General features: G+C 43.2%; 7 protein-coding genes, 1 long non-coding RNA gene and 2 pseudogenes across 34 annotated transcripts; 4 read left to right on the top strand and 6 right to left on the bottom strand.

Annotated features, from left to right (window-relative positions):
- Window positions 1-4,097: 4,097 nt before the first annotated feature.
- On the top strand, window positions 4,098-14,595 carry ankrd13a (ankyrin repeat domain 13A). Of its 4 annotated transcripts, none has more exons than XM_021621017.3 (16): window positions 4,098-4,583; window positions 5,643-5,769; window positions 6,059-6,194; window positions 6,730-6,854; window positions 6,965-7,010; window positions 7,102-7,245; window positions 7,386-7,575; window positions 7,696-7,762; window positions 7,986-8,067; window positions 8,360-8,421; window positions 8,845-8,975; window positions 9,414-9,571; window positions 9,917-10,066; window positions 10,299-10,468; window positions 10,747-10,811; window positions 10,927-14,595. In XM_021621017.3, exons 1-16 carry the CDS (start codon window positions 4,549-4,551, stop codon window positions 11,129-11,131), a joined length of 1,893 nt encoding a protein of 630 aa, XP_021476692.3. In that variant the 5' UTR covers window positions 4,098-4,548; the 3' UTR covers window positions 11,132-14,595. The 4 variants fall into 4 exon arrangements, with proteins under 4 accessions (XP_021476692.3, XP_021476693.3, XP_090046406.1 ...); XM_021621016.3 differs by having other exon boundaries at window positions 4,260-4,583; window positions 10,747-10,820; XM_021621018.3 differs by lacking the exon at window positions 5,643-5,769 and having other exon boundaries at window positions 4,145-4,583; window positions 10,747-10,820.
- Window positions 14,596-33,880: 19,285 nt separating this feature from the next.
- On the bottom strand, window positions 33,881-50,178 carry slc6a4b (solute carrier family 6 member 4b). The gene is made up of 13 exons (XM_021621020.3): window positions 49,860-50,178; window positions 46,907-47,041; window positions 46,345-46,564; window positions 45,832-45,970; window positions 45,349-45,483; window positions 40,248-40,351; window positions 39,024-39,151; window positions 38,715-38,827; window positions 38,449-38,580; window positions 38,116-38,215; window positions 37,797-37,897; window positions 36,279-36,446; window positions 33,881-36,069 (listed from the first exon to the last, which is right to left on the bottom strand). Exons 1-13 carry the CDS (start codon window positions 50,080-50,082, stop codon window positions 35,986-35,988), a joined length of 1,782 nt encoding a protein of 593 aa, XP_021476695.1. The 5' UTR covers window positions 50,083-50,178; the 3' UTR covers window positions 33,881-35,985.
- Window positions 50,179-64,637: 14,459 nt separating this feature from the next.
- LOC110535772 (small G protein signaling modulator 1) lies at window positions 64,638-147,443 on the top strand. The gene is made up of 25 exons (XM_021621022.3): window positions 64,638-64,752; window positions 64,866-64,909; window positions 99,526-99,601; window positions 106,813-106,975; window positions 107,212-107,364; window positions 107,481-107,548; window positions 107,698-107,843; window positions 109,679-109,816; window positions 110,174-110,298; window positions 112,124-112,191; window positions 112,453-112,616; window positions 118,333-118,462; window positions 122,944-123,070; window positions 123,268-123,332; window positions 123,536-123,681; window positions 124,788-124,916; window positions 125,000-125,191; window positions 125,475-125,546; window positions 132,987-134,660; window positions 134,784-134,908; window positions 135,072-135,154; window positions 136,619-136,728; window positions 138,397-138,493; window positions 139,057-139,224; window positions 141,770-147,443. Exons 1-25 carry the CDS (start codon window positions 64,716-64,718, stop codon window positions 141,856-141,858), a joined length of 4,389 nt encoding a protein of 1,462 aa, XP_021476697.3. The 5' UTR covers window positions 64,638-64,715; the 3' UTR covers window positions 141,859-147,443.
- Window positions 90,461-93,897, bottom strand: LOC149979606 (uncharacterized). Its single transcript, XR_016484305.1, has 2 exons — window positions 92,296-93,897; window positions 90,461-91,769 (listed from the first exon to the last, which is right to left on the bottom strand). It is a non-coding gene; the product is annotated as an uncharacterized LOC149979606 (long non-coding RNA).
- Window positions 94,042-94,836, top strand: LOC149979607 (toll-like receptor 13; annotated as a pseudogene).
- On the bottom strand, window positions 145,774-159,699 carry LOC118936390 (kinesin-like protein KIF27; annotated as a pseudogene). Its single transcript, XR_016484281.1, has 9 exons — window positions 159,292-159,699; window positions 158,521-158,733; window positions 155,100-155,980; window positions 154,791-154,934; window positions 154,544-154,692; window positions 150,434-150,629; window positions 150,146-150,339; window positions 149,384-149,561; window positions 145,774-149,268 (listed from the first exon to the last, which is right to left on the bottom strand). The product of XR_016484281.1 is annotated as a kinesin-like protein KIF27 (transcript).
- On the bottom strand, window positions 150,502-152,660 carry LOC110535032 (uncharacterized). 4 transcript variants are annotated; one of them, XM_090190282.1, is made up of 6 exons: window positions 152,370-152,660; window positions 152,138-152,283; window positions 151,935-152,056; window positions 151,159-151,221; window positions 150,814-150,964; window positions 150,502-150,629 (listed from the first exon to the last, which is right to left on the bottom strand). In XM_090190282.1, exons 2-5 carry the CDS (start codon window positions 152,259-152,261, stop codon window positions 150,899-150,901), a joined length of 375 nt encoding a protein of 124 aa, XP_090046408.1. In that variant the 5' UTR covers window positions 152,262-152,283; window positions 152,370-152,660; the 3' UTR covers window positions 150,502-150,629; window positions 150,814-150,898. The 4 variants fall into 4 exon arrangements, with proteins under 4 accessions (XP_090046408.1, XP_090046407.1, XP_090046409.1 ...); XM_090190281.1 differs by having other exon boundaries at window positions 150,814-150,967; XM_090190283.1 differs by lacking the exon at window positions 150,502-150,629 and having other exon boundaries at window positions 150,851-150,967; window positions 151,103-151,221.
- A 15,461-nt stretch (window positions 159,700-175,160) lies between the features above and the next one.
- LOC110535773 (heterogeneous nuclear ribonucleoprotein K) lies at window positions 175,161-192,202 on the bottom strand. 18 transcript variants are annotated; one of them, XM_036935572.2, is made up of 17 exons: window positions 192,106-192,202; window positions 190,435-190,503; window positions 190,169-190,322; window positions 186,608-186,705; window positions 186,336-186,392; window positions 185,316-185,359; window positions 183,949-184,021; window positions 183,654-183,767; window positions 183,286-183,414; window positions 182,849-183,177; window positions 182,629-182,682; window positions 181,318-181,363; window positions 180,276-180,291; window positions 177,305-177,337; window positions 177,099-177,166; window positions 176,718-176,887; window positions 175,161-176,098 (listed from the first exon to the last, which is right to left on the bottom strand). In XM_036935572.2, the coding sequence occupies exons 3-17, from the start codon at window positions 190,227-190,229 to the stop codon at window positions 176,068-176,070; spliced, it is 1,323 nt and encodes a 440-aa protein (XP_036791467.1). In that variant the 5' UTR covers window positions 190,230-190,322; window positions 190,435-190,503; window positions 192,106-192,202; the 3' UTR covers window positions 175,161-176,067. The 18 variants fall into 18 exon arrangements, with proteins under 18 accessions (XP_036791467.1, XP_021476700.1, XP_021476698.1 ...); XM_021621025.3 differs by having other exon boundaries at window positions 181,318-181,360; window positions 192,095-192,201; XM_021621023.3 differs by having other exon boundaries at window positions 192,095-192,201.
- A 20,874-nt stretch (window positions 192,203-213,076) lies between these two features.
- On the bottom strand, window positions 213,077-248,595 carry LOC110535775 (solute carrier family 28 member 3). 3 transcript variants are annotated; one of them, XM_036935574.2, is made up of 17 exons: window positions 248,414-248,562; window positions 247,247-247,305; window positions 247,051-247,142; window positions 237,853-238,042; window positions 237,564-237,708; window positions 237,198-237,311; window positions 236,849-236,926; window positions 236,652-236,732; window positions 236,331-236,411; window positions 236,074-236,199; window positions 233,801-233,931; window positions 233,533-233,701; window positions 233,200-233,397; window positions 232,658-232,739; window positions 232,248-232,346; window positions 232,037-232,151; window positions 213,077-213,429 (listed from the first exon to the last, which is right to left on the bottom strand). In XM_036935574.2, the coding sequence occupies exons 1-17, from the start codon at window positions 248,480-248,482 to the stop codon at window positions 213,315-213,317; spliced, it is 1,944 nt and encodes a 647-aa protein (XP_036791469.1). In that variant the 5' UTR covers window positions 248,483-248,562; the 3' UTR covers window positions 213,077-213,314. The 3 variants fall into 3 exon arrangements, with proteins under 3 accessions (XP_036791469.1, XP_090046423.1, XP_036791470.1); XM_090190297.1 differs by having other exon boundaries at window positions 237,198-237,441; window positions 248,414-248,496; XM_036935575.2 differs by lacking the exon at window positions 247,247-247,305 and having other exon boundaries at window positions 248,414-248,595.
- An 8,861-nt stretch (window positions 248,596-257,456) lies between these two features.
- LOC110535777 (solute carrier family 28 member 3) lies at window positions 257,457-268,524 on the top strand. The gene is made up of 7 exons (XM_036935576.2): window positions 257,457-257,649; window positions 257,749-257,917; window positions 258,053-258,250; window positions 258,711-258,792; window positions 259,106-259,204; window positions 259,301-259,415; window positions 267,578-268,524. The coding sequence occupies exons 1-7, from the start codon at window positions 257,552-257,554 to the stop codon at window positions 267,621-267,623; spliced, it is 807 nt and encodes a 268-aa protein (XP_036791471.1). The 5' UTR covers window positions 257,457-257,551; the 3' UTR covers window positions 267,624-268,524.
- Window positions 268,525-288,358: the final 19,834 nt, after the last annotated feature.

A 288,358-nucleotide genomic window follows, 5' to 3' on the forward strand; every position in this document is an offset into this window, starting at 1 on the left:
CAGGGAGCATGCCATTGGCATTCTGACTTCAGGAATGTCCATCTGAGCTGTTGCCAGAGAATTGAATGTTAATTTCTCTACCATAAGCCAACATTGTTTTAGAGAATATGGCAGTACATCCAACTGGCCTTACAACCAAAGACCACTTGTAACCACAACAGCCAAGGAAATACACATCCAGTTTCTTCACCTCCTGGATAGTCTGAGACCAGCCACCCAGACAGTGATGAAAGTATTTGTCTGTAGTAAGCTGTGCTCTGGACACCATATGTGAACTGATTGCCCCCCATCTATTTTCAGAGCTCGTGCTGCTAGGCGACCTAAACTGGAACATGCTTAACACCCCAGCCATCCTACAATCTAAGCTTGATGCCCTCAATCTCACACAAATGATCAATGAACCTACCAGGTACCTCCCCAAAGCCTTAAACACGGGCACCCTCATAGATATCATCCTAAACAACTTGCCCTCTAAATACAGTGCCTTGCAAAAGTATTCGGCCCCCTTGAACTTTGCAACCTTTTGCCACATTTCAGGCTTCAAACATAAAGATATAAAACTGTATTTTTTTGTGAAGAATCAACAACAAGTGGGACACAATCATGAAGTGGAACGACATTTATTGGATATTTCAAACTTTTTTAACAAATCAAAAACTGAAAAATTGGGCCTGCAAAATTATTCAGCCCCTTTACTTTCAGTGCAGCAAACTCTCTCCAGAAGTTCAGTGAGGATCTCTGAATGATCCAATGTTGACCTAAATGACTAATGATGATAAATACAATCCACCTGTGTGTAATCAAGTCTCCGTATAAATGCACCTGCACTGTGATAGTCTCAGAGGTCCGTTAAAGCCTGTTTGAAGCCTGAAATGTGGCAAAAGGTCGCAAAGTTCAAGGGGGCCGAATACTTTCGCAAGGCACTGTACACCTCTGCTGTCTTCAACCAAGATCTCAGCGATCACTGCCTCATTGCCTGCATCCGTAATGGGTCAGCGGTCAAACGACCTCCACTCATCACTGTCACGCTCCCTGAAACGCTCCCTGAAACACTTCAGCGAGTAGGCCTTTCTAATCGACCTGGCCGGGGTATCCTGGAAGGATATTGATCTCATCCCGTCAGTAGAGGATGCCTGGATATTTTTTTTAAATGCCTTCCTAACCATCTTAAATAAGCATGCCCCATTCAAGAAATTTAGAACCAGGAACAGATGTAGCCCTTGGTTCTCCCCAGACCTGACTGCCCTTAACCAACACAAAAACATCCTATGGCGTTCTGCATTAGCATCGAACAGCCCCCGTGATATGCAGCTGTTCAGGGAAGCTAGAAACCATTATACACAGGCAGTTAGAAAAGCCAAGCCTTTTTCAAGCAGAAATTTGCTTCCTGCAACACTAACTCAAAAAAGTTCTGGGATACTGTAAAGTCCATGGAGAATAAGAACACCTCCTCCCAGCTGCCCACTGCACTGAAGATAGGAAACACTGCCACCACTGATAAATCCACCATAATTGAGAATGTCAATAAGCATTTTTCTACAGCTGGCCATGCTTTCCACTTGGCTACTCCTACCCCGGTCAACAGCACTGCACCCCCCACAGCAACTCGCCCAAGCCTTCCCCATTTCTCCTTCTCCCATATCCAGTCAGCTGGTGTTCTGAAAGAGCTGCAAAATCTGGACCCCTACAAATCAGCCGGGCTAGACAATCTGGACCCTTTCTTTCTAAAATTATCTGCCGAAATTGTTGCCACCCCTATTACTAGCCTGTTCAACCTCTCTTTCGTGTCGTCTGAGATTCCCAAAGATTGGAAAGCAGCTGCGGTCATCCCCCTCTTCAAAGGGGGGGACACTCTTGACCCAAACTGCTACAGACCTATATCTATCCTGCCCTGCCTTTCTAAGGTCTTCGAAAGCCAAGTCAACAAACAGATTACCAACCATTTCGAATCTCACCATACCTTCTCTGCTATGCAATCTGGTTTCAGAACTGGTCATGGGTGCACCTCAGCCACGCTCAAGGTCCTAAACATATCTTAACCGCCATCGATAAGAAACATTACTGTGCAGCCGTATTCATTGATCTGGCCAAGGCTTTCGACTGTCAATCACCACATCCTCATTGGCAGACTCGACAGCCTTGGTTTCTCAAATGATTGCCTCGCCTGGTTCACCAACTACTTCTCTGATAGAGTTCAGTGTGTCAAATCGGAGGGTCTGCTGTCCGGACCTCTGGCAGTCTCTATGGGGGTGCCACAGGGTTCAATTCTTGGACCGACTCTCTTCTCTGTATACATCAATGATGTCGCTCTTGCTGCTGGTGAGTCTCTGATCCACCTCTATGCAGACGACACCATTCTGTATACTTCTGGCCCTTCTTTGGACACTGTGTTAACAACCCTCCAGGCAAGCTTCAATGCCATACAACTCTCCTTCCGTGGCCTCCAATTGCTCTTAAATACAAGTTAAACTAAATGCATGCTCTTCAACCGATCGCTGCCTGCACCTGCCCGCCTGTCCAACATCACTACTCTGGACGGCTCTGACTTAGAATACGTGGACAACTACAAATACTTAGGTGTCTGGTTAGACTGTAAACTCTACTTCCAGACCCATATCAAACATCTCCAATCCAAAGTTAAATCTAGAATTGGCTTCCTATTTCGCAACAAAGCATCCTTCACTCATGCTGCCAAACATACCCTTGTAAAACTGACCATCCTACCAATCCTCGACTTTGGCGATGTCATTTACAAAATAGCCTCCAATACCCTACTCAACAAATTGGATGCAGTCTATCACAGTGCAATCCGTTTTGTCACCAAAGCCCCATATACTACCCACCATTGCGACCTGTACGCTCTCGTTGGCTGGCCCTCGCTTCATACTCGTCGCCAAACCCACTGGCTCCATGTCATCTACAAGACCCTGCTAGGTAAAGTAGCCCTTATCTCAGCTCGCTGGTCACCATAGCATCTCCCACCTGTAGCACACGCTCCAGCAGGTATATCTCTCTAGTCACCCCCAAAACCAATTATTTATTTGGCCGCCTCTCCTTCCAGTTCTCTGCTGCCAATGACTGGAACGAACTACAAAAATCTCTGAAACTGGAAACAATTATCTCCCTCACTAGCTTTAAGCACCAACTGTCAGAGCAGCTCACAGATTACTGCACCTGTACATAGCCCACCTATAATTTAGCCCAAACAACTACCTCTTTCCCTACTGTATTTTATTTATTTATTTTGCTCCTTTGCACCCCATTATTTGTATTTCTACTTTGCACATTCTTCCACTGCAAATCTACAATTCCAGTGTTTTACTTGCTATATTGTATTTACTTTGCCACCATTGCCTTTTTTTGCCTTCACCTCCCTTATTTCACCTCATTTGCTCACATCGTATATAGACTTGTTTATGCTGTATTATTGACTGTATGTTTGTTTTACTCCATGTGTAACTCTCTGTTGTTGTATGCGTCGAACTGCTTTGCTTTATCTTGGCCAGGTCGCAATTGTAAATGAGAACTTGTTCTCAACTTGCCTACCTGGTTAAATAAAGGTGAAATAAATAAAATAAAAAGTAAAGACCTTTTCTGTGGTGAAAAACTCATTCTGATTGGCTGGGCCTGGCTCCCGAGTGGGTGAGCCTTTGCCTTCACAGACCAACCGATGGCTGCGCCCATGCTAAATCATGTAGATCCATAGATTAGGGCCTAATTTATTTATTTAAATTGACTGATTTCCTTATATTAACCGTAACAGTAGAATAGTTGAAATTGTTGCGTTTATATGTGTGTTCAGTATAAAAAAAGCAAAGAAATAAAACACATTTGACGTCCATTTGACAAAAGCTGGATCCCTTCTAGCCATGACCTTCGTAAGTGCTTGTTGTTGCGGTTAAGGGATGTGACGTGGATGGTAAATAGGATCACATTAATTGTTGTAATTGATTTGCAGTTTAATTGCGCAAATATGCACTACTTGAAGTAGCTTTCTATATTTACAATACTAAAATTATATGTACGAAAAAGTATTTGTATTTGGCACAAATTAGTAAAGCCCCGCTTTCCCCGGCCATAGTGTAACATGGTCACGTGCTTGCTTGAAAAAATATATATTTTCGCGAGGATTATTATTATTATTATTATTTTTAGCAAATATTGAACTTAACGTGTATTTTTAATAAATATATACATGTAATAATATGTATTCATAAATATAGTCCTATATTAGTCTTTATCCTCAAATAGTTTATCTCAAACACCCCTACCACAAGTCTCAACGTGACACTTCCTTGTTTTTCGAAAAGTTTTATTTGGCAGTAGTTGGCTATCTATGGCTAGCACAATTTGACATGGATCCTGTTGGAATATGAGATGAGGTGCATTGATTAACATTTCTTCAACTTTAAGGTTTAGCTTAGGTTGTCCATGGCTGTAAATATAGGCTAGATACATTGAGAAGTGTAAACTAACAGGGGAAGATGTTATCCGCGGCCAACGAAGATTTCAGGGTGAAGTTTCCACTACATTCCTTAGTCTGGGAAAATGATTACAGGAAATTGGAAAACGACTCAACAAAGGTAGCTATGTCAAAATATGGACAATGAGCTAGCTATAGGTACTTTTCTGTTTCGCTGCCTTTAGCTAACTAACTACAGATGTATTTGCTTCAAAGTGTCTGAAGCTAGCTAGCACGTTACTAACTTGGCTACCTTGATAGCTAACGTTAGCTACTTGGCCTGACATGGATAACCATATACTTTGATTGGCGTAATTCCTAGGCTATGTATGCTCTGCCAGTTTAAGGGTTCATGGAATGCCATGTTGCATTATTGATCATATTAACTACAGTACACATTTCATTCAGCATAGCTAGCCGTCCTGTTTACATTACTACTGGCTACTTTGTTCGACATCTGGCACAGGCTGGCCACTGATTCTTGAAACGCATTAAGAGCTTAGAAACGGTATTTTCCCTCTATAATAACCTAGCTGAGAATTGATGTTGATAATTATCAGCAAATCATAACCCAAAGATATGGTTGCTTTTCTCCATTCTAAATGTTTTTGTGGTCAGTTGAGTATTTGTTATTAACAGGAAATGAGGGAGTTCTTTTAACCTGAGCCGCGGTGAACCGGTTTATGGCCCGTGAAGTGCAAAAGTGGTGAGGGAGGAGCGCCCTTCACAAATTAACAGTAATCTGAGCTGCTCGGATTTAGCCTCTTTTAGAATAGGAGAGTGAAATACACTCTCGTCTCTAACATGTAGGCTCAGCATTCCGGAACAGTCCCATTCCAAGTCATAATGTTGAACAAACTCCATTTCAACTTACTTCACCTGTTGTCTTCTGATTTTGCCACTATGTCTGAGGTAATCTGATACAAAATATCCACAGGAAAGCGTTATCAATCAGACCTTCAGTATGCTGGTCTGTGTATTGATTTGTTTTTATTTTCATTACTGACACAATTCGCACAAACAGTTGCACAATATGGCTGAGCCAAACCGAACCACAGGGTGCATGTTGTCCCGCACAATCAGCTGGCAAATTTTACTAACACTTCCAGATTGAGGAAATGTGCTTCGGATGATATGTTTGGTTACATTTGGCTATTGTTTATATTGTGCAATGCGTCAGGAGATTGAAAATACAAGCGGCAGAACCTACCGGTGCTGCAAAAAGTTGGGTAAACAACACTTTCCTGTGTATACCCTATCTCCACCTCCTAACTTCAAAAGGACCAACAGCATGTACAACCGGTAAAGTAAGTGTAAATATAATTGTATTCAACATTCTGGCTTGTAGGGAACTGTTTGTAAGCAGATTTCTTTCAGACTGAATATCCATGAGGAAATCTAATTCAATCACTTTTCACCCGGTGCAAACTCCTCCCACCTGGGTAACCCGGGCCAGATGATCGAATCTCCTCAGTGTAGCTATAACTCCCAGTGTGTATGATGTCAATCTCATGGAGATCTCGAGAGATTCTCTTTAGGTAGCTAGGCTATTTGTTTTTGAAGCCATTGCAATGCTTGTTTGTTTGTTTCTCTCAGAACGACGTAGAGGCTGTGGATCCCAGGGGAAGGACACCGCTCCACCTGGCTGTGTCGCTGGGCCACCTGGAGTCGGTGAGAGTGCTTCTGAGAAATGGTGCTGAAGTTACCAAAGAGAATGCCAAGAATTGGACAGGTTAGGCCGGCTTTCCTCCATGACATACTGCAATCCAGACCTCTGTGCTTTGCCTTGATTAGCCCTATAAATAGTATGCCAAATTCATGATATTTATAATAAACATTTACGTTTGGATATTGTCTTTTTTATTTGTAATGAATAAAATAAATGTATATCCAAATGTAAATGTTTATTAATACCATTACTTTGGCAAACTATTTATATGGCTATGGCTTCATCTGACACGCCTTGGTATAGGTCTATTTGTTGGTTGTTAAATTGTGTGATCAAAGTCACTTCCACAAATTGACCTTGGGGGTTTCCGTCACAATTTCACACATTATGTACGCTTGAATCAGTAGGTGTCTATTCCAGTCGTAGTGGGACACTCTATTTCTTTCTACTGCTTCACACAATACCTCTTGTTACTACACACACAGCTTGCTGGCTGATGCTGGCCATAACAAATGTTTACAAAAGTAAGAATTGTTATCACAGAAGTATGTTATATGTTAAAAATATCTTCTTGTCGTAAGCATGTGTTTGTGTGTAGTGCTGCAGGAGGCAGTCAGCACCGGCGACCCAGAGATGGTTCAGCTAGTGCTCCAGCGGCGAGACTACCTCAAAGCCTCTACAGCTCTGGGAGGAGTGCCTGAGCTTCTGAGCAAGATCCGTGAGGTGTTTTCTCTCTCTCTGTTTGCTCCCCTCTCTGAAATGTTTTTCACTCATCACACTCGTCACAAAAAACTAAGAACTGCAAACTCAAGCCTCTTTTCAATCTCCCCCAGTCCCAAGATTTCTACATGGAAATGAAATGGGAGTTCACAAGTTGGAGTAAGTTCTACTTGAAAATCCCCCTTTACAATTGGCCGTGTGTGGATGTTTGCAACGTTGTAGTTTACATTGCTTTCCCATCCTTTCCCAGTCCCTCTCGTTTCCCGGGTTTGTCCCAGTGACGTGTGTCGGATCTGGAAGAGTGGGGCCAGCCTGCGTGTGGACGCCACTCTGCTAGGCTTCGAGAACATGACCTGGATCAGAGGTCGTCGGAGCTACATTTTCAGGGGAGATGGTGAGTCCCTTTTTCCCTGAGTGAGGCTTACACACAACTGTGTCCTCCTAACCTGTGTTTTAGCAGGCCGTCTCATCTTTTATCTCGCCTTTTGCTCTGTTGGCTTCTGTTTCATAGTGTGTGTTTGTGCTCATTGGCAGATGTCTGCACAGAGTTGATGGAGGTGAACCATGACGAACAGGTGGTGGACACGGAACGCTTTGACATCTCCAGGGAGATAGAAGACGTAACGCTGGACTCCATGCAACCTGCAGAACAGGAAGTGGCCAAGCGGCTGACCACGCCCATTGTCAATACCTTTCTGGACACCAGGGACATTGCTTTTGAGAGGCGAGACCCAAACCGTACTTTATCGTGTTTCTCTATTGTGTAGTATAACGTGTCTGTTGAAGGATGTGCACATTAGTATAGGGATTTATAGTAACATGACATTTAAATTGTTTTTCACAGAAATAAATCTGGGATTTGGGGTTGGAGGAGTGACAAAACGGAAGTTGTCAATGGTTTCGAGGCGAAGGTTTGTGCATTTATTAAAGCATTCTTGTGTTGTTGATGTTTAATTATTTTGTCGCTTGTCTAGGTTTGCTGACCTTACGCAAGTCCCTTTCTATAATTTGACCAGATCTACAGTAGATTGCCAGCTTCTTTTAAAAAAATAGTTAGTTATTTTTCTTTTAGTACCAGTAAACGGAAGAATAGTATGCGGTATACTGCACGAGTTGTTTTTCTTTTCATTGCAGGTTTTCACTGTGAACAATGTAAACGTGGTGATCCGGACGAGGACAGAGCATCTCACCGATGAGGAGAAGGCTAGAATAAAAAGTATACACTCTATGATCCCTCAAGGAGGTGGTAGAGGGACATACCAGTTAGTCTGTATCTGAAATGGTTCCCCGTTCCCTGCGTAGTGCACTACTTCTGGCCTAAGAGACATGGTCCTTATCTCAATGTTTAATAAGCAGAGTTTCAGTTGCAGTGTAATGCTAGGAGACTCGTGCACAGCTATAATAACCCAGAGAGACCTGTCTCGGTTTAGAAGGGGACTTGTTGGAGACCAGCGCTCTGTCAGACACAATAACACTTTGTGTGGATTGTCTCTTTTTTTGGCTTCTAGGTGAGAGGAATGTTCTGGAGTCTCTTCTGGGCACAGTGGAGCAGCAGATAAGTGCTCAAGGGGTAAGAGATCAGCAGACCTGAATTTGAGATTATTGCGGGATTATCCCATCAAATTTCAGTATTACCTACATAGACAGACTCTTACTTGCCTATTTGGTTTATAATGGCTTCAATAAGAATGCTTCGTCTTGGTTCATATTGACTTCAATAAGAACGGTGAACTTGGTTTATAACGGCTTCAATAAGAATGCTTCGTCTTGGTTCATATTGACTTCAATAAGAACGGTGAACTTGGTTTATAACGGCTTCAATAAGAATGCTTTGTCTTGGTTCATATTGACTTCAATAAGAACGGTGAACTTGGTTTATAACGGCTTCAATAAGAATGCTTCGTCTTGGTTCATATTGACTTCAATAAGAACGGTGAACTTGGTTTATAACGGCTTCAATAAGAATGCTCTACTCTGGTCATATTGTGGATAGGACCTCACTCTGGAGTACGCGACAGCCAACAACCCCACCGCCATCACACCAGAGGAGTACTTTGACCCTGCGTTTGACCTTGAAGACCGAGACATTGGCCGGCCCATTGAACTTACCATCCGAACCCAGAAGTAAGAAAATTATGCTGCAAAACCCAGGAGAGAGCGAGACTTTCTGATCAGTATTCATGTCATCAGAAGTCTTGATTGTTTTTCTAACAGGTTCCCTCTCAGTTCATATGAAGGTGTTGGTGTTTAGGTTTTAGCGTAGGGGTGATTGTATTGAGATGGGACTACTTTGCAGTGAGCATAATCTACAAATAGCCATATCTACAAATCACTACTCATGATGGGATCAAGATTAGCGATTCTGCGCTTCCTCAAGCTGATCCCTCAAACACGATGAGAGTGTTTTCTGGTTCGTATTCATTAGGCACCAAACAGAAGAAAATGGGGCTGAAACAGGAGGGACTGCCGTAACTTGTCCAATAAGAAATTCTTATTTTCATTTTCCGTTGCGAAATGTTTTTCTACAGTGTACAATAATGAATTCAACCCTGATGTGTTCAGGTTCAAGGGTACATTGTGGATGAGCGAGGAACACCCCCTCTCCCTGGTGGAGCAGGTCACCCCCATCATCGATCTCATGGCCCGGACCAGTACCCACTTCGCCCGGCTGCGGGATTTTGTCACCCTCAAGTTCCCTCCGGGGTTCCCTGTAAAAATAGGTACAATCACACCTCTGGAACAGCGTGACGAAATGAGAATGGCACAAGCATTTTGTGTAAACAATCAGCTCATTCAAACACAACTGTATCAAGCGTCTCAGAGGAGGTCTGCTGAGCAAGGTTCAGTCCACCCTGTCCATATAACCTTATTCCTTGTGAACTAAAAGGCAAAACGGACCCCAAATCAGCCCTCCTACTCTGAGACACTTCATACATACAGGGCCTGATTGAGGAAAACCTTGTATGTGTATGTGCAGTTATCACAATGAAAAGCCCACCATTGAGGCGTTTGCTTATAGATAATGGGATCTGTGGAGTGACCCGTCTTTGTTTCCTCTCACACAGAGATTCCCCTATTCCATGTGCTCAACGCCCGCATTTCATTTGGCAGTGTCAACAAATGCAGTACGGGTGAACCCTTGGAGACACCCCCCTCCGCTGCCACACCCGAGGAGGAGGAGGTGAGGGAGGAGGGAGGCTGCGGCGAAGCTGCAGGTAGGCAAAGCATGCCCATGCCGCTGACCAGGGTGACTCCGGCAATCGTCCCCATGGGGTCTGAACAAAACAAATCGCACATTTAGTCATTTCTCAAATGTATTTCTTCAGTTGCATCTAACAGATGAACAACCAATATTAATGTTTCTATCCATATTGCTTTTGGTCGTAATGTCAATATTAACAGCCACCACTAGTAACATCCTTCTGTATGACTGTTCCCTCCACCCAGTTCCCCCTCTATTCCAGGTGTGCCCGTCGGTGTTTGAGGTGCCCTCACATTACCGCCACCGAGGAGGGGGTGGCAGCCGCCACACGCCGGTGTCAAATCATGACGAGGAGCTACTGCAGTATGCTATCCACCAGAGTCTGCTGGAGTCCGGTGGGGGAGCCCCGGGACAGGTCCTAGATCACTCACACACCCCTCCTACTCATCTGTTTGACTCTCTATCTGGTCCTCTTGCGCTCACGGCCATCCGCCTTCGTGTTCAACCAGTGCTCGGTCTGTTCAGGAAGCTGCAATGTTGTAAAACTTCCAGATAGAATGGATTGCGTGGAAACGATAGTATTGTCTGACATAAGGAGTAGGGAACTCTGTCCGTTACATTTATGCAAGTTTTATCTGCGACGTGCCAGGAGTTTCACCTCGCTAACTCCACCTTTTTTGTTTTGTCCTCTAGGAAGTGACCTGGGAGGATGCCAATGGTGACCTCACAGACCCCATACTCAGTAGCCAGAGTGACGGGTACACCAAGTATTCATGCATATCATTATCTACACTTTTCACTTTTGTCTAAAGTGATTTCCAGTTAGCACATACAGTATATTCAGACTATATCCATATCCCTCTGTTGTTCCAGAAGCATCCCAGAGGGGGTGCTGGTGGACTTGGGAGACACCACGTCGAGTCAGGCGAGCTCGGGCACCTCGGCCTCCAGCCCCGACACTGACCTCCGCATGGCCATGGAGCTGTCGGCCCGGGCCCAGGCCGAGGAGGAGAGGAGGAGGAAGGAGGAAGAGGAGGAGCTGGAGAGGATATTGCAGCTCTCGCTCACAGAGAAGTAAAAAAAGGAAAATAGGAGGGAAAGAATAATAATTAAGGCCACGCCTTGCCATAACTGCATTAACTTTTCGTTGATCAAGAAGCGGCCACCACCACACCCCCAATCCAGCCCCACCCCACCCTCCTTCACTACAATCTGCCATGACACCGGAAAAACATCCATGTAACATATGTCAAATAAAACCATCTGTATTTAATACTTTAATACCTATTTTTGGTTTAAAAAAAAAAAACCGAACAGATGTATTGCTAGATTTGTATTTCTATATAACACTTAGGCTCTGTCTTAAAAGTGTAGAAGCTGTCAAATCCTTGATTCCTCCTGTCCTTTTAAAACAGAGCCAAAGCCACTCCGCTCTCCCGAAGAGGTATCCAGGTATTCTTTGATATTATTTTGGGAAGGATTTCCATTGGAGTGTAAGGGTTCCAACAAGTGATTGTGTTTGTTGGGTGTTGTGAAGATCAGGTTAAACTTGGGACCGACCGGTAGCTGCTTTAGTTGTGACTCTGGAAGGTTGTTGTTTTTAGAGCCCTGGGTCAATTTCATTAGGCACCAAATGGACGGGAGCAGAATGAAACCGGGAGGGGCTACCTGCACATTTTCAGTTTCCTGTTGCAAAAAGTTTTTAAAACATGTTTTATTTTTTTATTAAGATGACCCTGGAAATGGCATTCCAGTCACACAGCCATTCGAAAGATTGAATATCTCAGGGTTCCATTGTCCTACAGTCCCTCTGAAACTAGTGAAAGTGCAGTATGTTAGTTTATTGTAGACACATCGAACATGGTTTTCTGGTCATCGATATGGATTTTTTTTCTACTTTGAACAGAATGTCATCAAACAATATGACTTGCTGGTGCTTCCAACCCTTTTTCCTTCTCGTGCTGCAAGAATTCATGTTTTGTATTCGTGTTGTCATTGTCACAATGTTAAAATGAAAGTGAGCTACATGATCATTCAAACAGGTTTTGACTTGCCCCAGAAACCAGGTTTTATTCAATTGGGCTAAGGGCTTGTTATGCAAGAGGGTTTGATCTTGTTGGCCATGGTCACTGGGCACCATCAAGCATCAGAACCTCAACAAAGCAATAGCAGAAGCCACTGTGCCTACCTGTGGATGTCAAAGGAGCATACACACGGTTCAGTGGTGCTCGCAAACAAACAAGGTCGAAAACATTGATTATCGTAGGCATTGTCTAACACTTTCCTTTCTTAAATGTCAAAGAATCTGTCCATTAGACTTCAAACTCAACAGGGTTCTAAGGACTCCTGTTAGGGCTGTCTTTAAAAAAAAATGTATCTTGAAACTACAGAGACCTGTGAAATGAGTGACGCGTCAGATCTGCTCCATGTAGCATAATTTTGTACTGAAGGAGGCGATCCCCTCTAACGTTCCCAATCCCAAATGGAGCTTACCTACAGTGCCTTTGGAAAGTATTCACACCCCTTGACTTTTTCCACATTTTTGGTTACAGCCTTATTCTAAAATGGATTCAATTGTTTTTTCCCCCTCATCAGTCTACACACAATAACACAATGACAAAGCAAAAACAGTTATTTATAAATAAATTATTCAGACCCTTTACGCAGTACTTTGTTGAAGCACCTTTGGCAGCGATTACAGCCTTGTGTCTTTTTGGGTATGACGCTACAAGCTTGGCACACCTGTATTTGGGAAGTTTCTCCCATTCTTCTCTGCAGATCCTCTCAAGATTTGTCAGGTTGAATGGGGAGCATTGTTGCACAGCTATTTTCAGGTCTCTCCAGAGATGTTCGATCGGGCTCTGGCTGGGCCACTCAAGGACATTGAGACTTGCCCCAAAACCACTCCTGTGTTGTCTTGGCTATGCTTAGGGCCGTTGTCCTGTTGGAAGGTGAACCTTTGCCCCAGTCTGAAGTCCTGAGCACTCTGGAGCAGGTTTTCGTCAAGGATTTCTCTGTGCTTTGTTTCGTTCATCTTTGCCTCGATCCTGACGAGTCTCCCAGTCCCTGCAGCTGAAAAACATCCCCATCGCATGATGCTGTTACCACCATGCTTCACCGTAGGTATGGTGCCATGTTTCCTCCAGACGTGATGCTTGGCATTCAGGCCAAAGAGTTCAATCTTGGTTTCATCAGACCAGAGAATCTTGTTGCTCATGGTCTTTAGGTGCCATTTAGCAAACTCCAAGCAGACTGTCATGTGCCTTTTATTGAGGAGTGACTGATTGGTGGAGTGCTGCAGAGATGGTTATCCCATCTCCACAGAGGAACTCTAGAGCTCTGTCAGAGTGACCATCGGGTTCTTGGTCGCCTCCCTGACCAAGGCCCTTCTCCCCCGATTGCTCACCTTGGCTGGGCGGCCTGCTCTAGGGAGAGTCTTGGTGGTTCCAAAAATTTGCCATTTAAGAATGATGGAGGCCACTGTGTTCTTGGTGACCTTCAATGCTGCAGACATTTTTTGGTTCCCTTCCCAGATCTGTGCCTCGACACAATACTGTCTCGGAGCGCAAAGGACAAATTCTTCGACCTCATTGTTTGGTTTTTGCTCTGACATGCACTGTCAACTGTGGGACCTTATAGACGTGTGTGCCTTTCCAAATAATGTCCAATCAATTGAATTTACCACGGGTGGACTCCAATCAAGTTGTAGAAACATCTCAAGGATGATCAATGGAAACAGGATGCACCTGAGCTCAATTTCGAGTCTCATACCAAAGGGTCTGAATACTTATGTAAATAAGGTATTTCTAAAAACCTGTTCACTTTGTCATTATAGAGTATTGTGTGTAGATTGCTGAGGATTTTTTTTTGTATTTATCCATTTTATAATAAGGCTGTAACGTAATAAAATTTGGAAAAAGTCAAGGGGTCTGAATACTTTCCAAAGGCACTGTATGCTCTTGTGTAGACCTGAGAAGATTTGATAGGTGTACTCGATATGGTAATAAATTGAACTTGCCCTCTGATGGGCTAGGGAAATAATTTAAAAAAATCGTATTGCCAGTTATATCTCCACAAGTGCATAGTAGGGTCTTGATTCCATTTGGGCTTGGGCCACAGACATGATTTGGTTGGGAGGATCAGTGTTCTACTGCTACTCAGGCCAGACCTACAGGCCAGACCTACTAAAGACAGCAGAGAATATTTGAAATGTCTCATCTTTAAAGCTGTGATCGAGGGGCTTAATGTAGTTAATTACACTGATAACCAACAGCACTTTGGACATGTTACTGATGTGTCTTTTCGTCTGTTTTCTGGGGACTAGAGCTAAAAACGGCTAATGATCAAGTTGCCAAACAGCAGAACATTCTCTCTAAAGTACCTGAGTTCACTTTGATTAGATTTCTGGGGAACAGTCTTCGTACTGCTTAATTTGCTAGCAGGTAAGCTTGTTTTTTTCTAACTGAATTCAAGAAAGCATTTGTTAACTGTGATGTTGGTTTCAAATTGTTTTCTTTCTTAAATAAATGCACTTTATTTCAATTTTGGTGAACTATGGCTTATTCTTTTACAAGTAGCCTGCTTCTTGCTAAGAATAACAGCAGATGGCGCAAAACCATTATTTTTTCTGATCATAAAAACATAATCCTTAATTCGTTTTTCAGACACAAATCTGCCCTGATCATTGACCGTTGAATGACCCCTTAATTGCTGTAAATTTCAGATTTTACCGTTTTACAGGACTGGATTAATTGGTCACAGCAATGCCCTTTGCATTGTTTCATCAATAATCATTGGTATATATGGTTAGATTATCACATAGGTCTATGAATGGATGGTATGTTTTGTTAGGCTAAATATAGTCACCGCCTTCATTCAAATCCTGACATCTGCTCTGTGCGTACCACACTGACCAATTAGAGCATCTGAACTGTTTACCGTAATCCAATTGGACGCTATAAGAATATTATGGTGGATATACACGGGCACCATATTGTGTAAGAGGAATCAACTCTGAAAATGGAATCGAAAATTCTATTAGCCCTCTCCATGAACTGAGAGCGATTATTCATAATCAAACAGCTGTCATCTTTCCAAATCTCACATTTAAAAAAACAAGATTAGACATAAAATGAGCAACAGGGAAATGGTTTTGGTGTCTTCAACTATTTCTATTCATTGTTGATTTTATTACAATTTGTCATTTTAGTCGAGGGATCTGGTTTGAGGTAGATTTTCATTGTAGATGCTTGTAGTAATGCTGACCTTTTCTAAACTTGACAGCATGTGAGTGAGTACCAATTGTGAATCTCTTTGAAAGTGACAGCTACATCATGGTGTCATGTATGTATGTGTGTGTGTGTGTGTGTGTGTGTGTGTGTGTGTGTTTTAAGCACCATGCAACCAGTCTCACTTCAATGTCTCCTGTAATACTTAAAAAGGGAAAAACAGGCAACAACATAATATATAGGCATTTGAACACTAAGAAGGTGATTACACACGGATGTAGCTTGCAAATGGTGAAAAGGTACTGTGGAAAATTGCATTGTTTACCTTTTTGGCAGCTATGGGAAGTCTCTTTTTTTTTCAGTTATCCATTTAAGTTTATTTTCTAGCCAACTATTACCTGATAAAGGTATGCGCGCTAACTTGTCTAACTAACAATGACGATCAATGAGAAGCGGTCCCATTTTTGTAAGATACCTTAATGCTCTGTCACAGCTTGGTGTTTGGGGTTCTTTTTCACATGTGTTAATTCTTTAACTCTCAAGGCAACAGATGGCCCATCTCTAATATGCTTCTCTACTGTTCCAAATTATATATTTTTTCTCCCTATTGGGAAATTTGTTGTGCAGTCAAGGTTCAAAACTTTTTTTTAAATCAAATACATTTAAAACCGTGACAACCATCGATATACACACATGAAACAATGAGATGGATAAAAAGGAGTAATCATTGTGCAAAAGTGCAGCAATAGAGAGACATTTCATGTGCACATTCAGAAAGTTAATGGCCTGTTACAATAACTATTTTATCGCATCTGTTGCTATTGAGTTTGGGAAGTCTATGATGACCTGAGGGGAGGAGTGCAAAATGGTCAAGGAGGGAGTGACCAAGACAGTCTGATACTGTTAGTTCTCTTCACCAGTTGCTTTCTGAACGTCACTGAGCTGTGCCTGTTGCCTCCCGTTGATCTTGCTGGCCACTTTAACCACCCTGTACAACCTGTTTCTGTTGCAAACATTAAGATTGCCAAACCACGCCACCTTTGAGAACATCAATACGTATTCAATATAACTCCTGAAAAACTGTATTATCATGGTCTTGCTGACATTAAGAGTTAATCTTTCAATTTAAATAAAAAAGCCACTGGTGAACTTTTTTTTTTTTTTACAGATGGCATCGGTGTTCTTCTCAAACATCAACTTGTTGTCCAGCACTGTTCCCAGGTCCTTGTAGGTACTGACCAGCTCAATGTCGTGTCCCATGACCACAGTGGGTGTGAGGTTCAGTGGCAGCCTTCTAAAGTCAATGGCCATATCTTTAGTTTGGGAGACATTCAGTTGTAGGAAGTGTAGCCGATGTGAAATGGCTAGCTAGTTAGCAGTGGTGCGCGCTAGTGGCGTTTCAATCGGTGACGTCACCTGCTCTGAGACCTTGAAGTAGTGGTTCCCCTTGCTCTGCAAGGGCCGTGGCTTTTGTGGAGTGATGGGTAAAGATGCTTCGAGGGTGACTGTTGACGTGTGCAGAGCGTCCCTGGTTCGCGCCCAGGTCGGGGCGAGGGGACGGATGTAAGTCTATACTGTTACAGAAGCAGTTCTCACACTATGACACAAAGTCATCTACCACAGGCTCATGCTCAGACTCTCCGTCCTGTAGTAGACTGACGAGGACAGAGTCATCTACCACAGGCTCATGCTCAGACTCTCCATCCTGTAGTAGACTGCTGATGACAGAGTCATCAGCAAACTTGATGATGTGCCTGTTTTCATATTCTCTACGATAGTCGTTAGTGTATAGTATGTATAGGAGAGGAGAGAAGACACAACCTTACCAACTGGTGGAGGAGCAGAGCTGCTTTGACATGATGCCATTTACTCACACTTGTTGGGACTGGTCGGTAAGGAAGTCCACTATCCAGCCCACAAGGCTCACATCCAGCTTGATGTGGGAAGAGCTTCTCTGCTAGTATGTGAGGCTGGATAGTATTGAAGGGAGATGAGAAGTCCATGAACAGAAGCCTCAAGTGGGGGTTTTCGGCCCTCCAGGTGCTTGTTGAGTAGGGTTGGAGTGGGGTCCTCCATCCCTCGCTTGGCCCTGTAAGCAAACTGCAGGGGGTCCAGGGAATACTCAACCTGACGCAGTACATCCTTCTTGATTAACTTCTCAAAATGATTTAATCTCCAAGGATGTCAGTGCCACTAAAGTCATTTAGCACCTTGGGGAATTAGCTTTTTGCCACAGGAACAACAGTAGCATGCTTCCAGAGTTTAGGCACCTTCTGCAGCTCGAGTGAAAATGTGATGAAAAATTCCACTGAATTGTTTGGCACCTGGCTTTGGTACCTGTCCACCAATGTTGTCTGGTCCTACGCTCTTTTTAACTTTGGTCTGTCTGAATAGGCTCATGACACTGGATGCTAAATTCCATTTTGGGATTAGCAATTGTCCTCATACGCATCTCAGTGATTCCTCCACTAAAGTTCTGATTGTCAAATCTGAGATAAAACCATTTAGCTCATCAGCCAGTCCTTTGTTTGAGTTAAAACCATCAACGTGTATCATCTTGTTTCCCTTGTCCACAGTTCTCATTCCGTCCCAGGCAGCTCTCAGATTGAGGATGAACTCAGTAGCAATAATCTTCTCATATTTCAGTCTAGATTCCCTCTTAGCAATCACATAGCCCTCATAGAAAGCTATATTTATTTTACACAATAAGTCCTTCAAGGGATAAATAGTCAAACTTTTGCTAGGATTGCTGTATTTTCACAGAAGGAGACGTAACTGCACACCACATCTATATTGGCCCTATAGAGACTCAAGAGTCTGGGATTAAAACGGTTTAACCCAGAATATGCAAAATGCAATTATAAAGATGACCTAATGTAGAGGAATAAAGTTCAGACAACTTTTAGATTTCTAAATGTATAGCCCTGGGAAGGTTAGTATTTGACTCAAACCCAATCCCCATCTGGTGGTTTGAATAGAGAGCCAACAATGGGGGCATGTGTTGATCCCTCCCTCGGGCTCTCGGCACATGCCCAAATTGCTTGGGACATGATCAGAACTCCTACTCTGAGAAGCTTTATGAATATGGGCCTGGGTCCCGTTTTCCACCACTTTAACATAAAAGAAGGGACCAGATCCAACAGAGCACTCTGTTTCCATGACTTTGGACTAAGGGGATGAGTTCACTCAACCACCTTAACCCGTTTTTTAATGAATGTAAGAACGAATGTAAATCTGATGCTCATTGATGAGTGGTGCACATGTGAAAATAGGCTTTGTTGAGTGGCATGCCCCCAGAAATGACTGTTTGTCTGTTGCCCTCTCATTCACATTTACACTGATGCTTCAGTCCATGTCTCAAATCTGAATTCTAGTTATGTTTTTTATATTTTTTTAAGTAACTCGCTTTGGACTCAATAATGCCTAACTCTTTATTATAACTTTAATGAATAAACATGAATAGACTATTTCTAAACTATGAATAAGTAACTTTAATAATCTGAAATTCTTAAACAAGTATAAGCAGTTAATAAGCATTTAAAATATGAATAATCCATTCTAAATGGTTTTAGATGAGTTATATTATACTGAACAAAAATATTAACGCAGCATGTAAAGTGTTGGTCCCATGTTTCATTACCTGAAATAAAATATCCCAGAAAGGTTCCATATTAGCACAAAAAGCTTATTTCTCTCACATTTTGTGCACAAATTTGTTTAAATCCCTGTTAGTGAGCATTTCTCATTTGCCAAGATAATCCATCCACCAGATAGGTGCGGCATATCATGAAGCTGATTAAACTGCATGATCATTACACAGGTGCACCTTCTGCTCTAAAATGTGCAGTGCTGTCACTCAACACAATGTCACAGATGTCTAAAGGATTAATGTAGCATGCAATAGACATGCTGACTGCAGGAATGTCCACCAGAGCTGCTGCCAGAGGATGGAATGTTAATTTTTCTACCATCAGCCGTCTTCAACGTTGTTTAAAATAATTTGGCAGTATGTCCAACAGGCCTCACAACCGCAGGCCACTTATAACCATGCCAGCCCAGGACCTCCACATCTGGCTTCTTCACCTGCGGGATCGTATGAGACCAGCCACCTGGACAGCTGATGAAATTGTGGGTTTGAACAACCAAAGAATTTCTGCACAAACTGTTAGAAACCGTCTCAGGGAAGATCATCTGCGTGCTCGTTGTGCTCACCAGGGTCTTGACCTGACTGCAGTTCTGCGTTGTAACCGACTTCAGTGGGAAAATGCTCACCTTCAATGGCCACTGGGACGTGGAAATGTGCTCTTCACAGATGAATCCCAGTTTCAACTGTACTGGGCAGATGGCAAACAGCGTGTATGGTGTTGTGTGGGTGTGAAACAACTGACGCCGGAGACAAGAAGCAGGTACGGAGAGTTGACATTTAATTAGGAGCAGACAAAGAGCAAAACAGAAATGGCGTCAGCCCACGGATACACAATGACAAATTATAATCAATGCAGCAGTGGGGAACAGATCTGGGGAACTGACAAATATTGGGGAGGTAATAAACAGGTGATTGAGTGGGGGAAGACAGGTGTGCGTAATGATGGTCAGGAGTGTGCAATGCTGGGGATCCTGGCGCCCTCGAGGGCCAGGGGGGAAGAGCGGGAGCAGGCGTGACAGTGCCCCCAGCATTGCACACTCCTGACCATCATTACGCACACCTGCCTTCCCCCCGCCATTTGCATCAGCGATTATTGGACTCACCTGTACTCAATGCCCCCCCCCCTCTCTCTAGGGGCGCCACCCGGCGTCCCACCTGGACAAGCCTGGTGCTGGACAAGCCGGCTGGGCGTGAGAGCCTGGCGAGCCGGCTGAGGCATAGGAGTCTGACGATCCGGCTGAGGCATGAAGGCCTGTCGATCCCGCTGAGCCGGGGGAACCCGATGATCCAGCGAAGTCGTAGCAGCCTGACGAGCCGGCTGTGCGTAAAAACCTGACGATCCGGCTGAGGCTTGGCGTGGGATGGGCGCCTTCCGAGCCAACCGGGGCACAAAACCTCTCAAGCCAGCTAGGGCATGTCAGCCCGACAGGCTGGCTTAGGCACCCCCGGTTCAATCAGTGTTGTGCCCCGGACCCGAAGTCACCACCATCCGGAACGTCAGCACTCCCAGATGCTTCGTATGATGTCTGCTGCATTCTGTAATGACCGACACCAGAAATGAGAAACAGGTACTGGGAGTTGACATTTAATTAGAGACAGAAAAAGAGCAAGACAGAAACAGCGTCAGCCCACGGATACACAATGACAAACGGCAATCAATGCAGCAGCGGGGAACAGAGATGGGGAACTGACAAATATAGGGGAGGTAATAAACAGGTGATTGAGTCCAGGGGAGTCCAATAATCGTTGCTGTGCGTGACGGGGAAGGCAGGTGTGCGTAATGATGATGGTAGGAGTGCGCAATGCTGGGGAGCCTAGCGCCCTCAAGCACCAGTGTGGAAGAGCGGGAGCAGGCGTGACAGTGCAAGCGGTTTGCTGATCTCAACATTGTGAACAGAGTGCCACATGGTGGGGTTATGGTATGGGCAGGCATAAGCTACGGACAACGAGCAATTGCATTTCATCGATGGCAATTGGAATGCACTAAGATACCGTGACGAGATCCTGAGGTCCATTGTCGTGCCATTCATCCGCCATTATCACCTCATGTTTCAGCACGATGATGCACTGCCCGATGTCGCAAGGATCTGTACACAATTCCTGGAAGTTGAAATTGTCCCAGTTCTTCCATGGCCTGCATATTTACCAGACATGTCACCCATTTAGCATGTTTGGGATGCTCTGGATCAAAGTGTACGACAGCGTGTTCCAGTTCCCGCCAATATCCAGCAACTTCTCTCAGCCATTGAAGAGGAGTGGTACAACTTTCCACAGGCCACATTCAACAGCCTGCTGAAGGGGATGTGTCGCGCTGCATGAGGCAAATGGTGGTCACACCAGATACTGACTGGTTTTCTGATCCACGCCCCTACCTTTTTTTTAAGGTATCTGTCACTATCAGATGCATATCTGTATTCCTAGCCATGTGAAATGAATAGATTAGGGCCTAATGAATGTGTTTCAATTGATTGATTTCCTTATATGAACTGTAACTCAGTCAAATCTTTAAAATTGTTGCATGTTGAGTTTACAGTGCCTTGCGAAAGTATTCGGCCCCCTTGAACTTTGCGACCTTTTGCCACATTTCAGGCTTCAAATATAAAGATATAAAACTGTATTTTTTTGTGAAGAATCAACAACAAGTGGGACACAATCATGAAGTGGAACAACATTTATTGGATATTTCAAACTTTTTTAACAAATCAAAAACTGAAAAATTGGGCGTGCAAAATTATTCAGCCCCTTTACTTTCAGTGCAGCAAACTCTCTCCAGAAGTTCAGTGAGGATCTCTGAATGATCCAATGTTGACCTAAATGACTAATGATGATAAATACAATCCACCTGTGTGTAATCAAGTCTCCGTATAAATGCACCTGCACTGTGATAGTCTCAGAGGTCCGTTAAAAGCGCAGAGAGCATCATGAAGAACAAGAAACACACCAGGCAGGTCCGAGATACTGTTGTGAAGAAGTTTAAAGCCGGATTTGGATACAAAAATATTTCCCAAGCTTTAAACATCCCAAGGAGCACTGTGCAAGCGATAATATTGAAATGGAAGGAGTATCAGACCACTGCAAAATTACCAAGACCTGGCCGTCCCTCTAAACTTTCAGCTCATACAAGGAGAAGACTGATCAGACATGCAGCCAAGAGGCCCATGATCACTCTGGATGAACTGCAGAGATCTACAGCTGAGGTGGGAGACTCTGTCCATAGGACAACAATCAGTCGTATATTGCACAAATCTGGCCTTTATGGAAGAGTGGCAAGAAGAAAGCCATTTCTTAAAGATATCCATAAAAAGTGTTGTTTAAAGTTTGCCACAAGCCACCTGGGAGACACACCAAACATGTGGAAGAAGGTGCTCTGGTCAGATGAAACCAAAATTGAACTTTTTGGCAACAATGCAAAACGTTATGTTTGGCGTAAAAGCAACACAGCTCATCACCCTGAACACACCATCTCCACTGTCAAACATGGTGGTGGCAGCATGGTTTGGGCCTGCTTTTCTTCAGCAGGGACAGGGAAGATGGTTAAAATTGATGGGAAGATGGATGGAGCCAAATACAGGACCATTCTGGAAGAAAGCCTGATGGAGTCTGCAAAATACCTGAGACTGGGACAGAGATTTGTCTTCCAACAAGACAATGATCCAAAACATAAAGCAAGATCTACAATGGAATGGTTCAAAAATAAACATATCCAGGTGTTAGAATGGCCAAGTCAAAGTCCAGACCTGAATCCAATCGAGAATCTGTGGAAAGAACTGAAAACTGCTGTTCACAAATGCTCTCCATCCAACCTCACTGAGCTCGAGCTGTTTTGCAAGGAGGAATGGGAAAAAAATGTCAGTCTCTCGATGTGCAAAACTGATAGAGACATACCCCAAGCGACTTACAGCTGTAATCGCAGCAAAAGGTGGCGCTACAAAGTATTAACTTAAGGGGGCTGAATAATTTTGCACGCCCAATTTTTCAGTTTTTGATTTGTTAAAAAAGTTTGAAATATCCAATAAATGTTGTTCCACTTCATGATTGTGTCCCACTTGCTGTTGATTCTTCACAAAAAAATACAGTTTTATATCTTTATGTTTGAAGCCTGAAATGTGGCAAAAGGTCGCAAAGTTCAAGGGGGCCGAATACTTTCGCAAGGCACTGTATATTTTTGTTTAGTGTATATAATGTGTTACCCAATCTTTTGGGTCATTTGCACACAGCATGTCTGGAGAAATTTGAGTCTTTAAGTAAAGGAAGCTAATGTCCATGTCACTCAACACCCACACACAGTATTTCATTCACTTAATGAATTTTTCCAAAATAAAAACCTAAATAAATAATTACTTATGCTTGTTTCCCTTTTAACAGCAGATCTTACAGTGCCTTCAGAAAGTATCCATACCCCTTGACTTATTACACATTTGTTGTGTTACATCCTGAATTCAAAATGGATTCAATATTTTTTTTTTCTCACCCATCTACACACCAATACCCCATAATGACAAACTGAAAATATGTTTTTTGAAATGTTAGCTAATTTGTTGAAAATGAAATACAGAAATATCTAATTTACTTAAGTATTCACACCACTTTGCTACGACACTACAAATTGAGCTCAGGAGCATCCCATTTCCTTTGATCATCCTAGAGATGTCACTACAACTTGATTGGAGTCCACCTGTGGCCAATTCTATTGTTTGGACATTTGTATTTGTGTTTATTATGGATCCCCATTAGCTGCTGCCTCTTCCTGGGGTCCAGCAAAATTAAGTCAGTTATACATTTTCAAACATAACAATACATTCATAACAGATTTCACAACACATTAAGTGTCATGTTTCTCTTGGTTGAGGATCCAAGATCTCAGATCAGCTTGGCAAATGGCTGACAGATAGCCAGACCCCCTGGAACCTTGAATATAGACTGCTGAAACCCTGTGGAAGCCATAGGAATTGCATCCAGGGAGCTAATGTTCAATATGACCTTTCTCTTGCATTTCTAAGAGGATGGTCTATCAAAAAAAAGAATTCCGGTTGGTTTGTCTTTGGATTTACTCCTACCATATCTACTGTGTTATATTCTCCTACCTTATTTTAACATTTCTACAAACTTCAAAGTGTTTTCTTTCCAATGTTACCAATTATATGCATATCCTGGCTTCAGGGCCTGAGCTAGCAGTTTACTTTGGGCACGTCATTCAGGCAGGAAGTGGAGAAAAAAGGGGCCTAGCCCTAAGGCACAGTCAACTTAGTGTATGTAAACTTCTGACCCACTGGAATTGTGTTACAGTGAATTATAAGTGAAATAATCTGTCTGTAAACAATTGTTGGAAATATTACTCATGCACAAAGTAGATGTCCTAACCGACTTGCCAAAACTATAGTTTGTTAACAAGAAATTTGTGGAGTGGTCGAAAAACGAGTTTTAATGACTCCAACCTAAGTGTATGTAAACTTCCGACTTCAACTGTAAGTGTGTATGTGTCAACTGTCAATCTCCCTCGGCCTGGGGCTCCATGCAAGATCTCACCTCGTGGAGTTGCAATGATCATGAGAACGGTGAGGAATCAGCCCAGAACTACACGGGAGGATCTTGTCAATGATCTCAAGGCAGCTGGGACCATAGTCACCAAGAAAACAATTGGTAACACATTACGCCATGAAGGACTGAAATCCTGCAGCACTCGCGTGGTCCCCTGCTCAAGAAAGCACATACAGTGCCTTGCGAAAGTATTCGGCCCCCTTGAACTTTGCGACCTTTTGCCACATTTCAGGCTTCAAACATAAAGATATAAAACTGTATTTGTTTGTGAAGAATCAACAACAAGTGGGACACAATCATGAAGTGGAACGACATTTATTGGATATTTCAAACTTTTTTAACAAATCAAAAACTGAAAAATTGGGCGTGCAAAATTATTCAGCCCCTTTACTTTCAGTGCAGCAAACTCTCTCCAGAAGTTCAGTGAGGATCTCTGAATGATCCAATGTTGACCTAAATGACTAATGATGATAAATACAATCCACCTGTGTGTAATCAAGTCTCCGTATAAATGCACCTGCACTGTGATAGTCTCAGAGGTCCGTTAAAAGCGCAGAGAGCATCATGAAGAACAAGGAACACACCAGGCAGGTCCGAGATACTGTTGTGAAGAAGTTTAAAGCCGGATTTGGATACAAAAAGATTTCCCAAGCTTTAAACATCCCAAGGAGATCTACCAAGACCTGACCGTCCCTCTAAACTTTCAGCTCATACAAGGAGAAGACTGATCAGAGATGCAGCCAAGAGGCCCATGATCACTCTGGATGAACTGCAGAGATCTACAGCTGAGGTGGGAGACTCTGTCCATAGGACAACAATCAGTCGTATATTGCACAAATCTGGCCTTTAGGGAAGAGTGGCAAGAAGAAAGCCATTTCTTAAAGATATCCATAAAAGTGTCGTTTAAAGTTTGCCACAAGCCACCTGGGAGACACACCAAACATGTGGAAGAAGGTGCTCTGGTCAGATGAAACCAAAATTGAACTTTTTGGCAACAATGCAAAACGTTATGTTTGGCGTAAAAACCACACAGCTGAACACACCATCCCCACTGTCAAACATGGTGGTGGCAGCATCATGGTTTGGGCCTGCTTTTCTTCAGCAGGGACAGGGAAGATGGTTAAAATTGATGGGAAGATGGATGGAGCCAAATACAGGACCATTCTGGAAGAAAACCTGATGGAGTCTGCAAAAGACCTGAGACTGGGACGGAGATTTGTCTTCCAACAAGACAATGATCCAAAACATAAAGCAAAATCTACAATGGAATGGTTCAAAAATAAACATATCCAGGTGTTAGAATGGCCAAGTCAAAGTCCAGACCTGAATCCAATCGAGAATCTGTGGAAAGAACTGAAAAGTGCTGTTCACAAATGCTCTCCATCCAATCTCACTGAGCTCGAGCTGTTTTGCAAGGAGGAATGGGAAAAAATTTCAGTCTCTCGATGTGCAAAACTGATAGAGACATACCCCAAGCGACTTACAGCTGTAATCGCAGCAAAAGGTGGCGCTACAAAGTATTAACTTAAGGGGGCTGAATAATTTTGCACGCCCAATTTTTCAGTTTTTGATTTGTTAAAAAAGTTTGAAATATCCAATAAATGTCATTCCACTTCATGATTGTGTCCCACTTGTTGTTGATTCTTCACAAAAAAATACAGTTTTATATCTTTATGTTTGAAGCCTGAAATGTGGCAAAAGGTCGCAAAGTTCAAGGGGGCCGAATACTTTCGCAAGGCACTGTATATATATGCCCGTCTGAAGTTTGCCAGTGAACATCTGAATGATTCAGAGGACAACTGGGTGAAAGTGTTGTGGTCAGATGAGACCAAAATGGAGCTCTTTGGCATCAACTCAACTCGTCGTCTTTGGAGGAGGAGGAATGCTGCCTATGACCCCAAGAACATCATCCCCACCGTCAAACATGGAGGTGGAAACACTGCTTTGGGGATATTTTTCTGCTAAGGGGACAGGACAACTTCACCGCATGAAAGGGACGATGGACAGGGCCATGTACCATCAAATCTTGGGTGAGAACCTCCTTTCCTCAGCCAGGGCATTGAAAATGGGTCGTGGATGGGTATTCCAGCATGACAATGACCCAAAACACACGGCAAAGGCAACAAAGGAGTGGCTCAAGAAGAAGCACATTAAGGTCCTGGAGTGGCCTAGCCAGTCTCCAGACCTTAATCCCATAGAAAATCTGTGGAGGGAGCTGAAGGTTCGAGTTGCCAAACGTCAGCCTCGAAACCTTAATGACTTGAAGAAGATCTGGAAAGAGGAGTGGGACAAAATCCCTCCTGAGATGTGTGCAAACCTGGTGGCCAACTACAAGAAACGTCTGACCTCTGATTGCCAACAAGGGTTTTGCCACCAAGTACTAAGTCATGTTTTACAGAGGGATCAAATACTTATTTCCCTCATTAAAATGCAAATCAATTTATAACATTTTTGACATGCGTTTTTCTGGATTTTTTGTTGTTATTCTGTCTCTCACTGTTCAAATAAACCTACCATTAAAATTATAGACTGATAATTTCTTTGTCAGTGAGCAACAGTACAAAATCAGCAGGGGATCAAATACTTTTTTTCCCTCACTGTATCTGGGGAAGGGTATAAACATTGTTGTGTTGAAAGTTTCTGAGAACACAGCGGTCTCCATCATTGGGAAATTGAAAGAATACGGAACAACCCAGACTCTGCCTGGAGCTGTCCGTCCGACTAAACTGAGCAACTGGGCAAGAAGGACCTTTGCCTGCCCTCAACCTGCCCTGGCCTGTCCCCTCATAAATAGTATGAGAACTGTACAATCCGCCTCCTGTGTCTGCATCTGGGTAATCTCCTGAGTTGTCATAGTCCGGGAGGTGACCAAGAACCCAATTGCTCTCTACAGTAATTCAACAATCTTGGCTTTATGGGAGAGTGGCCAGACAAAAGCCACTCTTGAGAAAAAAGCACATGACATCACGCCTGGAGTTTGCAAAAAGGCATGTGAAAGACGGAGATCAAAAGGCAAAAGATCCTGTGGTCTGATGAGTCAAAAATGTAAGTCTGGCCTGAATGCAAAGTGCTATATCTGGAAAAAAACAGGCACAGCTCATCACCCGTCTAACACCATCCCTACTGTGAAGCATGGTGCTGGCAGCATCATGCTATGGGGATGTTTTGTCAAAGACCCCAGCCACCCCAGTCATAGACTGTTCTCTCTGCTACCGCATGGCAAGCGGTACCGGAGTGCCAAGTCTAGGACAAAAAGGCTTCTCAACAGTTTTTACCCCCAAGCCATAAGACTTCTGAACAGGTAACCAATGGTTACCCGGACTGTTTGCATTGTGTGCCCCCCCCCCCAACCACACTTTTACTCTGCTGCTACTCTCTGTTTATCTTATATGCATAGTCACTTTAACTATACATTCATGTACATACTACCTCAATTGCCCGACCATCCAGTGCTCCGGGCTATCTGCATTGTGCATTGGCTAACCGGGCTATCTGCATTGTGTCCCACCTCCCGCCAACCCCTCTTTTACACTACTGCTACTCTCTGTTCATCATATATGCATAGTCACTTTAACCATACCTACATGTACATACTACCTCAATAAGTCTGACTAACCGGTGTCTGTATATAGCCCTGCTACTCTTATTTTCAAATGTATTTTTACTGTTGTTTTATTTCTTTACTTACCTAAACACACACACACACATACTTTTTTTCCCGCAGTATTGGTTAGAGCCTGTAAGTAAGCATTTCACTGTAAGGCACACGTGACAAATCAACTTTGATTTGATTTGATTTTCCAGAGGCAGGGACTGGGAAATTGGTAAGGTTAGAGGGAACAATGAATGAAGCCAAATACAGGCAAATCCTTGATGAGAACCTGCATCAGAATACAAAACGACAGACTTGGGGTGTAGATTTACATTCCAACAGGACAATGACCCCAAGCATACCTCAAAAGCAATGCTGGAATGGCTTCAGAATAACAATGTGAAAGTCCTTGAGTAGCCCAGGCAAAACTCAGACTTGAATCTTATTGGAAATCTGTGGAAAGACTTCTTGATTGCTGTTCAATGCCGCTCCCCATCTAATTTAACAGAGTTTAACAGGAAGTCTGCACGGAAGAATGGAAGAAAATCCCTAATCCAGATGTGCATATCTGATACAGACATACCCAAGATGACACAACTGTAATCGCCGCCAAAGTTGCTTCTACAAAGCATTGACTCCGGGATGTGAATACTTATGTCAATGAGATTTCTGTATTTATTTTCCACTAAATTGGCAAACATGTCTTAAAACATGTTTTCACTTTGTGATCATGGGGTATTGTGTGTAGATGGGTGCAGGGGGGGCCTGAATTCAGGCTGTAACGATAAAATGTGGAATAAGTCGAGGGGTATGAATGCCTTCTGAAGGTGCAACTAATCATCCAAATATCTCAGGGTAACTAAGCAAACATCTTCAAATAAATACAACAATGCCATGAAATAAAAGATGAATAACATGAACAATTATTTAACAGCAGCAGGAATATTACGTCACATAAAAAAAATACATCAAATCATGTCTACGTAACATTGCAAAAATCAGAAACTTTCTGTCGCAAAAAGGATGCAGAAAAATGAACCCATGCTTTTGTTACTTCTAGGTTAGACTACTGCAATGCTCTACTTTCCGGCTACCCGGATAAAGCACTAAGTAAACTTCAGTTAGTGCTAAATAAGGCTGCTAGAATCCTGACTTGAACCCCCCAAAAAATATCATATTACTCCAGTGCTAGCCTCCCTACACTGGCTTCATGTCAAGGCAAGGGCTGATTTCAAGGTTTTACTGCTAACCTACAAAGCATTACATGGGCTTGCTCCCCCTACCTATCTCTCTGATTTGGTCCTGCCGTACATACCTACACGTACGCTACGGTCACAAGACGCAGGCCTCCTAATTGTCCCTAGAATTTCTAAGCAAACAGCTGGAGGCAGGGCTTTCTCCTATAGAGCTCCATTTTTATGGAATGGTCTGCCTACCCATGTGAGAGATGCAGACTAGGTCTCAACCTTTAAGTCTTTACTGAAGACTCGTCTCTTCAGTGGGTCATATGATTGAGTGTAGTCTGGCCCAGGAGTGTGAAGGTGAACGGAAAGGCTCTGGAGCAACGAACCGCCCTTGCTGTCTCTGCCTGGCCGGTTCCCCTCTTTCCACTGGGATTCTCTGCCTCTAACCCTATTACAGGGGCTGAGTCACTGGTTTACTGGTGCCCTTTCATGCCGTCCCTAGGAGGGGTGCGTCACTTGAGTGGGTTGAGTCACTGATGTGGTCTTCCTGTCTGGGTTGGCGCCCCCCCTCCCCCCCTTGGGTTGTGCCGTGGAGGAGATCTTTGTGGGCTATACTCGGCCTTGTCTCAGGATGGTACGTTGGTGGTTGAAGATATCACTCTAGTGGTGTGGGGGCTGTGCTTTGGCAAAGTGGGTGGGGTTATATCCTTCCTGTTTGGCCCTGTCCGGGGGTATCATCGGATGGGGCCACAGTGACTCCTGACCCCTCCTGTCTCAGCCTCCAGTATTTATGCTGCAGTAGTTTATGTGTCGGGGGGCTAGGGTCAGTTTGTTATATCTGGAGTACTTCTCCTGTCCTATCCGGTGTCCTGTGTGAATTTAAGTATGCTCTCTCTAATTCTCTCTTTCTTTCTCTCTCTCGGAGGACCTGAGCCCTAGGACCATGCCTCAGAACTACCTGGCATGATGACTCCTTGCTGTCCCCAGTCCACCTGGACGTGCTGCTGCTCCAGTTTCAACTGTTCTGCCTGTGATTATTATTATTTGACCATGCTGGTCATTTATGAACATTTGAACATCTTGGCCATGTTCTGTTATAATCTCCACCCGGCACAGCCAGAAGAGGACTGGCCACCCCACATAGCCTGGTTCCTCTCTAGGTTTCTTTCTAGGTTTTGGCCTTTCTAGGGAGTTTTTCCTAGCCACCGTGCTTCTACACCTGCATTGCTTGCTGTTTGGGGTTTTAGGCTGGGTTTCTGTACAGCACTTTGAGATATCAGCTGATGTACGAAGGGCTATATAAATTGATTTGATTTGACATCAAATAATATGGTCTAACCGAGACACAATCCAGTGGTATGAACTTTATTAGTCTAAGCAAAACAAAAAAATTAAAATGAATAAAAGGTTTTTACAAATGATGGACCCTGTCCCTTATGTCTTATATTTCTGTTTATCACATCACATGCTGACTAGACCGGGCATGCGTGTGCGTCCTCGTGCGCATGTCGATTTTATCCATCCACACCAGACGCGATCAGGACACACAGGTTGAAATATGACCAAGTTCTATTTTAGCGCCTGAATACGCTTGTTGACTCACGTGAGCAGTTTGGATAAATTGATTGAATAACATGTACGTGTCAATGGCTTTCGCAACGCTCACTCACGCAACGCGGGCGGTGTGGTCAGCATGTCAGACAGATACAGTAAGCCATGCGTATGGATTTTCGATTGTTGACTCCCTTGGTTGTTGACTCCCCTGGATCCAGTCGGACAGGAGGTACCTTAGCATGACGTCGCTGTACTGCTTCACCAGTGATGCAATGGTTTATAAACACAAACTGCCATGACAATCGTCACCACCAGGGAATTTGTGTGACCGGACCTTCTCAAACAGTGCTTGAGTACCCCTGGGCAACAGTAACCCACATACAAACCTTACCCAAATGTTGATTCTGTAGGATCACATATGCCCTGAACAATTGGCCCAGCTTCTTCCAGGTTAGGGTTTGGCCAGGGTAGGCCGTAATTTATCTCCCTCACCAACTTCAAACATCTGCTATCTGAGCAGCTAACTGATCGCTGCAGCTGTACATAGTCTATCGGTAAATAGCCCACCCAATTTTACCTACCTCATCCCCATACTGTTTTTATTTATTTACTTTTCTGCTCTTGTGCACACCAATATCTCTACCTGTACATGACCATCTGATCATTTATCACTCTAGTGTTAATCTGCAAAATTGTAATTATTCGCCTACCTCCTCATGCCTTTTGCACACAATGTATATAGACTCTCTTTTTTTCTACTGTGTTATTGACTTGTTAATTGTTTACTCCATGTGTAACTCTGTGTTGTCTGTTCACACTGCTATGCTTTATCTTGGCCAGGTCGCAGTTGCAAATGAGAACTTGTTCTCAACTAGTCTACCTGGTTAAATAAAGGTGAAATAAACATTTTTTTAAAGAATTGTAAATAAGAATTTGTTCTAAACTGACTTGCCTAGTTAAATAAAGGTTAAATTAAAAATAAAAATATCATGCTGCCAGTTTAAGAAACACCTTCATTCATACATACTCTGAATAAATAAATATACAATTGTGGGGGATTGCCAAAATGGAGGCACGGTGGCTTCAAAACACAGTATGTTAGTTGCGTAGCCCATCTATCACTCAGTATCATCTAGTCTAGTGATTCTACTCAGTTTCTTATTTAATTAGGCCTAGAGTGTGACTTGCAGTTAAGATATGTTTTGCTTCATTGTGATTTTACATTAGATACTGAATAGGAAATTGTGTACAGTAGAGTTATCATATCGGATAGAATAGCAGTAAAGAAAATGCAAGTTATTTGTACTATACTGTATAACTTTGCAAGACTAGCCTATTCTGTGTTTCTCTTTGAGTGTGCTGGTTTCTTTTCTCTTATATTATGAATTCTATAGCCTACTAAACATCTGTTAAAGAAAGAAAACAACTCAGTTATCATAGATCATGTAAGTGTGGGCTTCCATCATTACATTCCCGACATTGATTAATGTCAACGAACCAATGGGGTGAGGTCATAAAGGTCAAGATGCAGACCTTGGGGTTGCAGACTCTAACCTAATAACGCAAATGACTGATGTATTTGGATTTGACCACTTCATCTGTTGCAACAAGCAAAGCAGATGTACCATTACAAACACTCTTTTCTGCTCTTAATGATGAGCCCCAGAAGTGTAATGTGTTCTGGAGAGTGTCTCTACCACATAGGGCAGGAAATGAAATTGGAGGCTTCCTGGCCCCATAAGTCATCCACTGCAACAAGGAACCTGTCGGAAACAGTAAAGAAGCACTCCGGAACTAGACTTCTCCACCAGTGCAGCCATGCTGCGTGATTTTGTGGCAGGGGTAAGATATTGTTCAGAGACAAACGAGTGGCTGAGTTGATGTTATATTTTGCAAGGACCTGGGAGATTGTGGCAATTATACATTATGCTCTCTCTCTCTCTCACTCTCTCTCCCTCTCTCTCTCTCTCTCTCTGTGTGTTGTTCACTGTTGCTTTCGAGGTTTGACCGATGATGAGAAGGCATGCACTCAGGCTCTGGACTAGATGATCCATTTGCAAGCAATCACTCTGTTTTTGTTTTTAATGTTGTTATTTTTCTATATTTGGAACATGAACTTAGATCCGAGGTTAACATTGTATCTCTTTTCTTCCCTAAAAACCAGATGGTCCATCTACTCTGTACTTGCGCTTCATATTGATTGACAGCCTTGAAATGAAACTTGATAGATTACATATCAGGTAGCCTAGAGGTTGGAGAGGCTGGTTGCTAGTTCAGATCTCAAGAGTGATTTCCCTGATCTTAAAATGACAAGAGACAAAGTATGCTCCTTGTGTGTCTGATTTTAGTCTGACATTGTGTCAAGCTGTGTAGATCCTCTCGTTACAGTGTGGCCCTTACATTTCTCTGGTGTTTCTTCATCGCACAGTGAAGTTTGCCGAGCTGTTCATTTCTGATGGTAAAAGAGCAGCCATTGAGCCAGCGCTCCTTTCATGTGTCTCCTCTGCAGGTCTGTTTGAGAGACAACTCTACCGCAATGGCCCACACAAAGGAGCTTTGATGTGTGTCACTCAGCTTCCCTCTGTAGAAATACCCAAATGAGCAATTGTCTAATCCCATTGATATTCTCTTCTTCTCATACCAGAGGTCCTTGACGTGATCAAGCCTTGCTTAGCAGGGTTGTGTGGGGGGACTATGGGTTGTGTGTGTGTGTGTGTGTGTGGGGGGGGGGGGGGTTCTGTTTAATAAAACATTTCATTAAAACCATTTGAAGCGATTCTATTACCTTGCATTTTGATCGTTTCTGGATATTGCAAATCAGGCTGTTAATTAGAATCTCTCATTGAGGTCTACAGCGACAGCTACCACAATGACATGAGAGGGGCAGCTATCAGTAATGGACATCCCTGCTTCGGGGCACACGTTTGGCTCTGCGCGTTTCTTTACATTTACTGTTTCAGTCAAGTTGAACAGCAGCAAGCAATCAAATCAGTGGCAAATATGGTTAGTTGAAATGTGGCACGTTAAGATGGTTTTGTTGTTCTAAAAATGAATAGTTAGCTCAAGAAGGACAAAGACATAAGGGTGTAATACACACGTTTATATATTCAGTATCTTTTTAAACTTCTCATTACATGTATACGAGAAAGTTGCCGTCACATCCTACAAATACAGGGACCTGCTTCCTTTTTTTTGTTACTTAGAAAGGTAAGACTGAAATCACAAAACATTCCAAATATTATATAGCATATTTAAAACGACTCGTCAAATTATTCTCTGGAGATAAGTGAAACAAAAGTTGAGCGTAAATGGAAACGTGTTACAATCCCTGATAGGCTTTGATTTGGGATTGAGTAACAGTTCAAAGAGTCTTATCACATCGAGAAAATAAAACCTTGTTTTTTGTTTGTCTGGAGAGGCATAATATCAATACAGAGTTTATAATGCTTTGACGTAGCTACAATATTTAGGCAGATTTAAGGCAGAATACACCCCCGGAGGTTGTTTATCCCAACAACAAACACTTAGGAGAAAATAAGTTAACAATTTATTTTGTAGTCCCATTGTAACTGGAATATACCAAGAAACTGCTAAAAACGGGAACCAACCAATAATGTATATAAACCCTGGATTGCTGACGCTATGTATTGGCCATTGAGAGGCTTTGAAGCCACCGGTCGGCCATATTGGTACTCCCCAGTAGGAGCAGTCCTCCATAGGAATGAATGGAATTCTACAGTATTTAAATTAAATGTTTAACTGACAAAATTACATGTATTTATGTACTTTTTGTTGTAGTGGGGACAGTAACTAAAAATGATACTTTCAGGGAAATGTATGAATTTAAAAAAACTTTATGTTTAGCTCACATAATATAATTTAAAAGAATGCATTAAGGTGGGTAATAGAATAAATGTTGCAAAAACGAATGTAGACATTGGGAAATGCATTTCTATAGCTTTTAGAATATTATTTTCTCAATGGTGGTGGAGTGCCAAGATGGAGGCACAGTGGCTTCAACACAGCGCCCACAATTAGACATCTAGTGTATATCTAAATAATTGGTACCAACTGGTTCAAAAACAATTGGTAAACACCCAGGATACCAATTACGTAACAATAATTATGTAATTACCATTTTACCTTCATTTCCAAGAAAATTACAAGTAAATAGCGGACTATGAAATAAAGAATAACCTAAAAGGTAAGACTTTTAGCAGCGTATTTGGTCTCATCCGCTACCTGCATTCTTTGAGGTAATCCTTTTAACTTGCATGTTGGTGAGGAACTATTGTCGGTTAAAATCTGTTCAAAAAAAAAACCTTTAAGACATCAACCATTCGTCAGCCACACAGTGTAAATTGTTACTTATCACACAGAACAAATGACATTATCTGCTATACTTTGTATGAAACCCAGTTATTAATAAAGGGGTTTCTGGTTATTGATCTTATCTTCAACACACAAGATACTTTTCTTAAAAAATCTCCACTGCATGTAATGTTTTGGGATTGTAATGAGACAATTTCCAAAGCTGATTGTCACTGTGGTTGCTTAAAAGGGTACATCATAAAAATAAAATTAAAACATGCAAGGGTAATTTAATGTGACTGGGTCATGTTTTTAACTGTTAATAATGTAGCAGGAAGAAGTAAGGGTGGCAGGTAACCTAGTGGTGAGAGCATTGGGCCACTAACCGAAAGGTTGCTGGATTAAATCCCCGAGCTGAGAAGGTAAACATCTGTTTTTCTGCCCCTGAACAAGGCAGTTAACCCACTGTTCCCTGGTAGGCCGTCATTGTAAATAAGAATTTGTTCTTAACTGACTTGCCAGGTTAAATAAATAAACAAGTAATTGGTGAGAAGTGCCTTACAGCCTTATCTTAATAGCTGCAGAAGTCTGTCTTGTGATCAGACCTACATTTTTCTGTCCAAAATAAACTGTATACTGACAGTATTTGAAGGACGCGTTCACACTGAATATTAATTCATATGAAATGCTTTCTCTTTACATTAAAGTCCCCTCTTGCAGACAATTTGTGTTTATTGTACTTACTGAGCAAAAAAAAATAAAAAATGATTTGTTGAACACTCCATGAGATTGATCTGTATCTGCTGAGTTGGTTCTCATTCAGGAGCCTATTGGTAGAACGTTATGTGCCTGGCTGGGTTCTTGGCAACGTAGGTGCTTCTATGGAACAGGACTCATGTTGAGGGAGTCTGTGTGGATCTCTGGCATGATGGTCCTCTCAGGTCTCAGACAAACGGCTAGGCGCTGGGAACAACAACAGGTAGAGACCAGGGATGGAGTAACAAGAGATTGCAACACGTGTGTGTGATTAATTAAACCATTTGCCATACACTCATCACATATTGAAATATATTAACTATGCGCTTCTTTTTTTAGGACAATAAGTGACACTGACCACACACTACACATCCATTTCTTGTCAATAGTCAACACAGTACATGAGTCCATCAGACCTGTTTCAGTGATCCGGGGGTCCACACCAGCTTGTAGACCATATAGATAGGGATCCACATGAAGGAGGAGGCCCCGATGACGTAGCCCACCGTGATGCTCCAGTCTGGGTACTTGTAGTCAAAGAGTTGGAGGGGGGGTGGCTTAAGCAGGGAGCTCACTATTATATACTGTGAAAGGAGAGAGACAAGTCTCAAAGGTCATGCTCCTATTTTTCTCAATTAGAATTCGCATATGTGACAATGGCATTTAGACGCCTGTGTGCCTCAACAACAACAACAAAAGCAGAAAAGCCATTTCAATACATAAAAAGGTATATCTTTATTTTCACGAGATTATCACAGACCGACGAGGGAGATGAGAGCAGAAACAATTTAGCCCGTACAATAAAAGGGGGGATAATAAAGAAGTTAGCTTGGGGGAAAATGTCAGCTCTTTCAGCAGCGGGAGGCTAAGAGAGATTAAAGGAGACGTATGCAAAGTGGAGGCAGGGATATTACGTTATGCAGGTGAATAAAGTTGACATTTAGGATTGTGGAATATGAACAGGAGGAAAAAAAGGATGAGACATTGAGGCTGGAGGGAGCTGGGTGTCCTTTACTTGCAGACTGAAGAATGGAAGGTGGAGGAGGGTTCTATGCTGGGGGGAAAAAAATGGTTGGAAAACTCTTCACTTAAAGTCTACACGTATAATGCAGTATGGTGTTATTATAATACATTGTAATACTTGTCATGAACCTTCACGACCCTCTTACAATGTCTTATAATCATATCACAATGAGCCTGATTAAATAACAGCCATTTTGAGTCAGTTGAAATGTTGAAACGTAGAGACAAGTGGCATTTTACAAACTGTATATTAAGCCACTATAAAGGATGATACATGCTTATTACCAGGTACAACGCGTTATACCTGCAGGCTTTAAGCAAAATATTACCATACAATCTCTAGCAAAGTCCTAATGAAATGTTAGCACATCTGATCCTACACTGACCATCCACCCATGTCATTTAACCTGCCGTTACCAGAAAGGGCCAATAAGGGGGATTTGAAGTTTGCGATATACGAGAGTTTTACAAAAAACTGTGGCAACTTTCATTACACACACCTGCTCCCCATCGTTATGCACACCTGGACTTCATCATTACCTTGGTTACGTACCCTTTGTTTAGCCCTCAAGTAGCCCCAGTCTTCAGGCAGTATTGGTTCTGTTTGCGTTCTGTACGGTTCTCCTGTTTTGTTTATCTGCTTATTCTCATTACTAAACTCACTTTCCGCACCTGCTTCCTGACTCCTAGCGCATACGTTACAGAAACTCCGTGACAGGGTGCTGTAGGCCAATCAGATTGAGTCACCTGATTTGCGTCAGATTTGTGAACTAGTGGATGACGAACACTGTTAAATCAGTTTTAATTGCCCAGAATGAGGGTATGATAACAAAGCTTCCTGTTGGGGGATTCGACAATATATTCCGTCATTTCAAATCTTATTGGTTGGTTTCCCCTCCGGCTCTGCTTACCGCTAGAAATGCAGGACTGATGGCCACCCAGCACACCTTCCAGAATAATCCAGGAGAATAGCCTAACATGGATTTAATGTCATTGCTGAATCTCGTGATACCTGGAAGCAATACAAATTGAAAAGAGAGCATTCAACAACACTATGATAAGAACTATTATCAAAACAGTTTCTTGTCATGTGAAACCTGTCAATATAATTTAGGAGTCAGTAGGATGCATACTACAAGAAAAAATAAATGATGATTTCTGTCTCATGCAAGACTACTGGGAGTATAGGAAGCGTGAGATGTAACATCACCATTAAATCACCATTCTTACCATAGAACCAGGAAACGGCAATGGCCTCAAGAAAACCAACTGCAATGATGGAGGAACCCACCCCAAACTCCTCCAGCAGTTTCACCACATAGGCGCCGCCCTGAGAGAAACACATGCCTGTCACTTATGTGGTAAAAGGTTCCCTCTGGACAAGTTGATCAAACTAATATAGATTGTAGATTGTAGATTGTAATTATTTGATTAATCCTGTGCTATCTTATTATGACTACTGTTGCATCAGGAGCTTCCAGATCCCTCATGTGCCCTTTTTTTGTTTACTGTTGAAAAGTTTGTGTCTTCAAAGTGCTACATTCTTATTTACATGTTACCTACATTGGTAAGGGTGCTGAGGGAGCCCAAAAAGCACACAACAACCAAGCCCAGTACAAACAGCTCCCGTCTGTTCGCCAGGTAACCAGGGTATTCATCCATCACAGCAGTAATGATAGCCTCCAGTCCTCCAAACTGAGACAGAGACGAGAGAGGGCCATGTCAATGAGTGTGATTACATCACTTAGTTCAGGGATAATCTGATACATCCAAGTTATAGGCAAGTCTCCCTCTTTCGATGAGACACTTCAACCCAAGTTCTGTCATACCGTGCTGTCGAGCCCAAGCGTGATCATCATCACGAAGAAGATGATGGCGAAGAATGTTGACCCTGTCATGTTGGCTATGGCCTCTGGATAGGTGATGAATAGTAGGCTTGGACCTGGGGATGAGGTGTTCGGGGGTAAATCCCATTTTGATAACAATCTAAAGGCTACAATTTCCTACTGTTGCACTAGATATAGAAATACATTCCTGTTGAACATGTTCAGACAGTTACTTAATAAAACAGACAAATACACTTAAAACAGGTATTCGGGAAAAAAATACATTTATCTAGAAGAGTTTTGGCCACTGACCCTTGTCTCTGGCTACATCCTCCACATTCACATTTCTCTTCTCTGCCATGTACCCCAGCACAGTGAAGATCACAAAACCAGACATGAAGCTGGTCAGGCAGTTCACCAGGCTGGTCACTATGGCGTCACTACGGCATCACAACATAGAGACAAACACGGTGCCTGTCTGATCATCTCAAGTATAGTAATTCATTCGTATATATCTTTCTCTGGTTTGGTTGGGAACAGTGGTTACATCTGGATTTTGTAAATGGAGCAACTGTCCCCAACATGGATCACCTTTGTAAGACATTTTCGTTCACTTGCTAGCAAGCAAACACAAACAGTGAGTGGACCATTGAGATATACACTCATCTAAATGCCAATTCTATTTATATGTCGTGGGCATTCACTTTGTTTAATTAGGATAACCCTGTCAGCAAGAGTAAGTCCATTCAGACTCTGTGTGATTCATCAAGTTCTCTGAGAAGCAGCAGTGCCACTGTTTCCTCACGTGTGTCACTGATACTGTACTAATGACATTAACCACGCACGTGACAGCCGTCTCACAGGGAGCACACAATTCAATTTCTTCAGGAGAGCCCCCGTGATCCTTTCATCTCCCACCACGCTGGATTCACCACTCCCTTCTCATAATTGTAATCACATTGTCTTAAAGAGTTGCTGTGGGACATCCGTTTGAGCTCATCTATTCAACACATCCTAAATAAATCCCCTTGATTGGCCGGCGTTTCCTCCTCCTCGACGACACAGGGCTGATGCGAGTAAAAGTGAGGGCCATAGTTATGGGTTGCCAGAGGCGCATGTTTTTGTCACTGGATATCAATGCCTGACGGCCTTTTTTGAGAGCGATTGGAAGCGCTACCGTAGAGATCCAGCCATGCTCTACACCACTGGTGTAGGGGACATTCAGGAGGAGCAGCCTCCTCTTCCATCATGGACACACGTACCTCCTCTGAGTCATTCTAGTTTGAACTTTTTACTTGTTTGGAAGTGATCGATATGGTTGACAGGTTTTTTTTATTTTTCATTACCCTTCTTTAACCTGTCTCGTCCCCTTCCAGTACAATGATCGAAGGGGATTTAACAGGTGACATCAATAAGGGATTATAGCTTTCACCCGGATTCACCTGGTCAGTCTATGTCATGGAAAGTGTATGTCATGTTTTGTACACTCAGTGTATATTTATTATTATTTAAGGGAGTTTTAGTATCAGCTCTTACCGATAACAGTTGTTTGTGAACGGGTTGTAGCTGGAGAGGGCAAGGAGCACCCCAAAGCCTGGCCCCAAGGAGAAGAAGATCTGAGCCGCAGCGTCTACCCACACCTACAAAAACACATGGATATGAATTACACACAAAACAACCGAACCTGAGGGATTTACCTGCAATCTCAGAATATCAGATTCAGTGCTTTGACTTGTACAGCATCCCTGTATATCTCAACAGTGTAAAGACCTGTGTCAAGCTACTGAAGCCTAACTGTTCCTGTCTGTCACCCAGCCAGTGTGTCTGTCTATCTTTCACAATCCTCTGCTATTGCGGAGCTTTAGATGTAATGCTAATTCATTTATTATGTTCAAATATCTCTGTTGGACTGCTGATTCCCTCCAAGCATCCAAATCCTATCATATCATATCTGTGCACAGTGTTTCTTGTTTGATACAAATGCATATAATAAGTGACGGGTAACACTTGAAATTAAAGTCTGCACATGTAATAATGTATTACTAGTTAGTGTGCTTGCTGAAGGCAAGACCACTCTAGAATTCTTACATACTCATAACTTTTTTCCCACTCACTCTAGCACATAAACCACATAAGTTATTAACACTAAACCAACTTTAGAATGTGCAGACAGACCATCTTCAGGTTGCTTGAGAAAATATTTTTGATACTATTTATAGTTTTTGTACTACAACCATATTTGCATAAAACTCAATGTAAGTCATGGCCGTAAACTTGAATTAAAAAAACTTTAAAAACCTGACATCCCTTTATTTCAGTTTTTAAGCTATCAACACCAAACCAACGTTGAGATGTTCCGACTGACCCTACTTAGATTGTTTGCATTCAGATTTTTTATTTTTTTTATACTTTTTTTATCTATAACAATTTCATGTACATACTACCTAAATTGGCCCGACCAACCAGTGCTCCCGCACATTGGCAAACCGGGCTATCTGCATATTGTGTCCCACCACCCGAACAGCCCCTCTTTTTACGCTTCTGCTACTCTCTGTTCATCATATATGCATAGTCACTTTAACAATACCTACATGTTCATACTACCTCATTAAGCCTGACTAACAGGTGTCTGTTACTCTTGTTACTCTTATTTTCAAATGTCTTTTTACTGTTGTTTTATTTCTTTACTTACCTACACACACATACCTTCTCTTTTTTTTCCGCACCATTGGTTAGAGCCTGTAAGTAAGCATTTCACTGTAAGGTCTATTGGGCGCGCGTGACAAATAAACTTTGATTTGATTTGAAGTGGGCAATGTTTACATTAGCCTCAATGGCTACCATGAGAGGTAGATTTTCACAGTGCCGCTGCTTTCTAACAATTCAATCTAGAAGCTCCAAACCAACTTTAGCATGACGGAAACACTTCATAGATTCAAGCATTCTTTCATTCTTCCATAATTTAATCAGTTTACATTTCCTTAAATGTGCATATTAGAGCAAACACCGCCACTCTGTAACCGTATAAACAAGTGGTTTCCAAAAATGTTTGGTTACTGTACCACCAAACTGAATTCTGGGGAACATTTGTCTGTGGTACTTCTCTTGAACCGTTTAAGCTATCAATTCCAAACCAATGCTGAAATATGCAGACTGACTCAACATATTTTGCTTTCATACAGGTTTGTGATACTATTTATACTTTTGAACTATAACCATTTAAAATGTGCATAAATTAACATGAGTTTAAACGACAACCATTGGAATACAGAGGTACCTAGACATTCAAAATGGTCCTGCTCCTTGGCCTAAAAAGCTACAGCACCAACTTTAACATTCAGGCTCTCCTGATTTCAAATTCTCTTAAACATGTATGCATTATAATCATTTGAGTTAGCACAAATTAGCATACCACCTAATGGTTTCAATGACAACCATGAGAGCACTGAGGTAGACATTATACACGCTACTGTTCTTAAATCATTTCAGCTGCAAACATTAAAACAACTTTAACATGTTCAAACGTTATAAATTATAACAATTTAAATTAGCCAACATTTGCATGAAATAACCCACCAGCAGTAATAGTAACTCTTGAACCGTTCAAGCTAGAGACACCAAACCAACTTTTACAGGTTCAGACTACCCTGTCTTATCAACCTTAAGTATTTCAAGACAAGCTAGCAAGCACACACATTTTATTTGGGAAATTTACTTTTCTAGCTATTTCCATGTGCCTTTATAATGTCTACACACATTTGGCTCTTTTGTCAGGATATTAAGACATCATAAAGGGGTCATTCATGCTGATGTCAAATTTTGCAACGCATTGCACATCATAATGCATTATCCGTGCAGCGTAAGCACAAATTATAGGGTGTTCATTGAATAGCCAAAATGGTCATATTTTCCAATGGATTACTGTGACCTGTCGTGTCCAATGACATTTCTGCTAAATGATAGCCTCATACAAATCCTATTTCACAGCTGTACTGAGAGAGATCTGAAGAGAAGCACGCACTTGTAAAGAGAGAAGGAGGACGAAAGAGAGAGAGAGAGAGAGTGCATGTGTGCGTGCGTGAGAGAGAATGGGTGTGGGGGGGGGGGCTTTGTTAATGGAAAAAATCTAAACCAACTACGCATCTCATTATCACGTGGCTTATTTATGCATCTCATCTCATCCATATTCCCTTGAACCAAAGCGCTCACTCATACTGAGCCAACAACACAGCACTGGACCGTCAGAGAGTAGAACGCAAGAAAGCAAAGTTAAAGGACACTATGGTAGAGGAACTTTCCACGGGCTGGCAGAAAGTGTATGTTTACAGTTTTCAGGGATTCAGTATTTTCAACCTAACTTCCGTTTCCCCTGAAAAACAGATGTGGGGACTCTGCTCAGGCATCTTTTAACACCTTCTATGTTATGGTAGAGGTAGACTCAGGCTGTTCCCCAATATACTGGTTGCAATGACATCAGGCTGACATCTTTTGTGATGTCATGGTCAGGTTGTTTGAACAGCTTTATAGCCACCAGAAAAAATACCTCCCCATAACCAGAACACCAGTGTACAGATGCATTATTCAACCTCGGACAACATTTTCTCAGGAAGACCAATTCCCCATTCAACCACTGGTGAAATCCCTTCACAACGATCTGTGTTTCTAATACACATTTAAATGAAACACATAATACCCCTTGCTAATCAGTAAACTCTTAGGTATGTCGTGGTGGACTGTCATTGCAATTGCTTCACAGTAACCTGGTAAAATGATGTTTATAGTGTGGCTAGCCACTAAAAGGCTCTGAATTCACTGTCAGCATGCAGTCTGACAGTGAGAGCTATATCCACTTTTGGAGATAACTCGTGCTCTCAAATCATATCCTGATGTCGGCAAAATATGTATTCATAACATTGCTAACTTAGCTAGTTAATATACATTCTGAGAAAACAAGCAAGAGACACGCCTGGTGCCCAAATTGATGACATTAGTCAGGCAGCGAGAGTCGAGTGGAGACAAACGGATTCAGTTCAGTCAGTCGAGCCCTTCCTGTTGAGCCCTTCCCAGCTAGCTAGTTTATGCTTGTGGCTAGAAACTTCAGAGAGAATTTGAAACTTCTCTGCCAAAGTTGGGACTTGGAAGTGTTCAGAATCATTCCATTTTTATCGGAGTAATAGTATTTTTTTTGCACAAAAATGTAACATTAGATGTTAATGCCGTAGTTGTACATTTTCGGTGAAAATCACTACAATAAATGTGATTTAGCTGTCACACTGGCCTGATACAGGCTACACTATCTAGCACAGGGCTGGGAAATTCCAGTCCTCCAGGGCCTGATTGGTGTCACACTTCTTCTCCATCTCTAGCAAACACAGCTGATTAATCAAATTGCATTCTAAACTGAAGATCATGATTAGGTGATTATTGGAGTCAGGTGTGTTAGCTTGGCTGGGGCAAAACTGTGACATCAACCAGGCCCTCAATAACTGGAATTGCCCACCCCTGATCTAACAGCTACCCTCTCCTTACTGCAGCAAGCGGGAGCGACTGACACTATGCCCCGTGTTGTTGTGTTGTCGGCTTGCAGCGCAAACTCTCCCCATTGAGCAGTGTAGACTGTATCACTGTGACATCCAAATGGTTACTTCCAATAATACAAGTTATTTCTCTTGTAGGCTGCTGTTACACTCTGAATAAAATGATGTTGGATGGAACAAATTGGAGATGGTGACCAATACTACAAGTTATTTCTCAAAATAAACAAAACTTTATTTTACAAGTTTTAACTAGCGCCATACTGCCGTTGTTGCCAGCTAGCCAACATAAACTAGCTGGGAAAGGCTCATCAGGATGACTGACTGAACCGAATCCATTCGTCTCCACACTCAACTCTCAGCGGCGTGTACTGTAATACAGTAACCTCCCAGAAAACAAGTTATATTAAGTGGCTAGCTAGCGTATGCAATGTTTGGTGGTCAATGAGTCATAGTTAGCTAACCAGCTGAGCAAGCAAACAATGTAACAAAAGTATAATTTCACATTCTAAAAATACTCCATCAACAGGCTCTGCATTTCAGGAATCACAGTAGCAAGTACTTCTGGTGCACTGTTAAATTATTTAGCCATTTAAACATTCATTTTTTTAAAGAAAACTCCATTTCTCTCACTGGCTTTCATGCCATTTAATTGTGAGCTTGTCTGAGGTGTCGGACTTTACAACAGTCGTTATCCATTGAAGCACTGCGATTGGTTGTGCAAAATTATGGGGCGGGGCTTAGCGAAAGGTCAAATTGAAATAACAGATGCCACATCCTCTTCATCACCAGGGACATTACATTATTTTGTATAGGATTGACTGTGTTGGATCACTGCTGTGCACTGCCTTTCTTTCACCAATTTTGACACAGGAGAGTGCAAAATGCTGTGCTGTGCTTTGACACACGCAAGAAAAATGACTGCATCTGTACATACAAATAACAACATTATAAACAAATTGTCATTTGAAGCGGTACCAAAAAGATCAGACAACACTGCGAAATTCCTCACCCTATTTTAGTGTTTCCCGCTCCAAACAGACGATCATATGGAATTGATGTGATAATGGACAAGTGTTCTGTGTTTCTTCTCTATAACTCACACTGGTCTCGAAGAGTTTCTCCCATTTTGGCTTTAGGTAGAAGACCACTCCCTTCCATGCACCTGGTAGGGTGGCACCACGGATCAAAAGGATGAAGAGCACCACATAGGGCAAGGTGGCCGTCACCCACACTACCTGGCACGGGAAGGGCAAAGCAGCAGAGAGAGAGAGAGAGAGAGAGAGAGAGAGAGAGAGAGAGAGAGAGAGAGAGAGAGATGGGGACAAATGAGAAGGTAAGATAAATGGAGATTATAGACAAGTAAATCACACTGGACGTTGCATTGTAATGACCCTAGTACTTGATAAGCCGATTGTGAACATCACCAACTGAAATATTTCTCTGTGGCTAGTGCGTTAGCCTTGGGGTCGGATGACCCGGAACGGTACTAACCACAGCCGTTTTGCCACAATGTACAACAATGATCCGGAAATGATCCCCACACACTGATGCGGTTTCCTGGAAGAGTGGCTGAGACATGCTACCTTCCCTGATGTCTTCACTCCCTTCCAGAGACTGAAGTAAACGATAGTGAAGATGAGAAAGAGGCAGAGCATCAGCTGCCAGCGAACACCCCCCACGTTACGCAGCCCATCGGACTTGTGGATCTCCAGAACATTCCTCCTGTATAGGAAAATACATTAGTACTGTGTTTGGATTTTACTTACCTTTACCTGTAGGCTTACCTACATTGCTAAAACTAATGGTGCCTTGTGGCTCGATATAGATTGATTTTTAGGGCTATACACGAAGCGAGCCATTGAACTCTTTTTGTTTTGATAGAGCACCATTTCTTGTTGTCCATCAGCTTTACATAATCACAGCATGTTTCAGCACTTGTGAGCAAGTGTTTAATTGAAACGTTTAAATGAGAATACAATGAAAATCTATTTTGAAACATTTGAATGCGATGAAACGATGATGTCAAACAATTGACGTGGCTATTCAAGGTCACGGTAACGTATTCCCTGTGCTGTCCGCCACTTACATGGACTTACGTGTAAAATTCCTCAGCAGGTGACCTGGAGTAGTTGTTCCAGGTCACGTTGTCTTTCAGGAAGTAGTTGGTGCAGTTTTCAGTGTTCCAGGCGTTGTCACAGTTAGTCCAGGGCAGGACGCTGGCGAAGGACGAGTAGAAGTAGAAAAGTGCCCAGGCGATGATGGTGTTGTAGTAGAAGGAGACGTACAGCGCGATGACACAGATCGCATACCCAATGCCTGAAACCATGGACAGATGGATCAGTGAGATCAGAGATTAGAGACACGTGCCTCTATGCAACATGATGCCATTTTGAAATGACCAATTACTATGTAGTTATAGGCCTATAGTGTACGTTTCATGTACTGAGGACTGTACAGTACTTTACATCTCAATTGACCCACTTTCCAAATGATTCCATAGTTGCCTTGTTCTTATCAATAAACTGTTGAATTGTCAACAGCAAGTGCCACGTGAACGTGAGAAGAAGATGTGTAGTATGCAAGTAATGTAAAGATGTGCACTGATGTGGGGTCAGTGAGATGTGAGATGGGTTGTTTTGTAAATGATGCTTGTCCTACCTTTGAAGATGGGGCATATGTGTTTCCATATGGATATGGCGCCAGTTCTGTGGAACTGTCCCAGGGCCAGTTCCATGTAAAATAGTGGCACCCCTCCAAAGATGGCCATGACAATGTAGGGGATGAGGAAAGCCCCTGTCCAGAGATGTAAAGAGGGAAAATCACAGGTCGGACTCATGACTATATGGAGATCACATTGTGTTGATGAAGATGCAGGCCTAACCTCGTCCCCAGGCTTTTGCCACTGTACAAGTGTCAGACGTGCAAGACGTGAGATGTATTAGGAAGGTCAGTCACGTGACAAATTGTTACTTTTACTACTTAGTAGTTTAATATGTACGGAAATCTGGTAACACGTTACCTATAGAATCCATTTCATGCATTATGATGAAGTTGTAATGCATTGTAAGACATGCAGTAATAATGCATGTAAAACTTTTAAGTCATGTGTGACCCATTTGTAATGTATTGTAACCATTTCATAATGATCTGGACTAAATAACAGCCAGTTTAAGACAGTTGAAATGCTATGCATAGAGAGACAGAACATATTATTTATAAGCCTTGCTATAACACATTAAAAGGCCCATACAGTATTATCAACTCATAATAAACTGGCGGGGGGGGGGTGAACATTTTTATTTGGCCTTACTGCTATTAACCCATACACGGAACAACATCCCTTTAAGGGGGTTTTAAACAGGTTATAAAACATCATACCTGGATGCTTTAAGTTAAGTGTTTATCTTTAACGAAGCAATCAGCAGTTGAAACGATAACAAAGTGTAGTCCCAGCCTCTGTTTTGGCAAAAAGCTGAGGGATAGGGGTGGAGACATCTAACCACTCTAAAATGTATAAACACAGCTATGGATGCAAGGACTGACCATTCATGATATCAACATTATAGTTTTAACCACGTTTTGAGGATAAATAGTGTTTATTTACATTTACATTGGAGTAACACATGCTTATATTTTGGGTTATGATGGGGTACAACTGGGGCATTTATAAGTTATTCTTCAAGAATTAATGGGTACATAACATGAATATATAAGTACAAAAATGAATGTAGCAACTGCAGATTGTCCCTTTAAATAAACATTGACTACTTTTTGCACAAATGTATGTGTATTTATGTATTCAATGTTTTGGCGACAGTTTTTTTAATTGACATTAATTACATTCATATCATCCAAAGATTTGAAAAGTCTTTGCTTCTTAATCAGATCATCTGTCAAATGATTGGTACACTCTTAGAAAAAAAGATGCTATCTAGAACCTAAAGGGGTTCTTCGGCTGCCCCTATAGGAGAACCCTTTCAAGAACCATATTTGGTTCTAGGTAGAACCCTTTCCACAGAGGTTTCTACATGGAGGGTAAAAAAAGGTCCTACCTGAAACCAAAAAGGGTTCTCCTGTGGCGATAGACAAAGAACCCTTATGGAACCCTTTTTTTTTAGATTGTAGGGATTTCTGTATATCCCTACACATTTTATAACTTATAACAAATATTTTTTCAGAACAGAAGTTACATGCAAATGGATACATGGTCTTGCCTACTTTTAGACAGTGGTGGAAAAAGTACCCAACTGTCGTATTTGAGTAAAAGTAAAGATACCTTAATAGAAAATGACTCAAGCAAAAGTGAAAGCCATCCGGTAAAATACTACTTGTGTAAAGTCTGAAAGTATTTGGTTTTAAATATACTTAAGTATCAAAAGTACATGTAATTGCTCAAATATACTTAAGTATCGAAAGTAAAAGTAAATGTATAAATAATTTTAAATTCCTTATATTAAGCAAACCAGAAGGCACCATTTTCTTTTTTTTTTTTTCAAATGTACTGATAGCCAGGGGCACACTGCAACATTCAGACATCATTTACAAAGGAGGCGTGTGTGTTTAGTGAGTCCGCCAGATCAGAGGCAGTAGGGATGACCAGGGATGTTATTTTGATAAGTGTGTGAATTGGACCATTTTCCTGTCCTGCTAAGCACTCAAAATGTAATGACTACTTTTGGGTGTCGTGGAAAATGTATGGAGGAAAAGTATATTATTTTCTTTAGGAACGTAGTGAAGTAAAAGTAAACGTAGTCAAAAATATCAATAGTAAAGTAGAGTACAGATACTCAAAAAACGACTTAAGTAGTACTTTAAAATATTTTTAGTTACGTACTCTACACAACTGCTTTTAGATAAGCAGTTGTGCCACTGTAAGGTGCATAAAATGACCGTAACAAGTGAAATATTCCCTCTAGTCAAACCGCAAACGGTAGCCTTCTACACGTGAGGTGCAAACACAACGGTAATTACAGATGTAATACAAAACAACAACAAAAACAGTTTTCATGCAACCAAATACAATATTGAGAAACGTTTTAATTCGTTTATAGCCTATAATCTCGATAGGCTAGACATCTTCCACTTTCCATTTCCCATAATACTGATCAGATTAGAGGCAGGCCTATGTTTTGTAGCCTCATTCAGTACCGCGTCTGACATCGTTTGGGACATTTTAAACTAGTCCATTATAGAACGCTGTCTTTTCGAACTCATCTTGGCGGATGAACTTTCCTAATAGTCTAGGTAATAAACAGGAAAACCTATGCTATACATAGTACACTACTTTATTTAATTTTATGCTTAACTAAAATGTTTTACTTCAGTGTGTTTCAGTGAGTTAATTGTAGTGGGTTGCAGGCTCTCGAGCATGTGAAGCTAATTTCAGCACCATGGACAGCAGAAGGTATAGCCTTCCCAATTGCGCGCATGAGAGCCACTATCTTTATCGAATCCTTAATCCAAACATATGCTATATAAAGAATAATACAAAAAAAATGTTATATATCTAATATTAAGAAAGATAAGAAAGATAAGACCACATAAATGTAAGTAAGGTCATAAATTAGCCAACTAATATAGAAAGCAAATAATTAAGAAATTGGACTCTTACCGCCTCCATTTTGGTAACAAATGTATGGAAATCTCCAAACGTTTCCTAAGTCTACCGCGAAGCCAATGACTGATAAAAGAAAATCCATCTTTTTGCTCCATTTGTCTCTTGAGTTCGTCTGTGTGATCACAGGTACCGGCGCTGGGTTGTTGTTGTAACCGGTGTTTGAGGGGCCCTGTGCGCTCAGGCTTCCCGTTGGGGTCGCTGTGTCTTGGCGGGTCATGGTTGGCGGACTATCAAACGCCAGTCTGCCGTCTGAGCAGGTAAGTTTGAAAAAAACTGACAAGCTTCAGAGGCACAGAAGATTCTCATATTATGGGCGATGACAGGTCAGAGTGGGAGGTGTAGGAGGGACTGCACATTGCCTACTTGATAGAGTTGTCAATCACTAGGCTCCTGGAGTAGAATTACCTCTGCACACATTAATATCAACAAAATGAGCTCCACTCCAACCTCAACGAGTTTTTGGTTCCCTAAATTTGGCTACAATTGTAGAAACCCTGGCCTCTATTCACGCACATTTTTAGAAACTATGATTTAACAACACCAGCCTACAGCCTTTTCAAGAGATCTACTATTTGGTCTACTATTTGATAAGCGGCTTGGTTGAATTTATGTATTGTTTAGATTCCCTAAAGCCCAATATCATTATTAGGCTACTGTATGTGTCTTGATGTATCTTGTCAGAATCCATTTTTGAATTAATTTGAGAATTCATTTGAGTATTTAGTATTTAAAGAAGGCTGTGGATCTACATGGTAACTTGCGATGGAGGGGAGGAGGAATCAAGCTACTCAAATTCACTCTATGCAAATGTTATAATCCACCACATCTTTAAAGAGGTCCTGACTTTATGCAAAGTCCCATGTCAAAAGATTGGTAAAAGACGGCTAAAGAAAGGTGTGTGTGTGTTGGGGTGTGTGTGTGTGCGCGCGCGAGCGAGCGTGTGTTGGTGTGAATGAAATACACGTGAACCTTGACCATTTTGAACTCTTTAAGTACACAAAGTCCAGGGTAATGCTTTTGGTGAGGAGACAACAGCACAGACCAGAAGCTCTGTGGCTGAACTGAACTCGTTAGGGAAACCTAATTAAATGACCTTGTAATTGAATCCACCACTTTTAGCACTGTCCGATTTCAAAAGTCCTACAGAGTCATAACCAAATACACAGACTGTCATAATCTTGCAGGTCAATGAGTGGAGAGTGCACCAAATTAAGTTAGTTTGGAAAATGGATATGACAATGTGATTGGACGAGCAACATTCAACACCATCATGAACTTGTCACTTACAGCCAAATGGTAGTTCCTGCTGCCTGGCCTGTCTAAAGTGTCCTCCTCGAACATGCAGAGTCATACAGTAGGCTACTGATTCTATACTCTTGTTTTATACAAATCCTTGAATTGAAAATGTTAGTAAATTGTTTTAGAGGGGAATACACAATAATAATCCCAAGGCTACATGATATTTGCAGTAGGCTTACTGTGAGTGTCAAAAGAGTTGGTCCCCTTTGCTACTATAACAGCCTCCACTCTTCTGGGAAGTCTTTTCACTAGATGTTGGAACATTGCTGCGGAGACTTGCTTCCATTCAACAAAAGAGCATGATTAAGGTTGGGTACTGATGTTGGGCGATTAGGCCTGGCTCGCAGTCGGCGTTCCAATTCATCCCGAAGGTGTTCGATGGGGTTGAGGTAAGGGCTCTGTGCAGGCCAGTCAAGTTCTTCCACACCGACTTCGACAAAACCATTTATGTATGGACCTCACTTTGTGCACGGCGGCATGGTCATGCTCAAACAGAAAAGGGTGTTCGCCAAACTGTTGCCTCAAAGTTGGAAGCACAGAATCATCTAGAATGTCTTTGTATGCTGTAGCATTAACGCTTCGAACACACCGACGTCCATCGGACTGCCAGATGGGGAAGCGTGATTCGTCACTCCAGAGGACAAGTTTCCACTGCTCCAGAGTCCAATGGAGGCAAGCTTTACAGCACCCGACGCTTCAGCCCTCGGCAGTCCTGTTCTGTGAGCTTGTGAGGACTACCACTTCGCGGTTGAGCCATTGTTGCTCCTAGACGTTTCCACTTCACAATAACAGCACTTACAGTTGACCGGGGCAGCTCTAGCAGGGCAAAATTTGACAAAAATTTGAATCCTATTTTTTTAATCCTATGATGGTGCCATGTTGAAAGCCACGGAGCTCTTCAGTAAGGCCATTCTACTGCCAACGTTTGTCTATGGAGATTGCATGTGTGCTCAATTTTATACACCTGTCAGCAACAGATGTGGCTGAAATAGCCAAATCCACTCATTTGAAAGGGTGTCCACATACATTTGTATATATAGTGAATCTCAGGGTGAGGACCTTTTTAGCAGCTCCTGTAGCTCAAACCTTATATTGCAAACATCAACCCACTGCTAAAGTTGTGACAGGAGACTGAGGATAGGGTGAACATCCAGTCAGGGAGAAACGCCATGTCTGCTCAGGCAAAGACTAGGGAGCCCTGAAGGCCAAACCACCACAGCCACAAATCCTTCACTATATGGCACTGGCAATCTTCTACATACAAGCCTGTCAATCTGCGTTGGCACAAAAGGGCAAAAGAACATCGGACTGACAGGGCCTTCCTGCACATGCCCTGGTGTCCATTAGAGACTGTCGACTCTGATCACACACGGACGTGTGCAAGATGGCGGCCTTGCACTCATATCTCAGGGGAGCTGTCACTGACATCAGTCCGAGCGATATGGATATGCACCGTTGTTGTTTTTTTTCTCGTCATTTTTTTGCACTTGTTGTTACTGGTCTTGTTCTTCTTTTGTGTCCCCGTCCTCATTTTCTCTTCCTATGCACCAGAAGCGCTGATTTATTTTTGGAACATTCTCCTGTGAATACATCCGTTCTGACTCAGAAGAATACCCTGTGTCTTGTTATCACTCTGAGTGGAAATTTCCGGCCATCTACTGGTGCTGTAGTCCACCAGGGCTTACAGTGGATTACAGGCAGGTGATGGTGTCATTTGGCAAAGTCATTCCTATGAGTTTTAAGGCAATTAGGCACCAAACACAAGAAAATGGACATTGCAAAACATTTTATTTTGTGTGTGTGTGCCTGAATTGTGTGCCTGAATGAATATAACAACCCTGTTGTGCTTTTTGTATTGCGCTGGCGTGAGCGCTGTGATGATGTGAATATCGATGGGCCTGCCATCCATGAGTAAGTGGATAGGAACTGGGTACACAGTGTAGTCAGGCAGAAGTCCTGGCATGGAATTAAGCTCACTACATTATCTAAAATAACAGTAATGAGTGAGTCATCCCAGGAAGGGAATCCCCGTGTTAAAAGTACAATGCAGAGTTTGTGCTGTCGGTCGACAATGATCATTCACAATAACAACATGATAATAACTCTCATTATCATAACATTCCTCAGAAATCAGTGGAAGAAGAGCACTGTCCAAATCCTTTTAAAATTTCACATAGGGATGGGGGGGGGGGGGGGGGGGGTATTAAATGGCACCGAGGCTGAGAAGAGCTATTAACAATAAAAATAATATTACTAGGCCTACAAAGAGGTATTAAATGGCACCGCCAGCATATCTACTTTGACAGAAGGCCTTCAATGACTATTCGATTTGTGAAATGAGAATGTAGGAGTATTGCTATTCCACACTCAGTTTCCTAGTTATCTAATTAAGACATCCATAGGAGATGGCAAAGAGTGTCAGGCTCTCCAGAGACGAGGGTTACAAAATCTCAGACAGTATCACTTTTCCTCTGGTTTATTTCAGCTGACCACTTTATGACCCTCTAGTATGTGAACATGTCTACATGTCATGATGTCAAGCATGTGTCTGCTCGTTGGTGTTTTGACAGGCATCAAGAAAGTAAAAACCCCAAGCTTCAGTGGGAGCGAGGGGGGAATCAAACATCCTCAGAGGGCGGAAGGGCAATGAGGGAGAATGATGGTCAAGGCCCACAGCATAGGAATAAGAGGCCTGTGTCTGGCCCTGCTAAGCAATGTCCACGTCCTCCTCTGTCATGCTGCATTACCTGTCTGCCCTTTCACCACCTGATCTAGCTGACAGGTTGGCCCCCCCTGGGCCCCCCATCTGCAGCCAGGGGCCAGAGGGAACCCAAGCTGCTCACACTCCAATGGGCTGCACCAACAAGGGTTTGGTCAAGTCCACACCCAGCACATCTACTGTACTACCGGTCCTCATCCTTAGACAATCCCAAACATAGAGGTTCACTTACCATGATGTCAGTAAATGATATATGAGGTCACCAAATGGAAGAAACTGCTGTAAAGTAGTGGTGGCACCTAAAATGATGCATAAGGAAACAATTGAGAATACTTTAGAATGACTTTTACATTAATTACAGTACATGCACCCAGGATTTGCCTCCATTTTGGTCTAGAAAAAAAGCTCCCTTTGGCACCTGAAGAAATCATTTCTAATGACACTATCACCATCTAATGGACAATGTGAACCATGCAAGTTGTTTCTTAAAAATGTAATTAAAACGTCTCAGGATTTCACTACTCAAAATGTTCCAAATTACATAAACTAGCGAATTGTTTTAGAAAACAACATACTTCCCATAGTGCAAAGACAATGCTGTAAGCCTACAAAAGCAGCTGATCTTAAGTAAATGCAGAATACTTCATGTTTTTATGATTTCTGATAGCATTTCAGTGGGGGTATTAAATGGCCCGAGGCTGAGAAGAGGAATTATAATAAAAAGTAATATTATAGGCTAGGAAGAGGCATTAAACGGCACTTCCAGCGTAGCTACTTTGACAAGAGCCCTTCAATGACTATTTGATTTGTGATATGAGAATGTAGGAGTATTGCTATTCCACACTCTCAGTTTCCTAGTTATCTAATAAAGACATCCATAGGAGATGGCAAAGAGTGTCAGGCTCTCCAGAGACGAGGGTTACAAAATCTCAGACAGTATCACTTTTCCTCTGGTTTATTTCAGCTGACCACTTTATGACCCTCTAGTATGTGAACATGTCTACATGTCATGATGTCAAGCATGTGTCTGCTCGTTGGTGTTTTGACAGGCATCAGAGAGTAAGGAAGGGCAATGAGAGAAAATGGTGGTTCGGGCCCACAATGTAGGAGTAGGAGGCTGGTGTCTGACCCTGCTAAGCAATGTCCACTTCCTCCTCTGTCATCCTGCATTACCTGTCTGCCCTTTCACCACTTGATCTAGCTGACAGGTTGGCCCCCCAGGGCCACCCATCTGCAGCCAGGGGCCAGAGGGAACCCAAGCTGCTCACACTCCAATGGGCTGCACCAACAAGGGTTTGGTCAAGTCCACACCCAGCACATCTACTGTACTACCGGTCCTCATCCTTAGACAAGCCCAAACATAGAGTTTCACTTACCATGATGTCAGTAAATTATATATGAGGCCACCAAACGGAAGAAAATGTTGTAAAATGTTGGTGGCACCTAAAATGATGCAGAAGGAAATAATTGTGATTACTTTAGACTGACTTTTGCATTAATTGTTAAGTGTTAGTTTTACAGTACATTTACATAGTCATTTAACAGACGCTTCATCCAGACTGATTTACAGTACATTTCCATAGTCATTTAACAGACGCTTCATCCAGACTGATTTATAGTACATTTCCATAGTCATTTAACAGACGCTTCATCCAGACTGATTTACAGTACATTTCCATAGTCATTTAACAGACGCTTCATCCAGACTGATTTACAGTACATTCCCATAGTCATTTAACAGACGCTTCATCCAGACTGATTTACAGTACATTTCCATAGTCATTTAACAGACGCTTCATCCAGACTGATTTACAGTACATTTCCATAGTCATTTAACAGACGCTTCATCCAGACTGATTTACAGTACATTTCCATAGTCATTTAACAGACGCTTCATCCAGACTGATTTACAGTACATTCCCATAGTCATTTAACAGACGCTTCATCCAGACTGATTTACAGTACATTTCCATAGTCATTTAACAGACGCTTCATCCAGACTGATTTACAGTACATTTCCATAGTCATTTAACAGACGCTTCATCCAGACTGATTTACAGTTAGAACGTTCATCTTATGATGACTAGGTGAGACAACCACATATCACAGTTGTAGTTGGTATGTTTTTTACTCAATAAAGAAGTTACCAGCAAGTTAGTTCTAGTAGGAAAAGACAAGGGAAATGATCAATTGTTTTGACTGAGATGTCTTCTTTAACATATTCTTTGAAGAGCGTTTGCCCGAAAATTGATTAACGGTTTTAAAAAAGTAAGGCATAGAGACACATACCAGCTCTACTGGTAATACTGCTACTACCAGAAGTACTGCACCTGTCGACGACACAAGTTGTTCTGCTTCCACGAGCACATCCAATGCTAGCATCAGTAATTCTACATTTGTTGTTAGCCCAGCTAGCATGGACGCTGACAGTTGTGAATCTGAGCTACTGCCCCCTTACCCAGGAAAGCACCAAACAACAGACAGGGACGTTGGACCACCGAAGAGGAGCAAATATGATGAGAACTACATTGATTTGGAGTTCACTTACAGTGCCTTGCGAAAGTATTCGGCCCCCTTGAACTTTGCGACCTTTTGCCACATTTCAGGCTTCAAACATAAAGATATAAAACTGTATTTTTTTGTGAAGAATCAACAACAAGTGGGACACAATCATGAAGTGGAACGACATTTATTGGATATTTCAAACTTTTTTTAACAAATCAAAAACTGAAAAATTGGGCGTGCAAAATTATTCAGCCCCTTTACTTTCAGTGCAGCAAACTCTCTCCAGAAGTTCAGTGAGGATCTCTGAATGATCCAATGTTGACCTAAATGACTAATGATGATAAATACAATCCACCTGTGTGTAATCAAGTCTCTGTATAAATGCACCTGCACTGTGATAGTCTCAGAGGTCCGTTAAAAGCGCAGAGAGCATCATGAAGAACAAGGAACACACCAGGCAGGTCCGAGATACTGTTGTGAAGAAGTTTAAAGCCGGATTTGGATACAAAAAGATTTCCCAAGCTTTAAACATCCCAAGGAGCACTGTGCAAGCGATAATATTGAAATGGAAGGAGTATCAGACCACTGCAAATCTACCAAGACCTGGCCGTCCCTCTAAACTTTCAGTTCATACAAGGAGAAGACTGATCAGAGATGCAGCCAAGAGGCCCATAATCACTCTGGATGAACTGCAGAGATCTACAGCTGAGGTGGGAGACTCTGTCCATAGGACAACAATCAGTCGTATATTGCACAAATCTGGCCTTTATGGAAGAGTGGCAAGAAGAAAGACATTTCTTAAAGATATCCATAAAAAGTGTTGTTTAAAGTTTGCCACAAGCCACCTGGGAGACACACCAAACTTGTGGAAGAAGGTGCTCTGGTCAGATGAAACCAAAATGGAACTTTTTGGCAACAATGCAAAACGTTATGTTTGGCGTAAAAGCAACACAGCTGAACACACCATCCCCACTGTCAAACATGGTGGTGGTAGCATCATGGTTTGGGCCTGCTTTTCTTCAGCAGGGACAGGGAAGATGGTTAAAATTGATGGGAAGATGGATGGAGCCAAATACAGGACCATTCTGGAAGAAAACCTGATGGAGTCTGCAAAAGACCTGAGACTGGGACGGAGATTTGTCTTCCAACAAGACAATGATCCAAAACATAAAGCAAAATCTACAATGGAATGGTTCAAAAATAAACATATCCAGGTGTTAGAATGGCCAAGTCAAAGTCCAGACCTGAATCCAATCGAGAATCTGTGGAAAGAACTGAAAACTGCTGTTCACAAATGCTCTCCATCCAACCTCACTGAGCTCGAGCTGTTTTGCAAGGAGGAATGGGAAAAAAATTCAGTCTCGATGTGCAAAACTGATAGAGACATACCCCAAGCGACTTACAGCTGCAATCGCAGCTACAAAGTATTAACTTAAGGGGGCTGAATAATTTTGCACGCCCAATTTTTCAGTTTTTGATTTGTTAAAAAAGTTTGAAATATCCAATAAATGTCGTTCCACTTCATGATTGTGTCCCACTTGTTGTTGATTCTTCACAAAAAAATACAGTTTTATATCTTTATGTTTGAAGCCTGAAATGTGACAAAAGGTCGCAAAGTTCAACGGGCCGAATACTTTCGCAAGGCACTGTATATTGGGAGTAGTGCCTTTCTTCAGGCACAGTGTGTTATATGTGCAAAGGTACTCACAACTTGATGATTCCTTCACTCTTGCGCAGACATTTAGAAACAAAACATGCCAATTTGAAAAATAAGACAGAAGTTTTTTGAGTGGACAAATGGACTTTGGTGGTCAAGATGTGTTGGTATCTGTACTGATTGTGCAAAAGCCATGACAGGAAGACATAGTGGAGTGGTAAGTAGTTGCGGGTACAAGAAGTTGCTCCCGACGCTACTTGGGTACACTACTTCAGCATCCACCGAGGGGCTCTTGCTGCCAAGGAGAAGCCTTTCAGCTTTAAAGACGTTTTGGACACTACAGTGAAAATGGTTGTTAAAGCAAGGCCCCTGAACTCTTGTGTATTTCCTGCATTATGCAATTATTACCAGTTGATGTTATTCTTTAACAACACAGACTCCAAAACAAATCAGGAGGAGGAAAATAGGTTTATTCAAATAGGATCAAATCTAACGTACCTGGTAGTGACATGGGTCGACCTGTGACAACCTCAAACGGATTCAACCCTGTGTTTTTGTTATGTGTTGCCCGTATACTACATAATACCGTAGTCAGTGCATCTGGCCATGCCATCCCTCCTTTTGACGCAGCTTTCAAAACTCGATTTGTGCATTCTACCTGTCCACTCGATTGAGCAGTTGCCGGTCTATGTTCAGAAGACAAGCTACCTGCTGACACACTTTCCCTGTGAAATGAGTGCCTTGGTCGGAATCTAATTGTTCCCGGGAAGGGAATGATTTCTCGAATCAGAATTTTAGCTGTGTGTTGTGCAATTCCTTTCTTAGTAGGGTAGGCTTCAACCAATCGTGAGAAACGATCAACAACCACCAGCACATCTTTGTGTCCTTTACATTTGGGCAGCGTGATGTAATCACGCTCTAGACGTCTGAAGGGTCCTGGTGGGGCAGGCACTCGCCGTGTCTGTACTTCCACTGGTTCCTTGGTGTTGTTTTCCATGCAAATGTTGCAATTCGCCACAACAGCCCCACTTATGTGTTCACCTTATTTGTTGGATATGTAACAATTATTTACCTACATACACAGTGAGATATTTCTGTCCTGCTAATGCTGAGTTGTATGGTGTCCACTCTAGCTCACTGCAGCCAGTCTGGGTGTTGAGGACATGGGTTCTACTAGAGATAGCTTGAAGCTGACAATTGATTGAAGTTGATGATAACCTAAAAGATGGCTTTCCAGTGACAGGATGTAGGGTGGTTGTAACTGGGGTAGAGAGGAGTAGAACAACGCCTCAGTGTCTCATCTTCCTGGCATCTGGGAAACTAAGTAAAACACCATCCTGTGTAGATAACCAGGGTGGCTTATGGGAAGGTTAGAAATTACTGACTAAGCAATCATGTTATCAGCTATATATGAACTGTGCATTGTCTGTATGATTCAGACTCTCAGCCTAACAGTCAGTCAAGACTGGTGGGCTGATGGTCTAATTATTGCAATAATTAAACCACATTAAATAAAGATTATTGTTTGAAGAAATGACCCAAGTCTCTGTCAGTACCGAATTTCCACGACAGTTTTCCTCCACAGCATCCATCAAACTCTGCTGCTGAGCCGGAGAGAGCTTCTTAAATGTCTGCATCAGCATTGTGTCATTGGGGCTGTTGTCAGGATTCCATTTTCCCAACCATCATGCATGGATTGCATCAGCTGATGAGTAATTGCCCCATTTTTGGAGGACTGGAGTGTATCTTCATCTTCCATGTCAGGTAACCCACTGTGTCTAACCACCTCTGCTCTAAACCTTTCTTCAAATTCAACAAACGCTTCTTTCGGTTTTTGAACACATTTGGTTATCTCTCCCCAATTGGTGGTTTCTTTGGTCAGACCCTTAAGGAAAACATGTATGGCTCTCCGTCCATCGGCCACCATCCACAGCTCTTTAAACCTTTTCTTCAAGTATACCATGTTCACGGTTGTTCCAAACAAAGTAACTGTAACCCATCATAAGGATGTAGATTGTAGAGATTCTTGTAACGCTTCAAATGGTCCCACGTTTTCATACCCACTTCTCGGGGATGTTTCAAGGTTTTCAACCATTCATCCAACTGTTTTGGAGATGCTGATTTATGTGTGATTACTGTCACAGGTGGGTTTGTCTTTGCCACCTTTAACAGCCAGTGTTTTGGTTGGCCCAAGACATCGTTCATCACCGCTGTCAGTATCTGTTGACTCAAAGCCAGGCAGTGCTGACCAGATGCTTGAAACCCGATCATCCTTGCGCAACTCAGCCTGAGGGTGGATTGAAGGAACAAAGGGTCCTCCACATGTTGGAGCCAAGTCTGGTTTTACAACCCTTGCATGTAATTGTATGATTTTTTTGGTGTGCAAATGAACTCAAGCTTACGGACAATGTCAAATGTGATAAAGCGAAACACCTGAGTGAGTAGGGTGTGAATCTCTTCTTTCAAGGTCTTGATTTGTCCACCAAGAGCTTTCAAACTTTATTTATCTCTCTGCAATGTCCTGTCATGATTCTCCTCAAAGATTTTCTCCTCCCTTTTTCTTACTTCGGATAATACAGTTAAAGACCATCGTGTCTTCGTCAAGGAATTAGACGTTCTCTGTATTTTTCAGGCAGATTCCATGTCAGACACACAGTCAGACAGATTCCATGTTCCATCTTTGTCAACAATGACGGAATATTTATTTATTATCTCTTGCCTACACTTCTCTACTTTGAAATGGTTCTTCATATCACCAGAGAGTGAATTTTAAATATTTGTCATGCTCACATCTGGAGGAGCTGTTCCGCCCCTTTCCAGATTGATATTCTCACGTAACAATGGCATTATATTAACTTCAAACGTTGTATAGTATATGTCTCTATGTTTAGATATTTATCTAACCTCAAAATATATCCTCTTTTTTGAGGACTCAAACCTCTTCTAGAACACAAATTGTTTCTGTAGGGCCTGGCTACCCATAAAACCTGTGTTCACTTCAAAAAGCTTGTTGAAGGCTTACATTAACCACACGTCTAAAAAATTGCTACTCAACTAGCAACTCACTTCTACGCAACAAGAAGGTTTCACAACAAGAAAGGACTCTAACCTTTTAATAGGGGACTTGAACCCCTATAATAGAGAACAAACAAAACAGAGGACTCCAACCTTATACATCACTGGATTTAACAAAAGGACTCAAACCTTATATAGAGGACTCAAACCCCTATACATCACAGATACCTATCACTCATTGCATGCACTTATTTGAACCTGATTAGGTTTATTTAAAATGATGTTGGTCTAGACTCACCCAGCAATTATGCCATCAATGAGGAGATTAAGAATTGACTCCCAAAAGTGGGTTGTGGGGCAGCCTTCTCTCTTTCCTCTGGATCAACACACAGTTGATAGGTTTTTCTTGTTGTTGTTCAGACCAATCAATCCGGGTCATGGCACGAAATGTTACCAGTTGATGTTATTCTTTAATAACACAGACCCCAAAACAAATCAGGAGGAGGAAAATAGGTTTATTCAAATAGGACAAATAATTTACTGACCATCATTTTCACTTGTCTGACCGCTTGCATGATGACGAGTTTCTCACACCACTGGTCTATCTGGGTGATGTTTTTTCTCACCTGAATGATCTGAATCAAGGATTACAGGGACTCTCCGCAGCTACAGTATATTCAATGTGCGGGACAAAATTAAGGCTATGATTAAGAAGTTGGAGCTCTACTCTATCTGCATTAACAAGGACAACACACAGGTCTTTCCATCATTGTATGATTTTTTTGTGTGCAAATTAACTCAAGCTTACGGACAATGTCAAATGTGATAAAGTGAAGCACCTGAGTGAGTTGGCTGTGCAATTAACTTTCCGGAAACAGATGACAGAAACAACTGGATTCATTATCCCTTTCATGCCCTGCCACCAGTCTACTTAGTACCTACGTGAGAGTGGATTCTCGGCCCTCACTAGCATGAAAACTAAATACAGGCACAGACTGTGTGTGGAAAATGATTTAAGACTGAGACTCTCTCCAAAACAAACCAACATTGCAGAGTTATGTGCATCCTTCCAAGCACACCCGTCTCATTAACCTGTGGTGAGTTATTCACAATTTTCAATGAACAAATAAGGTTTTATATGTAAGATGGTTAAATAAAGAGCAAAATTATTGATTATTATTATATTATTATTTGTGCCCTGGTCCTATAAGAGCTCTTTGTCACTTCCCACGAGCCGGGTTGTGACAAAAACTCCCTCATTCTTATGTTTAATAAATTTATTGTATAGTGTGTGTGTGGCAGGTTTACAATGATGGCAAAGAACAATATTTGAGAGTGCGCTGACCCTGGTGCTAGAGGGGGTATGCAGTTGGAGTTTGAATGTTTGAAGGGGTACGGGACTATAAAAAGTTTAGGAACCACTGTTATAGAGCATGAACCTGCAAGAGCAAGTCACTGCTTTAATGTTTGCAGAGAACGACAGGTGGTTTTCCAGGGTCACGCCAAGGCTCTTTGCACTCTGGGAAGGGGACATTATGGAGTTGAGGAATAGCAGCTCCTTCTTGTCGACGTTGAGCTTGAGGTGGTGGGCCGACATCCAAGCTGAGATGTCTGCCAGGCATGCAGAGATCCGTGTTGCCACCTGGGTGTCAGAAGGGGGGAGGAGAAAAAAGGTTGAAGGTCATCCGCATAGCAATCTTAGGAGAGACCATGTGAGGATATAATGGAGTGAAGTGACTTGGTGTAGAGAAAAAGGAGAGCAGTCTCGGTTGAATGACTCATCTTGAAGCCAGACTGGTTAGGGTCACAGAGATCGCTCTGAGAGAGAACAAGAGAGTTGGTCAGAGACAGCACGCTCAAGTGTTTTATAAAGAAAAGAAAGAAGGGGTACTGGTGTGTAGTCTTTGACGTCAGAGTCAAGTGATGGTTTCTTGAGGAGCAGCTGGCCATCTTGAAGTCAGAGGGGACGCAGCCAGTGGTCAGGGTTGAGTTGATGAGGGAAGTGTGAAATGCGAGTAGGTCTCTAGATATTGTCTGGAGAATGGAGGAGGGGATGGGGTAGAGGGGGCAGGTTGTCGGGCGGCCGGACATCGCTAGTCACAGGATTTCATCTGGAGAGAGACGAGAGAAAAAGGTGATAGGCGTATGGTAGTTCTGTGTGAGTGGGACCAGTGGACTCGATAGGCTGAGTAAATGAGGTGAGGATGTCGTCAACCTTTTTTTTAAAGTGGTTAACAAAGTTGTGCGCAGAGAAGGATGAAGGAGGGGGAGGAGGATTAAGATGGCGATAGATGACAACAATGTTAAGCTTGAGTGAACAAGTGACAGTGACAGCATGGAATTCTAATTAGGACAGGTTGGTAGCTCACCACTCCAACCACTAGGCTACCCTGCCGCCCCAGATGCTCTTTGACAATGAGAGAACACGTAGTCAGATGAAGAGAGAGCAGCTGGAGTAACAGTGTTCTCTGGGGTAATCCATGTCTCCATCAGGGGTGCTAGATAAGGTAGGCTACTTAGCCCAACTAGCCAAGTACTCTACTAGCCAAGTGCTCTACCGCCATCTACCACCCTCAGAATTACAGTTCAACATTTCACCACAAGATGGAGTAATAATAAAAGGAGAGGCTACTGACCGTGTGTCTAAAACAAATAGAAGTGGAAACTCCTTTTTATACAAACACATCAAGCGACATCATTTTGGTTCACCAATGAACCAATACTATCCCTGTGACATATTTCATTCATTCTAATCAATTTTAAAGGATGTTGTGTGCCCACTCTGCAACCTGAAGGCATATGGGATATATGTGGACTTGGATATCCTCACTAGACAGACTAGACTTGAGGTTTGTTGGCTCTCCCAGATTCTATTCACACCACTATATTTGTCCACAGCTTTTTGAACGATTCCTGACCATCACAAAGTTATTCAAGCTTAGAATACACCAAATGGTTCTTATGATTCGTATTGCTTTTTATAGTGCCCCAGGAAAATGGTGGATTATTTTCCAGTGAGCCCAGATCAATGTCTATAAAAAGCAATATAGATTTATCCAACAGTATATGATGCCATTTACCCCCAGAGATGGAAGCTGTAAGACCAGGACACCAGATCTACTGATGAGCTCAATTCGCTCTGCTAATATGTTTCAGGGGGTTGCTTAGCAAAATATCTTATTGGTGAGGGAAAGCTTCCGTGTGTTTGTAACCAAATTTGCTGCAGGACAGGGCCCAGTTATTAGAATGCTTAATTATTATGGAAATTAATGGTTCATGATACGCTCCTGACTTTACAGAAGAAGGCCATGTGAAGAATATGGTACCTGTTTGGACAAATTCAGGCTATTCAGTATTTAATAGGTTACATTATGCCTAAATGGCACTGTCTCTTTGATGAGTTAGACAATCCAAAAATAAAATGTAAAAAATCTCGGCAAACGTATAAAATAGTCACTTTATTCTTCACAGGTATCAGTTTTATTTTGTGCTTCTGGGAAGAGTCTGTGGACCCGAGGAGGAAGAATCGAATTTAGTGATTGCTGTAGCTTTAAGAGGTGTGAGTAAAGCCTCAAGCAGTGCTCTCCGGTTCGATATAGTCACATAGAGCTGATGGTCTCTGTGTGAAGGAGCTACGCAAAGGGGACCCGATTCCATGCCAACAACAACAACAGCAGCAGCAGCAATGGCAGGTAAGAGAAAACACGACCGTTTAAAACATAACCAAATGATGTGTATATCATGTGCTGAAGATGTAGACGTATGGTAAAATAAATGACATGACACCTTTTCTGATATGTTTTAGAAGCAGAGATGCGTCAGAGGCTACTGTGCACCGTCAAGAAGGAGGTGGGTGTTACCTGACAGCCTGCAACAATGATCGAATCAGAAAAACGAACTATTTGGTTATGAGTTAACTTTCTACATTGCTAAAATAGGCCCGCTCTGACTAGATTGGCTATGTTTGTTTGTGTTTATTTTTCAGTAACTTCAGTTACTTTTACAGTAACTATTCACATTTTCGTTTTGTGAGTACAGATTAGCCTACATACATTAATAGCTGGTAAAATAGCACTACATCCACTCATGTGTATTTGCTATCCATCATTGCAAATAAGATGAACATTGGGACAAGGTGTAATATCTATTTCAAAGTCGACCATGTTCTTAGAAATAATGAAGTGTTTAATTAGGGGTTTAGGGTAGGCTATATAGTATAAATAATATTTTTATAGGGTGCAGTCATGGAACTCTAGCCTATAGGGTCCAGTCATGGAACTCTAGCCTATAGGGTCCAGTCATGGAACTCTAGGCTATAGGGTCCAGTCATGGAACTCTAGCCTATAGGGTCCAGTCATGGAACTCTAGGCTATAGGGTCCAGTCATGGAACTCTAGCCTATAGGGTCCAGTCATGGAACTCTAGGCTATAGGGTCCAGTCATGGAACTCTAGCCTATAGGGTCCAGTCATGGAACTCTAGGCTATAGGGTCCAGTCATGGAACTCTAGCCTATAGGGTCCAGTCATGGAACTCTAGGATATAGGGGCCATTTATTATTTGAGCCTTCATCAACAGATTGGCCCAAACTCATATGAGTTTTTGTGAAACATAAGGGAAATTGGCTGTTGTTAAACCCATTTATTGTTAATGTTTAACATCAAGTAGAATGCGTTATAATGCAGTCATTCAAGACTCTTAAGCCACGTTCTAATGTCGTAGTGACATCTAATTATGTTACTAACTAAATAAGCTATAGGTATGTTCAATCAATCCATTGAAGAGTTGTTGCATAGAAATCCATGTCATCTTAAAGGTATAGTGCATTTATTTTGCGTGGAAGCTATAGTTTATTTTTTGACATCCCAAACACGGCTCTTTACCCATGGTTTTGAATGCAATGCTAACTGACACAATCTGTGTTTACTAGTATTACTACCTTCTTCAAAAATATCTAGACAAGATATTCTGGAAATTAAAAAATGGAGGAAACAGCAACACCCTAGAGAAGTCTAAAATAAGCTAAAACTGCAACAACAACAAAAATGATTATCACTTCAATAATAAGTGTTTCTCCTACAGTATTTCTATTCTCATCACCGGCATCTTCTTCATCAAATCATTTCAATCTTTCCCAGATGTCTTTAGGTCAGATTGTTAAGCACCACTAACTTGGTGTAGTAGGCCGATAGTGGATCAGAGAAACACGTTTACTTTCCTCTCCTGTCTTCAGGGGTTCTTTGAGATGTGATTAGTCGGTTTTGTCTATTTATCAGAGGACTTACTCTATCTTTATTGGTGTCATAAAAGGGCGAGACCCGTGTGTCACGCAAACAAAGACATCAAATCAAGTCTGTGTCTGAATGAAGGAGAGATTTCAACTCCCGTCGCTTACTCCTGATCTTCATAAAGGCCTGTCACCAGCCTTATCAGTAGAGCACATACCCACCTGGTGATTAAAAACCTGCCTGTCTTGAGAGGCCCTACTGAGATTCGCTTCCCCCAAGATCCCACGTTCGTTTCAGCTCCTCAGTGCTCAGCGCTTAAACTGCAGTGGAGCAGAGTGATACAGTGATACAATATGATTATTATTAATATGAAAAAGCACAGACGCCTCTGACCTTGACCTTTGACCTTGAGCACCCGAGGAGGTTGCTGAAAGCAAATGGAACTTGAATCACTAAAAGTGAGCTGTTTTTTTGTTTTCCATTTCAATTCAAATAGTAGCTATAGAAGACAGGCAGTGGCCAGCTGTTGAGCTTTTAGCATCATGAACGTTCAGCTACTAGGCTACATGCATCAGAAGAAAAAATGGAATAGAAAGTAGTCTATGTAGACTTTGTTCTACAAGTCAAGTGTAGTGCGATGTCTGTAATCTGCCTTTGAGTCACAGCCTTAACTAGCTAGCTACATTGGTAACACTATATATTAAGGTCCCTTAATGAATTATTTATAAACAGTAATGTAAAGAGTTTACTTACCATTTATGAATCATTATTCCTACATTTACATCCATTTTTCATTTTCCATTGGTTTTGTCTTGTCTTCCTTCACACCTGATTTCATCAATTACATGTTAATCCCATTCAATTACATGTTGTGTATTTAACCCTCTGTTTCCCCTCATGTCCTTGTCGGGGATTGTTTGGTTTGTATGTGATGTGCTATTTAGTGTTGGGTTTTGTACCCACTTTGTTATTTTGTACATTTGTACATTTTGTACATTGTTGTTTTGGAGTTTTGTCAGCATTTATTAAACAACTCCGTTTGTACCAAGTTCGTTCTCCTGCGCCTGACTTCCCTGCCACCAACACGCACCCCTTACACCTAGCTTTGGGGTGAGTTGCTGCCGGATGCTTTAGCATTAGCTAGCCTAGCAAGCTGACAAAAAAGGCAGCTTAGTTAAAATTGTCTTTATATAACTTCTAAGAATATTTTCGACTTTAAAATGTATTTTACACCTTGTCCCAATGTTCATCTTATTTGCAATGATGGATAGCAAATACACATGAGTGGATGTAGTGCTATTTTACCAGCTATTAAAGTCTGTAGGCTAATCTGTACTCACAAAAATGAAAATGTGAATAATGCTGAAAAAGGCAGTTCAATTAAAATAGTGTTTATAAATGCGTAAATGACATTTTACAAATGTAGGAACAATTATCAACAAATGGGAAGTAACCTCTTTATCGATGGTTTATTAAGTGACCTTAATAAAAAGTGTTACCACTACATCGGCTAACCTTTTTACAAGTAGCAAGCTGCCAAACTAATTATATCACCCACAAATGAGATCTATGTGCAGCACCAGTCTGGATCCGATCGTGAACGTACGCCTGGACATGATTTGTTGCACTCTACGCTCTGTTTGTATTAGTTTGTTCTTTCTCTCCTGTGTTAGCTTGGATACAGCTTGTCTAATGACGTGGCAGTGAATGCTTGAATGTTCTCCCTCTCCAACTGGCTACGTGCCACTTTGTACAATGTATACCTGGGTCTAGGCCAGAACATTATGCTTGTGGGGTTCAGTGAAGGAAGCATGTGAATAGCCTATACCGGACGTATCTGGGGCTCTCGCTCTCTTTCCCTCGCTCTCCCTCCCCCTCCCCCTCTCCTACACACACACACCTGTGTTTACATAAGGTGAGAGGAGGAGTAGGGCACAGTGGGCAACAGCTCACCTTTCATTTGCTTTTCTGTATCAGACACCTTTTTTTGCCTGGCTTCTTACTTAGGATAAGGTTTCAGCAAGGTCGGAACCAACATATCGCATAATTATGATGCCCAGTCTCAGGGAAACCTCTCGCTGTGTCTCCAGGCTAATAGATATTTTTCATGGTCTCAAATCACACATGAATGGAAGACATTGTAGACAATCATATTATTACCTGGGTGCACAGAGACGCATCACAAATAACAGGAAAGGAAAGCCTCTGTTGTCATTGATGAGGTGGTAATGACTGTGTTATCAAGCTTTGTGAATAAATGGTGGTTATTGCTATTCTTGGCAACTGAATTACATACTACAAATGATAATTATGAAGGAGTAACATTTTGAAACGTACCCAACAATGCATCCATTTGTGATTATGAAATGCTGTGTTCAAACTGTCCATATTTAGCAAAAGGAGACTGACAATAGCAAGGGAAATCGTTGAGGCCTTACAAGGTTCTTTGTTTGCTTCCAGTAGTAGGGAACTGACTTCAAGACATTTTGCAATAGGGTGTTTTGAATATTGAACTACCTTTTTTAACCAAGGCATTTCAATGTGAATTCATCTTGCCTCAAGTCTGTCACTTCTCAGTATTTGATTTTGGTGTATGAGTCATTCACTCTAATAATGCACAGTAGGAACTGTGAACAGATGATTTTAGCCAACGGCTTGGCTTATATAATTGCGCTAGTTGTTTTTCACTGTAACAGCCCATGGGGATGGGGAAAGGTGTATGGGCCTTAGTCTGTCTTCCCTCTTTTTCTGATTGTGGCTGTGTAGCAGGAGTTAATGGGAAGACTGTGTAAATCGACTCTATCCAAGCACCCTTATGCAGTAGTGGAGGGTTGCCAGGTTTGATGAGATTTTATCCTCACTGTGACAGCAGAGATGAAGAGTAATACTTGAAAGAGAATGACACCAGCACTTGCTGTTGCAGAACACGACAGTAAAGATTCATATTGTGCATGGAAGTGATCTTGTTCTTTGGGCAATTAACAAGTTACCTATTAGCTGTCAAAAGTATTACTGCTCATAGGGGGCACCAAATATATTTAGCCTAAACAAGAGAAATGGAAGAGAAGTGTACTCTAGCGTCAAAAGTGCAAATAAGGTTAAAAGTTTTTGGGAACTAGATTAATATACACAGTTTCAAGGGGACAACATATTTATTGTTATAGAATTATGAAATTAAACACAGTCAGTATTACATGCTGATCAGACAGGACACGTTGCGTGCACGCGTGTCCACGTGATTCAATTATTGCACCCACACTGCTCGCGTGCGCCAAAGAGCGTCTGCGTTGCCAAGGGCTAAAATAGAAGTCCTTTGTATTTCTGACGCAGATCGCGCTGCAAGTCCTGCCTCTCCCTTCTCCTCATTGGTTTATAGAAGCAGATACCCACATGCCATCTCCTCACTGGTTATACCCACGTGGGTGATTGAAAGACAAAGTGTTTTGCCGGTTGTCGTGGTAATACTATGGTGTAGATGCCAATCACCATATAAGTTCAAATATGAAAAAGCCTGGAAGGAGGAGAGATGACTAGAAACGATTCGGTTGGCCGTTTTATGTGTGGATTAATTGTCAGAGTAGAGGACCTTGTGCATTTCAGGTAAAATAACAACTCAATGTTTATATCCAAGGACAAATTAGCTAGCAACAGCAAGCTAGCTAAATAGGACAAATTAGCTAGCAAGTGCAAGCTAACTAGCTAAATTGCCATACATGTTTAATGCTTTTCGACCTGTCCCCAAATTAATGTCATTGGTTCAGTTTGTTTTAATATTTTAACCTGCGTGTTGTGATCGCGTTTGGTGTAGGGGGACAAAATACATTTATGCACGATAGAGCACGATGGCGCACGCACACAGCCAGTTTGGGTTCTGTGTTAGAGGTCGAACAATTACGATTTTTCAGTGCCGATACCGATTATTGGAGGACCAAATAAAGCTGATGCCAATTTTATACATATATTTATAGATTTTTTAATAATGACAATACTGAATTAACACTTATTTTTAATTAATATAAAACATCAATAAAATCAATGTAGCCTCAAATAAATAATGAAACATGTTCTATTTGGTTTAAATAATGCAAAAACAAAGTGTTGGAGAAGAAAGTAAAAGTGCAATATGTGCCATGTAAAAAAGCTAACGTTTAAGCTCCTTGCTCAGAACATGAGAACATATGAAAGCTGGTGGTTCCTTTTAACATGAGTCTTCAATTTTCCCAGGTAAGAAGTTTTAGGTTGTAGTTATTATAGAAATTATAGGACTATTTCTCTCTATACCATTTGTATTTCATATACCTTTGACTATTGGATGTTCTTATTGGCATTATAGTATTGCCAGTGTAACAGTATAGCTTCCGTCCCTCTCCTCGCCCCTAACTGGCTCGAACCAGGAACACATCGACAACAGCCACCCTCGAAGCATCGTTACCCATCGCTCCACAAAAGCCGCGGCCCTTGCAGTGCAAGGGGAACAACTACTTCAAGGTCTCAGACCGAGTGACGTCACCGATTGAAACGCTGTTAGCACACACCCCGCTAACTAGCTCGCCATTTCACATCAGTTACACCAGCCTAATCTCGGAAGTTGATAGGCTTGAAGTCATAAACAGCTGCTGGCAAACGCACGAAAGTGCAGTTTGAATGAATGCTTACGAGCCTGCTGCAGCCTACCACCGCTCAGTCAGACTGCTCTATCAAATATCAAATCATAGACTTAATTATAACATAATAACGCACAGAAATACGAGCCTTAGGTGATTAATATGGTCAAATCCGGAAACTATCATTTAGAAAACAAAACGTTTATTCTTTCAGTGAAATACGGAACCCTTCTGTATTTTATCTAACGGGTGGCATCCCTAAGTCTAAATATTGCTGTTACATTGCACAACCTTCAATGTTATGTCATAATTATGTGCAATTCTGGGAAATTAATTACGGTCTTTGTTATGAATAAATGGTCTTCACACAGTTCGCAGCGAGCCAGGCGGCCCAAACTGCTGCATATACCCTGACTCTGTTTGCACGGAACACAAGAGAAGTGACACAATTTCCCTAGTTAAAAGAAATTCATGTTAGCAGGCAATCTTAACTAAATATGCAGGTTTAAAAACATATAGTTGTGTATTGATTTTAAGAAAGGCATTGATGTTTATGGTTTGGTACACATTGGTGCAACGACAGTGTTTTTTTCGCGAATGCGCTTGTTAAATCATCACCCGTTTGGCGAAGTAGGCTGTGATTCGATGAGAAATTAACAGGCACCGCATCAATTGTATGCAACGCAGAACAAGCTAGATAAACTAGTAATATCATCAACCATGTGTAGTTAACTAGTGATTATGTTAAGATTGATTGTTTTTTACCTGCTAGCTAGCAACTTACCTTGGCTTCTTGCTGCACTTACGTAACAGGTAGTCAGCCTGCCACGCAGTCTCCTTGTGGAGTGCAATGTAATTGGCCACAATCGGTGTCCAAAAATGCCGATCACTGATTGTTATGAAAACTTGAAATCGGCCCTAATTAATCGGCCATTCCGATTAATTGGTCGACCTTTAGTCAGTATACCTCCATCTAACTGGTTCCTATGCTGATGAAGGGAAATGCGAACCAATGATCATGCATAATACCAGTTATCTGTTTTTCTCATTGATAAATGGGCTTGTTGACGTTCTCTGTCACTGTTGCCTCAGTCCCCACCAGCTACAGTATCTCTCAGATAGCTGGTGGGGACTGAGGCAACAGAATGACACGTGCCGTCGCCATAGAAACCTGCAGGTCGTCTGCTAATACCAGTTAGATTCTGTGATGACTGAATAGGATCATATCATCAATGAACAAGACATTATAGCTACATGCATACAGCATTATTAAAGCTTAATGAATGTATTTCATAGCATGTTGGTATCCATAAATAATAGATGATTAATAGAGGAAGCAGATTCTGCTTGATAACGTGATGTTATAAAGAAATATGTTTTACACTGAACGAAAATATAAACGTAACGTGTACAGTGTAGGTGTTGTTCACATGTTTCATGAGCTGAAGTAAAAGATCCCAGAAATGTTCCATATGCATAAAAAGCTTATTTCTTTCAAATGCCAAGATAATCCATCCACCTGGCAGGTGTAGCATATCAAAATGCAGATTAAACTGCATGATCATTACACAGGTGCACCTTGTACTGGGGACAATAAAAGGCCACTCTAAAATGTGCTGTTTTGTCACACAACACAATGCCACAGATGTCTCAAGTTTTGAGGGAGCGTGCAATTGGCGTGCTGAATGCAGAAATGTCCACCCGAGCTTTTGCCAAATAACTGAATATTAATTTATCTACCATAAACCGCTTCCAACCCCATTAGAGAATGTGGCATTACGTCCTACCTGCCTCCCAACCGCAGACCATGTGTATTGCGTCATGTTTGTGAGTGGATGTCAATGTTGTGAACAGAGTAACCCCATGGTGGCGGTGTGCTTATGGAATGGGTAGGCATAATCTACGGACAACGAACACAATTGTATTTTATCGATGGCAATTTTAATAAACAGAGATACCTTGACGAGATCCTGAGGCCCATTGAGAGGCCCAACAGATGCATGTCGTTATTCCCAGTCATATGAAATCCATAGATTAGGGCCTAATGAATATATTTCAATTGACTGATTTTCTTATGCAAACTGTAACTCTGTAAAATCTTTGAAATTGTTGCATGTTGCGTTTATATTTTTTCTCAGTATACTGTACATTACAACGTAGGTCTAGATTTGACATTTAATGTCCAGTTAGAGCTGACATTTGAGAGTGGAAGGAAGAGTTTGAGGCTGTGCAGGCTGTGAACCTTTTGTAGTAAGACGCAAGTTAGAGAAACAAGAGTAAGCCTTCATTTAAATACATCACAACATGTATTCCCATTGGTGAGAAGAGAGCAAGGTAATTATTGCCCAGGTATGCCCATAGGTTGTTTAGCATGCGTGATAAAGTTGCATTATTCAGCTGCTGTTCATTGGCCATAGAGTAATATGTGACTGACATTCTACACGTGGCTAAGGACTTGAGCATGTCAACATCAGATATTACTATATACCGGTATTGATGCACGGACTGGTTTGGGTTTTTGCTTTACCTTCTATAATGGTATTTTAATGTTTGGTTTGTTAAATGTGATATGCCGTGTGTAACGTCCATTTTTATAGTTTACTCCGCCACTTGAGTCATCTCTCTCTCTCTCTCTCTCTCTCTCTCTCTCTCTCTCCATGTTGCTTTCCACACAGATCTAGCCCCGCCCCCTGTCACTCAAGGAGAGCATTTGTTGACCATGAGACATTTGAGTTCAGTCTGCATGGTTAATGCAGCACATGCAACAATGTTGATGACAACGATGCTGTTTCAACTTTGCGTCTTAATATAAATCCACAAGCATTCTATAATTACACTATTAGTTTCAGCTAGTTTGTATTTTCTTAGAAAGTTGTGGCTAAGCCGTGTTAGCCGCTAATGCTGATCGCTAGCTAGCTAGGCAAACATAGCTATACAATCTAATAACAGTGATGGTGTAGGCCTAAATCAGCATGTTGTTTGTGCAACAGTTCTAAATCAAAGAGGAATAGGCAAAGCATGAATATGTGTCCTACATGAAGGTGCTAAGAGAATGCATTTAATGTAGCCAAAGATAGGGCTCCCTAGGAAACACTGACCAAGACTTTGGTTCCAATTACCCTGTCACAATAACTCCTCCCTGGCATTTTAATTAATTGTCATGACAAACAACACATTATTCAAAGTGCCCAATATTATCATCTAACTAGTTAAATAAAGGTTACATTTTAAAAAAAATGAATTCGAATATTCACTAATTTCCCATGATTCTAACAGTTCACCTCATTGTTTTGATCTAAGTTGTAATTGCAACATGTAGTTAAAAATAAATCCTGGATTTTTTTGCCCTTATCATACAGCCTTATGTGTCCGTGTGGAAATGATCTCAAATGAGTGCAGAAGTTCATGCAAATGCTGAAAGTTATTTTTGGTTGAAGTTTAATTGAACAGTATAATACAATCAGAATGGAGAGGGACCCATTGAAATCACATAGAAGGTATGTGTTGCCACCCTAGGGTCACACACTACTCATAGAAAATGTGTAACTTTTATTATTTAAAAACATAAAATACCGTCAAAACAATTTCAAATGTGTGTGCACATGGAGAGGAAACAATGTGAATATGTTATTATTTTGACCTTTATTTAACTAAGCAAGTCAGTTAAGAACAAATTCTTATTTACAATGACGGCCTAAGAACAGTGGGTTCTGCCTTGTTCAGGGGCAGAAGTACAGATTTTTACCTTGTCAGCTCGGGGATTTGATCTAGCAACCTTTTGGTTACTAGCCCAACGCTCTAACCACTAGGCTATCTGCCGCCCCATAACCGACCGTCATGCGATCGCCATTTTTGGACACAAATGCAAGCCATTTAGACCGCCTTACCGATTGAACCAACATGATCTAGATCTCAATCGAGGACAGGCGATCTGAATGAACAACAAATACCAAATTAAAGAATAAACATTTTGTTACAATTGTTTGGGGAGGGGCCTCATCTCCGAGGGATGATCCTCGGAGTCAGATGTTGTGATGCTGGTAGCCCTGTGCGGGGCAGCTGGCATCGAAACACCCCCAGAAAGAATGTGAGTTACTCACCAGGGAGAAGGGACAAACCATGCAACATTTTAACCAGGGAGATGGGACACGTCCCAAGCAACGACTGGATCTAGAAATTGGAAACAAATGTATTAATTATATGGAAAAGATATCCATGCAAAGAATGAGTGCCAGAATTGAACATCTGCTGATGTGTTTAGATGAAATGCAGGTCTGCTTGTACATAGAACCTAACCAAATGCTATGTAGATGCAAGTAGAACCTAACCATGTATGTGGTAATGTGATTTGAATAGATAAATTAATTATGATGACGCATGGCCTGCTGAGCACCAGAATCTTAGTTTCAAATGCTGCATCTACTTCTACGTAGAAACCGACTGAATGCTACGTCTGCTCGTACCTAGAATCGAACCACACATGCTGTAATGCGAGGAGGTAGGGACACATGTCAATGCAGGCCTGTAGAGTGCCTAACATTGTTCAATTTGAGAATGTGTAATAATGAATAACCACCTTTTCATTTACTATCACAATAATCACAAATGTTTGTAATTGGATACTCAACAACTGTGGCTACGGAATAAGAATTATATGAACGAAGCAGTAATGAATGACCAACAACTCTATATACATGACTAATTATTATTCACATGAAATGACAAACTATCCAATAACTATAATTTGAGGTATCGTGGAGCCATTATGAAGTTGATTGATTGAGCCTAACAAATGAAAGGTAGGCAGAGGACAACCAATCAACCTACAGTAAAGTGTTGGAGAGTGAGGGTACATAGTCTACACCAGGTATCATTTTTCTTGAGTGTATGGTCAGGGGTCCGGAACAGAATTACAAATAATTTATAGACTGCCGAAACATATAAACTCAGCAGAAAAATAAACGTCCCTTTTTCAGGACCCTGTCTTTCAAAGATAATTCGTAAAAAATGCAATAAAGTGGTGACTGTGGGACCAGCCGTTGTTAGCTGGGTAGGATGTGATTAGGGTTCTTAGAGCGTATGTAATAAAAACACATAGGAGAGTGATGAGCCCTACGTGCAGCCAATTTATCCAGCTATACTAATTGTGATGTAAAAATAACTTTAAGACGCTGAAGAAGTTAATAATAATGCAACGTTGAAGAGAATAGCTATGAATTAGCGGGATCATGATGTTAGCTCACCCTTTTGAAAATGAAAGTACTAGAGTTCGTAATGCTTCCAAATACGATTTCACAAAATCGTCAACTAAATAGAGTCTTCGAAATCCAAATTAGTTGAATGAGTACTCAAGTAATCTTGAAGCTTGGAGCACTGGCCCCAGATATGGAAGGAAGTACGCCTTGTGCTGCAACTACTTTGGCGATTAACTACGAGACTGTGCTTCAAAGACGAGAGACATGATGTTCAGCAGTAACCTGTTTAGTGACGAGAGCTTGTGATAGAAGTTGGCCGCCAGGCCCAATTTGCGTACATAAATTATCAGTGGCATGACCGTGTGACAAACAATAAGCTATGATCACGCTAGTTACTTTGACATTGTATGGTGTAGACTGATAGCCGACCTGTCTATGCATGGTGTTTGGAAGATTCCCAAAGGTTGGAAAGCAGCATCGGTCATCCCCCTCTTCAAAGGGGGGGGACACTCTTGACCCAAACTGCTACATACCTATATCTATCTTACCCTGCCTTTCTAAGGTCTTCGAAAGCCAAGTTAACAAACAGATTACCGACCATTTCGAATCCCACCGTACCTTCTCCGCTATGCAATCTGGTTTCAGAGCTGGTCATGGGTGCACCTCAGCCACGCTCAAGGTCCTAAATGATATCATAACCGCCATCGATAAGAAATAATACTGTGCAGCCGTTTTCATCGACCTGGCTAAGGCTTTCGACTCTGTCAATCACCACATCTTTATTGGCAGACTCAACAGCCTTGGTTTCTCAAATAATTGCCTCGCCTGGTTCACCAACTACTTCTCCGATAGAGTTCAGTGTGTCAAATCGGAGGGCCGGTTGTCTGGGCCTCTGGCAGTCTCTATGGGGGTGCCACAGGGTTCAATTCTTGGGCCGACTCTCTTCTCTGTATACATCAATGATGCCGCTCTTGCTGCTGGTGAGTCTGATCCACCACTACGCAGACGACACCATTCTGTATACCTTTGGCCCGTCTTTGGATACTGTGTTAACTACCCTCCAGACGAGCTTCAATGCCATACAACTCTCCTTCCGTGGCCTCCAACTGCTCTTAAATACAAGTAAAACTAAATGCACGCTCTTCAACCGATTGCTGCCCGCACCTGCTTGCCCGGCCAGCATCACTACTCTGGACGGTTCTGACGTAGAATATGTGGACAACTACAAATACCTAGGTGTCTGGTTAGACTGTAAACTCTCCTTCCAGACTCACATCAAACATCTCCAAACAAAAATGTAATCTAGAGTTGGGTTCCTATTTCACAACAAAGCATCCTTCACTCATGCTGCCAAACATACCCTCGTAAAACTGACCATCCTACCGATCCTCGACTTCGGCGATGTCATTTACAAAATAGCCTCCAACACTCTACTCAACAAATTGGATGCAGTCTATCACAGTGCCATCTGTTTTGTCACCAAAGCCCCACATACTACCCACCACTGCGACCTGTATGCTTTTGTTGGCAGGCCCTCGCTTCACACTCGTCGCCAAACACACTGGCTCCAGGTCATCTACAAGACCCTGCTAGGTAAAGCCCCGCCTTATCTCAGTTCGCTGGTCACCATAGCAGCACCAACCCGTAGCACGCGCCCCAGCAGGTATATCTCACTGGTCACCCCCAAAGCCAATTCCTCCTTTGGCCGCATCTCCTTCCAGTTCTCTGCTGTAAATGACAGGAACGAACTACAAAAATTACTGAAACTGGAGACACTTATCTCCCTCAGTAGCTCTAAGCATCAGCTGTCAGCGCAGCTCACAGATCACTGCACCTGTACATAGCCCATCTGTCAATAGCCCAAACAACTACCTCATTCCCTACTGTATTTATTTATCTTGCTCCTTTGCACCCCAGTATTTCTACTTTGCACATTCATCTACTGCACATCTACCATTCCAGTGTTTAATTGCTATATTGTATTTACTTCGCCACCATGGCCTATTTATTGCCTTACCTCCCTTATCTCACCTCATTTGCACAAATTGTATATAGACTTGTTTTTCTACTGTATTATTGACTGTATGTTTGTTTACTCCATGTGTAACTCTGTGTTGTTGTATGTGTCGAACTTTGCTTTATCTTGGCCAGGTCACAGTTGTAAATGAGAACTTGTTCTCAACTTGCCTACCTGGTCAAATAAAGGTGAAATAAATTAAATTAAAAATACAACCGTGAAGGGAGATCTGTGATTGCTACCAGTAGTTGTGGTATGACTGCCATGGCGGGCGAAATCAGAGGCTGAAGCTTGCAGGGAGATGCATTCCCCCAATTCAGTACAGGAAAGATGAAGCCCGGTCCTTTGAAAGCTGAAGCACCACATGTAATGATAAACAATTTTATTAGACAACAAGCATGAAATCTAGCATGTAACAAACTGCAGCTCACAGCCACAATCGTTAATTCATAAATTCCAGTCAATGACAGCCCTGCCACTTGGTTTGCTACTGGGAGGGCTGAAACTAGGTTCAAGGAACGACATAACAAATTGAAGTTAAGTTGTTTGCTGATACCGATGAACGATTACTGCTTTTTGAGGTCGGTTCGGTTCTGGTTTGATTATAAAGAAATTGTGAAGTTTTTTTATTTTGGCTTTGATCATTTTTTTAAACATTTAAATGAGCTATGTATTATGTGGGTCGAATGCTGTAAAACCACAGAATAAAACAATTATTTAAAGTTCCATGATGGTATTAACTACACATTACTGCCTATCACTTCTAAACCATTATTATTCACATTACTTTAATCAAATATTTCATTTGTTTTATTTGATGACTATTATTTAATTCCAAGTCATCATCTCTGTAGAACTGCTCCTGTCTGACAAAATAACGATTTTAGTAGTTCTTCAAAGTAATTAAGGCACACTTTTATGACTGCTGAACACCAACTATCAATCACTTAGAGCATGTATTTTCAGTTAGAGATTCCTTGTGAAGCAACTACTCTCTCCAACTTGATCGCGCATCTTCTGTCTCTTTTCTCCCAGATCGGACAAGTAGGCACGCAATGGATTATGGTCATTGTAGTTAATGACCACGTGTTCTGCCCTAAACAATGTCAAATATTGGCCTGTTGGAAACTCTACTACTTTGCACAGTTCATGCTTGATCTCTTGAGAAACTGTGCATTGAGCTCACAGAAATAAACCGGTAAATTATAGTTGTTTAAAAATGACCGAAATATCAGTTAATTGGTAAATTGCTCAGATAAACACTTTGTTGGCAACAATGAATAGTGATGAGAAAATAAGCAGTAGGAAGCATACTGAGCTCATGAAGCATTAATTCAATATTCCCCACTGAAATGTTTTAGGTTAAAATAACAGCGATATTGCAAAACACCACTGTGAAAGTTGGCTACAATTAGACCTATGCATTTAGGCCAACATTACAATGTAAAATCTGGACGATAATGCCTACAGTCCTTTAGGAAAGGCTAGATGTTGCCACAGATAGCTAGCTATACAATACCGATCCATGATTGCAGGCCATAGTGTCAGCGCTATAGGCTACAGTCAAAGACTGCATAACGATTTTTGGACAGGGTGCAGGATTTTGTTTTGCCTGATTTAGATAGGTTTCTGCCAATAGTTTCCGACATTTTGGTAGGCTATTTGTTAGTCAACTTGTCTATAATTAGAAGCATGCAGCTTCTCTTTTGTCATTATATGTTGCCCTATTAGACTAAATATACCATTGCTCAACAGAATAATGTAATTATAGATTATATGATAGAATGAATGCTTCAATCTAGTTGACAACGGTAATGTTTCTGTCATCTTTTGCAAAGCAGAGATGAGAAAATAGAATAAAACAACAACAAACACAAATATTTTCTGTGCAAAATGTCCAAATGACATCAGTTTGACCAGTTGTAAGGAAAAAGAAAGCTGTGAAAATGACCGTGTTTCTGATAAGATTTCAGTTTGGCTTCGATGCACATTTTATCTGGTTGAAGTACTGTCAGCTTTTATGATGCTTTTATGATGAAGACAGCACCCCTACAGATCTTGTTCCCAAATAAAAAAAAATGCCTGCATTTGGTGTATCATTTTGCTGCAAGAAATGCTTAATTCTGCAGGAGTTATTATTAAGGCTATAGCCCTATTCGAATTAGGATTATTAGAGAACGTTGCTTATGTATGTATTACTCCAGAATGCCTGTTATTCCAGAGGACGATACAGACGGAATAAAACATTTTCCAAACGACCCCCCCTGTAATTCTATTTAAAAAAATAAAAAAGATTGACAGTTATGACGGCAGCCTGGAGGTTTTTTTTCTAGGTGTGAAGATATTTCTAGAAGTCCAGGTTATAACAGGATACACTGATAACTCAAGCTTGGTTTCTAAATCATACCAAACCATCGTTGGTATAGTGTCGCCATAATATTTTCTGAATTGACGAAGTGTGATCATAATCATTAGGATATTTTAGTGATCCACAGTAGAAGACGTCCTAAATGCCCCCCTGCCTTCAGATGTGAGCTTAAACAGCTAACTTGCACTTGATGCGTTTTTAGGCTATGGATGAGAAAGTGAGTTTGTTGTGTGCTGCTTTGTGATCTATAAACATCAAGGGTTGGATTATATTTTTTTATGATGCATTTGGTGATGTTCAATTAATTCACACAAAACATAAACACCTTCATTGTGAAGGTTGATACATGTAGGCCCTTCCATATACAGTTGCTGTCGGAGGTTTACTTACACCTAAGCCAAATACATTTAAACTCAGTTTTTCACAATTCCTGACATTTAATCCTCGTAAGAATTCCCTGTCTTAGGTCAGTTAGGATCACCACTTTTTTTTAAGAATGTGAAATGTCAGAATAATAGTAGAGAGAATTATTTATTTCAGATTTTATTTCTTTCATCACATTCCCAGTGGGTCAGAAGTTTATATACACTCAATTAGTATTTGGTAGCATTGCCTTTAAATTGTTTAACTTGGGTCAAACATTTTGGGTAGCCTTCCACAAGCCTCCCACAATAAGTTGTGTGAATTTTGGCCCATTCCTCATGACAGAGCTAGTGTAACTGTGTCAGGTTTGTAGGCCTCCTTGCTCACACACGCTTTTTCAGTTCTGCCCACACATTTTCTATAGGATTGAGGTCAGGGCTTTGTGATGGCCACTCCAATACCTTGACTTTGTTGTCCTTGAGACATTTTGCCACAACTTTGGAAGTATGGTTGGGTCATTGTCCATTTGGAAGACCTATTTGCGACCAAGCTTTAACTTTAACATCAGTATTAACTGATGTCTTGAGATGTTGCTACAATATATCCACATACGTTTCCTCCCTCATGACGCCATCTTTTTTGTGAAGTGCACCAGTCCCTCCTGCAGCAAAGCACCCCCACAACATAATGCTGCCACCCCCGTGCTTCACAGTTGGGATGGTGTTCTTCTGCTCAAGCCTCCCCATTTTCCCTCCAAACATAACGATGGTCAGTTCTATTTTTGTTTCATCAGACCAGAGGACATTTCTCCAAAAAGTACGATCTTTGTCCCCATGTGCAGTTGCAAACCGTAGTCTGGCTTTTTTATGACGGTTTTGGAGCAGTGGCTTCTTCCTTGCTGAGCGCCCTTTCAGATTATGTCGATATAGGACTCGTTTTACTGTGGATATAGATACTTTTGTACCTGTTTCCTCCAGCTTCTTCACAAGGTCCTTTGCTGTTGTTCCGGGATTGATTTGCACTTTTCGCACCAAAGTACGTTCATCTCTAGGAGACAGAACGCATCTCCTTTCTGAGCGTTATAGTGGCTGCGTGGTTCCATGGTGTTTATAATTGCGTGCTATTGTTTGTACAGATGAACATGGTACCTTCAGGCATTTGCTCCCAAGTATGAACCAGACTTGTGGAGGTCTACAAAATAATTTCTGAGGACTTGGCTGATTTTCTCATGATGTCAAGCAAAGAGGCACTGAGTTTGAAGGTAGTCCTTGAAATACATCCACAGGTACACCTCCAATTGACTCAAATGATGTCAATTAGCCTATCAGAAGCTTCTAAAGCCATGACATAATTTTCTGGAATTTTCCAAGCTGTTTAAAGGCACAATCAACTTGGTGTATGTAAACTGGAATTGTGATACAGTGAATTATAAGTGAAATAATCTGTCTGTAAACAATTGTTGGAAAAATGTATTGTCATGCACAAAGTAGATGTCCTAAACGACTTGCAAAAACTATAGTTTGTTAACAAGAAATTTGTGGAGTGGCTGAAAAACGAGTTTTAATGACTCCAATTTAAGTGTATGTAAACTTCCGACTTCAACTGTATATGCTATGCACTTCAATTTATCGAATCAGTTATTGTATTCTTGCTCAAACCGCCAGCAACAGCTGTAAAACTCAGACATTTCTCTCAAAACAGGGATGACGATTCGCACGGGACTAGTTTTATCAGAGGATTTTGGAGTTTGCCAAAATACAGTAGATTATTCTGGTTTGTCAATGTCCAGATTCCACTTTCCATTTAACCCATCTAAACAGTAGGCTACAGTTCCCTTGACATGCCAAGGCCTATTTGAAATCCCGTTTTGTGACTGTCGAATTTGTATTACACCTCACAATCATCACACATAACATAGCTGCAGTAGCGGATTTAGGTATAGGCGACATGGGCAGCCGTCCAGGGCGGCATCTTGCCGTGGGTGGCATTGGGCGCCCACACCCAAAAAAATCAGGAATGGTGGCATTTGCGCGATCGGTTTTCTATCGGTCATTTGCACATCACGTCGATGATATCATGTCACCGTGTGGGACTGTGGGTCACGTAACCTTGTCGGTGTGGGCGCCCTGATTCTAGTTTGTGAGCTAGGCAGGCTACTGCCTGGGAAGGTCTCCCACTCAGAAGTACGAGATGGAGAGGGGGGCGGGGTTAGGTTGACCTCGGGTCTCCCTACTGGAAGTCCGAGGTAGGGGGAGCGCGGGAATCTATCAGATAGCGCACCTCTAACTTTGTACAGTACTAATGCAATAAATAAAATCAGTCAGGAAGAGAGGAAACGATGTGAACATGGGATGACGTCAAAGCAGCACACCATTCAGACCGCCTTACTGATTGAACAACATACAATCAGGTCATTCCACTTAAGTAGGCAAAACAACCATAAACAGTGCATTCGGAAAGTATTAAGATCCCTTGATTTTCCCCACATTTTCTTACGTTAATGTCCTCATTAATCGAAACACAATAATACCCCATAATGACAAAGCGAAAACAGGTTTGTATTTTTTTGTGCAAATTGACCACATGTTGTTTTGAAATTCCTTATGTACATAAGTATTCAGACCCTTTGCTATGAGACTCGAAATTGAGCTCAGGTGCATCCTGTTTCCATTGATCATCCTTGATGTTTCTACAACTTGGAGTCCACCTGTGGTATATTCAATTAATTGGACTCGGCGTTGCCTTAGGGCATGAGGGTATACCACACCAGCTGTTTGAGCAGCTGCCCCTGGGCCCTGATGACACACAGCTCCACCACCTCATCCTCTCCTATGAAGAAAAGGTCACGTGGGCAAACCAAAGGGGACAAACAAGGGGTCAGAAGTGGTGCTGTTATTGATGTAGGTAAGCCATTGAGAACACATGGTCATTTGCAAAAATCAATATTCAATATTCAGGCCTTCATCTCAGTGGGAATGTGGGTTGTGGGGGAATTTTAAAACAGCTAGCATGTACTGTTAGTAAAACAACAAGGAGATGCACTTCAAAGCTTTCTGCAAAAATCAAGTATTTTCACCAACTTAACCTTAAATTTAAAAACAGTGAATGAGTAAATTCCTTGTATTGTCTCATGTTCAGTATTGACAAGAGGCCTGATGTTTGAGCTGCTCTGATTAACTGTGTCACTCTGCGGCCTCCTGAGCCTCTCTCTCTCACAGCAGGGTGGGCCCCTAATGAGCAAGGTGTGTGTGTGTGTGTGTGTGTGTGTGTGTGTGTGTGTGTGTGTGTGTGTGTGTGTGTGTGTGTGTGTGTGTGTGTGTGATCAGACTTTGGGATTGCTATTGTTATCGTGATGGCAGCATGAGTCATGTTTGTGGCTGATTTTTAACATTGCGGCCGACGCTGACAAGGTTGTGAACTCAGATGGCCAAAGGCAGGGCTTTTGGTTTGAAATTGGTATATAGCATTTCTATTTTAATGCTTTCAGGGGGCCAAAATTGAATATGCGCTGTATTTACACATTAGTATCATCAGTTGTATCCAAGCCTTAGTTAGCATACTTTAATTACCATGGTTCAAGTCAAATATCATATGAGTCACCAGTTTTTTTCCCTTCTCAGTAAACTATGTAAATGGACTTTGGGTCCTAGAAAAAAATCCTACATAAATCTAATGTATTTTTATTAGCATTTTTATAATGAGGAAGGATGAGTATTTCTGAGTGCATCTTGTCGTGGTAATTTCCTGTATTACTAAACATTGAGAGAGCAAACCACACACAAGTCAGAGTTATATTATAAAGTCCATCTTTAATTATATATGAGCTTCACCATAGCCCCGTGACTCTCAGATCAACTCAGTGTCTATAAATGAATTCTCTGAGAGTGCTTACAAAATAATTCTTAGCATCATTTATAGCCAAGACACACCCCTCTCAACGAATAACAGATCTTAGGAACATTACAAAGGAAGACTTTTAATTGAGAGAGGAGTATCCAATAGCCAGACAGCATTAGCTATAAATTACTGTTCTAATTCTAATCTCGTTCTTGCCACCACTTAGGACCAAAGCATTACCTCATCCAATGGCATATATCAATTGTCAATTCTAGATACCCCCATCTCAAATACAATCCCTCCTGGACAAGCTCACGGAGACAGTGAGCCTCTTAGGTCATATACTAGGTCAAGATAAGGGCAACCTCAGAGGGGACATACAATAGTTTCAGACACATTCCCATAAGAAGACAAGCCTCCATTCTGTCCTCCTCCCCTTCTGATATTCTTCATAGCATCACATGGTTTAACAGATACATTGACATATGAAGACAAGCCTGACCTCTCCCCTCTCTGGGCCCCAAGTGACTGAGCCCTAGCTGAGAAGGGATAACTGCAACTGCCAACAGTATAGTCCAAAAGAAGACATTCGAATGACAAAAATAAGATAAAACATCTTATTTATCTATGTTACCTAACTAATTCTGATTCAGCCACGACATTCCCCTCTCAAGGGACATTATCCCTTCTGGAGAATCAGAACAGTAATTACATACTCAATATTTAAAATAAAATAAAAAATAAAATCCCTTCAATGTCAAATATCTTAGCTTATATGTAAGCTTTTTCCCTTCTGAAACTAAGTTTGCAACCTTTATTCTACAAGACAAACTTGCACAGGTTTAATCACACAGAATAATCAATTGTTGAGAAAAATACAAATAAAAACATAACATAGAAATACTCCCTAAGTTACATGAGAACCAGTGTCTAAACACAGACGTCATCACAACATATAGGACAGGCATCCCTCTAAGTCCTTATGCTCAGAGATGTAGTCAGGAATAGAGAATAGGTCAGGGAAATCATTCATATTCCAAATCATAATTAAAAAATCTAATATTTATCCAACCAAAATGTAGAATGACATTGCTCAGTGATTCAAATTGGTCTAATCACTCTTAGTAAAAAACTCACTTCAACACACATCAATATTAGCAGAATTTACATTCATATTAACATTCAGTGTAATTATCCCATAATTCGACTATTAACTTTTTTAATCCCGATTATAATACAGATCAGTATCTCAATGCATTCTTAATCTAAATTACTATAATTTTACGTGGTGTAGACCTCTACAATCAACCTGATACCTCAAAAGTCTAAAACAATTTTATCGGCACAGTTGACCAACCCCCTCTCTCAGGCACTGATTCTTCTGGCGTCCTTTTCCTTCTTCTTCAGATAGCTTTACAGTTCAAAGTGGATGGCCCATGATAATGTCCCAATTTCAATGTTTCATCTTTACCACTCATTATTATGTCTTGTCCATTCGTCAACCATGATACCAGCAACATAAGAAAAGTTTAGAACAGATTTCTCTCCATCCTCACTCCACGTGGACTCCTCTCACACTCCTGAGAGAAACATGAAAGAAAAGCAGTTGATAGCTTAGATTGGATACTGTACACCGATTCCTGGCTTGGTTCCTTTCTCCCGGTAGAAGTGGTCCAGACAGGGCCTTATTCAACGCCTCAATAGCCTATATTATATGTAGCCTTAGAAATACAGTGTATTCAGGAAATATTCAGACCCCTTGACTTTTTCCACATTTTGTTATGTTACAGCCTCATTCTAAAATGTATTAAATTACACACAATACCCCATAAAGACAAAGTGAAAACAGGTTTTTAGAAATGTTTTCAAATGTAAATAAAAAACAGACCCTTTGTTATGAGACTCGAAATTGAGCCTCCCGAGTAGCGCAGCGGTCTAAGGCACTGCAGTGCTTGAAGCGTCCCTACAGATCCGCGTTCGACTCCGGGCTGTGTCACAGCCGGCCGCGACCGGGAGACCCATGAGGCGACTCACAACTGGCCCAGCATCGTCTGGGTTAGGAGAGGGTTTGGCCTGGTGGGATGTCCTTATCCCATCGTGCTCTAGCGACTCATGTGGCAGTCCGGGTGCATGCACGCTGACACTGGCTTCTGGGTTATGCGCCCAGTGTGTCACGAAGCAGTGCGGCTTGGCAGTGTCGTGTTTCATAAGGACGCATGGCTCTCGACCTTCGCCACTACCGAGTCCATACCGGAGTTGCAGCGATGGGACAAGACTGTAACTACCAATTGGATATATCATGAAATTGGGGAGAAAAAAGGGAAAAAATATAATTGAGATGGTTTGTGATGAGTTGGACCGCAGAGTGAAGGAAAGGCAGTGAACAAGTGCTTAGCATGTATGGGAACTCCTTCAAGACTGTTGGAAATGCTTTCCAGGTTGTCATTGTAAATAAGAATTTGTTTTTAACTGACTTGCCTAGTTAAATAAAGGTTTTATCAAATAAAAAATCCAGGGGAAGCTGGTTGAGAGAATGCCAGTGTGTGAGTGTGCAAAGCTGTCGTCGAGGCAAAGGGTGGCTACTTTGACGAATCTCAAATATAAAATATATTGATTTGTTTAAGACTTTTTTGATTACTACATGATTCCATATGTGTTCTGTCATAGTGTTGATGTCTTCACTATTATTATACAATGTAGAAAATAGTAAAAATAAAGAAAAACCCATGAATGAGTAGGTGTGTCCAAACTTTTGACTGGTACTGTGTATATATAAAAATATATATATAATTTATATATTTACAAAAATAATATGGGGGATTGGAAATGATGCAGACAATTGCATTGATGGAAGCCAGTCTATCTACAATATTAAATCTGATCTACCCCTTGTTCACCCATGGCTGCGTGGCCACATATGCCTCCAACTCAATCATCAAGTTTGCAGACGAAACAACAGTAGTAGGCCTGATTACCAACAATGACGAGACAGCATACAGGAAGGATGTGAAGGCCCTGGTGGAGTGGTGCCAAGAAAATAACCTCTCCCTCAATGTCAACAAAAACGAAGGAGCTGATCATGGACTTCAGGACTTCTTGAGAACATCCTGTCGAGGATGGTGCGGTCGGCCCAACGCATCACACTGCCTGCCCTCCAAGACACCTACAGCACACTGCCTGTCCTCCAAGATACCTACAGCACCCGATGTCACAAGAAGCATAAAAAGATAATCAAGGACATCAACCCCCTGAGCCATGGCCTTGATTGGAGTCCACCTGTGGTACATTCAATTGATTTGGACATGATTTGAAAATGCACACAGCTGTCTCTATAAGGTCCCACAGTAGACCAGTGCATTTCAGAGCAAACACCAAGCCATGAGGTCGAAGGAAATGTCCGTAGAGCTCAGAGACAGGATTGTGTCGAGGCAGAGATCTGGGGAAGGGTACCAAAACATTTCTGCAGCATTGAAGGTCCCCAAGAACACAGTGTCCTTCATCATTCTTAAATGGAAGAAGTTTGGAACCACCAAAGCTCTTACTGGAGCTGACCGCCCGGCTAAACTGAGCAATCGGGGGAGAAGGGCCTTGGTCAGGGAGGTGACCAAGAACCCGATGGTGGTTGGGAGATGGGAGAACCTTCCAGAAGGACAACCATCTCTGCAGCACTCTACCTTTATGGTAGAGTTGCCAGACGGAAGCCACTCCTCAGTAAAAGGCACATGATAGCCCGCTTGTAGTTTGCCAAAGGTGCCTAAAGGACTCTCAGACATTGAGAAACAAGATTCTCTGGTCTGATGAAAGAAAGAATGAACTCTTTGGCCTGAATGTTAAGTGTCACATCTGGAGGAAACCAGGCACCACTCATCATCTGGCCAATACCATCCCTACGCTGAAGCATGGTGGTGGCAACATCATGCTGTGAGGATGTTTTTCAGTGGCAGGGAGCTTGTCCAACTTGACAGATCTTGAGAGGATCTGCAGAGAATAATAGGAGAAACTCTCCAAAGACAGGGCTACCAAGCTTAGTGTCATACCCAAGAAAACTCGAGTCTATAATCGCTGCCAAAGGTGATTGAAGAAGGTATTGAGTAAAGGGTCTGAATACTTATGTAAATGTTATATTTCCGTTTTTAATTTGTAATAAATTTACAAATGCCTAAAAACTGGTTTTTGCTTTGTCATTATGGGGTATTGTGTGTAGATTGTTGAGAGTTTAATAAAAAAAACTATTTTAGAATAAGTCTGTAACGTAACAAAATGTGGAAAAAGTGAAGGGGTCTGAATTTTGTTGATGTTGATGATTCAACCCTTTGCGCGTCTGCAACCACAGCTAGTGAAATCTCTGCAACCCTAAACAATGAGTTGTAGTCAGTTTTAGAATGGGTGGCCAGTAATAAACTGGTCCTTAAGATCTCTAAAACTAAGAACATCGTATTTGGTACAAATCATTCATTACCTTAGTTCTAGACCTCAGCTGAATCTGATAATGAATGGTGTGGCTGTTGAGCAAGTTAAGGAGACTAAATTACTTGGTGTTACCTTAGATTGTAACTGTCACTGTAAAAAAATATTGATTCAATGGTTGCAAAGATGGTGAGAGGTCTGTCTGTCATAAAGAGATGCTCTGCTTTTTTGACACCACACTCCACAAAGCAAGTCCTGCAGGTTCAAGTTTGATCTTATCTTGATTATTGTCCAGTCATATGGTCAAGTGCTGCGAAGAAGGATCTTGTTAAGCTGCAGCTGGCCGTGAACAGAGTGGTGCGTTTTGCTCTTCATTGTAATCAGAGGGCTAATATCAATACTATGCATGCCAGTCTGTCTTTGCTAAGAGTTGAGGAGAGACTGAGTGCATCACTTCTTCTTTTTACAAGAAACATTAATGTGTTGGAAATTCCTAATGGTTTGCGTAGTAAATGTACACACAGCGCTAACACACCCGCTTGGGGTATTTTCACAGTCCCCAAGTCCAGAACAAGCATTTTGTGACACTCACAATAACATCTGCTAAATGTGTATGCGACCAATAGATTTGGATTTGAACACATTCAAGGAAAACATACAGTATTATCCAGAGCCATGACTGCAGGGAACTCCCTTCCATCTCATATATGCGCAAGTGAACAGCAAACCTGGTTTCACAAAACAAATAAGGCAACACCTCACGGTAAAACGCATCTCTCCCATGTAAACCTACTTTTTGTGTGTATGTACCATTGGAAAATAATTTTGGTTCCAACCAACCAATCATTTCATTCTGAACTGAACCATCATTTTTAAAAATTCTGTTTCATTTTTTAACTTTGAATTCTAGAGTTTTTTTTAACCTTAATCTCATTAAATGACTTCACCAATTAGTGCGGATAGAGCAGGCAAACTAGTTGTTTACGTACATGATGGACAGACAAGTGTAGCCTATGGCGCAAGATGCGACTGAAATGTTGCAGGTGGGGAGAGAGCGAGAGAGGGTTGAGGAGGAGGCTTGAAGAGCTGGGCATCTTTTTATGGCATGCATTATCTGAGTTAGGTCCACATAATTATACCTAGAGGATTGGCTTCTATGAAGGCACTTTGAATGTCCTTTTTGAGCTAGCTAGCTAACAAGCTTGTGTGCAGAGCTGCACCAGAATTGAAAAAAAAAAAGTTTTACATTTTAGTAGTTAATAAATCTAACGTGAAACATGATAAGTAGGATAATATAGTATAGTGACCACCTTCAGTGTTATGTAGCAAAATTTGAAATTGTGTTTTTGACATTGGATAAAAGCAGACACAGAGCTACAAAATGTTATATCATACACTGCATTTTATGAACAATGGGAAAGTAATTCTGCTTTGAAAGTTGATGAACTTGTAATCCCACTTTTGAGAAAGTGGCCATTGAATGTTTTGGTACACCTACTGGAGAGAGCTTTGTCTACACCTATTCAGCATTGTTCACACCCTCTTAAGCCAGACCCACCCATCTCTTTAAGGATTCACATGTGAGGTCATGTGCTAAACAGTGAGTAGTGTAGTAAAGATTCAGACTAAAAGTGGTAAAAGTTGTAGTCTACAATAAGAAAAATTTCCAGGTAAACAGAAAGTGTCCAGATAACAAATATTAGATGATTCTTACCCAGACACACTTGTCTAAATTGGTGAAAGAAATGCTCTAACCCCCAGCCACATCTAGCTTAGTGGATGGGTCACTACAGAAGGTGTAAACGGTACAGTAAATAGTTACTTGCATAGTAGCAATATCAAAAATAGATGGTGTCAACATAAAGAAAATATAAGAAAAAGTGTCAATGCCAGTAGAGAAAGAACAAAATAATATACAGTATGTACAAGAACAATAGCGATATCGTTGATACTGGTGATAGATGCACACAATCGGGTAAAGTGCCTGAGCAGCAGGATAACAAAATAAATAGTAGCCTTAATGTATGGCGTGTGTGTTAGGAGAGTGAATAGAGGCACTGCAGATCGTGCTGATGACTGGGAACTCGCCCCCCAGTGATGAACTGGTCCGTTCAAACCACGCATGAACAAGGGAATCTAATATTCGGAGAGCCTGTTTCTGTCCTGCCCTTGACTTTGGTGCAGGGCATGTGATGTCCATAGTCTCTTCATCGCAAAACTCCCTGATCTTCTCAGAAATGTACGTTTGTCTAGCTGTTTCCAGTCCAAGTGGTGCTTGTACAGGCAGACCATCTATGGGAGGAATGATGTCGGCGTTGCGCAGGAGCTGAAATCTGGTCCCGACTGAGTCCGAACGCTCCTTGGCAACAACAACACCAGGCTCCAGAGCATCAAAGTTGTAAAACAGGAAAAAAGAAAACAAATTGAGAAGAAATTACAACCTTGCAAAACATCAATTCACCTCTCAAGTTTAGATAAGAAGAATAACCTTATACAATGCAATGAAAATGATATTCTCCTGAAGTGTTGGTACTGCTTGATCTGTGGCAGCGGCCTGAAGTACGGAGTCAGGTGTTGTTGCCAGCCATAGCTTTCCACTAGTACCGTACAATCCTCTAGTCCAAACAGCTATGGGATGTTGACCTCTGTCGCAGTGCTGTCCTTCACAACACCAGCAATCTCGAGACCACAAACTTGTTATTTTTTTTCACCAATGCAGTTATCACAATTCAGGTCCACATGTGTTTCCCCAATTCCGTAGTTGGTGAAGAAATGGTGCAAATACAGAAATAATGTGAGATCAATAAAATTAGTGCCAATCATGTTGGATGTAAATTAAACAATCAAAACGTGTTGTTTATGCTGATGCTGAAAGACAAATTCTAGATACAAATATTTTAGCATAGCATTTTAGCATAGTAGCAGGTTGCCTAGTTGTTAGAGCTTTGGGCCAGTAACCAAAATGTTGCTGGATCGAATCCCCGAGCTGACAATGTAAAAATCTGTCGTTAGCTGGTTAGTTAGCTAACATTAGGCTATAACTAGCAATGCAAATGGCTTTCTGAGATAATATTACTTCACAGATCATACATGTAATGTTAAAGTGCCAGCCACCTAATGTTAGCTAGCTAGCTAACAGTAAGCTTTAACTTGCATTGAAAACAACATTCTGACAAAATTAGAAATGTATAATATCGGAAAATGTAGATAGACTCTTACCCGTGTACATGAATGAACGCTTCACAGCAGACTGCAATCCCTTTCATTAAATAAGACGTCCTGTGTAGTTTCCGTTTTGTTTGTACAGCTTGCTTGGCCCGTTTTGTCAAGTCACTCTGGTTCACACTGACCATGTGCAATGCCACAAAAATCGTCCTCCTGAAAGTAGTCCATCACAACTTTTTCCCACTGACCTTTGTCAATAGCGCCTGATAAATTCATAGCAGCAATATTATTGAGAGCAGTAGCAACACATTTGCAGTTTTCCATGGCTAACTTTATATCTTTTGCAAAAATGTTTAAAAAAAAACTGTTTTTGCTTTGTCAGTATGGAGTATTGTGTGTAGATGAATAAGGGGGAAAGCAATTTGATCTCTTTTAGAATAAAGCTGTAAATGTAACAAAATGTGGAAAAAGTCAAGGTGTCTGAATACTTTCCAAATGCACTGTCTGCAAATAGGTCCCGTGTTTGTGTTTTACACCTCCAGCAGAATAGTTACATTTGTGTGCATGATATTCAGTTTCCCTGGCATATAGTACGTTCTATGGATGGTCTTAAACTGCAGTCATTTATGTCTGGGATGATATAAACATGACTGGGAATTCAAACGTATCTGTATCCATTCATTATCATCAGTATTGTCTCCTAGGTCTTCCTCACATTTTTGTTTTACTTGTTGTGTGTCATCAGGAAAAGCCTCTATCAACCCTTGATACAGTTTGGAAATCAACTTTAGAGGTTTGTCAGACTGCCTTAAAATAGTTTGAAGCTTCTTGCTTGTCCAGTGTTTGCTGCACAGAGAAAATAGTGTTGTATCTGCAAAAATTCCCTTCAGCTCCATCACCAGACTGGTCTTCCCTGGCTGCCTGACCCTGATGAGACCCCTGTCACCATCTGATCCTGCTCAGATGAGGCATGACAAAGAATTACATTGGTGTACATTTATACGTTATATTATCCATGAATATAATCAATGGTTCAACAATCTAAATAACCATTTATCCCAGACTGTAGCCTACCCATCAACTCAAGATGGAACTTTGTATCCATTCACTGATTATAATATACTGCAAAATGTACCTGAGCTCTGTAGAGTGGTCTTCCCTGGCTGTCTGACCCTGCTAAGACATGATGAGCTTAGTGTTGTGTACTGACTGTGCACTATGAAAGTGACACCTGTAGAGCTGTTTATACCGTGTCTGTGTGAAAAGTAGGGAATTAGCTGTGAGGAAACTGACAGATTGATAACGTTACATTGCTATACTGACTAATAAAATGCAGAAAAACGTCAGAATATCGATCTTCAACCATTTGGCTGCTGGTTTCATCGTTTGATTCAGGTCTAGTGTAATTGAGTCAAAAATAATAGCTAAAGTCAGTGAGCTAGCTAGCTAGCTAACTTTAGCTAACATGTCAGTTACATTAGTAGCTCAGAACTGTGAGTAAATATGTATTTTTCTGTCAAACAGCAGTTACCTTGCTAGCTACATCAGTCAACTAAAGAGTAGCCTGTTTCAGCTCTGCTTGCTTTTACAACTCTGAGAAAAAGTGCAACACAGACAGCAGCTGCCTCTGTTCATGTCTCCTATGCTGGTCCTATACGCCAGCCTTTCCAAAGCATTGACTTCATACAGCTGGCTGATACCGGAAAACAGCCTACCTGACCTCACTGAGGTGTCCGCATGGTCCTAAAGCATACCGGTGCCACGTTTTGTATCACAGCGCAATTAGAAAACTATATCAGAATGTGGGGAGGTCATGTCACCCCTGTCCCTAGGTGAAAATAGACAACCAATGGCAAGTTGTTGATGCCTATGATAATGCTTGTATCATCCCAGTTAACCAAAGAGGTACCAAACTGTTGGACCTTGACACCCACTACTGTTCAATAGACATAGGCTTCTACTACTTAATCTCCACCACTTATCTGCGTTTCCTCATCCTGATGGGGTCCTTTACCTACCATCTCCTGAGATGGAAGGTGGTCTATGCCTACCACCTCTTCCTGGCTTGTCTCCACGATACAAAGAGGAGGAAGACACATGCGCCTCATTGAGGTCAGTACGATGCCATTGTCTCCTACAATGCCCACGATGAGCCTTGGGTCCTGGGGGAGCTTCTGCCAAAGCTGGAGAGAGAGCAGGGCTGGAGGTTGTCTGCACCACCGGTTCTTCGAGCCAGGCAAACCCATCATAGACAACATCACAGACGCCATCTCCGGGAGCCGCAAGACCATCGGCGTGATCAGTCGTCGCTACCTGGAGAGTGAATGGTACTCCCGGGAGATGCAGATGGCCAGCTTCAGTCTGTTTGATGAGCAGAAGCATGTGTTGATCCTGGTGTTTCTGGATTAGCTCCCGGACCAGCAGCTATTGCCCTACCATCGCATGATGAGGCTGGTGAAAAGACTCACCTACTTGAGCTGGCCCAGAGCTGGGGAGCAAACTGGGATCTTCTGGGAGAAACTCCGGGTGGCTTTGGAGACCAGGGACTGCCCTGCTGAGGAGAAACCCATCCTCTCCGGGGTAGAGAGGGCATGATAGTGACATTCTAAATGTAAAGCCAATTGACCTGAAGCTGGACAAAAAAATATGTATAATAAGTTAAATACAAGTCTAAGTGTATAAACTGCAATATTATTTCCAACAGAGGGATTAACTAATGTGTATATGTACTATAATGTACTATTATCAGAAACTGAGTTGGGCAAATGTTATGCAATTTCGTGATGAGATGTACAGATAATTAATTTGACCCATATTGCCAGAGCAAAATAATCCTGCAGCAACAGGATTTGAACGTTTGGTCCATAATGTTGCTTTATCGGTGGTTAAACTATTAGCTTGCCAATGTAACTGTTATGAAAGTTGTATTGTCAATTTGTTTTTTTATTTAAACGCCACTTTAAACGTGTACATGACACTGTATCGTTTTGACAATATCGCAATATTATTTTTGCAATCGTTGGCTGTACCTGCAACAAAACTCCATTATTTCTCCTTCATAGCTTGTTCTCCATCTTCTTTGTTTTCATCTCTTATTTCCATGACTGATCAAAACTCATTTTCACATGGCTCCCTTGTCCCTCTGCAGCAGACATGGTAAACAATATGTTTGGACCATGGAACCGCAATAAAATCTCAATGTTGCTATCGCAATACATATACAAGTGTGAGAATCGCACGTGTTAATGCGTTAGTGTGGGTTTTCAGTGAATTTATGTAAATCACTAAGCTCATCTGCATTTCCTGCAGTGCAGGAAAATTCTCAGCAATGAAAGAGTGATTATATTCAGGTCCTACATCTGTAGAATATGATGTTTTCACTTCCCTAATTTTCTCTTCACCTCCCTACCCTAATCTTTCTGTTTTGTCTCATTTATTTAATTATGCAAACTCTAGAGATCGGCAGCCTAGTGGTTGGAGCGTTGGGCCTGTAACCAAAACGTTGCTGGATCGAATCCCCGAGCTGACACGGTAAAAATCTGTCATTCTGCCCCTGAGCAAGTCAGTTAACCCACTGTTCCCCTGGCGCCGAAGACGTGGATGTCAATTAAGGCAACCTCCCCGCACCTCTCTGATCAAATTAAAGTTTATTTGTCACGTGCGCCGAATACAACAGGTGTAGACCTTACAGTGAAATGCTTACTTACAGGCTCTAACCAACAGTGAAAAAAAAGTGAACAATAGGTAAGTAAAGAAATAAAAACAACAGTATATAAGACATGGAAAAATAACAGTAGCGAGGCTATGTACAGTAGCGAGGCTATAACAGTAGCAAGGCTATATACAGGCACCGGTTAGTCAGGCTGATTGAGGTAGTATGTACATGTAGATATGGTTAAAGTGACTATGCATATATGATAAACAGAGAGTAGCAGCAGCGTAAAAGAGGGGTTGGGGGGCACACAATGCAAATAGTCCAGGTAGCCATTTGATTACCTGTTCAGGGGTCTTATGGCTTGTGGGTAAAAACGGTTGAGAATCCTTTTTGTCCTAGACTTGGCACTTCGGTACCGCTTGCCATGCAGTAGTAGAGAGAACAATCTATGACTGGGGTCTTTGACAATTTTTAGGGCATTCCTCTGACACCGCCTGGTGTAGAGGTCCTGGATGACAGGCAGCTTATCCCCAGTGATGTACTGGGCCATAGGCACTACCCTCTGTAATGCCTTGCGGTCGGAGTCCGAGGAATTGCCGTACCAGGCAGTGATGCAACCAGTCAGGATGCTCTCGATGTTGCAGCTGTAGAACCTTTTGAGGATCTCAGGACCCTCTTCACGACTGTCTTGGTGTCAAATGCGGAAGACACATTTCAGTTGATTGCATTCAGTTGTACAACTGACTTGGTATCCCCTTTCCCTTACTTGTTATCTATACAGTGGGGCAAAATAGTATTTAGTCAGCCACCAATTGTGCAAGTTCTCCCACTTAAAAAGATGAGAGAGGCCTATAATTTTCATCATACACTTCAACTATGACAGACAAAATGAGAAAAAAAAATCCAGAAAATCACATTGTAGGATTTTTAATGAATTTATTTGCAAATTTGGTCACCTACAAACAAGCAAGATTTCTGGCTCTCACAGACCTGTAACATCTTCTTTAAGAGGCTCCTCTGTCCTCCTCTCGTTACCTGTATTAATGGCACCTGTTTGAAGTTGTTGTCAGTATAAAAGACACCTGTCCACAACCTCAAACAGTCACACTCCAAAATCCACTATGGCCAAGACCAAAGAGCTGTCAAAGGACACCAGAAACAAAATTGTAGACCTGCACCAGGCTGGGAAGTCTGAATCTGCAATAGGTAAGCAGCTTGGTTTGAAGAAATCAACTGTGGGAGCAATTATTAGGAAATGGAAGACATACAAGACCACTGATAATCTCCGTCGAGCTGGGGCTCCACGCAAGATCTCACCCCGTGGGGTCAAAATGATCACAAGAACGGTGAGCAAAAATCCCAGAACCACACGAGGGGACCTAGTGAATGACCTGCAGAGAGCTGGGAACAAAGTAACAAAGCCTACCATCAGTAACACACTACGCCGCCAGGGACTCAAATCCTGCAGTGCCAGAAATGTCCCCCTGCTTAAGCCAGTACATGTCCAGGCCCGTCTGAAGTTTGCTAGAGAGCATTTGCATGATCCAGAAGAAGATTGGGAGAATGTCATATGGTCAGATGAAACCAAAATATAACTTTTTGGTAAAAACTCAACTCGTCGTGTTTGGAGGACAAAGAATGCTGAGTTGCATCCAAAGGACACCATACTTACTGTGAAGCATGGGGGTGGAAACATCATGCTTTGGGTCTGTTTTTCTGCAAAGGGACCAGGACGACTGATCCGTGTAAAGGAAAGAATGAACGGGGCCATGTATCGTAAGATTTTGAGTGAAAACCTTCCATCAGCAAGGGCATTGAAGATGAAACGTGGCTGGGTCTTTCAGCATGACAATGATACCAAACACACCGCCTAGGCAACGAAGGAGTGGCTTCGTAAGAAGCATTTCAAGGTCCTGGAGTGGCCTAGCCAGTCTCCAGATCTCAACCCCATAGAAGATCTTTGGAGGGAGTTGAAAGTCCGTGTTGCCCAGCAACAGCCCCAAAACATCACGGCTCTAGAGGAAATCTGCATGGAGGAATGGGCCAAAAAAACAGCAACAGTGTGTGAAAACCTTGTGAAGACTTACAGAAAACGTTTGACCTCTGTCATTGCCAACAAAGGGTATATAACAAAGTATTGAGATCAACTTTTGTTATTGACCAAATACGTATTTTCCACCATAATTTGCAAATAAATTCATAAAAAATCCGACAATGTGATTTTCTGGATTTTTTTTCTCATTTTGTCTGTCATAGTTGAAGTGTACCTATGATGAAAATTACAGGCCTCTCTCATCTTTTTAAGTGGGAGAACTTGCACAATTGGTGGCTGACTAAATATTTTTTTGCCCAACTGTATGTCACAGTGCATTTGCACTGAGCAGGGCTAGAACTCTCAACCTTCTGCACCACATCACACACCATTCACAGCCAACCGTCTTAGCCAACACATCAAGGAAGTGTGGTGCCACCAATGTACTCCAGCCATCATGTTATGGGCAAGATTTACATCCACAAACTGAAATGGCTGTGTGTTTGTTTGTGACCCGACTTCACGCCAAAAGACTCCCCACTGATCTAAGCCTAAGAATTAGGAAGTTACTGTACAGGTCTCAGGCAAGGCTACTCTGTTACATTTATGACAGACAATAATATTTCCACATCTGTTTAACCATACTAGATTTATAATCAGAGATACACAATCAAGTCATTTCTGCTTCTGCTTCAATGGAACATTGTGAACTTTTAATCCGCCCTCCGTAGTGATATTCAAAGCTCCTCTGTCTGCACAGCTGTGCGTGTGTGTCTGTGTCTTTGTGTTCTCTAGGCAGGCACCACCTCTCTTTGTGCAGGGTAATATCTCCTCAGAGGAAAGACTCATTACAACAGGAAATTAGTGCTATCTGAGCTTCTCTCTATGCAGGCTGATTTCCCAGATGTAGAGCAGTGGCAGTGCTAGGAGATGTCCCCGTATTCACCAGGGTCAGAGTTATCAGTCATCTGGGGTGCAGGTCTGATGTTGTCCCTGCGAGGACAGCCTGTGTCCAGGTCCGCAAGGGGGAAACCATGGTTTCGATAAAACCAAACCCTTCAAATGAGTCGTACTCTGACCCCCCCCCCCCCCCCCCCTCTTGCTTTTTTTCCCCGAAGCTGTGTCTGCACGAGTGAGGTTTCTGCTATATCTGACGTCACTGACTCAATTGCAGGTGTCGTATGGTGCCAGCCTCGACGATACATGAAAAGCCGGCGACACTGTGCTCTCACGCTCTCTCTTTCTCCATTCACATCTCTAGAGATTTGATTATAAAGCCAGGCTGTGAGGTGGGCCCTAGAGGTGTGGGTATAGTAGCCCACTCACCTAACCATCCAACCTCAACCCTCTTCAGCCCTATCCATCTGAGATCAGCTTGATGCAAGCTGGGTGACTCATTCATCTAACTTGGCGTGTACTCTTGGCACGCACTCATCTCATTCTCTCTCACTCTCTCCTTTCCTCCTTCCCTCCACCCACCTATCTCTTACCAATGTTGAAAAAATGCAGTAGAAATTGACTGGTAAATCCTTTCCTTGTTTCCGTAGACTAGTGGTTTTATCGAGAATGTCTGAGTGTCTCCCTCTGTCATTCACAGGTGAAGCAGATCATGGAGGAGGCTGTCACCAGGAAGTTTGTGCATGAAGACAGCAGCCACATTGTCTCGTTTTGTGGTGAGTTTCGACTATTGGGACATATTTGTTCATTAATCACCTAAATATATAATCTTTGGTCATTGTGCCAATCAGAAGGAACAGGTCTCCTGTCGGACATGAGTCAGTCAGCTTCCATTGGCCAGGTGTTTTTTCAGACGTACACTGAGTGGACAAAACATTAAGAACACCTGCACTTTCCATGACATAGACTGACCAGGTGAAACCAGGTGAAGGTATGATCCCTTATCTATGTCACTTGTTAAATCCACTTCAATCATTGTAGATGAAGGGGAGGAGACAGATTAAAGAAGGATTTTTAAGCCTTGAGACAATTGGAGGCATGGATTGTGTATGTTTAGCATTCAGAGGGGGAATGGAAAAGACAAAATATTTAAGTGCCTTTGAATGGGGTATGGTAGTACGTGCAAGGCGCATCGGTTTGTGTCAAGAACTGCAACGCTGCTGGGTTTTTCACACTCATCAGTTTCCCGTGTGTATCAAGAATGGTAAACCACCCAAAGGACATCCAGCCAACTTGACACAACTGTAGGAAGCATTGGAGTCAACACGGGCCAGTATCCCTGTGAAACGCTTTCAACACCTTGTAGAGTCCATGCCCTGACGAATTGAGACTGTTCTGAGGGCAAAAGGGTGGGGGGTGCAACTGATTTTTTTGTTCCTAATGTTATATACACTCTTATTATATTTGGTATAAGAATAATATTGGTTTCCCATTTTCTGGTACCTAAAAATATGTCTATAAAACCTGACATCCCAAAGAAAATCTGTCAGAATCGCGTCATTGCAACTACTGCTGGGAAGCCTCTTATGTAACACAGGCAGGGAACAAGGTCGTAGAGCCCTGTGAAGAGTTTAGGGGATTTAACACTTTAGTAAAAAAAGGCTTGTTGTAAGCATAAGGATAGGTGATAATGACAATCTGTTGCACTGCATTGGGGTGTGAAAGAATCATCTCACAGTCACTGACGTGGGGGAGGGTGGGTGACATGTTAGTCATCAAGCCTCACTGACATCCTACCGAGGTTCGCAGGCTATTTTATCAACTGATAAAAGTGGCAAAGGAAAATACCAAATCTGCATATCACGTCAACCTGTGGGTGGAACGTTTGAGCGGCTGCTAGCTGACAACTGTGAGATCCATCTCTAAGGAAAGGCTCTCCCTTCCCACAGCAACAGTAGAGTAGCTTGCCTTTTAACAGACCTGGAAGTAAGAGCTTTCCCTCGAGCTCATACACCGTGGTGGGTGTTAGCTCCCCCTTGCACCCCCCCCCCCCCATGGGCTCTCTGTGTTGTTGTGGCTCTTTTACTCCCACATATTCTACTCTGCTCACGTTGTACACCAAGCTGTCACAATAGAGATGTGTCTGTGCAGAGATCACAGGATGGACCGGCAGGGCGAGGGGTGGAGGAGAGGACTTGCTTGGGCAGGTCACCAGGGAGTAATTAGCCTCTATCATCATGGTCACATTTTACAAGTCGCTAAGGCAGGAGCGCCTGGGAAAATGTCAAGAGTTAGCCGTTTGACACGTCTCTTCATCCTTTTCTCCTCACCAAAAGAGCTATTATTCGTTTCACTGCTGTGACCGAGATGGTCAACAGTCATCCAATTGTTAATTTAGCTTAGTATTAAAGGTGTGGTCGTGACGTAGCCTGAGTCCGATCTGTTTCTGCTCTTTTGCCAACTCCATAAGGCACCCAGGATTTTGGCACATTGAAGAATTCATCTAAACCAATATGGTGGTTGGCCATATTTAGAATGTGTTCATGTCATTGTGCTGAAATCGCCTGTGAGTGTAGCACTAGATGAGCCGGTCCGGGTCAGTAGCAACACACACGGAGTCCCCTAATGTGCTCTGTTGCCACAGACACATGCTGATTAGGGGTCATTACTTCAGTAGCTGTGATTACCTTTTTAATAAGAGTGCCTGTGTAGAGAGAGGACCGGGTCCAGCCACTCATTTCCTGTGACTGCTTCAACCACAGGGTATGTTTGACGCGGTGAATATTGCTTTGGCTGCATCGTCCCCGGGTTATGTTGAGCCAGAGTATCACAAAGCCAAGTAGGTTTCACCCTCTGGAATATTGTTTTCAATATTTGAAATTGTTTTGTAATAGCTGGAAAGACAAGGGGCATCCTATTGAGACCTCTTGAGTTTTATTACAAATGGCGCTTCTCTCTCCCCTGTAATAATAAGGAAAAGACAACAGAGATAATGAGAAAGGAAGAGAGAGAGAGTAGATACTGTATCAGTGAGTGTATGCAGAAAACTGCTCCAACATTACAATTACAAAGCTGCTGAACAACTGGAAAATATGATAACTCTGATTACATGGTTTCATTTATTATTTGCAGATCTGTGTAAACTTTACAGTTGTTGCTATTTTTATACATGATACGTTATTCAGTGCAATAATGGACATGGTATGGTAATGATTTTCATATGGGCTATGTTATGAGGATACTGTAGAGCCGGTGGGCTAAGTTGGTAAAAAAAAAAAATGCATCGCAGACTGACATTTTTTCAGGAAGTCATGGTCAGGTTTTATTATCTCAATATCAAATAGTTTTTGGTACCTTACTGTGATTGCTTTCAATTAAAATGGTTTTAAAAAAAGAAACCAACATTGCTTCTTAGCAAAGAGCAATTTCTCAAGCAAGAATTTAGCTAGAACTGTCTGGGAGTGGTCTGAGTGGAGAAGGGAAAATGGAAAACTGGCAGTTATTGGCAGAGGTGTTTGGAACTCTCTTACTTATTGGCCTATTTTTTGTCCCCGACCCCCAAAAAATCTTGGTTGACAGAGTCATCTGTTCTTTTGACCAATCGATTGGTTAAAATGTTGGTTAAAATGTTAAAAGTGAATTATTCCATATATAGATGTTTGAATAAAATCAACTATATGTAGGCTGCTTTGTCTGATGCTTTAAGCACTGCCATTAAAAATTAAGACACACAAAATACCCTAAAGAGGGAGCCAAAGATAAATATAGCCTAACCAGAAGAAAAACAACCTGTCTCTCCTCCTCCTTCCGTTGCTACTGGCCTTAGCAGATTCTGCCATTACGCTCCTGAAGTTGCTGGTAATAGGCTACACCAGCGGTCGGCAACCTTTTGCATTTGGAGTGCCATGTTATCGTACATTTCTACACATCTGCGTGCCACTTATGATTTTCAAATGCACATTTCCTTGGAACAGTTTAATTTAATTTATAATAATGTCGAAATATCTCAATCAATGTCATGTGGTTAATCAAAATTATATCTAAAGGAAAATGATACAAATGTAAAAGTATTGCCATTGCCAATATGTAATATGTCAAAATAAAAAATAAAAAGACTATGTAAAGCCAACAAATAAAAACATTGCAGGTAGAAAATATCCTGATAAAAATAAATATCCTATAAATCACATTGGCTACACATGGCCTGTCTGCAAGGAACTTGAAACATTGTATCAACTATTAACTTGGATCTGGCCTGAAGCTCACACTGGCAAACTTGGAACATTTTATAAAAATCTCTGGGCCCTGGAGACAGTGATCTCTGGACAGACACAGCTTTAGGCTAATTGCACAAGGGATTTTTTAATTTTTAATTTAACTAGGCAAGTCAGTTAAGAGCAAATTCTTATTTACAATGATGGCGTACTCCAGCAGTGCTGGGCCAATTGTGCACTGCCCTATGGGACTCCCAATCACAGCCAGATGTGATATAGCCTGGATTCAAACCAGGTACTATAGTGGCACCTCTTGCACTGGCATGCAGTGCCTTAGACCGCTGCGCCACTCGGGAGCCCCATAAGAAGTAATAATAAGGGATAAGAAGTAATCAGGTGGGCCCTTTTTTATGACATGTCCACTGGATCAAAGCCTGACATTTTTTCCCCTTTCATGCTGAGTGGTTATCGAAAGAGAGAGCTGGAAAGATTTTTCAAATAGGCTATGTTGTGGAGCTAGTGTCATTCTCTATAGATGTGAAAACAGACTTTGTTTACTTGCTTTTTGAGGTGAAGAAAAAATTACTTTGAGAAGCTCCACGGTGATGGTGAGTTAAGTCAATCAGAAATAGTATCAGATCCCCAAATGGGCACATTTATAGGCCTACATTTGCGCGGAGGCCAGGTAGCCTAGGCCTAGTTCTATGCGTAATCCGGTGCATGTCAGTACTCAAGATGGACAGGAGCGCTCCAAACAACAGACAATGAAATAAACCCAAACTTTTTCCTCACAAGTGTAGCCTAGGTTGTGCGCTCTGCAAACAACGTGCCCACTTCTGCAATGACAACGGTAAGACTAATAATAATATCATTGAATTCATTAACAGAAATGTCTGTAACCCAAGCAAACGTTGTAGATGAGAACTTAAAATGATGGTGCACTAGTACTAGTGATACTAATTCTCCGCAATGGACAGGTGTCTCGTGTACCATCGTTTTGCTTTTAGATATTTGCCACTGCTCGACAAAAAAATCTTGATCGACCAAACAAGTGGACTAAATGGGGTCAACCCTATGGTCTACTCACTAATCTACCGCATGACGATGTCACCATGGACTAAAAGGGCATTATCATAGTTTTCACAATATTATTCCAACCTCAGTGTGGAAATGATATATAAAACATAGGGAAATCACGTTTTTGACTGCACTTGTCCTTTAACATGTATTTTTGTAGTCCTAAAAAAGACGCCTTTATCCTGTTGTAATCTAGTCAGAGAGAGGGAGAGAGCCCTCCACTGCTCTCTCAGTCCCAGTGCTGAAGCTCTCCATCAGCAGGGGTTTCCATGACGACCATGGCCTTCCCCATGTGAGCAGAACAACAGGATTAGTCCTGAGAGAGAGCTCAAATGTCAACACCGCTCAAGGCATGCCACATAGGCCTTATAGGAAGATGTGTGTCTCTGTACTGTATGGATGTGTGTGTCTGTGCACTTGTATTTACTGCAAAGCTCACGTTTATGGATAACCTGACAAAAATGATTGGCTTCTTTGAGCCACTCATAAGAGCCTCAAGCCGCAAAGCTTTGTCTGAAGTGTCTATCATGCGGCTGAGTCATAATTACACAGAAGTTAACCACTAGGCACAAACTGGTTGAATCAACACTGTTTCAACTTAATTTGTCATCCTATTGTGAAGTGGAATCTACATGGAAAATTTGGATTTAAAAAAACGAACTTGTAACCAAAATTCTACATAGACAAACCTTGTTGAAAATATGCTGAATGTGTACCATTAAAACAACATCAGATCTTCAACGGTTAAATCCACTATCAGAAAAAATAAATAATTGGGCAGCACTTCCTACTGGAGCATTGACCTATCTACAGCAAACTTTTGGTCTCCCATCCAGAGTTTTAACCACACCCAGTTTAGCTATGCCATCTGTCACTGACTATTACCAATGTGCTATCGTGAGAATGATTGTTGAGAGATCTCCACTGAAAAACAAAATAGATTCACTGTTGCTATCGAAGTCATTCCAAAGGGTAGGTTTAACAGAGCAAATGAAATGTGACAATAGTTTATCACCCATAACATCAATGACGCAATTTAGGCCTGTATAGCATTTGTCAAGTCATCAACAGTTATTGTTTTGAATTCAACAAAAAAATAGACAATACAATTTGGCCAAGGCAATGTTCCCTAGCGCAGTAGCCCGAGACTGCCGCGCAGCTCCCCTGGACTTCCGGTGCAGAAATATCAACCCACAGATATTGAACTTTCTAGAGCAGTGGTCACCAACCGGTCGATCATGTTCCAAGGCGTTCCTAGTTGAGTGCCAAACATTTCTGTTAAAAACCCAACGATAAAGCCCTGTGTTCCTATTATTATTATTTGTATTCGTCTCGGGCGATCATGTTCCAAGGCGTTCCTAGTTGAGTGCCAAACATTTCTGTTAAAAACCCAACGATAAAGCCCTGTGTTCCTATTATTATTATTTGTATTCGTCTCGGGCTGTTGGGCAGGTAGGCGAACTGTTGCGATTTTGAACCATTTCATGTGTCTGAAGGTACAAGCTCTGCCTTCCCGGCGGGCCCAGAGCGCAAATCAAGTGCACTATAGGGCTACCGCTGGCCAATCGGATGGCTCAGATGCCCGTGTACGCAGTAAGGTGGCAGGCATAAGAGAAAGCTACAGCAAAGTTGATACTGTGAGATTTCAAAACGTTTAAAACCATGACTAGAGAGATGCTGTCAACGAATACAACAAAGAGATGCTGTTTAAGATCTTACTCAGCACTGTCAACACTTTGTATTCAAAGACATTTTTTTGTCTTAAAGGGGCAGTTTTGTATTTTGAGACATGCTTGAATAAGCTAAGTAGCGAATAGTCAGAGGGTAGCATCATTTGTCTGATTCTCTGTAATAATGTTATGGGAATAATAATGCATTTTATTTTGTCCGAAGGACAAGTGGATAAACAGGTTCATGTTTTCTCAAAAGTCTCATGGATTGTAGGCCTACGTTGAACAACACACATTGGCTGCTACTGTAGGCTGAATGATAGAACAGCTATTTCCATGTTAAAATGTTATGGGATGCGATTTTCATTGTTTTTGGTGGTTGACCTCTCGGGTAGGCCTACAATATGATCAAATAGCTACAATAGCCTACGTGGCCACTGTTAAAACTGTAACTTAAAGTGGCTACAGCCTCAGTGTTCACAGTAAACGCACGCTGGAAGATGCACAGAATTTTCAAAACAATCAAGTTTGCGCTCAGCAGACCTGAAATTTGCTCAGAGCTAAAAATATATATATATATATATATATATATATATATATATATATATATATATATATGAGTGGGAATATTGGCCCTAGGGTTTCAACCTCTGATTTCAAATGTAATGATATTTAGTGATATTGAACTGTCGAAACAACCATAAATCAACATTTGAAGGAGATTTATCTTCTGCTTGGATAACTCCGTCTGTGCCACTGACTTAGTCTGGCTTTATGTCCAGTTTGTCTACAACCAAACACAATTCAATATCACTTATTACAATAAATATCCTATTAACTTGTCGACAAGTTAACAAATAATACAAGTAAAGGAAAATGCAGAACGTAACCTTGTCATCATGATGAATACTTTCAGTGAACTCTCCTGTGGTGTTTCCCATCAATCTTTAGAAGTTACTATTATTTGTGTGTGTGTGTGTGTGTGTGTGTGTGTGTGTGTGTGTGTGTGTGTGTGTGTGTACACAGCTGCGGTGGAGGCTTGCGTTCTACATGGGCTTAAGCGGCGAGCGGCGGGATTCCTGCGTAGCAATAAAATAGCAGCGCTCTTCATGAAGGTGGGGAAGAGCTTCACCCCGGCAGAGGAGCTGTGCAGGAAGGCTCAGGAGCTGGAACAGATCATCGAGAGCAAGTGAGAGCACACACACACACACACACCATATCCACACACACACACCACCGGATCCCTGTACAGACAGACTGTAGCACTCAAAATCAAAGAGCTGTTACTGTATAGTACTTCTAACAAGTCCTTGTCACGATTTCTGTCATACGGCATCTACTCACACATATTTATAGTTTACTGATGCAACAAAGATGTAACATACTGTAATACAAAGGAAACTGCTGGGTTCCTCCTTCCCTCAGGCGGAACCAAAGCATGCCCAACCAGGACAGCGTACGGAGACTGCCCAGGCTGTCGAGCCTCAGCCCGCAGGTGGTCAGAAACCTGTGGATCCGCACGGCCCTCTTCGAGAAGGTGCTGGACAAGATCGTGCTCTACCTCGTGGAGAACAGCAGGTGAGTCATATTGGGGGAGGGGGGCGGGGGGTGGAAATGGCATGGTCACCTGCAAGGAGGAGGAAATTAAAATGCAGAAATTCATGGCTCACCTCCATCACATCTTTATGTTCCAGTAAATTCTACGAAAAAGAGGCCATTCTGATGGATCCGGTGGACGGACCCATTCTGGCCTCTTTGTTAGGTAACATTGTTAAGCTTTTACTCACATGCATCTCATCTCAGACATTATATCAGTGTAGGGAAGGGGATTCTACTCACACAGGGCACCAATTGATGTAAGGGATTCTCCTCACGTGCATCTTTTCATGCCATTGTTCTGTACTCTGGCAGTGGGGCCCTGTGCCTTGGAGTACACGAAGATGAAAACGGCGGACCACTTCTGGACAGACCCCTCAGCAGACGAGCTGGTCCAGAGACACCGCATCCACAGTGGTCACTGCAGACAGGACTCCCCCACCAAGAGGCCTGCCCTTTGTGTAAGGTTCCTGGGAAGAGTAGGGGTCTGAATCTCCTCCAACAAGTCTACCAAACTCCCCCAAATAGGATTGGCCATGAGCACATTATCCCATATCGCTTTATTGATTATTTCACAACTTTGTTTGGCTGACACTGCACACAATTAGCTCAGTTATCAGTGACCAATCCTGTCATTGAAGCCAACCTCAGCTTCTCTCTTTCAGTGGAAGAAAGACCTGCTGTTGTCAATGCATTAAGGAGCACAGTGCGTCCCGTGAGAGAGGACAAGAGTGTATTTTCATATTGTCAATGACCCCTGCAACTAGAAACCTCTCGCCATCTATCCCACTCCCATGTTACGTTGACAATGGAGAGTTGCTTATTGCAGCATTGTATCCTTTTTTACCCCAGAGGCAAATGTAATGGGCGTTGTCAACACAAACAAAGTGGCGAGATGGTTTCCCATTTAGTTTTTCTTCAAGCAAGCAAATGCAAGTGTAGCAACCTGACTCAAATACAGGGCTTAAAGGGTTCTTACAGAGCTGAATAAGTTGAATCATCGCTAATTCATTCCCAGTGGATCATTTTTGTGGACATTAGTATCAAACAAACTAAATGCGCTAAATGAACAATATTTTTTACATTTAACTAGGCAAGTCAGTTAAGAACAAATTCTCATTTACAATGACAGCCTAGAAACAGTGGGTTAAGCTGCCTTGTTCAGGGGCAGAATGATAGATTTGACATTGTCAACTCGGGGATTCGATCTAGCAACCTTTCGGTTACTGGCCCAACGCTCTAATCACTAGGCTACCTGCCACCCAATATGGCACAATACATACATTTTGTACCATTGATGTGTAGGGTGTCCAATCAAAAATGCATATTTTAACCAATGGATAAAATGATATATTAATTGTGTAGATAATTCTCCAAGAAAATTAATGGTCCAAACCTCATGTCTCTATCATACCCCATTCAAAAGGTATCTGAGTTTTTACCTGTGTAGGGATGATCAAAATTAGGGTGACTAAGTTAGAGGCCAGAGGAAAAAAGTTTTAAAACATCTGTAAAATAGCAGCCCGTCAGCAAGGCTGGATGCTGTGTGAGAATTAAGGCTACCTGTGAGGCTCACCATTGAACTCATCATCTTTCTTCTCAAATCCAGAGGACATAAAACAATATAGAGTTAAGATATTAAATGCAGCATTTTCATGTTCATATTAAAGGGATACTTTGGGATTTTGGCAATGAGGCAGATGAACTCGTGGACATCATATTTATGTCTGTATGCAGTTTGAAGGAAGTTGCTAACTAGTGTTAGTGCAATGCGCTAATGCTAGTTAGCGTAGGCTCGCAAAACTACCTCCAACTTCCTTAGTACTGGCCATAAAAATGGTATTCAATGAGTTCATCTGACTCTGGGGAAGTAGATAAATGGCCTCCTTGCCTTAATTCTAAAGTATCGAATTAATGTGAAGTTCCTGTTCCTTTTCACAAAAACAAGCGTATCTCTGTGAAATGTCAGCGGAGCACTGAGCGTACCAAAAGCTTTTTATTTCCAAAGCCTTTTGCTCTTAATTCATGCTAATTTAGCTATTTGTGACCCACGGAAACAACTTGGAAGATGACGACAAAATGAAAAATCCCAAAAAGTTTCACTGCAACCCTCTGCACCATCGGTGCTTATTAGCGGATGTATTAGATTACGAATATATAAGGAAGTGAAATGTCGTCACCAAATCACGTTTTCACCTACAAACTAATTTGCCAATATAGGGAAGCTGGATGGTTGGATGGATGAATGGATGGAGTGGAATGGGGGTAAAAACATACACATGGTCTGCGTTTCCAGATCCAGAAGAGACATTCAAGTAGCAGCATTGATGAGCGACCTTCCCCCTCGCCCTCAGCCCGGGACTATGTGGAGTCACTGCACCAAAACAACAGAGCCACCCTTCTGTTTGGAAAGAACAACGTGCTGGTGCAGCCGGTAAACATTTCATCCTTCTCCCATCTCTAGGAGTGTTCTACGTACTGTACAAATAAGAAATTAGCATCTCTAGATATGCTCAGAGCCATATAAAATATGCAGAGAGATTGGCCATATTGTCGTTGCTTGTCAGTGCCCGGACTCCTCCATATTTATGATAGCTTTCAGAAACTCTCAAATATTCAGTGAAAGCGAATACACCCGTTGTTAACACCACAAAACAGTAGACCCATTCGGTGACACATTTCTAATGTCAATCTGTAACAAAAAGTGTTAAACTGTGAAAGTGTCAAACATTTCTTCATAGTTCACTATAGAAAACAGATCGTCAAACTAATATCCTTCTTGGTGTTACAGAGGGATGACATGGAGGCTATCCCAGGATACCTTTCTCTCCACCAGACCGCCGACATCATGACGCTGAAGTGGACGCCCAATCAGCTGATGAACGGCTCTGTGGGAGACCTGGACTATGAGCACAGGTGTGGAGAGCAATTCACTAACGATCATGTCTCTTATTTATGTACGTCAAGATGGCACAACAGAGCGATGACATGCACCACCTGTGTGTTGCAATTGGTGCAGCAGCTCAGTGTCACTAAATCATGCAGCGTGTCTGTCTGAGTGAGACTAAGGAGGGCTCTCTGTCCTGGGGTCAACTCTGGAGAGGGGGATATAATGAGGGTTGCTTTCAGGGGCAGCAGGGGAACGGTTTTGATGGGGAAATGTTCATGCATATTTCAAATCAACCAGTCTTATTATTTTAGTGACTGTGGTTCTTAGGCCGTAATGTTTGTGGCTGTATTAACCTTTTCACACGTGAGTTCCAAAATCTCTTAATGGTCACACCCAAGGCGCAAGTTTTTTTTTTTTATGTGGGTGATGTCAGAATGCACTCACTGTTCCAAAATGTGATTGTTATGCCACATGACAGTTAACCCACGCTGCCCTCAAACCAAGGCCCGCTGCCTGCCAATTATCTATAGGCGATGTTTCAACTTGTCAATTATATTTGAACAAGTTTTATTTTCTAACAACAATTTGAATTGAGGTGTGTTCCGCCTCCTCATTAATTCACATAGACGTAGCCCATTTCGCTGTTGTGGACAATTTACGTTTGAGGCATTACTGAGCTAGACAAACTCTTTTGACGAGAGCCCAAGCACAAACTTTTTCCTCCCTGGCACATTTTCCATCTGGCGCCCGCATTGCCTTCACTACTAATAATATGTGTGTGGATATGTGTGTGTTCCTATCAAAGTTAAGTGCCTTATTACGGTATCTTTAGAGTTTATGTATATCGTGTTGTCGTTTCTACTGTAGCACACTGTATGTATGGAGCATAATGTATTTACTGTTTTATTCACGTTTTCAAGTACTGGTGACAAATCATGCATTCCGATTATTGCATAGATTGTAATGGACACATATGATGTCTGTAAAATACTTTTTGGAAGGTTGTACTGATTATGATGAGCTTATGCTAAGCTAATTTCCAGCTATGTGTAGCTCCATATTTGTTGACATGCAATGCATTCTGGTTGTTACGTAAACGTCTGTCAGACCAAAGATGTTATAACAAAACCAAGTGAAAGGATGGTTCACTCGTCTTTCAAGTAAAGTGAATGACGGAAGTGAATGATGGTAGACCACACCCTCCCTTCAACATGCATACTGTAAACAGACCCAACTCATCTTGTAACCTCTAAAACAAAAAAAAAACGAACATGGCGGTGTGCACAAACGACGCATCGTCGGATAACTTTTGATTTTTAATCAATTATTTAGATCACTGGTGAGGTCACCCGTGATGTGATGAATTGTAAATAGTTATTGCTATTAGCTAATTCATATAATGTAGCCTACATTTTCCAGTTTGGATGAGAATTGTCTGGTACTGTTGCTACTGCTATGAATGTCTGAACATTGCATCCAAAAATAAACTGCTCACATTGAGGACATAACATTGTAAAGACTGTGCTTGTGCAAAATGTTTCTGTGAAAAAAACAGCGTGGCCAGCTCAAACGCTGACTGTTGCGTCAATCGTCACTAGACATTCTAATGAAGTGTTCTAATCACAACGGATTGAGCGTACGCTGCAGGGACCACTGTAGAATGATCACACCTGTATGTTCGTACGTGTCAAAGCGTTAAAGAAACATGTAAAACACGCATCTGGTTCTTAGTTCTACAGATACCAAGAGTAATACAATACACATATCCCATTGGCCAACTTTGTTGTTCAGCTCATTGTTGCTAGGTGAGTGATGTCTCAATAACCCCAGCTTTGATTCCATCTCTTTCAGTGTGTACTGGGATTACGCTATGACCATCCGTCTGGAGGAAATTGTTTATTTGCACTGTCATCAGCAGGGTAGGTTCACCAGCAGAGGCTAGTGGAGGTAAACATTCAGAGGACAGGCTCAATGTAATGTCTGGAATGTAATTGGCGTGTCTTTTATGGAGCTAGTCTGCTAGCTACTGATATCAATAGCTAGTTCTGGTTTGTTTATAAAGTTGTTCATATCCTTACAATGGATAATCCATTTGCACATTTTCTTCACAATGATTTTCCCATAAAAACTGCAATAATAGGTTTAAAAGGTCCATAAAAGGTATACTATTGTCTCTGCAGTGGACAGCGGGGGCACGGTTGTGCTGGTGAGCCAGGACGGCATCCAGAGACCCCCGCTGCGCTTCCCTAGAGGGGGGCATCTGCTCCAGTTCCTCTCCTGCCTGGAGAATGGCCTCTTGCCCCATGGCCAGCTGGATCCTCCGCTCTGGTCCCAGAGAGGAAAGGTCAGCCCTGGATGTCTACTCACAAGGGACTATCTGAGGGGTGACACATGGGGGGATGCTCTGTTTAGTCATCCAACAGTTCAATACAACCATGTGAATGGGGGGTCCAAGACAGAGCTAAATATTATTTAATTGAATTATTTGATTTTTGGGGGGGGCAAATATTGGGTTATTTTGGAACATGCACATCAATGATATGTATATGTACTGTATATACACTTGACTGATAGGTGGGCGCACTATTGAAGCCACCGTGACTCCATCTTTGCACTCTTCCACTATTATAAAATATATTTTTAAAGCTATAGAAATGCATTTCTTAATGTCTACATTAGTTTTTACAACGTTTACTCTATTACAGACACCCTAATGTATTCTTTTAAATTATATTATGTGAACTAAACATACAAATGTAAATATATTTTTCAAAAATCCTTAATGTTAAATACATGTAATTTTGTCAGTTAAACATTGAATTGAAATGCTGTAGAATTCCATTCATTCCTATGGAGGACTGCTCCTACTGGGGAGTACCAATATGGCTGAATGCTCCTACTGGGGAGTACCAATATGGCTGAATGCTCCTACTGGGGAGTACCAATATGGCTGAATGCTCCTACTGTGGAGTACCAATATGGCTGAATGCTCCTACTGGGGAGTACCAATATGGCTAAATGCGCCTACTGGGGAGTACCAATATGGCTGAATGCTCCTACTGGGGAGTACCAATATGGCTGAATGCTCCTACTGGGGAGTTCCAATATGGCTGAATGCTCCTACTGGGGAGTACCAATATGGCTGAATGCTCCTACTGAGGAGTACCAATATGGCTGACCGGTGGCTTCAAAGCCTCTCAATGGCCAATACATAGCGTCAGCAATCCAGGGTTAAAACACCCCTAGATGTAACATTTTTGCTGCCTTAAAATTAAATGTAAAAAGGGATACAATTTGATGTTTTTCCATCAGATCTACACAAGCTGATCCACATGTTCAAAGTGAAAGAAAAAGTATAGAAAATTATAGAAGTACAGAAAAAGGTTTTCCTCTAGCTTTTTCCCTGTGCTTATTTATTTTGATCCTGACCAACTCCTGATGTCCCTACCAGTGAGAAGCGTACCTACAGTGGGGAGAACAAGTATTTGATACACTGCCGATTGTGCAGGTTTTCCTACTTACAAAGCATGTAGAGGTCTGTAATTTTTATCATAGGTACAACTGTGAGTTGACGGAATCTAAAACAAAAATCCAGAAAATCGCATTGTATGATTTCGAAGTAATTAATTAGCATTTTATTGCATGACATAAGTATTTGATCACCTACCAACCAGCTGGGACCACAGTCTCAAAGAAAACCATTAGTAACACACTACGCCGTCATGGATTAAAATCCTGCAGCGCACACCAGGTCCCAGAGCATGTCTAGGCCTGTCTGAAGTTTGCCAATGACCATCTGAATGATCCAGAGGAGGAATGGGAGAAGGTCATGTGGTCTGATGAGACAAAAATAGAGCTTTTTGGTCTAAACTCCACTCGCCGTGTTTGGAGGAAGAAGGATGAGTACAACCCCAAGAACACCATCCCAACCGCGAAGCATGGAGGTGGAAACATTATTCTTTGGGGATGCTTTTCGGCAAAGGGGACAAGACGACTGCACCGTATTGAGGGGAGGATGGATGGGGTCATGTATCGCGAGATCTTGGCCAACAACCTCCTTCCCTCAGTAAGAGCATTGAAGATGGGTCGCTGCTGGGTCTTCCAGCATGACAACGACCCGAAACACACAGCCAGGGCAACTAAGGAGTGCCTCCATAAGAAGCATCTCAAGGTCCTGGAGTGGCCTAGCCAGTCTCCAGACCGGAACCCAATAGAAAATCTTTGGAGGGAGCTGAAAGTCCGTATTGCCCAGCGACAGCCCTGAAACCTGAAGGATCTGGAGAAGGTCTGTATGGAGGAGTGGGCCAAAATCCCTGCTGCAGTGTGTGCAAACCTGGTCAAGAACTACAGGAAACGTATTATCTCTGTAATTGCAAACAAAGGTTTCTGTACCAAATATTAAGTTCTGCTTTTCTGATGTATCAAATACTTATGTCATGCAATAAAATGCAAATGAATTACTTGTTCTCCCCACTGTATAACAAGATGCTACCACCACAACACTTACAAATATACACTGTGATGTGTTTTATTGGATTTGTCCTTAACCTGCAGCTTTTATTTTAAGCCAAAAGGTTCATTTATTTGCCATGATGTCTTCCAGTATTACTTAAGGGCCCTTTTGCAAACACAATGGATGACTTGAAATATATATTTTTAACACAGGCTTCCTTCTTTTCACTTTGTAAAAAAATCCAGTAATATGAAGTGAATGCAATGTTGTTGATCCCTTTTATATTTTCAAGTATTGTGGGGGCAGCATCATGTTTTGGGTATGCTTGTCACCAGCAGGGGCTGGGGAGTTTGTCAGGATCAAAATAATGTGAAAGGAGCAAAGCCTAGGTTTAAAGCTAGATTAAAACTTGCCCCAGTCTCCTGAATACACAACCCTGGGATATAATTACATTTTTCAGCAGGACAATTCCCCCCTCAAATTATGCCAAAGAAAGAATGGCTTTCCAAGAGGTGTTGAGTGTTCCTGAGGGGTCCAGTCTCAGTCCTGACATTTTATCTTCTTGAAAATCGAAGACAAATTTTGAATATTGCTGTCCATTAATGATTCCCAACCGAATTTACCGATATTGAGGAATTTTTACAAAAATAGTGCATCTGGAAAGTATTCAGACCCGTTGACTTCCACATGTTACGTTACAGCCTTATTCTAAAATTGATTAAATCGTTTTTTCCCCCCTCAATCCCCTTACCCCATAATGACAAAGCAGCCTTCAGACACTTTACTCAGTGCTTTGTTGAAACAACTTTGGCAGCGATTACAGCCTTGAGTCTTCTTGGGTATGACGCTACAAGCTTGGCACACCTGTATTTGCGTAGTTTCTACCATTCTTCTCTGCAGATCCTCTCCAACTCTGTCAGGTTGGATGGGGAGCGTCACTGCACAGCTATTTTCAGATCTCTCCAGAGATGTTAGATCGGGTTCAAGTCTGGGCTCTGGCTGGGCCACTCAAGGACATTCAGAGACTTGTCCTGAAACCACTACTGCTTTTTCTAGGCTGTGTGCTTAGGATCATTGTCCTTTTGGAAGGTGAACCTTCGCCCCAGTCCAAGGTCCTGAGCACTCTGGAGCAGGTTTTCATCAAGGATCTCTCTGTACTTTGCTGCGTTCAACTTTCCCTCGATCCTGACTAGTCTCCCAGTCCCTGCTGCTGAAAAACATTGCCTCAGCATGATGCTGCCACCACCATGCTTTACTGTAGGGATGGTGCCAGGTTTCCTCCAGATGTGACACTTGGCATTCAGGCCAAAGAGTTCAATCTTGGTTTCATCAGACGAGAGAGACCATCTTGTTTCTAATAGTCAGAGTCCTTTAGGTGCCTTTTGGCAAACTCCAAGTGGGCTGTCATGTGCCTTTTACTGAGGAGTGGCTTCCATCTGGCCACTCTACCATTAAGGACTGATTTGGTGGGGTTCTGCAGAGATGGTTGCCCCTCTGGAAGGTTCTCCCATCTCCACAGAGGAACTCTCTGGAGCTCTGTCAGAGTGACCATTAGCTTCTTGGTCACCTCCCTGACCAAGGCCCTTCTCCCCGATTGCTCAGTTTGGCCGGGCAGCCATCTCTAGGAAGAGTCTTGGTGGTTCCAAATGTTTCCATTTAAGAATGCTGCAGACAATCCTGTCTCAGAGCTCTACGGACAATTCCTTCGACCTCATGGATTGGTTTTTGCTCTGACTTGCACTGTCAACTGTGGGACCTTATATAGACAGGTGTGTGTCTTTTGAAATCATGTCCAATCAATGGAATCAAGTTGTAGAAACATCTCAAGGATGATCAATGGAAACTGGATGCACCTGAGCTCAATTTTGAGTCTCATAGGAAAAGGTCTGAATACTTTTATTTTTAATACATTTGCAAACATTTCTAGATGTATTGTGTGTAGATTGAGGAGTAAAAAAATATATTTCATCCATTTTAGAATAAGGCTGTAACGTAACAAAGTGTGGAAAAAGGGGTCTAAATACTTTCCCAATGACCAAAGGTATGTGGACACCTGCTTGTTGAACGTCTCATTCCAAAATCATGGACATTAATATGGAGTTGGTCCCCTTTTTTGCTGCCATAGCAGCCTCCACTCTTCTGGGAAGGCTTTCCACTAGATGTTGGAACATTGCTGCAGGGACTTGCTTCCATTCAGCCACAAGCATTAGTGAGGCCGGGCACTGATGTTGGTTGATTAGGCCTGGCTCGCAGTCGGCGTTCCAATTCATCTCAAAGGTGTTTGATTGGGCTGAGGTTAGGGCTCTGTGCAGGCCAGTCAAGCTTTTCCACACCGATCTTGACAAACCATTTCTGTACAGACCTCGCTTTGTGCACGGGGGCATTGTCATGCTGAAACAGGAAAGGGCCTTCCCCAAACTGTTGGCACACAGTTGGAAGCACAGAATCGTATAGAATGTCATTGTATCCCGTAGTGTTAAGATTTCCCTTCACTGGAACTAAGGGACAGCCCAAACCATGAAAAACAGCCCCAGACCATTATTCCTCCTCCACCAAACTTTACAGATGGCACTATGCATTGGAGCAGGTTCTCCTGGCATCCGCCGAATCGATTGCCAGACGATGAAGTGTGATTCATCACTCCAGAGAACTCGTTTCCACTGCTCCAGAGTCCAATGGCGGCGAGCTTCATACCACTCCAGCCGTCACTTGGCATTGTGCATGGTGATCTTAGGTTTGTTTGCTGCTGATCGGCCATGGAAACCCATTTCATTAAGTTCCTGAACAGTTGTGCTGCTGCCGTTCTGTGAGCTTGTGTGGCCTTCCACTTTGCGTCTGAGCCTTTATCGCCCCTAGATGTTTCCACTTCACAATAACAGCACTTACAGTTGACCGGGGCAGCTCTAGCAGGGCAGAAATTTCAGGAACTGACTTTTTGGAAATGACATTGCCACGTTGAAAGTCATTGAGCTCCTTAAAATAAAAAAGTAATTGAGCTCTTCAGTAAGGGCATTCTACTGCCAATGTTTGTTTATGTAGATTCCATGGCAGTGTGCTAACGGGTGTGGCTGAAATGGCCTCTTCACTCACATACTTTTGTATATATAGAATATGTTTCCTTAAGAGTTGTACAGAGTATAATATTATTCAAATTGAATTGCATCTGTAAAAAAAAAAGAAATTGCTGCCTAAGCTGCTTCCACCAAGTATTACATCTTGAATTTTAAATTTAGAAAGTGTTCTATACTTTTTCTTTTACTTAGAAAATGTGGAGCAGGTTGTGTAAATCTGTAGGGGGAAAAATCTAATTGAATGCCTTTTTTGACAATTGGGAAAGGAGTTTGTAGACTTTCACTAGGCACTGTCTGAGTTAGACTGTAAAGACTACATCATGTCTACTGAGCAAAATAAATGATAAAAACTAACTACACATGGCTGCTTTAAGACAGACCTTATTAAATATGGCTTATATAGGCAGTCCTCCTGTTTGGTGAAAGTGTGGATGTTTAAGAAATCTAGGTACAGATTTAGCTACAGTTTACCACCTTCTAACAATGTTTTTGTTGGCATTTATTGTATGTACTATTCACCTAATTTCTGATTACAGGGGAAGGTGTTCCCTAAACTGAGAAACAAGTGTTCACAGGGCTCCTCGGACTTAGTGTCCGATAAGGAGGAGGATGAGGCCACAGACTATGTCTTCCGCATCCTGTTCCCCAACAGCCAATCAGAGTTTGGTAAGTGACTTTGACCCCTCCTCCAGAGCACTGGTAATATCCTGGTTTTCATTTGCTCCATGACACCTATTATCCGACTGTTAACTTCAGGTGGCCCCGGAGTGAGGTTTTTTTGTTTATTTTTGTTATCCAACTGTCCTCATTGTCCGTTCCAGTGACTATAACACACCCTCCCCGTGTTTCCCCGGGGGCTCCTCTCCTGTCCCGCTCCTTCTCCCTCCATCTGAGAGGACAGCCCCTGACCAAAGGGATCTTGGTGGTCCCTAAGCGCTCCTGCAGCTATCCCAGAGACCACTCCTCAACCACCACAGGGAACAGCTGTAATGTTGCCACACCTCAGCTCCTCCATCTGTCTGTCTGTCCACTTCCTTTGCTTCAATCACCGCCTCGCACTCTGTCTCCTCCCTGAAAACCTTACAAATGAGTCCCCTAATCATGCACTCTCTGTCCCCTTTCCTTAACCTCAGTCCCTCTTGGACAACAGGTTGCTGACCACGGGTCTTCCAATCAAAAAATCTAAACGTTATGTCAAGGTGCATAGTGGTTTAGAGTAGTAGCAAAATAGCAAATGTTGAAATTGACATGTTAAAGGCTGAATCCTAAGTTCAGGTGCACACACAACTCAGAAATGCATGCCTTGACGTCTATGAAACATTTGCGTGAAGAACTTTAGTATGTGTGGGCTAACAGAATAAAGAAAGCCCAATAAGAATGTCGCCATTACGATGCCAACAGACAGTTGTACACCCTCCACAGATTGACATGTTTTGATTCCCCAAATGTCCTTGGTGATGTGCTTGATTTGTTCTCCAATACCACCTAACCTCTATGGCAGCTATTAACCTATCCTCTAATCTAATGAAGGATCATGTCCAGTATCATACCCAATCTGTCTAATTCAGCTGTGCTCGTGTCTTGAGAATCATCTCCAGAGGTGTCCAAATCATGATGGTGCAATGTGACTGTGTCTGAGAGTTTGAGTCTGTGCAGTTACAGTATAGGTCAGAGTTTGACCAGGGTCAAATACAGGTATCTGCCAAAATAAAGGAAACACCAACATAAAGTGTCTTATTAGGGCATTGGGCCACCATGTGCTGCCACAACAGCATCAATGCGCTTGGCATAGATTCTACAAGTGTTTGGAACTCTATTGGAGGGATGCGACCCTGTTCTTCCATAAGAAATTCCATGATTTGGTGTTTTGTCGATGGAAAACGCTGTCTCAGGCAGCGCTTCAGAATCTCCCAGAAGTGTTCAATTGGATTGCAATCTGGTGACTGAGACACACTCACACACCCTTTAAACCTCACACGCCCTTTAAACCTCACACACCCTTTAAACCTCACACGCCCTTTAAACCTCACACGCCCTTTAAACCTCACACGCCCTTTAAACCTCACACGCCCTTTAAACCTCACACGCCCTTTAAACCTCACACGCCCTTTAAACCTCACACGCCCTTTAAACCTCACACGCCCTTTAAACCTCACACGCCCTTTAAACCTCACACGCCCTTTAAACCTCACACGCCCTTTAAACCTCACACGCCCTTTAAACCTCACACACCCTTTAAACCTCACACACCCTTTAAACCTCACACACCCTTTATGCTCCTTTGAGACCCCTCTTTTGAAGTCACTAACCACGTTTCCATCCACAGTTTTTATGCAAGTTAAGATATACCTTTTTAAAAACAAAATCCCAACAGCTATGATGGAAACAGGATGTTTTGGTGCAAATTTATAAATGCAACAGATTTTTTTTGTTTGACATGGTGGGATCTTTTTGTGTCTGTAAAATGTACAGTTGGAAGTTTACATACACCGGAAGTTTACATACACCTTAGCCAAATACATTTAAACTCAGTTTCACAATTCCTGACATTTAATCCTAGTAAAAATTAGGTCAGTTAGGATCACCACTTTATTTTAAGAATGTGAAATGTCAGAATAATAGTAGAGAGAATGATTTAGTTCAGCTTTTATTTATTTCATAACATTCAGAGTGGGTCAGAAGTTTACATACACTCAATTAGTATTTGGTAGCATTGCCTTAAACAATTTAAAATTGGGTCAATCGTTTCGGGTAGCCTTCCACAAACTTCCCACAATAAGTTGGGGGAATTTTGGCCCATTCCTCCTGACAGAGCTGGTGTAACTGAGTCAGGTTTGTAGGCCTCTTTGCTCGCACACGCCTTTTCAGTTCTGCACACAAATGTTCTATGGATTGAGGTCAGGGCTTTGTGATGGCCACTCCAATAACTTGACTTTGTTGTCCTTAAGCCATCGTTTTGGAAGTATGCTTGGGGTCATTGTCCATTTGGAAGACCCATTTGCGACCAAGCTTGAACTTCCTGACTGATGCCTTGAGGTGTTGCTTTAATATATCCACATAATTGTCCTTTTTCATGATGCCATCTATTTTGTGAAGTGCAGTCCAGTCTCTCCTGCAGGAAAGCACCCCCACAACATGATGCTGCCTCCCCCTTGCTTCACGGTTGGGATGGTGTTCTTCAGCTTGCAAGCCTCCCCCTTTTCCTCCAAACATAACGATGGTCATTATGGCCAAACTGTTCTATTTTTGTTTCATCAGACCAGAGGACATTTCTCCAAAAAGTACGATCTTTGTCCGCATGTGCAGTTGCAAACCGTAGTTTGGCTTTTTTTAATGGCGGTTTCGGAGCAGTGGCTTCTTCCTTGCTGAGCGGCCTTTCAGGTTATGTTGATATAGGACTCGTTTTACTGTGGATATAGATACTTTTGTACCTGTTTCCTCCAGCATCTTCACAAGATCCTTTGCTGTTGTTCTGGGATTGATTTGCACTTTTTGTACCAAAGTACGTTCATCTCTAGGAGACAGAACTCGTCTCCTTTCTGAGCGGTATGACGGCTGCGTGGTCCCATGGTGTTTATACTTGCGTACTATTGTTTGTACAGATGAACGTGGTACCTTCAGGAATTTGGAAATTGCTCCCAAGGATGAACCAGACTTGTGGAGGTCTACAAAAAAAATGTCTGAGGTCTTGGCTGATTTCTTTTCATTTTCCCATGATGTCAAGCAAAGAGGCACTGAGTTTGAAGTTAGGCCTTGAAATACATCCACAGGTACACCTCCTTGACTGAAATGATGTCATTTAGCCTATCAGAAGCTCCTAAAGCCATCATCATTTTCTGGAATTTTCCAAGCTGTTTAAAGGCACAGTCAACTTAGTGTATGTAAACTTCTGACCCACTGGAATTGTGATACAGCGAATTATAAGTGAAATAATCTGTCTGTAAACAATTGTTGGAAAAATACTTATGTCATGCACAAAGTAGATGTCCTAACCGACTTGGCAAAATTATAGTTTGTTAACAATACATTTGGGGAGTGGTGGAAAAAAGAATTTTAATGAGTCCAACCTAAGTGTATGTAAACTTCCGACTTCAACTGTATTATGCGAGAAATTGCGATGGAAAGGCCTTTATGCACAAATATTGATATAATAACCATCATATCAAAGTGAACTTGGAGTCACGCGATGATATCTAGTGTGGTCGTCCCACTACGACTCAATAAACCATGCAGTTTATTTGGCTACAGATTAAATAAATGATGATGAACTTCACGGGTGGGTGAAAGAGCAAGGTGATGAGTTTGATGCTCCTTTCTAGTAAATATCGAGAGTCTTATTCTGGTGACATGATGATTTATGCTTGTCTGCCGTTTTGACCACTAAAAATATGAATAATCTCATCATGTAGACCAGCCAACTCACGCAGCCTACCTGCACTGTATCTGTGAGCTGTTGGCTAGAGCGTACGTGTCAAGACCAGAGTGGTCACATTTGCTATTTTAACGCAACAGTTTGTGACAAAACTATCGTTAGACTTGAAAATGCAGTGGAAACACATTGAACTTTTGATTTTTATTCAGTTGGTGAAAACTTAGTGCACACAAAATGTACCTTTTTTTGCTTATGTCATCACGCACTGATTTTTATCCGCAACAAGTCAGTTTGGTGGAAACACAACACTGGTGGGAAAACATGCACATTTACTTCATGCTGATTGTTTTGAATATTCGCCATGAAATGGATATTCGCCAAGTGGATGGAAACCTAGCTACTGAGATCTCTTCTAGCCATGGTAGCCAAAATAATGGGCAACTGGGCATTTTTATATATGACCCTAGGCATGATGGAATGTTTTAATTGCTTAATTAACTCAGGAACCACACCTGTGTGGAAGCACCTGCGTTCATTACATTTCCTTTATTTTGGCAGTTTCCTGTACACATAAGTCATATACTCACAAATACTTGAGCTTTGCTTGATATAGTTTGCCCAGTACAATGGCAACTCCAAGCTAAATCAGGTACACCTCAAATACTTTCAAGTATTTGATTTATGTACTTGACGTGGGGCTGATTTCGCGGGGATGATTTCAAACCTCATACTGTGCGCTAACCATGATGCTTGTGTGCGTTGTTCTGTGATGCAGTGGCTCCAGAGCTAATGGACCAGGGGGCCAACATCTGGCAGCCCATCCCCAGGAAGTCCTCCTACTCATCCTGTACCCAGGGCAGCTTCTCAGATGGAGGACCCGCCAACGGTTGCAACCATGAAAGGTCAGAGACGGGCACACACTGGTGGTTACCCAGACATCATCCCTGGCATTTACCGATTCCACTGACCTAAACTAGTGTTTGAACCCGGGTCTGTGGAGCTCGTATCCTTCTCAGGTCAGTAGGATCGGTAAAGGCTGAAGATCGAAGAGAAGGCATTATGGAGGACACTTTGATTTATATGCCGTTTCCCTCTACAGAGCCCCTTTGAAGCTGCTGTGTGACCAAATGAAGTATCAGATCATCTCCCGGGCGTTCTACGGCTGTACGTGATTGTGAACACAACTCTTCTATCTTTTCTACCCCTAGATGATTTGCAATGCGTTGCAATGTATTCTAATTTCAAACTGTTCATCAATTAGCCTAGCGTCCAACTAATAATTAGGTGGCCGATGTTTGAACGCCTTATTAAATACTTTATCTCAGAAATGAGGAGCATTTGAAAGCTGTTATGTTTTTATATTCCAGGGCTAGCTTATTGTCGTCAACTGTCCACTGTACGTACACACCTCTCGGCCCTGGTCAACCACACTATCGTGGCACCTGATGTGCCCTGCGATGCCTTCACGGGCCTCACCGCTGAGGTGTGGCAGAGGTTCCTTCAGGACTGCACTGTAAGTATCACCATCACATGATTAGCATTGTTGCTAACATCATCAGAGATACACACTGTACAGTACCAACCAGCCCAAACCCCCTGGCGACAAGATGCACGTGCACATACACACACACTCATCTATATTCACCCATTAATCATCAAATCACTCACCACATTCTTACTCACACAACCAAACGTATGCAAGGGTGGCTTGCCATTAAGATCAACAGCAGACATTTGCATGGGTGGGATTCAGTTGACTAATCAACCAATGAGAGGGATTCAGTTGACTAATCAACCAATGGGTGGGATTCAGTTGACTAATCAACCAATGAGAGGGATTCAGTTGACTAATCAACCAATGGGAGGGATTCAGGTGGCTAATAATCTATCTGGTTCATCCATGTGTGTCCAATCCTGTGTTTGTACAGTCCTACTGTCTGTATTCAATCTGGGCATTTAGCTAAAAGGGCTAGATTATGGGCTCCCGCACAGCGGTCTAAGGCACTGCGTCTCAGTGCTTGAGGCGTCACTACAGACACCCTGGTTCAATTCCAGGCTGTATCACAACCGGCCGTGATTGGGAGTCCCATAGGGCGGCACACAATTGGCCCAGCGTCGTCCGGGTTTGGCCAGGGTAGGCCGTCATTGTAAGTAAGAATTTGATCTTAACCGATTTGCCTAGTTAAATATTTTTTTTAATTATGTATTATACATTATTCAACAGTGAATTAGGACCCCCACTGACATCCAGTGTACACAACCATTCTGCAGAATAATTGATCTACTCTAGATAAGCCACTGGCCTGCTTTTTTTGTTTTGTACACAATGTGTTCTTGTGAATTGTTTTAGGTCAGTGTACTGTATATGTAAACGTTAGTCTATTCATGTGTGGGTACGTCGTTGTGTGTACTGTACAGTATATTCCGACCTGGGCTCACCTGGCACAATAGAACCAATGGAATAGTTCTAAAAGTGAAACCCGCACTCTAGACAGGCTCGATCAAACTCACAAAACTAGTAACTTAAAGAAAACGACAACTACTGGTATTTGAACCCAAGTCTGTACAGAGGAATTTCTATATCTCATTGACTGAGGTCTGTCCCTCTCTGCTCTCCAGGCCTATAACGAGCAGGAGCTGCTGCGCCTGGTGTACTTCGGCGGTGTTGATCCTTCGCTGCGTAAGGAGGTGTGGCCCTTCCTCCTTGGCCACTACCATTTTGGCATGTCTGAGTCTGACAGGAAAGAGGTTGGTGTCACACTTGCCATTTAGATGTCACCACCAAAACCCCTTGACCGCCAACCCCTGACCCTTGCCCTGTGACACTGCAGGTGGATGAGCAGGTGCGGGCGTGCTACGAGCAGACCATGAGCGAGTGGCTGGGCTGCGAGGCCATCGTGCGGCAGCGGGAGAAGGAGCAGCATGCAGCGGCGCTGGCTAAGTGCTTGTCTGTCTCGGCCAGCGTGGATAATCCCAACCCTGTCCAGAGGATGCTGCACCATGACTCCAGCATCAGCAATGAGGTGACGCGCGCGCACCTGTCCACACGCACACATAGCCTTGTGGCACACATTGGTGGTCCAATATGTTGTTTTGACCAAGATGTTAGATCTCCAACGCCTCAAAGTACAAAGCATATAGTGAAGTGTTCACTTGGGTCACCAATAATATACGGCCTTTATGACAGTTACGTATCATTGCATGCAGGCCTACAGAATCACTTGTCCACATTAGAATGTTGTGTTGTGCCAGGTTTTTATTGACCTGTTTTCTCCCCTATTGGTTCTCTGGTACTAACCATGCCAGTCCTCCCGGAGCTGCAGCTCAGACAGACAGAGCCTGGCTCGCCTGCAGAGTGACTCCAGCAGCAGCACCCAGGTACCCCTCATGCACTCTGAGAGTCCTATTAAATACTGTAGATGAAATGTTACATTGATTTTGTATGTCATTCTATCCCCCTCTATGCTCACATAATTGAAAGTAGCAATTATTCCTAATAATTAACCATACGAATAATAACACACACAGGGCTGAATACACACTTGCCTGTATACAGGTGATTCTACAAAAGTTTAGCAAATTACAGTCCCATTCCCGCAAAAACAATTTAAAAAACGCTTAAGTCTCCAAACTTAAGACATTTATTTACATCATGATATGTTCTAATTCAATCCAAGGCAATAAAACATATTGTACAAAGTAATATAGTACACAATTTAGGAAAAAGTAATTGTTTATATTTAGCGGTGGCTGTCCCGAACCCTGACTCCTGAACTTCATAGAAAATAAAGCAATTAATGATTTGAGTTGTATCGTTACATTGAAATACACTGATCTAATAAGTAGTTTGGTTTCTTTTTAAACAGCTTTCTCAGAAAGGCTGTCCCAACTTTTGATGTCACTACTGAAACACACATGTTAGAAGACCTTAGAATAAATGTGCCTTAAGTCACACCCCTGCAGATGTCACCAGGTGACGAGACTGTACCCCACATGGTGAGTAGTCTGTCCTGCAAACCTTTAGGAGAAAATCAGTGAGCAAGTTGGTAAATCTTCATGTATTTTTTTACAGTGTCACTAATGTATCAAGAAGTATAAGAAGTACGCCTTTGTGACTAAAATATATGTTTGCTGGGATGTACATCCGTCCAAATGGAAGATAGCTAACTATGGGGATTATTTTAAATACAAAATAAGTCAAAATTGTACAAACTGAAATGGTCACAACAATTACTACCATTAGAGATATATTTGTATCTGCGGCAGTATGGCGTTTGTGACAGCATGGGCAGCGCCATTGAGGATAAGTCCCTTCTAAAGTTGCATGTGACGTGCTCTACCAACTGAGCTACAGAAGACCACCATGTGGGTAGGGGACAAGTGTACACTTCAGGAAAAAGTATTGTATTGAAATGTATAGCCAGCAGGGGGGCTCCCAAATCTATTTGGCCAAAACATAGATGTCTATAATGTGCTCTACTGTACTATACTGTATCCTACTGTACTCAAATTTACTCTATTTGAGTTTCTTATGATTGAAGAAAGGGCCTATGGACTCTTGATTTAGTGGTCTTGGTCTTGAGACATAACAAAAATAAAGTCTTATCTCACTGGGTCTGGATCTTGGGACCAATGTCCTGGTATAAATATTGGTATTGGCCTGGATATTACCTTAGTCTTTGGTTTACAAACCATAGGCAACCCAATTTGAAGAAGGCAATGCTCTCTGATGATTGGCTGATCACTCTCAACCCATAGCAATCCCCACCCATTGGACCCAAGTCATAATTGAAACATCTAACAACATCATTAATTGGATGTATAAGTAATTCAATCAATTAACACGTTTCAGATTCATACAGTCAACAGAGAACAATAGAGATTATATTTCTATAAATTCAATTTAAAAAATCTAGTTAAATGGTATGCAAATAGCATTTATAAAATGTACAGTATCAGTCAAGTTTGGACACACCTAATCATTCAAAGGTTTTTCTTTATTTTTACTATTTTCTACATTGTAGAATAATAGTGAAGACATCAAAACTATGAAATAGTGTCACAGTCCCCGGTTCGATTCCAGGCTGTATCACATCCAGCCGTGATTGGGAGTGTCACGGATCCCTCCGGAACTTTCATTACGCACACCTGTCCCCTATTCCCACTGATTAGTACTTGTATAAGTGTGCCCTTTGATTTCCATCCGTTGGTGCGTGTGAGTACCTGTGCTGTGTGGTTTGGACTTTTGTGCCCTTGTGGATTGCGCAGATGATTACGGGTCTCGTCCCGTGTGTTAATCATTGTGCACATGTTATTTATTTGAGGTACTCCTCCCTCTTTTGTTTTGGGTTTCTACCTTGTTTTGTTACGTGTTTGTTTGGTCTTCGTCCCTGTGCCTTTACACGGGACGCTGTAATTTGGGCTTAATAAAAAACCCTATTATGCGTTCCTGCGCCTGTCTCCAGAATCTCTTCATACCAACGTGACAGGGTGTCTCATAGGGCGGTGCACAATTGGCCTAGCATCGTCTGGGTTTGGCCGAGGTAGGCTGTCATTGTAAATAAGAATTTGTTCTTAACTGGCTTGCCTAGTTACATAAATATTGGCATAAACACTCTTGGCATTCTCTCAACCAGCTTCATGAGGAATGCATTTCCAACAGTCTTGAAGGAGTTCCCACATATGCTGATCACTTGTTGGCTGCTTTTCCTTTACTCTGCGAACCAACTCATGCCAAACCATCTCACTTGGGTTGAGGTTGGGTGATTGTGGAGGCCAGGTCATCTGATGCAGCCCTCCATCACTCTCCTCTGTCAAATAGCCCTTACACAGCCTGGAGGTGTGTGTTTTGGGTCAAAGGATAGTCCCACTAAACGCAAATGGGATGGCATATTGCTGCAGAATGCTGTGGTAGCCATGCTGGTTAAGTGTGCCTTGAATTCTAAATAAATCACTAACAGTGTCACCAGCAAAGCACCGCACACAATCACACCTCCTCCTACATTCTTCAAGGTGGGAACCACACATGCGGAGATCAACCGTTCACCTACTCACAGAGACACGGAGGTTGGAACAAAAAATGTAAAATTTGGACCAAAGGACAGATTTCCACCAGTCTAATGTCCATTGCTCGTGTTTCTTGGCCCAAGCAAATCTCATCTTTTTGGTGTCCTCTAGTAGTGATGCACTTTGAAGCAATTTGACCATGATGGCCTGATTCACCCAGTCTCCACTAAATAGTTGATGTTGAGATGTCTGTTACTTGAACTCTGAAGCATTTATTTGGGCTGCAATCTGAGTTGCAGTTAACTCTAACTTATCTCTGCAGCAGAGGTAACTCTGGGTCTTCCTTTCCTGTGGCGTTCCTCGTGAGAGCCAGTTTCATCATAACGCTTGATAGTTTTTGTGACTGCACTTGAAGAAACTTTAAAGGTTCTTGACATTTTCCAGACGTTCATGTCTTCAAGTAATGATGGACTGTTGTTTCTCTTTGCTTATTTGAGCTGTTCTCGCCTTAATAGCTATTTGGTATTTCACCAAATAGGGATATCTTCTGTATACAACCCCTTGTCACAGCACAACTGATTGGCTCAAACACATTAAGAAGGAAAGAAATTCTACAAATGAACTTTTAACAAGGCACACCTTTTAATTGAAATACATTCCAGGTGACTACCTCATGAAGCTGGTTGAGAGAATGCCAAGAGTGTGCAAAGCTGTCAAGGCAAAGGGTGACTACTTTGAAGAATCACAAATATAAAATACATTTTGATTCATTTTACACTATTTTGGTTACTACATGATTCCATATGTTATTTCATAGTTTTGATGTCTTCACTATTATTCTACAATGTAGAAAATAGCAAAAAATAAAGAAAAACCCTTGAATGAGTAGGTGTGTCCAAACTTTTGACTGCCACTGTATCTGTAATAGAAGGTTAATAAAATTACTACTGTGCATGGTTCTCCCTTCATTGCAACTTTCTCACTATGTTTTGGTAGTGACAAATTTAGTGGGGTGATAAGGAATTCAAGTAAATATGGTATATACTGTATGTTGGAATAGTACCACTTCTGTAGCATGACTCATACACTAGACCTGCTTAGTCCCACAATACTGAAAAGTGTAGAACACAATCACTATTTATGGAAACATGTTGTATTATGGCTTCAAGATAAGCATCTTAGAGCGCCTCCAAAAGCTAGACATTGTTCCGACACACAATTTGTTGCTTTTTTAATACATTTAATCTTTCAATTTTTGTCGTTTTATACAACTATAATATTCCTAATGTTGCAAACCTATGTAAAAAAGAAAATTACTGGGATGGGTAAAAATCCTGGGATTCCAGTGTTGGTAGAAACAAATGTCAAATCTGTATCAAGTAAAGAAAAGCCAACTGTCCTAGGTGAAGCATTTGCAGTGGTTCGTAGATGTCAGCACCTGTATGATGAGACTTTGGGGAAAGTTAAAGGAGCGTGGACACGTTTTTAAAGAAAAAAGGGGAGTAAGGAGAAGCTATGGATGCAGAGTTTTCTCTGTATGATATGACAAGGGCGTTGGAGGGATGCGGACAGACTGCTCCTTGAGAAGATAGGGTGTGTTATGTGATGTTTAACGTGCACCGGGCAGTGCGCTGGAAGCAGTGTTAGGGTTGTATAAGAAGGTGCTGAGGACTGGGGTGATACCTGCTGGGTGGAAACGTGTGGCGGTCCAGAATTGTCAATGTGGTTTGAAGTAGACGATGGTTCTTCTCAGGGACGTGTGGTTAGTCCTGTGTTGTTCACCCTGATGATAGATTTATATATTTAAAAAGGTGGGACAGGGACTGAGTGTGGCCTTGTATGCTGATGATGGGGCTGGATGGGAGAGAGGTAGGAATGTGGAATATGTGATGAGGAAGAACCTGTGGAAGATCGGTCTCTAACATGGTGGTTTAGGACGTCTGTGGCCAAGACCTGCTTAATGGTGTTTGTATAGGAGGAAGGTTAAAGATGTTAGGCTGCAAATATACGTTCAGGATATAGATCGGGTGTCTGAGTCGAAGTATTTAGAGTATGTGGTTTGATGAGAGGCTTACGTGGAAGAGACATGTTGAGTATATTGAAAATAGGGGATGAAGGTGTAGAACCTCATGAGGGCAGTGGCAGGATGTGATTGGGGGTCGGATAGACAAACACTGTTGTATATGTATCAGGCATTGATCAGGTCATCTTGGGATTATGGGTGCTTTGTATATTGATCGGCAGCCAAAACGGTACTACAGCGCCTGGATAGGATACAGTCAAGGGCCCTGAGAGTGTTTGTTGGTGCCTTCAGGACGACACCACTTCTTGAGGCATTGCAGGTGGATAGTGGGGAACTGGCACTGAGGATAAAGCGGGACAAACTTGCATTAGCGTACTCTGAAAGGTTAAAAAGGAGTTCAGAAAGATTTCCTGTCATGGCAAATGGGGAATGTTGGGACCGAGGAGTGGGTAAGCAGAAGGGTGGACAACTGGGCAGAAAGTGGTAGAATATGGACCAAGGGAGAGTGAGAAAGGGCCGGCAATTGCATTGGGGAACGTTCCTCCGTGGTTGTTTCCGAAACCAAGTGTAGCTGTGGATATGATTGAGGGAAGGAGACGGGGTGTGGAGATGTATACATATATACACACTACCGTTCAAAAGTTTGGGGTCACTTAGAAATGTCCTTGTTTTTGAAAGAAAAGCCCTTTTTTTTTGTCCATTTAAAATAACATCAAATTGATCAGAATACAGTGACATTGTTAATGTTGTAAATGACTATTGTAGCTGGAAACGGCTGATTTTTAATGGAATAGCTACGTAGATGTACAGAGGCCCATCACTCCTGTGTTCCAATGGCATGTTGTGTTAGCTAATCCAAGTTTATCATTTTAAAAGGCTAATTGATAATTAGAAAACCCTTTTGCAATTATGTTAGCAAGGCTGAAAGCTGTTATGCTGATTAAAGAAGCAATAAAACTGGCCTTCTCGACTAGTTGAGTATCTGGAGCATCAGCATTTGTGGGTTCAATTACAGGCTTAAAATGTTCAGAAACAAAGAACTTTCTTCTGTATCTCGTCAGTTTATTCTTGTTCTGAGAAATGAAGGCTGTTCCATGTGAGAAATTGACAAGAAACTGAAGATCAGACTTGTGGAGGTCTATGATTTTTTTTTCTGAGGTCTTGGCTGATTTCTTTTGATTTTCCCATGATGCCAAGCAAAGAAGCACTGAGTTTGAAGGTAGGCATTGAAATACATCCACAGGTACACCTCCAAATGACTGAAATAATGTCAATTAGCCTATCAGAAGCTTCTAAAGCCATGACATAATTTTCTGCAATTTTCCAAGCTGTTTAAAGGCACAGTCAACTTAGTGTATGTAAACTTCTGACCCACTGAAATTGTGATACAGTGAAATAATCTGTCTAAGCAATTGTTGGAAAAACTACTTGTGTCATGCACAAAGTAGTTGTCCTAACCGACTTGCCAAAAGTATAGTTTGTGTGAAATGTGAAATGTGTGGAAATTTGTGTAGTGGTTGAAAAACTAGTTTTAATGACTCCAACCTAAGTGCATGTACACTTCCGACTTCAACTGTATGTATGTATGTATGTTTTAGAAAATCATTTTATTTGTTTTTAAGGAGATATATATATATATATATATATATATATATATATATATATATTACACACACACAGATGGTTCAAAGGATCCAGTCAGTGGTAGGGAGGGGGCAAGAGTGTATATCCCAGATTTCAATGTTAGAGTATGTAAGTGGTTAACTGATTGTGTCAGTGTAGGTGGCCGAGTTGATGGCCATGATTCTAGGTTTGAGATGGGTGGAGGAGGTGAAACCATTCAGTGGTGATCTGCTCTGATTCAGCTGCAGTGTTGAGTAGTGTGAAGACGGGCAGGTCGGATAGGGGAGACTTGTGTATGGAAATGATGGAGCTGTTAATGGGATTGGAGAGGATGGGAGTGGTGGTAAAGCTTTTGTTGGGTTCCTCCCCAAGTGGGTGTGGAGGGTAATGAGAAGGCTGATGTGGTGGCTAAGAGTGCGGTGAGGAGAGAGGGTAGATATTCAGGTCCCGTTGGGCCGTAGGGAAGTTAAGTACTTGATCCAGGAAAAAGGGCTCGATCTTTGGCAAAGCAAGTGGGAAGCTAATAGTGAGAGGAGGCCATTTTATTGCATGCACCAGTCAGCTAAGGAAGAGGTGGGGAGTATGGGATGTAGTGCTGAAGAGACTACAGTTTGGGCACACGGGTTTGAATGCCATTTTGTGAATGATTGGGTGACATGAAACAGGTCTGTGTGATGAGTGTTTAATGGAGGAAACAGTGGACCATGTGTTGATATTTTGTGAACTGTATGACGTAGATAGGGAGAGGTTGTGTGAAAGGGTTAGAGAGGCTGGACGGGGTTGGGGTTTAGGTGATGTAGTAGGGGAGGAAAGGGGAGGGAAATGTTGTCTAGGGCTCTATTTCACTTTCTTAGAGAAAATTGAATGAGGTAGGCCGTGACTGGCCTCACACTCGAGTACAGTAGGTGGCGGTGTATGCACCTTAAAAGTGGGTTGGTGGATCGCATCCAAATCTCAAAGAAGAAGAAGAAAAGTTTGGGAAACGCTGCTCTGGTCTATTAGTTATATTTATATTGTTATATTATGTGTAAAGGGATCTTTTTGGAACCAGTATTCCTCAACCCCACATTATCTCGCCTGCTCAAAACCACACACTCTCGCTTGCTAGTTCTTCAGTTCACATCCTCCCTTCCCTTAGCCTGCTTCCCTCTGGCTTGTTCTTTTAGGTGTTTGAGTCTGTGGAGGAGGTGGATCAGATCGAGACCGAGCCCAAGAGCAAAGAGGCCAAGCAGGTGCCCAAGATCCCCAATGGAGGAGCCCTGCCCAATGGGACCAGCTCCCCAGACTCGGGGCACCCCTCCTCTCGCAACTTCTCAGTCACCTCGGGCCTGTCAGACCGCTCTCTGAGCACAGAGGACAGCACTGCGCCTGACACCACCCCTAAAAACATCACCAGCACTCCTCCACAGTTGGCCCCAGCCCCACAGAGCCCAGTCAAAGCCCATGAGGAAGAGTTGGAGGCACATAGCCCAAAAGCCCAACCCCCGTCCCTGCAGGAGGAGAAGGACCTCCAGGCCAAGGACCCACCAGAGAAGGAGGAAAAAGAGAGTGCGACCGAAGTGACCCAGGAGATTGAGGGCAATGAGACAGAAGTGCCAGATATAGAAATAGACAAAAATACAGTGACAGTAGAGCCAGTAGAAACAGAAATGCGAGAAGTAGAACTTGACAAGAAGACAGAGGTGCTAGAGATTGAAATGGACAAAAAAACAGAGACAAGGGAGGACAAGGCAGCAGACTTAGGTGCGTTAGAGAGCCAGAAAATAGAGGAAGAAAATACTTCTGTGACTGGACCTGCCGAGACAGAAGAGGTAAGGATCAATGAAAAGGGGGACATTGAGTTACCGAAAGCAGAAGTGGATGCTGTAGAAGAAACGGTGAAGTCCAAAACAGATGAGTTCAAAACAACGGAGGCTAAAGAGCCTGAGACAGAAGTGGTGAAAATGTTGGATGGAGAGCCAACCATGCGAGCAGACACAGAGGAGTTGCAGTCACTGGAAGCAGAGACATTGAAAACTCAAGAGTCAAGAGAAACAGAGGACGAAGGATCAGAACCGGAGTATGTAGATCCAGAAGAGAATGAAACATCCCAAACAAACCATAGAGAGCCAAAAGAGGAGAAGGCATTGACATCAACTATGACTGCAGAAGCAATGGAGGACAAGACATCAGAATTCAAGGTTAAGCGAACTTCAGAGACTGGAGAAACAAAGAGTGCTAAAACATCGGAAGTAAAGGAAGCTGAAGGAAAGACTATGGAAAAGACAGAAACTGAGAAAGAAGTAGAAGCCAATGAGACTTTAAAATGTGTAGAGGTAACCGAAACAAAGGGGGTTAAGACGATGTCATACGAAGAAGTTGCAGAGGAAAATGTGGCGGACATTACAAAATCTAAGGAAGTGGGAAAAAGAGAGGAGGAGACCAAGCGGTCAGCGATGGAGAAGAATACAAGCCCCGTAGCAGACACCAGGGTGGCAAGGGCAATGGAAGCATTTGGTAGCACCACCCAGAGTGAGGAGACTCTGGCCACCACGGAATCTGAGGAGTCTCCTTCAGCCATTGAGATGGCAAACGTCTCCATTGCCCCACTGTGGGACCGGATTGGTCCGTGCGACAGTTCCGGGGTCGGGGCTGCTCTCTCTGAGGGCTCAGTCCCCCATCTGGAGCTCCAACTGGAGGAGGAGGAGCAGTGCAAAACCAGCCCAGAGGGCACAGAGTCCAACTTGTCCGAGGAGCCTGAGATGGAGAGCATCTTCCCACAATTTGACTCCCTGACAGTGGGCAGAGAGCTGACAAACGAGGACATCTCTCCAGTGTCATCCATCGGAACCACCTATTCTGTAGGCACCTGCCATTTTATTTTCATAATAATCAAGATTTATTTTGCTTTTTGTTTTTACAGTTACGAGTAAGTTATGCTTAAACATTTTGTGTGTGTGGGGGGGGTTGCGCCTTTGTTGTAGCAAGAGCTTTTGGACATGTACACGATGAACCTGCACCGCATTGAGAAGGATGTCCAGAGGTGTGACAGAAACTACTGGTACTTTACCCCTGCCAACCTGGAGAAACTGCGCAACATCATGTGCAGGTAAAATAAAACCATGTCTTTCATGATTCTCTAGTGCTCTTTTGCAGAAAGGTTTGGAAATAATCTATAAGTCATTATGTTATGTGTGGAGCTCAATGTCAAATGGGAAAATAGGAAGAATGAATGAGTTACACCCGCACGTGATGCCGACTTCTCTTCTCAGCTATATCTGGCAGCACCTGGAGATTGGCTATGTGCAGGGCATGTGTGACCTGCTGGCTCCCCTCCTTGTCATTCTGGATGATGGTGAGTTAACGCCGTGTGTTCCTCCCTGTGTGTGTTCCTCCCTCACTCTCCTCCTTGGTATTTGCGAAATGAATTTTGCGATGGAAGAAAAATGTGTCAACCTTCATGATTATTTTGCCTTCCGAAATTTGATTTGATCAGTCCTTTTTTTTTTTTACTCGCACACATACAAAACTGATAGAGACATACCCCAAGCGACTTACAGCTGTAATCGCAGCAAAAGGTGGCGCTACAAAGTATTAACTTAAGGGGGCTGAATAATTTTGCACGCCCAATTTTTCAGTTTTTGATTTGTTAAAGTTTGAAATATCCAATAAATGTTGTTCCACTTCATGATTGTGTCCCACTTGTTGTTGATTCTTCACAAAAAAATAGTTTTATATCTTTATGTTTGAAGCCTGAAATGTGGAAAAAGGTTGCAAAGTTCAATACTTTCGCACGGCACATTATATATATATATATATATATATATATATATATATATATATATATATATATATATATATATATATATATATATATATATATATATATATATATATATATATATATATATATATATAAATATAAATTTTAAAAAAAATATTTATTTAATTTTACCCCAATTTCGTGGTATCCAATTGTTGTAGTAGCTACTATCTTGTCTCATTGCTACAACTCCCGGCTGAATGTCATGCGTCCTCCGATACACAACCCAACCAGCCGTACTGCTTCTTAACACAGCGCGCATCCAACCCGGAAGCCAGCCGCACCAATGTGTCGGAGGCTACACCGTACACCTGGCAACCTTGGCTAGCGCGCACTGTGCCCGGCCCGCCACAGGAGTCACTGGTGCGCGATGAGACAAGGAAGGAGATCCCTACCGACCAATCCCTCCCTAACCCGGACGACGCTAGGCCAATTGTGCGCCGCCCCACGGACCTCCCGGTCGCGGCCGGTTACGACAGAGCCTGGGCGCGAACCCAGGGACTCTGATGGCACAGCTGGCGCTGCAGTACAGCGCCCTTAACCACTGCGCCACCCGGGAGGCCCAACGCACAGTTATATTAACGGTATTTCACTTCATGTAGCCTACTTTTGGCCAGTTAATAGTCTAACCACCGATCGAGGAACATAACTGACTAAACATTCAAATCCTGTTTCGACAGGATTATTTTTCTGTGGCAATAGGTCAAATTAAGATTCTACATAAGCTTAGTCAAACGACAATCAGTCAATGAGACTCATCATAGAGTATCTCTATATCATACGGCAGTATTGGAATGTGAAGAAAGAGTACAATGAATATAATCTTATGAAACAGAGGAATGGGATACTGTTGTGCTTCAGGGAGGACAACAGGAATGGTGATGGAAGTGGACCGCTCAACATTTCTGTCTTTCCTCAATCTCTCTCCCGGTCTTTCCTCATCTCTCCCTGTGTCTTTTTTCTCGCTCTCTCTCTCTCTCTCTCTCTCTCACTCAGAGGCCATGGCCTTCAGCTGTTTCACTGAGCTCATGAAGCGGATGAATCAGAACTTCCCCCATGGCGGTGGCATGGACACTCAATTTGCCAACATGCGCTCTCTCATCCAGGTGAGGCCACGGAGACACTTTGTAACTTCTATATATACACTAATGTATGTATTCAGACCCTTGACTTTTTCCACATTTTGTTACATTACAGCCTTATTCTAAAATCAAGGGGAAAAAAACAATTGAATTCATCAATCTACACACAATAGTCCATAGTGACAAAGCAAAAACAGGTTTTTAGAAATGTTTGCACGTTTTTTGTAAATTAATACAAAAATAAACTGAAATATCACATTTACATAAGTATTCAGACCCTTTACTCAGTACTTTGTTGAAGTACCTTTGGCAGCGATTACAGCAGAGTTTTTTGGGGGGTATAACACTACAAGCTTGGCACACCTATATTTGTGTTTATTTATATATATTTATATATATGGGAGTTTCTCCCATTCTTCTCTGCAGATCCTCTCAAGTTCTGTCAGGTTGGATGGGGAGCATCTCGGCAGAGCTATTGTCAGATGTCTCCAGAGATGTTTTATTGGGTTCAAGTCTGGGCTCTGGCTGGGCCACATAAGGACATTCAGAGACTTTTCCCGAAGCCACTCCTGCGCTGTCTTGGCTATGTGCTTAGGGTCATTGTCCTGTTGGAAGGTGAACCTTCGCCCCAGTCTGAGGTCCTGAGCGCTCTGGAGCAGGTTTTCATCAAGGATCTCTCTGTACTTGGCTCTGTTCATCTTTCCCTCGATCCTGACTAGTCTCCCAGTCCCTGCCACTGAAAAACATCCCCGCAGCAGGATGCTGCCACCACCATGCTTCACGGTAGGGATGGTGCCAGGTTTCCTCCAGACATGATGCTTGGCATTCAGGCCAAAGAGTTTAATCTTGATTTCATCAGACCAGAAAATCAGAAAATCTGTTTCTGTTTTTAGGTGCCTTTTGGCAAACTTCAAGCGGGCTGTCATGTGTCTTTTACTGAGGAGTGGCTTCCGTCTGGTCACTTTACCATAAAGGCCTGATTGGTGGAGTGCTGCAGAGATGGTCGTACTTCTAGAAGGTTCTCCCATTTCCACAGAGGAACTCTGGAGCTCTGCCAGAGTGACCATCGGGTTCTTGGTCACCTCCCTGAGCAAGGCCCTTCTCCCCGATTGCTCAGTTTGGCCGGACGGCCAGTTATAGGAAGAGTCTTGGTGGTTCCTAACTTCTTCCAATTAAGAATGATGGAGGACACTGTTCTTGGGGACCTTCAATGCTGAATACATTTTTCGATACCCTTCCCCAGATCTGTGCCTCGAAACAATCCTGTCTCGGAGCTCTACGGACAATTCCTTAAACCTCACGACTTGTTTTTTGCTCTGACATGCACTGTCAACCGTGAGACCTTATAGAGCCAGGTGTGTGCCTTTCCAAATCATGTCCAATCAATTCAATTGACCACAGAAACATCTCAAGGATGATCAATGGAAACAGGATGCACCAACAAAGGAGGGACCAACTCCATATTAATTCCCATTATACTTTTAGTCAAGTATTGTATATTTTGGAATGCATCCAGTTTTCATGAATAGTAGGATACAGTGAATATAACACATCCAACTTTGTTCTCCACTAACCTCCCCCTCCTCTCTTCCCCGACCCTTTTCCTCTACTCCCCCCAACCCATCCCTCTTCCTTCAACTGTCTGTTTGCCCTCTCCCCTACTCCTTCCTCTCTCCTCTTACCCCTCTGTAGATCCTGGATTCTGAGCTCTTTGAGCTCATGCACCAAAATGGCGACTACACCCACTTCTACTTCTGCTACCGATGGTTCCTTCTAGACTTAAAGCGTGGTAATAATTACATCCTGCTATTAGGGGATTTTATACCATAGAAAATGCCAATTAAACTGAGTGTTTTCATACCGTCAACCAAATGTCAAACAGCAAAGAAGAAGGATAACAAGACCTAGTTCTAATGAGCTGTTTCCACATCAAAGATATGGCAAGATCACTCAGGAAAAACAGGCCCACCTGGGTAACTAGGGGGCCCTGCCTTGGTTGGGTAACTGATTCAGGGTCGGTCCTAGCCTTTTGGAGGCCCTAAGCGAGAATTGGTTGGGGGGCCCACCCACCTGGCAAAATAGTTTAGTCCCCCCCCCTTGACGGCAGAGAGAGAGTTAATCTTCTGCAATTGTACACATTTTGCCATGTGGCGGAGAGTCATTTTCTTTTCAGTTTTAAAGCCAATTACCTGAAATCCGACACATTTTGCCATGACTTATGCCATGTTATTGAGTGAGAGTGACGAACAAGATCAATGGGGGCCACCCGGGGGCCTATGATTTGTTAATCCGGCTCTGTCATACCCCAACCACACCTGACTTCTCCGTCCACTGTATCTTTTTCTTTCTCAGAGCTGGTGTATGACGATGTGTTTGCGGTGTGGGAAACCATCTGGGCAGCAAAGTACGCCTCCTCTGGCCACTTTGTCCTCTTCATCGCTCTGGCACTGGTGGAGGTCTACCGGGACATCATTCTGGAGAACAACATGGACTTCACCGACATCATTAAGTTTTTCAACGGTACACCGTCTTAACAATGAAATCAACATTCATTCAGTTGTTTGTGGAGCATTGGAAGTCTGGAGTCTTTCTTCACACAGTTGCACTAGTTTAAAAGTTACCCTTCACCGCGACACAGGTGTTTTTTTTAAGAAAATCAAACTTAAAATTGAGCCTGCTCCCACAGTGCAGTGACGCTAGCAAAAGAAAAACTAAAACGTTTCAACCAGCATATGGAGAGTTTAGGACTGTGGAATCAGTGGAATCACAGTGGAATCAACACTACGTGTTGTTTCTCGACTGTCGAAGTGTATGTATGAGTGAAAAAGACATGGGTGGGGCCTCATCATTCTTCCCAGAATGCTTTGTTGCAGGTAGATTTTTTTATAATAGATTGTTTTAGTATCTACGTTTCTGCATGCACATTGATTGATTAATTGATCTTATACTATACAAAGATAAGTAACTTACATTTTTCTAAACTAATCCAATCTGTAAATGGTTGGATTTATTGCACCTGTTACTAAAATGGTTGTTCCAGTTTAGATGGTTTAGGTCATCTTTGTTTATCAAGTCCTTCACCATTGCAGTCATTCTGAATGCAGGTTGTGGGTGATAAAATATTCATAGTGTTGAATATCCTCGCTCTGGCTGGATTCCATTAGGAATTACTAATCACTCACTAACCATCTTAGTGTGACTTGCAGGTCAGATGAGGCACTATATTCAGACCACAATGTTGGGGATAACCAGGCCACAACTAAAGGCCTTATAAAATGTATAATATATGGTCAGAGGGTTTACTTTGAATTTAAACTCACTCACTTGGGCAATCACTTGGTTAAGGCTTCAGGACTAGTTATTGAATGCAACAACCATGGCTCTGTCACTAACAACACAGTCATGGGTGGGTATCTCTCACATTCACTTGAAAGGCATGCTGGGAAATATGCAACAACAATCCTTTACTTAACTAGGCAAGTCAATGACGGCCTAGGAACAGTGGGTTAACTGCCTTGTTCAGGGGCAGAACAATAGATTTTTACCTTGTCAGCTCGGGGATACGATCTTGCAACCACTCCTCTTTCTATTCTGGTTAGCGCCAGTTTGCATTGTTCTGTGACTGTAGTACACAGCTCTGTACGAGATCTCCAGTTTCTTGGCAGTTTTTCGCATGGAATAGCCTTCATTTCTCAGAACAAGAATAGACTGACGAGTTTCAGAAGAAAGTTCTTTGTTTCTGGCCATTTTGAGCCTGTAATCGAACCCACAAATGCTGATGATCCAGATATTCAACTAGTCTAAAGAAGGCCAGTTTTATTGCTTCTTTAATCAGAACAACAGCTTTCAGCTGTGTTAACATAATTGCAAAAGGGTTTTCTAATGATCAATTAGCCTTTTAAAATTATAAACTTAGGTTAGCTAACACAACATGCCATTGGAACACAGTGATGGTTGCTGATAATGGCCCTCTGTACGCCTATGTAGATATTCCATTAAAAATATCTGCCTTTTCCAGCTACAATAGTCATTTACAACATTAACAATGTCTACACTGTATTTCTGATCAATTTGATGTTATTTTAATGGCAAAAAATGTGCTTTTCTTTCAAAAACAAGGACATTTCTAAGTGACCCCAAACTTTTGAACAGTATAATTTTAACATTTATTGTAGCATATAAATGAATAGGCTACTTTATGGCCAACAGAGGCAAATGTACAGTATCAGTTTCATTGAGGACTTTTCCCTATAAAATGAACCACGCAAGGGAGTTCCAAAACTTCCATTTCAAATTTCAATTCGGGCAGCCCCCGAGACCCAAGAACTGAGCATGCATAAAACACTTAGCTTGATACCGTTTTTTTAAGCAAAGTCAACATTAGAATGCAGTTTAAACCAAGTCAACATTAGAATGCAGTTTAAACCACCTCAGAGCAAATGTATGTAATTCGCTACAAGTGCACCCAAAGACGTTTCCCACTGTTGCTTTGTCTCCACTAAGTGTGTGTGTGCTGCTCCCTCACCTCTCGCTCACACGACTCTGACAAGTTTCCCATCAAAGTGGAAACTTGTGGCCCAACATAACAATCCGGTCACAACAGACAATGCAAGTAATATTGTGAATGCTGAACATCGTGAATGGGATTATATTTACCCGCTGTATCCAAACCCAAAATTGTATGTGTACAGTACTACAGTATACCTTTATAGTAAACTGTCTACCACCTTGCAGCAGCTAATATGAAACACTCGAATAGGGCAAAAGCTGTAGATTACAGATTAATTTTTGATGTGGAGCGTTCCACTGCTTTAATTTCCTAGAGAAATCTAAAAGTGCTTTTAATTTTTTGGGGGTAATTTCCCACTTTGTCAATAGCTGAAAGGCAAATAATAATGTTGAATGAGTACCTGTGCTGAGTAAGTTAATGGTTCAATGCATAACACACACACACACACACACACACACACACACACACACACACAAAATAAATATGGTATTATAGCCTTGTGCATCAATGTTGGAAGTGGTCCAGCGGGAATGAAATCTTCTCATCTCCTTTCAGAAATGGCTGAGCATCACAACAGCAAGCAGATCCTGACACTGGCCCGGGAACTGGTGTGCAAGGTGCAGACTCTCATTGAGAACAAGTGATCTCCAGGAGTCCACTTCCACTTCTCTTCCTCTTCCCCAACAGTCTTTCTCAAACATAGAGATAGATAGAGGACTCATATTTGTATCTGTTCTATTATAGCGTCTGTGACAGCATGGGCAGTGCCGTTGAGGCTATCTCCATTTCAAAGTAGTCCATTTTCTTCTTTACGATTGGCTGATCCCTCCTGATGACACGGTGCTGCCCATGCTAAAACAGCGTTTTGGCTAATAGAGACCTCTATCGTTCTCTATGGTCAGTTTGAACAGCTGCAACCGAACAGAGAGATCAGGGTCCAGTTCATTAGGCACCAAATGGAATAAAACAGACGTAGGGAGGCACTACTTAGACTAGTCCTATAAGAAACTGTCAATTTCATTTTCAGTCACAAAATGTTTTCAATTGCGTGCCTTGATGAACATGACTGAAATGTGCTCCACTGTTCACTGCCTTCTCCTTATCTATGTAATACCAGCCGGTACTCTGTCATTTCAGGTCATGTCATGGAACATCAAGGGAAGGGTCACTTTTACCTCCAGTTATTCTGTCAGGGAAACAGTTTGATTTATTTTTAATTGTTAACTGTGACATATACTTAGTCATCATAGGATGTATGTGGTATGCCTTGTAGACACTGGCCTGTCTTGATTGAAGTGGGGTTAGAATTAGAGGTCGACCGATTAATCGGAATGGCCGATTTCAAGTTTTCATAACAATCGGAAATCTATTTTTGGGCCCGATTTTAAAAAATAAAAAAAATAAATAAATATATATATATATATATATATAATTGTTTTATACCTTTATTTAACTAGGCAAGTCAGTCAAGAACACATTCTTATTTTCAATGACGGCCTAGGAACGGTGGGTTAACTGCCTCGTTCAGGGGCAGAACGACAGATTTTCACCTAGTCAGCTCGGGGGATCCAATCTTGCAACATTACAGTTAACTAGTCCAACGCAATAACGACCTGCCTCTCTCTCGTTGCACTCCACAAGGAGACTGACTGCCTGTTACGCGAATGCAGTAAGCCAAGGTAAGTTGCTAGATAGTATTAAACTTAGCTTATAAAAAAACAATCAATCATAATCACTAGTTAACTACTGGTTGACTATATTACTATATCTAGCGTGTCCTGCGTTGCATACAATCTGACTGAGCATACAAGTATCTAAGTATCTGACTGAGCGGTGGTAGGCAGAAGCAGGCGCGTAAACTTTCATTCAAACTTTCGTGCGTTTTGCCAGCAGCTCTTTGTTGTGCGTCAAGCATTGCGCTGTTTATGACTTCAAGCCTATCAACTCCCGAGATGTGGCTGGTGTAACCGAAGTGAAATGGCTAGCTAGTTAGCGCGCACTAATAGTGTTTCAAACGTTACTCACTCTGAGCCTTCTAGTAGTAGTCCCCTTGCTCTGCATGGGTAAAGCTGCTTCGATGGTGGCTGTTGTCGTTGTGTTGCTGGTTCGAGCCCAGGGAGGAGCAAGGAGAGGGACGGAAGCTATACTGTTACACTGGCAATACTAAAGTGCCTATAAGAACATCCAATAGTCAAAGGTTAATGAAATACAAATGGTATAGAGGGAAATAGTCCTATAATTGCTATAACTTAAAACTTCTTACCTGGGAATATTGAAGACTCATGTTAAAAGGAACCACCAGCCTGTTCTGAGCAAGGAACTGAAACATTAGCTTTCTTACATAGCACATATTGCAGTTTTACTTTCTTCTCCAACACTTTGTTTTTGCATTATTTAAACCAAATTGAACATGTTTCATTATTTACTTGAGGCTAAATTGTTTTATTGATATATTATATTAAGTTAAAATAAGTGTTCATTCAATATTGTTGTAATTGTCATTATTACAAATACATTATTTATTTATTAAATCGGTCAATTAATCGGCATCGGCTTTTTTGGTCCTCCAATAATCGGTATCGGCGTTAAAATCATAATCGGTCGACCTCTAGTTAGAATATACATACAAGGCTGGTTTCACAGACCCAGTTCAAATGAATATAGAAAAAAAAGTCTGCCATAGTTACTCAAGAACTGAATATCGGTTAACCATTTTATTTCATTTAAAAAAAACAAGATGAACAATTAGTCCTGGAATATTTTAAGATGTGATAGTTACCATGAATCTTTATTAAAGTGCAATTCAGTACAGGAGTAGGATTAACCTGGTTGAGTGAAATGTCCATAATGTTGGAGTTTAAACTTATATTTACAGCCTGGCTGGAGCAGTAGTTTACCTGTGTAAATTAGTTAACAGGTAAGGTCCCTGCTAGATGTGCCAAAGGACAGCATTAGGGAGAAAATTAAATCAGCTTCAATTTTCTACTGTGTTGAATAAGTAGACTACCTCGCAAGTAACCTTGTCCCAAGTAAGTTGTTACTGCATGTAGGTAGGGGTTATATCACAATATATTTGAGAATTTCTTTAAACTGAAATGAAGGAAAATAATTAATTGGGTTGCTTAAAGCTGCAATCAGCAGTCGAAACAATAACAAAGCAATTTCCCCACCCCTGTTTTGGTAAAAATCTGATGGATGGGGTTTGAGAAATGTAACCACTCTCAAATTCATAGACAGAGCTATGGATGCAGGGACTGATCCTTCCATGATACATTTATTTAACTAGAAAAGTCAGTTAAGAACAAATTCTTATTTACAATGACGGCCTACCCCGGCCAAACCTGGATGACGCCGGGCCAATTTTGCGCCGCCCTATGGGACTCCCGATCACGGCCGGATCACCCTTTAAAGGATAGAATGGTAACTTCTTACGGGGAGACAGTTAAAATAGTATTTTCCTCTTCCTTCCATCTTTGATTAAATCACTGGTTTCTACATCATTTATATTTGTTAAACTCCCAAATCAGCCAGGTCCTAACAGACACCTGCCACTTGTCTGTATCACCTGTAAACCTGTGTGTATGGGCACGACGTGTGGCACTGCACACTGGTAGGAGTCATGAATCAGTTGGAACCATGTCAGTAATGGGCAGTTTTGATTTTCTCATTCTGCCTTTTGTCTATTCTATATTATGTCTCTGTATACTGTTGTGTATGAATGGTACTTTAATGAGAACTAGACAAAGGTCATTTTAAACCTTCAAAACATATTTATGATACATATATGATCGTACATGTGACTTATAGTTGTCTGAGCAGAAATGAGTCCCAAAAAAACAGTTGACTATTTAACATTGGTCTTATTTATTTTTAAATGATTGATATACTCCAGTGAGCCACTCTATATTCTGTCAGTTGTGTTGCTTTCTCAGAACCTCGTCTTCTGGCATTTCATGTTCCACTGTTCTTTTAGTCCACTTCTTAATGTTTTTTTTGTTTTTCTTTTGGAGAAGTGGTTGGCTGCATTTGCAGAGAGAGTGGAAATAGGATTCCAAAAATAATGATGTATTCAGTTTTGCTTTAAAAGTTGGAACATAATGGTGAATATCCTATTATATCGCCCAGCTATTGTGCTCTGTGACAATTGCCAATCATGGTTGCCAATTTAAGGTTGGGGGATGCTTAGATCCCAGGCCGGCAAGATCAAGATGGATATGAATTTGGCCTTAGAAATCCATCTAAAACGGGTGAATCTAGGAAACAGATGAAGGATTAGGGTGTTTTACTATATCTTGAAGTAGCCTGGCTAGTAAAGATTTTTGTGGGGGAGAACATGTGTGCGCTTTCATTCCCTTAAACTAATGCTAATTGTAAATGAATATGTTTCGTGAACCACCATCCTGTGTTCCATTGCCTAGGTAGAACATCATTTCAGTTCTACCAGTGTTGTTTCATGAATGTGTTGACACCTGTTGCATTGAGTATTTATGGTTCTCTGTGAAGGCAAACTGCTGTGTGTCACACCAGAATAAGAAAACCAAACAATTGTATTATCTTGTAACATCTATTTATTTGTTAACATATTTATTTATTTATTCATGAAGTTTCTGCTTTTGTATGTAAAGGTCATATACTTGTTACTTTGTGGTCAGTAAAAGAAAATACACTGCTCAAAAAAATAAAGGGAACACTTAAACAACACAATGTAACTCCAAGTCTATTACACTTCTGTGAAATCAAACTGTCCACTTAGGAAGCAACACTGATTGACAATAAATTTCACATGCTGTTGGGCAAATGGAATAGACAACAGGTGGAAATTATAGGCAATTAGCAAGACACCCCCAATAAAGGAGTGGTTCCGCAGGTGATGATCACTTCTCAGTTCCCATGCTTCCTGGCTGATGTTTTGGTCACTTGAATGCTGGTGGTGCTTTCACTCTAGTGGTAGCATGAGACGAAGTCTACAACCCACACAAGTGGTTCAGGTAGTACAGCTCATCCAGGATGGCACATCAATGCGAGCTGTGGCAAGAAGGTTTGCTGTGTCTGTCAGCGTAGTGTCCAGAGCATGGAGGCGCTACCAGGAGACAGGCCAGTACATCAGGAGACGTGGAGGAGGCCGTAGGAGGGCAACAACCCAGCAGCAGGACCGCTACCTCCGCCTTTGTGCAAGGAGGAGCACTGCCAGAGCCCTGCAAAGTGACCTCCAGCAGGCCACAAATGTGCATGTGTCTGCTCAAACGGTCAGAAACAGACTCCATGAGGGTGGTATGAGGGCCCGACGTCCACCGGTGGGGGTTGTGCTTACAGCCCAACACAGTGCAGGACGTTTGGCATTTGCCAGAGAACACCAAGATTGGCAAATTCGCCACTGGCGCCCTGTGCTCTTCACAGATGAAAGCAGGTTCACACTGAGCACATATGACAGACGTGACAGTCTGGAGATTCTTTTGAGAGTTCTGCTGCCTGCAACATCTTCCAGCATGACCGGTTTGGCGGTGGGTCAGTCATGGTGTGGGGTGGCATTTCTTTGGGGGGCCGCACAGCCAGAGGTAGCCTGACTGCCATTAGGTACCGGGATGAGATCCTCAGACCCCTTGTGAGACCATATGCTGGTGCGGTTGGCCCTGGGTTCCTCCTAAGACAATGCTAGCTAGACCTCATGTGGCTGGAGTGTGTCAGCAGTTCCTGCAAGAGGAAGGCATTGATGCTATGGGCTGGCCCGCCCGTTCCCCAGACCTGAATCCAATTGAGCACATCTGGGACATCATGTCTCGCTTTAGTCCAGGTCTGGATGCTTTAGTCCAGGTCTGGGAGGAGATCCCTCAGGAGACCATCCGCCACCTCATCAAGAGCATGCCCAGGCGTTGTTGGGAGGTCATACAGGCACGTGGAGGCCACACACACTACTGAGCCTCATTTTGACTTGTTTTAAGGACATTACATCAAAGTTGGATCAGCCTGTAGTGTGGTTTTCCACTTTAAATTTTGAGTGTGACTCCAATTCCAGACCTCCATGGGTTGATAAATTTGATTTCCATTGATAATTTGTGTGATTTTGTTGTCAGCACATTCAACTATGTAAAGAAAATAAATATTTCATTTATTCAGATCTAGGATGTGCTATTTTAGTATTCCCTTTATGTTTTTGAGCAGTGTATAATGAAAACAATCCAATTCTAAATATATAGATATTAAATGGTATATGTATTTGTAAAAAAAAAAATTATAGAATGATTCTTATTTTTTTGGAGCCGTCAAATCGTTGAGCAGCTGCTCTTGCGATCATTGTCATTCAACATCTCATTCCAAAATCAAGGCCATTGATATGGAGTTGGTCCCCACTTTTCTGCTGTAACAGGGACTTGCTGCAGGGATTTCCTTCCATTTAGCCACAAGCATTAGTGAGGACGGGCACTGATGTTGGGGCGATTAGGCCTGGCTCGCAGTCGGCGTTTCAATTCACCTCAAAGGTGTTTAATGGGGTAGAGGTCAGGGCTCTGTGCAGGCCAGTCAAGTTCTTCAAAATCGATCTTGACAAACCATTTCTGTATGGACCTCGCCTTGTGCATGGGGGCATTGTCATGCTGAAACAGGAAAGGGCTTTCTCCAAACTGTTGCCACAAAGTTGGAAGCACAGAATCGTCTAGAATGTCATTGTATGCTGTAGTGTTAAAATTTTCCAACACTATTATTCCTCCTCCTCCACCAAACTTTACAGTTGGCACTATGCATTGGGGTAGGTACCGTTCTCCTGGCTTCCGCCAAACTCAGATTCGTCCGTCGGACTGCCAAATGGTGAAGTGGGATTCGTCACTCCAGAGAACTCGTTTACATTGCTCCAGAGTCCAATGGGGGCAAGCTTTACACCACTCCAGCCGACGCTTGGCATAGTGACTTTAGGCTTGTGCGCAGCTGCTCAGCCATGGAAACCCATTTCATGAAGCTCCCGACGATCAGTTCTTGTGCTGACGTTGCTTCCTGAGGCAGTTTGTAACCGGTAGTGAGTGTTGCAACCGAGGACAGATGATTTTTACACGCTATGCGCTTTAGCATTCGGCGGTCCCGTTCTGTGAGTTTGTGTGGCCTACCACTTCATGGGTGAGTCGTTGTTGCTCATAAACGTTTCCACTTCACAATAACAGCACTTGCAGGTAACCAGGGCAGCTCTATCAGGGCAGAAATTTGACCAACTGACTTGTTGGAAAGGTGGCATCCTATGACGGTGCCAAGTTGAAAGTTACTGAGATTGCATGCCGGTGTAGTCGATTGAATACACCTGTCAGTAACGGGTGTGGCTGAAATAGCTGAATCCACAAATTCTAAGGGGTGTCCACATACTTTTGTATTTACATTGTAATTACACTCATATTGAAAAATCATTCAACTAAATAATGAGGATTTCTATCATCCTAAAGGAGGTGTAGATTACATCTCACATTACACTGTTTCAACGTGGCTGAATGGGATGACTTCATGTGACTCCGTGCAGCTAATGGCAATGTCCAGCTTTAGGTATACTGTCGTGAGCCACTTTTAGATTTAACACCTCTGCCAAAACAACCACTATGTGGATGTCGGCTAAAGCGGATCTGATTGAAAAGAGCCTTAGTTTCAACTAACCTGTTCTTCTAGATTAGTGTGGACGAAGGAAAGAAGTGGTCAGTATGTGCTGGAGCCTCATGGTCAGTGTTCCGGGGCACTTCGATGGAGTCCTCCTGGAATGAGCCTCTGCTGGCCCTCAGGGTAGAGTGCCTCCTAGTGCTGCAGAAGGCAGAGGGTGAGATCTGCCTCGGCTCTCTACAGGACAGACGGACCGGGGCCAGCTCCACTCTGGAAATCTGCGGGCTGGGGCTGTCCAATGCTCCGTCGCTGGCCGCCTTCCTGCCCTGGGTCTGCAGGTCTGGAGCCTGGGGGCGGAGGGAGTCGGTGACTAGCTCTCAGAGCTTCCTCTTCAGCTTACGGCTGGAGCTCTTATAGAAGAACAGGTCTCTCTAAAGCTGCTGCAGCATAGCATGGAACACTTGTCCACTTGTCTCCTGAGCCACCCTCTACACACGAGGACAAAACGAGCAGTGAGAATACTGTAAAGCAGACAAACACAACGAAGGGGCAGGAATACCCCACACTCATAAACATTTATCACATTGACGCATACAAACTGACCTTGGAGCTGCTGCATTAGTATCTGTATGTCGTGCTGGTGCTCTTGATGCTGCTCAGTGAGCCGGTGTTCTGTGTCCAGAGTGAGGTGCTGTAGAGCTGCCTCCATCTCCCTGGTCACCGCCTCCTGCTCGCCACTCTGCAGCTGCAGCCGCCGCTCAGACTCCCGCAGACACAGCACCTGGAGGGGCAAAGGGAACGCTTTCAACTATCCACTCAGTTATTGACGGGTAGTTTAGCAGGAGGGTAATGGAAGGTTAGGAGTGCAGTGAACCATCTCTTTCATGTTTGCCTATGGAGAGCTTTTAAACCAGTCCCACTTCTGTCCCAAACCCTTTTCCAGTTTCAATTCTGCCCCAAACCCTTTTCGACCCCCTAATCTCAATCCCAGCCCCCCAGCCTTTCCTCAAATGCGGGTTCTATTGCAGAGTGTACTGTCAACTAGAGATACTACTTTGTAGTAGGCATCACCTAGTTCGCCCATTGTGAGTGTTTATTCCAAACAGCATGCAAAATAGCATGTTCACTATCCAGCAGTGTTAAAGCTAGCTAGGCTAGTAAGACCCTCCCTCCCCAGACTGGTTATCACACTGCAAAATTTCTGATGATGATTTGCATTGAGTTTCACTTTGAACAAATCTGGTCGTATCGCTCGCCAATGGTCAAATCACTCTCCTCATGTCGCCTCCTTCGTCGAAAATAACTGAATTACGGTAGCTTGGTTGCTCAAAGTAGTTTGTGGTGAGTGTGTGATGGGACTCTGACCTTGTTGAAGTATTTGACCAACAGTGCCGAGGCCTCTGGAAGTGACAGCTCTCTCGGAGCCCTCATGACGTCATTGTGGTCGTCTCCGTGTCCCCGAGGTCTCTCTGTCTCTTCCGGATGGAATAGTTCTTAAACTCTACTGCAGCATCCAGAGCCTCCAAGACCTCCTCCGACTGCAGCAGAGCATGCTCCTCCTATACACACACACACCATGTATTTCCACATCAGCCCCCTGTAGTCAGTGTGACATCCACTCTGAAGGAAAATAGGCAACGTTAAGGAGCTCACCTCTGGCGTGAGCACCCTGCCGTCCCTCCTCTGACGCAGGCCCTCTCTCTCTCCTTCAGCAGCTCCTCCGCGGACACTCCACACAGCCCTGCTGCAGAGGGGGACAGTCGCCTCTCTACCCCTCCTCTCTCCTCAAGCTCCTGATCCAGATCTCCCAGACGGGCCGACATGCGCAGCAAGCCCTGACTCTCAGAGCCTGAAGAACACACGTGAACGTATGCATACGCACTTTCAATTGCAGACAACAACATTGGAATGCCGTAACTTACACACACACACACACACACACACACACACACACACACACAAAATGTATGGTTCTTTTTTCTTATTTTTCATACGTCAATACTTTGGATATCTAAGCCCCGCTCTGTGTTTACCTGGCTGGAGCGAAGCTTCTTGATCTGCAGCTGGTTCCTCACCTGGACACAGGCCTCTCGGTGCCGCAGCACCTTTCTCTGCACCTCAGCTCCTCCTCCAGCTCCTCTCCAGAGCACACTCCTCGTGTTCCAGCCACACACGTCTCTCAGACTGCTGGGCATCGTACAGGGGCAAAACGAACACATCAACACGTCAAAACACACACACAGTTTGCTTATTTTCAACTATGTTGAATATCCAACTGAGATCTAAGGAATCACCATGACTGCAAGGAGGGGCAACTCAAACCTGTGATCCCTTGCCGATGTAATATGGCCACACTTAATTCTGGAACGTCATTCTACCTTTTCCTCTGATTCTTTAGAGTCTCCATTTTGAAAGACAGCCTTGTTGTCGGTCCTCGGGTCCTGCAACACAGCAGCATCTAACCCTTTAGCATGCTGATCACAGGATGTATTCTCTTTAATGAAAGACAACAAAATGGCAGCCCCACCACTTGGTTTGCTATGAGGCTAAAGGATGGGACTGGAGAAATGTAACCACATTCACAGATGGGGCTATATGGATGCAAAGACTGACAGTCCGAAAGGTCAACAGGAGTTCTGTATTAATGCTCCTTCAATACTCTATTAGTGCTGTATAAATGCTCTATGAATGCTCTGAGAGCTGTATAAATGCTTTATGAACACTCAGAGCTCTATGAATACTCTGGGTGATGTATGAATGCTCTATGAATGCTCTGAGAGCTGTATAAATGCTTTATGAACACTCAGAGCTCTATGAATACTCTGGGTGCTGTATGAATGCTCTGAGAGCTTTATGAATACTATATGAATACTATAAGTGCACTATGAATGCTATATGAGTGCTGTATGAATGCGCTATGAATGCTCTATGAATGCACTATAAATGCTCTGAGTGCTGTATAAATGCTCTGAGGTCTGTATAAATGCTCTATGAGTGCAGTATAAATGCTCTGTTTAATGCTCTATGAGTGCTGTAAAATGCTCTGAGGTCTGTATAAATGGTCTATGAGTGTTTAATGCTCTATGAGTGTTTAATGCTCTGAGTGTTTAATGCTCTATGAGTGTTCTCTGAATGCTATATTGTTAGCACTGACCTTGTTCTTGTGCAGATTACTGGAGCCACTGGTCCGCAGGCTAGCCCTGCTCTGTGTCTCCGCCTTCTTTAGGCGCAGCAGGTTCACCGTCTGACTCCGCCTCTCTCTGCGCTCCTTGCACCCTACAGAAGGCACAGGCCAGTCTTGGCAATGAAACAGAAATTACAGGAAATATTCCCCCCAAGACTCATAACTGTATTTACCTGTAGGGCATTCTGACGGCTGAAGTAACTGGAGCCCGTCCTGAATCTGGTCCAAACTAGTATTTTGTGCCTGGTTCTGGTCAAAGCATGCTGGATTCTGTTTGCTTGTCAATGTGCGGTTCATAGAGCGCCTGCGATATATCCATCTGATTAAAGAAGTAGTCTGTCTTGAGCAAACAGAACAATTACATAGCTCTGAAGCAGGATGTTACAGTATTACAGTCTTGCTCACCTGAATCCCTTTCTCCCCCCCTCCTCTTCCTCATCTTCGCTCCTTTCCTTCAGTGTTTTTTGAGGGCAGTGGACCTCATCTCTCTCCTCTATCTGAGCCAGCAGCAGCAGAGGCAGCCATCACCCTCTCCAACGAACAGGCCGGAGGACTAGTATGGATCTACATAAGAAACACACTAACAGAAACTCCATTGTTGCACACATACCGCCACACCGGCGGTCACGAGTCATGAAGGCAGTCAAATTACCATTTAGTAACAGTAATTAGTCTTCTCCAAACTCTGATGCTGCTGCTGGTCATTAGTGGCCTACAAAACGTGCTAACTGCCTGGTACTCAGCACTCTATTGTCCCTCTAATCAACTATGACATCAATGCAAATGTATTTGGAAATCTAAATCAAACACTTAATGAGAGCCCATGAGCTCATGTTTCGCAATATTTCTATAGGCTATGCAATTGAGAAAACAGAGTGATGGCCTCTAATAAAAAGAAGAGGATCCCATCAGCTTTCTATAGGCTAGGCCTACTATATTTATTACTCAACTTCACTAATATTAAGCACATTACTACTCTTTACAACAGCAGTATAGCCTACCTGGCTGGCATGAAAATAAACCACAGAGAAAAGCATCCTCCCTTCGCTATTTAAGTGCATAGATGACATTTTTTCCTGCTGCCCCTGTTTCGATACAGGTGCATGATAGTGGTCTATTCTAAATCAAAACAAATATGTTATTTAGTATATGTAAAGACAAGATTAAATCTAGAATAGTCTGATGGGTGACAATATTAACCAATCACTTGTGAATGATACATTATCACTTGTGAATGATGGCCAGCGTAAGAAACAACTTTTTCAAATCATAGTCGCAACCCTCATGCAGCCTAGCCGATAGGCCTATTATATGTTTGAGGTTTGTATCACAACTAAAGTGGCCAAATAACTTCTTAAAATTAAGCACATCAATCCGCTTTACACGGGGTGTAGATCCTAACTGGCATATATAAGCAGCGTGTGAGGTTCAAGTTTGGGGAACATCATTTTCACCATAAAAATGCACCTTCATAATAAAAGCATTACATGCATAATTGCATTTGCGGTCACTTTTGATAATGGTGTGTTCCACTAATGGAACAGTCATGCTTATAGCCTACTACCATGTGCACATTGCTGCGCTTATAATGTGAAGAAATAGCCTTATAGTTTATCAACATTTTAAGCTAAACGTTCTGATCTGTTGCGTCAGCCACATTGCATAAAAAATATTTTTTTTATACTAGCGGTTGTATTAGTTTGGGATCTATCGGATCCCACAACTGTCCCAGACTGTTTGGAATATTTATTTCTCGCACAGAATAGAATGGGTCGACTTTTGTACTATGGGGGATAGTAGACTGACATAGGCTAGTGTTATTGCTGTTCGTTTGGGCTTCTCATCTTGTTGGCTGATGAAAAGTAAATATGGTCAATTTCTTCAAATCCTCATTAGAGTCGCATCATGCAGCCTTACAATGTATTAAAAATCAAAACATATCGTTTGTAGAACAACTAAAGTTACATTAATAACTCTAAATTAAGCATATAGGAAGACCTATTCCTTTGTTAACCGCTTCACACAGAATAGCCGAATGTGCGCACTCCCTCAAATCCTTTGGAGAAAATATTTAGATTTTATTGAGCTTTGCTCAATTGTATTCTTCATACTATAAAACAATATAAAATAATGCCACGGAATTCTAAACAAATCTTGTCTGCTAAATGAACAAGTGTAGCCCACAGCCATTTGGCATAGCCACATCAGAACAACTCAGAGTATACTGTACTATTATTTTCTTCTGAAATACACTACAGTTTCTTCATATCATGCTTCTTTAGACCTGTCTAAAATAAACAATACATTTATTGTGAAGGTGTAGGCTATATTACATGGATGTATTAGACTTTTTAAAATGGCTTGTAGGCTATGTGTGGAAGCCAGGAGATGCTAAATGTGTTTATGTTAATTAACGGGCAATTACCGGAGACTGACAGTTATTTGCTTGACAATCACCAGCTGACAATCATTTTGTGACTGCCACAGCCCCACACAAACAAACACACACACACACACACACACACACACACACACACACACACACACACACACACACACCTTCCTCGTACAACCATGGCCTTAGCTGATCATGGGAACACTGAGGTCTCCTCGCTGACTTTCCAGAAGCCCCAGTGTCCAGCGAGGGTCTAAAGGATCCCATCCTGAAGGTCAGGAGGTCACCACAGAGACGATCTATCAACAGCTGCTGTTCCACCAGCTGCTCCGTCTGCACGCCCAACCAACGGAAAAAACATCAGTCATCACCCACTGTAGAAATGCCCTATTCAATCGTCGTATCTCAATTTCTCGCTATCCTCTCTCTACCTTAATTTGTCTGTGCTCCCTCTCCTCCTGTAAGGACTGGAGGTGTGTCTGTTTCTCCTGTAGCAGTGTCTGCACCTGCCTCTACACCTGCTCCAGCTCAGATTCCCTCAGGTCAAACACCTGCTTGTCTATAGCCAGAGTATCCTGATGGAAGAAGGGAGAGTGGGAGAGAGACTGAGAAAAATAGAGTTGGGGGGGGAGGAGAAAAAGAGAGACAAATACAATTTATACCTATGTTTAGAATATCATTTGTAAACAGATTATATTGAGCAAACAAAGCTGAGAAACAGAGTCCACTATACACACTACCTGGCAGTTCTTGAGCTCACGTCTGAGCTGGAGGATGGTGATCTGTTGAGACTCATCCCCTGCACCCCCCACAGGTTGTTGATAGCCAGTGTGGCCGGAGTGGCTAAGCTCCCTGTGTCTCTCCAGCCATTCCTGCAAACGCTGCTGCAGAGCAGGACTCCGGGTGGAGTTCTGGAGCTTCTCCAATAGGAAGGCAGCGTCCTGTGCAAGGCAGCGGTACTGGGACTCCTCCACTAGAGCCGCCCCCCTCTCATCACGCTCCTCCTGAGTGGCCTGTTTGGTGCTGTCACTCAAAGCAATCCCTCTCCTTGTCTTATCCTTCTCTCTCAGTGCCTCTCTCAGAGTCTGGACCTCATGCTCCAGCTCCCCCACACGAGCCTCTCCAGGCTGCCAGCCGAAACACGCCCTGGCAGGACACAACCCAGGCTGGTTCTTCACGTAGCATGGCCATGAGGCAAACTGAAGCACACTCAGCGTCTCTGCGAAACTGTGGTGGGAAGGGCTGACGCAGGCCACTATCAGTGTGTGGGCAGAGCCGCCCAGTGAGTCCCGGACGATGCGCGGGGTACGGCACATGGTTGTGGCGGCGATTGGAAAGTGCGGGTTGGAGAGTGCGAGGATGACGTTGCCCAATACCAGCAGGCCTGTGTTCCTGGTGCGTGCAGCCCGCTCTGACCCAGACAGATTCACCAGGTGGAGTTTAGAGGAGCGGAGGGAGCCATTGTCGTGGTCATCCTTCGTCAGCTGTAGGGTAACGATAGCATGAGAGCGGCTGGAGCGCCCGTTCATCTGAGAGGGGCCAGTGTGCTTCAGGGCATTGCCAGCCTCCAGGACGCTCAGCAACTCCTCAGCGGAGGTATTCACAGTTTCTCTTGCCACAACTACCACAGAAACAAACCCACACACTACAGTCAAATTCCATACGCATGTACAGTGCAAAGATCTGGAAATCAGCATTTGTCCTACCACTTTTAAAAGGGGGAGATCCAACTCTTTTAAATAATTATAGGCCAATCTCAAAGCTGTCACCCCTGGTGAAAATACTTGAAACCCTTGTGAGTGAACAGCTAAGAGTTTTTATTTACTAACTATTTTATCAATGTACCAATTTTTATTTACTAACTATTTTATCAATGTACCAAATCGGGCTTCAGGAAGAAGCATAGCACAATTACAGCAGCCATGAAGGTGTTAAATGATATCACTGAAGCCCTTGACAAAAAACAGCAGTGTCTCACTTTTTATTGATCTCTCTAAGGCTTTTGATACAGTTGATCATGCTATACTAAGGCAGAGATTGTCGAGTGTAGGTCTTTCGGAGCATGCAGTTGCATGGTTTGCTAACTATCTGTCTAATACAACTCAGTGCACTCAATTTGATGGGCTTATGTCTGTTAAATTGTCTGTCTTTAATGGTGTGCCCCAGGGCTCTGTAATTGGTCCTCTCTTATTCACTATTTATATAAATGATTTAGACAAAAATGTCCAACATCCGCAACTTCATTTTTATGTTGATGATACTGTTATTTACTGTTGTGCCTCGTCTCTGACAGAAGCTTTCCAGAACTTGCAAACTGCTTTTTATACTGTTCAACATACCTTGTGTCAATTGAAGCTTATCCTCAATACTGACAAAACTAAACTAATGTTGTTTTCTAAAGCAAGAAATAGACCTCTGAACCTTTCACCTATTACTACCTGTCAGGGCAAGGAGATTGAGGTTGTAACCAAATATAAATATCTTGGAATTTTAATTGATGACGGCCTCTCTTTTAAATTGCATATTCAACAACTTACAACAAAATTGAAGCTGAAATTGGCATTTTATTTTAGGAATAAGGCCTGTTTTTCTTTTGAAGCCAGAAGGAGGCTAGTATCAGCTACATGTATGCCTTTACTAGACTATGGGGATATTTTATATATGAATGCTTCCGCTCAGTGTTTGAGATCAATTGACACCCTTTACCATGGCACTTTGAGATTTATTTTAAACTGCAAAACCCTTACGCACCACTGCACTTTGTATACCAGGGTTGGCTGGCCTTCTCTAGCCACTCATAGGCTCAGTCACTGGTATACTTTTATTTACAAAGCCATTTTGGGTTTACTACCTTTTTATTTGGGCATTTTTATTGTTCAGAAATGTGGTGGGTACTCTCTTCGTTCACTGGACTTTATCCTGCTTACTGTTCCAAATGTCCGAACTGAATTTGGTTAAAAGGCTTTTATGTACTCTGCGCCATCGTCTTGGAAAGCCTTACAAAATACTTTTAAACTGGAAGAACTCGCCCCGATTAGTATTTTTAAATCACTGATGAATGATCTTGAGACTGATTCCCTGACCTGTCAATGTTTTTAATTTGCTGTTTTTGTTTTGTTTTGTTATACTCTTGTGAATTATATGTTTTTTTACTAGATTATTTGTAGTTTTTCCATGTTGTTTGTCTGTAATTTTTGTAATGACTTGGTGCTGCCGATCTTGGCCAGGACGCTGTTGAAAAAATAGATTTTAAATCTCAATGAGCCCTTCCTGGTTAAATAAAAATACATTTTAAAAATTCGGAAAGTATTCAGACCCCTTGACTTTTTCCCCCATTTTGTTACATTACAGCCTTATTCTAAAAATGATTCAATTGTTTTTTCCCCTTATCAATCTATACACAATACCCCATAATGACAAAGCAAAAACAGGTTTTTAGAAATGTCATATTTCTGTTTGTTTTTTTAGACATTTGCCGAAATTTCTAGAAACCCTGTTTTTGCTTTGTCATTCATTATGGGGTATTGTTTGTAGATTGATGAGGGGAAAAAATGCTTTAATCAATTTTAGAATAAGGCTGTAAAGTAACTAAATGTGGAAAAGTCAAGTGGTCTGAATACTTTCCGAATGCATTGTACTTCCATTCATTTTTTCAACTGGTACCGGGGGGACCTTCAGACGAGTCCCGTGAGCATCCTAGAGCAAAACATGTGTGTGAGAGTCTCACCTTTGTGCAGAGGGGTCATATTAGTGTGTAGCCCTAACAGTTCGGACACCACAGAAAGAAGATGTCAGATTGGTTGTACCGACTTCAGACGAGTCTCCTGAGACTTGTGGAGGGCGTAGAGAAAACCGGAGAACATCCTTGTGTTCTTGAGAGTCTCATCTTTCCATAGTTTTGTAGGCCAAACCGTTCTGATGATACAGATGATTTTGTGAGAAGACCGATTTTCGGGATGTCTTATGGTCTGACAAACCACGGTCTAGCTCTGTCACCTTTCACCAGAGATGCGGAAGTACGACATAGGCAGATGCAGTGGATTGAGACACATCCCATGCAAACTGACAGATTTTATGGGGCGCGGATATCGGCCTTAGGGGGTTAAACACACACTTGACACGTCACACACACCCTAGCACAGACAGAGCGAGGGGTGTTACCAGTGTTACCCCTGTCATCCTCTCTGACATGCAGCTCCTTGTTGCCAGTCTGGACCTCCAGCAGGTCCCTGAGCTCCTCCTGGTACAGTTCCATGTAGGACACCCTAACGTCTACCGCAGCCCTGGCATCCGCAGCCCTCCTCTCCCCCAAGAGCACAAACAGATCTGCTGCAACCCGACCAATGATCCCACTCTCCTCCTCCGGCAGAGATGCTAACAAGGGTACAAGTACAGAGAGAGAGCAACTTCCTTGGTGAAAACACAAAAGCAGAGTTCTCTGATGATAATATAATAGTGTAATTGTATAATCATAAGATTCTCTGCATTTGCCTCAAATGACAGTTCAGGGTAGAATCATAGTAGATAGATTATTCAAGGATTCATGTCAGAACATCATCATCCCTCAATGCACTTGGCATCTGCATGACGTCAAAGAGTACAATTGGGCTCACACTTTTAAAGGCCCAGTGACGTCAAAACTAGATTTACCTACGTTTTATATATATTTCCACACTATGATGTTGGAATAATACTTTGAAATGGTGAAAATAATGACAATGCCCTTGTCATGAGCTGTTTGAAAAGCGCCTGAAATCTGTTTTTGGTGGGATGGAGTTTAGCCTTCCATGGTGACATCAACCACATTTTCAGGTTTCCCCACCCAGACCCCTCCCTGACAGTCTAGCTCTTGAAGCGAATTGATTTTTTAATTGTTACTCAGAAAGTACTTGATATTGAGATAAAAGCGGCTGCATTGGACCAATAACTTACCTACATGTCCCCCACCAAGGGTGCATGTCTTTCCAGACCCGGTTTGTTCATAGGCGAACACTGTAGCATTGGAGCCGTAAACTAGAGATGCCACCAGAGGTTTGACACAGGACTTGTAAACCTGACCGTGCCGTCGGTCCAAAGGCGTGGTCGATCGCTACCCAGCATCACCTGGACGGTGTCGGGCACCACACACAGCTGGTGGTTGTGGAGCACCTTTTTGGGAAACAACGGTCTGACCCGAACCGCAACCAGCACACACACCTCTCCCATTACCAAACCCGTCACTGGTAACGTCTGATACTAAATGAGTCACCCTGTCTACCTCTCGGGAGTTTCACACAAGACACCCACTTTGTTTTCTCGATAAAGGCATGCTGAAATAAATAAGTCTAACGTTACTTGTACAGTAACTTGTTAACTTCAGAAACCACTACTTTTTCGCACTTTGGACTGTGAAACGAAAAGCTGTCATATCTGGCGTTGTTGATTTGAAAGAACAAAGTTCAACTTCAACTTTTTAACTTGAACAAATAACTGTTCGAGCTGACCGTTGATTGCTGGGTTCGCAACAGTACCTAGCTAACGTTTAGTTTTCCACTATCTTACCGTCCATCTCCATTGTTGTTACTTGTAGTCCGACTACTTTTGTTGTCTATCTCTAGTTGCCATGGATTTCACCGATAAATCAAGGAAAGCTTGTGCTTTTCTATCCAAGGAAAGAGACTCGCTGTTAGACACAATCTGATGCTACAGTGCCGCCCTACGGCGTGGTTGTGCTACTGCAGGCAAATTCTAAGTAATCAAATACACAATTCAGACACCGGCATTACCGGTAAAAATAAATAAATACAAGGCAACCCCCTTTCAAACAGCTCTTATTTGAATAGTTTCTTGCAGGTATATACCCCTTTTATACATATCAGTGGGTAACTGGAAAATTGGGAAGTGTTGTTAAACCATGGGGTCTGTTTGCAAATTAGGAAGGTATTAAAGGTCCAGTGCAGTCAAAAACGTGTTTTTTTCCCCCTGTGTTTTATATTTATTTCCACACTATGAGGTTGTAATAATACTGTGAAATTGTGAAAACTATAATAATGCCTTTTTAGTGTGGGAGCTGTTTTAAAAGACCGCCTGAAATTTCAGCCTGTTTTGGTGGGATGGTGTTTGTCCTGCCTGGTGACATCCCCAAGCAATAAATTAGTTAATAGACCAAATAAGAAAATGTTCCAAACCTCTCTGCCAATAACAGCTAATTTTCGGTTTCCACCTTGCCACTCAGACCACTGCCAGACATATATAAAAATTGCTCTTGCTAAGAAGCTATTTTTTTTCTTATGACAATTTTGTTTGAAAACAATCACAGTACGGGGTTACCCAGAAATGATTTGATATTGAGATCAAAACGGCTGCATTGGGCCTTTAAGCAAGGAAACTAGTCACAGACCTGTATTTTAGTTGCAGGGTCTGTGAAAATGCAGGAATCATGACTAGGTCTTTCGTACCCATTTCAGACAGAAGATGTGGTATATCACATGTAAAAAATACAAGGCAATGTTTACCGTGCTTTCAGAAACTATTCATACCCCTTGACTTATTTCACATTTTGTTGCGTGACAAACTGAATTCAAAATTGATAAAATATTTTTTTAAATCTCACCCATTTACACACAATACCCCATAATGACTAGGTGAAAAAACGTTTTTTTGTGTGTGTGCAAATGTATTGAAAATGAAATACAGAAACATCTAATTTGCATAAGTATGCTATTTACACCCCTGAATCAATCAATACTTTGTAGAAGCACCTTTGGCAGAAATTACAGCTGTGAGTCTTTCTAGGTAAGTCTCTAAGAGCTTTGCACACCTGGATTTTGCAACATTTTTTTTAACCTTTATTTACCTAGGCAAGCCAGTTAACAACAAATTATTTGACGGCCTACCCCGGCCAAATCCAGACGACACTGGGCCAATTGTGTGCCGCCCTATGGGACTCCCAATCACGGCCGGATGTGATACAGCCAGGGACTGTAATGACGCCTCTTGCACTGAGATGCAGTGCCTTAGACCTCTGCGCCACTCGGGAGCCCAGTCTTTGTTAGACAATCATTTTCAGGTCTTGTGATTTAAGTCAAAACTGTGTCCTGCTTTAAATGAAGTGCAGCTTATAAAGCCTTCATAAACACTACATGTGTTACAAATCATCTACAACCGCATGTCATGCTTTATAAAAGGTTAATAAATGTGGCATAACTGTGTGCCATAACCACCAATGTCAAATGTGAAAAAAAACACTATGTCAAATAGAAAAGGAAAGGAAAGGGAAAAGGGGGATACCTAGTCAGTTGTACAACTGAATGACTTCAACTGAAATAAGACATAAACCTGTGCTTTGTAAAGGGTGACATAAGCACCCCTTAATAAAGGCCTTATAAATCATATTAAATTGAGGCTTCACAAAGCATTTATAACCCTGTCATGCATCTTGGTATTCCCGGGATCTACCAAACATAAACATGTATTCACGCATGACTGTAAGTCACTTTGTGTGTCTGCTAAATTGTATATATATTATATTACTCTAAATGGATGGCCCAACGTAGGATGGCCAACCTCTTTTCCTCTTGGGTGCATAGTCAAATTGGACCTGACCTCAACCTTGCCCAAAATGCTGTGCTGTGGGATGACACACACTAAAAACGTTAGTAGGGCCTTTTATATTCTGTACATTTTTTTGTCTACTTCAGTTTTTTCTCTTCAAAATTCAGTTTTCTCTTTTGTTTTTCCATTATTCAGATTTCCCCCATTTGTTCTATTTTCCCCAGTTTTTTCACACTTTTTTTGTTGTTGTATGAAAACAACTACATTTAGATTTTCTGCTGTTTTTTAATCACTAAAATAGTCAGTTTCTCTGTGTGGGCCTGTGTCAGAGCTAAAGAGTTGATATTGTAGCTTTGGCCATCTCGCTCTTCAACCAGACTCCACAGGTGCACCTTGATCCTCCCACACACCAGATACAGCAGACACAAATCGCCACATTTCTACTGTTGCTTGAGCTGAGCAACTCACCTGAGAGAAGAAAGAAGGTACATGCACACATAACAGGGGAAAAATACTTACAGTTTCTTAATGTCTCTGTCAGGGTGTCTGAGTAGTGAAGTGCCCCCAGGTGGACTAGGCCCTGTTGTTCGCTGTAGTCAGCAGAGTAGCCTCCTCTCCCCTAGCCTCCATGAGAACCAGAAAATCAGCCACAAGAATCTGAGCTCCCCACAAAGGCAGTTGCCACCACTATTTCAACGTAATTTCCCGTCCTAGAGAGAACATGCATGTTTGGGTTCTGTTGTGTACTGATGTGACTTACTGAGATAGGATGTCACCACGTCGGTAAAGGAATGTGAGGGGTTACACGGACCGTGATGGAGTAAAGACATGTTGAAATTGACCTCTGAGTCTGGTTGATTTAATTCAATATAATATCTTAACTTAGCACGAGTTGTAAGCATAAGATTGAACAGGTTCCTGCCTCCAATTGACGAAGGCTACTTATACAAATTCACAAATTGAGTGTGGGAATGTCCATGTGAAGTTGATAAACATTAACAAATAGGGCACTGACAGCTGTAAGTGTAGCTGGCTAGCATGCTAACCTTATCTAGCTAGCATGCTAACCTTATCTAGCTAGCTAATCTCATCTGTTGCTTGTTTTTTTTAACTACACCATATTCAAAAGATTAGCCAGCTGACTCTCTGGCTGTTTCTGGAGCTGGATTTGTCATAAGCATTAATTTAGGGAAAACTTCACAACAGATGGAAATCACTGGCCTGTCTTTGACCTTGCCATCTATTGTTATCTCCAAAGTTTTGGCATCTTCCACAAATTGTGGCTGCGAATCCACCATAGAAATAGTTAGAAGGAATAAGTTTGACGCTCCGGTAATATGGATAACAATTGAAAGATGGCTGATATGAGTTTTTCTACATTGTCTTGGACACGGTGCAACCTTCAATAGGTAGGCTGTTGGCAAAGCCAAGTTAGCCCATGCTTATGGTTCTCACAGGGGAAGTGAAATGACAGGCTACAATGACTTTTATCTTTATCATGCATGCAGGTGCCTTTTCATTATCTGGTTTCTAGCTAATGTTACACCAATCAAAGAAGTGGAACGTGTAGTGAAGCAACACTTTAGTGGTCAATGCTATCATATCACACAATTATGCCATTTTTAAGATGGTCAGATTTATATAATTTTTCTACAGACTAGCTTGAAAATAAGTGAAAATTGACAAATTATCCAATGGATTATGATAATTTTCTGGGAAAGAAAACAAGTGGATGTGCAAAAACACACATGAGATTTTTTTTCCATGGTTCAGGCGGATGGACACAAGGCTGTTTGGCTCATCTCAGTCATGAAGGGAATAACTTTGCAGCTGTTTCTGAATAATTGACAATGCCATGTTGGTGGGTGTGTTGAGGAAATTACCACTAAGGATCCCAAAGTCAAGTTTAAATGAATTTATGTTAATTCACGCCAGCGAAGCCATTACAAACAGCACTTCACACTACAAGTTAGTCAGAAGCTCTGAGGAGGTACTTCCCCCTCAGGATATTTATACTATCACTACGTTTTTTTCAAAAAAGTGCATCCTTTCTCAGCAAAGCGTTTGCTCACAGAGAATGGCTGCCCAGGAGAAGAACACCTGGCAACCAAACCTTATCTAGCAATCTGGGTGTTCAGCCAATGTTCCAATCCTACTGAGCCGACCTTTTGAGAGCAAACCTCAGGCACCCTGTCTGTCTATTGTAGGCGCATTTCTAAGTATGCAACAGGTCAAACATGTATGATAAGTGTGACACACTAAGCAGAAAGAGACACAGTAAAATTCCACTACAGATGGTAACATTCAAATAAAACCCAGCCGTGAAACCATAGCCGTAGGAAAGCAGTTTGGGGTTGGGGGTGCTTAGAATGTTTGGCAAAACATGTTTGACTTGTTTTTTAAATTATGATTTTTCAGGGGGTCCTGCAGCACCCTACTTCCTGAGGTTATGCCTGAAACAAAACTTAGGCTGAAAATAATTTGTATGTCATGTCTTAGGAAAAGACACCGCATTCACACGGATTTGCAAGAAGTGGGCAGTTCAGAACTGTGGGCAGTTCAGAATTGGTACTTCAAGCCCAAAGATATCATACTTTGACTAAAACAATGACTTGTTGACCTAAATCCTTGTGTAACTTGGCTAAGCTCTATAGTCTTTCAGCTCTAAAAGATGGATTTCCAGTTGTGTGGGTGTTTAACCAAATGTAGGATGTCTATATGCCACTGTATAATCAATAAGGTAATGTATGTATAGCATAGTATACTGTATTGTGTGTAGTTGAAAAGCGGTTTAACCCCTGCTTCCACAGGGCACCATTTCCACATTACTCCAACTGCATTTGAGGCCAATTTGTGCTTCAAATAGCCACTCTCCACACATACGTTATGTTGGATAGTTTGTGTTGTGTGCAGTAGCGGTGCGTGGGTAAAAGTCACTGAGGATGCCCAGCCAGGGGAAAAAAAGCCATATTACAACCTATGTTGTGATACTTGCATTGTTTTCTCTATAACCTGTTAGTTCATATAGTAACACTGTATGCTGACAGTCGGAAAGCAAGTTCAGGGAGTGAATACATTTCATAAATAACTGAACAAAACAAGAAACACAAACAGCGCACCGACATGACAAGAACAGATACAGGAACAATGGCGACTGGGGAAGAAACCAAAGGGAGTGACATATAAAGGCCAGGTAATCAAGGAGGTGATGGAGTCCAGGTGTGTCATTATGCGCCTAATGCTGGTGACAGGTGTGCGCCCTAACGAGCAGCCTGGTGACCTAGAGGCCGGAGAGGGAGCACATGTGACACGTCCCTTGTCACAGTGATGTATAGGCCTAAGGACGAGAAAATAAGAAGACACCGTGCTAGAATAAATGATTTGTTTAATCACAAATCCGGAGAGGAACATCTGTCCGGTGAAGTCCAAAAACAAATAGTTACATGACCTACTACAGCACGGTCAAGCAAGTTAATGTTTCAGAGATGTTCGGAATGCTTAAACAACTATAGATTTAGAACCACAAGTCGCAATGAAAACAGGAGCTGCCTCCACTATTCCAACACCATTTCAACTTCAATATTTCAACATCATCAAATCACCTATGCTTAGTCTAATACAGTGACAACTAAGATACAGTGACAACAGGTATTCCTCACGTGTCCTGAGGGATGCTGCTCTGTGATGGGCAGCAATAATACTATTACGGTACATATATGAGTTATCAAATGAAGTTGTTGTCAAGTACAGTTTTATTGACATTTATAGACATTAAAAGGTTAAAAGGTTCAAGGACAATTTACAGTGCCTTCAGAATGTATTATTCATACCCCTTGACTTATTCCACGTTTTTTTCTCACGCATCTAAACACAATAACCCATAATGACAGTGAAAAGATGTTTAAAGAAATTGTAGCATTTTTTTTATTTACATGCATACCAGTCAAAAATGTGTACACACCTAACTTTTGAACACACCTAATATTTTACATTTGAAGAATGTCAAATATAAAATATTTTGATTTGTTAAAATATTTAGACTTGTTTAACACTTTTTTGGTTACTACATGATTCCATATGTGTTATTTCATAGTATTGATGTCTTCGCTATTATTGTGATGAAGCACACAGTTGAAGTCGTAAGTTTACATACACTTAGATTGAAGTCAATAAAACTCGTTTTTCAACCACTCCACAAAAACTATAGTTTTGGCAAGTATGGTTAGGACATCTACTTTGTGCATGACACAAGTCATTTTCCCAACAATTGTTTACAAACAGATTATTGTGTTGTGGGGGTGCTTTGCTGCAGGAGGGACTGGTGCACTTCACAAAATAGATGGCATCATGAGGCAGGACAATTATGTGGATATATTGAAGCAACATCTCAAGACATCAGTCAGGAAGTTAAAGCTTGGTTGCAAATGGGTCTTCCAAATGGACAATGACCCAAAGCATACTTCCAAAGTTGTGACAAAATGGCTCAAGGACAACAAAGTCAAGGTATTGGAGTGGCCATCGCAAAGTCCTGACCTCAATCCTATAGAAAATGTGTGGGCAGAACTGAAAAACCGTGTGCAGGCAAGGAGGCCTACAAACCTGACTCAGTTACACCAGCTCTGTCAGGAGGAATGGGCCAAAATTCACCCAAATTATTGTGGGAAGATTGTGGAAGGCTTCCCGAAACGTTTGACCCAAGTTAAACAATTTAATGGCAACGCTACCAAATACTAATTGAGTGTATGTAAACTTCTGGGAATGTGATGAAAGAAATAAAAGCTGAAATAAATCATTCGCTCTACCATTATTCTGATATTTCATATTCTTAAAATAAAGTGGTGATCCTAACTGACCTAAGACAGGGATTTTTTACTAGGATTAAATGTCAGGAATTGTGAAAAACTGAGTTTAAATGGATTTGGCTAAGGTGTATGTAAACCTCCGATTTCAACTGTATATCTGATGAAGGGTATTAAACAATTGTGTTGAAAGTTTCCAAGGGCACAGTGGTCTCCATCATTAGGAAATTGAAAAATTATAGAACTTCCCAGACTCTGCCTAGAGCTGGCCGTCCGACCAAAATTAATAACTGGAGAGGGATCTTGGTCAGGGAGGTGACAAGAACCCATTGACCACTCTAACAGAACTACAGAGTTCCTTGGCTGAGATGGGATAACCTGCCGGAAGGACAACAGGCTCTACAGCACTTAACCAATTTGGGCTTTATGGGAGAATGACCAGACAGAAGCCACTCCTGAGAAAAAGGCACATGACAGCATGCCTAGAGTTTGCAAAAGGGCACATAAATGTCTCTGAGAGTATAAGGCAAGAGATTCTGTGATCTGATGAAACAAAAATGTATCTCTTTGGCCTGAATGCAAAGCACTATGTCTGGAGAAACCAGATACAGCTCATCACCCATTTAACACCATCCCTACTGTGAAGCATGGTGATTGCAGCATCATGCTATGGAGATGCTTTTCAGCGGCAGGGACTGGGAGACTGACAATGAACAGAGACAAATACAGGCAAATCCTTGATGAGAACCTGTTTCAGAGTGCAAACGACCTTAGACTGGGGTTAAGATTTATGTTCCAACAGGACAATGACCCCAAGTTTACAGCCAAATCAATGCAGGAATGGCTTCAGAACTATAATGTGAAAATCCTTGAGTGGCCCAGCCAAATCCCAGACTTGAATTCCATTGAAAATCTGTGGAAAGACTTGAAGATTGTTGTTGACCGCCACTCCCCATCTAACTAACAGAGCTTGAGAAAATCTGCAAGGAAGATTGTGTGTAAATCCCCAAATCCAGATGGCAAAGCTGATACAGACATACCCAAGACGACTCAAAGCTGTAATCGCCATCAAAGGTGCTTCTACAAAGTATTGACTCAGGGGTGTGAATACTTAAGTAAATGAGATATTTCTGTATTTCATTTTAAATACATTTGCGAACATTTCTAAAAACATGTTTTAAGTTTGTCATTATGGGGTATTGTGTGTATTGGGTTGGGCGGTATCATACTGTCATAATAAAATGCTTAACAAATATCTTGCTGCGTTTTTGTAAAGGCAGATCAAAAATGTTTGGCATCAGACAAATTTTGTGCTTCAGTTGCGGTTTCTCCACTCATGATAAGAATTCACAAATGGGCATTCTATCAGCAGACAACGCTCTGGCTGATGTGTAGCTACTTTTCTCCTGTACTTTTCTCGGTGTAGCCTACTTTTCTGTTAAAATGGCAGATTAAAATGCAAGATTAACTTGATGCAAAACATTAGTAGCTGATTCTATGGTAAACAGAAATAAAAAAAATACAGTGCTTTTTCATTGTAAGCTCCTTTGCTTGTGTGGCTGCCAGCCAAATAACATTTTAGTTCTGTTGTCATCTGATGAAGCTATTTTCTGCCAAATGTGTTGCACTAATGTATTTTCTTGAAGTAAAACTATAGTTGCACGTCCCTGATCACTCTATTGAAGCAACAGAAATGGTTGACTTTCAGTAGGACTCACCTGCTCCTGCTTTCTCACTTTATTTACAAACACACATGTGACTGGCTCAACTGTTCTGGGGAACTACGGTAAGCTTCATAATGTAAAATAATGTGACAGGTGAAATGAATGTGATCTGCTTTATCTTCCAACGTATTGCACAAGTTGACTGCAGGTACAGTGCCTTGCGAAAGTATTCGGCCCCCTTGAACTTCGCGACCTTTTGCCACATTTCAGGCTTCAAACATAAAGATATAAAACTGTATTTTTTTGTGAAGAATCAACAACAAGTGGGACACAATCATGAAGTGGAACGACATTTATTGGATATTTCAAACTTTTTTAACAAATCAAAAACTGAAAAATTGGGCGTGCAAAATTATTCAGCCCCCTTAAGTTAATACTTTGTAGCGCCACCTTTTGCTGCGATTACAGCTGTAAGTCGCTTGGGGTATGTCTCTATCAGTTTTGCACATCGAGAGACTGAAATGTTTTCCCATTCCTCCTTGCAAAACAGCTCGACCTCAGTGAGGTTGGATGGAGAGCATTTGTGAACAGCAGTTTTCAGTTCTTTCCACAGATTCTCGATTGGATTCAGGTCTGGACTTTGACTTGGCCATTCTAACACCTGGATATGTTTATTTTTGAACCATTCCATTGTAGATTTTGCTTTATGTTTTGGATCATTGTCTTGTTGGAAGACAAATCTCCGTCCCAGTCTCAGGTCTTTTGCAGACTCCATCAGGTTTTCTTCCAGAATGGTCCTGTATTTGGCTCCATCCATCTTCCCATCAATTTTAACCATCTTCCCTGTCCCTGCTGAAGAAAAGCAGGCCCAAACCATGATGCTGCCACCACCATGTTTGACAGTGGGGATGGTGTGTTCAGCTGTGTTGCTTTTACGCCAAACATAACATTTTGCATTGTTGCCAAAAAGTTCCATTTTGGTTTCATCTGACCAGAGCACCTTCTTCCACATGTTTGGTGTGTCTCCCAGGTGGCTTGTGGCAAACTTTAAACTACACTTTTTATGGATATCTTTAAGAAATGGCTTTCTTCTTGCCACTCTTCCATAAAGGCCAGATTTGTGCAATATACGACTGATTGTTGTCCTATGGACAGAGTCTCCCACCTCAGCTGTAGATCTCTGCAGTTCATCCAGAGTGATCATGGGCCTCTTGGCTGCATCTCTGATCAGTCTTCTCCTTGTATGAGCTGAAAGTTTAGAGGGACGGCCAGGTCTTGGTAGATTTGCAGTGGTCTGATACTCCTTCCATTTCAATATTATTGCTTGCACAGTGCTCCTTTGGATGTTTAAAGCTTGGGAAATCTTTTTGTATCCAAATCCGGCTTTAAACTTCTTCACAACAGTATCTCGGACCTGCCTGGTGTGTTCCTTGTTCTTCATGATGCTCTCTGCGCTTTTGACGGACCTCTGAGACTATCACAGTGCAGGTGCATTTATACGGAGACTTGATTACACACAGGTGGATTGTATTTATCATCATTAGTCATTTAGGTCAACATTGGATCATTCAGAGATCCTCACTGAACTTCTGGAGAGAGTTTGCTGCACTGAAAGTAAAGGGGCTGAATCATTTTGCACGCCCAATTTTTCAGTTTTTGATTTGTTAAAAAAGTTTGAAATATCCAATAAATGTCGTTCCACTTCATGATTGTGTCCCACTTGTTGTTGATTCTTCACAAAAAAATACAGTTTTATATCTTTATGTTTGAAGCCTGAAATGTGGCAAAAGGTCGCAAAGTTCAAGGGGGCCGAATACTTTCGCAAGGCACTGTATTAACTTAAAAAGTAGCAACAAATATTCACATTTATTGAAACAATTCAAAGAAATAGTTTCAACGGTATTGATGGTATTAAGTATTTTGGGTATGACGCTAGAAGCTTGGCACAACTGTATTTGGGGAGTTTCTCCCATTCTTCTCTGCAGATGCTCTCAAGCTCTGTCAGGTTGGATGGGGAGCGTTGCTGCACTGTTATTTTCAGGTCTCTCGATCGGATTCAAGTCCGGGCTCAGCCTGGGCCACTCAAGGACATTCAGAGACTTGTCCCGAAGCCACTCCTGTGTTGTCTTGGCTGTGTGCTTAGGGTCGAAAAACACGTGTCAGACAAATGTTTCACATGCGTTCCAGGAAGTCTCTCAATGTTGCATCTCTGGGTTTTGAAACTGACTTTTCAGTATCAAAGGATATGCCGTTTCAGGTTGCTGCTCCTCATCCAAAATGAATCGCTCTTATCTTATCAGTTAAGTGTAACAAGCTAAATGGAGCTATTACGTTTGGATTCCCATGCCATATTGCACCCTAGATCCGTTATACAAGCAGAGAGGAACATTGTTTGGACATTGAACCCTTTGTTGCTTGGCCATGACTCTGAAACAGTGAAATTAGCATGAACATAAAGTTGAAAGTCTGTCAAAACACTAGATGAGTATGGTGATCATGGGAATTTTGTTCCAGGACATCTAGTCGATTTCTTTGTGTGTATGTATACATGTATACATATATATATATATATATACACACACACACACACACACACACTAGGTTGTGTACTACACATAACCAGTGGCATAAACTTACATTTCATAATTTTCAACCGTGAATTGAATTTGGTGAAAGGTTCAGCACACGCATACTCATGCTGGCTCTCGTTCAGGCAAATGAGAAATGAGTGCACTCAGGCTATCCGGAAGGCCAAAGTTAGTTACTTTAAGGAGCAGTTGTCTCTCTGTGGGTCTAACCCCAAGAAGTTCTGGAAAACAGTTAAAGACCTGGAGAATAAACCCTCCTCCTCACAGCTGCCCATGTCCCTTAATGTTGATGATGTGGTTGTTACTGACAAGAAGTACATGGCTGAGCTCTTTAATCAACACTTCATTAAGTCAGGATTCCTATTTGACTCAGCCATGCATCCTTGCCCATCCAACATTTCCTCATCTCCCACCCCTTTTAATGTGACTAGCCACAAAGATTCTCCCTCTTTTCCCCCTGCCCCGCTACAAAGTTTCTCCCTGCAGGCAGTCACTGAGTCCGAGGTGCTAAAGGAGCTCCTGAAACTTGACCCAGATGAGGATTTAGATCCTTTCTTTTTTAAGTTTGCTGTCCCCATCATCGCCAAGACTATCTCTGACCTCTTTAACCCGTCTCTCCTTTCTGGGGAAGTTCCCATTGCTTGGAAGGCAGCCACGGTTCTTCCTTTATTTAAAAGGGGGAGATCAAGCTGATCCTAACTGTTATAGGCCTATTTCTATTTTGCCCAGTTAATCAAGTGTTGGAAAAACGTGTCAATAATCAACTGACTGGCTTTCTTGATGTCTATAGTATTCTCTCTGGTAAGCAATCTGGTTTCCGCTCAGGTTAGGGATCTGTCACTGCAACCTTAATGATGTCACCATTGCCCTTGATTCTAAGCAATTTCTATATTGTATTTACTTCGCCACCATGGCCCTTATCTCACCTTATTTGCTCACATCGTATATAGACTTATTTTTCTACTGTATTATTGACTGTATGTTTGTTTTACTCCATGTGTAACTCTGTGTTGTTGTATGTGTCGAACTGCTTTGCTTTATCTCGGCCAGGTTGCAATTGTAAATGAGAACTTGCCTACCTGGCTAAATAAAGGTGAAATAAAATGTAAAAAAACAAAAAAAAAAGTTAATTGACTTACCAAAGCTTTTGATACAGCAGACCATTTCATTCTTGGGGGCTGGTTAAGGAGTATTGGTGTCTCTGAGGGGTCTTTGGCCTGGTTTGCTAACTACCTCAAAGAGTGCAGTGTATAAAGTGCCCCAAGGCTCAATCCTAGGCCCCACACGCTTCTCAATTTACATCAACAACATAGCTCAGGCAGTAGGAAGCTCTCTCATCCATTTATATGCAGATGATAGTCTTATACTCAGCTGGCCCCTCCCTGGATTTTGTGTTAAATGCTCTACAACAAGCTTTCTCAACCCTTAACCTTGTTCTAAACACCTCCAAAACAAAGGTCATGTGATTTGGTAAGAAGAATGCCCCTCTTCCCACAGGTGTTATTACTACCTCTGAGGGTTAAGAGCTTGAGTTAGTCATCTCATAAAAGTACTTGGGAGTATGGCTAGACGGTACACTGTCCTTTCAGCACATATCAAAGCTGCAGGCTAAAGTTAAATCTAGACTTGGTTTCCTCTATCGTAATCGCTCCTCTTTCACCCCAGCTGCCCAAATAACCCTGATTCAGATGACCATCCTACCCATGTTAGATCACGGAGACATAATTTATAGATCAGCAGGTAAGGGTGCTCTTGAGCGGCCAGATGTTCTTAACCATTTGGCCATCAGATTTGCCACCAATGCTCCTTATAGGACACATCACTGCACTCTATACTCCTCTGTAAACTGGTCATCTCTGTATTCCTGTTGCAAGACCCACTGGTTGATGCTTATTTATAAAACCCTCTTAGGCCTCACTCCCCCCTATCTGAGAGATCTACTGCAGCCCTCATCCTCCACATACAAACACCCGTTCTGCCAGTCACATTCTGTTAAAGGTCCCCAAAGCACACACCCCTGAGTTGCTCCTCTTTTCAGTTCGCTGCAGCTAGCGACTGGAACGAGCTGCAACAAACACTCAAACTGGAGTTTTATCTCAGTCTCTTCATTTAAAGACTCAATCCTGGACACTCTTACTGACAGTTGTGGCTGCTTTGCGTGATGTATTGTTGTCTCTACCTTCTTGCCGTTTGTGCTGTTGTCTGTGCCCAATAATGTTTGTACCATGTTTTGTGTTGCTAGCATGCTGTGTTGCTGCCTTGCTATGTTGTTGTCTTAGGTCTATCTTGATGTACTATTGTGTTGTCTTTCGTCATGATGTGCGTTTTGTCATATATACAGTGCCTTGCTTAAGTATTCGGCCCCCTTGAACTTTGCGACCTTTTGCCACATTTCAGGCTTCAAACATAAAGATATAAAACTGTATTTTTTTGTGAAGAATCAACAACAAGTGGGACACAATCATGAAGTGGAACGACATTTATTGGATATTTCAAATTTTTTTAACAAATCAAAAACTGAAAAATTGGGCGTGCAAAATTATTCAGCCCCTTTACTTTCAGTGCAGCAAACTCTCTCCAGAAGTTCAGTGAGGATCTCTGAATGATCCAATGTTGACCTAAATGACTAATGATGATAAATACAATCCACCTGTGTGTAATCAAGTCTCCGTATAAATGCACCTGCACTGTGATAGTCTCAGAGGTCCGTTAAAAGCGCAGAGAGCATCATGAAGAACAAGGAACACACCAGGCAGGTCCGAGATACTGTTGTGAAGAAGTTTAAAGCCGGATTTGGATACAAAAATATTTCCCAAGCTTTAAACATCCCAAGGAGCACTGTGCAAGCAATAATATTGAAATGGAAGGAGTATCAGACCACTGCAAATCTACCAAGACCTGGCCGTCCCTCTAAACTTTCAGCTCATACAAGGAGAAGACTGATCAGAGATGCAGCCAAGAGGCCCATGATCACTCTGGATGAACTGCAGAGATCTACAGCTGAGGTGGGAGACTCTGTCCATAGGACAACAATCAGTCGTATATTGCACAAATCTGGCCTTTATGGAAGAGTGGCAAGAAGAAAGCCATTTCTTAAAGATATCCATAAAAAGTGTAGTTTAAAGTTTGCCACAAGCCACCTGGGAGACACACCAAACATGTGGAAGAAGGTGCTCTGGTCAGATGAAACCAAAATGGAACTTTTTGGCAACAATGCAAAACGTTATGTTTGGCGTAAAAGCAACACAGCTGAACACACCATCCCCACTGTCAAACATGGTGGTGGCAGCATCATGGTTTGGGCCTGCTTTTCTTCAGCAGGGACAGGGAAGATGGTTAAAATTGATGGGAAGATGGATGGAGCCAAATACAGGACCATTCTGGAAGAAAACCTGATGGAGTCTGCAAAAGACCTGAGACTGGGACGGAGATTTGTCTTCCAACAAGACAATGATCCAAAACATAAAGCAAAATCTACAATGGAATGGTTCAAAAATAAACATATCCAGGTGTTAGAATGGCCAAGTCAAAGTCCAGACCTGAATCCAATCGAGAATCTGTGGAAAGAACTGAAAACTGCTGTTCACAAATGCTCTCCATCCAACCTCACTGAGCTCGAGCTGTTTTGCAAGGAGGAATGGGAAAACATTTCAGTCTCTCGATGTGCAAAACTGATAGAGACATACCCCAAGCAACTTACAGCTGTAATCGCAGCAAAAGGTGGCGCTACAAAGTATTAACTTAAGGGGGCTGAATAATTTTGCACGCCCAATTTTTCAGTTTTTGATTTGTTAAAAAAGTTTGAAATATCCAATAAATGTCGTTCCACTTCATGATTGTGTCCCACTTGTTGATTCTTCACAAAAAAATACAGTTTTATATCTTTATGTTTGAAGCCTGAAATGTGGCAAAAGGTCGCAAAGTTCAAGGGGGCCGAATACTTTCGCAAGGCACTGTATGTATATTATTTTTATCCCAGCCCTGTCCCTGCAGGAGGCCTTCTGTCTTTTGGTAGGCCGTAATTGTAATTAAGAATTTGTTCTTAACCTACTTTCCTAGTTAAATAAAAAGAAGACAGTCATTTTCTCTACAGCAGGGCATGGGCCAGGCTGAAGTATTTCTTTGACCTATGGGGTCACAGGAATGTCAGAGAGACATTGGCTACATCAAGAACATTACTAAGCAGGATCTCCATAAGACTTAGCCAAGCATCTGCAGACGTTTCAATCTTTATTAAAAAAAAAGTTTAAAAAAGGATTCTAGAAGAAAAGCCTAACCCCCTAGGAGATGCATACACCAGACATTGCTTGTAACCATATTATCATGTCCCATGCCACAAATAAGGACTGTTCAGCATGGCTAATAAAGCAGGCTTTATGGCATGACTATATCGCCAAGACTAAAAAAAAACAGTCCTACAAAAGTGTACAGCAAGGAAATGTGATGAATAATAAGAATACTTGTGTATAATCCCCATGTCACCCGATACATCCTGAAACATTTCATTAAAATTAAAAACATGACAAATGACCATTTTCTACATTTATTTTTTAAAATCATAAAAATTAAAAATAATAAAAAAAGAAAAGGCGTACACTCTGCATGTTGCACGGAGTGGTGGTAAGGGGTGTGTGTGAGTAACTCCTATACCGACAGAAAGAAATAAACACATGGGACAGTCGTACTCTACTGACAAACACACCAATAGAAATCAACCCATCCAAAAATAAAGATAATGTTCACTTGTCTGTCAGGAGACTCCAAATATTTTTGACAAATGTTTTATTTTATTTTATACAAATACAAGAGATGGAGTAGAGAACTACACAAAAAAATGCAGAACTTCTACATTTAACATAGGAATGTTGGACCTTAAAATAAAAAAATTAACAAAATGCCCACAAACCGGGACAATAAGATGGGATTTGCTTCAATCTGAGTCTCCTGGTTTAGAGGAACTGACAAGAGTACTGCTTCACACTGAAAGAGTAAAAAGAAAATTCACAGGAGTCAATAAAGATAGAGGGGTTGGGGGTGGGAGAGGTGGTTGAGGGTGGGAGAGGGGGTTGGGAGAGTCTGAGATGGGGAGAGAGCACGTGATGCGGGCCTAGTCGGAGGCGAGGGTTAGTCCTGGTGTCCGAGCAGGTGCAGTGCGCTGGGGGAGGAGGAAGGGAGACAAGGTTAGTCACCATGGAGGCCATGCTACGAGGCAGCGTTAGCATTTCAGCATCTGCGCAATGAGACACGCTGACGGTTGCCGGGGAGACAGAAGAGGAGGAGCCTGTGCCGTTTGGCAGACTGTGATTTGTTGTCGATTCATCTAACTAAAAACAACAAAATCACTAGTCTTCCACACAGCAACAGGCAGGGAAGAAGTCCACTCCCTGCTTCACAACGAAAAGGCTCTTAGGTCATAAAACCAAACATTTCACCGATCATATTCTTCAAAAATATGACATGTTGAATGATTAACACAAACAAATATTGACCTACAGTTTTGAATCAATATAAGAATACTTGTACAAGTATTTTGTACAAATTGTGTACAGATTTTAATACAGACATTTCACAAGAGGAAGCTGAAACTACTTTCACATTGCATGGGAGGAGAGAGGTTAGTCAACATCAGCAGAGACAAATACAATAAGAGATTAAAAAGAGGTAGATACGCGTACACGTATATATTTTGAGATCAAAATGTGGCTATAAAAACAGGAAGGCATAGAAAAGGCAGACATGAAACTCTATTCACTCAGAGGGCGTCCAGAACTTGCCTATTCTGCAATAGGTACTGAGCGTTTTGGATCTGGTCCTGGGTGCCGCTGATGGTGATGATGCGATCCTCAGAACCCTCCAGTGGCTCGTCGATCTTAATGGAGGCGCCAGACTCATGCCGGATCTGCTTGATCCTCTGACCTCCCTTACCAATGATGGAGCCGGCCAGCTGTAGAAAACACCAGGGTCAACTGATTGTCATGCACAATAGTGTGAAAATACAGGAAAAGTGTGTTCTGTGTGTGCGTGTGAATGTTGCATAAGGGTTTCATAGGCCATGGAGGGCGAGACAGGCCGAGCCATTTCTGTGTGAGAACATAGTGTGTGGGTGTGTGTGTGAGAGGTAAATGGGGAGTCCCCCCTCTTCTGGTTATACACACATCTTTAGGGATCGTCACTTGTGTGGTGATGACTGGCCCTCCCATATCATTGTAGGAACCGCGTCCACCTAACACACACGGCGCATACAGTGACATACACACAAGGAGAGATCAGAGAAACAGCTTGAGGAAGTGTTTAGGCTCTAACAACACCATAACCTAACATATTGAATACCAAGCTGTGGGAAGTGCTTCTACAGACTCACCAGACTGATAGGAGTCCCAGGAAGAGTTGTTATCTGTTTGAAAGGCGAGAGAGAAAATAGAGCTACAGTTAGGGAAAGTTTTTTTTTTTTAAAGAAAATATGCTAAAATGTACACATCCACTGCAGACTGGCACCATAAACAAACACGTATTTTACCAGCCTGATACAGAGCAGGCCAACACGTTTCAAAGAGGATCTTCCAATAAACAGTCGAAATGACAAAACAAAGATAGTCGACAAGTACACTGGTGCAAAACAATACACTCAAGGCTGTTGAGTATTATATCCTATGCTGCCTTGATTGTGTAACTGTCAGTCATACAGGGTCCCCTTGTAAAAGAGACTAGCTTGGCACAGTAGACCAGCTGAAATCAGGTTCCATAACATACACTGGAGAACCACTGGCCCTCTACGTTCTATGAAAGCTGCTCGGCGTAAACTGGAAAGAAGTTGGAGGAAAACCAAACCCAACTATGCATGCCCAAGCCCTGGTATATCATCAGATTGCATACAGAGGTACTGAACACTGCACGCAGTCTCATTGCAAATTGTGAGGGGAAACCCCAGAATGCTATTTTCTGTGCTAAAAGAAATGTAAACCCCCAGATAACTCCTCCATCGAGCAATGCAACAGTTTTCTTGATTTTTTCCAATTCAAAATTAAGTACCGCACTGTACAAACTAACCCTTGCTTGGGGTGTGCCCCTATGCTTCATGCTGAGCCTCCTAGTTGCAGTTTCAACAAATTGTCATGGACAAGCCCAACATCGGTCTCTGAAATTGTCCAAAATATGAGGTCAACTACCTGCCCCTTCAACCCTATTGCAAAAGCAAAATCCAGCCTCACTCTTCTCAGTCCAACAATAACCAAAATCATAAATGACTTAATTCAGGCACTGTGCCTAATTCCCTGAAAACTGCCTCCATTATACAAATCTTGAAAAAACCTGGACTTAACACCCTAAGCAATTACAGACCAATTTCCAACCAGGTGTAAAGTACTTAAGTAAAAAATACTTTCAAGCACTACTTAAGTAGTTTTTTTTGGTATCTGTACTTAACTATTTTTTTGACAACTTTTACTTCATAACATTACTAAAGAAAATGTACTTTTTACTCCATACATTTTCCGACAACTAAAAGTACTCCTTGTATTTTGAATGCTTAGCAGGACAGGAAACTTGTCAAATTCACACACTTAAAAAGATAACATCCCTGGTCATCCCTACTGCCTCTGATTTGGCAGATTAACTAAATACAAATGCTCTGTTTGTAAATGATGTCTGAGTGTTGTGAGTGTGCCCCTGGCTATCTGTAATTTAAAAAAAGAAAATGGTGCCATCTGGTTTGCTTAATATAAGAAATTAGAAATTATTTATACTTAAGTGTATTTAAAATACCTTTAGACATTTACTCAAGTAGAATTTAACTGAGTGACTCACTTTTACTTGAGTCATTTTCTATTAACATATCTTTGCTTTTACTCAAATATGACAATTGGGTACTTTCCCACCACTGTTTCCAACCTACCCTTTTCTATCAAAGATCCTTGAACGTGTGGTCTCAATACAGCTACAGAACTACCTTTAACCAACAATCGCCATGAACCCTTCCAGTCCGTTGCATGTACAGCACAGCACAGAGACAGCCCCGGTAAAAGTTACACATTACTTATTGATGACAGCTGATGGAGACACTAGCATCTTTTTTACTTTTGGACATCACAGCAGCCTTTGTCACAGAGAATCATGCGATTATCAGCAGACTTATGAACTAGCTTGGATTCTCTGGCACATCACTCCTGTGGTTTAACTCCTGACTTACAAACAATAATTTGTGATCCAACCCTGCCAGTCAGTCAAGGGGTTCCACAGGGCTCTGCTATGGGGCCACTCCTGTTCTCTATACACACCCACGCTGCCACTTGGTATACTTATACGGAGATTTGGACTAAACTTGAATTTTTACACTGATGACACAAATATGTGAGGACAAGTCAGACTAACAATCAAACTAACAGACTGTCTAGATGCAATCAAGAGATGGATGCAGTTGAACTTCCAAAAGCAAAACAGAGCTTGTGTTTATTTGCTCTAAGAGTACACAGAGCAAAATGAGCACATTCTCCATTCCTCTGGATGATGAGTCCATCACAGCTTCCCTCACTGCCAGAAACGTGTGTGTAATTTTTGACTCTAGCCTCTTATTTGAAGCACACATTCGCAACATAAAGTGTAATTTTGCCACCTTGTATCAGGTCTTTCTTGTTCACTGTGGATGCTGAGAAGCGTGTGCATGCCCTTGTAACATCTCGGCACTGCTGACAGTAAGGCTCCCTGTCAACTCCAGATGATCCAGAACGCAGCTGCCAGGATGCGCTCACAAACTACACAAAAAAAACTCACATCGCCCTGTTTTACACAGCCTCCATTTGCTTCCTGTTCAATACAGGATCACATTTAAGATTCTGCTGCTCACCTTAAAAGGCCCTCAAGGGTGATGCATATGCCAACTTCTAAATGCATATGCCAAATTCTAAAGAACTACTCCCCAGCACACCGCTATGATAACCAGACTCAAACTGCCTGGACACAAACCTGTGCAGTACGGGTGATAAGGCCTTCTCACATGTGGCTCCTGAGGTCTGGAACGCTCTACCTGCATGTCAAGGAGGCAGCTTCCATTTCCTTATTTAAAACACATTTAAAGACCTACCTTTTCAAGCTAGCTTTTAACCTTTGATTGCTTAATCTGTTCACAGTCTATTTTTTTATTAGCAGGTAATGGTTTATTGTATTGAAATGATCCTACTTTTTGATGTTTTGTCGTTGAATTTGGTTTGGTTCGTTTTCTACCTGATACGCATTGCGAATGGGATATGCGCTTTACAAATGAAATACTATTGTGCCACGGGGACAGCGTGACAAACTGAACTCAGACAGATCCACATAGGGAGAACGGAACAACTCACCATATCCACCCCCACCCTGGAGAAAGAGAAAAGAGAGGGAGAGCAGGGTTAAACACACATTCCCTTGTGATTTGTTGTATACACTCATGGATGCAAGCAACACTTGCATGATCAGGATTAGGGCAGGGACCTCAAGATATAATATTACCTCGATACTTAGGTGCCGATACATTATGTATTGATTCTCACAATTCTATATGTAGTGCGATTCGATACTGCGATTGGATGTCCAAACATATTGCTCACTGTAAGTCTGGTGCAGAGAGACCGGAGGATTAGAAAATACATTTTTGATCAGCCATGGAAAAAAAGTGCTATTGGCTCACTATTTAAAAAGAAGACGGAGAACATGCTATAGAATCAAAAATAATTGCAGAGTTTAGCAACATGGTAGCGTAAAATAAAACAACGACACTTGGAGTCAAAGTATCAATATAATATTGTCCAAAATAATATTGGGATATGTAACTATCGATCCCTCCGATCAAGTCAGGGTTGAGGAGGCCAGGTCGTACAAAAGCCCCTATTTGATGCTGGAGACCCCTGCCCCCTTCTCCGCTTGCATCCATCCGCCACTCACTCCACAGCTTTCACCTGCTATTCAGCGGCTCAGTCACCAGGGCAACAAGCGATTCAAAAATCAGTTGCCGAGCAACCGGAGGCAGTATCCTGCCAGCTCTCAAAGATAACCTACCAGTCTGTCAACAAAGCATTATTATTAACACCTAGCAACCCCCCCCAACCACGATTACATAGATGGTAGTGGTCACGGTGGTATGGGTAATTATTACTGAAGTTACCCATTACCCGTGTTTATGGTTTGGTCATATGGTTAACTATGGTCAAGTAATGTTTATTACATGTTAGTGGTAAAGGTGTTGTTGGGTTTTATAGTGGGGTTAGCTGTGGCTATGGCGATGAGGTTATTATCAGGCAATCACAATCATTGTCTAGGAAAGACCAACAATTGTTTCAGCATATGATGCTTCAGCCAATAGATACCAAGACGACAGCGACATGCATTTAGTTAAGGGTCACTAACCATGTTATCACCATAGCGATCTCCTGGTCTCCCTCTTCGGTCACTGCTAAGAGAAAGACAGAGAAAATGAAAGTCTGACTTGAGAAAAATATTGACAAGGCAGAGGGCTTTTCAGCAGCTCTCTGATCCAAGACACATTCACAGACCCACGTAGAACACAAAAGTGAGCGGTGTTGACAGACTAATGGCAGGGCTGAAACACTGACGAGGCCAGTAATCAGAGGAACAGACTCAGGTTAGACTGACTGACCACAGCACCGACTGAGGACGTTTACATGCAAAGTAGTAATTTAATATTAACCAGATTATGGCAGATTATGTAGTAGTCATGTAAAAACCTTACTCGGCTTATCTTAATTTGCGTAAAGTCAAAATCGAAGTAAGTATAAGCCGATTAAAACCTGGTTTTCTGAGCAATCTTTCAAATTATTAGGAAATGTGAAGACCTTAAAATCGGCGTTCCAGCAGTGCATTTGTTCTGCGCATGTACCAGCCAAGCAAGCTGTGAACTACTTTTAAGACGCGTACATTCAGTTGTTCCGAACTCACTTCGGAGGTCTTCAGAGCGAGTGAAGTGAGTTCGGGACAACAATGTACGCGTCTTAAAAGTAGTTCACGTTGAAACGGTATATAAACTCCGAAAATATGCGTCACAAAAAACAACATGGTAGAATGTTTATTTTGATTGCCGATTTTCTGCATTTATCAGTGGCATCAAGTACCCCGATTTCAGATGTGTTCATGTAAACAGTATTATTACAGAAATCCTTCTGGCAAAGTATAGTACCAGTCAAGAGTGTAGACACACCTACTCATTCCAGGGTTTCTCTTTATTTTTTTAACCATTTTTTACATTGTAGAATAATAGTGAAGACATCAAAACTATGAAATAACACGCATTGAATCATGTAGTAACCAAAACATATTAAAATATATTTTATATTTGAGATTCTTCAAAGTAGCCGCCCTTTGCCTTGATGAATGCTAAGAGTGTGCAAAGCCTTCATCAAGGCAAAGGGTGACTACTTTGAAGAATCTCAAATATAAAATATATTTTGATTTGTTTAACACTTTTTTGGTTACTACATGATTCCATAGTTTTGATGTATTCACTATTATTCTATAATATAGTAAAAATAAAGAAAAACCCTGAAATGAGTAGGCGTGTCCAAACTTTTGACTGGTACTGTATGTAACGTTTTAATCAAACTTTTATATTAATCTGAATATCAACAATAATGGCATTTTGTTGCATGTAACAGTACTCACTGACTCCAGACCAGTGGCCTACAAGGCTGGAAAAGGACTTACTTGGGTCTGGCATCTGCACTGCCCCGATAGGAGTCATAGGAGTACTGGTCATCTCTGCAAACAACGTGGAAATGGAACACACACGAGCCCACACACACTATGAATGAAAGACCATATGTCCCTGCACTTTTGAGCGCAAACTGATGTAGACAAAGCAAAATGGACAGAAAGAGGTGTAGGGAAAAAGAAATGGAGATGAGCGATGGTGAAGCTCTCTTACCCTCCTCCTCTGTGTGGTGGGGCCAGGTTGCGGTCACGACTCTCACCCCTCCCCCCTCTCACTGGGTGGGGAGGCGGGGGTCCACGACGGGGGCTCATCTCCTCGTAGTCCCTGCGGGCGGGGGGCACGGGCCCCCCTCGACCCCCTCGTCCAGAGGGCCCTCGGTCAAAACCTCCGCCACCTCGTCCCCCTCGCATGTGGAAGCCCCCCATGGGGCGCCGGCTGCCGCCACCCCCGCGCTCCTCAAACATCAGGGTGAAGCCGCCGTAGTCGTATGTCTCGTCGTAGAAGTTGGGGTCGTAGGGCTGGGCGCGCCCTTTTATGGGAGCCTGACGGGGATAGGATCACACATCATTTCTACAGTCAGCTGGCTGTGGTATTTACAGCTCAGTCAAATGGTTCGACAACAGAACCAACAGTTTGATAAGAGCACCAACTTCAGCGATGAGCTCCAGCATGATCTTGATGCACTCAACGACGCGCTCAGACTTGCCGCCGACCAGAACCACGCGGTCCGTGGACTGGGGACAGCATTCCTGGAACAGCTTGATGCTGGTCTGGGTGTTCTACAACAGTCAAGAGTCAACACAGGTCAAATTAGACAAAGTAAGGTCTTAGGACTGAGAAGAACCCACAGAAAGACTGAATCAGGGTCACCTTCAATAAGCTCTAAACGAGAGTAAAACATTTGCATTCTTATTGGACAAGTTCAGGTAGTTAGGCCCATCAAGTATTTTAAAAATGTACTGGACATGACCCAGGTGAGGAGAAAAGAGTGGGAGTAGTTCAGAGTGCATAACTGTACCTCTCGTAACTCTTTGATCTTGGCTCCCTTCACACCAATGATGCTACCTGCCAGGCTCTGGTGGATCAGTAGCCTCAGCTCACAGTCAAAGTCCATCCCATTGTACTGTTGGTACTAGGGGGAGGGGGGGGGGGGGTAAAACTTTAGCATGTTATATCTATATCCCAATGGAAATGGTATGTTTTGTTTTATCTGCACACTCAATATCTAGTAGTACCACACAGGACTATAACTGAAAAATATAGGCAGCCATAATGCTGGTCTCATTCTCCCTCATCTCCAACCGCAGGCTCACCTCCTCCAGAGTAGGGATGATCTTGAGCAGGATCTCTCCCACGGTCTCGATTTCAGCACTGATGCTCAGAATGCTTTAGAGCCACCAATCACAGCGCAGGATATTCCCAGGGGGACCAATCAAATGGTGACCAGGTGTTAGAGAGGAAAGAAACAGTATTTCAAAAACAAGGTTGACTCTCCCTCAGCAGAACTTCAACCATAACATCTGACAATAAATGAAGACCCCCCCCCCCTTTCATCCGGTCCCAGCCGTGGGGGTTAACCGGGTAGCTGTTGTGGTACAGTCCCATAGAAATATAATTACTAGAATGGACATTCCCATTCAATTACATTACATTACAACAGAGGAATAAGAGGACAGAATACCCCATTATCAATTTATATCTATAACATATCAGCAGGTATCCATAAATACACAAATAAAGAAAATTCCCCCCCCTCCCCCCCAAGTGTGTCTGACAAAGGAGACCACAATTTTATTTTTTTTGTTAAACAGGTAAAAGGAGCCCAAAGTAAGCAGGTGTGTTTTAGTGACCACTGGAAGGGGGGGGGGGGGGGGGGGGGGGGGGGTAAGGAAGGAAAGGTTGGGGGGGCGGTGGCGGTTTGCACCGATGGTGCCTGCTGCCAGAGCACTAATGCAATGTCATTGTAACAAAACATGGGGGAGAAAAAACACCAAAAAATAACAAAAGGTCAATAAAAACATGACAGTAGTACGCTATGCTAATTAAAATAATCAAACAAGGAACAGTTTAAAGTAAACTTAAAGATGGGTGAGAGATGGCAGGGTAACAGTGCGTTATGCTCCCACCAATGGACAGGAGGATGTTGAGGGAAGGCAAGGAGGAGCGACATGGGTCACAGGGATGAGGTGACAAATAAGTTAACTTTCAACAGTTCCAACCACGGCAAAGGTGATATGGAGAGTAAAGAAGGGAAAAAGACATACAACACTTGAACCCTAGCAGCTCTGCCTGGAATAACAGTCTTACGTAGTTATAGTGGTGCAACCCCCCCCCCCCCCCCCCCCTCACCCCCTAAAAAAGATCTGTGGTAACAAGGAAGAGGAAGATGGTAGGAGAGGAATGTGAGGAGCTAAAACAGATCAGTACACCAACTCTGAGAGGGGAAGGAGGGAGGTGAGGAACGTTGAAGGGAGAGATACTATCATTGAAATAAAATAGAATGCTGAAATACCGTCACTAGAACAAAGGCAGGTTTAAAGTATTTGTTGAAACCCTCACTGAAAACAGAGGCTTATAATGCTGTCACTGAACAAAAGTTGACATGTTTGTCACAGGAACAGAGGTAGGTTTGTTTATTTTCTGAAGTCAGGCAGTGAGAGGGAGGAGCTTAGGGACATACCGCTCAGGCCCACTGCTGTCTGGGACTGACACACTGGCATTGAACTGCAAGGGCCGTGGGCGTGGCATGGGCAGGGGCCAGGGCCATTCGAGCACACAGATGTCAATGAAGTAAGGCGCCCATTTAGGGAGGGGCACGATTATGGGCAGGGCCAGCCAGGGTGTCAGGTGGGCGGGCGCAGGAGGGGCGATCCAGAACATGGGCAACAGAGGAAGTGGGCAAAAATAAACAAAAATAAAAAACAGGAGAGGGAAGAGGGAGGGGGAAGAGGAATACATTTTAATACAGGCTAATATTCTTCATTTTGATATTCTCTCAGAATGTTTTATAGAAGAGGAGACAAAGGTATTCAGGTAGAGAGAATAGTTTGGGGGTAGAATGGGGTCAGAAAAGGAGGGGGAGATGTAGACAGGGAGATGAGAAAGAGGGATAGCGGTAGAGGAGAGAGGGAGAAGAGTGGAGAATGATGGAAGGTGGAGAAAGAGAGAGGGGTAATGACATGAAATGAGTTGAGAATTGGCCAGGCTGTTTATATATAAGACATTTCCTATAGGTTGAATTGGTGTCGGGTGCTATAACAGCTCCACCCTAAAATACACTGGGCCCACTCAAGCATTAATGACAGTCTTAGCGGTGCTGATGGCTGGTAGTAATATCACTATTCATTACGCAAACAAAAATACATTTCAGCTAAAAAGGCCATGGGTTTCGTATCGATTAGGCGAGGCGGGGGGGTATTTTGATAAAAGACATTACACTTTCGAATGATGACACCACAACAGGTGTAGAGCAGGTCTCAATACACAACATATCCCACCATTAACAGTTACCCAAAAACCTCACAGCTATACTTCCCCCAACCATAGTTAACAAGACCCATTTTCTTAAGCCCAACCTACCAATTTAGATTGTATGCAAAAGTTGAGGCAAACTAGTCAAATCAGACACTCCCAAAGTACAACCACGGAAGGGGGGGTACTGTAAATTCCCAGACAAAAAGAGTGGTGTAAATGTACTCACGTCTGTGCGCAGGGATTTGATGTTTTTACCACCCTTCCCAATCACTGCTCCTGCATTCTGAACCAGAGAAAACAAAGTCAGGTGATACCTAACTTATTGTGATATAACAAAGTTTTAAAAAATCCTCCATAGATCTGGTCAAAAAAAAAGGTTAAATAGATAACTGGGGAGGGGAAAAAAGATAGGCTACATAGGAGGCTAAGTCACTGAAGAGATTGTGGCTGTTGAAGGTAGGCAGGGGATTGTGAATGAGGAAGAGAAAGAGGACTGACTTTGCTCTGCAGGAGTATGCGGAGCTCCACCATGTCGTCTGTGTTCCTGGAGCGCTTAAAGGACTGCTCTTCCTCCGCGTCCTCTGCGGGACGCTTACCTGAGAATGAAAAACAGAGTCTAATCTTTCTCTCACACACACCAGGGCCCCAGAATGCGACCGTTTAGTCGTATTTTTCAACCTTTTGACTTCGCAAGTTACATTTTTTGGGGCCACATGGGAACGAGCTGGTCACCCCAATCAAAAGTTTAAAAAGTCCTATTTTTTCGGGCAGCTAAAACCACGATTTGGTCAAACAGTAAAGTGCATTATCCTCATGATTCCCTTCATGCAAGTTTCGAAGTAACTGTTTCACTGGACCCTGCTGCTGTGATGAGTAGAGGTCGACCGATTAATCGGAATGGCAGATTAATTCGGGCCGATTTCAAGTTTTCATAACAATCGAAAATCTGTATTTTTGGCAGCCAATTTTTAAAAATATTTTATACCTTTATTTAACTAGGCAAGTCAGTTAAGAACACATTCTTATTTTCAATGACGGCCTAGGAATGGTGGGTTAACTGCCTCGTTCAGGGGCAGAAAGACAGATTTTCACCTTGTCAGCTCGAGTAATCTTGCAACCTTACAGTTAACTAGTTCAACGCAATAACGACCTGCCTCTTTCTCGTTGCACTCCACAAGGAGACTGCCTGTTACGCGAATGCAGTAAGCCAAGGTAAGTTGCTAGCTACCATTAAACTTACCTTATAAAAAACAATCAATCATAATCACTAGTTAACTACACATGGTTGATGATATTACTAGATATTATCTAGCGTGGCCTGCGTTGCATATAATCTGACTGAGCATACAAGTATCTAAGTATCTGACTGAGCGGTGGTAGGCAGAAGCAGGCGCGTAAACATTCATTCAAACAGCACTTTTGTGAGTTTTGCCAGCAGCTCTTCGGTGTGCGTCAAGCATTGTGCTGTTTATGACTTCAAGCCTATCAACTCCCGAGATGAGGCTGGTGTAACCGAACTTCTTACCTGGGAATATTGAAGACTCATGTTAAAAGGAAACACCAGCTTTAATATGTTCTCATGTTCTGAGCAAGGAACTGAAACGTTAGCTTTCTTACATAGCACATATTACACTTTTACTTTCTTCTCCAACACTTTGTTTTTGCATTATTTAAACCAAATTGAACATGTTTCATTATTTATTTGAGGCTAAATTGATTTTATTGATGCATTATATTAAGTTAAAATAAACGTGTTCATTCAGTATTGTTGTAATTGTCATTATTGCAAATAAATGTAAAAAAAAATAATAATAATAATTTTAAAAAAGAAATCGGCCGATTAATCGGTATGGGCTTTCTGGTCCTCCAATAATCGGTATCGGCGGTGAAAAATCATAATCGGTCGACCTCTAGTGATGAGTGAGCCAATCTCTCTACCTTTTCCTTGATGTGCGCTCCCCACACACACAAAACAAAGGAGGGTTCTGATTGTATAACATTTCAAAATCCAATTTCAGGTAAAACACAGCTTTAGAAGCAACTACTGTTGAAACCGTTGACGAGAGGATGTCCAGCTTTATGTGGGTATAATATCTATTTCTCAATATTTTATATTGAGCTCAATAGTGGCCAGCAGATTCCGACCCAACCATTATGCTTGTTTTACACTGAGCGCACTGAGGTTGGAATGCAATCATGGTTAGACACCGCAGAGCCCGCGCAAGATATGGGTCAGAAACATACCTCAACCCAGGGATGGGATGTGCCGCTGTATTTCACCTACATCCAAACTGATACCTTGAGAAGATTGAAATACTTGTTTTTCCAGAAAATATCCCTTTTTGTTCTCATGCTAGCTAGCAGTAGCCACCGCCGGCCTTTTGGAATGGCAGTGTCAGCCAATCAGCTCCTTTGTTGTTCAGCGCAACATGCCATTCCATAATGGCTGCTGTGGCTACTGTTTACCAAGCATGAGGACATTAAATGTACTGTTAGATTAATACATGACTACTAGCAGTAGGCATTATATTTGGTGTTAATGATCTATACTGAACAAAAATATATTTGTAACATGGAACAATTTTAAAGATTTTACTGAGTAGAATTCACAGAAGAAAATCAGTCAATTGAAATTAATTCCTTAGGCCTTAACCTATGGATATCACGACTGGGCAGGGGCGCAGCCATGGGTGGTCCTAGGAGAGCATAGGCCCACCCACTGGAGAGCCAGGCCCAGCCAATCAGAATGTGTTTTTTGCCACAAAAGGGCTTTATTAGAGACAGAAATGCACCTCAGCACCCCCCCTTTCCCTCTTCAGATGATCCACAGGTGAAGACGCCAGATGTGGTGGTCCTAGGCTGGGGTGGTTACACTTGGTCTGCAGTTGCATGTACTGCCAAATTCTCTAAAACGGCATTAGAGGTGACTTATGGTAGAGAAATTAACATTTAATTATTTGGTAACAGTTCTGTTGGACATTCTAGCAGTCAACATGCCAATTGCGCGCTCCCTCAAAACTTTGGATAAAGGTGGCATTGTTTTATGTGACAACCTTGCCAATTATAGAGTGGCCTTTTGTCCCAGCACAAGGTGCACCTGTGTAATGACCGTGCTATTTAAATCGGCTTCTTGATATGCCACATCTGTCAGGTGGATGGATTATCTTGGCAAAGGAGAAATGCTCACTTAAAGGGATGTAAACACATTTGTGCACACAATGAGTTAAATAAGCGTTTTGTGCGTATGGAACATTTCTGGGATCGTTATTTCAGCTCATGAGAAATTGGACCAACACTTTACATGTTGTGTTTATATTTTAGTTCAGTATTGCCAATATGTTTTGAGTTCACTTCCTCATGTGGTGAATTAGCCCAAAATAAATTAGTGGACATAAACACACACAAATTCACCTGTATTGAACAACAAACTACAGACAATTCTGGAGCCCTATTTTAACAGTAAAATATTACAATACCCTACTGTCAACCCACAATTCATGACAATCAATGGATTAGATACCACATCAAAAATATATTCAATAATGCATTCCTACCTGGACATGTTAAATATACAACTTGTTTCTTGAATAGCCTACCAGCTCTAGTCTAGTACACTGTCTAAAGCCCTGTGAATTACTTGAAGGTGATTATGACTATGTTGTTCTATTGCAAAAAAAAACTATGGTGCAACCAAATCATAGGCTGGTGCAACCAACTGAAAAAGTTAGTGTCACCGGGGGAAAATGTTAGTCTGAAGCACTGCACACACTGACTGGTTCTCTGGATCTGCATTCAGTTGATGTAGAAATTATATACATGTAATACTAATAGCCCACTCATTGTCCTTACATATTAAAACTGCTCTGCACATATCTGGCAGCCTCAATTTAGGAATTGAAATGTTTATATTTTCGACCAGACATTGATTATTAGTAAGTCTTAAACACAGGAGGGCATAAACCTTGCACCACGCCGCTTAAAAAATAACTACACTGTTCTTATTCATTTTCTAGATCAGTTACAATTATTTAATGAATACACAAAAGGATTACAACTCACCGTTTGTCTCTGTGTTGCTGAATGAGGTCTCTTTTTCTTGTTGTTCAATTTCTGTCTCCATTGTCGGCTAACACCGAGCAGGGTAGGGCAGGCACCTCGGTCCTGGGAGCAGGTAACAGCGGGGAGAGAGGAGCGGGCACCTCTGTCTGACTGGCTGCGGATGGACATGGTCGAGGGAAAGAGATGAGATCAGGGTTTGGGGTTTTCAGAACTGACGAAACAAAGTACGACAGAGGAGAGAGACTAGACTGGTGACCAACACTTACCACTATTTATGGTGAGAAGATGGGCGTGTTATGGGCGGAACGAAACAAAGTCTCAGAGCTGCTGCGAACCTACTGAAAAAAGACAAAGGTTGATTAGCGGCATAAAAAAAACCTACCCAAGAATAATCGTATAACACACTGCTACGATTATAAAATTGTAATAAATGGTGGATAAACATTTGGCAATGAATGACAACATTCATAAAAGTAAAAGGTGTGATGAGGAACAGCATTGATTCAAATGAATGTATTATCTTGAACTGGCCATATTCATTACAAAAAAAACATTTAAGAAGCAAACAGAGCAAAATTAGAATTTCTATTGAACATATTTAGGTAGGTTCCCTCCCTGTCTCGTTTAACAAACATTTTGCAGTAGAATTGGCTTAATGAATATGCCCCTGGCCTTTAATACAATTCTGAAGGCGACCAGAAGACACACGTACTGAATTGATGAGACATAATGCACATTTAATATATTATTCTAAAGAAAGTCAATGCATGGATGAAGTTTCAAAACAGATTTATTTGATAATACGACCTGGCACAATGATATCGGAGTCGGGACAAAATGACAATGCAACGAGGGCTCATCTCAGAATCACCTCCCGCCGATAATTATCTTGATCGTAATTAAACAAATAGCTAGCTACAATCATACATTTGCTCATCTGGCATTATTTTTGGATTAATTGTGCGAGCTAGCCTACAGCGTTGACCCAATAATAGTCTAGGTGTGCATTCCCGTTAATACACTCGTGTCCCCCGTGGACCGGCTCGTACATAAAACATCCTCCATTCAAGCTGCAAGGCATCACATCCCTCCTTACCATTTTTAATAGCGAGCCGCCGGGAAAAATATGTGTAGTCTTACTGTAATCAAATACGTTTCGTTTAGGACGTTGCACACCACCATGGGTGTACCACATCCTAAATGGTCAGAAAATGGTGGTGGAAAATCTAGTTTTATTAAGACTACACATTCCCCCCCCGGCGGCTCTCCTAGTTGAGGGAAATTATGCCTTTCCAAACTGAATGCTTTGTCTACGGGATGGTCCACCGGGGACAAGAGCATATACAGGGAATGCACATCAGTCCTAGACGACAGTGCCGTGGCGAATTATGGCGCCCACTATCGGCTGCCTAGGCCATATGTGCGCATACGGTTTGAGAAAACAACGTTTAGCTATTTATTAGTTCTCTGGTGTATACGAGAAAAACATAGCTCGCTAGCATATTGGGGAGCTACTTAGTTCATTCAGTTGGTGAAAGTATTTAGTAAAGGTGGCTAGCTAGTTAAGGTAACTAGCTAATGTTAACGTTACCCAACGACGTTAGCGGTTGGACTGCTACAGTAATATGTAGTTAACGTTAGTTAGGGACAAGAAACACAATCGTATAACTTAAGGATAAAGCTCTGAAAGCCATATCTAATTACACTTGATACATTTCTAAATTTAGCTGTGTAAGCTATGCTAGCCTGCCTGCTACACTGGATCGCTAACTACAATAATTAACCAGCTACTTTAGTTGTCTTAGTTGGAAATGGTATAGCTAGATACACGAATGCTTTCAAATGTGTTTGCTTATACCATCGCATCAACATGTAATGACGGACTTATTCGTTGCAGAGATACATCGAAATGTGTGTAAAACAGACCTGCGCTATACCGTGTATCGTTGCTACTCCTTTTCGACCCTTCGCTGAGGAAGAACGCAAGAACAAAAATGGCTAAGAAATCATGTGTATCTGAAGAAAGAGGTAGCTGCTTCGATTGGTGGGAAGAGACATTGAATTGTAAATAAATAGCAATCATTGGATAACTCATCTGTCACTCACATAATGGAGGCGGGTCTGAAGATATAGTTCCCACCAATCTTCCGTACCGAAATAGTTTGGTTGACTTGCAGCAGTCCTTTACTTTCAGTCTTGATCATAATGTAAATACTTACTAGTTGTGTTCATATAGGGTTGTAGCTAGCTAATGCAATTATCGTTCTAACATGTAGATATATCACATATTTAGTGTGTTTCGCGCGAAGTCCAAAAATGATTATGGGAACCTTAGCACCACAAACATTTTGACTCTCCATGCCTCCAACTTTGGCGCCTTGGCGATTCGCCAAAAAGCAGCTGCACTTGTACTTTGGGGCAGATAGCTACAATTATACAGAACTAACCCAAACCATTGTAACGTAAATTAAGGTTTATGACTATCACTCAATGAGTACGGTTACATGCACACAATATAATATTTCGATTAAAAAGTATATATGCTTTGCAAGAAGAACAATGTCCCTAATAATACTGGTATATGGACACAAATTAAATCAGCCTACTACCTGATGGCACTGATAAATGCAGAAAATCGCCAATCAAAATAAACGTTCTACACAGCAACCGTGTTATCTTTGGGAAGCATATTAGATTCTGAGTTCAGACTTTTAAAGTTTGCATGTGAAAAGTACTTCTAAGCAATGGCGTGTATTCATGGATGCCAAGGGAAGCCAGTCTTACACCAAAAATGACAAACAAAAAACATAAAATAATGTATATTTCATCTCTGTGTTTTCGGAATTTTCCTTCAATTCGCAAGAGGCTGAATGTATCTCACTGGAGACAGCATCCGAGCGAAACAGTGCCTTACGGTCTCTGTATGTCATGTGTAAGGCCATTTATCTGATTCTATCTGGTCATGAAGAGTATGACATTGTTGCCGCCCATAGCATTGAATGCAAGGGAAGCCAGCAAACATTTGGCCTCACTTGATTAAAAAAAGTAGAAAACTGAGCGAGCTCAACTGTGAATGGTCCTGGAGCACCAAAAAAAAGTGTTGTCCTCTGATGCATAGCTAGCCAGTTAAATTGGTCCTTTTCCCAACTTAGCCATAGATGGGGATAGGGGTTTGGACTTGTGGATTTACTTAATTCTCTGTGCTGGCCAATGATTGTAATGGCGATTCTGATCCCACCATAAATTTGTACGGTACATTGTGCCCCTGGACTGAGAGGATGAAAGGTTAATATGTAGCTAGATGTAGAACGCTAACGTTAACTAGCTAACGTTGGCCATCAAAGAAGTTAGGCTAGCGAGCAAGCATTTTAGCCAGGTAGCCTAGGACAACAAAAAAATTAAAGCTTGTACTGTATGACTCATAGACCGTTTCGTCAACATGAAAGATGGGAGTATGGGATTGGCATTTCTCTATAAGTAGGGTGAGTTTTTTTTCTACTTGCACAAACACACAAATCAGAATGTGGACAGCATAGGTGATTTGATGATGTTGATGTTGAAAAGGTGCTGGAATAGTGGAGGCAGCTCCTGTTTTCTTTGCGACTTGCGGTAAATCTCCATGGTTCTAAATCAATAGTTGTTTAGTAGTCCAAAAATATCGGAAACATTAACTTGCTTGGGGTGGGTATAATTTGTGGAACGTTCTAACAACAATCTGTTCCAAAAACTTTAAAGTGCAAGGATGTCAACAAACGCATACAAAGTAACATGATCAAGTCACCTAACGTTAGCTAAATAGCTGCCGAATAGGCAACAACTCACCACAAAGCTTATTCTTAATGTTTGCCAATAGGCTACCAGAGTGAGGACAGACATTTTTCGGAACCCGGTATCGTATTCTGCCGCTATACAACTTTGTATGCATTATTTGTTGGCAACCTTGTTATTTACAACGTTTTTGGAACAGATTCCTGTTGATTCGTTCCACAAATTATACCCGGGTTAGGGTTAAGTGCCAGCCATGCTGCTCTATTCTCGGTCAACTGTAATTAGCCTATTTCCCTCTTTGTGGCACTTGACCAAATGATTGGGCAGAAGTCCAGCACATCCCTACCAGGTAAAAAGGAGGCTGACAACCAGGAACCAGACTGAACCGCAGTGAGGCATCCTCCGCCTCTTACATAATTGCCTTGCTGCAGAGCCTGTGCTTTGAAAGCCTTGCAGATTCTGCACTCGGGTGCCCTTCATGCCACAAGGCCCTTGAGCTGGACATGGTGGACATCCCAGATGAGGACTGATTACCTTCCTCTGGATGAGCTTGACAATGTGATTTTCCAGGAGAGCCCATTCCAACAGCCAAACAACAGGAAGGACAATCAAAGGGACAACCTTTAGACGATGACATGGACTGCTTCTTTCCACCTGAGCCAAAAGCTTCTAGACAGGAGCCTAGACTGGATAGTACCTGAGTCAGAGAACAGGGAACAAGTCGACCCTTTGCGGAGAGTGTGACGATTGTGATGCTTGCTTCACCTCCATTTACCTACCTGTGTTTGCTGGAATAGAGTGTGAGCCCCTTGGGTGTGCTGGAGTGAGTGAGCGACGTGCATGTGAAAGCCTTCATTGTCACCCTGCAAGGGAACCTCAAATACAGTAAGGTGGAGTGGCGGGTCAGTGCTTCCATTTCGGACGGAACGGGTTACATGGATGTGGACCTCTCAGACCAGGTTCTGACGGGCCTGCTGGGGTTCTCAGTGGCCAAGAAGCTGAAGCTGGACCTGGCCCAGATAAACGCACGGATGAAGGCGTGTTAGCAGGGCCTGGTGGACATGTGCTGTGTAATGACTCTGAGGTTGGACCCTGCTGACGTGAAGGCTGTGGTCCTCAAGGTTAATGCAGTCACAGAGGAGAGCTGCTGAGCCCTGGATGAGCGAGTGAAAGGTAGGCACGGGCGGGAGGACTCTGGGATGTGGACTGTGGAGGACTTTGATGACTGGGCTCTGGGGAATTTGGTGTTGTGACTGCCTTAGCTGTAAGTGGGTTTAAAGCTCTGTCTGGCCCTGAATCCACTGTCAAGTGTGCTTTACGATACCTCTGTTGTTAAGTTAATTCCTGCAGCCATTCGGCTACTCTTGATTAAAAGATTTTTGTTAAAATTATTCTGAATTCTGAAATGATCTTTTTGTGTGCGTAAAGAAACAAGCTTTATTACAGTATGAAAATACAGTATGTTTAAGAAGGAAGTTTTTGATAGTAGGTCTACTTTTGTATATTGTCTCTCACTGATGATAGATTATAATAACTTTTGCTAATGTATGACAGTATTTTATTCTACAATTTTGAAGTAATCAAATCTGAGTTAATGATTTTCTTTGTATCCTCTGTACTCAGAATTACTTTTCACAGTTCGGCCTTTACTGCAGTTTAGTCCATGTGGGCTACTACACAATGACACATTTTCAGTCATTTACAATACCTGCATTAATTTATGTGAGTAGTGGAGTGATGCTCAGGCCATGGGGAATCCGCTCTGTTCCCCGTAAAAAAAAACAACGGAGTAATAGTCGGCCTTTGCTTATTGCTATTCCGTGTTGTCCACACGCATTCATCTGACTTCATTAAGCCCTAATCAGGTTCAGCATTTGAAATTAGGAACCTGCATTGCATGTCATTAGCCTGTTATGAGTTAATGACTGTGCCCACTGTGGAAAGCGTGTTGTGCAGGGTAGTGAGAACCTATAGGCCTGGTGAATTATCTGCATAAGTAGGAGACGGGTTTGGTTGGGTGGGTGCATTACATGGCTGAAATTGTAGGCTGAAAAGTGGATACATATACAGTAGCACTCATTCAAGGGTTTTTCTTCATTTGTACTATTTTCGACATAGACTAATAGTGAAGACATAAAAACTATGAAATAACACATATGGAATCATGTTGTAACCAAAAAAGTGTTAAAGAAATCAAAATATATTTTAGAATTTAGATTCTTACAAGTATCCACCATTTGCATTGATGACAGCTTTGCACCCTCTTGGAAGACCCAGAGTTACCTCTGCTGCAGAGGATAAGTTCATTAGAGTTACCAGCCTCAGAAATTGCAGACGAAATAAATGCTTCACAGACACATCTCAACATCAACTGTTCAGAGGAGACTGTGTGAATCAGGCCTTCCTGGTCGAATTGCTGCAAAGAAACCAGTACACAAGGACACAAATAAGAAGGGACTCGCTTGGTCCATGAGCAATGGATATTAGACTGGTGGAAATGTGTCCTTTGGTCTGATGTGTCCAAATTTGCCTGCCGTGTCTTCGTGATAGGCAGAATAGGTGAACGGATGATCTCTGCATGTGTTGTTCCCACCGTGAAGCGTGGTGTGATGGTGTGGGGGTGCTTTGCTGGTGACACTGTCTGTGATTTATTTAGAATTCAAGGCACACTTAACCAGCATGGCTACCACAGCGTTCTGAAGCGTTACGCTATCCCATCTGGTTTGAGCTTAGTGGGACTACCATTTGTTTTTCAACAGGGCAATGACCCAACACAGCTCCAGGATGTGTAAGGGCTATTTGACCAAGAAGGAGAGTGATGGAGTGCTGCATCAGATGACCTGGCATCCACAATCACCTGACCTCAACCCAATTGAGATGGTTTGATATGGGTTTAACCGCAGAGGGATGGAAAAGCATCCAACAAGTGCTCACCATATGTGGGAACTTCTTCAAGACTGTTGGAAAAGCATTCCAGGTGAAGCTGGTTGAGCGATTGCCAAGAGCGTGCAAAGCTGTCATCAAGGCAAAGGGTGGCTACTTTGAAGAATCTCAAATGTAATATATATTTTGATTTGTTTAACACTTTTTTGCTTACTACACGATTCCATATGTTATTTCATAGTTTTGATGTCGTCACTATTATTCTACAATGTATAAAATAGTTCAAATAAAGAAAAACCCTTGAATGAGAAGGTGTGTCCAAACTTTTGACTGGTACTGTCTGTCGATACATACTGTAAAGTGGATACATAGATGGTTGGCATGTGGTGCTTGCAAGAACATGGTGGTGGGTTTGTATCCCGCACAGGCCTTGTCTAGGCTATACTATGTGTCGACTGTTCGTCACTTTAATAGAATGTCTGCTAAATAACAATACCATATTAATGCATAAATACCTTGGTCTACAGAGCTTTTTCATGCCCTACTCTCTTCTTATTCATAATACATAAACTCTCTGGTACTATAACAGGTCATATTCAATAAATAGTCTGAACTTCAGAAAATAAAGACTTATGTCCTAGCAAGGCATCTTTCTCCTGTTTTAGGAAAAGAGTATGAGTTATTTGAGAAGAAACATGAGAAAATGTTTGACTGTGCTAATAGAGGCCATTTTCAATGTTTTTTTCCTTGATTTTACACCACCCCCTGCCCCACCCCCTCTTTCTGTTGCAGTCTGAAGGGGATAATCAAGGTAGGAGTTAAAAAGTGCCTTTTCGTTCTCCAGCGAGTTTGTATGTTCCCAAATTACAGGTGAGTGGTGGTGGGCGCCTGGGGAGACATTGTGCTCATTTCTCTAATGCTCGTGCCACGTGTAGTATACCCTTTTGGTCCTTTCGTTTTAGAGGAAAAATGTCCATCAGCAAACCAAACTAATACTCGCAGCTGTAATTTTCCTTCCCCTTATTAGACATGGGTAATGAAAAATCCACTTAGCTTTGTCTGAGTTCCATGAAGATCAGTAAATGGGTTTTTCTGCCGGAGCTGGCCCTGTTTGTGTTTTGTGTGTTCCCAAGTTAAAGATGCGTGCCAGTAGGGAATAGAAATGACCAGAAAATTGGTCTCACAAAACATTTGGTACATTATTTTATCCCGAGGTTGGATGGGATTGGTATTATTATGATCTAGCAGAGAGGGGGTTCAGGCAGAGGCAGAGCCATATCTCTCTATATGAGTGACTCTGGGTTCAAGAGGTCAAGTTCCGTGATGCTTGTTCCTGGCCTCCGTCGGTCACATAATACAGTATTAGTCATGCTAATGATTAGGCCATCATGGGATTAGTTTGTAGTCACACTAAAAATCTGTATAATGTTTTATCTAATTGAAGACGGAGGGTTTTGAGTTTGTTTTTGTTTACTATCATTGGACCTGAATAGTTTTTTTTTGTATTTACTATTTAAAGCTCAATGCAAACAGCTGACGATTTACAAATGTAGGACCAAAGGACACTTCCCACTGGCACACATTGGTTGAATCAACGTTGTGTCCACATAATTTCCAAGAGAATTACGTTCAACATCGTAGAATAGGCGTTGTGGTGTTTCATGATATAATTATTCTTGGCAAGGGCATAACTTATTTGTTGCAGTAAAGCACAGTAGGATGAAGTATATTGTATGTGTAGTATTGCCATAGAAGATGATTGAAGTAGAACTGCCCAATGAATGGTGTACATGGAAAACTTCTGACGTTTTGTAGTAGCCCTCTACACTGTAACATTTTATTCAACATGCAGCTGTAAAGGATGGTTTGTAATTTACAGAACGGTTACCTGGAGGAAAATTGGGGAGGGTCATGCTTTTTCAAGTTCAGTCAAGGCAAGGGTTTAGTGTTTTTTAAATCTAGTCCAGGAAAGGGTCATGTAATTTATAATTAATTGATTTCATTTCTATATTTCACAGTTTTAGAATTAGTTGCTTGTTAAGCTATACAGTGCATTCAGAAAATATTCAGACCCCTTAACCTTTTCCACATTTTGTTATGTTACAGCCTTATTCTAAAATGGATTAAGTAAAACGTTTTCCTCGTCAATCTACACACAATACCTCATAATGATAAAGTGAAAAACAGATTTTCAGAAATGTTTGCAAACTGTTTGAAAATGAAAAATACAGAAAATAGTATTCAGACCAGTGGCGTACTTCAGCCGGGGTGGTCGCACCAGGGCTCGCTACGTACATGGGCCCGGTGACAGGCCCGGACCTGCGGCCCCCTATATAATTTGAATACCGCCCCACCATGCCCAAGTATCAATTGTTGAGGAGAATTTGAGGAGAAGATCTTTAAGGTAGGCTATATGATAAATGATCCCACTGATGGTTTCACCAACAAAATGTTTTTTTTTTACACTACATAAGTTAGCATGATATTTTAGTGCATTGATGACAATAAATCAAATTAATTTGCTAAATAAATCATATTATTTAATAGTTTCAATACCGTGTTAAGATAATGAAACGCATTCTGGGATTCATTGTGCAAATACTCTCTAAAGTGTCGTTGTTTCTATCATCGTTTTAAGCAACAGTTGAGCTAGCTATCAAGAGACAATGGCCGGGAAAAAAAATAGAGTCAAGAATAGAAAATTATGGATTTAAAAATCAGCAACGTATCAACACAAAAGTGGAGCCCAAAAGAGGAAGGCCAAAAATGAGAAAGCAAAGGATGTATCAAAATTAGTTAAATTAGATTCCTTTTTCAAATGCAGTTCAAGTGCAGCCATTGCTGGCACAAGCAATCTAACGGGACCAGAAGTGGATGTAGGTTTATCAGCGCCAGCAGCAGCTTTTAGTGGGTCAAGTGAGCCAAGGTCAAGCTGTTCCATCCTGCCAGAAGAAGCAACTTTGACAGAGGAGGATACAGGTTGTCAGGTATCGGAGGATACGACCCTGAGCACAAGCCAGGCTGGACAAGCTGTCCCCAGGCTGGGCAGGGAGGAAGAGGAGCAGGGCGAGGCTAGAATCGTGACGGCTGAGGAAACAGGTGGAAGTGGGACAGACGGCCTTTTAACCTGTCCAACCTGTCCATTACGCAACAAATGTGGATGCAAAAGTTAAACTGCATGTTATTGCATTAGGATCGTAAGACTACTGACCCATTCCCAAGAGATGAAGAAAGGCGATGTTTTTCCAAGTCGTATTACACCATTACAACTAAGGCTGGAATCAAATTACTACGTACATGGCTATGTTATTCGGCCAAACTAGATTGCGGGTATTGTGAGCCTTGCTGGCTGTTCGGAGATCGGAGTGCCCCTTTCTTCTCTGATGCGTGGGTGAATGGGGTGAGAGATTGGCGCCATCTAACATCTAAAATAGTGTGTCATGAGACATCCCAGATTCACATGGGTGCCTGTTTGGTATATGAAAAATGGAAGCTCAATGGCACTATTGACGAAGAAATGGAGAGAGGCGTGCAGTAACGCAGCAAATTTATGGCAACAGGTGTTGGAGCGCATAGTTAATGTAACTCTCACACTTGCACCATGTAATTTGGCATTCAGAGGGCACCGTGAAAAGCTGGGGCAGGCCAACAGTGGAATTTTCTCAGTATAATTGAACTTCTGGCATTTGCAGAATCTCAGTCCTCAAATCCAAAATGAGCTGATTTATATCTTAGGGAGAGATGCAGGAAGCCCCATTTTTTTTCTTTCTATTATTATGGACGCCACACCGGATGTATCCAAAGTAGACCTGTTAAGCCAAGTTTATTGCTATGTGCGAGTGATAAGGGATGCAAATAATGTCGCCACAGATCTGACCATCACAGAATCGTTTTGGAGCTTTCTAGAGACAGCTGACACATCAACAGCTGAGCTTCAACATAAAATCCTAGGCAGCATAGAGGAAAATGGGCTGGATATTTCAAAATGTGGTGGGCAGGGGTATGATGGAGCTGCTAACATCAGCGGGGTCTATTCGGGTGTACCGGCCAGAATATCCGAAAAAGAGCAGCTTGCTGTTTATGTGCGCAGAGTACAATTTTAGCCTGGATTTAAAAAAATCTGAACCTGGCTTCAACAGTTTTATGATACTGCTGAACTGTTATACACCTTCTTCGGCCATAGCATAAAGAGATGGTCAATGCTGAGTGTTCTATTTGATTTTGCATTAAAAAAAAAGTAAATGTAACTCTAAAACGACTGTGTCCCACCCGCTGGTCATCTAGATATGAGTCCCTTGCTGCCCTGAGATACAGGTATGTGGACGTAATGAAGGACCTCACCAAGATGGTGCTTTTAAGTGACAAGAAGGACGAGATGGACGATGCAGCAGCACTGAAAACATTTATTTTTGTCGTTCTGCAGACTAAGGTTTTAGAAAATGGGAACGTCGTCTCCAAAATGCTACAGGCCAAAGACGCAGACCTGCACAGGGCAGTCAGCCACCTCAAGGACATGATAGAGGTCCTGTCCGGAATCCGACAGGATTTTTGAGAAGGCCAAAGTCACCGCAGAGACCCTTGCCGACAAAATGGGGAGCTCAGAACGCATTTGAAGAAGGCGAGGCGTCATTTTGATGAGCTGTGCGAGGACGAGCGACTGTCTGATGGGTCGTTTTTAGTCAACGTCTTTAATGCAAACCTTGACATCGTTATCCACCAGCTGTCAAACAGATTTAATAGTCTGCGGGAAACAGTCTTTTTAACTCCATCCATCCCACTACCCTGGCCAATGCAGATGACGATGTGCTCTATGAGACCGCCAACCGGCTGGTTGAACATTACAGCAAAGATATATCAGCAAGCTTCCCTGGCCAATTACTCTATTTCAGGGCCTGTTTTAAGAAGGAAAAAGCATACTACAGTGAGAGAACTGGCCAAGATGCTCATTGTGGATTACAATTCAGTCACTGCTACATTTGGGCAAGTAGTTACAGCTAGTGCTCCTTTAATTAAATCATACCTGAGGAGCAGGATGGGACAGGAGAGACTGAGTGGGTTGGCCATTCTGTCCATTGAAAACATCAGGGCCAGAACCATGGATTTGAATGCCATAGTCAACGACTTCACAGAGCGCAAGGCCCGTCGAATGCCAATCAAATTAGTGAGTAAGCTTATATTTATACAGGGCAGGCCACCCAGACAGCCTATATAAATCAAGCTTTATTGAGATGAATTTACATTGCTTGTCAATCTACGACTATGCTCGTAATGTCTTTGGAACCATGTTCTGGTGCACGGCCGCTAAGCCATTTCATTGTCATCATAGCCTATACGTTTAACTAGGCTATAAATATAATAGTAAGCATATACACATCATATACTGTTAAAAGAGCATGCTGCCATTTACTCCAATACCTTGACTTTGTTGTCCTCAAGCCATTTTATCACAACTTTGGAAGTATGCTTGGGGTCATTGTCCATTTGGAAGACCCATTTGCAACCAAGTTTTAACTTCCTGACTGATGTCTTGAGATGTTGCTTCAATATATCCACATAATTGTCCTGCCTCATGATGCCATCTATTTTGTGAAGTGCACCAGTCTTTCCTGCAGCAAAGCACCCCCACAACATGATGCTGCCACCCCCGTGATTCACAGTTGGGATGGTGTGCTTCACGGTTGGGATGGTATTCTTCGGCTTGCAAGCCTCCCCCTTTCCTCCAAACATAACGATGGTCATTATGGCCAAACAATTCTATTTTTGTTTCATCAGACCAGAGGACATGTGCAGTTGCAAACCGTAGTCTGGCTTTTTGATGGCGGTTTTGGAGCAGTGGCTTCTTCCTTGTTGAGCGGTCTTTCAGGTTATGTCGATATAATACTAGTTTTTACTATGGATATAGATAATTTTGTACCTGTTTCCTCCAGCATCTTCACAAGGTCCTTTGCTGTTGTTCTGGGATTGATTTGCACTTTTCGCACCAAAGCACGTTCATCTCTAGGAGACAGAACTTGTCTCCTTCCTGAGTGGTATGACGGCTGCGTGGTCCCATGGTGTTCATACTTGCGTACTATTGTTTGTACAGATGAACGTGGTACCTTCAGGCATTTGGAAAATTCTCCCAAGGATGAACCAGACTTGTGCAGGTCTACAATTGTTTTGAGGTTTTGGCTGATTTCTTTTGATTTTCCCATGATTTCAAGCAGAGGCACGGAGTTTGAAGGAAGGCCTTGAAATACATACACAGATTTGCCTCCAATTGACTCAAATTATGTAAATGCCAATTGTGCACCGACCTAAGAGACTCCCAATCACAGCGGGTTGTGATACAGACTGGAATCGAACCAGGGTCTGTTGTGAGACCTCTAGCACTAAGATGCAGTGCCTTGGACCACTGCGCCACTTGGGAGCACTTAAAGTGGTGTGTTATTGCTATTGGAATCCAGCTATAGTGAGGATACCCATCTTTTGGAAATTTCAATCACCCACAACCTGCATTGAGAATTACTGCCCGGAAGCCCGGAAGATTGATTATTGAGACTACCTAAATCATATGAACTGGAACAGCCATCTCAATAATGGGTGTGGTAATTCCAACTACTAACATATTGTTTAGTTTAGAAAAATGTATGTTATGTGTGTATGTGGCATAAGATTCATTAACCAATCAATGTACATACAAAAAAAACAGGTATTGGAACAAACAAATCTGAAAAACAACCTACAATAGAGCAAGCTGGGAAATATGAGGACGGGCATGGTTTTGAGTGCTTTCGAGCAAACATGAATTTGTCATTTTACTCAACAAGCTTATTAAAATTCAGCTCACTTCAAAGCAGAGTTTGTTGAGTAAACAAACTTGAACACATTAGCTAAAATTCTTGTCCTTCTGAAGTCCACTCAACTCACAGAATGGCGCTGATTAAGCAATTGGTTACGTTGGCTTTTTTACAGTGTAGTAACTAAGGCTTCAACCAGAAAAGCCATACAATCCATAATATGGTTTTCACCCACAATCTGAATTTCAGTCTTGAAACTCACTGGAATATAGCAGTCCAAACCAAACAATCTTACCTTAATCTCTCTCTCTTTCTCTCTTTATTTCTCTAAGATGGAGCCGACAGAGATGGTCACCTCTCTTCGGAGTCCTTAGGAAACTATGCAGTATTTTTTAAAATGTATTATTTGTTACATTGTTACCCCAGGAAGTCTTACGTCTTATTACATACAGCCAGGAAGAACTATTGGATATAGTTCAGGAATACGATTTTCCCGAAGCGGATCCTCTGTGGACAGTGGACAGTGGATCTAATCACAGAAGCCAACCCAAACAAACAACGGAGCCACAGAATGGGCAGACAGAGTGGCCTCCTGGTCAGGCTCTGTAGACGTGCACATCGCCCACCACTCCTGAGTATACTACTCACCAATGTCCAGTCTCCTGACAACAAGGTAGATGAAATTCGAGCAAGGGTTGCCTTCCAGAGAGACATCAGAGATTGTAATATCCTCAGTTTCACGGAAACATGTCTCTCTTGGGACATGTTGTCGGAATCAGTTCAGTGTCTCTTGAGGTTGAAGAGGCTGAATAAATTTGGCTTGTCACCCAAAACCCTGACAAACTTTTACAGATGCACAATTTTTGGCAAGGCCAAAAAGATCATCAAGGGCAACATCCACCTGAGCCACTGCCTGTTTACACCACTACCATCCAGAAGGCGAGGTCAGTTCAGGTGCATCAAAGCTGGGACCGAGAGACTGAAAAACAGCTTCTATCTCAAGGCCATCAGACTGCTAAACAGCAATCACTAACTCAGAGAGGCTGCTGCCTACATTGAGACCCAATCACTGGCCATTTTAATACATGGATCACTGGTCACTTTAAACAATACCACTTTAAATAATGCCACTTTAATAATGTTTACATATCTTACATTACTCATATCATATGTATATACTGTATTTTATACCATATATTGCACCTTGCCTATGCTGTTCGACCATCCATATATTTTTATGTACATATTTTCGAACTCCCCATTAGATTTGTGTGTATTAGATAGTTGTTGGGGAATTATTAGATTACTTGTTAGATATTACTGCACTGTCATAACTAGAAGCACAAGCATTTCGCTACAATCGTATTAACATCTGCTAATCATGTGTATGTGACCAATAAAATGTGATTTCACTCTCTCACTCTCTCTCTCCCTCCCTCCCTCCCTATCTCTCTCTCTCTCACGTGCGCTCTTGCTCTCTCTCTCTTTTTTGCTTCCATTCAGTGTTGCAGCTATGCGTAGTTAACCTTACCCAACTAATGGGAAAGCCTATTAGCCTCGGCGCGCTGAAAGAGCTACTATGACAGAGCCATGACAGCGCTACAATACAGACAGACAAAAACGTCTTCTTCTCCCTGACCCACTTCCAAGGCACAGTCAGTCCATTCTTTCACCATATGAAATAATTACGTCCATTTGAATATGTGCTATACGGGAAAGAAAAGATTTAGAGAATGGGTAATTAAGCATAAAAAAAGACAGAGAATACATTGGCCTCCACTTGTCCTTTCTTTAAATGGGAGAGGTCTGTCAAGCTCGTTAATTGGAAGGTAATGAAAATGGTATAAATCATGTTCATGTTGACCTGACACCACCTCAACCCCCCCCCCCCCCCCCATGCCTTCCCCATTCTGTGTTCACGTGCCTATGCGTGTTTATTGGTACTTTTTTATGTTTATTGGTTTAGATATTGCCTTTTATTTATGAGGCAGGATATGAATGAAAAGTAATCACCAGGAAACCATTGAGAAAACGATGAATTAAGGGAAATGAGGCCTCAAACTGAATAGTATGTGCGCATGTGAGTGCGTTAAAGAGCGAGAAAGCTATAGGAGATGGCGAAATAAAGGCCACATGAAAGGTTGAGGCGACAGAGCTCTAATCAGCGTCAATCAAGATGTCTTCCCATCTCTGACTTGCTGTATCCGAAACAATGAATGAAAGGTTGTTTGGCAGTTTTTTTCTGTCGCCACAGCGATTAGCAGAGGATTAGGACAGATGTTCTCTAAATTGAAGCATATTTTTTGAGCTCACATTTTACCCAAGCCCTTCACAATAACACCATCTTTAAGAGTTCTCAGATTGACCGAAGTATTGCTGTGCAATGAAATAGTTTTTGATGTTAATTTTGGGATGCTTTGTTGCCCATGACATCCATACCTATGTGTGTTTGTGTCAGTGTGTTTAATTAACTGCATCCGTCTGCTTGTAACTTATTGTTTTCTGCTCACTCTAGCTGTTAAACCACTTCATCTTCACCTGCTACTTTAACAATTGTAGATTGGTGATCTTTGGGTAGCTTGAAAAAGTATTTTGATGGTATTTACACTTTTTAAAATATATTTGTGTAAAATGTCAATGGTCATTTCACTGGTAAAAATAAATTAGCCGGATTACTGCTCTTGAACAATTTAAGCGATTTTAAATGTGCTCTGACTAAACTTTTAGAATAACCCTGCTAATACTACTACAATAACGTATTCCACTACCATCCACAAACTTTTAGTTTTATTTATTTAACTAGGCAAGTCAGTTAAGAACAAATTCTTATTTTCAATGACAGCCTAGGAACAGTGGGTTAACTGCCTGTTCAGGGGCAGAACGACAGGGGTTTGAACTTGCAACCTTCTGGTTACTAGTCCAACGCTCTAAACACTAGGCCACCCTGCCACCCCAGTTAGAGACCTATCTGAGACCTTGCGATATCGTCTCCTTTGACCTTGAGTAGCCTACCATAAACATGCAATTTCCATAGTCTGTTCCTAGCAGAATAGATCAACAAGGCTTTGCTGTGTCTCTGCTGATTTACACCATACCAGAGCTCTAGTTATTATGCATCCATGTTCTGTATTGTAATGCTACCAATGTGAATGAACCTTCAAGAAGATACCAGATGGTCGATCTCGTCTCTTGACTATAGACTGAAAAGGAAAACCTGCACAGTGTACAAGTGCCTTCCCTATTTTGAATCTCCTGATTTAATGGAATTGACTCCAACCGTCTTCTAATTCAGTCACCTTTCCCCCCCCCATGGTCCCTCTATCTATGGTCCTTCCAGTCTGGACTATAGCAGGTGTGGTTGTTAACAATGTTCTTAACAGCGAGGTACAAGGAGAAAGAACATAATGTCTACGAGTGTCGCCCCAGCTTTAACGACACAAGCCACCAGAGAGCCCCGCTGCTAATCAGTAAATTGTCACCACACACCAGCACTCTTGTAAACAGCCAGCGCTCCGGCAACAGAGGTTAGGCTAGAGCGGCTAAATTATACCAACATAATTATGATCATCAGCATCTCCCTCTGTCAGAAACACAGTCACTCTGTCTAGAGACTTGATCCAGTTTTATTAATCTATTAAAATCGAAAATGTAACAGCTGGCAGCCAATAGTCTATCAATTAGAATACATTATCATGCGCTTGCAAGTTCACTACCTGAGTTTTTTTATTAATAGGAAACGTTGGCACGTCTTGTTTAGGAAGTAGTCCCTTCTGCTGCGAGTACTTTTGTGTTTTAATATTTACACCATTTAACACCACTTTTTTTTATTACATATAGGGGCAGCTTCCCAGACACAAGGCAAGCCTTGACATGGAATCCACAGGGGAAAAGGAAGGGAGGACTACCAAAAATGTCACTGGAGAAGTGACATCGAAGTAGAGCAGAAAGATTGGCTACCTCTGGAATGACTTGGTTTTTAATCCAGGACTGTGCCCTCTATGAATCTCTATGCTTTTTACCAAAACGGAATATATTTACTTATAAGTGATAGGTGAAAATTGCTTACAGTACCTAATTCACATATAAGCAATGGTATTTAACCTTATATTTTGGGTTATGACAGGGTAAGACAGTCAGTTATACTGAGCTCATACAATCTGTTATTCAAGAATCAATGGGGATTTAATTACCATTTTGAAGAACTGAAAATATCCCAGATTGTGCCTTTAAATAACACGTTTACATCCCTTACATTCAGACATGTGAGGCAGCAGGAGACTTAGAGCTGGATGCTGCATGGACTTGGTTAGAGCATTAGAGCCTACAGAGGCTTTTTGAAACAAACAAAATAGCAAGAGCACATGTCCTTCCAGAGGCACCAGATGCTCTTTACCAAGGCCTCAGAAACTAACATCTCTGATTTGAGGGAAACCTTTTTGAGAAATGTTCCTTTTGCCGTAATTGAGATGCCTTTCAGACTGAAATCCAATTAATAAACCCGCACAAAATACAACCCCACAGTCATGGAGTAGGAGGGGGGAAGAAAATGAACTGGCTAATTGAATGGTTCTCCGCACGTGTTCCCTGAAAAGACTAGTGTCCACCCCCCCACCCCCACCCCACCCCCCATATACACACACACACGCACAGAAACACACACATGGTCAGGCTTTGTACCTGCGTCAGAGCCTTCTACTATTCCAATACTCCTGAAAACAATTAGTTTCCTCTCTTATAGCCGTGTAGTGTAGTGTGGGGGAAGGACAGGCCACATTAACCTCCATCACTTCCTGGAGTTTGCGTGTGTGTGTGTGTGTGTGTGTGTGTGTGTGTGTGTGTGTGTGTATAGAGTACACACACACTACGGTGACTTTGTCCAAGGGCTGAGCGGAGGCAGAGGCAGTACAAGGCCGGAAGTAGTGGCTGCTGTATAACACCAGATTCAATAAGGAGTCTGAATTGATAATCAAATGCAAAAAAACGTAGAGAATGACGCACAAAATGGAGATGTGTATGTCCTGCTCCCCAAAAGGTTTCATGAGTAGAAACAAGAACAACAATACATGTTGCTACTTTACTAGCACATAGACCCAGTGGACCAACCTTAATCCCCAGACCTTTTTAGAGGTTTTAATATCCAATCTCTATTAAGATGTGCATTGAACAGGACGGATACAGTAGATTGTTACCAGGTCCTAGACCCACATCCCCTCTCAAGTTAAGACATTGTTCTCCCTAGCCGAAAGCATCCTAATGCATCTTCAAGGGCTCTCGTCTCTCTCTTATGGACACCAGTTGCCATGGTGACGTTAGTAATTCAGCAGGAATATGGTTATATAGGTGCATTTTCACATTTGAACGCGTGGAAACATCTGGAATTACAGAATGCACTCCTTGTGCACTTTGAAATGCTTTTAAAATCATTAAACTGACTTTGCTCCAACCAATACTTTATAGCCTAAAATAAATGATATTTTTAGACAACTTGACCTGTAGCGCCCTTTGTAAAAATGTATACACAAAAACAACAACAAAAACCAGAGGCGTCCATAGAAGGGAACAGGGGCACGTACCCCCTCAGATTTGTCCTGTTTAAAAACGTGTTTTATTTATTAATTAAATATTAATTATTTCTGTGTCATAATACTAGCCACTTAGTAATTTTATGAAGTTGGCTTTAGCTAGCCCAGATAGATGCCCCTTCTCCCAACCTCATAACTAGCTACCAAGAAGCCATTTCAGGCTATCGATCAAGTTAGAGAAGCTAGCTTGTCTAACTCAGGGCTCTCCAACCCTGTTCTTGGAGAGCTACCGTCCTGTAGGTTTTTTCGCTCCAACTCTAACGTAGCGCACCTGATTCAAATAAAAAGCTGGTTGGTAAGCTGAATCAGGTTAGTTACAACTGGGGTTGGACTAAATACCTACAGGAGGGTAGCTCTCCAGGAACAGGTTTGGAGACCCCTGGTCTAACTATCTTAGCTGCCTGTAGGCAAGGTTGGTAGACTTGGCAGAAAAGCAAGCAATGACTAAATGTACTGAATAAGACTCAAATGTCTTTCAGTCTTTTACACAGATTTTAGCAGGCATGCCGAACGCATATTTTGTATCTTTAAAAAAAGAACCACCAGTTCGGAGGATACAGACAGCTCAAGAGGTATGCTTCGATATGCATATAATATATATATATATATGTTTTACATAGTGAAACATAATGATTATAGGGGGGCTTGCCTAACCTTACAGTAGAAAGCTGAGTGCCGGTGCATTTATAGGCAGTCAGACACGCCGTAACCCGGGCTTTGGAATACACACATCTAATCAAACTAAGGTGATACAGGGAATTGCAAATGCCATGCAGTAGGCAGAACAAACACACAGCAGTATCTACATGGGGCAAATAAATGTAAATAATTAACATTTCATATTTATTTTTATGCCGCTATATTCGCTGTCCAATGCATTTCCCCCGTGGGGACAATAAAGTATATCTTATCTTAAAATCATAATGAATAAAAACATACATTTATCTGAAATGTGGCATAGAGATGAGAGACAATCTTGACACTGAACTAACTAGACTCTTGTGTTTTGAATTACATCCATCCTTCTGTTTAGGCACATGGGATTCTCCAATATAATTTTGTATCAAGCTCCAATGCCACTGAACACGGCCATGCAATTAGGTGTCAACAACCTCTTATACATCAATTAAGGTTGGTTCAGGATAATTATGAAGTAGTAGGCACTACACAAATCATTGTGTTGTTTATCAATATTTTAATTGCCTGTTTGACAAATACAAACAACAGTGAATAGAACACAAAAAAAAAGAAGGTATTTAGCCTACAATATGGTGCATAAATGTCTCTTTGCATTTGTCACCTTACCTGCACACATCACTTTGTAATGCAGCAGTATTAAAGGCCAAGTGCAGTCAAAATGCTGTTTTTTGTGTCTCTATCATATTGTACAACAGTGGATGAAACTAGCACTGTAGAAGTGTGATAAAAATGTAATCCGTGTTATTTCCTGATAGTTGCCGCTGGTTACAAATCCAAACTACACAGGACCTTCCAATCAGCAGGTTAAAAGACCAATAACAAAGAGAGTTCCTAATCTCGCTGCCAAAAACAGCTCGTTTTCAGTTTCCCCCTCCACACTCAAAACACTCCCAGACAGTCCTAGCAAAATTCTTGCTTGAGAAAGTTTTTTTTTGTTGCTATAAAAGCCATTTTTGCACATTTTAATGGAAATCTATTACAGTAAGGTTAATTGTTGCCCAGAAATGATTTAATAGTGATATAAAAATGGCTGCATTTGGGCCTTTAACAAAGAAAAAAACAGTATACTTATTTAACCGCATGCTGCATTTGTAATAATAGGTAAAACCAATCAGCCAAGCAGTTTGGTAAAACATTGAAATGGTAGGCCACCCATGGCTTTACACTTTGCAATAATGGCACCAAGAGCTTAATTGGCTTAGTTATACACTTATTATAATCCAAAATATTCAACCCCAGATACTTAGACAATAACTCATGTGGCAGGTCGCAAGTAAAAACCATGCTAAACAGTACACAACAAAATAGCCTATACAGCAAAGGTCGGATGATACCATGAGAATGTAGTGTAACTACTGGCCTACCTAGACCATGTACATCTGTACCATCAGACCTCAGTCTTTTTCCTACTTCCCAAAATACACACACTGAACACAAAACTGTTGTTGCCATTTTTTTCATCAGCTGAAATAAAATATCCCAGAAGTTTTCCATACACACAAAACCATATTTCTCTCAAATTTTGTGCACAATTTTTTTTACAGACTTGTTTCTGAGCATTTCTCCTTTGTCTATATAATCCCGCCACCTGAAAGGTGTGACATATCAAGAAGCTGCTTAAACAGCATGATCATTACACAGGTGCACCTTGTACTGGGGACAATAAAAGGCCACTCTAAAATGTGCAGTTTTGTAACACAACACAATTCTACAGATGTCTCGGCCGCACAACCACAGACCATGTGTAACCACACCAGCACAGGACCTCCACATCCATGTGGCCACTGGCATGCTGGAGAAGTGTGCTCTTTACAGATGAATCCTGGTTTCAACTGTACCTGGCAGATAGCGTGTATGGGGTCGTGTGGGCGAGCCGTTTGCTGATGTCAACGTTGTGAACAGAGTGCCCCATGGTGGCGGTGGGGTTATGGTATGGGCATGCATAAACTACGGACAACGAGCACAATTGCATTTTATTGATGCCAATTTGCATGCACCGAAATACCGTGACGACATCCTGAGGCCCATTGTCGTGCCATTCATCTGTTGCCATCACCTCATGTTTCAGCATGATAATGCACGGACCCATGTCGTAAGGATCTGTACACAATTCCTAGAACCTGAAAATGGCCTAGTTCTTCAATGGCCTGCATACTTACCAGACATGTCACTCAATGAGCATGTTTTGGATGCTCTGGATTGACGTGTACGACAGCATGTTCTAGTTCCCGCCAATATCCAGCAACTTCGCACAGCCATTGAAGAGGAGTGGGACAGCATTCCACAGGCCACAATCAACAGCCTGATCAACTCTATGCGAAGGAGACGTGTCGCACTGCATGAGGCAAATGGTGTTCACACCAGATACGACGGACCTGTTATCTGATCCATGCCCCTACCTTTTCTTAAGGTTGCTTTTATATTTTTGTTCAGTGTAAGTGGCTTCTCTCTGTTCTCTGTGACTATCTTTCTTTGTCCCCGTTTCCCTCCCTTCCTATTTCCTTCCCTCAGCTCATTAAACTATTTGTACTATTCTGTTTGTCTGCATGTCCACTCACACACGTTTGTTTTACTCTCCTTGTAGGGACCAAACAATTGATTCCTATTCAAAATATCCTATTTTTCCCTAACCTCTAAACCTAACTTTCACCATAACCTTAATGGTAAACCTAACCCTGAATCTAACCCCTAAGCCTAGAATAGCCTTTTTCCTAGAGGGGCAGCACCAAAATGTCCCCACTTGTCTGAATTGTCCTTGATTTACTATCCTTGTGAATAGTTCTGGTCCCCACAAGGATAACAAAACACAAAAAACACACACACACACAAAATGCACACAAACAAATCCAATAACTTCAGGAAGTTATGGAGGTCAGTGTGGCCTGTCCTTCCCCCACACTACACCACACAGCTATGGGAGGGGGAACTAATTGTTTTCTGGAGAATTTCAATAGTAGAACCATATTAGGAATTAGAATACATGGGTACAAAGCCTGGCCATGGGGAACAAACAGACAGACTGACCCCTGGTCAGCTGACTTGGTCCAAAAACACACATGTATACCAAAAGAGATTGCTGTAGTGCCACCATGTGGTCACAAGCTATATAGGTCTCAGGAATGAATGAATAAAATATAGTATTACAAATAATTAATCTAAAAATAGCAGCACTCTAATGACATCAATATGAAACACACTTTCAATTCTCTGAAATATCTTTAATATCTTTAAATTTAGAAAAAAAATGTCATTGTAAATGTCATGTAATTTCATTACAAATGTTCTCAAAATGGACAACTTAAACTGTATCAGGATCTTTACACTTGACTTGTGACAAGAAAGAGGTCAGGGTGCTTCCATTCGCCATGCTCCTCTTTCCATCCTTTTCTGTCCATCCTCTGCTCTCCATTCTTTTCTCTGTCCTCCTCCTGCCTCTCAGGGGACCAGGCTGCAGTTGAAGAGTGGGGAGGACAGGATGGTGCAACAGCCATTGAGAGAAGCCATACTGAATCTTCCTTCCAGAGTCATGTTAGAAGGGCTAACTAGCACACTGGGACACACACACACACACACACACACACACACAGTGGTTTAGCAAGGTTGATAGTACATGGACACACACACACACACACACAGTGGTTTCGCAAGGTTGATAGTACATGGACACACATACAGTGCCTTGCGAAAGTATTCGGCCCCCTTGAACTTTGCGACCTTTTGCCACATTTCAGGCTTCAAACATAAAGATATAAAACTGTATTTTTTGTGAAGAATCAACAACAAGTGGGACACAATCATGAAGTAGAACGACATTTATTGGATATTTCAAACTTTTTTAACAAATCAAAAACTGAAAGATTGGGCGTGCAAAATGATTCAGCCCCTTTACTTTCAGTGCAGCAAACTCTCTCCATAAGTTCAGTGAGGATCTCTGAATGATCCAATGTTGACCTAAATGACTAATGATGATAAATACAATCCACCTGTGTGTAATCAAGTCAAGTATAAATGCACCTGCACTGTGATAGACTCAGAGGTCCGTCAAAAGCGCAGAGAGCATCATGAAGAACAAGGAACACACCAGGCAGGTCCGAGATACTGTTGTGAAGAAGTTTAAAGCCGGATTTGGATCCAAAAAGATTTCCCAAGCTTTAAACATCCCAAGGAGCACTGTGCAAGCGATAATATTGAAATGGAAGGAGTATCAGACCACTGCAAATCTACCAAGACCTGGCCGTCCCTCTAAACTTTCAGCTCATACAAGGAGAAGACTGATCAGAGATGCAGCCAAGAGGCCCATGATCACTCTGGATGAACTGCAGAGATCTACAGCTGAGGTGGGAGACTGTCCATAGGACAACAATCAGTTGTATATTGCACAAATCTGGCCTTTATGGAAGAGTGGCAAGAAGAAAGCCATTTCTTAAAGATATCCATAAAAAGTGTTGTTTAAAGTTTGCCACAAGCCACCTGGGAGACACACCAAACATGTGGAAGAAGGTGCTCTGGTCAGATGAAACCAAAATGGAACTTTTTGGCAACAATGCAAAACGTTATGTTTGGCGTAAAAGCAACACAGCTGAACACACCATCCCCACTGTCAAACATGGTGGTGGCAGCATCATGGTTTGGGCCTGCTTTTCTTCAGCAGGGACAGGGAAGATGGTTAAAATTGATGGGAAGATGGATGGAGCCAAATACAGGACCATTCTGAAAGAAAACCTGATGGAGTCTGCAAAAGACCTGAGACTGGGACGGAGATTTGTCTTCCAACAAGACAATGATCCAAAACATAAAGCAAAATCTACAATGGAATGGTTCAAAAATAAACATATCCAGGTGTTAGAATGGCCAAGTCAAAGTCCAGACCTGAATCCAATCGAGAATCTGTGGAAAGAACTGAAAACTGCTGTTCACAAATGCTCTCCATCCAACCTCACTGAGCTCGAGCTGTTTTGCAAGGAGGAATGGGAAAAAATGTCAGTCTCTCGATGTGCAAAACTGATAGAGACATACCCCAAGCGACTTACAGCTGTAATCGCAGCAAAAGGTGGCGCTACAAAGTATTAACTTAAGGGGGCTGAATAATTTTGCACGCCCAATTTTTCAGTTTTTGATTTGTTAAAAAAGTTTTAAATATCCAATAAATGTCGTTCCACTTCATGATTGTGTCCCACCTGTTGTTGATTCTTCACAAAAAAATACAGTTTTATATCTTCATGTTTGAAGCCTGAAATGTAGCAAAAGGTCGCAAAGTTCAAGGGGGCCGAATACTTTCGCAAGGCACTGTACATACAGCACATGCCCTTTTGCACCTTGCAGCCCTCCTTTTATTTAACACGAACATTCCATTCCATTAGTTTTAGCTACACGTTCTGAATTGACCTTGTGGCAGCTTCCACAATATTGGATGATTTTTTAGATCCCGATCCCGTCCGGATGTCACAGAGTGGCTACAGATTATAGTGGGTGTATCGACAACGAAAAGTGAGCAGCTGATTGGCAGAGTGTCATGTTCGTTAGCATAAATATCGGACCAAGGTATGTTGAGTTCCACATTATTTTAATGATAAAGTGAAACTTAACAAAGACAAAAAAACAAATAAACAATAAACTAACAACGAACCGTGACTACAGAGATGCTACGTGCAATAACTCAAACAATAACCCATAACACACAGGTGGACAAAATGCTACTTAAGTATGATCCCCAATTAGAGACAATGATAGCCAGCTACCTCTAATTGGGAATCATACTAAAACACCAACATAGAAAAAACAAACTAGAACCCCACATAGAAAAATTTAACTAGACTTAACCCCTAGTCACGCCCTGACCTACTCTGCCATAGAAAACAAAGGCTTTCTATGGTCATGACGTGACACAGAGTCGAGTGTTATGTGCAGGAAGTTATCCCCTTTCTGTTAAATTTTCGGATGAGCCGAGGAACCTTTCAGGTAATTTGCATGTCTAAACAGCCTCTGTGTGTTGATTAAAGTAGCCTAAATAAAGTTTATCTCAAATGATGTAGCTAACTATCTAGGGGCGCAACTTTCACTGGGGTCGGGGGGACATTACCCCCCCGCACATTCAGAAATTGCAATAAGCCCCCCCCCCCCCCCCCCCACAGTTTTATAATTGCGCTGTGATACAAAACATGACTCCGATGTGCTTTAGGACCATGTGGACGCCTAAGAGCAGTCAAGTAGGCTGTTTTCCGCCTTCAGCCATCTGGATTTAGGACCGCACAGAAACCACGGAGTATGTAGACATGCTATATGAATGGCTGGCATATAGGAAAGCACAGGAGAGATGAACAGAGGCAGCTGCTGTCCGTGTTGCACTTTTTCTCTGATTTGTAAAGCAAGCAGAGCAGAAACTGGCTACTCTTTAGTTGATCAATCTAGCTGGCAAGGTAACTGCTGTTTGACAGAAAAGTACAGCTTGTACTGTAACTGACATACTACGTTAGTTAATGTTTCATACCATCTCGACTGATGTGAATTAACTACTAGCAGCTAGTTAGTAGCAACCACAGCCAGTTCAGCTCTAGCTAGCCTCTTGGTATTTGTCAGGTAGCAGTATCTATCAGCTGTTGTGTGTATGGAAATGTTTTGTAGCCTTTGTTTTGTCCTGTTTCAACAGAAGTACATTTGATTATGTATCATGGTACCATTAGTTAGCAGAGCTAGTCAAAAGTTAGCTAAGGTTAGCTAGCTAGCTCACTAACTTAAGCTATTATTTTTGCCTCAATCACACGAGACCTGAATCAAACAATGAAATCAGCAGCCAATTGACTGAAGACTGATGTTTTCTGTTGTTTTTTTCAGCTCAATGTGAGTTTTTAGTAGTCAGTATAGCAATGTAACGTTAGTGATCTGTTAGTTTCTCTAGCTAATTCCCTACATTTCACACAGACACAGTATAAACAGCTCTACAGGCGTCACTGTCATGGTGCACATGTCTTAGCAGGATGAGATGGTGTCCCTGCAGGGTCAGACAGACAGGGATGACCACTCTACAGAGCTCAGTGTCACGCCCTGGTCTTAGTATTTTGTGTTTTCTTTATTATTTTGGTCAGGCCAGGGTGGGACATGGGTTTATTATGTGGTGTGTTTTGTCTTGTTTTTTTTGTAGGTATTGGGATTGTGATATAGTAGGGTTATCTAGAATAGTCTATGGCTGTCTGGAGTGGTTCTCAATCAGAGGCAGATGTTTATCGTTGTCTCTGATTGGGAAACCATATTTAGGCAGCCATATTCTTTGAGTGTTTCGTGGGTGATTGTTCCTGTCTTTGTGTTTGTTTGCACCAGATAGGCTCAGTCACACTGGTTTTTTCTTTTTTCCTTGTTTTGGAAGAGAAGAGAACGTGAGCCGGGTGCGCCATTCTCCTTGCGGAGATGGTGCAAAATACATCAACACGGTCGGTCCCTGGGATTGGGCTGGCCAACACGATTCGGTTTGCTTGGAAGGAAAAGGAGTTGGAGCCTTTAGGACGGGAAACTTTTGGAAGGACAATATTGATGGGGATTCTAAAGCTGACGGTGAAGGACGTGTTTTGTTTCCAAGGCAACTCGTTGGAGGGTCCATACGACGTGGCACTACATACAGAGGAGAAACACGATGATATCCTGAGAAGGGCAAGAGCAGTGGGAGGTGAGAGGCCGATGAGCCACTATGAAATAACAAGCCTGGCGAGGAACAACTTTAGGGTTGTAACTGTCAACATTTACAACCCATACGTTAAGGACGAAGAGGTGAGGGCCTTTCTGGGGAGATACATGGATAACGTCTCCTCAGCAAGGCACCTTAAAGACTCCCTTGGGTTTTGGAATGGGAGGAGAGGCTTCCAGGCCCTCCTCAGGGAGGACCCAAAGGGACATGGTGGCTACCTCCATCCTCCTGCTATGTTCTCCCTGGGGGCTGACAGGGGGACGTTGTTTTATGCACGTCAGCCTCCATTTTTGCAGGCGCTGTATGGCCTATGGCCACATCTTCGCCTCGTGCAGCGCAAGAAAATTCAGATTTTGTGGATCTGGGGAGCACGAGGCGAAGGATTGTGACGAGCCTAAGGCGTGCCACGGGTGTGGCTCGTTAGCACACCTGTGGCGGGGGTGCCCGGCTCGTCAGAGGTCATACGCATCTGTGGCTGGGGGGGGAGCAGGAGCGGAGGATGGGGGAAGAAGAGGAGGGGAAGGAAGAATGCCTCATGACCAGAGTACAGGTCCAGAGGGGATGGTCGCAAGGAAGGAGGAGGAGCAAGAAGTGGCGGATGGAAGAGAGAAGGAAACGGAAGGCACGGGAGTAGGAGAACCAGGAAAAGCGGCAGAAGAAGGCAAGCGAGTGGAGGAGCATGAGAGAGAAGAAAGCGAGGGAGGAGTGGTGGAGAAGGAGATGGTGGAAGAGCAAGTGGAGTGGGGGGAAAGTGCCCTGGTGGAAGAGATGAGGGGTATGGTGGAGGAACTGGCGGGGGGGGGGAGGGTGGTATCTCTCCACTGCCGCCATCACCAAAGAAGAGAATGAAGAGGAGGGTGCGATTGGCCGACAGTGAGAGGGAGAGGATGGTCAAGAGAGTGATGGGGGTGGGAGAAACCTCTGGGTTGTTGCTGGTTTCCCCAGGCCCTCAACTTCTGTTGGGTGGGGACACACCTAACAAGTCTCAGGACTGGGTGCAGGAGGAGGTGGGGAGTTTTTTGTTTGGGGACTCAGCCTCCCCTATTTTTTTCCAAAACAGCTGCAGCGCTGGGGAGGGGGAGGAGTGTGGGGGTAGACCCAGGGTGCAGGGCACCCCGGAGCCAAACACTATTCCTGCATCCTGGGTTGGTGAGATGGAGGAAGAGGGGGGGACGTCGGGAGTACGGATGGTGTTATCACCGGTAGACATGGAGCAGGGGAGCATCGGGTGAGTCTCCTGTTTTTGTTTTTTTCTGTCTGCGTTTAGAATTTGAGTGTATTACATGTTTTTATTTTATTCTTTCATGGGGTCTAATTTTACTTTTGTTAGTTTAAATGTAAGGGGTTTAAGGGATTATGTGTTATGGTGAGTGAATGAGGACCCAAAAGCGAACTAACTTAAACAGAGCTTCTTTAATAACCAAACATAGGTAGGCTCAGATAGACCGGCAGATTCCGACAGGACAGGACAAGGTTACAGCAAACATGACGATAGTCTGGCTCAGGCATGAAACACAACAAACAAGAATCCGACAAGGACAGGAACAGAAACAGAGAGAGATATAGGGACCTAATCAGAGGGAAAAAGGGAACAGGTGGGAAACGGGGTGAATGGGTAGTTAGAGGAGACAAGGAACAGCTGGGGGAAAGCGGGGGAGAAAAGGTAACCTAACAACGACCAGCAGAGGGAGACAGGGTGAAGGGAAAGGACAGAGACAAGACACAACATGACAGTACATGACAGTACCCCCCCACTCACCGAGCGCCTCCTGGCGCACTCGAGGAGGAAACCTGGCGGCAACGGAGGAAATCCTCGATCAGCGCACGGTCCAGCACGTCCCGAGAGGGAACCCAACTCCTCTCCTCAGGACCGTACCCCTCCCAATCTACGAGGTACTGGTGACCACGGCCCCGAGGACGCATGTCCAAAATTCTACGGACCCTGTAGATGGGTGCGCCCTCGACAAGGATGGGGGGGGGAAGACGAGCGGGGGCGCGAAGGACGGGCTTGATGCAGGAGACATGGAAGACCGGGTGGACGCGACGAAGGTATCGCGGAAGAAGAAGTCGAACTGCGACAGGATTAATGACCCGAGAAATACGGAACGGACCAATGAACCGCGGGGTCAACTTGCGAGAAGCCGTCTTAAGGGGAAGGTTCTGAGTGGAGAGCCAAACTCTCTGACCGCGACAATATCTAGGACTCTTAGTTCTACGCTTATTAGCAGCCCTCACAGTCTGCGTCCTATAACGGCAAAGTGCAGACCTGACCCTCTTCCAGGTGCGCTCGCAACGTTGGACAAAAGCCTGAGCGGAGGGGACGCTGGACTCGGCGAACTGAGATGAGAACAGCGGAGGCTGGTACCCGAGGCTACTCTGAAAAGGAGATAGCCCGGTCGCAGACGAAGGAAGCGAGTTGTGGGCGTATTCTGCCCAGGGGAGCTGTTCTGACCAAGACGCAGGGTTACGAAAAGAAAGACTGCGTAAGATGCGACCAATAGTCTGATTGGCCCGTTCTGCTTGACCGTTAGACTGGGGGTGAAAGCCGGAAGAGAGACTGACGGAAGCCCCAATCAAACGGCAAAACTCCCTCCAAAATTGAGACGTGAATTGCGGACCTCTGTCCGAAACGACGTCTGACGGAAGGCCATGAATTCTGAAAACATTCTCGATGATGATTTGTGCCGTCTCTTTAGCAGAAGGAAGCTTAGCAAGGGGAATAAAATGAGCCGCCTTAGAGAACCTATCGACAACCGTAAGAATAACAGTCTTCCCCGCTGACGAAGGCAGTCCGGTGACAAAATCTAAGGCGATGTGAGACCACGGTCGAGAGGGAATAGGAAGCGGCCTGAGACGGCCGGCAGGAGGAGAGTTACCGGACTTAGTCTGCGCGCAGACCGAACAAGCAGCCACGAAACGACGCGTGTCATGCTCCCGGGTGGGCCACCAAAAACGCTGGCGAATGGAAGCAAGCGTACCCCGAACGCCAGGGTGGCCGGCTAACTTGGCAGAGTGAGCCCACTGAAGAACGGCCAGACGAGTAGGAACGGGAACGAAAAGAAGGTTCCTAGGACAAGCGCGCGGCGACGGAGTGTGAGTGAGCGCTTGTTTTACCTGCCTCTCAATTCCCCAGACAGTCAACCCGACAACACGCCCCTCAGGGAGAATCCCCTCGGGGTCAGTGGAGGCTACTGAAGAACTGAAGAGACGAGACAAAGCATCAGGCTTGGTGTTCTTAGAGCCCGGACGATAAGAAATCACGAACTCGAAACGAGCGAAAAACAGCGCCCAACGCGCCTGACGCGCATTAAGTCGTTTGGCAGAACGGATGTACTCAAGGTTCCTATGGTCAGTCCAAACGACAAAAGGAACGGTCGCCCCCTCCAACCACTGTCGCCATTCGCCTAGGGCTAACCGGATGGCGAGCAGTTCGCGGTTACCCACATCATAGTTACGTTCCGACGGCGACAGGCGATGAGAAAAATACGCGCATGGGTGGACCTTGTCGTCAGAGAGGGAGCGCTGAGAAAGGATGGCTCCCACGCCCACCTCTGACGCGTCAACCTCGACAACGAACTGTCTAGAGACGTCAGGTGTAACAAGGATAGGAGCGGATGTAAAACGATTCTTGAGGAGATCAAAAGCTCCCTGGGCGGAAACGGACCACTTAAAGCACGTCTTGACAGAAGTAAGGGCTGTGAGAGGAGCTGCCACCTGACCGAAATTACGGATGAAACGACGATAGAAGTTCGCGAAGCCGAGAAAGCGCTGCAGCTCGACGCGTGACTTAGGGACGGGCCAATCAATGACAGCTTGGACCTTAGCGGGATCCATCTTAATGCCTTCAGCGGAAATAACAGAACCGAGAAATGTGACGGAGGAGGCATGAAAAGTGCACTTCTCAGCCTTCACAAAAAGACAATTCTCTAAAAGGCGCTGGAGGACACGTCGAACGTGCTGAACATGAATCTGGAGTGACGGTGAAAAAATCAGGATATCGTCAAGGTAAACGAAAACAAAGATGTTCAGCATGTCTCTCAGGACATCATTGACTAATGCCTGAAAGACAGCTGGAGCGTTAGCGAGGCCGAAAGGAAGAACCCGGTATTCAAAGTGCCCTAACGGAGTGTTAAACGCCGTCTTCCACTCGTCCCCCTCCCTGACGAAGGTCCAACTTAGTGAAAAACCTGGCTCCCTGCAGGATCTCGAAGGCTGAAGACATAAGAGGAAGCGGATAACGATTCTTCACTGTTATGTCATTCAGCCCTCGATAATCTATGCAGGGGCGCAGAGACCCGTCCTTCTTCTTGACAAAAAAAACCCCCGCTCCGGCGGGAGAGGAGGAGGGGACTATGGTACCGGCGTCAAGAGCTACAGACAAATAATCTTCGAGAGCCTTACGTTCGGGAGCCGACAGAGAGTATAGTCTACCCCGGGGGGGGGGGTGGTTCCCGGAAGGAGATCAATACTACAATCATACGACCGGTGTGGAGGAAGAGAGGTGGCCCTGGACCGACTGAACACCGTGCGCAGATCGTGATATTCCTCCGGCACCCCTGTCAAATCACCAGGCTCCTCCTGTGAAGAAGAGACAGAGGAAACAGGAGGGATAGCAGACATTAAACATTTCACATGACAAGAGACGTTCCAGGAGAGGATAGAATTACTAGACCAATTAATGGAAGGATTATGACAAACTAGCCAGGGATGGCCCAAAACAACAGGTGTAAAAGGTGAACGAAAAATTAAAAAAGAAATGGTTTCACTATGATTACCAGAAACAGTGAGGGTTAAAGGTAGCGTCTCACGCTGAATCCTGGGGAGAGGACTACCATCCAGGGCGAACAAGGCCGTGGGCTCCTTTAACTGTCTGAGAGGAATGTCATGTTCCCGAGCCCAGGTCTCGTCCATAAAACAGCCCTCCGCCCCAGAGTCTATTAAGGCACTGCAGGAAGCTGACGAACCGGTCCAGCGTAGATGGACCGACAAGGTAGTGCAGGATCTTGAAGGAGAGACAGGAGTAGTAGCGCTCACCAGTAGCCCTCCGCTTACTGACGAGCTCTGGCCTTTTACTGGACATGAAGTGACAAAATGACCAGCGGAACCGCAATAGAGACAGATGCGGTTGGTGATTCTCCGTTCCCTCTCCTTAGTCGAGATGCGGATACCTCCCAGCTGCATGGGCTCAGCACCCGAGCCGGCAGAGGAAGATGGTAGTGATGCGGAGAGGGAGGCGACGGAGAGCGCGAGCTCCTTTCCACGAGCTCGGTGACGAAGATCAACCCGTCGCTCAATGCGAATAGCGTTCAATCAAGGAATCCACGCTGGAAGGAACCTCCCGGGAGAGAATCTCATCCTTTACCTCTGCGCGGAAACCCTCCAGAAGACTCGTTCCAGCCACTGGAGACAGCAAGAGTGCGAAACTCAATAGAGTAGTCTGTTATGGATCGATTGCCTTGACATAGGGAAGACAGGGCCCTGGAAGCCTCCTCCCCAAAAACAGATCGATCAAAAACCCGTATCATCTCCTCCTTAAAGTCTTGATACTGGTTAGTACACTCAGCCCTTGCCTCCCAGATTGCCGTGCCCCACTCACGAGCCCGTCCAATAAGGAGAGATATGACGTAGGCGACACGAGCAGTGCTCCTGGAGTAAGTGTTGGGCTGGAGAGAAAACACAATATCACACTGGGTGAGGAACGAGCGGCATTCAGTGGGCTCCCCAGAGTAACACGGCGGGTTATTGATTCTGGGCTCCGGAGATTCGAAAGCCCTGGAAGTGGCCGGTGGATCGAGGCGGAGATGGTGAACCTGTTCTGTGAGGTTGGAGACTTGGGTGGCCAGGGTCTCAACGGCATGTCGAGCAGCAGACACTTCCTGCTCGTGTCTGCCTAGCATCGCTCCCTGGATCCCGACGGCTGAGTGGAGAGGATCCGAAGTCGCTGGGTCCATTCTTGGTCGGATTCTTCTGTTATGGTGAGTGAATGAGGACCCAAAAGCGAACTAACTTAAACAGAGCTTCTTTAATAACCAAACATAGGTAGGCTCAGATAGACCGGCAGATTCCGACAGGACAGGACAAGGTTACAGCAAACATGACGATAGTCTGGCTCAGGCATGAAACACAACAAACAAGAATCCGACAAGGACAGGAACAGAAACAGAGAGAGATATAGGGACCTAATCAGAGGGAAAAAGGGAACAGGTGGGAAACGGGGTGAATGGGTAGTTAGAGGAGACAAGGAACAGCTGGGGGAAAGCGGGGGAGAAAAGGTAACCTAACAACGACCAGCAGAGGGAGACAGGGTGAAGGGAAAGGACAGAGACAAGACACAACATGACAGTACATGACATTATGTTAAGAGGAGGGCGGTTTTTAGTTATTTGGAGGGTGTGGGGTTTGATTTTTGTTTTTTACAGGAGGTTCACCTGAGGGATGGAGGGGATGTTAGTAGGTTTAAGAAGGAGTGGGACAAAGGGGAGTCGGTTTGGGGTATTGGGGGGGTGCACTCATTGGGGGTAGGGATTTTGTGTGGGCACAGGGAGGTAAAAGTGGAGGGTTATTTTGTGGTGATGCAGGGGAGGGTTATAGGGGTGGATGTCACGATAAGGGATTGTAAATTTAGATTAGTGGTGGTGTATGGCAGACATGAGGGAGATGGTGGACTGTCTGGCACCCTTTGTGTCACAAATAGGAAATTAGTGATAGGGGGGGATTTTAATACAGATTTAGGAATAGGGGGGGATAGCAGTGCAGGCGCCATCACCGGGCTAATGGCTTGCCATGGTCTGGTTGATGGTGGTCTGCACACTACTCCGAAAATGGCCGGTCCTACATGGCGCAACTCCAGGGGGGGTAAGTTGTCTGGGCGGCTGTTGCCTGTTTTCTTTTCGGATCACGACGGGGTGCTCCTGCAGGTGGGGTTGCCAGTCTGCCTCTTTGGTAGGGGGTACTGGAAGTTAGATCGGGATGTGCTGGAGGAGCAGGCTTTTGTTGACGGGTTTTTTGGTTTCTTTTGGAGGCTTGAAGGCCTCCGGTCCATGTGCGAGGGGGTGTTAGAGTGGTGGGAATTAGTTAAGGTGAGGATTAGGGCTTTTATAATAGGTTATTGCAAGAGGAAAAAAAGGGAGGAGAGGAGGGAGGTGGATCGTATCCAAAGGTTAATTGAACTCGAGTACGAGGCAGGCAACCTCGGCGGGTCGTTTGACTGGGAGAGATCCACAACCCTAAAGGCGCAGCTCAGGGAGTTGCAGGAGCGGAAGGCTTGAGCTTTCCTGGAGCGTGCGCATAGTGGCTTTCTAGAACACAATGAGACTTGTTCTGCTATGTTCTTTAAGTCGGTTAGGGCCAGACAGAGTAGGAAGGTAATGCATGGTGTTAGGGAAGAAAATGGTAGTATAGTTAGAGAACCAGAGGATATGGTCAGGGTGACAACTGATCATTTCCAAGGTTTATTTAAGGAAAGGGAAATAGATGTAGAGCAGGGAAATGTGTTTTTAGAACACTTGTCCAGGCGGTTGCCGGAGGACATTAGAGAAGTGATGGAGGCCCAGATTTCACTAGAAGAGGTTGAGAGCGCTCTTAGGAGGATGGGAAAAGGGAAGGTGCCTGGGATGGATGGGCTGCCGGCTGAGTTTTATCTCAAGTTTTGGGGTATACTTGGACCAGTGGTCCTCGAAGTCTTGAAGGCCATCCTTGAGACGGGGCCCCGGGGGGATCAATGGCTGTTGGTGTGCTGTCACTTTTATATAAGAAGGGGGAAGTAACATACCTTGGCAACTGGCGGCCGTTGACCATGCTGTGTGTAGATTACAAGCTACTTGCAAAGGTTTTAGCAGACCGGTTGCGCACAGCCCTTCCCTACGCCGTCCATGAGGATCAGACGTGCGGGGTAGAGGGCCGCTCTGTTAGATGGAACCTACAGTTAATCAGGGACTCCATCGCTTGGGTTGAAGATAGAGGACTGCCTTTAATGGTAGCAGCGCTAGATCAGGCGAAAGCCTTTGATCGCGTGAATAGATCCTTTTTATTCAGAGTGTTAGGTCGATTAGGATTTGGGGAGAAGTTCATAGGATGGATTCGTACATTATATGTCGGAGCGGGGTGCCGAGTTAGTGTAAATAGTCACTTGGGTGACGTTTTTGACCTCTCGTCTGGGGTCAGGCAGGGGTGCCCACTCTCGGCTCTCCTCTTCGTTCTGTACATGGAGCCTCTGGGGGCTGCCATTAGGTCAGACACAGGGGTGGAAGTCTTGTTGATCCCTGGAAGTGATGGGCTGCGTGTTAAGATGACGCAGTACGCCGACGACACTTCCTTGCTGCTGTCCAAGGACTCGTGCCTGACAAGGTCCCTTGCCATCTTTGGGGATTTCACCCGAGCGTCGGGAGCAGTTCTGAACCATGCAAAGTCTTCCGTCTTTAGGGCGGAAGTTTTTCGGAAGTTTTTCGGAAGATGGCGCGGTAGAACGGATGTGCCCGGGGGGTTATCTCTCTGTGAGGGGGCCCTGAGGATTCTCTGGGTCCATTTTGAGACCTCCGGCTCAGCGACGCTAAACTGGAACATGCGTATCGCAGTGGTACAGAGGAAGCTAGCAATGTGGAAGGCTAGGTATTTGTCTTTTATGGGCAAAGTCCTGGTCCTAAAGGTGGATGTGTTGCCGTCTCTTTTGTATTTGGCGTACATCTACCCATTGCCGGCTTGTCTGAGGAGGCCTCTAGTGAGGCTTGTGTTTCAGTTCATGTGGAGTGGCAGGTGCGAGTGGGTCGCCAGGGCACGCATGCTCTGTCCCATCGGGGAGGGAGGTAGGGGGGTACCACATTTCCCCCTCAAGCTGGAAGCAATTTTTGTTTCTTGTTAACGGAGCTTCGGGTCCTCGGGCGGAACAGCTGCCGTGGCACTTTGGTCATGCGGCCAAGTGGCTGCGTGCGCACCCTGAGGTTGAAGTTGCCCGAGTAGGTTTAGATCACAGGCACCTGTACGAGGAGGTCAGAAAGGCAGGGAGTCCGGCGCCTGTAGTGGGCATCTCGAAAGTGATCTGGGAGGGAGTGCAGGCGCGGATTGTGACAACAGGCTCAAGGTCCTGAATTGGTTGAGCCTCCATAAGTGCTTGCCGGTACGTTCCATCATGTACCAATATAGTTTGGTGCAATCCCCCACCTGTCCAAGATCCTCTTGTGGCAGGGAGGAGACTGTGCGCCATGTCTTTTGGAACTGTGCCTTTGCCGGAGTGGTATGGGCTAGGGCACGGGTGTTGTTAGGTTTGGCAAGGGGGGATTTTGTATTGACGTGGGCCAGGTTAGCGAGAGGTGTACTGAGAGCGAGAGGGACGGATAGGGACAGGTTTCTGCTCTGGCTTCTCATGAGTCTCTTTAAACGGGGGCTGTGGGAAGCCAGGCAGAACATGGTGAAGAGAGGGAGAGATTGGGGGGTGGAAGGGATAGTGAGGAGGGTGGAAGGAGATTTGAGGGGGAAGATGAAGAGGGAGGAGAGGAAGTGGGGGCAGCATGCTGCCCGGGAGAGGTGGAAGGGGGATTTAGGGCTGGGTGTCATTTAGATTTGTAAGGGGATAGATTAGGGACGGGGAGATAGGGAAAGGTAGTTTGTAGGATGACGGGGAGGGAAGATGCTCCCCTGAGGTTTTGTTTTGGGTTTTTGTTTAGTTAAATTAAAACACCATTATTGAAGTATGAATGAAAATTATGAGTTGTAAAGAATGAATGGTATTGAATGTAATAAATTATTTTTTCAAAAAAAAAAAAATAAAAAAAAAATAGGTTGTTTCGGTTTTCACGTTACGTTTATTGTTTTTGTAATGTTCGTGTTTATTCGTTTATTAAACATGTATCAAAATTACCATGCAGCATTTTGGTCCGATCCTTGCTACACCCCCTCTTCAGAGGAGGAGATACAAGAAAACCGTAACAGAATCACCCACTACAACAGGACCAAGTGGCGTGGTGACAGGCAGGAGCAGCGAAATCCGGATTTCTGGACATGGGAGGAGATATTGGATGGAAAAGGACCCTGGGCACAGCCTGGAGAATATCAAAAGAAGAGGCGGCGAAGGCAGAGAGGCGCTGGTATGAGGAGGCAGCACGGCGACGCGGATGGAAGCCCCAAAAATTTATTGGGGGGGAGGGCTCACAGGGAGTATGGCTATGCCAGGTAGGAGACCTGCGCAAACTTCCTGTGCTTACCGGGGGGCTAGAGAGACCGGGCAGACACCGTGTTATGCTGTGGTGCGCACGGTGTCTCCAGTGCGGGTGCATAGCCCGGTGCGGTACATACCAGCTCCTCGTATCGGCCGGGCTAGAGTGGGCATCGAGCCAGGTAAGGTTGGGCAGGCTCGGTGCTCAAGAGCTCCAGTGCGCCTGCACGGTCCGGTCTTCCAGTACCACCTCCACGCACCAGCCCTCCGGTGGCAGCTCCCTGCACCAGGCTTCCTGTGCGTGTTCTCGGCCCAGTACCACCAGTGCCAGCACCACGCACCAGGCCTTCAGTGCGCTTCACCTGTCCAGCGCTGTCAGAGCCTTCCTCCTCTACAGCGCTGCCGGAGTCTCCCGCCTGTGTAGCGCTGCCAGAGCCTTCCTCCTCTACAGCGCTGACGGAGTCTCCCGCCTGTCCAGCGCTACCAGAGCCTTCCTCCTCTCCAGCGCTGCCGGAGTCTCCTGCCTGTCTAGCGCTGCCAGAGCCTTCCTCCTCTCCAGCGCTGCCGGAGTCTCCCGCCTGTCTAGCGCTGCCAGAGCCTTCCTCCTCTACAGCGCTGCCGGAGTCTCCCGCCTGTTCAGCGCATGGAGCATGGAGCAGCCAGAGATGCCAGTCCGCATGGAGCAGCCAGAGATGCCAGTCCGCATGGAGCAGCCAGAGATGCCAGTACGCATGGAGCAGCCAGAGCCGCCAGTCCGCATGGAGCAGCCAGAGCCGCCAGTCCGCATGGAGCAGCCAGAGCCGCCAGTCCGCATGGAGCAGCCAGAGCCGCCAGTCAGCATGGAGCAGCCAGAGCCGCCAGTCTGCCAGGATCCGCCAGATCCGCCAGTCAGCCAGGATCCGCTATTCAGCCAGGATCTGCCAGAACTGCCAGTCAGCCAGGATCTGCCAGAGCCGCCAGTCAGCCAGGATCTGCCAGAACCACCAGTCAACCTGGATCTGCCAGTTCCATTAACCTGCCTGAGCTTCCCCTTAGTGCTGTGCTTCCCCTCAGTGCCGAGCTACCCCTCAGTCCCGAGCTACCCCTCAGTCCCAAGCTACCGCTCAGTCCCGAGCTGCCCCTCAGTCCCGAGCTGCCCCTCAGTCCAGTGGGGTCCTTGGTGAGGGTTACTAGGCCAAGGTCGGCGGCGAGGGTCGCCAATCAAAGGACGCGATACAAGGGGACTAAGACTTTGTTGGAGTGGGGTCCACGTCCCGTGCCGGAGCCGCCACCGTGGACAGACGCCCACCCGGACCCTCCCCTATGGGTTTAGGTGTGCGGCCGGGAGTCCGCACCTTGGGGGGGGGAATGCAAGGAATACAGTGTAGCTTGTATTAAAGGGGCTTGAAAACCTGTTGTGTGTGTGTGTGTGGCTGGCTGAGAAATGCGCTGTAGACCTTGTTTGATTTATTAGACCATGCATATTCATTTTCTTTTCTGGTCTTAGTATTTTGTGTTTTCTTTATTATTTTGGTCAGGCCAAGGTGTGACATGGGTTTATTATGTGGTGTGTTTTGTCTTGTTTTTTTTTAAGGTATTGGAATTGTGATATAGTAGGGTTATCTAGAATAGTCTATGGCTGTCTGGAGTGGTTCTCAATCAGAGGCAGGTGTTTATCGTTGTCTCTGATTGGGAACCATATTTAGGCAGCCATATTCTTTGAGTGTTTCGTCCCTCAGTCCCGAGCTGCCCCTCAGTCCAGTGGGGTCCTTGGTGAGGGTTACTAGGCCAAGGTTGGCGGCGAGGGTCGCCAATCAAAGGACGCGATACAAGGGGACTAAGACTTTGTTGGAGTGGGGTCCACGTCCCGTGCCGGAGCCACCACCGTGGACAGACGCCCACCCGGACCCTCCCCTATGGGTTTAGGTGTGCGGCCGGGAGTCCGCACCTTGGGGGGGGGGTTCTGTCACGCCCTGGTCTTAGTATTTTGTGTTTTCTTTATTATTTTGGTCAGGCCAGGGTGTGACATGGGTTTATTTTGTGTTGTGTTTTGTCTTGATTTTTTTAAGGTATTAGGATTGTGATATAGTAGGGTTATCTAGAATAGTCTATGGCTGTCTGGAGTGGTTCTCAATCAGAGGCAGGTGTTTATCGTTGTCTCTGATTGGGAACCATATTTAGGCAGCCATATTCTTTGAGTGTTTCGTGGGTGATTGTTCCTGTCTCTGTGTTTCTTTGCACCAGTATAGGTTGTTTCAGTTTTCACGTCACGTTTATTGTTTTTGTATTGTTCGTGTTTATTAGTTTATTAAACATGTATCAAAATTACCACGCTGCATTTTGGTCCTCCTCTCTTTCACCGCAAGAAAACCGTAACACTCAGGTACATTTTGGAGTATATTATAACAATCCGTGAATGGATACAAAGTTCCATCTTGAGTTGATGGTGACAGGAGTCTCATCAGGGTCAGGCAGCCAGGGAAGACCAGTCAGTGATGAGCTGAGGTGAATTTTTGTAGATACAACACTTTATTTTCTCTGTGCAGCAAACACCGGACAAGCAAGAAGCTTCAAACTATTTTAAGGCAGTCTGACAAACCTCTAAAGTTGATTTCCAAACTGTAACAAGGGTTGATATAGGCTTTTCCTGATAACACACAAGTAAAACAAAAATGTGAGGAAGACCTGGGAGACGCTATTGATGATAATGAATGGATAGAGAGAGATATGTTTGAATTCCCAGTCATGTTTATATCATCCCAGACATAAATGACTGCAGTTTAAGACCATCCATAGAACGTACTATATGCCAGGGAAACTGAATATCATGCACACAAATGTAACTATTCTGCTGGAGGTGTAAAACACAAACACGGGACCTGTTTGCAGACAGTGCATTTGGAAAGTATTCAGACACCTTGACTTTTTCCACATTTTGTTACGTTACAGCCTTATTCTAAAATTGATTGAATTGTTTTTTTTTCTTCTCCTCATCAATCTACACACAATACCCCATAATGACGAAGCAAAAACTGTTTTTGAAATTTGTGCAAATATATAAAAAATATTACATATGTATTCAGACCCTTTACTCAGTACCATGCCTTTCTACTGACTCTGAAAAACACCAAAAAAAGATGCCCAGGGTCCCTGCTCATCTGCGTGGATGTGCCTTAGGCATGCTGCAAGGAGGCATGAGGACTGCAGATGTGGCCAGGGAAATAAATTGCAATGTCTGCACTGTGAGACGCCTAGACAGTGAGAGGACATGTCTTTTTTTGCTGAGTTTATATTATTCAGAAGGCCCCTTATCTAGCAACAGTTACCACAAAGGGCAAATAATCCAAATGTAAAAATGTGAAAGTATGATGTAAAAGCACAATGTAGTCATTGTGAACAGTAAGCCCATGATGAACAATACACAACTGTATCGTTGCTAATTGCCTCTGTGTAACAGTGGTGAAGGGCAAACCTGTAAGATGACAGAATCCAATATTTCTTTGTTTTTCAGATATTGTGTGAGGAACTCAACCCTCTGGTTCCCTGCAGAGGAGAACGCCTGAGGGATCACGTGTTGGCCTCTCTGTGGCTGTTGGCAAACCAGGAGAGTTTTTGTGGTGTGGCCTACCGCTTTGGCCCAAACGCAGGACAACAGGCTGATTTCGTGAGACATTTGAAGGACAGTGTGGCACAGCCATCAACTGATGGGCCAAACCGGCCGGATGCTACAGATGATTTTGTGAGAAGGCAAAAAAAAAAACGTACATAGTTTTTCGCTGGGATTTTTTACATTATTATGCTAATTAGATTTCTGCGGGCCGCAGACATCGACTCTAGGGTATATTATTAAGGCAGACTTCTAAAACGGAATTGAGTGAAGTAGCAGCGAATAGGGCTGTGTTGAATGATGAACAACTAATGAGCACGGAGAGCTTTTGAAGTTTGAAGAAATTAACTTATAGCCTTTCTTTCAGTCTAATAAGGGCCATTCACTTAATTTTTTAGCTTTTCGCTAGCTTTTTGTAAGTAGTTAACTGCTCTCCTCCAAGTTCAGCTGGAATTTAGCCCGAAAGGATATGATTAACGTCATTGGTTAAAGATATGACATTGAATATCAGATCTCAACAACAATTGAAGTGTTTAACCCCACCAGTACCACATCTGTATGTTGTCATGACTGCAAAAAAGACAGTGACTGAAATACTGGACATATCCATTTTGTTGTTTTAATTTGAAAAAATGCGGGACATAATTGTTTGGTAGTGGGACGCGGGACAAAGGGCCAAAATGCGGTACTGTAGCACACAATCTGGTGGTCACCCTACCCCCGCCAACAAACATGCACACTGGTCGTACCTGTGGTAGAGCTCAGTACAGCAGGTGAGGAGCTGAGTGCTGTTAATGACTAATGTGGAGTTGAACTCTTCCTTCAGGAAGTCTTCACACAGCAGCTCTGGGATATACAACATACCTGGGAAGACACACAAACACACATACAACCATGACGTCACCACCGAGGATAATGCATGGTGACAAGTTTATAACGCACACTGTTTTTGGGGTTTACCTGCGATGCACGCTGTCATGAAGCATGCCACCGTGCCTGAGATAAGAGCTCTGATGGCACACCTGGAAATATCACCCCTCCGCTCTGGGGCCATAGCCGCTATAGCAGGTAACGTTACAAAAACGTTTGAAGAAACACTACATCAACCATTCTGCCACAGTACAGCCACAACACTCCAATGAACAGAGACCGTTACAGCAGGACAACATTGCAATGGTTTAACATACAGTAAAATCTTTGAAGAACCTCACAAATGAAACCTAATTCTTTCAAAATCAAAGTGGTGTCTCAACAATACTATAATATCAATAGGGACAAAAACACACTGCATTTGGAGTGCCCAGGGGCGAGGGGCGAGGGGCTAGAGGTTGATTTGAGATCCAGGATAGGACAGATGTGGCTTGACTCACAGAGGCCTCCGATCATCACACCCACAGAGCTGATGTTCGCGAAGCCACATAGAGCATACGTCACTATGGTTTCAGAGTGGACCTGGGGAACAGAAAACAACCTGGGTCTAAGTCTTTAGATATATATTCAATATGCAACAGCCAATCGTCATCCATGCAATACGCAGCAAGCCATTAACATTACACGTGCAAAAGTGAAATTACCATAAATGATATGCACAAAATGTATCTGTTACTGAAGCACACAATGTTTCTTCACCAAATACAAGCAAATGCAACGATAAATCCTTGATACAGAGAGCACTCGTAATATCAGATCGGACTTGATAATATCAGAACTGATTTAGTGATTTAGTGGTCCAAAAATATTTCCACCATTTATGGAGAGTTTGATGTAGACCAATCATATTTGAAAACTTGAATAAAGAAAGTAGTCTCTGTGTGTTTGTCTGTCCGTCCGTCTGTCTATCTAGGAAAAAACAGATAGCCAAATATCAATTCAGTGCCCGTATTACCACTTAGTGACCCCTGACATCACTCACAGATAGGTACTGCTTAACGTCATCCACGTACTCTGGGCCTCTGTCCTCTCTCCTCTTGATGAGTTTTGCCAACCTCTCATAGGCCACAAACTCATTGAAGAAGGTCTTGTAGCCAATCAGCTCACCCACCATGAAGCTGTCCTCCCAGGCCACACCCATCAGGAAGGAGAAAGGCATGAATACGTACGAGCAGATGATCTGTCAATCAGAGAGAGAGAGAGAAAGAGAGAGGGACAGAGTGTCTTAGAGAATCATTGATTTCTATCCAGCTTGTATTTAGTGTGTCTCTGTGTCTGAGTGCTTCTATGTACATGCACACTTGTGTGTCCTCACAGAGAAGCTGAGCTGGGGGTAGTTGAACATGTTGCCCAGCCATGACAGAGCGGCATTGAGGAAAGCGAGCAGGGCCAGGAAGGCAATGAGGTTGACAGCGATGTTGGCCACCAGGACAATAGAGGAGGACGCTCCGCGAGACGCTGCCTCCAGCAGGTTACTGCCCTCCCTATACAAAACCAGAAAAGACACTCAGGCTCATATTCATTAGGCAGACATTGGTTCTTGTGTGCATACATGCGTGTATGTAGGTGTGTCAGTGTCTCACCCTGTCTCCAGTTTGAGGCCTTTCTTGGCTGTGACTTTGGGGGTCTCTGTCTCTGGCCAGAAGGTTTTGGCGATAGCCAGGGAGGCCGGGGCTGACATTACGGAGGCTGTCAGCAAGTGGGATGCTTCAATCTGTATGTGTGTGTGTGTGTGTGTGTGTGTGTGTGTGTGTGTGTGTGTGTGTGTGTGTGTGTGTGTGTGTGTGTGTGTGTGTGTGTGTGTGTGTGTGTGTTGGGGGGTATATGTGTCGAATGTGAGGGGTAAGGAAGAGGTGGAGCTCAACATTTTAAAGGCCCAGTGCAGTCAAAAACATGAATTCCCTGTGTTTCATATACAGTGCATTGGGAAAGTATTTAGACCCCTAGAATTTTTCCACATTTTGTTAGGTGACAGCGTTATTCTAAAATTGATGATAAAATAAACAATTTAATAATCAATCTACACGCAATACCCCATAATAACAAAAACAGGTTTTTAGAAATATCACTTTTACATAAGTATTCAGACTGTTTACTTCTGAAGCACCTTTTGCAGCAGTTACAGACTCATATCTTCTTGGGTATGACACTACAAGCTTAGCACCCCTGTATTTGGTGAGCTTCTCCAATTATTCTCTGCAGATCCTCTCAAGCTCTGTCAGGTTGGATAGGGAGCGTTGTTGCAAAACTATTTTCAGGTCTCTCCAGAGATGTTAGATCGGGTTCAAGTCCGGGCTCTGGCTCTGGGCCACTCAAGGACATTCAGAGACTTGTCCTGAAGCTACTCCTGCATTGCCTTGGCTGTGTGCTTAGGGTTGTTGTCCTGTTGGAAGGTAAACCTTCTCCCCAGCCTGAGGTTCTGAGCGCTCTGGAGCAGGTTTTCACCATGGATCTCTCTGTACTTTGCTCTGTTCATCATTCTCCCAGTCCCTGCCGTTGAAAAACATTCCCTCAGCATGATGCCGCCACCACCATGCTTCACCGTAGGGATGGTGCCAGGTTTCCTCCAGACGTGACGCTTGACATTCAGGCCAAAGAGTTGGTTTCATCAAAGAATCTTGGTTTCATCAGACCAGAGAATCTTGTTTCTCATGGTCTGAGAGTCCTTTAGATGCCTTTTTGGCAAACTCCAAGCGGGCTGCCATGTTAATTTTACGTCTGGTCACTCTACCATAAAGTCCTTATTGGTGGAGTGACCATCGGGTTCTTGGTCACCTCCCTGACCAAGGCCCTTCTTCCCTAATTGCTCAGTATGGCCAGGCTGCCATCTCTAGGAAGAGTCTTGGTGGTTCCAAACTTCTTCCATTTAAAAATTATGGAGTCCAGTGTGTTCTTGGGGACCTTCAATGCTGCAGAAATATTTGGTTACCCATCCCTAGATCCCAGAGACAATCCTGTCTCGGAGCTCTACGGACAATTCCTTCAACCTCAAGCCTTGGTTTTTGCTCTGACATGCAGTGTCAACTGTGGGACCTTATATAGACAGGTGTGTGCCTTTCTAAATCATGTCCAATCCATTGAATTTACCACAGGTGAACTCCAATCAAATTGTAGAAACATCTGAAGGATGATCAATGGAATCTCATTTTGATCAATGGAAACTCAAGCTCAATTTCGAGTCACATAGCAAAGGGTCTGAATACTTAGGTAAATAAGTTATTTCTGTTTTTAATTTTTAATTAATTTGCTAAAGTGTAAAAAAATTTTTTTTTTGCTTTGTCATTATTGGGTATAGTGTGTAGATTGCTGAGGATTTTATTGTATCCATTTTCTATTAAGGCTATAATGTAACAAAATGTAAAAAAAGTCAAGTGGTCCGAATACTTTCCGAAGGCACTGTATTTCACAGCTATAAGGAAGGTGAAATCTTAGTGAGTCATTATATAAGTGGATTATTCTACATTTAGAAAAAAATATAAGTAATTTCAAGCCTTATTCATACAGTTCTGTTGATTTGGAAATGTCAAATTTGAAATTGTATTTCCTATTTTTACTGTGTACATGAGCTTGTTTGACTACACCAGAAAGGTGAGATTTTAACCTTTCTTGGAGTATGCAGCCTTACTAATGATTGTTTATGGCCCTCTCCTGATAAATATTTACTTTTGGGGATTACATAGATTACATTTAGTTACATTTAAGAGACACACAGTATGGATAAGCAAAAGGTCAATTGGGTGAGAGTTCAGTTGTGTCTTTGGTAGAAAACAAAGGTTTGAAATTGTTTATTGACTTTCCTCCTCTTCTCTCTCCTCCTGCCTCCCCTCCTCCCCTCCTCACCCCTCTTCCACCTCACCCCAAAAGAGATGAAGGCTCCCAGTACACTGCCAGCGATGGTGGAGAACCCTCCTGTCATCACGGCATGGATCTCTGACAAGGTCAGCTGGGAGATGTACGGACGAATCAAGAGTGGAGATTCTGTCTGTGTGTGAGAGAGAGAGAGAGAGAGAGAGAGAGAGAGAGAGAGAGAGAGAGAGAGAAATACTCCTTTGCTTGACTGTCATGGATTTCTCTTTTGCTGCCTAGCACATCTGTCACTCATACTATTCTCACCTGTCCCACAAATATGTTGCCAGCGGCGACCATTGACTCTGTGGGAGAAGTTCCCATAGTAATCTGCATTATGAAGCCCACCTGGAGGTATGCACAGACAAACATAAACAATGGTGCGAACGTTTCTGTGCCAAAATGATACTAAGGTATGAAATAATAATGCTGGTTACATGAGCAGATATCGGGGGGAACGTGTCCCCCTGTCCCCCGGTAAATTACAACCTTGATACAGTACTATGTGGAGGCTGGATCATCCTTGTCTAATTTAGTCACTTGTATGATGGCTGAACACGATTTTAACGTATGTGATGTTATGAATACCTTGAGGATGAGCCACTGCATGAAGCCAAGGTGGTAGAGCATAGAGATGACAGTGCTGAAGAACACTACAATAGGCAGAACCTGAAAGCAGAGAATAAAAAAATAACGACAGTGTTGGGTTTCTGTCTTTTCTTTTCTCTTCATGTCATTTTCTCACAGTCTCTCACGTATACAGACATACTCATATGACCCTGTACCTGGAACGCAAAGAAGTGGTCTGTGTATTTGTCGCCGAACACAAACCTAGAGCCGGTGTCAGCGTAGGACAGAAACACCTGGGTGAGAGAGGAGAGATGTTTCAACACAGACTGAACTAATGAGGTCACTTTCTTAACAGGTCTACTCTACTGTATATCTGCTACGGGTGCTGGGACAGGGGACAGGGTAATGTGATTATGCTGATGAGAGTGACATTAGCAATGTGGTCCAAATGAAAACGAGGGCCTTTGTGCTGGCTAATATTTGTAATATCAATGATCCAATTGATGTACATTTTGCCCTCTGCTTGACTTTCCCTGGATAGTACACAGTAGATGTATATTATACCTCCACTTGATGGCCCAGCCAGTCTACAGCGGTGAATCCTGCTTTGGTTCTGAGGATGATGAGTCCAAACAAGAATTGTAGCGCCACACCCCACAGTAAAGTCCGCCATGACACCTATAACACACATACATACACACACACACACACACACACACACACACACACACACACACACACACACACACACACACACACACACACACGCGCACACACACACGGGTAGACACACGCACAAGCATACAGGCTTGCAGGGAGCACACACATAAACATACACCCACCAGGTCACTCAGAACTATAGCGAATGGTCTTTGGAACGATACAGCGTGGACACATTAGGGGTGTTTGTGTTTTGTTGGTTTGCCATACCCTGAATGGGTTCCTTGAGAACACCAGCATGAGCATTACGAAGCAGAGGAGTCCGGAGAAAGAGACTAGCTGCCGCGACCCCTGTTTGGCCGTGTCAAACACCAGCCAGCACACCACTGCCACCAGCAGCAGCACACACACCACCCTGCACCGACAGACAGACCAACCGGAGGTAAGAGAGCAGAGGGACAACCACAAGGATCACCAAAAGGACCACGCATGCAGGAAAATGTTCATATTATACGGAAAAGAGAGAGAGTGAGAAGGAGAGAAAATGCAGTTCTCCCACCATTTGACCCAGAGCCAGTGTGTGTTGAGGGTGTCCCTGGCGGGTTGCAGGGCGTCCCAAAGGCGTTGTCCGTAGCGGCCCATCAGCCAGTCCCACAGAAGAAAGAAGACAGCCAGCAAGGTCACCACCAACAGGGCCAGAGCACGCTGCAAATTCAGCACGCATGCCGCGATCACCACGGCAAAGTAACCTGAAACACATACAGGCTGTGTCTGAAATTGCACCTTATTCCCTATTGAGTAGTACTTTTTATCATTCGGGGTATTAACATACTGTAAGTATAGTAGAATACACAACATGCAATTTAAAAACTTGGTAGCGCATCAGGTGTTTTCCTTGACCTTTTAACAGGCACTCTTATCTGGAGCAACTAGGGTTAAGTGCCTTGCTCATGGACACATCAACAGATTTTGACCTTGTTGGCTCTGGGATTCAAACCAGCTACCTTTCGGTTACTGACCCAACGCTCTTAACAACTAGGCTACCTGCCACTCTCTTGATATGTCAGTCACTCAGTTAGCCTGTGTCAGCTAACATTTGATTTACAATGTGGTAATTAATGAAAAGATTGTCTTCAATAACTTTAATTTCACAGAAGAGTAGCCTCGATAGGCATCATTGGGCTGCCATTAAACGTGTTAACTCAATCATCGTAATTTACACAGGCAACATTTCCAGTCAATTTAGTGAGCTAGTAGCCTACCTGTCACGTCCTGACCTTAGTTCCTTTTTCATGTCTCTGTTTTAGTTTGATCAGGGCGTGAGTTGGGGTGGGCATTCTATTTATTTCTGTGTTTGACCTGGTATGGTTCCCAATCAGAGGCAGCTGTCGATCGTTGTCTCTGATCTCCAGGTTCTCCCGCCTGTCCGGCACTTCCAGAGTCTCCCTCCTGCCCGGAGCTGCCGGAGCCGCCCGTCTGTCAGGAGCTGCCGGAGCCACCCGTCAGTCAGGAGCTGCCGGAGCCGCCCGTCTGTTAGGAGCTGCCGGAGCCACCCGTCAGTCAGGAGCTGCCGGAGTCGCCCGTCTGTCAGGAGCTGCCGGAGCCGCCCATCAGTCGGGAGCTGCCGGAGCTGCCCGTCAGTCAGGAGCTCCCGGAGCCGCCCGTCTGTTAGGAGCTGCCGGAGCCGCCCGTCATTCAGGAGCTGCCGGAGCTGCCCGTCAGTCAGGAGCTACCGGAGCCGCCCGTCAGTTAGGAGCTGCCGGAGCCGCCCGTCAGTCAGGAGCTGCCAGAGCCGCCAGTCAGTCAGGAGCTGCCGGAGCCGCCCATCAGTCAGGAGCTGCCAGAGCCGCCCGTCTGTCAGGAGCTGCCGGAGCCGCCCGTCTGTTAGGAGCTGCCGGAGCCGCCCGTCAGTCAGGAGCTGCCGGAGCCGCCCATCATTCAGGAGCTGCCGGAGCCGCCCGTCAGTCAGGAGCTCCCGGAGCCACCCGTCTGTTAGGAGCTGCCGGATCCGCCTGTCAGTCAGGAGCTGCCAGAGCCGCCCGTCTGTTAGGAGCTGCCGGAGCCGCCTGTCAGTCAGGAGCTGCCAGAGCCGCCCATCTGTAAGGAGCTGCCGGAGCCACCCGTCTGTTAGGAGCTGCCGGAGCCGCCCGTCTGTTAGGAGCTGCCAGAGCCACCCGTCATTCAGGAGCTCCCGGAGCCGCCCGTCTGTTAGGAGCTGCCGGAGCCGCCCATCAGTCAGGAGCTGCCGGAGTCGCCCGTCTGTCAGGAGCTGCCGGAGCCGCCCGTCAGTCGGGAGATGCCGGAGCCGTTCGTCAGTCATGAGCTACCGGAGCCGCCCGTCTGTTAGGAGCTGCCGGAGCCTTCGTCAGTCAGGAGCTGCCGTAGCCGCCCGTCTGTCAGGAGCTGCCGGAGCCGCCCGTCTGTCAGGAGCTGCCGTAGCCGCCCGTCTGTCAGGAGCTGCCGGAGTCGCCCGCCTGTCCGGCGCTGCCGGAGTCTCCCGGCCCGCTGCAAGGGTCCCCAGTCCGAGGGCGGCGGCGAGGGTCGCCGCTCTAAAGGCGCCACTTATGTGGGCCAAGATGGTGGAGTGGGGTCCACGTCCTGCGCCACCCAGACCCTCTCCTATGGGTTTAGGTTTTGCAGCCACTGTCACGTCCTAACCTTAGTTCCTTTTTTATGTCTCTGTTTTAGTTTGGTCAGGGCGTGAGTTGGGGTGGGCATTCTATGTTTTGTAGTCTAGGTTTTGTATTTCTGTGTTTGGCCTGGCATGGTTCCCAATCAGAGGCAGCTGTCGATCGTTGTCTCTGATTGAGAACCATACTTAGGCAGCCTGTTTTCCCACTATGGTTGTGGGTAGTTGTTTTCTGTGTCTGTGTTGTACCATACAGAACTGTTTTGGTTTTCATTTATTTCTCTTGTTCTTTTGTTTTCAGTGTTCATTGCGCATTGGTCCGATATTTCCTACTCCTCCTCAGAAGAAGAGGAAAACCGTTACACTACCAAGCTGGCTTGACACCATACTAACGTCAGATCAGCTGGTCTGATCAGTTTATTCCGCTGTTCTTTTTGTTGTAAACACAGTTATTTTCACTCGGAGCTCCCGTTAGTTGCATATTAAGAAATCCGGCAGTAACCGGCAGGTGAGCGTTATGTTCTGCCTGTTCATTGCAATGCACCCATTGTTATTATACAATTGTAGGCTGCTTCACGGAAGGATGATGACTCCCTATAGAGCCAGGAAATATCCTCCTTTATGTCATGGTGCAGCTAAAACCACTTGGTGCTGAATGGGTCTAAAACTATAAAGCTGGTGGTAGTCTTCAGGAGGAAGAACGAAAGCACATCACCTGTGATCAATAATGGGGCTCACCTAGAGATGGTGATAGATGACAAGTTGCAGTGGAGAGAGAATACCACCATGGTTTTTAAAAAGGCTCAGAAAAAGGTTATTCTTTTTAAGGAAGTTCAGATCCTTTGATGTCTGCCCAAAAACATTCAAAATGTGTTTTTGATAGTGTTGTGGCTAGTGTTCTGTTCTACAGTGTGATCTGCTGGAGGGGTGGGTAACATCACTCGGGATGATGCCAACAGTTTTAACAAAATCTTGGGAAGGCTGGATGTGCCATCGGCACCCACCTGGACAATCGAGGACCCGCTTACCCAGGATAAGCGGATCCTCGAGAAGCTCAGGAGCATAGAGGCCAACATTATCCACCCCCTTCACAGTACTTGCTTGTAGAATCACAGTGCGATGACAGATTTATTTGACCTAGATGCAAAACAGACGTTTCCACAGATCTTTTTTTACAGATTTTTTTTATACGAGTGGATGCGGATCCGACTTTTCCTTGACCTTTCTTCCCGATAACTAAAGGTACGAGAGAGCCTGCGCATGTGCAAGATTGTTTACGTAGCTACTGCTCACTCTGCTGCCACTTCCCCCTCCTTCCTCCCCACGGGGATGATCAGACGTCTTTGCCTGGTGTAGTTTGACATGTTGTACAATAGACATGATCGACATGTTGAACAACAAAAACAAAGAAGTTATGTAACAGTAGGCTATTGCAAACATAAGAACAACACGAACAGGCAGTTTAAATAAGAATCGAAGCCTTTTTTTCAATTTTTGCCTAAAATGACACCCAAATCTAACTGCCCGTAGCTCAGGACCTGAAGCAAGGATATGCATATTTTTGATACCATTTGAAAGGAAACACTTTGCAGTTTGTGGAAATGTGAAATTAATGTAGGAGAATATAACACGTTAGATCAGGTAAAAGGTAATACAAAGAAAAACATTTTTTTTTGTACCATCATCTTTGAAATGCAAGAGAAAGGCCATACTGTGTTATTCCATCCCAGGCGCAATTTAGTTTTTGGCCACTAGATGGCAGCAGTGTATGTGCAACGTTTTAGACTGATCCAATGAACCATTGCATATATGTACAAAATGCTGTATCAAGACTGCCAAAATGTGCCTAATTGGTTTATTAATAAATGTTCAAGTTCATAATTGTGCACTCTCCTCAAACAATAGCTTAGTATTCTTTCACTGGAATAGCTACTTCAAATTGGACAGTGCAGTTAGATTAACAGTAATTTAAGCTTTCTGCCCATATCAGATGTTCTGGGAATGTTTTTTGTTACTTACAACCTCATGCTAATCACATTAGCTCAACCGTCCCGTCCCATCAGGATCACCGGTCCCGTAGAGGCGAAGTAGCGATTCAAGTTATTTTTTTCAGGGGGGAGTAGGCTACATACAGCTATTGAGGCAAGCGATTTAGATGGCATATCAAAACACAAGCAAGACACAGACAGGCAGTCATATAGAGATGTATGTTCTTTCTTCCCCATCATTTCAAACATTGGCAAAGAAGTGGGCGAAAAGCATTCAAAGTAGTAGTGTTATTTTTCAGCAACTCAGGCGAGGGTATGGCAGTATAAAGATGACATCACAAATGGACAGGTGTTTAGAGCGTTGATTGACTATGCCCTGCTTTGTGCTACTCCAATATCCTTAGTTACAACAGACAGAGAAGATCCTAAATGAACCTACAAAATGTATTCATTTTTGCAATGTCCGTTCAAATAGCCACCGGCTTTTTAATTCTGCTATTCAGACATATGAGGCAGTTTGCTACTTGATCATGTCACTCAAATTGGTTGAGAAGAGGGTGAGCAAAGGGAGAAACGTGAAGGGGTTGAGCAACAGATGCTTAAGAAACATGAAGGGATGGGGAGTGTGAGCAGCAGCTACAGTGCCTTCAGAAAGTATTCATATTGCTTAACTTATTCCACATTTTTGTTGTGTTACAGCCTGAATTCAAAATCGATTAAATATATTTTTGTCTTATTTATTTACACACAATTCCTCACAATGACAAAGTGAAAACATGTTTTTTGAAATTTTTGCAAATGTATTGATAATAAAATACATTTTTGTATCATTTACATAAGCATTTTACAATATTTTGTTAAAGCACCTTTGGCAGCGATTACAGCTGTGAGTCTTTCTGGGTAAGTCTAAGAGCTTTCAACAACTGGATTGTGCAACAATTGCCCATTATTCTTTTCAGAATTCTTAAAGCCCTCACAAATTGCTTGTTGACAATTGCTAGACAACCATTTTGAGTACTTGCCATGGATTTTCAAGTGGATTTAAGTCAAAACTGTAACTCGGGCACACAAATCCAATGTCTTATTGGTAAGAAACTCCAGTGTAGATTGGGCCTTGTGTTATTTTTTTAATATATTTAAAAAAAATAGTCCTCAGTATTGTGTATAACTCCATTCCATTTATTTTTTTCTATCTTGAAAAACTCCCGTCCTTAACCATTACAAGCATACCCATAGCATGGTGCAGCCACCACTATGCTTGAAAATGTTGAGAGTGGTACTCAGTAATGTGTTGTATCAGATTTGCCCCCCCAAAAACAACTTTGTATTCAGGAATAAAAAACTTAATTGCTTTGCAAAATGTTTTGCAGTATCACTTTAGTGCCATATTGCAACAGAGGATTAACGTTTTTTTATTCTGTATAGGCTTCCTTCTTTTCACTCTGTCAATTAGGTTAGTACTGTGGAGAAACTACAATGCGGTTGATCCATCCTCAGTTCTCTCCTATCAGAGCCATTAAACTCTGGAACTGTTTTAGTCACCATTGGCCTCATGGTGATATCCCTGAGCGGTTTCCTTCCTCTCCGGTAACTGAGCTAGGAAGGACGTCTGTATCTTTGTAGTGACTGGGTGTATTGATGCACCATCCAAAGTGTAATTAATAACTTTACCAAGCACTAAGGGATCTTTTTTTTTTTTTTACCAATAAGCGTCCTTCTTTGCAAGGCATTGAAAATGTCCCTGGCATTTGTGGTTGAATCTGTGTTTGAAATGCACATCTCAACTAAGGGACCATACAGTTAATTGCATGTGTGGGGTACAGAGACGAGGTAGTCATTCAAAAATCATAAAAAAAAACTCTAAAAGTCTAAGCCTATATGGAATTGTTTTAAAATGGTCATACCATGGATCATTTAGCAGTTTGATTTGGAATTTTAGGACCTGTAGGTATAAAATATATATACACAGTATATAACTCCACATATCTTCTTTGTAAAAGGTTTAAACACTGTTTCCCATGCTCAGTTTGGTCGGACAGTCACCTCTTGGCAGAGTCTGGGAAATTGTTTTTACCCTTCACCAGATATATGCCAGCTTTAACATGCACGTGGAGCAGCATGTTAAAGCAATTCACAACACACACAAGGTCAGCAAAAAAAGAAACGTCCTCTCACTGTCAACTACGTTTATTTTCAGCAAACGTAACATGTGTAAATATTTGTATGAACATACAATTCAACAACTGAGACATAAACTGAACAAGTTCCACAGACATGTGACTAACATGAATGGAATAATGTGTTCCTGAACAAAAGGGGGGGGGGGGGGGTCAAAATCAAAAGTAACAGTCAGTATCTGGTGTGGCCACCAGCTGCATTAAGTACTGCAGTGCATCTCCTCCTCATGGACTGCACCAGATTTGCCAGTTCTTGCTGTGGGATATTACCCCACTCTTCCACCAAGGCACCTGCAAGTTCCCGGACATTTCTGGGTGGGAATGGCCCTAGCCCTCACCCTCCGATCCAACAGGTCCCAGACGTGCTCAATGGGATTGAGATCCGGGCTCTTCGCTGGCCATCGCAGAACACTGACATTCGTGTCTTGCAGGAAATCACGCACAGAACAAGCAGTATGGCTGGTGGCATTGTCATGCTGGAGGGTCAGGATGAGGGAGGAGGATGTCTTCCCTGTAACACACAGCGTTGAGATTGCCTGCAATGACAACAAGCTCAGTCCGATGATGCTGTGACACACCGCCCCAGACCATGACGGACCCTCCACCTCCAAATCGATCCCGCTCCAGAGTACAGGCCTCAGTGTACTGCTCATCCCTTTGACGATAAAGGGACTGCACCAGATTTGCCAGTTCTTGCTGTGGGATATTACCCCACTCTTCCACCAAGGCACCTGCAAGTTCCCGGACACCTCCAAATCGATCCCGCTCCAGAGTACAGGCCTCTGTGTAACGCTCATCCCTTTGACGATAAATAAAAATCCGACCATCACCCCGGGTGAGACAAAACCACAACTCGTCAGTGTAGAGCACTTTTTGCCAGTCCTGTCTGGTCCAGCGACGGTGGGTTTGTGCCCTTAGGCAACGTTGTTGCCGGTGATGTCTGGTGAGGACCTACAAGCCCCCAGTCCAGCCCCTCTCAGCCTATTGAGGACAGTCTGAGCACTGATGGAGGGATTGTGCATTCCTGGTGTAACTCTGGCAATTGTTGTTGCCATCCTGTACCTGTCCCGCAGGTGTGATGTTCGGATGTACCGATCTTGTGCAGGTGTTGTCACACGTGGTCTGCCACTGCGAGAATGATCAGCTGTCCGTCCTGTCTCCCTGTAGCGCTGTCTTAGGCGTCTCACGTACTGTGAGAACATTGCAATTTATTGCCTGGCCACATCTGCAGTCCTCATGCCTCCTTGCAGCATGCCTAAGGCACGTTCACGCAGATGAGCAGGGACCCTGGGCATCTTTTTTTGGTGTTTTTCAGAGTCAGTAGAAAGGCCTCTTTAGTGTCCTAAGTTTTCATAGCTGTGACCTTAATTGCCTACCGTCTGTAAGCTGTTAGTGTCTTAACGACCGTTCCACAGGTGCATGTTCATTAATTGTTTATGGTTCATTGAACAAGCACGGGAAACAGCGTTTAAACACTTTACAATGAAAATCTTTGAAGTTATTTGGATTTTTAAGAATTATCTTTGAAAGACAGGGTCCTGAAAAAGGGATGTTTATTGTTTTTGCTGAGTTTATATATTGAATTGGGCCTTTAATACTTTACCCCATAGAAACACATTGAAAAGACATTCATGAAATACAAAACAGACAGTCAAAAAATAAATCATAAGGAATAAGGTTTTTAAGTGTCTTTCCTATATCTAGGATATATAAGAAAGCTAAGGAAATATTTTAGTTTTTTTAGTTGACATATTTATCCCCTTGTTGGCACAAATCTACCTCCATACTTCCAATCATTTTTTACACTGGTTACCTTCAGACGAAGAACCTTGCCACTTGAGGGAGTCAGAGCAAAATTGAGAACACCATCGTGTTTGTTAGAGTCTCATTTTTCCATAGAGTGGTCAAACTCTTCGGACGCAACGGATGTTGTTTTCTTGAGAAGACCGATTTTCTGGATGTCTCATGGTCTGACTATTGACGCACTGGTGCATCAATAGACACTTAAGGACACTATTACAGCACACCGAGTGAGTCCACGCAATTTATGTGACTTGTTACGCAAACGTTTACTCTTGAATCTATTTAAGCTTGCCATAACAAAGGGGTTGAATACTTATTGACTCAAGACATTTCAGCTTTTCATTTGTAATACATTTTTAATTCAGGCTGTAAACGCAACTAAGTGTGGAAAAAGTTGAGGGGTGTGAACGCTTTCTGAAGGCGCTGTAGGTAAAAAAAATGTGAAAGTGATTCCGATCTTTAGCTCTTGGGGGGGGGGGGGGGGGGGGGATCAAGGAGAGCCTCTGCCCTTTTAAAAATATTATTTGACGATGTTCTTCTTTTAGTGTCTGTGTGTCCTTTGTTGTGTTTTGATTGGTGTTACATGTATTGGCTGGTGTAATGAAATGTCCCCTTTAGGGGATTATTAAGGTGCTATTTTACACAACAAAAGGCAAGTTAGTACTGTTAATGTTTCCCCTAATGGGGAAACTTGGTGAGATAATGTTCAGAGAATGCTTTATGGGCAAGTTGTTGAAAGGTTTCTTTCTCTAAATACATGTTTGCCAATGAGTAATGTGGAGCAAGTGTGAAAATCGCAGCCAAGTCTTTGAAAGGCTTTGTCTCCTACGTGGGTTTACAAGTTGATAAACTTTCCAAGCAGTATCCTCAAATTGCAGTGTAATGATAAACCCTACTCTGAATCTGAACTTTTATAAACTGTAAAAAAAAAACGTATATTGAATTTTGGATGATAAGTGTGTTAGACGTGTTGAGTCACATTTATTGATGGATGACTGTTGCAGGAAACACCCAGACTCCACATTGAAGTGATAGAAATTCCCATGTAATTACAGGAAATGTAACCATCAAACACCAAATACAGTATCCACTAACAACTATACTGTTTAAACAGCTCATTACATGTCAGACTGGTCAGAGGCCTGTATTAATTTTTTTACCTGCAGCCAAGACAATGCCCAACACCAGCCTGATCCTAGTCCTGTGCTCCTCCAGATATCGGTGGATCCCTTCCATTCTCTTTTCCAAGAACCTGGAGGGATATCAAGCAGTACATACACTGTCACTTAGGGCTGACTTAGTGTAATTTTGAGGAATTGCTTGAAAATAAGTTACAATTGACAAAACCATAGAGACCTTTTCTTTAGCTCCTCTGATGGCCGATGAGCAACTTCTACATAAATGCAGATAGAGTCCTGTGACAGACAGACAGACAGACAGACTATAATACCCAGAACTTTGTATGTCAGGTGCAAAAGGTATATTGTTAATGATGTGCAAATAGTGGGGTTATTGTAGCTGGTAAATGACATTATGGGCCTGTGAACTCCAAATTTTAGAGGTGCAGCGCTTGCGCTTGGCAACCTTGTTGGCAATTCAAGTCTTGTAAACAGACTTGGATATAGGGAAGTATAGTCTGTCTGAATGTTCACTCTCACTGTGTATGTGCAACAGGTAAAACAAATATTATGCAATCACATGTGTGATTTGTTTGCACATTGTGAGTTTAATCTCGTGTTGAGTTTATTATTAATCTGTTCAAGAAAAACTTGTTTTTCATCGATTTCTCGTAATGATTTCCAGTAACTTTGGATGGGGAGAGCACATCACCTTCTGTCCCCATTCAGAACCCACATATTTTAGGCAGAAGTTGTTCTCCCTTAGTCTGTTTCTGCTCTCTTGTCAATTGTTGTTCACCAATTGTTGTTCTGCAAGAGGTAGCAGGTAGCCTAGTGGTTAGAGCGTTGGACTAGTAACTGAAAGGTTGCAAGATTGAATCCCAGAGCTGACAAGGTAAAAAGCTGTCGTTCTGCCCCTGAACAAGGCAGTTAACCCACTGTTCCTAGGCCGTCATTGAAAATAAGATTTTTTTCTTAAGTGACTTGCCTAGTAAAATAAAAGAGAGCAAAACAGACTGGCACCCAGGCTATTTCTTCTATTGTTTGAGAACAAACCCACACTCCTCTCTATCAGAGTTTATCTCTTTGAAATGTAATTGATTTCAGACAGTGAATGGAGTGTCACAGGAAGTGAAAGAGTAAACAATTGAACATGAGTGCATGAAAAACCTCATTTTAATCATCCACACACTCATCCAAGGATTGCACACACATAGCACCAGAGTAGTACATTATATTGAATGAGAGAAAGGGTCAGCAAGTGAGTAGCATTTAAGTCTACAGTGAGTGGATATCGAGAATTGTGATTGTGCATTCATCTGTGTCTGTTTGTGTACCTGCACATCTACCTGTGGATGTATGTTTCTAGTGTGTTTGTCGAGTATGAGGATGTGTGTACCCTTACCTGAGAGTGGAAGGCCTGGTTGTCCAGCCCATTTCTCTGGCTATTCTCTGATAAACCATTCAACTCCATAGTAAACACCGACTGACTGCAGGTAGGCAGGAATCTCTCTTATAGGAGACCTGCGCCCGCCTATTAGAATTCTTTACTGCAAACAGGGGTGCTTGTGTGTATGTGTGTGCGCGCGTGTGTTTCAAGTTCAGTTAGCTTTAGTTTAACTACCAGATTTATTTATTTTTACTTTCAGGATTTTATATAAAATAAATACAATAATAAAACATATATTTTTTTTTTAAATATTTTTTTTAACTAGAATGACGAAGCTGTAAAACATTATCCAAAATATAATAAATACTGTTTGTGTTCAATATGAGGGTTTCAGCATGAAAGATTCTACCAGCTCTCACAGTCTCACGTTAGAATTAGAAGTTGTTCCAAATGTCACATTTTGAAGTGTCTAAAGTTGAGTTTAGGCATTAACTCCACATTTTTATGGTTATGGTTAAGATCAGGCATTAACTCCAAATTCTTAAGGTTAGACATTAACTCTAATTGGTTAAGGTAAGGGTGAAGGTTTGGGATAAAATATCAAAAACAACTTTCTACAGCTGGATTTGAACTTACAACCTTTGGAATCAGAGGCAGAAGTGTATGTCTATTAGAGGTCGACCGATTATGATTTTCCAACGCCGATACCGATACCGATTATTGGAGGACCATAAAAGCTGATACCGATTAATCGGACAATTTTTTTATTTATTTATTTGTAATAATGACAATGACAACAATACTGAATGAACACTTATTTTAACTTAATATAATACATCAATAAAATCAATTTAGCCTCAAGTAAATAATGAAACATGTTCAATTTGGTTTAAATAATGCAAAAACAAAGTGTTGGAGAAGAAAGTAAAAGTGTAATATGTGCTATGTAAGAAAGCTAACGTTTCAGTTCCTTGCTCAGAACATGAGAACATATGAAAGCTGGTGGCTTCTTTTAACATGAGTCTTCAATATTCCCAGGTAAGAAGTTTTAGGTTGTAGTTATTATAGGAATTATAGGCCTATTTCCCTCTATACCATTTGTATTTCATTAACCCTTGACAATTGGATGTTCTTATAGGCACTTTAGAATTGCCAGTGTAACAGTATAGCTTCCGTCCCTCTCCTCGCTCCTCCCTGGGCTCGAACCAGCAACACAACGACAACAGCCACCATCGAAGCAGCGTTACCCATGCAGAGCAAGGGGAACAACTACTAGAAGGCTCAGAGCGAGTGACGTTTGAAACGCTATTAGTGCGCGCTAACTAGCTAGCCATTTCACTTCGTTTACACCAGCCTCATCTCGGGAGTTGATAGGCTTGAAGTCATAAACAGCGCAATGCTTGGCGCACAACGAAGAGCTGCTGGCAAAACGCACGAAAGTGCTGTTTGAATGAATGTTTACACGCCTGCTTCTGCCTACCACCGCTCAGTCATTTCATTAATAAGGCAATTTTTTTCTTGAACTAAAACTCATGGACAATATGGACACAGATACACATTGAGAATTTTTTTTTTATATGCATCATTTTTGTAAAAGTTATTCAAGTTTAAATGAGCAAAAATACCATATAGATTGCCAATTAATTACCATAATTACAGATAATGTATTTTAACTTGGATAAACTACAGGTAGTTTTGCAACCCTAGTTCCATTGTTTTAAGAGGGCCTTTCCTTCTATAGTCAAGGGGTCTGAATCCTTTCCGAATGCACCGACTTTTTACACATTTTGTTACAACATTATTCTAAAATGTATTAAATAAGAAAAGTCCTCAGCAATCTACACACAATACCCCATAATGACAAAGCAAAAACAGGTTTACAAATTTGACAAAATTAATTAAAAATAGAAAGCAGAAATACCTTATTTACGTAAGTATTCAGACCTTTTGCTATGAGACTCAAAATTTAGCTCAGGTGCATCCTGTTTCCATTGATCATCCATGAGAAGTTTCTTTAATTGAATTGACCATAGGTAGAATCCAATCAAGTTGATTGGACATGATTTGGAAAGGCACACAACTGTCAATAAAAAAGTCCCGTAGTTGACAGTGCATGTCAGAGCAAAAACCAAGCCATGAGGTTGAAGGAATTGTCTGTAGAGCTTCGAGACAGAATTGTGTCGAGGCACAGTTCCAGGGAAGGGTACCAAAAAAATTGAAAGTCCCCAAGAGCACAGTGCCCTCCATCACTCTTAAATGGAAGAAGTTTGACACCACCAAGACTCTTCCTAGAGCTGAATCTGATCGAACATCTCTGGAGAGACCTGAAAATAGCTGTGCAACAACTCTACCCATCCAATCTGACAGAGCTTGAGAGGATCTGCAGAGAAGAATGAGAGAAACTCCCCAAATACAGGTGTGCCAAGCATGTTGCTTCATACCCAAGAAGACTCGAGACTGTAGTCACTGCCAAAGGTGCTTCATCAAAGTACTGAGTAAGGGGTCTGAATACTTATGTAAATGTGACATTTCAGTTTTTTTAAATGTATAAATTTGGAAAAATGCCCAAATTCAAAATGGATTAAATATATTTTTTCTCACCCATAATGACAAAGAGGAAATATGTTTCGAATATTTTGCAAATTTATTTATATGTTTTGTAGTTAAAAAAAATGAGAAGGCAAGTGTTTCCAATGACACCATCGGTGTGTATCATGTGATTTTAACCAAATTGGTTGATGATGTCAATGGAAACATCCATCTCCATCCTTCTCCTTTTGTAGATGTTGAGGTGGTGCTGGAGTTGGAAATGTCTCTAAGTAGCCTTTATACCAAGTTTTGTCATGTGCACAAGTACAGTGAAATGCCTTACTTGCAAGCTCTTTCCCAACAATGCAGTAATCAATATCAGTAGTATTATAAAATACAGTAAAGTAGGACAAAAACACACAAGAAATAGAAATAAGAAGAACACAAGAGTGTATGTAAGCTACTGTATATACAGTGTCAGTTCCAGGGTCATAGTCAATACCATATTTACAATGTGCAGGGACACTTGAGTGGTAGGCATAGATACAGTGCATTCGGAAAGTAAGACCCCTTGACCTCCTACACATCCCGCGACGCCACAGCCCCACTCCAAAACTGATCAAAATACAAAAAATACCCCATAATGACAAAGCAAACACCACTCTTTGGAAATATTTGTAAATGTATTAAAAATAGATCTGAAATGTAACATTTACATAAGTACCCAGACAACCTCACTCAGCACTCTGCCGAAGCACCCTGGCCGCGACCACAACCTTGAGTATGTCCCCAGCTTCTATCCCCAAGCAATAAGACTGCTACATAGCTAACAAAACGTTAACACTGACTATTGTATTTACCCTTATATATATTTTTTTTTCACTGACACTATGCACACTCACACACACTCAAACTCCAACACACACACACAACACACACTCACATACAATCATTGTATACGCTGCTGCTACGCTGTTCATCATAAATCCTGATGCCTAGACACCTGCATTGCTTGTTGTTTGGGGTTTTAGGCTGGGTTTCTGTATAGCACTTTGTGACATCTGCTGATGTAAAAAGGGCTTTATAAATACATTTGATTGACATACAGTGGGCGAAGGTTCACCTTCCAACAGGTCAATAACCCTAAGCACACAGCCAAGACACCTTAGGAGTGACTCCGGGATAGGTCTCTGAATGTCTTTGAGTGGCCCAGCCAGACCTCGGACTTGAACCCAATAGAACAACTCTGGAGAGTCCAGAAAATAGCTGTGCAGCAAAGCTCCCCATCCAACCTGACAGAGATTGAGAGAGGACAAACTCCTCAAATGCAGGTGTGTCAAGGTTGTATTATAATGTATTTATATTCTTGGCCATGTAGTGTAGTTCACACACAAAAATCCCCTTGCTGTCTCAGATATTCTAATATCGAATATGCGATTGGTCCATCAGTTTATTATAAAGCCATTATGGTCCCTGACGCCAGCATCTAATCGTAATGTGCATCTAGATTAGTCATAGTTTTACTATTGAAAATGTTTCTGACATATCTTTCCGACCTGGTAAAGGGAATGTAACGAAAGAGGTCTATTGATGGAGGAGATTTCTATCACTGAATTTCTACTGTACCTTCGGGGGGGTTTCGGACACTTTGACTTTTTCCTCATCGATCTACATGCGGTGCCCCATAATGATAAAGCAAAAACAGGTTTAAAAAAACCCCCACTGTTGTATTGCATTTGCATGGGTGTTCCGACCCTTTACTCAGTGCTTTGTTGAGGCACCTTTGGCAGCGATTACAGCCTCGAGTCTTCTTGGGTATGACACTCTCAACTGGTTGTCTGTTGAGCAGCTCACAAAAGAACGACAGTGGTCGGGTAGGTAGGAAAGACGTTTCAATTTAAGATATCTAACAGTAAATGCTAAGTCAACAATGGGTATGCAAACCAGATATTTTAAAACGTTTTGTCTGAAGTCTTGGTTAAATCTTTGCGATGCGCAATTTAGTCATGCGCTGTTTGAATGACATTTTGAAAATGCTTTCCCAAAAAACCTTCCCGATTAGGCTACAGTAAATGTTGACTGCAAAGTAGACCTACCTGGCAGAATGATATCATTATTATGTATTGTAGCCTAGGCTACAGAAACACCACTAGCCAAAAACAATTGTCTCTTGCTAGGTGTGCAATTTAATTAAAGGGCAGCTACAGTCTGTGATTTCTCTCTGAGGTGCACTGTCTGTCAACAAGTGGTGCTGGCAGGCTTAAATAATAAATTAATGTCAAGTCAATTGCACTAAATTGTTGTTCTTTTTGTTTTTACTGTCACAGTTTACCATGAGGTGTAAAAAATGACCAACCAAAATCTGTAAGTAGTACTTAAGTAGTTTTCTGACCGGATATTATTATGAATGTTTTCTACAATACAAACCTTAAACCTACAAACCACAGCATACAAACAAACATCAACGATATCACACCAGCCCAGACCCAACCGCTCACACCCTCATCTCCAGCGCCCGCATCAGCGTTGGGCAGAGATGGGTAATAAGCTAACACAAGAGATCCACATAGCACGTTGGGGCGATAAAACAACGGAAGCCCATTCATTTTCAATGAAGGAAGTGAAGTGGGTGATGCAAGCATGGGCGAGGGACGTAAACAGGGCGGGACCCAAGTTGGAATAAACTGAACTTTATTATAATACTCTGCGACATCGCATCTTGATTGACCAATCGAAGCTCCCTATAGTTTCCAACCCCTGCTGGATTGGCTGTTGATACCTAGCACTACCTATCTTGCTTGATAGCTTGCTAGCACAACATGAGGGCGAAGATGGGGTGGCTATCCGATATGGTGGCTTTCCCGCAGTCAAATGACCAAATCGTCCTCTAGTGGCCTCATGGGTGGAACGTTTTTAATATTTTTCATAATTTATAGTTAATCAACATTATAGATTAAAAAACAGCCCAAAATCTGGTGTGTCTATGTCAAAGGGTTCAGTTATATTTCAGTCTTCAGTGATTTATATAAAGTGTAATATTAGGATGCAAACTCAAAATGTAATACATTTCAACTCTACATTGGACATGGTGAAGGTTTCTTTTTCTTCAGCCCATAACCATGTGTATGAGGTGTATACTTTTGTTTCAAAGTATATTTGTTTAAGACTAACAAGAAACACTGTGTGACCCTGATTTAGCCCACTGCAATAAAAGGTTGTCATGTTTTTGAGGAACTAGTACATTTCTAGTTACTCTAAGTGGGCTGTACTTGTACTCTTAATCAAGTAATTTCACAAGGAAGGAACTGACTTTTTACTGGGTTCATTTTACCAAATCACTTCAGTGACATAGATGTATATTATTATATATTATGTCACAGGGCTTGACATACAGGGCTGCCCACTGACCCAGGGAGATTTAGGAATCCCTCCAGGCCAGTCAATCATCCACATCAGTGACCCAGTTGGACGGTAATGCTGTTTTAAATCTAGGCTTCATAATTGATGAAAAAACAGATGGCTTCCCGAAGCTGTTAGTTCGTTATGCCGATTATTTAGGCTATCACACACACGCAGCACAGCTTGAGGGGAATAGGCTATCATCTGGCAGGCAGCAAGAGAGCGCAACTCTTAACTGCTTGTCCGTTGAACAGCTCACAAAAGAACGACAGTGGTCGGGAAGGTAGGAAAGACTTTTCAATTTATGATATCTAACAGTAAATGCTAAGTCAATGGACGCAGCAGGAAAACAGAATATCTCCCAGACCAGCTGGCACAACTGGAGACGGCTATGGAGGAGGATCTTCGCAGTGTGCAACGTCTCAAACATGCCCGGGAGGCGTTGTCATCAACTAGCGGAGGATGCAGCCAAGAGGCCCATGATCACTCTGGATGAACTGCAGAGATCTACAGCTGAGGTGGGAGACTCTGTCCATAGGACAACAATCAGTCGTATATTGCACAAATCTGGCCTTTATGGAAGAGTGGCAAGAAGAAAGCCATTTCTTAAAGATATCCATAAAAAGTGTCGTTTAAAGTTTGCCACAAGCCACCTGGGAGACACACCAAACATGTGGAAGAAGGTGCTCTGGTCAGATGAAACCAAAATTGAACTTTTTGGCAACAATGCAAAACGTTATGTTTGGCGTAAAAGCAACACAGCTGAACACACCATCCCCACTGTCAAACATGGTGGTGGCAGCTTCATGGTTTGGGCCTGCTTTTCTTCAGCAGGGACAGGGAAGATGGTTAAAATTGATGGGAAGATGGATGGAGCCAAATACAGGACCATTCTGGAAGAAAACCTGATGGAGTCTGCAAAAGACCTGAGACTGGGACGGAGATTTGTCTTCCAACAAGACAATGATCCAAAACATAAAGCAAAATCTACAATGGAATGGTTCAAAAATAAACATATCCAGGTGTTAGAATGGCCAAGTCAAAGTCCAGACCTGAATCCAATCGAGAATCTGTGGAAAGAACTGAAAACTGCTGTTCACAAATGCTCTCCATCCAACCTCACTGAGCTCGAGCTGTTTTGCAAGGAGGAATGGGAAAAAATGTCAGTCTCTCGATGTGCAAAACTGATAGAGACATACCCCAAGCGACTTACAGCTGTAATCGCAGCAAAAGGTGGCGCTACAAAGTATTAACTTAAGGGGGCTGAATAATTTTGCACACCCAATTTTTCAGTTTTTGATTTGTTAAAAAAGTTTGAAATATCCAATAAATGTCGTTCCACTTCATGATTGTGTCCCACATGTTGTTGATTCTTCACAAAAAAATAAAGTTTTATATCTTCATGTTTGAAGCCTGAAATGTGGCAAAAGGTCGCAAAGTTCAAGGGGGCCGAATACTTTCGCAAGGCACTGTATATAATGACTCACTAAGATTTCACCTTCCTTATAGCTGTGAAATACAGTGCCTTCGGAAAGTATTCGGACCACTTGACTTTTTTGACATTTTGTTACGCCTTAATAGAAAATGGATACAATAAAATCCTCAGCAATCTACACACTATACCCAATAGTGACAAAGCAAAACGTTTTTTTTTACACTTTAGCAAATTAATAAAAAATTTAAAACAGAAATAACTTATTTACCTAAGTATTCAGACCCTTTGGTATGTGACTCGAAATTGAGCTTGAGTTTCCATTGCTCAAAATTAGATTCCATTGATCATCCTTCAGATGTATCTACAATTTGATTGGAGTTCACCTGTGGTAAATTCAATGGATTGGACATGATTTAGAAAGGACACACCTGTCTATATAAGGTCCCACAGTTGACAGTGCAAAAACCAAGGCTTGAGGTTGAAGGAATTGTCCGTAGAGCTCCGAGACAGGATTGTCTCTGGGATCTGGGGATGTGTAACCAAATATTTCTGCAGCATTGAAGGTCCCCAAGAACACACTGGACTCCATCATTTTTAAATGGAAGAAGTTTGGAACCACCAAGACTCTTCCTAGAGATGGCAGCCTGGCCATACTGAGCAATTGGGGAAGAAGGGCCTTGGTCAGGGAGGTGACCAAGAACCCGATGGTCACTCCACCAATAAGGACTTTATGGTAAAGTGACCAGACGGAAGCCACTCCTCAGTAAAATTAACATGGCAGCCCGCTTGGAGTTTGCCAAAAAGGCACCTAAAGGACTCTCAGACCATGAATAACACGATTCTCTGGTCTGAAGAAACCAAGATTCTTTGATGAAACAAACTCTTTGGCCTGAATGTCAAGCGTCACGTCTGGAGGAAACCTGGCACCATCCCTACGGTGAAGCATGGTGGTGGCGGCATCATGCTGAGGGAATGTTTTTCAACGGCAGGGACTGGGAGACTAGTCAGGATCGAGGGAATGATGAACAGAGCAAAGTACAGAGAGATCCATGGTGAAAACCTGCTCCAGAGCGCTCAGAACCTCAGGCTGGGGAGAAGGTTTACCTTCCAACAAGGAAACAACCCTAAGCACACAGCCAAGGCAATGCAGGAGTAGCTTCAGGACAAGTCTCTGAATGTCCTTGAGTGGCCCAGAGCCAGAGCCCGGACTTGAACCCGATCTAACATCTCTGGAGAGACCTGAAAATAGTTTTGCAACAACGCTCCCTATCCAACCTGACAGAGCTTGAGAGGATCTGCAGAGAAGAATTAGAGAAGCTCACCAAATACAGGGGTGCTAAGCTTGTAGTGTCATACCCAAGAAGATATGAGTCTGTGACTGCTGCAAAAGGTGCTTCAGAAGTAAACAGTCTGAATACTTATGTAAAAGTGATATTTCTAAAAACCTGTTTTTGTTATTATGGGGTATTGCGTGTAGATTGATTATTAAATTGTTTATTTTATCATCAATTTTAGAATAACGCTGTCACCTAACAAAATGCGGAAAAATTCTAGGGGTCTAAATACTTTCCCAATGCACTGTATATGAAACACAGGGAATTCATGTTTTTGACTGCACTGGGCCTTTAAAATGTTGAGCTCCACCTCTTCCTTACCCCTCACATTCGACACATATACCCCCCAACACACACACACACACACACACACACACACACACACACACACACACACACACACACACACACACACACATACAGATTGAAGCATCCCACTTGCTGACAGCCTCCGTAATGTCAGCCCCGGCCTCCCTGGCTATCGCCAAAACCTTCTGGCCAGAGACAGAGACCCCCAAAGTCACAGCCAAGAAAGGCCTCAAACTGGAGACAGGGTGAGACACTGACACACCTACATACACGCATGTATGCACACAAGAACCAATGTCTGCCTAATGAATATGAGCCTGAGTGTCTTTTCTGGTTTTGTATAGGGAGGGCAGTAACCTGCTGGAGGCAGCGTCTCGCGGAGCGTCCTCCTCTATTGTCCTGGTGGACAACATCGCTGTCAACCTCATTGCCTTCCTGGCCCTGCTCGCTTTCCTCAATGCCGCTCTGTCATGGCTGGGCAACATGTTCAACTACCCCCAGCTCAGCTTCTCTGTGAGGACACACAAGTGTGCATGTACATAGAAGCACTCAGACACAGAGACACACTAAATACAAGCTGGATAGAAATCAATGATTCTCTAAGACACTCTGTCCCTCTCTCTTTCTCTCTCTCTCTCTGATTGACAGATCATCTGCTCGTACGTATTCATGCCTTTCTCCTTCCTGATGGGTGTGGCCTTGGAGGACAGCTTCATGGTGGGTGAGCTGATTGGCTACAAGACCTTCTTCAATGAGTTTGTGGCCTATGAGAGGTTGGCAAAACTCATCAAGAGGAGAGAGGACAGAGGCCCAGAGTACGTGGATGACGTTAAGCAGTACCTATCTGTGAGTGATGTCAGGGGTCACTAAGTGGTAATATGGGCACTGAATTGATATTTGGCTATCTGTTTTTTCCTAGATAGACAGACAGACGGACAGACATACACACACAGACTACTTTCTTTATTCAAGTTTTCAAATATGATTGGTCTACATCAAACTCTCCATAAATGGTGGAAATATTTTTGGACCACTAAATCACTAAATCAGTTCTGATATTATCAAGTCAGATCTGATATTACGAGTGCTCTCTGTATCAAGGATTTATCGTTGCATTTGCTTGTATTTGGTGAAGAAACATTGTGTGCTTCAGTAACAGATACATTTTGTGCATATCATTTATGGTAATTTCACTTTTGCACGTGTAATGTTAATGGCTTGTTGCGTATTGCATGGATGACGATTGGCTGTTGCATATTGAATATATATCTAAAGACTTAGACCCAGGTTGTTTTCTGTTCCCCAGGTCCACTCTGAAACCATAGTGACGTATGCTCTATGTGGCTTCGCGAACATCAGCTCTGTGGGTGTGATGATCGGAGGCCTCTGTGAGTCAAGCCACATCTGTCCTATCCTGTATCTCAAATCAACCTCTAGCCCCTCGCCCCTCGCCCCTGGGCACTCCAAATGCAGTGTGTTTTTGTCCCTATTGATATTATAGTATTGTTGAGACACCACTTTGATTTTGAAAGAATTAGGTTTCATTTGTGAGGTTCTTCAAAGATTTTACTGTGTGTTAAACCATTGCAATGTTGTCCTGCTGTAACACGGTCTCTGTTCATTGGAGTGTTGTGGCTGTACTGTGGCAGAATGGTTGATGTAGTGTTTCTTCAAACGTTTTTGTAACGTTACCTGCTATAGCGGCTATGGCCCCAGAGCGGAGGGGTGATATTTCCAGGTGTGCCATCAGAGCTCTTATCTCAGGCACGGTGGCATGCTTCATGACAGCGTGCATCGCAGGTAAACCCCAAAAACAGTGTGCGTTATAAACTTGTCACCATGCATTATCCTCGGTGGTGACGTCATGGTTGTATGTGTGTTTGTGTGTCTTCCCAGGTATGTTGTATATCCCAGAGCTGCTGTGTGAAGACTTCCTGAAGGAAGAGTTCAACTCCACATTAGTCATTAACAGCACTCAGCTCCTCACCTGCTGTACTGAGCTCTACCACAGGTACGACCAGTGTGCATGTTTGTTGGCGGGGGTAGGGTGACCATCAGATTGTGTGTTACAGTACCGCATTTTGGCCCTTTGTCCCGCGTCCCACTACCAAACAATTATGTCCCGCATTTTATCAAATTAAAACAACAAAATGGATATGTCCAGTATTTCAGTCACTGTCTTTTTTGCAGTCATGACAACATACAGATGTGGTACTGGTGGGGTTAAACACTTCAATTGTTGTTGAGATCTGATATTCAATGTCATATCTTTAACCAATGACGTTAATCATATCCTTTCGGGCTAAATTCCAGCTGAACTTGGAGGAGAGCAGTTAACTACTTACAAAAAGCTAGCGAAAAGCTAAAAAATTAAGTGAATGGCCCTTATTAGACTGAAAGAAAGGCTATAATTTAATTTCTTCAAACTTCAAAAGCTCTCCGTGCTCATTAGTTGTTCATCATTCAACACAGCCCTATTCGCTGCTACTTCACTCAATTCCGTTTTAGAAGTCTGCCTTAATAATATACCCTAGAGTCGATGTCTGCGGCCCGCAGAAATCTAATTAGCATAATAATGTAAAAAATCCCAGCGAAAAACTATGTACGTTTTTTTTTTTGCCTTCTCACAAAATCATCTGTAGCATCCGGCCGGTTTGGCCCATCAGTTGATGGCTGTGCCACACTGTCCTTCAAATGTCTCACGAAATCAGCCTGTTGTCCTGCGTTTGGGCCAAAGCGGTAGGCCACACCACAAAAACTCTCCTGGTTTGCCAACAGCCACAGAGAGGCCAACACGTGATCCCTCAGGCGTTCTCCTCTGCAGGGAACCAGAGGGTTGAGTTCCTCACACAATATCTGAAAAACAAAGAAATATTGGATTCTGTCATCTTACAGGTTTGCCCTTCACCACTGTTACACAGAGGCAATTAGCAACGATACAGTTGTGTATTGTTCATCATGGGCTTACTGTTCACAATGACTGCATTGTGCTTTTACATCATACTTTCACATTTTTACATTTGGATTATTTGCCCTTTGTGGTAACTGTTGCTAGATAAGGGGCCTTCTGAATAATATAAACTCAGTAAAAAAAGACATCTCACTGTCTAGGCGTCTCACAGTACAGACATTGCAATTTATTTCCCTGGCCACATCTGCAGTCCTCATGCCTCCTTGCAGCATGCCTAAGGCACATCCACGCAGATGAGCAGGGACCCTGGGCATCTTTTTTTGGTGTTTTTCAGAGTCAGTAGAAAGGCCTCTTTAGTGTCCTACGTTTTCATAACTGTGACCTTAATTGCCTACTGTCAGTGAGCTGTTCGTGTCTTAACAACCATTCCACAGGTGCATGTTCATTAATTGTTTATGGTACTGAGTAAAGGGTCTGAATACATATGTAATATTTTTTATATATTTGCACAAATTTCAAGAACAGTTTTTGCTTCGTCATTATGGGGTATTGTGTGTAGATTGATGAGGAGAAGAAAAAAAAAACAATTCAATCAATTTTAGAATAAGGCTGTAACGTAACAAAATGTGGAAAAAGTCAAGGTGTCTGAATACTTTCCAAATGCACTGTCTGCAAACATGTCCCGTGTTTGTGTTTTACACCTCCAGCAGAATAGTTACATTTGTGTGCATGATATTCAGTTTCCCTGGCATATAGTACGTTCTATGGATGGTCTTAAACTGCAGTCATTTATGTCTGGGATGATATAAACATGACTGGGAATTCAAACATATCTCTCTCTATCCATTCATTATCATCAATAGCGTCTCCCAGGTCTTCCTCACATTTTTGTTTTACTTGTTGTGTGTCATCAGGAAAAGCCTATATCAACCCTTGTTACAGTTTGGAAATCAACTTTAGAGGTTTGTCAGACTGCCTTAAAATAGTTTGAAGCTTCTTGCTTGTCCGGTGTTTGCTGCACAGAGAAAATAAAGTGTTGTATCTACAAAAATTCACCTCAGCTCCATCACTGACTGGTCTTCCCTGGCTGCCTGACCCTGATGAGACTCCTGTCACCATCAACTCAAGATGGAACTTTGTATCCATTCACGGATTGTTATAATATACTCCAAAATGTACCTGAGTGTTACGGTTTTCTTGCGGTGAAAGAGAGGAGGACCAAAATGCAGCGTGGTAATTTTGATACATGTTTAATAAACTAATAAATACGAACAATACAAAAACAATAAACGTAACGTGACGTGAAAACTGAAACAACCTATACTGGTGCAAAGAAACACAGAGACAGGAACAATCACCCACGAAACACTCAAAGAATATGGCTGCCTAAATATGGTTCCCAATCAGAGACAACGATAAACACCTGCCTCTGATTGAGAACCACTCCAGACAGCCATAGACTATTCTAGATAACCCTACTATATCACAATCCTAATAACTTAAAAAAAACAAGACAAAACACAACACATAATAAACCCATGTCACACCCTGGCCTGACCAAAATAATAAAGAAAACACAAAATACTAAGACCAGGGCGTGACAGAACCCCCCCCCAAGGTGCGGACTCCCGGCCGCACACCTAAACCCATAGGGGAGGGTCCGGGTGGGCGTCTGTCCACGGTGGTGGCTCCGGCACGGGACGTGGACCCCACTCCAACAAAGTCTTAGTCCCCTTGTATCGCGTCCTTTGATTGGCGACCCTCGCCGCCGACCTTGGCCTAGTAACCCTCACCAAGGACCCCACTGGACTGAGGGGCAGCTCGGGACTGAGGGGCAGCTCGGGACTGAGCGGTAGCTCGGGACTGAGGGGTAGCTCGGCACTGAGGGGAAGCACAGCACTGAGGGGAAGCTCAGGCAGGTTAATGGAACTGGCAGATCCAGGTTGACTGGTGGTTCTGGCAGATCCTGGCTGACTGGCGGCTCTGGCAGATCCTGGCTGACTGGCAGTTCTGGCAGATCCTGGCTGAATAGCGGATCCTGGCTGACTGGCGGATCTGGCGGATCCTGGCTGACTGGCGGCTCTGGCTGCTCCATGCTGACTGGCGGCTCTGGCTGCTCCATGCGGACTGGCGGCTCTGGCTGCTCCATGCGGACTGGCATCTCTGGCTGCTCCATGCGGACTGGCATCTCTGGCTGCTCCATGCGGACTGGCATCTCTGGCTGCTCCATGCGGACTGGCATCTCTGGCTGCTCCATGCGGACTGGCATCTCTGGCTGCTCCATGCGGACTGGCATCTCTGGCTGCTCCATGCGGACTGGCAGCTCTGGCTGCTCCATGCGGACTGGCAGCTCCATGCGGACTGGCATCTCTGGCTGCTCCATGCGGACTGGCATCTCTGGCTGCTCCATGCAGACTGGCATCTCTGGCTGCTCCATGCAGACTGGCAGCTCTGGCAGCGCTGAACAGGCGGGAGACTCCGGCAGCGCTGTAGAGGAGGAAGGCTCTGGCAGCGCTAGACAGGCGGGAGACTCCGGCAGCGCTGGAGAGGAGGAAGGCTCTGGCAGCGCTAGACAGGCAGGAGACTCCGGCAGAGCTGGAGAGGAGGAAGGCTCTGGTAGCGCTGGACAGGCGGGAGACTCCGTCAGCGCTGTAGAGGAGGAAGGCTCTGGCAGCGCTAGACAGGCGGGAGACTCCGGCAGTGCTGTAGAGGAGGAAGGCTCTGACAGCGCTGGACAGGTGAAGCGCACTGAAGGCCTGGTGCGTGGTGCTGGCACTGGTGGTACTGGGCCGAGAACATGCACAGGAAGCCTGGTGCAGGGAGCTCTCACCGGAGGACTGGTGCGTGGAGGTGGTACTGGATAGACCGGACCGTGCAGGCGCACTGGAGCTCTTGAGCACCGAGCCTGCCCAACCTTACCTGGCTCGATGCCCACTCTAGCCCGGCGATACGAGGAGCTGGTATGTACCGCACCGGGCTATGCACCCGCACTGGAGACACTGTGCGCACCACAGCATAACACGGTGCCTGCCCGGTCTCTCTAGCCCCCCGGTAAGCACAGGAAGTTTGCGCAGGTCTCCTACCAGGCGTAGCCATACTCCCTGTGAGCCCTCCCCCCCCAAGAAATTTTTGGGGCTTCCATCCGCGTCGCCGTGCTGCCTCCTCATACCAGCGCCTCTCTGCCTTCGCCGCCTCTTCTTTTGATATTCTCCAGGCTGTGCCCAGGGTCCTTTTCCATCCAATATCTCCTCCCATGTCCAGAAATCCGGATTTCGCTGCTCCTGCCTGTCACCACGCCACTTGGTCCTGTTGTAGTGGGTGATTCTGTTACGGTTTTCTTGTATCTCCTCCTCTGAAGAGGGGGTGTAGCAAGGATCGGACCAAAATGCAGCGTGGTAATTTTGATATTCATCACACTAGTTGACTGTCCCTTATATACTGTCTTCAGCATTAGTGGATTCCGGTGCCACGGGGAACTTTATTTACCAGACCCTTGCCTCCTCTCTTAACATCATCTCATACCCTCTCTCCTCTCCTCTCCTTTCCCGGTTCAAGCCTCGATAGTCGTCCATTAGGATCCGTAACTATCACCCAACCACTCACCCTCACCGTGGAGTCCATTCATCTGGAGAACATCCCCTTCTTCATCACCAGCGCACCAGTACACAAGATCATCCTTGTGATCATCCATCGCCCTCCCTTTGCTCATCCTCAACGCCATAACCCCACCATCTCATGGTCAAGTATAAGAATCACAGACTGGTCACCTGAATGCCAGAGGACCTGCTTCCCCATCCCCTGTGGTTCTACATCAGTAGAGAGTCCTATGGTTGCCCTTCAGCCCAACATCCCAGAGGTATACCAAGACCTGCGGGAGGTATTCTCCAAGACCCGCACCACCTGTCTTCCTCCTCATCACCCCTGGGACTGTGCCATCAACCTGCTGGCTAGGTCTGCGCCTCCGTGCAGACGCATCTACCCTCTGTCTGTGGCTGAGACCCAGGCCAGGCCATCTGGAGGATTACATCCAAGAGGCACTCCAACAAGGCTTGTCCACACGTCCACTTCTCCTGCGTCGGCTGGTTTCTTCTTCGTGGCCAAGAAGGATGGAGGGTTACGTCCATGTATAGATTACAGAGGACACAATGAAATCACCACAAAGTACCATTACAAATCAAATCAAATCAAATTTATTTATATAGCCCTTCGTACATCAGCTGATATCTCAAAGTGCTGTACAGAAACCCAGCCTAAAACCCCAAACAGCAAGCAATGCAGGTGTAGAAGCACGGTGGCTAGGAAAAACTCCCTAGAAAGGCCAAAACCTAGGAAGAAACCTAGAGAGGAACCAGGCTATGTGGGGTGGCCAGTCCTCTTCTGGCTGTGCCGGGTGGAGATTATAACAAAACATGGTCAAGATGTTCAAATGTTCATAAATGACCAGCATGGTCGAATAATAATAAGGCAGAATAGTTGAAACTGGAGGAGCAGCACAGTCAGGTGGACTGGGGACAGCAAGGAGTCATCATGTCAGGTATTCCTGGGGCATGGTCCTAGGGCTCAGGTCCTCTGAGAGAGAGAAAGAAAGAGAGAATTAGAGAGAGCATATGTGGGATGGCCAGTCCTCTTCTGGCTGTGCTGGGTAGAGATTATAACAGAACATGGCCAAGATGTTCAAATGTTCATAAATGACCAGCATGGTCGAATAATAATAAGGCAGAACAGTTGAAACTGGAGCAGCAGCACAGCCAGGTGGACTGGGGACAGCAAGGAGTCATCATGTCAGGTAGTCCTGGGGCATGGTCCTAGGGCTCAGGTCCTCCGAGAGAGAGAAAGAGAGAAGGAGAGAATTAGAGAACGCACACTTAGATTCACACAGGACACCGAATAGGACAGGAGAAGTACTCCAGATATAACAAACTGACCCTAGCCCCCCGACACATAAACTACTGCAGCATAAATACTGGAGGCTGAGACAGGAGGGGTCAGGAGACACTGTGGCCCACTCCGAGGACACCCCCGGACAGGGCCAAACAGGAAGGATATAACCCCACCCACTTTGCCAAAGCACAGCCCCCACACCACTAGAGGGATATCTTCAACCACCAACTTACCATCCTGAGACAAGGCTGAGTATAGCCCACAAAGACCTCTGCCACGGCACAACCCAAGGGGGGGGGGGGGGGGGCAGTAAGGTTAGCAGTAAAACCTTGAAATCAGCCCTTGCTTTGACAGGAAGCCAGTGTAGAGAGGCTAGCACTGGAGTAATATGATCAAATTTGTTGGTTCTAGTCAGGATTCTAGCAGCCGTATTTAGCACTAACTGAAGTTTATTTAGTGCTTTATCCGGGTAGCCGGAAAGTAGAGCATTGCAGTAGTCTAACCTGGAAGTGACAAAAGCATGGATTAATTTTTCTGCATCATTTTTGGACAGAAAGTTTCTGATTTTTGCAATGTTACGTAGATGGAAAAAAGCTGTCCTTGAAATGGTCTTGATATGTTCTTCAAAAGAGAGATCAGGGTCCAGAGTAACGCCGAGGTCCTTCACAGTTTTATTTGAGACGACTGTACAACCATTAAGATTAATTGTCAGATTCAACAGAAGATCTCTTTGTTTCTTGGGACCTAGAACAAGCATCTCTGTTTTGTCCGAGTTTAAAAGTAGAAAGTTTGCAGCCATCCACTTCCTTATGTCTGAAACACATTCTTCTAGCAAGGGCAATTTTGGGGCTTCACCATGTTTAATTGAAATGTACAGCTGTGTGTCATCCGCATAGCAGTGAAAGTTAACATTATGTTTTCGAATAACATCCCCAAGAGGTAAAATATATAGTGAAAACAATAGTGGTCCTAAAACGGAACCTTGAGGAACACCGAAATGTACAGTTGATTTGTCAGAGGACAAACCATTCACAGAGACAAACTGATATCTTTCCGACAGATAAGATCTAAACCAGGCCAGAACTTGTCCGTGTAGACCAATTTGGGTTTCCAATCTCTCCAAAAGAATGTGGTGATCGATGGTATCAAAAGCAGCACTAAGGTCTAGGAGCACGAGGACAGATGCAGAGCCTCGGTCCGATGCCATTAAAATGTAATTTACCACCTTCACAAGTGCCGTCTCAGTGCTATGATGGGGTCTAAAACCAGACTGAAGCATTTCGTATACATTGTTTGTCTTCAGGAAGGAACAGCCTTTTCTAAATTTTTTGAGAGGAATGGAAGATTCGATATAGGCCGATAGTTTTTTATATTTTCTGGGTCAAGGTTTGGCTTTTTCAAGAGAGGCTTTATTACTGCCACTTTTAGTGAGTTTGGTACACATCCGGTGGATAGAGAGCCGTTTATTATGTTCAACATTACACTCTCCCGTAGGTGCCGGCAGCCATAGAACAGCCCCGGGGGGCCCGGTTATTTATCAAACTGGACCTGTAGAGTGCATACGATCTCATCCGCATCTGGGAGGGGGATGAATGGAATACTGCATTTAGCATGATGCCTGGTCACTACGAGTTCTTGGTGATGCCATTTGGTTTAGCCAATGCTCCGTCAGTGTTCCAGGCAATCGTTAACGAGGTGTTCAGGGACATGTTTGGACACCAGGAGGAGGTTGTGTACATCGATGACATCCTGGTCTACTCGGCTACCCTAGAGGATAACATCACTCACGTTCGAGCAGTACTGGAACGACTCTTGGCTAACCACCTGTTCCTCAAGGCTGAGGAGTGCCAATTTCATCAGAAGGCTGTCTCCTTCTTAGGCTACCAAAACTGTCCCCAGGGAGTGAGGATGAAAGACAATAACCTTATTGATGCGGTCAGGTCATGGCCAGTGCCAACCACCTTAAAGGGGTTACAATGGTTTTTGGGGTTTTCCAACTACTACCGCCGTTTCATCAGGAACTTCAGCTTAGTCACCGCCCCTCTCACCTCTCTCCTCATGGGTGGTCCCCGTAGGTTGGTGTGGAGCCCAGCAGCCGACGTGTCCTTCCGTCTACTCAAGGGATGTTTCACCTCTGCCCCATTGCTCAAACACCCAGGTCCCACGATCTCCTTTGTGGTGGAGGTGGATGCTTCAGAGGTGGGCTTGGGGGCAGTTCTATCTCAAAGACGGGGTAATCCACAGAAATTGTATCCGTGTGCATATTACTCTAAGACACTGTCCCCTGCAGAGAGGAATTACAACGTCAACGAGGTGACGTGTAGGTTACAGCTTCCCAGTGACTACCGTATCTCACTATCTTTTTATGTCTCCCTTTTCAGGTCGGTGGTTCCTGGTCCCCCATCAACTTGGGAAACGAAGATCTGATGGACCCCCTCGCAATGTCATCCTGCGCTTCACTATGCGCCACCACAGGGACACCATCTGGAAAATGGCCACGGGCAACAAGTTTCTGGACGAGAAGAAGCTCCGCATCAAAGAGGCTCTGATACCGCAGGATCGGACAGCCAAGGAGAAACTGTGGCCGCTTATATAGAAGGCATGACAAGAGGGAAAGCAGGCTGGGTTCAAGGGCCCAAACGCGTTCTTCGAAGGAAGAAAGATTACTGGTTACTGATTACTGATGACATGAACCACACTTGAACTGTGAGTACTGCCAAGAGTACATTTACTGTACTGCCATGGGTAAATTTACAGTTTGAAATACAATTGATGAACACTTGCCAACTAAAAAATGGAAAAAAGGGATTTGTTATCCTGTTAACCACCGCTACATCAGCTGAGCATTGTTGAGCACTGTCAAGGTTCACTGTTTTATTGTTCACATTACTACATATGTTATCTAGTTTGTGTCTTTCTTTTTTTAATGCAGGAGTTTGTTTTCAACTCACTCAATATCGTTAGTCTGAATGCTAGGGGTTTGAGAGATCTTACAAAAAGAAAAGTCTTATTTTTACATTGTAAACGCAGTAACTTTCATGCCCTGACCTTAGAGCCTTTTAATGTCTCTATTTGGTTTGGTCAGGGTGTGATTTGGGGTGGGCATTATATGTTCTGTTGTCTATGTTTTTGTATTTCTATGGTTCTCAATCAGGGACAGCTGTCTATCGTTGTATCTGATTGGGAATCATACTTAGGCAGCCTTTTCCCCTTTTGTCATTGTGGGAAGTTGACTTTTGTTAATAGCACTATAGCCCTGTAAGCTTCACGGTTGTTTCTTTTGTTGTTTTGTTGGCGACATTTTAAATAAAAGGAAAATGTACGCTCACCATGCTGCACTTTGGTCTACTTCTTTCGATGGCCGTGACAGTAACGCAGATTTTGTCTTTATTCAGGAACTAATTCATGTGAAAGTGACGTGAAATTTTGGAAGTCACAATGGGGAGACATGGCCTATTTCAGTCATGATTCAAACCATTCTGCTGGTGTTGACAAGTTGACAAATTGACAAGATTTACCCAACAAATACTCAGAGGCTTTTCTAATTATTTCAGGGAATTTTAATGAAACATCTGACTCTGCTGATCGTTTTCTTCCAAGAATGAGTTAAAGCTCTCAAAATAGCAATATTGTCACAACATTATGCAAGGATCTCTGTCTGATGCCTGTCGTGATTTCAATCCGGATCCAAAGGGTTATACCTGGACCAACAACTATGTCACGGAAATATAGAATAGATTTATTCCTAATTTCCCCCATTTTGTTACAATTTGTTAGAGATGTAGATCTTCAGTTGGCTCCCTTTTCTGATCATCGTTTGATTTCCCTGAATTTCCAGGCTACTAAAAAATCGAAAGGTATTCGAGGATAATGGAAATTTAGCCACACACTACTTAAAGATCCTATTCTCATTGGAAATATCAAATTGTTAGCCAAAGATTTTTTTGCAAGAAAAGACTTGGGTCATGGAAGTAGATGGGAATTCTTCAAATATAAAGTCAGAGTTGAAGCCATTAAACATGCTGAAGCACCTAAGAGAGAAAGATTTAATGAGCAAGCGTGACAGTTTTCTAAAGAAAGATCATCTATCTCAAGAGTCTGTATTTAAATCTTTAGAATTAGAACAGCTTTACATGGATTTGGCAAAGGGTGCCTTTGTCAGATCAAGAGCAAAATGGATTGAAAAAGGGTTAGAAACACTTATTTTTTGCACTTGAAAAGAGAAACCAGAAAATAAAATCTGTCACAACTTCCGCCGAAGTCGGTCCCTCTCCTTGTTCGGGTGGAGTTCAGCGGTCACCGGCTTTCTAGCCACCGCCGATCCACTTTTAATTTTCCATTTGTTTTATCTTAGTCTTACACACCTGGTTTCACTCACCTAATTACCTGTTTATTATTTAACCCTCTGTTCCCCATGTTTGTTTGTGAGTGATTGTTTATTGTAATTCGGTCCATGTTTGTGGGCTATCATTGTTGCCTTGTGTATTTGTATTTTTTTAGTAAAGTACCTTATTACTCATACCTGCTGTCCTGCGCCTGACTCCCTACACCAGCTACACATAGGACTGCTACAGAATCACTCACCCGAAGAATGGAGTCAGCAGGACCAGACGCCCTCCCAGTTGCAGTGGAGGAACGCGTTCAGCAGCACGCGGCCATGTTGCAACATCTGGGCACAGCCATGGATCGCGTGCTGCAAAGGATGGATCGTTGGGAGAGAGGAGGAGGTTTTCCAGCGCCTCCACCAGCGCCACTACAACAGGTCCCACTGTCCACTCCTCTTCCACCTGGTCCCAGCAGGATTCGACTCGTTCTCCCGAGGGAGTATGATGGGACGGCTGCCGGATGTCAGGGGTTTCTACTACAGCTGGAGCTCTACCTGGCGACCGTCCACCCGGCTCCTTCGGGACGTGAGAGTGTGTCCACCCTCGTCTCCTGCCACTCAGGCAAAGCCCTGGAGTGGGCCAACGCCGTATGGAGTGAGGGAGACCATGGCAGAGTTCACCCGCCGAACGTCTGTTTCACCTGAGGCAGGGAACGAGGAGCGCACAGGATTTTGCCTTGGACTTCTGGACCCTGGCCACCAGCATGGGATGGAACGACAGGGCCCTGATCAATCATTACAGGTACAGTCTGCTCGAGGACGTCCGTGGGTAGTTGGCCTGCCGAGACACCACCCTCAAATTGGACCAGCTGGTGGACATGTCCATCCGGCTGGACAACCTGCTGACTGCCCGCGGACGTCCGGATCGGGACCTGTCAGTTCCATCCCCCAGCACCTCCGCTCCGACGCCCATGGAGCTGGGAGGTGCTGCACGTAGGGCGACTGGAGGAGGGGCCATTCCCTGCACCATCTGTGGCCTCAGAAGGCACACTGCTGGTCGGTGCTGTGGGGGTTGCTCAGGGAGTCGAGGTAGCAGGCAGGGCACTATCGTATCACCCCAGGTGAGTCGGCACCAGGCTCACCCAGAGCCCCCTGTTGCTCACATGTATGTGTTTATTTCATTTCCTGAGTTTTCCCCGCATTCCCAGCATAAGGCGCTAGTAGATTCAGGCACACCTGTGGATATGCCCTTCCCTGTGCATGCCCTAGATAGTCGACCATTAGGGTCAGGGCTGATTAGGGAGGCCACCGCTCCACTTGACATGGTTACGCAGGAGTGTCACAAGGAGAGAATCAGTCTCTTCCTTATTGATTCTCCTGCGTTTCCCGTGGTGCTGGGCCTACCCTGGTTGGCCTGTCATAACCCCACTATTTCGTGGCAACAGAGGGCTCTCAAGGGGTGGTCACGAGAGTGCCCAGGAAGGTGTGTGGGGGTTTCCATCGGTGCGACTACGGTGGAAAGTCCAGACCAGGTCTCCACCGTGTGCATCCCCTCAGAATATGCCAATTTGGCTCTCGCCTTCTGTAAGAAGAGGGCGACTAAATTACCACCCCATCGACGGAGGGATTGTGCGATAAATCTCCTGGTAGACGCAGCACTTCCCAAGAGTCACATGTATCCTCTGTCACAGGAGGAGACGGCAGCTATGGAAACATATGTCTCCGAATCCCTGGGGCAGAGATACATTCGCCCCTCCACTTCACCTGCCTCCTCAAGTTTATTATTTGTGAAGAAGAAGGATGGGGATCTGGGCCAGTGTATTGACTATCGAGGGATCAATCAGATCACAGTGAGGTATAGCTACCCGCTGCCTCTCATCGCCAGTGCGATCGAGTCAATGCAAGGGGCGCGCTTCTTCACAAAACTGGATCTCAGGAGCGCTTACAGCCTGGTGCGTATCCGGGAGGGGGACGAGTGGAAGATGTCATTTAGTACCACCTCAGGGCACTATGAGTACCTTGTCATGCTGTACGGATTGATGAATGCTCCATCAGTCTTCCAGGCCTTTGTTGACGAGATTTTCCTGGAACTGCATGGGCAGGTTGTAGTGGTGTATATCGACGACATTCTGATATATTCCGCTACACGCGCCGAGCATGTGTCCCTGGTGCGCAGGGTGCTTGGTCGACTGTTGGAGCATGACCTGTACATCAAGGTTGAGAAATGTCTGTTCTTCCAACAGTCCGTCTCCTTCCTAGGGTACCGCATTTCCACTTCAGGGGTGGAGATGGAGAGTGACCGCATTTCAGCCGTGCGTAATTGGCCAACTCCCACCACGGTAAAGGAAGTGCAGCGGTTTCTAGGGTTTGCCAACTACTACCAGAGGTTTATCCGGGGTTTTGGTCAGGTAGCAGCTCCCATTACCTCACTGCTGAAGGGGGGACCGGTGCAGCTGCAGTGGTCGGCTGAGGCGGACAGGGCTTTTGGTCACCTGAAGGCTCTGTTTACCTCGGCTCCCATGCTGGCTCATCCAGAAGAGGCTCAGCCCGGCGGAGCAAAACTATGATGTGGGGGACCGGGAGCTGTTGGCTGTTGTCAAGGCTCTGAAGGTGTGGAGACATTGGCTTGAGGGGGCTTAACACCCTTTTCTCATCTGGACTGACCACCGCAATCTGGAGTATATCCGGGCGGCGAGGAGACTGAACCCTCGCCAGGCAAGGTGGGCTATGTTTTTTACCCGTTTCGTTTTCACTCTATCCTACAGACCAGGTTCCCAGAACGTTAAGGCAGACGCACTGTCCCGGATGTTTGACACAGAGGAGCTGTCCATGGATCATACTCCCATACTTCCAGCCTCTTACCTGGTGGCACTGGTGGTGTGGGAGCTGGACGTAGACATCGAGCGGGCATTACGCACAGAGCTCACTCCCCCCCATTGTCACGCTGGGCGTCTGTACGTTCCGTCTGCTGTCCGCGACCGGTTGATCTATTGGGCCCACACGTCACCCTCCTTTGGTCACCCTGGCATCGGGCGGGCGGTGCGTTGCCTTAGTGGGAAGTACTGGTAGTCCACCTTGGCCAAGGACGTGAGGGTTTATGTTTCCTCCTGCTCGGTGTGTACCCAGTGCAAGGCTCCCAGGCACCTACCCAGAGAGAAGTTACAATCCCTACCCATTCCACAACAGCCGTGGTCACCTGGCGGTGGACTTCTTCACGGATCTTCCTCCCTCACAGGGCAACACCACGATTCTGGTCGTTATGGATCGGTTTTCTAAGTCCTGTCGTCTCCTCCCTTTGTCCGGTCTCGCTACGGCCCTACAGACTGCGGAGGCCCTGTTTAAACACATCTTCTGGCACTACGGGGTGACTGAGGACATCGTTTCTGATCGGGGTCCCCAGTTCACGTCCAAGGTCTGGAGAGCGTTCATGGAACGTCTGGGGTCTCGGTCAGTCTCACCTCAGGCTTTCTGTAACTGGCAGGTGGAGAGAGTAAACCAGGATGTGGGTAGGTTTCTGCGGTCACATTGCCAGGACCGGCCGGGGGAGTGGGCGGCTGTGAAAGCTACCTTTGCCACATTCAGAATTATATCCCTGTAATTGAGGATGATTTCCACTCAGTTTGTGATTCACCTGTGTCAATGGAAGAAATTAGAGAGGCCCTGAATTCAATGAAAAATGGGAAATCACCTGGCCCTGTTGGCCTGTCAGTTTAATTCTATAGGCAGTTTTGGGAGTTACCAGAAGACCCTATTTTTTACGTTTCAAGATTTCATTAAAAATGGTCTCCGCTATGAAACAGGGCCTGATTTCACTGATTCCAAAGCCTTATAAAGACCCTTCTCTCATTGACAATTGGAGATCATTATAAATGCGACTCAAACAGGATTTATGAAGGGCCGTCACATAAACTCCAACATTCGTTTAGTCTGGACCTCTTAGATTATTCAGTTGCAATTGACTCAGATGCTGTTGTCTTATTTTGGGACTTCTGCAAAGCCTTTGACACAATTGAACATGAAATTCTTTTTCGGTCTCTTAAACTTTTATCAAAGTGATTTGATAAATTGTTCTGTGTTACTAAACCTTAATGCATATAAAATATTCAGTATCAACAGAAGTGTATGGGATGCCCGATTTCACCCTTTTTATTAATTTTGGTAGTGGAACTTCTATCACTAGATATTCTGAATTATGCAAATCTGCATGGCGTATCCATTTTTAACAGACTGGCTGGATTAAAACGGAATGTTTCTAAATGTGAAATCTTATGTTTATATGACTCTGATGATAAAGAAATAGAAAATATTTCAATTTTTACTAAAATGTCATTATATTCCTGAAGATTACCCACTAAATTGCCTAGGTGTAAAGCTCTGTCATGACGTTGGCCTCCTTGGGTATAGCAAGCCCATCCCCCTCTCCCTGCCTCCCCTTGCCTCCTTCAACTAGGCTGCTGTGGTCAGAGGTCATAAATTCCTGAGAAGACCTCATGGACACACAGTTATAGAGAGTAGTTTTTCATGGAGAAAAAGGAAATCCTTCTACCTCACAGAACTTGAGGTACGAACACATTTCATGTTCCGGAGAAAGTGTAAAAGATCGGTGAAGAATCCAGCTACGAACTGGTCCGTTTGTCACAACTTGGGAAGCTCATGGGAGACGGTGTGGCCACATTACCATAATGCTGTTTATATAATAGCCCCAGATATAAGGTTTACATCTAATTGTTGTGTAAGATGAATGAGTGAGTATGATACTGTTTACACAATTTTACAATGTGATTTTGGACTGTTTAATGAAGGAAAAGGGAATTGGATTTGAACTAAATCAGAGGACCGCCCCTGAGCCCAGTTAGGGTCAGACATCCTGGGACAGCCCTGCCATTCGGAATAAAACCCAACTTTGAGAAATTATCACCAGACCAAGCTTACCTCAGTTACGAGATGGCTAAAGGACGGTTGCTGAATCTTTTTAAACATACCATGTGGTTAAACTCTTATACTATCGATACCGACAGAATAAGAACAAGTCTTTGATACTGATTACTAGTCTGCAGCTAGGAATTCGGCATCATTGAACGCAAAGAACGACAACCACCGAAACATTCATTCTATAACGAATGTCACTCTGAACAATCCCCTCTAAACACAACCGAGAGAGAGAGGGAGAGAGACGGACAATTCTACAAAAGAAATTAACTTTTCACCAGCGATCAAGACGACACACTGAGCGTAAATATATATATTGATTGCAATTGTTCCCGACTGAGTGAGCGTTCATGTGTAAGGATTAGCATTTCAATTGTTATAGTTATCACTTTGTAGTGACTTCTTAGTCGACCCCCACTCCACTCCCCCTCTTGTCTAACAAGCCGCCATGCCGGTTCAGCCCACTAGGGCACATTCTCCTATAATTTCATGTAACCCCATTTACCATGTTTGTTTGTTTGTTTATGCATTTCTGTGAATTACTTAGTTAGTAATAAATAAATTATTTAAGACAGATGATGTATGGATGACTCATAGTGAAGACTGGGTTCGTGCAGATAACCAACAATTTACAACGTTTGCAATGAGACTAACGTGAGGTACAGTAAATAATTAATTAATTCGAAGACTAAATGATCAGATAAAATATCTGAAAGTTATTTTAGGAAATGATAATGTCACGCGGGACTAGGTGGGTGCAGGAATCAGATGCAGAGAGAGTTTCACTGGGGTTAAGTGCTTTTACTAAGGCACACAAAATAATAAGCCTAACAAATACAGGGCGCGGACATACAACGAGACAATCCAAAAACCACAGGGTGACAAGTTTAAGAGAAGAAAATCCACCACTACCTAAAATGCACACACGTAACATAAAGACAATCCCGCACAAAACAAAGACGGGTCTACCTACTAAATATAGGAGAGCTCATTAAACCAAACAACAGAAACACAGGTGAAACTAATAAGACAAAACAAACAGACAAACGATAAAGGGATCGGTGGCGGCTAGTAGGACGGTGACGACCACCGCCGAGCACCGCCCGAACAGGCAGGGGAGCCAACTTCGGCGGAAGTCGTGATAGACAACTTTTTAATCTGAATATTTTTCCTTGGTGCCCCGACTTCCTAGTTAATTAGTTACGTGATTAATCAGTTGATCGCGCAGTAACTAATCAAAGAGAATCTTTGATAAAAACTCAGTCTTCAGTTAATGATAGTAAAGACACGACAGCTCTTTCGTGGAATAATTCAGACATAACTGTAAGGAATAAGTAATTGTTCTAACCCTAGGTGGCATGAGAGGAATATTGACTTTTTTCTTGATATTTTCGACAACGGGGTTAATATTCTTGCATATGAACAATTTATAACATTGAATGAGTTCCCAATACCTTTCAGAGTTTATTTATGTGATCAAAGCCATTCCCAGAGGTCTAACTACACTAATGACAACTCATCTTAGCTTTGGTGATGATCACAGAGTTTATCCAGAACTCAGTTTGGAAGGCGTGGGTTTACTTGAGAAATCTTTTTGTAATAAAATCATAAGACACATTTTCCACCTCAAGTTTAAGATGCTTAGCCATTGTTCTCTTTCTTACATTTTGTCTTAACAAGAGATGGTCACTATTGTTTTACAGTATACTGGGATCCTTGATTTATTTGGCATGGGCTACGATCAAACAATAGCCTGTGTTCGTAAACTGAATCCTCTGTCTGGATATTTTTTCATTTATGATCAAGCCAGGTCATTTACATTGGTGTCAGAAGTAAAAGCTTAGATAAAAGTTAGCCAGCTAGCTAGCTGACTACCGTGGCTAGCAAACATTATGTGGAGAACAGGGGTTGAAAATGCTTAGAGGGAATCCCGAAAGCGAAGGAGGAGGCAGGAGCCGATTATGGCTTAGGACGTCGGAGGATCTGGCCGAGGAGATCGCCAGGGCCGATCACCAGAGCACAGAGGCCGCTTGAGGGTGACCACTAGTAGGATGGCGGCTGAAGTGGGCATGGGTGCTTCTGCGACTGGGCTTCACGCGGATTCTCTACTGGGCCGTCGATGCTGCGTGACAAGGAGGTTGGAGCTCAGGATGTAAACAAACATGGCAACACCCAGTCCCTGATTTGTATCTGTTAAGACCCCAAAGTACTCCGGTAAGGCGGATTGGGAAGCTTTTCATGCTCAGTTTGAACTGTTAGCTCATTCTGGGGTGTTGTCAAATCAAGATAGGGCACTACAGCTGGCTTTGTGCCTCACAGATGCTCTGTCCTGTTTGATATTGATTAGCCCCAAGGACAGACGTGATTAGGGGGCTTTAGTTGGAGCACTGAGGAGGTGCTTTGGACAGTGTGTACAGCCCGGGCTGCTGAGCTCCAAACTGAGTAATAGACGCAGGCAGCCTGGAGAGCCACTACGGGTGCTAGCACATGCTCACATGCCCCCCTCTGTGTAGAGCAAGCTAGAACGGGAACAGTTCATATTGGCACTCTCTCCTATGCAGCTGCGTACACAGACCCAGCTAGCTCATCCTGAGCTCGTGTGGGCTGGGGCTTCAGCTGGGGTTTCGGTGGGGGTGCATGGAGACACACCAACTGTGTGGGCAATGGTGCAGCCCAGAGCCGGAAAATCTTGCATGGGTGGCTGAAATGACTGAACTCATTCATGCTGTGTCGCTACAGGTGGCACGAAACACATGCCCTGGTCCCATGGTCTGCTGGGGGTGTGGCCAGCCAGGCCATCTACACTGGTATTGCCCCATGTCCCCCAGACCTCAGGGAAACGGCTTGTGGTCCACATAGACAGGGCAGTGCAGACCCCTGACTCTTTTTCTCAACCCCCACCATCTTCAGGGGGAGCCCACCGGCATGGATGGGGGAGCAAGGCTCCACTTCCCCAAGAAGCAGACGAGTGCAAGCAGATGGAGACTGTTGTTGTGGTGGGCCAGATCTGTGTTGGGGACGTTTGTCATGTCCCTGTCACTGTGGAGGGGGTGCCCTGCTCTACCCTGGTGGACACTGGGTACAAAGTAATCCTGATGAGGCCGGCTATTGTGCCAGGTTGGACTCAGTTTGAACCGACAACTGTCCGGTTGAAGCCGGACGTCATTTCCGGTCACGACTTGCAGACTTGTTTTTGAGTTGCTGTGCGTTTTGTTGCCAACCTGTTTTGCTTCCTGACAAATTTACGGTTTTTACTTTTTAATTACCGTTTATATTTTTGTTTTTTCCTACTCAACTCTTTCACTCCGGACGCTTTATCTGGACACGGTTCGTCAGGACCTCCAACAGCCGAAGCTAAGTAGTAACATTAACATGATGCCTTCTAACTGCAGTCGCTGTACTCGCCTTACGGCGAGGATAGCTGTGCTACAAGCCCAGCTTCAGACGCAATCGCTAGGCAAGGGTAATTTCAGTGTAGGAAAGGATGAAACCGCGTCTGTGCCACCAGTAAGTACAGATAGTAGTATAAATCCCCTGGCACAGTCCCCGCAGCCGGACAACTTTCTCACGGTTTCTGGAAGGAAATGCTGTAGGAACGCTCAACCGGTGTCGCTCATTCAGCCAACAGAAACTTTCAACCGGTTTTCCCCATTAAGCAGCTGGTCGGAGTCAGAGGCCGAGTCTTCTCTGGTCTCTACTCCTCCCGTTACGGGGTCTGAGACGCCGAAGCTTCCCACCATTAGCTCTGACAAATTGAAAACTCTAGTCATTGGCGACTCCATTACCCGCAGTATTAGACTTAAAACGAATCATCCAGCGATCATACACCGTTTACCGGGGGGCAGGGCTACCGACGTTAAGGCTAATCTGAAGATGGTGCTGGCTAAAGCTAAAACTGGCGAGTGTAGAGAGTATAGAGATATTGTTATCCACGTCGGCACCAACGATGTTAGGATGAAACAGTCAGAGATCACCAAGCGCAACATAGCTTCTGCGTGTAAATCAGCTAGAAAGATGTGTCGGCATCGAGTAATTGTCTCTGGCCCCCTCCCAGTTAGGGGGAGTGATGAGCTCTACAGCAGAGTCTCACAACTCAATCGCTGGTTGAAAACTGTTTTCTGCCCCTCCCAAAAGATAGAATTTGTAGATAATTGGCCCTCTTTCTGGGACTCACCCACAAACAGGACCAAGCCTGACCTGCTGAGGAGTGACGGACTCCATCCTAGCTGGAGGGGTGCTCTCATTTTATCTACCAACATAGACAGGGCTCTAACTCCTCTAGCTCCACAATGAAATAGGGTGCAGGCCAGGCAGCAGGCTGTTAGCCAGCCTGCCAGCATAGTGGAGTCTGCCACTAGCACAGTCAGTGTAGTCAGCTCAGCTATCACCATTGAGACCGTGTCTGTGCCTCGACCTAGGTTGGGCAAAACTAAACATGGCGGTGTTCGCCTTAGCAATCTCACTAGGATAAAGACCACCTCCATTCCTGTCATTATTGAAAGAGATCATGATACCTCACATCTCAAAATAGCGCTACTTAATGTTAGATCCCTTACTTCAAAGGCAATTATAATCAATGAACTAATCACTGATCATAATCTTGATGTGATTGGCCTGACTGAAACATGGCTTAAGCCTGATGAATTTACTGTGTTAAATGAGGCCTCACCTCCTGGCTACACTAGTGACCATATCCCCCGTGCATCCCGCAAAGGCGGAGGTGTTGCTAACATTTACGATAGCAAATTTCAATTTACAAAAAAAAAAAATGACGTTTTCGTCTTTTGAGCTTCTAGTCATGAAATCTATGCAGCCTACTCAATCACTTTTTATAGCTACTGTTTACAGGCCTCCTGGGCCATATACAGCGTTCCTCACTGAGTTCCCTGAATTCCTATCGGACCTTGTAGTCATAGCGGATAATATTCTAATCTTTGGTGACTTTAATATTCACATGGAAAAGTCCACAGACCCACTCCAAAAGGCTTACGGAGCCATCATCGACTCAGTGGGTTTTGTCCAACATGTCTCTGGACCCACTCACTGTCACAGTCATACGCTGGACCTAGTTTTGTCCCATGGAATAAATGTTGTGGATCTTAATGTTTTTCCTCATGATCCTGGACTATCGGACCACCATTTTATTACGTTTGCAATTGCAACAAATAATCTGCTCAGACCCCAACCAAGGATCATCAAAAGTCGTGCTATAAATTCACAGACAACACAAAGATTCCTTGATGTCCTTCCAGATTCCCTCTGTCTACCCAAGGACGCCAGAGGACAAAAATCAGTTAACCACCTAACTGAGGAACTCAACTTAACCTTGCGCAATACCCTAGATGCAGTTGCACCCCTAAAAACTAAAAACATTTCTCATAAGAAACTAGCTCCCTGGTACACAGAAAATACCCGAGCTCTGAAGCAAGCTTCCAGAAAATTGGAACGGAAATGGCGCCACACCAAACTGGAAGTCTTCCGACTAGCTTGGAAAGACAGTACTGTGCAGTACCGAAGAGCCCTTACTGCTGCTCGATCATCCTATTTTTCTAATTTAATTGAGGAAAATAAGAACAATCCGAAATTCCTTTTTGATACTGTCGCAAAGCTAACTAAAAAGCAGCATTCCCCAAGAGAGGATGACTTTCACTTTAGCAGTGATATATTCATGAACTTCTTTGAGGAAAAGATTATGATTATTAGAAAGCAAATTACGGACTCCTCCTTAAATCTGCGTATTCCTTCAAAGCTCAGTTGTCCTGAGTCTGCACAACTCTGCCAGGACCTAGGATCAAGAGAGACGCTCAAGTGTTTTAGTACTATATCTCTTGACACAATGATGAAAATAATCATGGCCTCTAAACCTTCAAGCTGCATACTGGACCCTATTCCAACTAAACTACTGAAAGAGCTGCTTCCTGTGCTTGGCCCTCCTATGTTGAACATAATAAACGGCTCTCTATCCACCGGATGTGTACCAAACTCACTAAAAGTGGCAGTAATAAAGCCTCTCTTGAAAAAGCCAAACCTTGACCCAGAAAATATAAAAAACTATCGGCCTATATCGAATCTTCCATTCCTCTCAAAAATTTTAGAAAAGGCTGTTGCGCAACAACTCACTGCCTTCCTGAAGACAAACAATGTATACGAAATGCTTCAGTCTGGTTTTAGACCCCATCATAGCACTGAGACGGCACTTGTGAAGGTGGTAAATGACATTTTAATGGCATCGGACCGAGGCTCTGCATCTGTCCTCGTGCTCCTAGACCTTAGTGCTGCTTTTGATACCATCGATCACCACATTCTTTTGGAGAGATTGGAAACCCAAATTGGTCTACACGGACAAGTTCTGGCCTGGTTTAGATCTTATCTGTCGGAAAGATATCAGTTTGTCTCTGTGAATGGTTTGTCCTCTGACAAATCAACTGTAAATTTCGGTGTTCCTCAAGGTTCCGTTTTAGGACCACTATTGTTTTCACTATATATTTTACCTCTTGGGGATGTTATTTGAAAACATAATGTTAACTTTCACTGCTATGCGGATGACACACAGCTGTACATTTCAATTAAACATGGTGAAGCCCCAAAATTGCCCTTGCTAGAAGAATGTGTTTCAGACATAAGGAAGTGGATGGCTGCAAACTTTCTACTTTTAAACTCGGACAAAACAGAGATGCTTGTTCTAGGTCCCAAGAAACAAAGAGATCTTCTGTTGAATCTGACAATTAATCTTAATGGTTGTACAGTCGTCTCAAATAAAACTGTGAAGGACCTCGGCGTTACTCTGGACCCTGATCTCTCTTTTGAAGAACATATCAAGACCATTTCAAGGACAGCTTTTTTCCATCTACGTAACATTGCAAAAATCAGAAACTTTCTGTCCAAAAATGATGCAGAAAAATTTATCCATGCTTTTGTCACTTCCAGGTTAGACTACTGCAATGCTCTACTTTCCGGCTACCCGGATAAAGCACTAAATAAACTTCAGTTAGTGCTAAATACGGCTGCTAGAATCCTGACTAGAACCAAAAAATTTGATCATATTACTCCAGTGCTAGCCTCTCTACACTGGCTTCCTGTCAAAGCAAGGGCTGATTTCAAGGTTTTACTGCTAACCTACAAAGCATTACATGGGCTTGCTCCTACCTATCTCTCTGATTTGGTCCTGCCGTACATACCTACACGTACGCTACGGTCACAAGACGCAGGCCTCCTAATTGTCCCTAGAATTTTTAAGCAAACAGCTGGAGGCAGGGCTTTCTCCTATAGAGCTCCATTTTTATGGAACGGTCTGCCTACCCATGTCAGAGATGCAAACTCGGTCTCAACCTTTAAGTCTCTACTGAAGACTCATCTCTTCAGTGGGTCATATGATTGAGTGTAGTCTGGCCCAGGAGTGGGAGGGTGACCAGAGGCTCTGGAGCAACGAACCGCCCTTGCTGTCTCTGCCTGGCCGGTTCCCCTCTTTCCACTGGGATTCTCTGCCTCTAACCCTATTACAGGGGCTGAGTCACTGGCTTTACTGGGGCTCTCTCATGCCGTCCCTGGAGGGGGTGCGTCTCACCTGAGTGGGTTGAGTCACTGATGTGGTCATCCTGTCTGGGTTGCCCCCCCCCCCCCCCCCCCCCCCACCGCTATGCTCAGCCTTGTCTCAGGATGTTAAGTTGGTGGTTGAAGATATCCCTCTAGTGGTGTGGGGGCTGTGCTTTGGCAAAGTGGGTGGGGTTATATCCTTCCTGTTTGGCCCTGTCCGGGGGTGTCCTCGGAGTGGGCCACAGTGTCTCCTGACCCCCCCTGTCTCAGCCTCCAGTATTTATGCTGCAGTAGTTTATGTCTCGGGGGGCTAGGGTCAGTTTGTTATATCTGGAGTACTTCTCCTGTCCTATTCGGTGTCCTGTGTGAATCTAAGTGTGCGTTCTCTAATTCTCTCCTTCTCTCTTTCTCTCTCTCGGAGGGCCTGAGCCCTAGGACCATGCCCCAGGACTACCTGACATGATGACTCCTTGCTGTCCCCAGTCCACCTGGCTGTGCTGCTGCTCCAGTTTCAACTGTTCTGCCTTATTATTATTCGACCATGCTGGTCATTTATGAACATTTGAACATCTTGGCCATGTTCTGTTATAATCTCCACCCAGCACAGCCAGAAGAGGACTGGCCATCTCACATATGCTCTCTCTAATTCTCTCTTTCTTTCTCTCTCTCAGAGGACCTGAGCCCTAGGAGCATGCCCCAGGAATACCTGACATGATGACTCCTTGCTGTCCCCAGTCCACCTGACTGTGCTGCTCCTCCAGTTTCAACTATTCTGCCTTATTATTATTCGACCATGCTGGTCATTTATGAACATTTGAACATCTTGACCATGTTTTGTTATAATCTCCACCCGGCACAGCCAGAAGAGGACTGGCCACCCCACATAGCCTGGTTCCTCTCTAGGTTTCTTCCTAGGTTTTGGCCTTTCTAGGGAGTTTTTCCTAGCCACCGTGCTTCTACACCTGCATTGCTTGCTGTTTGGGGTTTTAGGCTGGGTTTCTGTACAGCACTTTGAGATATCAGCTGATGTACGAAGGGCTATATAAATACATTTGATTTGATTTGCAGCTCCGCACAGTCACAGGTGAGCTGGCACTCATGAAAGGGAAGGGAATAATGACTGACAGTAGGGGGCAAGACTGTGCGTCATCCTGTGTGTGACTTTTACCCAGCCCCTCTGTCACCTACGGTGTTCTCCACTAACAGAGGACACTGGCAGTTCAAGGAAGTGCCACTTCATGAAGAGAGAGGTGTCCTTCTTGGGCCACCAAGTGGGTGAGGAGGGTATCCGCACCATGGAGGACAAAGTGGGGGCTGTCTGAGACTGGCCCACCCCCTCCGACCAGTGTCAGCTGAAGAGCTACCTGGGCCTGGCCTCGTACTACAGGAGGTTTGTACGGGGCTTCTCAAGCGTTGCTGCTCCCCTGAACCGCCTGCTGCCGAAATACAAGGTCTTCACTTGGACAGTGGAGTGCAAGGAGGCTTTCAACACCCTCAAACATGCACTGATCGAGGCCCCTGTGCTCACCTCCCCTGACCTCACCTTGCCCTTTATCCTGGACACAGACGCGAGCAATGTGGGCATGGGTGGGGTGCTGGGCCAGAAGGGGAGAGAGCGGTAGCATACCTCAGCAAAACAGTCAACAAACATGAGTGCCGCTAATGTGTCACCCGGCTGCTCCTCGCTGTTGTGGCTTCCATCAAACACTTCAAGTACTATCTGGATGGCCTGCCTTTTACTGTAAGGACTGACCACTCTGCTCTCCAGTGGCTCATGTCTTTCAAAGAGCCAGAGGGGCAGGTGGCACGCTGGTTGGAGGAGCTTCAGCCGTTCGACTTCACAATGGTGCACAGGGCAGGGGCACGTCACTCCAACGCCGACGCCATGTCCCGTCGGCCCTGTACTGCAGACGGGTGCCGTCCCTGTGAGCGGAGAGAGGCCCGTAAGAGAGAGCTGTGTGCGCAGGAGATGGGTCTGGGCCACAGTATGTCGGGGGAGCGGGCTTGTCAGCTGTGAGCGGCAGACTGTTGACGTGGCTGAATGTGGGCAGCAGCAGGGACGGGACACAGACCTACAGCCAGTGCTGTAGGGTAGAGCCAGTGAGGAGAGGTTCAGCTGAGACCACCGCTCTCACTCGCAACCAAAGGTTAGTGGTCAAAGTTTGAGAAACTGTGGCTGGCTGATGGCATGCTACAGCGGGTATGGAAGGAGCCAGCTACGGGAGAGGAAAGGTGGCAGGTGGTGGTCCCAAAAGCACTGCGGGAGGCTTTGCTCTAGGGCACTCAAAAATCCTCCGCCGCCTCTGTCAGGGCTCTTCCTGGGGGCAGCACAAGAGGGATGTGGAGGACTTTTGCCCCCCGCTGTCACAACTGTACAGCGAACAAGGGCCCTCCAGGCCATTCTCATGCTCAGCTCCAACAGCTCCCATTTGGGGCTCCCATGGAGAGGGTGGGAGTGGATGTGGTTGGGCCGTTCCCCACCACAGACAGTGGAAACTGCTGGGTGCTCACGGCCATGGAATATTTCACAAAATGGACTGAGGCCTATGCTCTGCATGACCAGGAGGCAGAGACCATCGTCGACGCCTTGACAACAGGGATGTTCAGGAGGTTTGGAGCTGCGGAGTCCATCCTCAACTACCAAGGTAGAAACTTTGAGTCCCGTGTGTTCGCCACCATGTGTGAGAGGCTGGGAATGCACAAGACCCGCACTACTCCTCTCCATTCTTTAAGTGATGGCCTTGTGGTGCGCTTCAACAACACACTTGGACAGCAGCTGGCAGTCGTCTCTGCCAAACACCAGCGTGACTGGGACAAGCACCTGCCCATGGTCCTCATGGCATGCCGCCACGATGTCCAAGACTCCACCTCCTGCACGCCTGCCCTCCTCATGCTGGGGAGAGAGATCCACACCCCTGCAGAGATTCCTAGGGGGAGAAAGGTGGCACTGCACCGGGACAGGTTAGCCCCATACAGAGGGGCCTCTTCTGCCTAAACCCCAGGGACCCCCACAATCCCCCCCTCTGGCAATGACATTTCCCAAGCACCCACACTCAGGCACCGCAGACAAGGCTCCAGACAGCCCACTCACCCAGTCTTCCTTCCTATGTCACTGAGTGGTTCCCCAGAGCCACGGGCTGTATCCCCTGTTTCCTCATCCCTGTCCACCAAGTCCCTGCCTTCATCCCCTGGGCCCCAGAGAAGCATCCATTACCCTGGACTGAGCCCCCTGTTCCACATCTGGACACCCTGCTCCCATCACGGCCACGCAGGCAAAGGAGACATCCAGGTCGCTTCAGAGACTTTGTTTGTTCCCTTTGTGGTGGTGGTGGTGGTGGTGGTGGTGGTGGGGGAACCCGCACAGACAACTGTGTGTTATGAGTTATGCTGTTTGTTTGTTGTGTTGTACTTACCAGTACCCAGTGTTCATTGGGTCCGACATGCCAGTCAACCTGCTATCTGCCAGCCTCGGGAGGGGGGGCACCGCAAGTTTAAGACCATGCTTAGCCATTGTTCTCTCTCCTATGTTTTGTCTTGACAAGGGATGGTCATTGTTGTTTTATACTGGGATATTTGATTTATTCGGCATGGGCTACAGCCAAACAGTAGCCTGTGTTGGGTTGGGTTAATAAACCGGGAATTCGTGAACTCAAGCCTCTGTCTGACATTTGTTTATTTGTTACCTAGCCAGATCCTTACAACATGTTACTATTGTTCCACTTTGGTGCATTTAACTATATGTCGCAAGTAAAAGCCCTGGGTGGCGAGTTGATACAATTCCAAGTATGGAAGGTTAAAACCACTGTCAGACTTAGGGAGATGTAAAACTTTCCTTTTTAATTCTATGAGTTTTATTTGCTCATATAAAGTCTGTTATGACCAAGTATACTTTTTTAAAGAATGTCTTCAGTGGGGTAATTGGTATTACTGAGAATAAATGTCATGTATTGTCATGTTGTGTCTTGTTCCTGTTCTTTCTCTTCACCCTGTCTCCCTCTGCTGGTCGTATTGGGTTGCCTTCTCTTCCCCTCCTTCCCCCAGCTGTTCCTTGTCTTCTCTAACTACCTCGTTCACCCTTTTCCCACCTGTTCCCTTTTTCCCTCTGATTGGGTCTCTATTTCTCTCTCTGTTCCTGCTTCTGTCTTTGTCAGATTCTCGTTTGAGTTTCTCATGCCAGAACCAAACTATCGTCGTGTTTGCTTCAACCTTGTCCTGTCCTGTCGGAATCTGCCTGTTCATCTGAGGCTATGTGTGATCAGGTACCTCTGTCCTCTACAACCCAGCTAATCTCCTCTGCTGCTAGAAGGGGAACTCTTCTGTGATTTCAGAAGGACTTTATGTTTCATTTGTCGCCCTCTCTGCGGGTTGTTTGTTTTCACATTAAAGGACTCTGTTTTTGTTAAACCGCTTTTGGGTCCTCACTCACGTGCATAACAATAAATCTAAAGACTTTAGGAACCATGCCATTCTGAATAACTGTATTCTACCTGTAAGATTTATGGGAAGATTGTTCCATTTAATTAGATCTGCTTTCATATAGTTAAGTAATGGGATTAAGTTATCTTTATATATTGTTGTTTATTGTCACTTACTGTATTAAGACCCCTAGGTATTTGATATTTTTTTGGTCCACTGTAGATCATGAGTTATTATTTTTCTTATTGCCTTTATTTCATTTTTATTTCCACGTTAATCTTATATCTTGAGATTTTAGAGTATTCTGAAAATATTTTTAGACGGGCATTGACTTTTCAATATTGGTCAGGTATATCAGGAGATCATCTGCAAATAGGTTTAGTTTATATTCATGTTTACCAATACTGATACCCGTTGAGACGCACCCATCCCGTTAGCGGGATCATTTTCATCAACATCCTCTGAATTGCAGCGCGCCAAATTCAAATTAAATTACTAAAAATATTTAATTTTCATATAATCACAAGTGCAATATAGCAAAACACAGCTTAGCTTGTTGTTAATACACCTGGTGTGTCAGATTCCAATAAAGCTTTTCGGGCGAAAGCATAACAAGCGTTTATGTAAGAACATCTCTCTCAGTAGAGAAAATATTACAAACAGCTAGCAGCCAAGTAGATTGGTCACGAAAGTCAGAAAAGCAATAAATTCAATCGCTTACCTTGGATGATCTTCAGATGTTTGCACTCACGAGACTCCCAGTTACACAATTTAATGTTCCTTTTCTTCCATAAAGATTATTTTAATATCCAAATATTTGTTTGGCGCGTTATGTTCAGAAATCCAGAAGCTCGAGCGGTCACGACATCGCAGACGTAAATTCCAAATAGTATCCGTAAAGTGCGTAGAAAGATGTCAAATGTTTTTCATAATCAATCCTCAGGTTGTTTTTACAATGTAGAATCGATAATATGTCAACCGGAATGTAGCTTCTTCCATAGGCGAGAGAGAGAAAATGGCCGTTGCGCATGAAAAACTCTGCTGGCACCCAGCCATCCACTGACGCGATGGGTTCTTTCTCGCTAATTTTTCAAAATAAAAGCCTGAAACTATGTCTAAAGACTGTTCACATTTTGAGGAAGCCATGGGAAAAGGAATCTGGTTGATATCCCTTTAAATGGAGGCAAGGCATCCAATGGAACAGAGAGTTTTCAGGAAAAACAGCACTTCCTTGTTGGATTTATCTCAGGTTTTCGCCTGCAATATCAGTTCTGTTATACTCACAGAGAATAAAAATGCATATTCTAGTTTCTGGGCCTGAGAAATAGGCAGTTTCAAATGGGTATGCTTTTTTGCCAAAAACAAAAATACTGCCCCCTACACTCAAGAAGTTAAATTTGGGTCCTGTCTAATTTTTGCATGCAGTTTAATTGCCAGCTCAAACAGGAGGGGGAAGAGAGGACATCCCAGTCTTGTTCCCCTTTCTAAAGCAGTTAATCAGATAATGTATTATTTGTGTATTTTTTTGCTTTAGGACATTTATATAAGATTTGTATTTAATTTAAATGATTACAGCTGGAAAGTTGAAATCTTCCAAAATTTTGAATAGAAAGGGACATTCAAGATGGTCGAAAGCATTTTCGGCATCAACAGCCATTATTAATATATCTATATTTAGTTTTTTAGCGTATTAAATTGAAACATGTTCTTGTATTTGTTTGAAGTTCTAAATTGAGTGACGTGTGTTGTCTTTTGTATAAATAGGGGTGGTACCTTGTCCCAAAATGTTAATTAGAATTCTATGGGAAAGCCGTCCGTTCCTGGGGCTTTTCTCCTCGTGAATGTTTTAACAGTGTCTGATATTTATTTTTGGGTGATCTCTGTTTTAAGTGATTATTTTTTTGTCCTATGATAACTCTGATGTATATAGATTTTCATAGAAGCTTTTAAAATTGTAATT

This window comes from Oncorhynchus mykiss, chromosome 11 (genome assembly GCF_057628025.1).
Source record: "Oncorhynchus mykiss isolate SJ-2025 chromosome 11, ASM5762802v1, whole genome shotgun sequence".
Classification (NCBI taxonomy): domain Eukaryota; kingdom Metazoa; phylum Chordata; class Actinopteri; order Salmoniformes; family Salmonidae; genus Oncorhynchus; species Oncorhynchus mykiss.

Excerpts from the sequence above, each read along its gene's own strand:
- ankrd13a (XM_021621016.3), top strand. The coding sequence starts at position 4,549 with ATGATTACAGGAAATTGGAAAACGACTCAACAAAG. Across the intron at positions 6,855-6,964 it reads TTCTGAGCAAGATCCGTGAG|TCCCAAGATTTCTACATGGA; the intron begins GTGTTTTCTCTC and ends AATCTCCCCCAG. Across the intron at positions 7,011-7,101 it reads ATGGGAGTTCACAAGTTGGA|TCCCTCTCGTTTCCCGGGTT; the intron begins GTAAGTTCTACT and ends ATCCTTTCCCAG.
- slc6a4b (XM_021621020.3), bottom strand. The coding sequence starts at position 50,082 with ATGACCCGCCAAGACACAGCGACCCCAACGGGAAGCCTGAGCGCACAG. Across the intron at positions 40,352-45,348 it reads AGAAACTCTTCGAGACCAGT|GTGTGGGTAGACGCTGCGGC; the intron begins GTGAGTTATAGA and ends GTGTTTTTGTAG. Across the intron at positions 38,828-39,023 it reads GGATGTAGCCAGAGACAAGG|GTCCAAGCCTACTATTCATC; the intron begins GTCAGTGGCCAA and ends CCTCATCCCCAG.
- LOC110535772 (XM_021621022.3), top strand. The coding sequence starts at position 64,716 with ATGCCAACAACAACAACAGCAGCAGCAGCAATGGCAG. Across the intron at positions 123,071-123,267 it reads AACGGTTGCAACCATGAAAG|AGCCCCTTTGAAGCTGCTGT; the intron begins GTCAGAGACGGG and ends TTCCCTCTACAG. Across the intron at positions 123,682-124,787 it reads GGTTCCTTCAGGACTGCACT|GCCTATAACGAGCAGGAGCT; the intron begins GTAAGTATCACC and ends TCTGCTCTCCAG.
- LOC110535032 (XM_090190281.1), bottom strand. The coding sequence starts at position 152,261 with ATGAACCGCACATTGACAAGCAAACAGAATCCAGCATGCTTTGACCAG. Across the intron at positions 152,057-152,137 it reads GCCGTCAGAATGCCCTACAG|GGTGCAAGGAGCGCAGAGAG; the intron begins GTAAATACAGTT and ends TGCCTTCTGTAG. Across the intron at positions 151,222-151,934 it reads GTAATCTGCACAAGAACAAG|GACCCGAGGACCGACAACAA; the intron begins GTCAGTGCTAAC and ends GCTGTGTTGCAG.
- LOC110535773 (XM_036935572.2), bottom strand. The coding sequence starts at position 190,229 with ATGGAGACAGAAATTGAACAACAAGAAAAAGAGACCTCATTCAGCAAC. Across the intron at positions 185,360-186,335 it reads TCAAATCCCTGCGCACAGAC|TTCAATGCCAGTGTGTCAGT; the intron begins GTGAGTACATTT and ends CGGCCCTTGCAG. Across the intron at positions 184,022-185,315 it reads GACAGCAGTGGGCCTGAGCG|CATTCTGAGCATCAGTGCTG; the intron begins GTATGTCCCTAA and ends GTGGCTCTAAAG.
- LOC110535775 (XM_036935574.2), bottom strand. The coding sequence starts at position 248,482 with ATGGAGTTGAATGGTTTATCAGAGAATAGCCAGAGAAATGGGCTGGAC. Across the intron at positions 236,927-237,197 it reads GGCTGGGCCATCAAGTGGAG|GTGTTTCTGTCCTACGCTGA; the intron begins GTATAATATACA and ends TCTCTCACCCAG. Across the intron at positions 233,398-233,532 it reads ACCCCCAGCTCAGCTTCTCT|ATCATCTGCTCGTACGTATT; the intron begins GTGAGGACACAC and ends TCTGATTGACAG.
- LOC110535777 (XM_036935576.2), top strand. The coding sequence starts at position 257,552 with ATGTCAGCCCCGGCCTCCCTGGCTATCGCCAAAACCTTCTGGCCAGAG. Across the intron at positions 257,650-257,748 it reads GGCCTCAAACTGGAGACAGG|GGAGGGCAGTAACCTGCTGG; the intron begins GTGAGACACTGA and ends GGTTTTGTATAG. Across the intron at positions 258,251-258,710 it reads ACGTTAAGCAGTACCTATCT|GTCCACTCTGAAACCATAGT; the intron begins GTGAGTGATGTC and ends TCTGTTCCCCAG.